This window comes from Rhinopithecus roxellana, chromosome 13 (assembly GCF_007565055.1).
Source record: "Rhinopithecus roxellana isolate Shanxi Qingling chromosome 13, ASM756505v1, whole genome shotgun sequence".
Taxonomy (NCBI): domain Eukaryota; kingdom Metazoa; phylum Chordata; class Mammalia; order Primates; family Cercopithecidae; genus Rhinopithecus; species Rhinopithecus roxellana.
In genome coordinates, this window is record NC_044561.1 from 10,780,851 (window position 1) to 11,022,164 (window position 241,314).

At 47.8% G+C, this 241,314-nt stretch overlaps 4 protein-coding genes, 1 pseudogene and 1 gene segment (V, D, J or C); 3 read left to right on the forward strand and 3 right to left on the reverse strand.

Annotated features, from left to right (window-relative positions):
- Nucleotides 1-29,372: 29,372 nt before the first annotated feature.
- PPM1F (protein phosphatase, Mg2+/Mn2+ dependent 1F) lies at nt 29,373-62,856 on the reverse strand. Its single transcript, XM_010381772.2, has 8 exons — nt 62,755-62,856; nt 55,820-56,085; nt 49,444-49,592; nt 43,657-43,859; nt 43,024-43,212; nt 40,741-40,884; nt 35,564-35,657; nt 29,373-33,458 (listed from the first exon to the last, which is right to left on the reverse strand). Exons 2-8 carry the CDS (start codon nt 56,023-56,025, stop codon nt 33,079-33,081), a joined length of 1,365 nt encoding a protein of 454 aa, XP_010380074.2. The 5' UTR covers nt 56,026-56,085; nt 62,755-62,856; the 3' UTR covers nt 29,373-33,078.
- Nucleotides 62,857-66,894: 4,038 nt separating this feature from the next.
- Nucleotides 66,895-93,082, reverse strand: TOP3B (DNA topoisomerase III beta). Of its 3 annotated transcripts, XM_010381771.2 has the most exons (19): nt 92,969-93,026; nt 85,935-86,102; nt 84,628-84,759; nt 82,882-82,988; nt 81,837-81,911; nt 80,952-81,033; nt 80,213-80,409; nt 78,656-78,812; nt 77,640-77,753; nt 75,316-75,406; nt 73,957-74,111; nt 73,721-73,826; nt 72,545-72,691; nt 72,225-72,398; nt 70,122-70,250; nt 69,407-69,556; nt 69,008-69,108; nt 68,372-68,573; nt 66,902-67,469 (listed from the first exon to the last, which is right to left on the reverse strand). In XM_010381771.2, exons 7-19 carry the CDS (start codon nt 80,383-80,385, stop codon nt 66,988-66,990), a joined length of 2,181 nt encoding a protein of 726 aa, XP_010380073.1. In that variant the 5' UTR covers nt 80,386-80,409; nt 80,952-81,033; nt 81,837-81,911; nt 82,882-82,988; nt 84,628-84,759; nt 85,935-86,102; nt 92,969-93,026; the 3' UTR covers nt 66,902-66,987. The 3 variants fall into 3 exon arrangements, with proteins under 3 accessions (XP_010380071.1, XP_010380073.1, XP_030770214.1); XM_010381769.2 differs by lacking the exon at nt 80,952-81,033 and having other exon boundaries at nt 66,895-67,469; nt 92,969-93,082; XM_030914354.1 differs by lacking the exons at nt 80,952-81,033; nt 84,628-84,759; nt 85,935-86,102 and having other exon boundaries at nt 66,988-67,469; nt 92,969-93,031.
- A 9,627-nt stretch (nt 93,083-102,709) lies between these two features.
- LOC104676893 (PRAME family member 20-like) lies at nt 102,710-186,031 on the reverse strand. The gene is given in 13 exon segments (XM_010381768.2): nt 102,710-102,846; nt 102,849-103,354; nt 105,735-106,358; nt 106,718-107,017; nt 131,410-131,535; nt 136,596-136,704; nt 136,829-137,031; nt 137,897-138,189; nt 142,953-143,691; nt 153,572-153,724; nt 170,913-171,007; nt 172,444-172,527; nt 185,858-186,031. Coding segments are annotated over 4 exon segments (1,461 nt in total). The 5' UTR covers nt 107,014-107,017; nt 131,410-131,535; nt 136,596-136,704; nt 136,829-137,031; nt 137,897-138,189; nt 142,953-143,691; nt 153,572-153,724; nt 170,913-171,007; nt 172,444-172,527; nt 185,858-186,031; the 3' UTR covers nt 102,710-102,811.
- Nucleotides 159,710-160,663, forward strand: LOC104676892 (immunoglobulin iota chain). Its single transcript, XM_010381767.2, has 2 exons — nt 159,710-160,011; nt 160,097-160,663. Exons 1-2 carry the CDS (start codon nt 159,930-159,932, stop codon nt 160,486-160,488), a joined length of 474 nt encoding a protein of 157 aa, XP_010380069.2. The 5' UTR covers nt 159,710-159,929; the 3' UTR covers nt 160,489-160,663.
- LOC104676924 lies at nt 170,973-185,475 on the forward strand. The segment is given in 3 exon segments: nt 170,973-171,079; nt 184,357-184,417; nt 184,521-185,475. Coding segments are annotated over 3 exon segments (488 nt in total).
- Nucleotides 186,032-194,069: 8,038 nt separating the features above from the next.
- LOC104676890 lies at nt 194,070-194,426 on the forward strand (annotated as a pseudogene).
- Nucleotides 194,427-241,314: the final 46,888 nt, after the last annotated feature.

Consider the following 241,314-nt stretch of genomic DNA (forward strand, 5'->3'; position numbering starts at 1 on the left):
AGTGCAGTGGCTTGATCTCCGCTCACTGCAAGCTCTGCCTCCTGGGTTCAGGCCATTCTCCTGCCTCAGTCTCCCAAGTAGCTGGGACCACAGGTGCCGGCACCACGCCTGGCTAATTTTCTGTATTTTTAGTAGAGACAGGGTTTCACCATGTTAGCCAGGATGGTCTCGATCTTCTGGCTTTGTGATCTGCCTGCCTCGGCCTCCCAAAGTACTGGGATGACAGGCATGAGCCACTGCGCCCGGCCGAATTGTTATAATATTATGCTAAGTCAAACAAGCCAGTCACCGGCCAGGTGCGGTGGCTCACGCCTGTTATCCCAGCACTTTGTGGGGTCGAGGCGGGCGGATCACCTGAGGTCAAGAGTTCAAGACCAGCCTGACCAACATGGAGAAACCCAGTCTCTACTAAAAATAAAAATTAGCCGGGCGTGGTGACACATGCCTGTAATCCCAGCTACTCGGGAGGCTGAGGCAGAAGAATCGCTTGAACCCGGGAGGTGGAGGTTGCGGTGAGCCGAGATCACGCCATTGCACTCCAGCCTGGGCAACAAGAGCAAAACTCTGTCTCAAAAAAAAAAAAAAAAAAAGAAAAGAAAAGAAAAAAAAAAAAAAAACAGAAATAAGCTAGTCACAAAAGAACAGTTTACGATTCCACTTATATGAGGTATCTAGAATAGGAAAGAAAATTCTAGAGACAGTCAATTAGAGGTTACAAGTGTTGACGGCAGGGGATAGAAGGGAGTTACTGTCTAATGGGTAAACTTTCTGTTTGGGATGATGAAAAAAGTTTTGAACCATAGACAGTTTGCACAACATTGTGAATGTATTTAATATCACTGAATTCTACACTTAGGAATGGTTAAGTGGGCCAGGCGTGGTGGCTCATGCTTGTAATCCCAACACTTTGGGAGGCCGAGGTGGGCAGATCACCCGAGGTCAGGAGTTCAAGACCAGCCTGGCCAACATGGTGACACCACGTCTCTACTAAAAAATACAAAAATTAGCTGGGCATGGTGGAGTACATCTGTAATCCTAGCTGCTTGGGAGACTGAGGCAGGAGAATCACTTGAACCCGGGAGGCGGAGGTTGCAGTGAGCTGAGATTATGTCGCTGCACTCCAGCCTGGGGGATAAAGTGAGACTCCGTCTCAAAAAAAAAAGAAACAAATGGTAAGTGGTAAGTTTTACGTTATGTATATTTTGCCACAAAAAAATACTAAAAACTGGTTACAATGGGAAAGTATGTTGTAGTGTATATTTTATTTTTTATTCTATTTCATAGTTTTTTGTTGTTGTTGTTTTGAGACAGTCTCGCTGTACCAAGTAGCTGGGATTACAGATGTGCACCACCACGACTGGCTAAGTTTTGTATTTTTAGTAGAGATGGGGTTTCATCATGTCGGCCAGGCTGGTCTTGAACTCCTGGCCTCATTTGATCCTCCCATCTTGGCGTCCCAAAGTACTGGGATTATAGGCATGAGCCACTGTGCCTGGCCTACAGTATATATTTTAACACAAACAAATCAATTAGCTATAGTAGTGGGAGTCTATTTTTGGACTCTTTTCAGTTCCATTGATCTGTGTCTACCTTGTGGCAGTACCACATTGTCTTGATTATAGCAACTGTATGGTAATAATTAAAATCAGGTAGTGTCAGTTCTCAACCTTTATTCTTCTTTTTCTAAATCATTTTGACTCTTCATTCCTTTGCCTTCCCATATGAATTTTAGAATCAGCTCGTCTATGGCTGGGCAAGGTGGCTAACACCTATAATCCCAGCACTTTGGGAGGCCAAGGTGGGCCAATTGCTTGAGCTCAGGAATTCGAGACCAGCCTGGGCAACAAAATACAAATTACAAAAAAATTAGCCAGGCGTGGTGGTGCACGCCTGTAGTCCCAGCTCCTCGGGAGGCTGAGATGGGAGAATTGCAGTGAGCCATGATCATACCACTGCACTCCAGCCTGGGCGACAGAGTGATACTCTGTCTCAAAATAAGCAAATTAATTAATTTTTAAAAATTGAGAACCAGCTGGTCTATATCTTCAAAAAATTCTGCTGGGATTCTAATTGGAACTGTGTTAAAGTTGTAGGTCAATCTGGGGATAATTGACATATTTGAGTATTCTAATCCATGAAAACAATATGTCTATCCATCTATTTAGGTCTTCTTTAATTTATTAGTTTATTTCACCAAGATTTTGTAGGTTTTTTTTTTTAGACAGCGTGTAACTCTATAGCCCAGGCTGGAGTGCAGTGGTGCGATCTCGGCTCCCTGCAGCTTTGACCTCCCAGGCTCCAGTGATCCTCCCACCTCAGCCCTTTAAGTAGCTGGGACTACAGGCACGAACCACCATCCACGGCTAATTTTTGTAGAGACAGGGTTGGTTTCTTTTTTTCTCTTTCTTTCTTCTTTCTTTCTCTCTCTTTTCTTTTCTTTTCTTTTTTTTTTTTTTTTTTTTTTTTCTTTTTTTTTTTTTCGACGGAGCCTCGCTCTGTGGCCCAGGCTGGAGTGCAGTGGCCAGATCTCAGCTCACTGCAAGCTCCACCTCCCGGGTTCCAGCCATTCTCCTGCCTCAGCCTCCCGAGTAGCTGGGACTACAGGCGCCCGCCACCTCGCCTGTAGTCCCGAGTCCCTGGTCTCGAATTCCTGAGCTCAAGCAATCGGTCCACCTTGGCCTCCCAAAGTGCTGGGATTACAGGTGTTAGCCACCTTGCCCAGCCATAGACGAGCTGATTCTAAAATTCATATGGGAAGGCAAAGGAATGAAGAGTCAAAATGATTTAGAAAATGATTTAGAAAAAGAAGAATAGTTTTTTGTATTTTTTAGTAGAGACGGGGTTTCACCGTGTTAGCCAGGATGGTCTTGATCTCCTGACCTCGTGATCCGCCCGTCTCGGCCTCCCAAAGTGCTGGGATTACAGGCTTGAGCCACCGCGCCCGGCCTCTTTTCTTTTCTTTCTTTCCTTCCTTGACAGAGTCTTGCTCCGTTGCCCAGGCTGGAGTGCAGTGGCGCAATCTCAGCTGACTGCAACCTCTGCCTCCCAGGTTCAAGGGATTCTCCTGACTCAGCCTCCCAAGTAGCTGGGACTACAGGCACGTGCCATCATGCTTGGCTATTTTTTGTATTTTTAGTAGACACAGGGTTTCACCATGTTGGCCAGGCCTGTCTATATTTTGTTAGATTTATATGATATGTTTCACGTTATTGTAAATGGTATTTAAAACATCTTTTGTTTCCAATTTTCAGTATATAGAAACACTGAATTTTCCTATATCGGCCTTGTATTCTGCAACCTTGGTAAACTCATTGGTTAGTTTTTTTGTTTGTTTTTTAGAGATGGGATCTCCCTATGTTACTCTAGCCTGTGCAACAAGAAAATCCCAGCTCTAAAATTCACAGGCACTGCAGTGTTGATCTCCTGGGCTCCAGTGATCCTCCTGGCTCCACCTCACATGCCATGGCATCTGGCTAGCTGACAGAGTTTTGGAGTTTTTAGCAATCATGTCATCTGCAGATAGAGAGAAATTTATTTCTTCCTGTCCAATCTGTATTTCTTCCTTTTTCTTGCCTTACTGCACTAACTAGAACTTCCATTACAATGTTGTTTGTTTGTTTGCTTGTTTGTTTGTTTGTTTGTTTTTAGAGACAGGATCTTGCTCTGTTGTCCAGGCTGGAATGCAGTGGCCTGATTATAGCTCACTGCAGCCTCAAACTCCTGGGCTTAAGCCTCAACCTCAGCCTCTCAGAGTAGCTGGAACTATAGGAATGCACCACCATGTCCAGCTAATATTTTAAAATTTTTTGTAGAGACAGGGTCTTGCTATGTTGCCCAGGCTGGCTTCAAACTCCTGGGCTCAAGCAATCCTCCTGCCTCAGTCTCTCAAAGCACCTGAATTATAGGTGTGAGCCACCACACCCTGCCTTACAATGTTGAATAGGAGCCATAAGAGTGTATCTACCTTGCTTGTTCTGAAACTTAGGGGGAAAGTATTTCGTCTTTCACTATTAATTTTAATGTTGAGAAAGTTCCCTTAAATCATAGCTTGCAGAGAGTTTTTCTCATAAATGGATGTTGAATTTTGTCAAATTTTTTTCTGTATCAATGGATATGACCATGTGTATTTTTTCTTTAGGCTTTTAATATGGTAAATTACATTAATTTTTGAATAACAAACCAACCTTGCATTCCTAGGACAAACTCCACTTAGTAGTAGTATATTATTCTTTTTATATATTGCTGGATTTGATTTTCTAATATTTTGATGGGGAGTTTTGTATCTATCTTCATGAGGGATATAGGTTTGTGATTTTCTTGTACTGTTTTTGACTGGATTTGGCATTAGAGTAATACTGGTCTCATTAAATGAGTTGAGGAGTGTTCTTGCCTATTTGTTTTCTGAAAGTGATTGTGTAGAATTGGAGCTATTTTTGCCTTGGTTTTTTTTTTTCGTTTGTTTGTTTTGTTTTGTTTTTTTGTTTTTGTTTTTGTTTTTGTTTTTTGAGACGGAGTCTTGCTCTGTCGCCCAGGCTGGAGTGCAGTGGCCGGATCTCAGCTCACTGCAAGCTCCGCCTCCTGGGTTCACGCTATTCTCCTGCCTCAGCCTCCGGAGTAGCTGGGACTACAGGCGCCCGCCACCTCGCCCGGCTAGTGTTTTTTTCGTATTTTTTAGTAGAGACGGGGTTTCACCGTGTTAGCCAGGATGGTCTCGATCTCCTGACCTCGTGATCCGCCCGTCTCGGCCTCCCAAAGTGCTGGGATTACAGGCTTGAGCCACCGCGCCCGGCCTGTTTTTTGCTTTTTTTAAGACTGAGTCTCACTCTGTCACCCAAGCTGGAGGGCAGTGGCACAATCTTGGCTCATTGCAACCTCCATCTCCTGTATTCAAGCAATTCTCCTGCCTCAGCCTCCTGAGTAGCTGGGATTACAGGCATGCGCCACCATGCCCGGCTAATTTTTGTATTTTAGTAGAGATGGGGTTTCACCATATTGGCCAGGTTGGTCTTGAACTCCTGACCTCAGGTGATCTGCCCACCTTGGCCTCCCAAAGTGCTAGGATTACAGACGTGAGCCAGCGCATCTGGCCTCTATCAAACATTTAAAGAAAAAATAGTTCCTAGTTTGATAGAATTCTCCAGTGAAACCATTGGGGCCTGGACATTTTTTTTTCAGGAAGGTTTAAACTGTTAATTTCTTTAATAGCTCTAGAACTACTCAGCTTATCTGTTTCATCTTGGGTGAGTTTGGTACTTTGTGGGCCTTGGGGAATCGAACCATTTGATTTAATTTGTTGAATTATTTGTGTGTGTAGAGTTGTTTGTGGTATTCCCTTATTATCCTTTTAATATCTTTAAGGTTTGTGATGATATCTTCTCTTTCATTCCTCATATTGGAAATTGGTAATTTTGTGTCTTCTCTCTCTCTCTTTTTTTTTTTTTTTTTTTTTTTCGGTTCATCTCACTACAGGTACCATTCATTGATTTTCTCAGAGAACCAGTTTCCAGTTTCTGGTTTCATTGATTTTTCTCTGTTGTTTTTCTGTTTTCAGTTTCATTGATTTTTGGATTTATTTTTGTTTCATACATCCTGCTTGCTTTGGGCTTATTTTGCTCTTCTTTTGTCATTTCTTGAAGTAGGAACTTAAGATTATTGATTTGAGACTTTTCTTTTTTTCTAATGTAAGATTTAGTGCTATAATTTTTTAAGCACTCTTTAGCTCCCAAACATTTTGAAATGCTGTACTTTTTTATTCAGTTTGATATTTCATTTGAGACTCCCTCTTTGACTACTCATGGATTATTTAATAAGTATAAGCTGGGCATGGTGGTGCACACCTGTAGTACCAGCTACTTGGGAGGCTGAAGTGAGAGGATCACTTGAGCCTGGGAAGTTGAGGCTGCAGTAAGCCAGGATCACATCACTGCACTCCAGTCTAGGCAATATATTATTTAATTTCTAATAGTTTGGAAGGTTTTTTGTTCTATTTCACTTACTGATATCAAGACTAATTTTATAATGATCAGGAAACATACTTTGTATGATTTCTATTCATATTTGTTAAGGCATTTTTTGATTTTTTATTTTTTATTTTGACGAAGTCTCACTCTGTTGCCCAGGCTGGAGTGGAGTGGTGCGGTTTTGACTCACTGCAACCTCCGCCTCCCAGGTTTTAAGCGAGTCTCCTGCCTCAGCCTCCCGAGTAGCTGGGATTACAGGCACTCGCCACCATGCCCGGCTAATATTTGTATTTTGAGTAGAGACAGGGTTTTACCATGTTGGCCAAGCCGGTCTTGAACTCCTGTCCTCAGATGGCCCACCTGTCTTGGCCTCCCAAAGTGCTGGGATTACAGGTGTGAGCCACCACGCTCAGCTGCAAACATTCCTGTTTTTTCTTTTTTTGACATGAAGTTTCACTCTTTTTGTCCAGGCTGGAGTGCAATGGCATGATCTCGGCTCACTGCAACCTCCGCCTCCAGGGTTCAAGTGACTCATCTGCCTCAGGCTCCTGAGTAGCTGGGATTACAGGCATGTGCCACCATGCTCGGCTAATTTTGTACTTTTAGTAGAGACAGGGTTTCTCCATGTTGGTCAGGCTGGTCTTGAACTCCCAACCTCAGGTGATCCGCCCCCCTTGGCCTCCCAAAGTGCTGGGATTACAGGGGTGAGCCACCGTGCCCAACCGCAAAAATTCTTAATTTCACTTTCATTCCTTAAGGGTATTTTCACTGCATACACAATTCTGGGTTAATCATTTTTTCTTTCTTTCAGCATTTAGTAACTATTGTTGCACCTCTGATAAGAAATCTGCTGTCAGGCCGGGCAGGGTGGCTCAAGCCTGTAATCCCAGCACTTTGGGAGGCCGAGACGGCAGATCACGAGGTCAGGAGATCGAGACCATCCTGGCTCACACGGTGAAACCCCGTCTCTACTAAAAATACAAAAAACTAGCCGCGCGAGGTGGCGGGAGCCTGTAGTCCCAGCTACTCGGGAGGCTGAGGCAGGAGAATGGCGTAAACCCGGGAGATGGAGCTTGCAGTGAGCTGAGATCCGGCCACTGCACTCCAGCCTGGGGGACAGAGCAAGACTCTGTCTCAAAAAAAAAAAAAAAAAAAAAAAAAAGAAATCTGCTGTCACTTGAATTGTTCTCATTTAAGTAATTCATTTTTTTTAACTGCTGTTTTAAAGATTTTTTTGTCTTTAGTTTTCAAGTTTGATTATTATGTGTCTGGTCATAAGTTTATTTGAAATTATTCTATTTTTGGTTCACTGAGCTTTTTTTTTTTTTTTTTTTTTGAGACGTAGTCTCGCTCTGTCGCCCGGGCTGGAGTGCAGTGGCCGGATCTCAGCTCACTGCAAGCTCCGCCTCCCGGGTTCCAGCCATTCTCCTGCCTCAGCCTCCTGAGTAGCTGGGACTACAGGCGCCCGCCACTTCGCCCGGCTAGTTTTTTGTATTTTTTAGTAGAGACGGGGTTTCACAGTGTTAGCCAGGATGATCTCGATCTCCTGACCTCGTGAGCCGCCCGTCTCAGCCTCCCAAAGTGCTGGGATTACAGGCTTGAGCCACCGCGCCTGGCCGGTTCACTGAGCTTTTTTAATTTCTAGGCTTATATCTTTTACCAAATTCAGGAAGGTGTTTGTTTGTTTGTTTGTTTGTTTTTTGAGATGGAGTCTCGCTCTGTCACCCAGGCTGGAGTGCAGTGGTGCAGCCTCGGCTCACTGCAACCTTTGCCTCCCGGATTCAAGTGATAAGTAATTCTCCTGCCTCAGCCTTCTGAGTAGCTGGGATTACAGGTGCATGCCACCCTGCCTGGCTAATTTTTGTATTGTTAGTAGAGAGTGGGTTTCACTCTGTTGGTCAGGCTGGTCGCGAACTCCCGACCTCAGGTGATCCGTCGGCCTCGGCCTCCCAAAGTGCTGCAATTACAGGTGTGAGTCACCGTGCCTGGCAAAATTCAGGAAGTTTTCAACCAGTAGTTTTAAAATTCTTTTTTCTGCACTACATGCTTTCTCTTCTCTTTCTGTAATTTAAATAACACAAATACTAGACTTTTCAGCTTTGAACATGTCCCTGACACTGTGTTTTTTTTTTTTCAGTTCATTTTTCTCTCGTTGTTCTGATTGTATAATTTCTTTTTGTTTATCCTGAAGTTCACTGGCTCTTTCCCTGTCATCTCCATTCTATTACTGAGATCATTCAGTAAGGTTCTTTTTTTCAGTTATTGTATTTTTCAGTTCTAGTTTTCACTTGGTTCTTCATTATATCTTCTATTTCTTTGCTGAAACATCTTTACAATTGTTTCAGTAATGTTTGCCCTTACTTATTGGAGCATTTTAAAAAATAGTAGCTGCTTTAAAGCCTTTGTCAGATAATTCCATTGTCTGTGTCACGTCAGCACTGATGTCTGTTGATTTTCTTTTCCCAGGCAAGTTGAGATTTTCCTGGCCTTTTGTAAACTAAAGATTATGTTCTTGGCCGGGCACGGTGGCTCACGCCTGTAATCCCAGCACTTTGGGAGGCCGAGGCAGGTGGATCACCTGAGGTCAGGAGTTTGAGACCAGCCTGGACAACATGGTGAAACCCTGTCTCTACTAAAAAATACAAAATTAGCTGGGCATGGTGGTGCATGCCTATAATCTCAGCTACTCGGGAGACTGAGGCAGGAGAACTGCTTGAACCTGGGAGGCGGAGGTTGCAGTGAGCCGAGATTGCATCACTGCATTCCAGCCTGGGCAACAAGAGCGAAACTCCATCTCCCCCCCCCCCAAAAAAAAGAGAATACGCTCTCATTGTTAGATATGTACTGGATTATGTCTTGTTCTGTGTGGGTTGCTATAACAAAAATATCATAGGCTGGGTGGCTTATAAACAACGGAAAGTTATTTCTCACAGTTTGGAGGTTGTAAGTCCAAGATCAAGGTGCTGGAAGCTTTAGTGTCTGATGCATGCCTGTTTCCTGGTTTGTAGATGGCCTTCTTGCTGTGTCCTCACATAACACGAATTGTGAGGTAGCTCTCTCTGGGGTGTTTATTTATTTATTTTATTTAGACAGAGTCTTGCTCTGTTGCCCAGGCTGGAGCGCAGTGGTATAATCTTGGCTCACTGCAACCTCTGCCTCCCAGGTTCAAGCAATTTTCCTGCCTCAGCCTCTTGAGTAGCTGGGACTACAGGTGCACGCCACCATGCCGAGCTAAGGTTTTGTATTTTTAGTAGATTCAGGGTTACACCATGTTAGCAAGGCTGGTCTTGAACTCCTGACCTCAGGTGATCCACCCACCTCGGCCTCCCAAAGTGCAGGGATTACAGGCATGAACCACTGTGCCTGGCCGGGGTGTCTTTTATAAGGGCACTAATCCCATTCATGAGGGATCCATCTTCATGATCTAATCACTTCCCAAAGTCTCTACCTCCAGATACCCTCACGTTGTATATTAGGTTTCAACATATGAATTTTGAGGAGACACAAACAGTCTATAGCAGATTTTATCCCGGACACTTAAAATATTATATCATGGGATTCTGGGTCTGTTTAAATCCTATAAGAATGTGGAAATTTTTGTTTAAGCAGGCAATTGACTGGGTTGGTTTCATGCTGCAAGATTTGACCACTCCTCTGTGAGTTATGGTTTCAATGTCAGCTGTGTTTTCTTTCTTTTTTTTTTTGAGATGGAGTCTCACTCTGTCGCCCAGGCTGGAGTGCAGTGGCTGGATCTCAGCTCACTGCAAGCTCTCCCTCCCGGGTTTACGCCATTCTCCTGCCTCAGCCTCCGAGTAGCTGGGACTACAGGCGCCCGCCACTTCGCCCGGCTATTTTGTATTTTTTAGTAGAGATGGGGTTTCACCATGTTAGACAGGATGGTCTCGATCTCCTGACCTCGTGATCTGCCCGTCTTGGCCTCCCAAAGTGCTGGGATTACAGGCTTGAGCCACCGCGCCCGGCAGTCAGCTGTGTTTTCAAAGCCTTTGTAGAGCTATTCAGCTCTATCCCCTAAGTGCACCACCCAGCGGCCAGTATGGCACTTAGGCATGGTCAGTCCCATAATTCAGTTCTCAAAGCCTATGGTATGCTGTTTATTTTATTTGCAAAGGGGTCTCACTCTGTCGCCCAGGCTGGAGGGCAATGGTGCAATCTCAGATCACTGCAACCTTTGCCTCCTGGGCTCAAGCGATCCTCCCATCTTCGCCTCCCGAGTAGCTGGAACTACAGACACGTGCACCATGCTCAGCTAAGTTTTTTATTTTTTGTAGAGACAAGGTTTCACCATGTTGCCCAGGCTGGTCTCAAACGCCTGAGCTTGAGCAATCTGCTTATCTCGGCCTCCCAAAGTGCTGGGATTACAGGTGTGAGCCACCGTGCCCGGCCTGGTTTAGAGTCAGGTCCATACATACACATCTTTGGGGTGAGTCTAGGAGTTCATAAACAACTTTCAATCCTCCTGGTCCTTTCCAGTTTGTTGGGGTTCCCTTTTCCAGTCCTCTGTCCAGAAAGGTGTGGCTTTATTTCCTCAATTTCGCCACATACTCCCCATGACTAGATCCATACGGGAGCCAAGCAGTGGAGGACAGAGAAAAAAAGCCCCATCATCTTGGAAATAATCTCTTCTGATCAAAGATGAGGTTTCCTTCTTTCAGAAGTTTAGGCTCCCAGACTCCCCCAATGCCACTGCTATCGCTGTGGCTGCCACCAACACAAAGTTGCCTACAGGATGATACAAGAAATACTGCAGAAAAAAAGGAAAAAAGACAAATGGGATATTTCCCTATTAGCTCTGCATGTTAGGAGGCTCCTTCCTCATCCCTTTAGCCAGAGCTAGTGGGCTTCTCCTGAAGCTCTCTCGGTCCACAACGATACATACTGCGGGTTTCAGGCTGCATTAAGTCTGGACTGAAGGAAGAAAAGTGGGAGGGAACTCACTATCAGGTCAGTAAGGCTTAGAATTCGGTATTCTTCCTCACTGTGCCCATATCATTTGCCATTTCAAGTTCTTAGCAGGATGCCCTTGCAGCTGTCCAGGTTTTCTGGTTGCATTCGATGAGAGAGACACAGGGAAGTGTGCTGACTCCACCTTCCCTGGCATATTTTATTCTGCAGGATGTCGCCAACCCAGGGATGCATGATGGCTCTAGGCTCTATGCATTTTTGCACTTTTCAGTCCCTTCTTACACACACACACACACACACAAAAGAAACAATTTCAATACATTTCATATTGCATTGGTATGAAGATAAATATAATCAAGATTGGATTCATTATTGTCATGCTTTTTTTTTTTCTGATTTCAAAATAAATTAAAACCAAAGCAGCCTGGCGTGGTGGCTTACGCCAGCACTTTGGGAGGCCGAGGTGGGCGGATCACTTGAGGTCAGGAGTTTGAAAGCAGCCTGGCCAATGTGGTGAAACCCCATCTCTACTAAAAATACAAAAATTAGCCAGGCATGGTGGCGGGCGCCTATAATCCCAGCTACTCGGGAGGCTGAGGTATAAGAATCACTTGAACCCCAGAGGTGGAGATTGCAGTGAGCTGAGATCGCGCCACTGCACTTCAGCCAGGGTGACAGAGCGAGACTTCATCTCAAAAAAAAAAAAAAATCCAAAACCAAAAACAACTAAAGCATTTTTTGTGTGCCTGTGAAAGTCTCCAGGATGAGTCGGCCCTGTCTCAGTCTGGATCTGTTCGGTGTATCCTCGTGACTCATCCCGGCCCTGCATTGCTGGTTATAATCCTGCAGAAACAATGCCACATTTCCCCAGTGATTCGTGTCAGGAGGCACACGACAATGACTTGGGCATCACGGTGACCTTGGTTACATGGCGAAGTCGGCATCCACCGGGTCTCTCCACCATGCAGCTCTCTTTGTCTCCTTTGCATTGGATAAGTATTTTGTGGAGAGATACTGGAGACTATACCAATACTCCAGTTGCCTATTTTTGCCTAATTAACTACTCCCAAATTTAGCAACATTACCAAAACCATTTTATTGTGCCTGTGAGCTCTGTGGGCTAGGACTTTAGGCAAGACACACCAGGTCCAGCTTCTCTCTGCTCCATGATGTCTGGCCCTCCACTGAAGTGACTTCAACTGCCAGAAGTGGCTCCCATGGCTGGTGGATGGGGCATCCATTTCCCTGATGGCTCCTGGGTGGGGTGGTGGAAGGAAAGGCTCAGCAGGGATTATTTGCTGGAGCCACCATCATGTGGCCTCTCCTTGTGACTTGGGATATGCACAGCATGGTGGCAGGGCTCTGAGAGGGAACCTGTCAAGAGAGAAGAGCTCCAAGAGACAAAGGCCAAAGCTACAAAGTCTTCTGACCTGGCCTTGGAAGTCACACAGTGTCACTTTCGCCATGTTGTATTGGTTATGGCCAAGTCCCTGCCGTCTGCTCAGATTCAAGGGGAGGGAAACTAGACTCTTCTCCTGATGGGAGTGTGGCAGGAGACCTGTGTGTAGGAGGAGATTTTTGTTTTTTTTTTAGATGGAGTCTCACTCTGTTGCCAGGCTGGAGTGCAGTGGCGTGATCTCAGCTCACCACAACCTCTGACTCCCTGGTTCAAGCAATTCTCCTGCCTCAGCCTCCCAAGTAGCTGGGATTACAGGCAGGCGCCACTACGACCAGCTAATTTTTGTATTTTTAGTAGAAATGGGGTTTCACCATGTTGGCCAGGATGGTCTCGATCTCCTGACCCTGTGATCAACCTACCTCGGCCTCCCAAAGTGCTGGGATTACAGGCGTGAGCCACTGCGCATGGCCGGGAGATTTTTTTTTTATTTTTTTATTTTTTTATTTTTTTGAGACGGAGTCTCGCTCTGTCGCCCAGGCTGGAGTGCAATGGCGTGATCTCGGCTCACTGCAAGCTCCACCTCCCGGGTTTACGCCATTCTCCTGCCTCAGCCTCCCGAGTAGCTGGGACTACAGGTGCCCGCCACCTCGCCCGGCTAGTTTTTTTTTTTTTGTATTTTTTAGTAGAGATGGGGTTTCACCAGGTTAGCCAGGATGGTCTCGATTTCCTGACCTCGTGATCCACCCGTCTCGGCCTCCCAAAGTGCTGGGATTACAGGCTTGAGCCACCGCACCCGGCGGCCGGGAGATTTTTTTTTCCGTTTTTTTTTTTTTTTTTTTTTTGAGACAGAGTCTTGCGTTTGTCACCCAGGCTGGCATGCAATGGCTCGATCTTGGCTCACTGCAACCTCTGCCTCCTGGGTTCAAGTGATTCTCCTGCCTCAGCCTCCCAAGTAGCTGAGATTATAGGCGCCCACCACCACACCCGGCTAATTTTTGTGTTTTTAATTTTACCATGTTGGCCAGGGTGGTCTTGAACTTCTAACCCCAAGTGATTCGCCCACCTTGGCCTCCTAAAGTGCTGAGATTATAGGCGTGAGCCACTGCACCCAGCCATATTTTGCAATATTCTGTACCTCATCCACTCTGCACCCACCAGCCTGAGCCTCCCTAGGTCTGTAATCCTCCTGCTTGAATCAGCCTATCAGAATGATACTTACCAAGTGGTGGTTTCTCTATTTACATCACCCCTCTCCATTCGTGGATTGGCACTGTCCTGTAAGGAAAAGCCTTCCCTTAGCTTCAATCAGCACAGACTCATGGACACCTATATTATGCAGTAGTTTGTAGTCTCTCTCTCTCTCTTTTTTGTGTTTTGAGACAGAGTCTTGCTCTATTGCAACCTCTATCTCCTGGGCTCAGGTGATTTTCGTGCCTCAGTCTCCTGAGTAACTGGGACTACAAGCACATGCCACCACATCTGTCTAATTTAAAAAATATATATGTCTTGGGCCGGGCGCGGTGGCTCAAGCCTGTAACCCCAGCACTTTGGGAGGCCGAGACGGGCGGATCACGAGGTCAGGAGATCGAGATCATCCTGGCTAACCCGGTGAAACCCCGTCTCTACTAAAAATACAAAAAAAAAAAAACTAGCCGGGCGAGGTGGCGGGCACCTGTAATCCCAGCTACTCGGGAGGCTAAGGCAGGAGAATGGCGTAAACCCGGGACGCGGAGCTTGCAGTGAGCTGAGATCCGGCCACTGCACTCCAGCCTGAGCGACAGAGCGAGACTCCGTCTCAAAAAAAAAAAAAAAAAAAAAAAATATATATATATATATATATTTCTTGTAGAGACAGGATCCCCTATGTTGCCCAGGCTGGTCTTGAACTCCTGGCCCAAATGATCCTCCTGTCTTGGCCTCCCAGAGTACTGGGAGCACAGGTGTGAGCCACTGCATCTGGCCATCTGATCATTTTTATTTGGATGCTCCAATTGTCCTAGACTTGGCCAATGAGAGCCCTTTCAGGCTGGCTCTCATATCTTTATATACTCACATGTGAAGAGTCCACACTGACATCTCCAATGCCTCAGGGCTCTTTTCAGCCTTCCCTCTTTCCATATTAGTAATTCTCATCTCCAGCAGTGAGAAACCTGGCTCCCATTATCCTCAATATATTTGCTTGATTTTTTATCCACACCAGCTGCCTCCTCGGCTTCCAGCCACGTTGCCATCTCCAAGGAAAGGGATGGGGGAGGAAGAGAGGAGACAAACGTGGAGGAAGAGGGTCTTTTTTTTTTTTTTTTTTTTTGAGACAGTGTCTGCCTCTCTCACCCAGCCTGAAGTGCAGTGGCGTGATCTTGGCTCACTGCAACCTCCACCTCCTGGGTTCAAGCAATCTCTACCTCAGCCTCCCTAGTAGCTGGGACTACAGTTGGCCACCACCATGCCAGGCTAATTTTTGCATTTTTTAGTAGAGACAGGGTTTTGCCATGTTGGCCAGGCTGGTCTTCAGCTCCTGACCTTAGGTGATCCCCCCTCCTCGGCCTTCCAAAGTGCTGGGATTATAGGTTTGAGGGACCACGCCAGGCGAGGAGTGTCTTAAACACTTAGCAACCCAGCCCTCCACTCTGTCCCCATCTATTCTGCCCTGCCTGCTGCTCACCTGGCCTGTCTGTGGCAAGTAGCCCTCAGCCTCTTCCTCAGCTCACTGTCTCCATCTGGTTTCCAAAAAGGTTTCCTTTCTTTCTACTTTACGAGTTTTTTTAACTACAAAAACATTTCATGCTCATTTTTACAAATTCAGTAATGCAAGGCACATAAAGCACAGCATGAACGTCCTCAGCCACCCTTTCCATGCCACCTCCAAGAGCCAGCCAGAGTTCTTCCCTGTGCGCCCAAGAATGCCCCCACTGCTTGTGCCTAGGATTTGGAGGCTGCACTGAGCTATGAGTGGGTCACTGCACTCAAGCCTGGGAAACAGAGAGAGATCCTGTCTTTAAAAAAAAAGTCACTTTATTTATTTATGTATTTATGTATGTATTTATTTATTTATTTTGAGACAGGGCCTCACTCTGTTGCCCAGGCTGAAATGCAGTGGTGCGATTTTGGCTCACTGCAACCTCCGCCTCCCAAGTTCAAGTATTTCTCCCACCTCAGCCTCCCCAGCGTCTAGGACTGGGTGGCATACGCCACCACGCCCAGCTAATTTTTGTATTTTTTGGTAGAGACAGGGTTTCACCATGTTGGCCAGGCTGGTTTCAAACTCCTAACCTCAGGTGATCCACCTGCGATTACATAATCACCACCTGGGATTATAGGCATGAGCCTCTGCAACCGGCCCTCAAATACATGTTTTTTGTTTTGTTTTGAGTTACGGTCTTTTTTTTTTTTTTTTTTTTTGAGACGGAGCCTTGCTCTGTCGCCCGGGCTGGAGTGCAGTGGCCGGTTCTCAGCTCACTGCAAGCTCCGCCTCCCGGGTTCGCGCCATTCTCCTGCCTCAGCCTCCGAGTAGCTAGGACTACAGGCGCCCGCCACCTCGCCCGGCTAGTTTTTTGTATTTTTTAGTAGAGACGGGGTTTCACCGTGTTAGCCAGGATGGTCTCGATCTCCTGACCTCGTGATCCGCCCGTCTCGGCCTCCCAAAGTGCTGGGATTACAGGCTTGAGCCACCGCGCCCGGCCTGAGTTACGGTCTTACAATCACAGTCTACTTCAGCCTCAGCCTCCTGGGCTCAAGTGATCCCCCTGCCTTGGCCTCCCAAAGTGCTGAGATTATAGGCGATGAGCCACCACACCTGGCCCTATCCATGTGATTTTCAAGGGACATTGTCCAGGAGGCAGCTGGAGATGTGGTCCTCACCCACCAAAGGTCACTGGGGCTGGCAACCCCTGGCTCTTGCTTTACGAGGGTCACTCAGCAGCACAGTTGAAGTATCAAGTATCTCAGCAATGCCTGTGTTAGGGCATTGGTGAGTTAGGGAGAAGGGGAAGGAACATGGCAATTTCTAATCATTTGTCATGTTCGTGTCCCTGAGCTTATCACACACAGGTCTCAGATGCTCAACCTTGAAATACAATGTCCTGTAAATTGTATCTTAGTTTAAAAAAAAAGAAAAGAGGCCAGGCGCGGTGGCTCAAGCCTGTAATCCCAGCACTTTGGGAGGCCGAGACGGGCGGATCACAAGGTCAGGAGATCGAGACCATCCTGGCTAACACGGTGAAACCCCGTCTCTACTAAAAAATACAAAAAATTAGCCGGGCGAGATGGCAGTCGCCTATAGTCCCAGCTACTCAGGAGGCTGAGGCAGGAGAATGGCGTGAACCCGGGAGGCGGAGCTTGCAGTGAGCTGAGATCCGGCCACAGCACTCCAGCCTGGGCAGCAGAGTGAGACTCCGTCTCAAAAAAAAAAAAAAAAAAAGAAAAGAAAAGAAAAGAAAAACAGTGGGGAAAAATATGTGGACCATCTCAGCCAGAGCTCTAGCTTGATGGGATTTACCTTTTCTTCCTGTGACCCTCCCACCTGGCAACTCTGTGGCCCATTGGTAGGGAGTTGCTGGGGGTCACCCTGCCTCGTTGACAAAGAAAAGACCTGGGGCTCAGAGAGGTGTGACCCTCAAGGTTGGGCCTGTGCAATGCACCTGAGAACTTCAGAGGTTGAGTGTGAGGACTAAACTCTGATTTTTTTTTATCTTGCCCAACCTCCTATCTAAGGGGTCTGGGGAGTCAAGCCCTACAAACCACAAATTCTCATCAGAGGGGTTTTATTTAACCCTGTGTATCATGACTTATTTCCAGCCTGACTCTGGCATAGGATTATGAGACAAGGAAGCAAATAAAAATATTTTACCCCAAAACATGTATCTTTGCCATATTTTGAAATGACCCTGCAAAGCTGTTCTTTGAGGTAGAAAATTTGCATCTGTAAAGAATCTTGGTCCGGCATGGTGGCTTACACCTGTAATCCCAGCACTTTGGGAGGCCAAGGCAAGTGGATCACCTGAGGTTGGGAGTTCCAGACCTGCCTGACCAATGTGGTAAAACCCCATCTCTACTAAAAATACAAAAATTAGCCAGGCATGGTGGCACATGCCTATAATCCCAGCTACTCAGGAGGCTGAGGCAGAAGAATCACTGGAACCCAGGAGGTGGAGGTTGCAGTGAGCCGTGATCATGCCATTGCACTCCAACCTGGGGAACAAGAGCAAAATTCCGTCTCCAAAAAAAAAAATATATTTATCAATATACCTAGATCTTTTTCTTCCAGACCCTCCCAATCCTAAAGAGATTAACTAAGAACTAAGATCTGAGGCCAGGCCTGGTGGCTCACACCTGTAATCCCAGCACTTTGGGAGGCTGAGGCGGGCGGATCACCTGAGGTCAGGAGTTCGAGATCAGCCTGGCCAACGTGGTGAAACTCCGTCTCTATTTAAAATACAAAAAAATTAGCCAGGCATGGTGGTACACACCTGTAATCTCAGATACTCGGGAGGCTGAGGCAGGAGAATCGCTTGAACTGGAGAAGCAGAGGTTGCAGTGAGCTGAGATTGTGCCATTGCACTCCAACCCCGGGGGAAAAGAGCAAGACTTCGTCTCAAAAAAAAAAAAAAAAAAAGATTAAGATCTGAATAGGAAACATTTGTCATCTATTGTCTCTAAGGGCAGCCACTATAAGACTTCAAAAGAACTTTGGCCTCCACAATCTTTATCTTAACCCGAACATTCCCTTTCTTTTTTTTTTTTTTTCCTTTTGAGACGGAGTCTCACTCTGTCGCCCAGGCTGGAGTGCTGTGGCCGGATCTCAGCTCACTGCAAGCTCCGCCTCCCAGGTTCATGCCATTCTCCTGCCTCAGCCTCCTGAGTAGCTGGGACTACAGGTGCCCGCCACCATGCCTGGCTAATTTTTTTATTTTTAGTAGAGACGGGGTTTCACCATGTGAGCCAGGATGGTCTCGATCTCCTGACTTCGTGATCCACCCGCCTTGTCCTGCCAAAGTGCTGGGATTTCAGGCGTGAACCACCACCCTCGGCCTGAACATTCCCTTTCTATGAATCCCAGGTTTTTAGACAAACTCAACCAATTGTCAATCAGAAATGTTTTTAATTCACCTATTGCTCGGAAGAGCCCCCCGCCCCCATCTTTGAGTTGTCTCACCTTTCTGGACCAAACCAATGTATTTCTTAAATGTATTTGATTGATGCCTCATGCCTCTCTAAAATGTATAAAACCAAGCTGCACTCCGACCACCTTGGGCACATGTTCTCAAAACCTCCTGAGGGCTGTGTCATGGGCCAAGGTCACTCATATTTGGCTCAGAATAAATCTTTTCAAATATTTTGCAGAGTTCAATTCTTTTCATCGACAAGTGGAAAGAACAGCCACCATGTCTGCATCTATTCGATGTCAGCATCCCCACCTGCAGATGAGGGGAAGGTCCCTTGCCCAAGGTTGCTGAAGTTGGCAGAGCCGAGCTTTGAGCCAGGATTTTCCTCTCTGCCCCTCTGCCTGCCCTGCCTTCCACATGGGAGCTTCCTCCCCATCCTGCCATTGTTGATGCTGACAGATCAACTTAGTGAATTACATCCTTCATTCAGTAGACACAACAGAGTCATGTGGACATCAACTCGGGGACCCGGCCCTGTGCTAAAGATACTGAAGATGATGAGAACATGGCCCCTGACCTGAAGGGATTATAATCCAATGGTAGACAGGTACATAAAGAAATAAAAAACAAGGCCAAGGCAGGAGGACCGCCTTGGGTAACCGTCCAAGGGATTCACCTTGCCCACTGCCTAGACACAGGCGATTCATCAAGACAGGGGAACTGCAATAGAGAAAGGGTAATTCATGCAGGGCTGGCTGTGCGGGAGACCGGAGTTTTATTATAACTCAAATCAGTCTCCCTGAGCATTCAGGGAGCAGAGTTTTTAAGGATAACTTGGTGGGTTGGGGGAAGCCAGTGAGCCTGGACTGCTGATTGGTCAGAGATGAAATCATAGGGAGCTGAAGCTGTCTTCTTGCGCTGAGTCAGTTCCTGGGTAGGGGCCACAAGATCAGATGAGCCAGTTTATTGATCTGGGTGGTACTAGCTGATTCATCAAGTGCACGGTCTGCAAAATATCTCAAGCACTGATTTTAGGAGCAGTTTAGGGAGGGGTTAGAATCTTGTAACCTCCAGCTGCATGACTCCTAAACCATAATTTCTAATCTGTGGCTAATGTGAGTCCTACAAAGGTAATCTAGTCACCAGGCAAGAAGGAGGTCTGCTTTGGGAAAGGGCTGTTACTGTCTTTACCATCTTTGTTTAAATTATAAACTATAAACTAAGTTTCTCCCAAAGTTAGTTCAGCCGGAATGATCAAGGACAGCTTGGAGGTTAGAAGCAAGATGGAGCCGGTTAAGTTAGATCTCTCACTGTCTCAGTCATACATCTGTAAAGCGATTTCACCAGGAATTTGAGACCAGCCTGGGCAGCATGGCAAAACCCCGTCTCTATTTAAAAAAAAAAAAAAAAAATTAGCTGGGTGTGATGGTGTGTGCCTGTAGTCTCAGCTACCTGTGAGGTTGAGGTGGGAGGATCACCTAAGCCCAGAAGGTCGAGGCTGCAGTAAACCATGGTCAAGCCACTGCATTCCAGCCTGGGTGACAGACAATTTAAGATTAAGTTTGAGATGCTCTCAAAAAAAGATGAAGAAAGAGAGAAAACGAGAGAGAGAGAGAGAGACAGACAGACAGAAAGAAAATGGTGTATCTCTATTGTTCAGATGAGAAAAATGAGGCCCCAGGAGGAGGGTGACCCACCCATACCCATGTGGTTTTTTAGGGGCAGGAACAGACCTAGAGACAACTCTGTCCTCTGATCTTAAAAAATAAAAGTCAGGGCCAGGCATGGTGGCTCACGCCTGTAATCCCAGCACTTTGGGAGGCCAAGACAGGAAGGTCACTTGAGATCAGGAGTTCAAGACCAGCCTAGCCAACATGGTGAAAACCCATCTCAATTAAAAATACAAAAACTAGCCAGGCAAGGTGGTGGGTGCCTATAGTCCCAGCTACTTGGGAGGCCAAGGCAGGAGAATCACTTGAACTCAGGAGGCGGAGGTTGCAGTGAGCCAAGATCTCACCACTGCACTCCAGCCTGGGCAACAGAGCAAGACTCCATCTCAAGAAAAAAAAAAAAAAAAAGTCAGCTGGGTGTAGTGGTTCACGCCTGTAATTCCAGCACTCTGGAGTCCAAGGTGAGAGGATTGCTTGAGCTCAGGAGTTTGAGGCCAGCCTGAGTAACAAATAAGAAATCATCATTACTTAAAAAGAAAAAGAAGTCACCCACAGCCAACACACTCACCAACTGCTCACCCTCTTGGGTAACCAAGAAAGTACCTATTGAAACCACAACACGATGCTATTTTACATTCATTACATTGACAAAAATTTAAAAGTTGGATGGTCCCAAGTGGTGGTGAGGATAAGAAATAAGGTGGTGAGGATGAGAAACAACAGAAATGCTGTGAGCACTGACATTGGGTACAAGCCGACGCACGACCTAGACAAGTAGGCAAGAAGACTCAGGACTCAGTGCAGACTGGCCTTGTGACTGCACACCTGTGTGGTCCTATGGGGCCTGCACCTGATTTAATGCAATGCTGCTGCTGCTGTCCAGAAATCCCTGATATTTTATCAGGGAGTTTTTTTTTTTTTCGGAGACAGAGACTTGCTCTGTCGCCCAGGCTGGAGTGCAGTGGCGCCATCTCAGCTCACTGCAACCTCTGCCTCCTGGGTTCAAGCAACTCTCCTGCCTCAGCCTCCTGTGTAGCTGGAACTACAGGTGCACGACACCACACCCGGCTAATTTTCTGTATTTTAGTAGAGATGGGGTTTCACCATGTTGCCCAGGCTGGTTTTGAACTCCTGAGCTCAGGCAATCAGCCTTCCTCAGCCTCCCAAAGTGCTAGGATTACAGATGTGAGCCACCGCACCCAGTGAGCTTAAATATATATATAAGCCACTGTGCCCAGACCTAAACATTTAAATTTAAAATTGTTAAAATTGGCCGGGTGGCCAGTCCCGGTGGCTCACGCCTGTAATCCCAGCACTCTGGGAGGCTGAGGTGGACAAATCACGAGGTCAGGAGTTCAAGACCAGCCTGGCCAACATAGTGAAACCCTGTCTCTACTAAAAATACAAAAAATTACTGGGGCGTAGTGGCGGGCGCCTTGTCATCCCAGCTACTCAGGAGGCTGAGGCAGGAGAATTGCTTGAACCTGGGAGGCGGAGGTTGCAGTGAGCTGAGATCGCGCCACTGCACTCCAGCCTAGGTGACAGAATAAGACTTTGTCTCAAAAAAATAAACAAATTAAACAAAAATGTTTAGGCCAGGCGCAGTAGTTCTCATGCCTGTAATCCCAACACTTTGGGAGGCTGAGGCAGGTGGATCACTTGAGGCCAGGAGTTCAAGACTAGCCTGGGCAACACAGTGAAACCTCATCTTGACAAAAAAGTAAAAAAAATTAGCCATGCATAGCGGTATGCACCTGTAGTCCCAGTTACTTGGGCGGCTTAGGTGGGAGGATAGATTGAACCTAGGAGGTCGAGGCTCCAGTGAGCCAATTGGACTCCAACCTAGGCAAGAGAGTGAGATCCCGCTTGTAAAACAAACAAACAAAGAAACAAACAAACAAAGACCAGGCGCAGTGGCTCATGCCTATAATCCCAGCACTGTGGGAGGCTGAGGAAGATGGATCACTTGAGGTCAGGAGTTTGAGACCAGTCTGGCCAACATGGTAAAATGCCATCTCTACTAAAAACACAAAAATTAGTGGGGCATGGTGGCAGGCTCCTGTAATCCCAGCTACTTGGGAGGCTGAGGCAAGAGAATCTCTTGAATCCAGGAGGCAGAGGTTGCAGTGAACTGAGAACATGCCATTGCACTTCAGCCTGGGATACGGAGTGAGACTCTATCTCAAAAAAACAAACAAAAAAACAACAAAAAAAGGAAAAATTAGAATAAAAATGTAAAATTTAATTAATTTAATTTTAATGCGATTAATTTAATTTTAATTTATAAATGGTATACCCTACTTTGTCTAGCATTTTCACTTTTTGGTATATACCCTAGAGAAACTCCTGTGCATGGAAACCAGGAGACCTGACAATGTTTATGGCAGCTCTGTTTCTGCAAAGAGCCAGAAACCCACACAGCATGGATGAATTCAAGAAACATATGCTAAGTGACACAAACATGAAGTATAAGAAAGCAGATAGTAAAATGTCGTTTTCAGAAAGTTAAAAGACAAGCAAAACTACAAAGCACTGTGTAGGGGTATAGATAATATTGGTAAATCTATGAGGATGATTCTAACAGTTAGGATACTGGTTAGAGGGTGAGTGGTGGGGGCAGCCGAGGGCGAAGTCTAAAAGGATCTTATTATTATGGTCAAAGTTGTATTCATGTTGGCTGGTGGGTCTGTTTCACTGTTAGGCTTTGGAGCTAATCTGTAACATCAATTCTCAAGATGTTGATGTCAAAGACTTCATGTTTTAAAAATGGAAGAAAGCCAGGCGTGGTGGCTCATGCCTGTAATCCCAGCACTTTGGAAGGCCAAGGTGGGCAGATTGCCTGAGCTCAGGAGTTTGAGACCAGCTTAAGCAACACGGTGAAAACCCGTCTCTATTAAAATACAAAATATTAGCCAGGCATGGTGGTCCACACCTGTAGTCCCAGCTACTCAGGAGGCTGAGGCGAGAGAATCACTTGAACCTGGGAGGCAGAGGTTGTAGTGAGCTGAGACCGCACCACTGCACTCCAGCCTGGGTGACAGAGGGAGACTCTGTCTCAAAAAAAAAGGAAGAAGATTTTTGTCTTTCATTTACTGAAATAAAACAGCACCTGATGAACTATTCATACAGGATTGTCAGGGCTGGATATCTGTGTCCTTATAGACACATATGGTATAAGAAACTTCCACTATTTTCTTCTAAATGTCTGCCTACAAACTTTCCTCAGTGTGAAAATCTTTCACTTACTGAAAGAAAACAGACCATGACAAGCTGTTTGGAAAAGTCTGCTGCATTGTCGGGATCAGGCATTGAGATAGCAGGCGAGGGCTCTGCGGCCTGCCTGTGTCACCGCTGGTCAGCCCGAAGCCCTGTGGAGCAGGGGAATGTTTCCTGGTGGGGGCCAAACCCTCCTGGACATGATGTCAACAGAGGAGAATTCTTATCCAGGGAGGATGCTAAATGCACCAAATTCTAGCCTGTTTTCATCAATAAAATATGTACATGTGGCTGGGCGCAGCGGCTCACGCCTGTAATCTCAGCACTTTGGGAGGCCGAGGCAGGTGGATCACAAGGTCAGGAGCTCAAGACCAGCCTGGCCAACATGATGAAACCGTCTCTACTAAAAATACAAAAATTAGCTGGTTGTGGTGGGCGCCTATAATCCCAGCTACTTGGGAGGCTGAGGCAGGAGAACTGCTTGAACCCAGGAGGCAGATGTTGCAGTGAGCCAAGATCGTGCCATTGCACTCCAGCCTAGGTGACAGAGCAAGACTCTGTCTCAAGAAAAACCAACCAAACAAACAAAAAACAAAAAAATAAGTACATGTAGTTCTGACTCCAAAATTTATAGCTCTTACACTTAGTACTTTTTCATCTTCAGTAACTAGTAACTTCTCTGTGTTATTCCTCGACAAAAAAGGGGGCCTTTTATTGCAAGAGGTTTTGTTTTTTAACTGCATTTTTTTTTGAGACGGAGTCTTGCTTTGTCCCCCAGGCTGGAGTGCAATGGCACGATCTCAGCTCACTGAGATCTCAGCCTCCTCCTCCTGGGTTCAAGCTATTCTCATGCCTCAGCCTCCTGAGGAGCTGGGACTACAGGCACCCACCACCATGCCTGGCTAATTTTTGTATTTTTAGTAGAGACAGGTTTCAGCATGTTGGCCAGGCTGGTCTCGAACTCCTGACCTCAAATGATCTGCCTACCTCAGCCTTCCAAAGTGCTGGGATTACAGGTGTAAGTCATCGCACCTGGCCTTAAACTGCATTTTAAAACATCTCAATTATTCTGTTCCATGCTTGAAACTAAATCTTGTTTTTCTTTTTCTCTGTTTTCCAAGTTTTATCATGTTGTTACTTTTATAATTTAAGAAATGCAGAATACATTTTAATCACTCTTTATATCCTTTAAAGTTTCTATATCCATTTAACATTTTACCTGGAAATATGCATGTAATGGTAATTGTTTAGATAATAGTTTGAAGGAATGCCACATTGTGCTGGAGTGCATGTGGCTTTCATAAAAGTGAGTGTGGACAGAGGCCATCCAAAACCTGACAATGGATGGGTACAGTGGCTCACGCCCATAATTCCAGCACTGTGGGATGCTGAGGTGGGCAGATCACTTGAGGTCAGGAATTTGAGACCAGTCTGGCCAACATGGTGAAATCCCATCTCTACTAAAAATACAAAAATTAGCTGGGCATGGTGGCATGTGCCTATAATCCCAGCTACTCTGGTGGCTGAGGCAGAAGAATCGCTTGAACCTGGGAGGCAGAGGTTGCAGTGAACCGAGATGGCACTACTGCACTCCAGCCTGGGCTACAGAGTGAGACTCTGTTTCAAATCATCATCATCATAAAAAAGAACCTGACTAGGCCAGTCTGGGCAACATAGCAAGACCTCATCTCTGAAGAAAAAAGAGAAAGAAAAAATTAGCCGGGTGTGGTGGTGCACACCTATTGTCCCAGCTGCTTGGGAGGCTAAGGTGGGAGGATCACCTGAGCCCAGGACATTGAAGGTACAGGGAGCCGTGTTCACACCACTTGCATTCCAGCCTGGTGACAGAGACCGTATCTCTTTTTTTTTTTTTTTTTTTTAAGGCTGTGTCGCCCAGGCTGGAGTGCGGTGGCCGGATCTCAGCTCACTGCAAGCTCCGCCTCCTGGGTTCCCGCCATTCTCCTGCCTCAGCCTCCGAGTAGCTGGGACTACAGGCGCCGCCACCTCGCCCAGGTAGTTTTTTGTATTTTTTAGTAGAGACGGGGTTTCACCATATTAGCCAGGATGGTCTCGATCGCCTGACCTCGTGATCCGCCCGTCTCGGCCTCCCAAAGTGCTGGGATTACAGGCTTGAGCCACCGCGCCCGGCGAGACCGTATCTCTTAAAAAAATAAAAAAAATCTGAGTAGAAGTGAGCTGGCACTCCTTTTGTAGATAAGGTCTGGGAAGAGGGAGGAAGTGGATCCCAGAGGCGGGCCTTTTGAGCCTCCTGGGGCTGGGCAGTGACTGAGGAAGAGGTCCCTTGACTATGGCCAGAGTGACTGCCTAGGACAGTGGTCCAAGGAGAGGCCTACCTGTGATGGGGCTCTGGTGCAACCACGGCCCCCTGCGCTGCTCCTGGAGCTAACACACCTGGCCGGGACCCTCTATGGGGGTAGGACAAATCCTCAGGGCTGGCTCTCAAGGGCTTGTGCCCACTGCTTGGCTGTGGGAGGTCCAGATGTCCAACACCGATGTCCAAGTCCCAGGAAGCAGATCCAAGACAGTTTTGTGTATGGAGCACACCAGCCGAGGTCCTGTCCTCAACTGGTTCAGAGCCTGGCTCCACCCAAGACCAGCCAGGTGAGAACAGGAGGGATCTGCAGGACCAGAAGGCAGCTGGGATCCTGAGACCTTCTGAGGGAACTCTGGGGCAGGCCAGGCATCAGCCCTCCCAGCCAGGATTCTTGCCTGTTTCCCCGGGTCGGCCTCACATCACCTCTTGTGTGGGAGACCTTGGTTTTGGGCTCCCTTCCACCAGCTGAAGCCCCTACTTGGTGGGTTTGAGGCCCAGTCCCAACGTCCCGGCTCCCCACCCCTTCCCCCAGGCAGACTCCATGGCCTTAGCTGTCTGTGCTGGACTTAGCTCCAGGTTTTTTCCCCTCCTGACTGAGGGGTTGGCTCACACCCCTTTCACCTCCACCCCCACCCCCACCTGCCACACTGTGGCCTGCTCCCATGGGTGAAGGGTGAACCCCCTGTAGGTGCCAGGCAGCTCCAGCCCCTCTGCCTGCCTGTGCACCCTCAGTCCCTTGGGCCTCCCTCACCTCTACTCTGCGATCCTGAGAGAGGGTGCTCTCCGGGATCCAAGCTCTGTGAAAGTGCAGGGCTGAGGGAGAGCACCCAGCCACCATCTGGCTGTGAAGATGAGTTTCAGACATATAAGCCAGTTCACTAGGGAACAGTCAAGACAGGAGGTATTTAGGAAGGAGATCCTGCTGGGAGTTTCAGAGGAGCAGGGGTGGGGAGAGGAGGACATGGATGACTGAATAGGTGTGTTGGGGTGCCCAGGGCCTGGTCCCAGTTCTTGCATCTGGGTCTAGTTCCCCTGCTTCCCTAAGGATGCCCTCTCTGTGACACAAGGGACACATAAAGCTTTCTTTTGGCCGGGAACGGTGGTTCACGCCTGTAATCCCAGCACTTTGGGAGGCCGAGGCAGGTGGATCACAAGGTCAAGAAATCAAGACCATCCTAGCCAACATGGTGAAACCCCATCTCTACACAAAAATTAGCTGGGCGTGGTGGTGCAAAACCGTAGTCCCAGCTACTCGGGAGGCTGAGGCAGGGGAATTGCTTGAACCTGGGAGGCGGAGGTTGTAGTGAGCCAAGATTGCGCCACTGCACTCCAGCCTGGCAACAGAGCGAGACGCCTCTCAAAAAAAAAAAAAAAAAAAAAAAAAAAAAAAAAAAAAAAAAAAAAGCTGCCTTTCTGGCGCTGGTCCTGGAGAGTTGGAGGCTGCAGCCCTGGACAGCAGGCACTGCGGGGAGCAGGGGGAGGGGACTGAGAGCTCTCCCAGGTGGCTTGGGAAGGACTAGGAGAAAATGCACAGATAAGGCTACAGACAGGAGAGAGGAGGTATGCAGGCAACGCGGGAGTAGGGAAGGCATTGGGTTCAGGCAGCCCTGGGCCAGCCCCTCCCACGCGCACACAAGCACGAGGGCCTCCCCCACATTTTAGGGAGAAGTTCAGGGCAGCACTTTGGGCCGTGGCTGGGCAGTGTCTGTGGGGAGGCATTTCTGATATTTTCTGTGTGCCCTTGAAGCCTGAGCTGCCAGGAGCACAAGGGCGAGTCTCCCGGCCCCTGCTGCCTTGCTTTCTCTTGATTGAGAAAGGAACCAAAGATCAAAAGGCAGTGAAGAATTGGGGACTCTGAGAAGGGCGACTTTCCAAGCCGTGGACCCCTTAGCAGCTTTGCAGCCTGGGGCACTTGACCCCTGTGTGATAAGCTGAATCCTCTTTGTCTTAGGTGGTGACTTGGTGGCTGGCTCATGGGCTGCTTCGTCATCCCTTGTCCCAGCACCTGCAGCAGCATGGCAAACACTTGGCCAACATGCGCTGAAGGACTGGACGACAGAGTCCCACGACTGGCTGTTTCAATACTGACCCCCTGAGGGCACTGAGAAGGCTGTGAAGTCGTCTCCAAGAGCAGTTTCACATGTGCTAGGAGCTGCAGCCACATGGGACTGGGCCCGTGCATGCCATCCTGTGGGTTCAGGGGGCACCAGCCCTCCAGTCTGCTAAGCGACCAGCAGCAGTGCTCGGGCCAAGGCCCTGCACTCTGCTGCGGGCCGCCCTTGGGTGGGTGAGGCTATAGAGGTCTGGACTGGAGGTTGTGGTTGGGGGCCACAGGTCTAGAGCAAAGGGAGGCAGGTGGGCGGGCCTTGTGGGGGGTTCCCTAAACTCCATCAGATGTGGTGGTCCTGAGGTGGGTTCCTAATATCTGTCCAAGAAGCCATCAGGGACCAGTCCCTTTCACCAGCAACAGTGAGGCTTGCCCACTACTGAAGCGCTGCCCCCCTACCCCCTCAGGCTCACTCCTCCACCTAGTGCAGCCACCATGGCCATTCCTACTTCTCTACCAGGACCTCAGGGATTAGCACTTCCCCCCGCTACTGCTGGTGGATCTCTCCAGGTCTTTTGTTAAGGCATTTTTATTTTATTTTTTTCCTTAAAATTCCCATGACAGATTACACAAAAGCATTTTTAAAGCATGTTTACTGTACTAAAAAAAATTAGGATTTAGAAGAAAACCTAAAGCAAGGAGGAAAAAAGAATCCCCTGTAATCCTGACCCTTGGGAAGCACCAGCAGTGGACCTGCAGTGGACTTGCTTCCGGGCAGCAGCCGAACTCCCACGTGGGACAAGTGCCACGCAGGCTTCGAGGATTGGGGAGTGGGGTGGCGGGAGCAGGGCAGGCAGAAGAAAGGCTCAGTGCTGTTCTTTAAGACAGGGTCTCGCTCTGTCACCCAGGATGGAGTGCAGTGGTGCAATCCTAGCTCACTGCAGCCTCAAGCTCCTCAAACTTAAGCGATCCTCCTGCCTCAGTCTCCTAAGTAGCTGGGACTACAGGCTTGTGCCCATGAGCCAGCCACTAAGTCACCACCTAAGACAAAGAGGATTCGGCTTATCACACAGGGGTCAAGTGCCCCTAGGCTGCAGAGTTTCTAAGGGGTCCAAGCCTTGGAAAGTCGCCCTTCTCAGAGTCCCCAATTCTTCACTGCCTTTTGATCTTTGGTTCCTTTCTCAATCAATTTTTTGATTATTTGTAGAGATGGGGGTCTGCCTATGTTGCCCAGGCTGGTCTCAAACTCCTGAGCTCAAGAGATCCTCCTACCTCAGCCTCCCAAAGTGCTGGGATTACAGGTGTGTGCCACTGCACCTGGCCTCAGGAGGTGCCAGGAGGGTAAAAATGGTAGGTCTCAAGAGCGTCATGTCAGATGGTCTCCATCCTCAGGATGGAACTGCCTGGGGCACATCAGGCTCCTGGATAAAATGAGGGTCCTCAATGCTCCTGTGGCTCCCCAATGTGATGCCCAGGGGCTTAATCCCTTTCCTGTCACCTTCCTGCTGATGGTGGGGGTGGGCTCAGAGCCCCTCAGAGAGGAAAATAAGGCTGCCGGCTAGACCAGGGGGGTGTTGCCACCAGGGCTCTCTCCAGAATTTGTCTGCTTGCTTCACCAGACTTGCAGATGGTCCCCTATATTAAAGCAGCTTCCAAACACATCCCGGACATCAAAGGGGACAAGATGCTCAGAAGTTAGGAAGAAGGCAGAACTTGGGCGACAGAGTTCAGAACTCGTGGTTTATTGACACTTCTGCATGGTGGGCCCTTGGGAGACTGCCCTTCTGGCATCTTGGGACTTGTCCTTAAGAACAGGGAAGACAGTCATCCTGTCCTGGCGCAAGGCTCCCCCTTGCACAGGAACACGCTCCCATGCACGAGAAGCCCACTGAGACGCATGCAGATAAACCCTTGGCAAGGCCTGCAACACACTGGAATGGCAGAGCTCCGTGCATTTGGCAAAGCTATGGAGCCTTGGCAGAATGCACAGGACTCTGGGGGCTGCCCCCTTTGAGCTACAGAGGCAGAATTGAACCCAAAATACTGCTTCCTTTAAGACAGTCCAACTGGCTTACATTTAGCTTGGGGCGAGGCTAGGCCTAGGAAGGGCCAGAGCTGTCCTCCCAGCCCCGGGAACACGGATGAGGTGGCCCGGTGCCCATGCTGGGCTCACGATGGGAGAGGAGGGGAGAGGGAGGGGGCTGCATGCTGGCCCTGCCACCCACACCCTGTCCCTTTCCCCACTAAACACACCCATTTCCTATCCTGGGTTCTGAGGTTGGGGCTGCCTCTGGGATTCTGAGGGACCGCCCTCCACCCCTGCAGGCCTGGGCTCAGAGTCAGCCACACCTGTAAGGCAGGCCCCACTTCCCCAGCTTTTGTATTCCATATACAGTGCTGGTATCTGGAGCTCCATTCTTCTTCAGCCCACTTAATTTTAATAATAGACACTAATAATACTTAACCACTCCAACCCGCTGGTGCTGGTGGCGGGAGGGGCCCCGTGTGCTGGCAATATCTCCCTAGGATATGCTGGCTCACCTGCACCCACAGCGTTCCAGGAGGTCGCCGCCTCTGCAGACTCAGTGCAACCCCGGGGCCTTACAAAAGGGACACTCAGAGGTGCACTGCCTGCTCAGCTCACACAAGGAGCAAGTGGAGAGCCAGGCTGGAGAAAGGATTACAATTTACAGACTGGTGTCCCTGGCTAGGGGCCCTCATGGGACTGTGGCTGGAAGAGAAGGTCGCCCAGGAGGTTGGAGGCTGAAGATGCCTGGTGCTTCTCGGTGCAGTCCTGGTCAAGATGGAAGAGCGCTCCTCTGTGCCCAGCTGCTGTGCAGGGGTGGATGAGGGCTCCCTCGGCCCCAAGGCAAGGACAGAGCCAGTGCTGGCACCAGACCTCTGCCAGGCATGGGGCGTGGCCATCCTCTGGGGTCCTGGCTCAGGGGTGGGGAGCGGTGGTGCTGGGACAAGCCTGGGGAAAGGGTTTCCAATACACTGAGGCTGCAAGATCTTCTGGTGAAGCCTCAGGCTAAGGTATGAATCAGACCACCAGGTGATATGAGCCGAACCTCCACAGGGTGAAACTCTACTCTTGGCAGCCAGGAACATAATTATTAGCAAAGAAAAGAGAAAAGCAGATGCCAATCATTCTCTTCCTTCGTCAAGGTTATGCCCACAGGCAGGGTGGGCTGGTGGTGAGGGTGGAGCTGCGTCCCTGTGTCTGACTGGGCCTGTGCTGAGAGGGCACCGGGGCTCTGGCTGCTGAACCCCAGAAGGAGACAGCAGGCCTTCAAGTTAAGCCAAGCAATATTTGGTCATTGTTGGTGGCCAACCATTCTCTGAATGTCTGAATGACAGTGACTATGTTTAAGGTTTTTTTTTTTTTTTGTAAGTAAGAGACCTTAAGCAATGCATCAACTGCATGGTCTCAACCTCATCTGTGCTGTGAGAATGCAGGGTAAGGCTGGGTGTGCAGGTGGGGCCCCAGCAAGGCTGGCTCCCCCTCCTTACGGGACAGAGTGCTCCCGTCAGGAAGGCGGCTCTAGCGTGCCTCCTCAGCAAGCTGAGAGGAGGCCGAGGCGCTTGGGGTGCAGTTGTGCAGACCTTCCTGGGGCTCCCGCTGTCTGCAGGTAGACTCTGAATGCCTCCATGGGGACCACACAGCCCAGCGTCCTCCCTTTCTCCTCTCCTCCCCCTGCCCTGCTCTGACCTGCCTGGAGCAGCCCTGCCAACCTCCAGCTCAGCCCTTTCTGCAGTGCTTGGCCCTGCAGGAGGCCTCTGAGTCCTCCCCTAGCCACCTGACCTCTTCTCTCTACCTGACAGCCTTGCCACTTTCAACTTCGCACACCCTCAGTGAGCTCCCTGAGGCACCCAGGACCGTCGCTTGTGAGCCCCATCTCAGGGTGCACTAGGGGACATGGAGCTCTCATGCCTGCTCAGGGCATGGGGCAGAGCAAGACAGGTGTGCTACCAGCCACCGTGGCAAGGTGAGGGGCTGTGGCCTGTGCCCTGGACTCCCAGCAGCATCCCCGCTGCCTCCAGACTAAGCTAGAGACCCACGGGCTGCCTCTGTGCTTGCCTGAGTCTCTTAATTAAGCATCTTTCCCAATGAGACCAATTTGATTACAAATTCACAAGACATTTGGGAATGTTCCAATCACACAGCAGCAAGGTCCCTCTGCCTGCGATCCAGCCAGGCCCGAGGGGGTGGGAATGCAGGCAGATGGGCCAAAGTCACCTGGGATGCCCAGAGCCCCGTTGTCGGGCCCAGGCACCACCACACGGCAGTCGCAGCTCCTGCCAGTCACCTGGGGTGGGGGGGAACCTTGGGGGTGCTCAGCATCACAAAGAGGTGGAAAACTCTTCCAGAAATATCTCACCAACATCATGCCTCCCTAACAAAACAAATCCTGCTTTTCTAAAAACCTCAATGGGCCTATCCGAGCCCACTGCAGTCCTAGTTTCTTCAAAGCTGTGTAAGGCACTTGAATGGCTTATTAACACCACCTGGAAAAATTCCTGTTTCAATCCTGATTTAGAAAATAAATTCAATAATACTGCAAAAAAACGTTCCTTGAAAAATAGCTTTAAAAAAGTAAATACTTAAGTTTTCTAAAGAATAAAATAAATGCTAAGCTCTGCTTAAATTATATGACACAACAGGTCATCTTGGCACTGATAAAGAGAAAACCTTGAATACTGCTTCTGAATTAGACTTCCCTGGGAAAAAAAACAAAAACAAACACACCAACAAAAGACACATGTGCATCGCCGGTTCTGAGCTCAGGGAAGAGAGCAGCCCGGAAGGCCCTGGTGGGCCCAAGCACATCACGGCTGCCCTGGAGCAGGGGCAGGGGGGTGGCTGCTACAGAACAGACCCTGGCCCTGCTGCGCTCTCCTCTTTGGGACACTGGTGTGGCCAACCAGGACTGGCTGGGCATATCTGTAAATATGAACCCACCCGGCCCCGGCCGCAGAGAGGAGCAATGGGAAACTGGGGCTGGCCACCCCGCTGCTGGGCCTGACCCAGGGGGCGCTTCAAGAGTTTGGCTCCTGGGGCCGCCCCAGGGTCCCACATGCACGACCGTGCTGCTCCACGCACACCAGTGTCTTTGGTTTGGCTGCTGTTGGGCACCTATGACCTCTGGTCCCACCCCGGGCCCCATTGGAGCTGGGAGCAAGAGCCGGTCCATCTTCTCTTTGGTGTGGTCTCCTAGGCTGCCTTCCACCATCTGCCCGCCACCCAGTACACTTCCATAGCCACCAGGACGGGCTGCGGGGGGCATCCCGAGTGGCTCTGGAGTGCTGCGGAAAGCACTGTGGGGCGGGCGCCCTGTCCACTGCCTGCCACCTGTTGGGTCCTGAGGCCTCTGAGGGAGAGAAGGAAAAGGGCGGGAGGAAGGGGAGGGCAGGGGCCTGGACCACCTAGCTTCTTGGTGGAGCCTGGGTCTCAGGTTCTGGAAGGCTGGAGGGCAAGTCCTGGCTTCTCCCACCTGCCTGGGGGTCCCCTGCTCCCTGGTTCCCGCCCTCCAGCAGCTCTTGGGGGTCCCTGAGGAAGACCACCATGACCGTGATGTTGTCGTGGGAGCCCCGCTCCCGGGCCGCAGACACCAGCTCCTCAGCAACATGGAGCCCGCTGCCCTGCTGCCTCATCAGGTGGCTCTGGACAAGGCCAACAACTTCCTGGTGGGGTACGACGTCAAAGAAGCCATCGCAGGCGAGCAGCAGGTAGTCCTCGGTGCCTGTCAGTGCCCGGGAAGCTGCATCGGCCTCCCCAGACACGTAGGGCTTCTGGAAGACATCCCCTGGACAGGCAGAGAAGAGCCCGGGTCAGAGGACCACAGTGTCCGCAGCTTCCTCCCCACCCACCCAGGCCCAGACCTCACGTCCTGTGGGGACAGAGACTAACCTGCTCTCACGGGGTCTATCACTCCTTTATGCAAACTGCCCAGTGCTTCCCGCTTGCCTGGGAATGGAACCCCCTGACCTTGGCCTGTGAGCTCCCCCTTTCTCTGCCCTAGCTGCCCCATCCTGGCCTCGCTTCCTGGAGTGTCCAGAGACACAAGGAAAGACACAGCCTGAAGAGGGGCTGTCAAGAAGGTGCCACATCTGCCAAAAAGACAGAATGTTTCAGAGGGGTCAGAGGGATAGGTGCCAAATCCCTGGCAATCAGCTGGGGAGGGAGAGATTTTTTAAGTACCAGGAAGGAGCAGGTGTGGTCACGGGGCGCACAGCCTGAGACCTGGCAGTGAATGCATGCTGAGACAATGAGATGCAGACTGGACCCACTACTTTTTTTTTTTGAGATGGAGTTTCGCTCGTCGCCCAGGCTGGAGTGCAGTGGCACAATCTCGGCTCACTGCAACCTCTGCCTCCTGGGTTCAAGTGATTCTCCTGCCTCAGTCTCCCGAGTAGCTGCGATTACAGGCATGCACCACCATGCCCGGCTCATTTGTTTTTGTATTTTTAGTAGAAATGGGGTTTCACCATGTCGGTCAGGCTGGTCTCGAACTCCTGACGTCAGGTGATCTGCCTGCCTCGGCTCCCTAAAGTGCTGGGATTACAGGCATGAGCCACTACGCCTGGCTACTTTTTTTTTTCTTTTGAGATGTAGTCTGGCTCTGTTGCCCAGGCTGGAGTACAGTGGCATGATCTCGGCTCACTGTAACCTCTGCCTCCAGGTTCAAGTGCTTCTCCTGCCTCAGCCTCCCAAGTAACTGGGATTACAGGCACGTGCCACCACACCCAGCTAATTTTGTATTTTTTGTAGAGAAGGGGTTTCACCATGTTGGCCAGGCTGGTCTTGAACTTCTGACCTCAGGTGATCCGCCTGCCTTGGCCTCCCAAAGTGCTGGGATTAGAGGTGTGAGCTACCACCCCCAGCCAGATCCATTACTTTTCAAAATGTTTATTTATTATTATTATTGTTTTTTGAGATGGAGTTTTCCTTGTTTCCCAGGCTGGAGTGCAGTGGCGTGATCTCAGCTCACTGCAACCTCCACCTCCCGGGTTCAAGCGATTCTCCTGCCTCAGCCTGCTGAGTAGCTGGGATTATAGGGGCTCACTACCACGCCTGGCTAATTTTTTGTACATATATTTTTTTTTAGTACAGACGGGGTTTCATCATATTAGACAGGCTAGTCTCGAACTCCTGACCTCAGGTAATCCACCCACCTCGGCCTCTCAAAGTGCTGGAATTACAGGCATGAGCCACCCTGGCCAGCGAACGCACATTTTTCCCAAAAGAGAAAAAAGGATCGTCAGCATGAATGTGGGAGGAGGATAAACCTCATTTCCGGAATACTGGAACCTTTACTTCCAGCCCACAGGGTAGCGAGCCACAGGTTTCTACGAGATTTGTTTTTTTTTTTTTTGAGACGGAGTCTCGCTCTGTTGCCCAGGCTGGAGTGCAGTGGCCGGATCTCAGCTCACTGCAAGCTCCGCCTCCCGGGTTTACACCATTCTCCTGCCTCAGCCTCCCGAGTAGCTGGGACTACAGGTGCCCGCCACCACGCCCAGCTAGTTTTTTTGTATTTTTTAGTAGAGACGGGGTTTCACCGTGTTAGCCAGGATGATCTCGATCTCCAGACCTTGTGATCCGCCCGTCTCGGCCTCCCAAAGTGCTGGGATTACAGGCTTGAGCCACCGCGCCCGGCCTCTACGAGATTTGTAGGAGCTGTTTTAGGTGAGATAATAACATACAGTGTAACTTACACTCAATCACTCGTGCTGTAGTCCCTGAATCTGCCCTGTTCCCTTCACACTAGGAGGATATCACCCCAGTGCATGACAAATCCCCTCGGCCCACCGCACTGCCTCCCTGAACCCCTGGTGAGCTGCGGGCCACACTCCAGAGGCCTGGGCTTCCGAGAGACCTTCTCCCACTTGGGTCGGCTTCTTTGGCTCTCACCAATGGCTCTGGAGACGGCCAGGGTCCCGTTGACTCTCCAGCAGTCCATGTGAGACACAAAGCCACCCAATGCTTCAATGCGTGCCTTCTCATCCTGCAGAAACACAGCCAGAGTCGGGGGCCAGGGCCGGGGGACAGGGTGTGGAGCTCCCTGCTGCTACCTGAGCAGAGGCAGAGCTGCTTCTAAGACGGCATTCAAAGCCACAGCACTTGAACAAAGCCAGGAGGCTCAGAGATGCACCCAAACTAGGGTCATTAAAAACAGTGAGAAATTATACACAACCCACAGTCCTTTAGTTGCACAAATGGTAAAATGAATGGACCACCTGAGGCCACCTAGCGGTGCCTGCGCCCCTGTGCAGCATTCTGGGTCAGGGAGGCACTCACGAGGCTTGTGAGCCTGACACAGACAGCAAATCCCTCTGTTTCCCTGTCTCTAGCTCGGGGACGCTGTCCCTGCCCTGAAAGCTGCTGGGCCAAGATAGAGCATGTGACATGAGTGGTCACACAGCAGGGAAGCCTGAGCCAGGCCCTGACGGCAGCCTGTGCCCACCCAGTTCTTTTTTTTTGTTTTTTTGAGACAGAGTCTCGCTCTGTCGCCCAGGCTGGAGTGCAGTAGCACGATCTTGGCTCACTGCAACCTCTGCCTCCTGGGTTCAAGCGATTCTCCTGCCTCAGCCTCCCAAGTAGCTGGGACTACAGGGGCCCGCCACCATGCCTGGCTAATTTTTTTGTGTTTTTATTACAGACGGGGTTTCGCCAAGTTGGCCAGACTGGTCTCGAACTCCTGACCTCAAGATCCGCCCTCCTCGGCCTCCCAAAGTGTTGGGATTTAGGTGTGAGCCACTGTGCCCCGCCTAGTTCTTATCCTCCTCTACCCAAGCTCAGCCCAGGCACAGTCTCCACTCACCTGGGAACCACAACACTCCAGGCCTGGGTTCCTCCAGGGACAGGACAGAAGCTTGGTCCAGCCACAAGTCCTCTAGAAACCTCTTTGGTCCTACCAGCCTCTGCCCGAGGGAGAGGCTGCCCTGATGACAGCCTGCTGGCTGAAGGCTGCACAGCAGCATCCCTGACAGAGTGACGGAGGCACCCTGGGAGTGAGGTACCTCCCAAGTCTACTGGGGAAAGAGGGCATCCTTTACCAGTTTCCCTTATCAGGTAAACCTCCTGACCCCATGCAGCACCAGCCCTTCTAGTCCCCAGGCACAGTACCAGCTGGGCATGAGAACTCTGATGCCCCAGGTGATGGTGTCCCCTAGACAGATTGGGGTATCAGCCAATCTCCTCCCCAGAGCAGATGGACATGCACTGCGGGAGGCCTGGGGGAGGGAGCCCTCTCCAGACACCTGCACCAAGGAGGAGGCCTCCTTGTATGGCTCCCCTGCAGAGGGCATCGTGGTGGGAATGATGTGGGTTTGCAGGAGTCCTGGCCTTCCTGGACGCCGTAGCCATGAGCCTGTGTGGCAACTGGACCAGCCTGGTGGGCTGGGTGCTCCTGTCCCAGCTGAGCTGGGGCATCAAGCCATGAAGGAGGCAGAAACAGGGACCTCAGGGCTCTCTCTGGGTCTAAGATCTGCTACCTCTCAGGTCTGAGCAGGGCACGGGAAAGGCAAGGAGGACCAAGAAGGAGGGAAGAACAGGAGAGAGCCAAGAGGAGGGGAGGAGAAAGGGCGTGGGGAGAGGCAGGTGGACGAACACACAGTACGCATGAATGTTCACACATGTATGTGCCCACACACGCGTGAAGACGCCTGCAGACAGCGAGGAGCTGCAGAGGAAGCAGCGCCTCCTCCCCTTGCCTCAGAGGCATTCCCTGGGGAGGGGCTGTGAGTGTGGGAGGCTCCAGGGAGAATCAGGAGCCTTTCTCTGCTTCTGTCTCCCACACATTCCAGCCCACTCCAGCCCCTCAATGTCCTAGAGGCAGGCACGTGGGCGGGTGATGGAGGATGAACTGCAATCTGCTCCCCATGCCCTCTGGAGGTGGGCTCTCCCCAGCAGGGGGCCATGCAGGCTTTCTCAGCTGAGAAACCTTCCTACCTGAATGAAGCCTGTGATCCCCTCTCCCACCATGCCCCATCCCCTGTGCTGGACGGGCTGCGCCAACCCTGGCTGCGCAGGTTCCCCGGGCTCACCCCTCTAACCCTGGCCCTGCACCTGGGTCCTCCTCCCCTCCAGTGGCTCCCGCCTCCATCAAACACTAGCCAGGCTCAGCCTGGTCCAGGACTAACACATCCCCAGCTAAGGGGTCTTCTCCCGGACTTCCCCATGAGTCTCCTACTCACTGATTTTGGTTGGTTGGTTGTTTTTGGAGACAGAGTCTCGCTCTGTTGCCAAGGCTGGAGTGCAGTGTCATGAACATAGCTCACTGCAGCCTCGACCTCTAGGGCTCAAGCCACCCTCCTGTCTCCTAAGGCTTGAGAGGTGGGAGGATCACTTGAGACGCACCACCACACCTGGCCCTGATTCTAGCATAACCTGCCCTTTCCTCCTGGTCTCTCCCCTGGCCTGCAGGAGTTGCATCTGCCTGAGATACGACTCCATTCCATTCATCTCTCTGCTACATCCTACCCAGGTCCTTGCCCTCCTCTTGCTCCCCCATTAGACTCAGAGGCAGGAAGTGGGTTCTGTGTTATCTCACTGCCTCTACAAAGTATCCTGTGCAGAGTGGGTACTCAGTGCTTGGAGGCTGAACTGAGTGCAGAGGCAGGAGACTGTTCAGACTGCCGCAGAACAAGGCAGAGCACCATGAACTCCCCACGTACTCCTCGAAGCTGCTCTGGGCTGCTGCTGGACCCCTGTTGAAGCTCACCAGGTAGAGGCCAGTTTCTTGCCCTTGTAACCGACAGGATACTTGTTTTTGTGGCAGAACCTTGCCTGGATCTGTGATGAATTCTCTAGGGTGGAGGGCTGTGATCAGCATCACAGCAGGAGGGGCCAAGCCTACAGAGCATGGTGGCAGGGAAGGGGAGGTGGGGGGCACTGGATCTGAACTCCTTGGCCCATGTGGGCTGCAGCCAAGAACACAGACACTTGTGTGTGCTTCTCTTGTGCAGGCTCTGATCTCTGCACTCCACATGCACTAGGCCACACAATCCTTAGCCCAAACCTCCAGGGACCCCCATGTGATGGACTTGGAAGCAGTGGAGTCGGGACCAGGCAAGGCCATCTGTCCATCCTCTGCCATGGCGCCATACTGCAGGGTTCAGGCAGTGTTTGAACAAAGTCCCCACTGGGCTTTAAGGGGGTGCTGAATGCTGAGCCTGCAGGTGTGCAAGCAGCAGGTGGGAGTGGGCCCAGCACGAATCCTGACTTGGCCACATTTTATCTGACTGCACGTCCTGGGGAGGAAAGCCCACTAGGGAGCAGGTGCCAAATTCGCCGACAGTGGAGGCAGGGGAGCGGCAGAGACTATCTGTGACTTTGGCAGTGTGCTCTGGGCAACTGACTGAGCCTCAGTTTTCTCCTCTGTACAATGGGGAGAGGACGTACAGGGGCCCAGCCCAGACCGTAAGCTGCGGTGAAAGGCCAAGGAATGCAGCTGGCCCTGACTGTTACAATCATCGAGTCCCGGTGGTCTCTGCCGTGCTTTCCAAACCCAGAAGCCACAAAAAGACTACTCAACTCAACTACAGAAAAATAAAACTTCCATGTAGCAAAAGCCCATACACAAAAATAAAAGAGAAAAGATGCATGGAAAAATATTTGCAATTCACAGATAAGGAACCAACCTCCTTAACATATACAAGGAACCTATAAACTGGTAAGAAAAAAAGGCAAAGGAAAAAACAGTGTTTGCAGGAAAGGCTGTGTAAATGATCTTCAGCTTTTGAAAAGATGCTCAAACGGCCGGGCGCGGTGGCTCAAGCCTGTAATCCCAGCACTTTGGGAGGCCGAGACGGGTGGATCACGAGGTCAGGAGATTGAGACCATCCTGGCTAATACGGTGAAACCCTGTCTCTACTTAAAAATACAAAAAACTAGCCGGGCGACGAGGCGGGCGCCTGTAGTCCCAGCTACTCGGGAGGTTGAGGCAGGAGAATGGTGTAAACCCGGGAGGCGGAGCTTGCAGTGAGCTGAGATCCGGCCACTGCACTCCAGCCTGGGTGGCAGAGCAAGACTCCGTCTCAAAAAAAAAAAAAAAAAAAAAAAGAAAAGATGCTCAAACTCACTCTGTAACAGAAAAGCAAACTTAACAATTGCCCCAAGACAGCCTTCTTACCTGACAGGAAGAATCCTGCAGGCTGGTGGGACTGTGGGGAAATGGACCTTCTTGGGCATGTAGTGCCAGCCCAGGCTGGCATGGCCTGAGGTGGGCAGCTTGACAAATCTACCCAGACTGTACACGCATCAGTTCCAACCCAGCCATCCCACTTCTGGGGATGTGTCCTACAGATACAGATACACTTGACTCTGAGCAATTAATGCTGCACAAAGTAGGTACAGATGCATTGTTTTCAACACCGAAAGACTGAAAAGATCTTCGTGCTCACCCACAAGGGACTGCATGATGCATGCAATGTCCACAGCCCCAAGAAAGGATGGGTGCTCCTATGTGCTGATGTAGAATTATCCACCATGTGCATGGTTAATCCAACATAACTAGTGGAGAGCAGCATGTGGGAAAAGTGGGGTTTGAGGGATAAACAGTCATTCCATGGTATCTAAATGCTCGCAATCTGACCTCAGGAGACACATGGACGAGACAGTCTTGTGAGAAGAGGTCTGAGTGGGACTGTCATCTTCATGTCCAGGTAATGACCTGAGTGCCAGGGTCCCAGGTAGCCTCTACTCAGTACAGCCCCAAGCCAGGTTCCCTCCAGTCCCGGGGCAGCGTCACTTCCCCGAGGCCCCCTCATCCACAGCCTGTGGCCTCCTTGTCCGTGTGTATAACGGGCTCTGGTCTGCACTGGGCTGCGCTGACTGCACTGGGATGCCTGTCAGTGCAGAGGGCTCTGCTCTCCCCTGGAGCTCTGGGCTCCATAGAGCTGTGACCCACAGAGCTCTCAGGAACGGCTCACGTGGGACCCCTTGGGACTCAAGTCAGGTGGGGAGCCCTCCCTCTTGAAAGGTGCCAGGATTAGTACTTCCTGAGGTTCCCAGGCTGGGGTTCCCCCGTGGGTCCAGCATGATGGGGGCCGGGAATATCCTGGGCCTGGGCAGAGGGATCCCCTTACCTGCCGTTCTGGTCTGTGTGGCTCCATCAACTTCACCACCTGTCCCTGCTGTACCAAAATGACCTGGGAGTCCCCGAGCCAGGCAACGTGCAGGGTCGCTCCTGCAATGAGCGCACACACACCTGTGGTGCCGCTCTGCAGCCGCTGCAGGGAGAGAGGGCCCACGAGAGTTGAGAGGAGGTAGGAACGGGTCTGCACTGCAGGCACATGCGGTGCAGGCTGAACCTTAGCCAGAAATGGGTGGAACCGCTGAGCCACGCAATGGCTCGTACTGAACTTCACACTGAGGGACAGGAGAGTGCATCCTGCAGCTCCCCGTTCACATCCACCTCTGGAAAATGCAAACTGTCTGCAGTGTCAGAAAGTAGATGAGGGGCTGTCTGGGGAGTGGGCAGGGAAGGGCAGAGGATGACACAGGGCAGGATGAAGCTTCCGGGGGTGATAAACACGCCCGTTACTGTGGTGAGGAATCCACAGGTGTATATGCGTATAAGCCAAAACTTGCCAAATTGTGGACTTTAAATATGCACCAGTTACTACGTGTCAATTGTATCTCAATAAAGATGTTTATTTATTTATTTTTTTGAGACAGAGTCTCGCTCTGTCAACCAGGCTGGAGTGCAATGGCGCAATCTCAGCTCACTGCAACCTCCGCCTCCCAGGTTCAAGTGATTCTCCTGCCTCAGCCTCCTGACTAGCTGAGATTACAGGCATACACCCCCACGCCCGGCTAATTTTTTGTGTTTTTAGTAGAGATGGGGTTTTGCCGGGCTGGTCTTGAATTCCTGAGTTCAGGCAATCTGCCTGCCTTGGCCTCCTGAAGTGCTAGGATTACAGGCGTGAGTCACTGCGCCCGGCTATTTATTTTTTTAGAGACAAAGTCTCGCTCTGTCGCCCAGGCTGGAGTGTAGTGGCACAGTCTTCACTCACTGCAACCTCTTCTCCTGGGCTCAAGTGATTCTCATGCTTCAGCCTCCCGAGTAGCTGGGACTACAGGCACGTGCCACCACACCTGGCTAATTTTTAAAATTATTTTTAGTAGTGGCAGAGTTTCACCATTTTCGCCAGGCTGGTCTCAAACTCCTAACCTGAAGTGATCCACCAGCCTCTGCCTCCCAAAGTGCTGGGATTACAGGCATGAGCCACTGTGCTCAGCCTCAATAAAGCGGTTATGCCTGCTTCAGAGAATCCCTTTTCTACTCTGAGAGGCAGCCTTGAGCTCAGAGGCCTTTGTCACTTCCTGGGGGGTGGGGTGAGGTGAGGGGCCAGGAGTGGAGGCCTGACTGCTTTTCACTGGGGTCCTTGCAGCTGCAGAGACTACACGGTTTTCTACTGAGATGCAAAGCCCGGCTCTGCTGATTTCCATGAAGGTCTGTGCTCAGCACGTGTGACAAAAGTGCACCTTTCCCCTGGTGTCTTCTCACTAGGGCAATCTGAGCTTCAGTTTCCCGATGTCTACAACGGGTACAATGGTAGTATTCACCTCACAGGGCTACAAGGAGGACCTAGTGAAATTCTGCTGGTGAGGTTCAGAGTGCATAAGTTCACAGAGGAGGGACCCGATGCATTTGTGTTCTTTCTTCTTTCAGAAACAAATGCCTCATCCCTACACGTGGCTGTAACTCCTGAGGAAGGAGTGTTCCCAGAGGACATCGGTAGTCTGCTGAGACCCTGCCTAGAGGAGGAAGGGGAGGCAGGCAGTAGATTAATCACGTTTTACATATTCCCCCTTTTACGATGCTTTGACATCTTGGGGCCTTGCTGATCCTGGAGGGGCTGCCCCTTCCCAGGCCAGCTGATTCCTCGAGACAGCAAACACCTGGGGAGGATGCAGAGAAGGCTCCAACCCAGCTTCCCTCTCTTCCCTCTGTGTCCTGAATACCTCAGTGCTTCCCATGCATGGCCCTGTGAGGCGTGGCCCCTCCTCTCGGGAACTGTGAGTAGTAAACTCTTTGTTAAGGTACCAGTCTGTGTCTGTCACCTTGCCATATCTCATTAAAACAAAATCCCAGGAACACTTGACCATAGGCTGTCTTCCCTGAGGCCAGCAGACCCTCTACATCAGGCAGGTCTGTGTGGCCTGGAGGCCTAGCATGCTGGATCGGGGCAGGTGAGAACCAAGCCCCTTTACCCCTATACTGTAAGAAGAAATGGCAGGACCACCGGCAGTGTTTAGTGAGGACCTTCTGGCACCACCAGCCCCTTTGGCGTTTTTCCCGCTGCAGAGGCCAGGACTCTCACTGGCCTCCAAACTGCACCCGAGGCCCAGCTGCCAGTCCTCACCTCTCGCTTGGCTTTCCTGAGAAACATCTGGTCGGTACGCCGGAAGGCTTCTCTGAGGGCTCCTGCAGGGTCTGTGGGCAGCTCTGGCTGGCGGGCAGCATTGGTGTGCACGTGGACAGCAGCGTACCTCGCAGCATCCACGCCTCCGTGACCATCAAACACAGCAAAGTAGGCACGGTCCACAGGGTCCTGGTGGGAATGCGGTGGGAGTCACAGACCCGCAGGACCCAGGCTGCTCCCAGGGGGGCGTGGCGCCAGGCACTGATGGGGTAGAGTCTGGGAGAATCAGTATGGCCTTTGCCCAGCTTATGTGTGTATGAGCTGGGAGGTTTGGAAAAGGACAGCTCGCGGGAGCATCGGTTTCACCATCTGTTCTGAGTTGCTACAAGCATGAAATGAGGGGCTGCCCCAGGTGACTCCTGGTGCTGGAGTCAGGGGAACATGGCACCCAGGCCTCCCTCATAACAGACTCACACTGTTGCCCTTCTTAGTCTCTTGCTGGGCAAGCTCAGGGGCTGACAGGTGTCTCTCCTGTCTCAGCCTTGGCGGGCAGCTCTTCTCGGTACCTGGGGAGCCCCCACCCTCACCCCGGTCCTCCGAAGCTGTCCCCAGGGTATGGACGGGAGCACTCACAGACAAGCCGAAGAGCTGGTTGAAGGAAGGGAGGGCCACGTGCCGGTCCTCCATCTTGCGGCGAGTGTTGCGGATGGCGTGGATGGAGACCAGCCACTGCCGCTGTGAGGCCCGGGCAGCCAATGGGACCTGCTTCTGCCACTGGCTGGCGACTTCCCAGAGCCGGTTAAAGAAACTCCGTGACAGGCTTTGGGCATCCAGCACTGATGGGCACAATGGAGGGATTGTCAGGTAAGTGCCAACCAAATCAGCTAAGGCCTCGCTGGCTCCCTGACAGCTCCCACCTGGGCCTGCACAGCCCCCATCACCTCCCAGGGCATTGTGAGCACATCAACTCAATAATGTGCACATGGCAGCCTGTTATCAGAATTAGAAATGTCTACTTTGGTAGCTTGTCCCTTGAAGTCTCCCACCCCACCATGGAGCAACTCTACTCATGGGAACCCACCCTAAAGAAATCATCAGAGGCCAGGTGCAGTGGCTCGTGCCTGTAATCCCTGCACTTTGGGAAGCTGAGGCGGGTGGGTCATGAGATCAGGAGATCGAGACCATCCTGGCTAACACGGTGAAACCCTGTCTCTACTAAAGATACAAAAAATTAGCTGAGCGTGGTGGTGGGCGCCTGTAGTTCCAGCTACTCGGGAGGCTGAGGCAGGAGAATGGCGTGAACCTGGGAGGCGGAGCTTGCAGTGAGCCAAGATTGCGCCACTGCACTCCAGCCTGGGCGACAAAGCGAGACTCTGTCTCAAAAAAAAAAAAAAAAACATCAGAAACACAAAAATAATTTAAAGGCAAAGTACAGAATCACTTATAATTGCCCATTAATTAGAAATACTATATATCTAGTCTAGGCTGGGTGTGGTGGCTCACACCTGCAATCCCAGCACTTTGGGAGGCCGAGGCGGGCAGATCACCTGAGGTCAGGAGTTCGAGACCAGCCTAGCCAACATGATGAAACCCCGTCTATACTAAAAATACACAAATTAGCTGGGCATGGTAGCGGTCGCCTATAATCTCAGCTACTCAGGAGGATGAGGTAGGAGAATCGCTTGAACCTGGGTGGCGTAGGTTGTAGTAAGCCGAGATCATTTCATTGCACTCCACCCTGGGCGACAGAGCAAGATTCCGTTAAAAAAATAATAATAATGAGCGAGTCTCTTGATGAAGAATTAAGCTGCTATTAAATATGGTTTTCATAATGAAATATCCATATGATCCCACTGTGGCACTCCTGCGGACTTATCCCAGAACAATGAAGACTGTTCACGTAAAAGCTTGAACACAAATGTTCATAGCAGCTTTATCTGGAACAGCCAAAATCTGGAGTCAGCCTAGATGTCCTTCAATGTGGAAATGGTTAAACAAACCGTGGTCGACCCATACCTTCGAATACCACTCAACAATGGCAAAGAATGAACTCCTGATGCATCAAACAACCTGGGCTAATCTCCAGAGAATTAAACCAGTCCCCCGAAGTTACATATAATATGCTTCCATTTGTATGTGTTCTTGAAATAAAATGGTAGAAGCCAAGAAGATTAGTAGTTGCCAGTGGTTAGCGATGGGGTCTGCGGGGGTGGGGGCATAAGGATGGCTTTAAAAGTGTGACAGGAGGGATCCTGGTGATGGAACTGCTCTGTATTTTGACCATGTTAGGATTCTGGTGGTGATATTTTATTATAGTTTTGCAAAATGTTACCACTGGGGGAAACTGGGTAAAGTGTACATGGAATCTCTTTGTATTATTTCTTACAACCCCATGTGCAGCTATGATTATCTCAAAACAAAAAGTTAAATTAAGAAAAACTAGCCCAGGCATAGTGGCTCACGCCTGTAATCCCAGCACTTTGAGAGGCTGAGGTGGGAGGACTGCTTGAGGTCAGGAGTTCAAGACCAGCCTGGATAACATAAAGAGACCTTGTCTCTTAAAAACAAACAGGCAGGGCGCGGTGGCTCATGCCTGTAGTCCCAGCACTTTGGGAGGTCAAGGCAGGCAGATCACCTGAGGTCCGGAATTCGAGACTAGCCTGATCAACAAAGAGAAACTCCGTCTCTACTAAAAATACAAAAATTAGCTGGGTGTGTTGGCATGTGCCTGTAGTCTCAGCTACTTGGGAGGCTGAGGTAGGAGAATCGCTTGAACCTAGGAGGCAGAGGTTGCAGTGAGCCAAGATTGCACCACTACACTCCAGGCTGGACAACAGAGCGAGACTCTGTCTCAAACACACACCGCCAAACCAAAAAAAATAAACTAACTAAATAAATAAGTTAGCTGCATGTGTGTGGTGGTATATGTAATCCCAGCTATTCTGGAGGCTGGGGCAGGAGGATCCCTTGAGCCTAGGAGGTCGAGGTTACAGGGATCCCTGATTAGACCACTGCATCCCAGTCTGGATGACAGAGGGAGACCTGGTCTCTTAAAACAGAAAACTAAAAAATGATTTTTATAGAGTTTAAAAGCATGTAAAATGCTTATGTCATGATACTAAGTGAAAACAGGAGGAAAATTACATATGCAGTTTAACCACAAGTCCATGAAAACCACCAGGGCCAGAAAAAAAAAAGGCAGGAACAGCACACAATCAAGGAGTCAGAGTGAGTCTGCAGGTGGCAGTTCCATGGACAACGTTTTCCTGAAGTACGCTTTCTTAATACTTCCCCAATGTTTCATTACAAGTGTTAGTCTCGTATGACAGTGGCTTTAAGGCATGTCCACAGATTCTTTGACTTCTCCTTTCATGAGGTGGAGCTCACTTCTCACTGCTGAGTGTAGGACTTGGCTGTTTCTGATGAAGAGAGTGGCAGTGACTGCGTGTTCTTCAGCTGCTACGAAACAAAGAGGCCTTGCACCTCCGGCCTTGTGTGTTCTCTCTTCCTCCCTCCCTCTCATCACTCAATCTGAGCTGTGAGGATACTCAAGCAGCGTCATGGTGAGTCTACATGGGACGGGACCAAGGCCTCCTGCCAATGGCCGTGTGTTGGAACCACCTTGGAAGCAGGCCCTCCAGCCCAGCCGGCATCCGTGTGACCACAACCCGGTGAGAGACCCTGGACCAGAACCAGCTAAGCTGCTCCCAGATTCCAGACCCACAGAAACTGGGAGAATAAATGTCTGCTGTTTTAAGCCACTACATTTTGGGCAATTTGTTATGTAGCAACAAATAATACAAGCTACATTATTCATTCGAAAAGGAAAAATACCCAAATCCTACCTAAGCCTGACTTCTTAAGAAAAGATCAACCAGTAACAGGCCCAAAGGAGACCATGGGGGCTCTGGCTTCAGGAACTCAAATCACTTCAATGCACAAACTCTCCTGGAACTCCTGCCAGCCCAGGTGCACGTGGCAAGCACGGTGAGCCACGGCCAGACAGCCAAGGGCAGGAGTTCCAAGCCAAGTAATAGAAAACAGGGCAGAAGCTGAGTGTTGCAGGCTACACTCCAAGGACATGGGGAACTGAGAAAGAAAGAGCTCCTGCCCAAAAGCGGAGGCTGTGGAAGAAAAGGAGAAGGGGTGATGCCAGAAGGGGCCATCGAGGAATAACCATGAATAGGAGGGCTTATGCAAGCAGGTCACAGAAAACAGGTCCTTGGGAATTCATGCATCAAGGCAGGAGTGGGGGCATCCAGAGTCAGCTGCTGCTGCCATAGCCAACACAGGGGCCTATTCAAGCATTTGGCAAGAACTGGGGACTGGCAAAGCTGTGGGTGCAGGAGGGGCCTGAGAACTCATTCGGGCAGGCCCAGCTCAGGGAAGGCAGCTCCACACAAGTTTGGCCAGTGGATCCCCTGCAAACCAGCAGGAAAACCCCTCGTCCCGCCAGTCCTTGCAGCGCTGCCTCCTCTTCCTCTCATCTGAGGGCCGCTGTGCCCAGAAAACTGCCCCTAAATGCCATGGGCTCCTCCTCACTCCCTCTGGAAACTGTGGGCTCCTAGTGCTTACCAGGCCTGAGCTCAGGGTGGGGGAGACTCCGGTTGCCGCTGCAGCTCACGGTCTCGCCCCGGGTGCTACTGCTATTTCCAACAGCCCGCTTAGCCTAGACTCTACTCAGGCAAAGGCCAGCGGCTGAGGCAGTGCTGCCTGGCCCACAGACTCCCCATACCAAGGGCTGCAGCCCTGCAACCTCGGGAATCGCTCTGATCCAGTCACCGGGGAGGGGCTGACTGGCAGCCACACAGAGGTTTCAGCCACTCGCCGCCTTGAGCGGCGATTCTTACAATACAATCCCCACTCTGACGCAATTTTGTTAGAATGCCTTGGAGTCCAAAAACTTGACTACATTCTACTTCCGTGACAGGGAGCGCATGATCAAGGCCGCTAGGCAGGCCTGCATGCGAGGCGCTCTGACAGGGAAGCAGCGACAGGCGAGACTTCCTTCTGGCTGCGCCCTCCCGCCTTCCCAGGCCTGCAGGAGCCCCGGGGGTAGGACTGGGCTGGTGCCGGCGTGGCAACACTCCTTCTCACCGGCAGGTGGCGCTGTCTCCCGCGTGGACAGACAGTGGCCGGTCAGGCGAGGCGGGGCGGGGCGGGGCGGTGGCAGCGCCCCCTTGGTGGGGCCGCAAAGCCGGGGAGCAGCAGCTGCCACCAGCCGGAAGCCCGCTGGCTCGGCCGAGAACAATGGCGGCCTGTCACTGTGGACAGCTGTCTCCCAGGCTAAGGCAAGGCTGCGCTCCCAGGGAATGCGGGCAGGGAGCCAGGGCGGAGGCAGGAGACCACAGCGAGGAAGAGAGAGCCGGCACCGACTGATGCTGGCCGCCTCGGGTATTCGCCTTCTCTCTCTTCTCCCACCTTGCTCCTTGCTTTTCCCTGGATGCACGCATGCACTAGTAATGCAGAATTTACATTAATGCAGAAACAACAGGATAAGGAAAGGAAATGGCAGACAGGAAATGGCAAGGAAGGGAAAATCCACTGCGACTCTGCTGCCTGCTGGCCTGTCCAGGGACAAGTTTTCAGCTGGGTGGGGCGTTGCTACCCCCTTGTGGCACCCCTGCTGCAGCCTGCGATTCTCACTCCCTGTATTTCTGGTCCAACATCAACCAACACTTTGGCGAAATATAATAAAAAGAAATTACTAGAATGAAAGAAAGTCACATGAAATAAAAGTCCTGCTTTTTAATGATTAGATCCTCTGTGAAATGGCTCTGCAGCCCTCTCCATTTCTGGGTTCCCCTGGCCACACCGTGCTTATGGCTGTCCCAGGAGCAGGCTGACAGACAAGTTTCCACCAGCATCTAACCATGGGGCTCACGGACACCGTAGAGCTTCTCCACCCAACAGAATCCTGACTTGGGGCAGCTGAGGCAGGGGGCCTGAGTGTTGAGGGGACCACGCTGCTGTCCCCCAAGACCTGTTGGCATGCCACCTGGCTGACCCTGACTTCACCTGCCTGGGCGCATGTTAACCGAGTTACAACACTGAGGGCACTTGAACCTGGCTGCGTGACCAGAGATCGCCTGTGAGATCCTCTGTGAAACGGGACAAGCATCTTTAATTTCCTGGGCTGCTCTGGAACTTCAGTTAGACAGGACACAGGAGGGTGTCTGCACCACTCACCCCTGCCTCGTGGGTTGACTGGGAACCATGTGTCTTGTGGAGGGCTGTGACCGCCACCCTCCACCTCGCTGGGGCCCCAAGCCTTCTCTGCTGCTTGATTCTGCTGCTGTTGTGAGCAAGGGCCCCAGCACCCTTAGGGACCCCAATCAATGGGCTCCCCACAATGTCCTCAACCTTTGTCTGTTGCCTGCTAAGCAGCCCTGGGGCCACCTAAGAAGAAAGAGAACTCACAGGTCACAGGGGCCTTTTCCTCTTCCTGGTCATCCTCCTCCTCCTCTTCTTCCTCCCTGGGCAATTTCCTGAATTCGGAAAGGTCTGTCTGTAGAAGCTGTGAAACTGCTTCGTGAGTCAGAGCAGCAGCAAGTGGTGGTGGGGCCTTCCTAGGGATGAGGAGGGGGAAGTGAGGGGCAGCACCCAGCAGGAGACCACACCTAGCACCCCTTCCCCAACTGTCAGCCCACATGCTGAGGGGTCAGAACGGCCAGCAGGGCAGCCCCTCTCCTTGGGGAGCTAGGACAGAAAGGTCACACGACGGCAGAGGCAGACGCGCAACCATCTGGTGGGGAGCTGGACCAAACTTGGGCCTGGGGCTGGCGGGGAGGGGGCTGTTGATGATCAAGTAAACTGCCTGACATCCATGCTGATGACAGCTCCTGGCCACAGGAGGGCAGAGGAATCACCCATGCCAGTTGGGGACCCTGGAGGGTGGGGAGTGTTCTGGGTTGAACTGTGTCCCCCACCAAATTCATACAGAGGCCCTAATCCCCAGTACCTCAGAATGGAGCTAATTTGGAAACAGGGTCATTATAGATGGAATTAGTTGAGGTCATGCTGCAGCAGGCTGGGCCCCTACTCCAATGACTGATGTCTCTATAAAAAAAGGGCAATTTGGGCCGGGTGCAGTGGCTCTCGTCTGTAATTCCAGTATTTTGGGAGACCGAGGTGGGTAGATCATGAGGTCAGGAGTTCGAGACCAGCCTGGCCAACATGGTAAAACCTCGTCTCTACTAAAAATACAAAAATTAGCTGCATGTGGTGGCGCGTGCCTGTAGTTCCAGCTACTCAGGAGGCTGAGGCAGAAGAATCGCTTGAACCCAGGAGGTGGAGGTTGCAGTGAGCCAAGATTGTGCCACTGCACTCCAGCCTGGGCGACAGAGCAAGACGCTCTGAGTTGAGGGAGGAATTTGGACACAGACACACATACAGGGAGAATGCCATGGGAACATGAGGCAGAGACCTGGGGGATGAGCCTACAAGCCAGGTAATGCCAAGAGTTGCCCACAAACCACCAGAAGGAGCCAGTTCTGTCAACATCCTGATCTCAGACGACAGCCTCCAGCACCATGAGGCACACTTCTGTTGTTTAAGCTGCTGGGTCTGTGGTCATCTGTACAGCAGCTCCAGGAAACTGATCCTGGGCTGTGGGACCCATGGGCACACTCAGCAGAGCAAGTGGCTGTGCGTGGTCCATGAAGTCCCTGAGCAGATGAGGCCATAGGGGCTGCCAGGGTGAGGGGCTGTCAGCAGAGGAAGTGGCTGTGCGTGGTCCATGAGGTCCCTGACGGGACGGGGCCATAGGGGCTGCTGGGGTGAGGGGCTGTCAGGGTGAGGGGCTGTGGGAACAGGGCCGGCCAAGCTTTATGCTAACAGGGAAGCACTGCCATTGGTCTGGGTTTTATTTATTTATTTTTAGAGACAGGGTCTTGCTCTGTCTCCTAGGCTGGAGCGCAGTTGTGCAATCATGGCTCACTGCAGCCTCAAACCCCTGGGCTCAAGAGATCCTCTCACCTCAGACTCCAGAGTAGTTAGGGCTACAGGCAGTAGTTGGGGCTACAGACATCACCATGTCCAGCTAATTTGTAAAATTTTGTACAGGTGGGGTTTCACTATGTTGTCCAGGCTGGTCTTGAACTCCTGCCCTCAAGTGATCCTCCCATCTCAGCCTCCCAAAGTCCTAGGATAATGGCATGAGCCACCGCGCCTGGCCGCCTTTGGTCTGTTTGAAGAGGGACATGGCATGATCAGATGAGGCTTTTATGCCTCTCTGACCCTGGTGTGGAGGGTGGGCTGGCACAGAGGGGATGACTGTCTAGAGGAGAGAGTCCAAGACCTGGGCTGGGCAGGGCCGTGGAGACAAACAGGAGCGGACAGAGTAGGGCAGTATAGATGGAAGGGCAGGGACAGTGTTGAAGTTTCTGTTCTGAGCAACTAGGAGGCTCGTGGTGCAGTTAATTACCCTGATGGGGATGGAACAGGATCAGGCAGGGGATGGGCAATGGGCTCTGTTTCCACAGCGGTCAAGAGGCCTGAGGGCCTGCAAGAACATGGTCTAGGCCGGAGATGGAGCTTCAGAATGAATGAGGATAGGGGGCTGAGTCCAACAGGGCCAGAGTATGGCTAGCAAAGTGGGGATGACCCCAAGGGTGGCCTTCTGGGTGCCACGAAGGAAACATTTTAAGAAGTGAGACTGGGTCACTGCTTTCAATGTCACAGAACAGAGCTGAGCAGTCGAGGAGGTATAGTGGGTAGAAAGGGAGGTCGCAGCAAGCTGAAAGCGAACCGACGGGAGGAAATGTTAACCTTGGGTTAGCGTCTTTCAGCAGGTAGGCAGGGCAAAAGACAGCCACGGGGCAGATCAGGGGGAGAAATTTGGAGGTAGGGACACTGAAGCCAGCTGTGGCTGAGGAGGGCTGTGGGGAGAAGTGTCTAAAATTCTGAGCCATCCCTGGCTCTTCTGGGCAGAAGGGGTCACTCCCTCAGTGGCCCTATGGCCTCTAGCATGCATTTTGACCCCTGAAATCTGCCTTCCCACCCAGTGGGGGCCCTGGAAGTTGGATGACACACATTCACCCCTGTGTGCCTGTCCCTGAGAGTGGGGGCTGGGGGGCATGCCTGGGGTGACGAGGTAACTCTGCACTGGGCTGACACTCCCGGCTTTCGCTGGAAGGCGAGGACCTTCCAATGGCACAGGCTGGCAGGTCTTGTTCCATGGGGGCTGCGCACCCCAGGCATCTACTGATGTTCTGAGGAATCGACCGGGATGGATTCCTGATTTTTTTTTTTTTTTGAGACAGAGTTTCGCTCTTGTTGCCCAGGCTGGAGTGCAATGGCCTGATCTTGGCTCACCACAACCTCTGCCTCTCAGGTTCAGAAAGTGATTCTCCTGCCTCAGCCTCCCGAGTAGCTGGGATTACAGGCGTAAGCCACCATGCTCAGCGGATTCCTGATTTTTTAAAATGAAAGGGTGACTCATGGAAGAAGCCTCTGGAACTGCCTTTGAAAAACGACCAGCCAAGACACGAGAAATGAGTTCCTCTGCCATTTGGGGGTTTCCTGCCAACTGCTGGGTTTTCCTTTTGCACAGCAGAGAGGAGGGACGCCTGTTCCCCTTGGTCCCGGTGAGGCCAGGCCTTAGCTTCCTGCCCACCCGCCACTGCTGCTGGGGGCAGGGAGGCAACTTCCGGCTGTGGGGACCCAGACAATGCCTGGCCAAGGGCCACCATCATCCCCTTCCTGGACACAGCTCCTGCCTCATCCCAGGGTCTGGCCTGGGACACGCCCTGGAGGCCCTCAGCCCTGAGTCACTGCACCATGCAGATCCACCCTGATTCTGGTCCCTGCAGAGGAGGCTCCTGCACAAGGCAAGAAGATGCTCCAGGGACAAGCCAAGTTGTGTGCAAGGCCCAGGTGCCTGAGAAACTTGTCTCACTGACTTTGGGGCAGGGGCTGTTACAAGGGGTTTATAATCTAGTGGCAGAGATGAAAACCACACTCAAATCATTAGTGTATGGTATGCACTGCTCAGGGACTCAAGTATGTGACAGGAGGCTACAAACAAGAGGGGAGACGAGGCATAAACAGCCCCCTGCAGACCAGGTGTTGTGACTCCTGGATAGCCTCCAGAAGGATGCTTTTTGCAATCTGTGAAAGAGCTCAGGGACCAAGATGCTCAAAGCCCTTCATGCCCAAAAGCCCATCCTCAGGCTGGGACACAAGCAGAGCTGGGAGGTAGAACTTGTGACTATGTATGAGCACATGTGAGTGCGTATGTGTGGACAGCTGGACTTAGTGTACACAACATGTGAGACTCAGACCCCAAGTGCTGACTACACATATGCACATCCACACCTGCGTGTGAAAGAACGTGCTAGAAAAGAACAAAACTAACTTAAAAAATAAATCCAATACGATGGCTGGAACAAATAACACCTTCAAATACTCCATTTTAGTCCAACATGTAAGGTGGGTTCCCGGGGGCTGAGGAGGCTTGTGAGCTCTTCGCCCCTCCTGGTCACACCCATCACTAGGTGGCTCACACAGCAGCTGCTCAAGTCCGGCTGCTCCCGCATCAAACCCAAAACCCACTGCCCTCCCCTGCGTCCCCAGCACTGACCCCAACTTTGGTTCAGGGCCCTCTTGGGCAGGTCACCTGCACTGCCTACTCACTCCTGAGCCCTCCAGGCCCTCCCACCTTGGATCCTTCCCTGGGGCCCTGCTCCGCGCCCTTCTCCCCCTGCCCAGGAACAGAAGGCTGATGTGTCACCCCGGTGCTGTGGCCTGTCTGTCTTCGGCACCTGTGCCCCACGCAGGTCCAGCAAACCCCTGGGCTCTGTCGTTCCCTGGGACGGCTTTTCCACCTGATTCCCAGTTTGGGGCTGGCACCACTTGGCTCTGCCTGGTCACTTCACGCTTGGGCCAAGGTGAATCAAGTCTTCTGTCCTGGGCCTGGCTTTTCGCCTCAGGGCAGCAATGGCCCCATGCCACCTCCACGAAGACCCAGTGGCTGCAGAACTCCCTGGTCTGGACTCCCCTGCTCCCTGTAGAGTGCCACCTGCTCCTCTCAAGAAGGCAGAATGTGGGGCCTTCCCTCACCTCCCATGCGTGGCACCCCCGCTGGGCCCACTCTGCTCCACCACTGGGGGCCGATTCACTTTGTGCCACATCTCTAAAATATTTCCTCAAAACAAGCCAATAACACCCTTTGCGCATGCCACGACCTCATGGAGCGTGGTCACTGGGCCTTTCCTCCTGAGCTCTAGACGGCTGTGAGGAATGCTGGGTGGCATGGCCCTTGCATGTGGCTGACACTTAGCAACGTTTGCACCCATGCCGCACAGGGAGAGCACAAGTCACTGACTGCTGGGGCCTGTGGTCAAGGAAAATAGGCCCTTGGTCGGTGTCAGGAACAGAGTTGATTTGCTGGAAGGGGCAAAGGAAGTGCACACTTGGGGGATACTGAGGCAGCACTGAGGACAGAGGCTCTGTCAGAGGGAGCTATAGCTGAGGCCTGTTATGGCTTCAGGTGATATTTCAGGTGATCTGGGTAATGCTGGGACTGGGGACCATGGGCACATCCCCTCAGCAAGGGACTAGATTCACAGAAACAGCATGTGGCCCACCAGCCTGCTCACCTCCATGAGCTGTCCCCTGTGCCAGACAGACAGCCTGACTCCAAGACCCTATCTGAGCAGAGAGGGTTCGAGAAGAGACCTTGTCCTTCACCATCTTTCCTGGGACAAATACTTCCAGAATGAATGAATAAATGGAAGGGGAGGGCAATGGTCTTCTAAGGAAGGGACCTCTGAGGTCAGCCTAGGAGACAGCTACACTGTCTGCTGGTGGACACATAACTCTCTATCTTCCCCAAAATCTGCTAAGCTGGTTGTGCTACCTCTCTGTGCCTCGGCTTCCTCACTTGTGGAAGGGGGACAGCGCCAACTACCTCTCAGATCATGGTGGCCGGGGTGCCATGTGGCCCAGCCACTCCTTGACTATAAGGCCTCAGGCCAGCATCTTCATCTACCCACCTCTGCCTCCTCATCCATCACATGCACCAGAAACAGGACTTACTGCTTATCACCTGTTATGCATTAAATTGTTCCCCAAAAAGGTATGTTGAAGTCCCAGCCCCCTGTGGCTCAGAATATGATCTTATTTGGAGTTAAAGTCTTTGCAAATGTAATTAGTTATGTCCATATGAGGTCACATTGGCTGGGCACAGCACTCTCTCATGCCTGTAATCCCAGCATTTAGGGAGGCAAAAACATGAGAATCCATGGAGCCCAGAAGTTCGAGACCAGCCTGGGCAATATAGCGAGACCCCATTCTCCACGAAAAGAAATATAGATGAGGTCACACTGTAAGAGGGCAGCCCCTAGTCCAAAATGCCTTACAAGAGGAGGAGCCACAGACACAGAGCAGGTGGGGAGGTGTGAAGGCACACAGGGAGATGCTGCGTGCAAGAAGGCCAGCTAGGAGGAATGAGTCTACAGGCCAAGGACTTCCAGGAAGTCAAGGCCGGGCACTAACAGAAAGGCCTGGAGCAGACTCTTCCCTACAGCCTTTGAGAGAGCATGGCACAGTCACTACCTTGATCTTGGACTCTGGCCTCCGGCCCTGTGAAAGAATGAGCTTCGGCTGCTTTGAGTGCCCAGTGTGTGGTGCTTTGCCACAGCAGCCACAGGAAGTCCACACAGTGCTGCCATAGGGATCTGGGGCTGCAGATCCCCATGTGGGGCTAGACGTATGGGGGAACAGCAACCACATCCCTGGTAGGCCCTGGCGCCGCGCCCTCGCTCCCTGTCCCCTTTGGGTTGCACAGGCTTACCTGCTGCCCAGAAAGCCCATGGCCAGCTCAGCCAGCTCGCCCTCCACCTCCTCCTGGCTGAGCACCATTCCCGGGGCCTTCCATGGCCAAGGGTCCTCTGGGTTCAGTGGGGCTGGGAAGTCTTGAAGGAGCATGTCCAGGAAGCCTGGGGTCTCCTCAGCTCCACTGGCCATCTGGCTGCTCTTCTGTGGGGCTCCAGAGGACATGCCCAGAGCATCCCGGGGGCCTGCAGCTGGGCCAGGGCAAGAGGGTCTCCAGGCTTCACCCTGGGGAGAAATGTCAGAGTCAGCAGAAAGGGGCCACAGCACCAGCAATAAAGGTGCCCAACTGCAAGCACCATGTAGCAGGTACATGGCCTCACAGTTTAGGGCCACTAGTAAGTGGAGGGACAACCCTGGCCGCTGTCCTGACATGAATCCAGATGGGGACTTGTGGGCATCCAGAGATCCGGTCTCAGGAGATGGTGCCAGGAGCAGCAGCTGGGTGGACGATGTCAAGGAGAAGTGACAAGAGGAGGAAGACTGCTCCTGGCAGAGGGTGGCGAGCATGGCCAGAGATGAGCAGCACAGGGATGCTGAGGCCAGGCACTGAGGCAGGTGAGGGGGTTCAGCCTGATCGCGGGTCCTGAGCAGCCAGCTGAGGTGAGGGAGTGAAGCCACCAGGTCTGTGAGCCTGGATGTGGTGACCAGATGGTAGGAGGGACACCTGCTGGGGCTCTAGCAGCGTTCAGGGGAGGAAAGAGAAGGGCCAAGATGCAGGAGGCCGGCCCAGGGCTGTTTTGGAGACAGGCCAGAGTGGGAGCAGGAAGGAATCCCCAGAGGCTGCTGGGGCCACCCAAGGGGTGGCCAGGAGAGAAGCAGAGGGTTAACTCGGGACAGACAGGAGGTGCTCTGGGACACCATCGAGCCTATTCAATGCTCTCTAATAGGAGGAGGGAATTGTGAGCCTAGAATGGCTCAGGCCTGCTAAGCCCTGGCTGGAAGAGGGGCACTATGGACAGTTCCAGGCACTGACCCCACTATGGGGCAGGTGGGCTCTTCCTCTCTAAGTCCTTAGGAATGCCCAGAGCTGACTAGTCCTGTGAGTTGCCCCTAACACTCCAAGAGCCAGGACAAGCCCCCATTTCACAGATGAGAACCTCAAGGTTTGGAGAGGGGTAGTCCCTTGCTTGAGGTGTCAGGAAGGAAGACAGGGCCGAAGAGGGATCCCAAAGCCTGTGCCTTCACTCCCTCACCTGCTTCTCTCTCACCGGAAAGAGGCACATGGTGCCTCAGAGCCTCCTTCCAGGTTGGCTCTGGCTCTTCTTCTCTCCCAACTCAGAATCTCCACAGTTGCCTCCCCAGCCTGCCTGCCTGGCCTATACCCAAACAGTTCTCGAGCACCCCCCCGCCATGTTCTTTGCATCGTCCGGGGGATTCACCTCCAGGCCCCACACCTGGGCCTCCCTGCCAGCACCCGCTCAGCATGGATCCTTCTCTCTCCTGCCCCCTTCCCTTCGGGTGCCTGAACCCTCCAAACCCTCCCACGGTGGGAACTCCACCTTGGGCTTTGTCTAACAGGCAGGCTGGGAAAAAACTTTCTTCAGAGAGTCCTACGCAGTAATGGATGAGACTGGATACAGAAAAAAGTAAAAAAGAAATCCTACACAGTTACTAAGCTGGGGAGAAAAACTGCGTTCTTCTATGGTGACAAATGGACATGAGACTCTGAGGAACACCCCAAGTTCTAAGGTGGAGAATTTGGGGAACGGTTTCACAGCCCATCACCTCCATGAGGACTTCCACATTCTGAAAACTGAATGAAGAAGGCAGGAGAATCTTCTAGAATCATCAGTCTTAGAATAGCCACAGACTCTGCCTACAAACTTTGCTAAAAGGATGGCTGCGGCAGGGGCCTGAGGTGCAGGATGAAGAGAGTGGGAAGTTAAGTGATGCAGGGAGCTCACAGCCCACAAAAGGGCTGTCCTTATCAGGAATTGCTAACTTGAAACAAGCCTTCTGGAAGCCTAAAGATAAAAAACACAAAAGAAAATGGGGTGGGCAGAGCGAAAGATCCCAGCACCAAGTTAAATGTCTGATCAATGAGGGATTTGGAATGCAAGGGGTAAAGGGTGGTATATTAACAAAACACAAAACTCCTCTCTTCTTTTAGAGGCAGAAATTGAAAGGTAATTTAAGTAGACACGAATAATGTAGAAATAGGGATGCTTGCTACTGAAGGTTCTGGGGATAGACTAAATTCATTGTTAGGGTTCACATTTATTCACAAGTAGGAGTAAATTTAATGCAGCCCAGGTTACAAAAGGCAAGCAGGTAAAAAGATAAAGAATATAAAACAACTGGCGAGGCGCTGTGGCTCAGGTCTGTATCTCAGCGCTTTGGGTGAGGCAGGAGTGCTTGAGACCAGGAGTTCAAGACCAGCCTGGGCAACATAGTGAGACTGCCACCCCCACCCCCCATGTCTACCAAAAAAGAAAAAAAAAAAGAACACAAAACAAATAAGGAAAAATCACTCTGAGAGGAGGAGGGACACTGACATTCAAACCACAAAGGGAAGGCTTTGTGAGCTGGAGAAATGAGCAGAGGCTGGGAGCCCTAGTGGGTCAATGAGGAGGCGGCAAGGCCTGCCAGCCATGCCCCAGCAGAGCTGTAAGGCATTTGAAGATGGTGTGAATTTCCCAGCAAGCTTGGCTGCCCTCAAGCAGTGAAAGCAGCCAAGGGCCCCTCTTCTGCCTGGCACTGCCCTGGCCCCCTGGAGCTTCTGGGAGAGAAATGTGAACAATGCAGAGCTGCTCCCAGTAACCGCCAATGCCTGGGGCCTCCGCCCACTCCCTTGCAATTCCAAGTGATCTGGACGCTCTGTCATCTCACCACAAAATGTGCTCATGTGAATTTATGATTAGGATCCAAGTGAGAGGACAGCATCCTTCCTGCTACAGCACACAGAGGGCCCCCCTGGAGAAACCCCTGCCCATAGTGTAAAGCCCCACGGTCAAGGGCAGAATTCAAAACCCTTCACTTTCACCCCACTTGCTGGTGACGTCTGCTGGACATTTTGGGATGCAGATGCCTCCTTCTTGCCTCCTGACCTTGGGGTACTCTTTCCTGTGCCGGGAGCTCCTCCCCACAATCTGCCTGTTCCCTCAGGGAGGGTGGCCCCTCCTGTCTGCACTGCAGACCCTGATTCACTGTGGTCACCTGTTGCTCTCCCTGTGCCTTGTGCCCGCTACCCGCACAGGCCTCAATGGTGCCTGTGCCATGCGTGCTAAGTGAGGTCTCGGGATGTGATGAGGCCTTGTGCGAAGCTCTGTCTGCATCTGTAGAGGGGACAGGCTGGCTTACTCTCAGGGCCTGTGCCAATTGCCTGCCCTTGTTAGAAAGGCAGGGTGCCCAGGGCCATCTTGCTTGCTGGGGACCAAGCGCCCTTGTTTCTGCATCACCAACCTAAGGCAAGGGGTGAGGAGAGAAACCAGGACATAGCTTTCCCTCCCTGGAGCCCAGAAGTCGAAAGGGACAGGAATCATTTCCTTCCTTTTCCCCATAAGCTCCTGAATTTGAGGTACACCATGGGACATCCGGCAGGAAGGAGAAATTCCTCACCCAAGGGAAACCAGAGGCAGCCCTGGGAGTGCCTGGAGGGGTAGGGGACAGTGCCATGGTTCTTTGAGGGATCAACTGGAGGAGACAGCGTCAGGAATGGCGTGGAGGCCGGTGGCAAGCCGCAGGCAGGAAGCAGGGCTGGGAGAGCACCAGAGGTGGCAGGGCCTGGTGCCAGGCTTTCCCGACCAGGGCACACCAGTGAAAGACTCGGAGTAAGAGGGATGTGTGCATGAGCCAGTGCAAGTCACCAAGAGCCTGGGGTGGGCATGGGAGGGACATTGGACTCCTGCCTCCCAGCGCTACTGGCCTGGACCAGTCTGGCCAAACGTGACTGGCAGCTGGTTCCTTCTGGATCAGGGCCCCTCTGCACACCAAATGGGTGCTCACCCTCCAAGAACCTATTGAAGGTCTCACATAGGTGGGAAATGGCAAAGCAAACTCATGGGGGGGCAGCTGCAGGGGTGGGGCTGACGGTGCTGCCAGCTGCCATCTGCCCCTGCTCCGAGCACTCTTCCTGGGATGGTTTTTAGCCTCCCAACAACCTCTTGTGGTTATCCCCACTTCACAGGGCAGGCTGTAGCAGAAGAGCTAAGGAACTTGCCCAGAGTCCCAGGGTGGGGTTCATGCCGGAGAACCTGGGCCCTAAGTGTGAAGACACCTGGGAAGTCATTCTGACTCCTTCTTTCCCTGACCTGTCCCTCATTGGCCACCAACTCTGGGCTTTGGCTCTCTCATGGCTCCTCCTTCCATTTCTGTGTCTCTCTGACCCTAGGGCAGCCCCTCCCCTCCTTGTTTTGTGGTGTCCTCCTTCCATTTTGCCTCCTGAGATCTCTCGGATCCTTTCAGGCTTTGCTGAAATCTCCCCACCTTTGGATCCAGCATGCTCTCTCTCATGTCTCTATGGCACTTTTGCTCACATCTGACTTGTAAAAAGTTTTCTTTATATGAAATTTAAAACATTTATTTTCCTCTAGGGCATCAGTTTTGACTCCTAAGCTTAATGAATGCAGGGTTTAACAACCAGGTTTTTAGGGAACAGAAAAAATACTTAAGTCTTGCTTAACTATAGAACCGGGGTAATGAAAAAAAAAAAAAAAACAACCACCAGTAATCCTTAGAAAAGGAAACTGCATCACTATAGTGTAACAAAACTATCATATTCACTGTTAACTTTTTTTTTTTTTTTTTGAGACAGTCTTGCTCTGCCGCCCAGGCTGGAAGGCAGTGGCGCAATCTCAACTCACTGCAAGCTCCGCCTCCCAGGTTGAAGCGATTCTCCTGCCTCAGCCTCCCTAGTAGCTGGGATTACAGGCACCTGCAACCATGCCCGGCTAATTTATTTTTGCATTTTTAGTAGAGATGGGGTTTCACCATGTTGGCCAGGCTAGTCTCGAACTCCTGACCTCAGGTGATCTGCCCACCTCAGCCTCCGAAAATGCTGTGATTACAGGTATGACCCACCACGCCTGGCCAACTTTCTCTTTCTACCAAAGCAGATTCTTACTCCTTTATTCATAACTACTGATACTAGTTAGATGTAAATCCTTCTAGATTTTTTCCTACATATATAACTTTTTTCATTGTTGTAAAATATATATACCACTTGTATGTATATTTGCATAAATTTAACCACTTGTAAGTGTACAGTTCCATGGCATTAAGCACAGTCACACTGTTGTACAATGACCACTTCTTTCTACAGGCCTGACTTTCTCGATAGACTGTAAGCTCCCTGCGGTCAGGGAGCCCACAATGGCCCTTTGTGTACAGCAGGTGCTAAGTGTGATGGCAGAGGGAAGAGTGACTGGTGGGTGGCAAGGGCTGAGGAAGCTACATCACTCTGAAGGGTGCAGTGGGCAGCAGTGCCAGGTCTTAAAAGACTCGGTTGGCTTCAGGTGGTATCCTTTTTTTTTTTTTTGAGAGGGAGTTTCGCTCTTATTGCCCAGGCTGGAGTGCAATGGTGGGATCTTGGCTCACTGCAACCTCCGCCTCCTGGGTTTAAGCAATTCTCCTGCCTCAGCCTCCTGAGTAGCTAGGATTACAGGCACCTGCCACCACGCGTGGCTAATTTTTGTATTTTTAGTAGAGATGGGGTTTTGCCACGCTGGTCTGGAACACTTGACCTCAGGTGTTACGCCTGCCTCCGCCTCCCAAAGTGCTGGAATTACAGGTATAAGCCACCGTGCCCAGCCTTCAGGCGGTATCTCAAAGGAATTCCACAAATGAACTTGTGTAGAGGTTCATGGCTTTCAGAAAGGCATTTATTTTGTTTACCTCTCACAACTACGCTGAGAAGTACATACTGTCAGGCTACACTGCAGATGAAGAAATAGGTTCTAGAAGGGCAAGCACCCATTTAAGGTCTCACACAGGTGGAAAGGGCAAAGTGAACTCAATCAAGGTCTCTGGATGCCAGGTGCCTTGTACTTCCACCTCGTGTGCAGGAGGAAAAGAGCGAAATTTGACAACAGAAGAGACTGGAGATGGCCTCAGAGTGCTGGCCGGCCCCACTTTCTGTCCCCCGTGGTGAGAGCTCATCTGGGCCCAGGGAACTTGTCCCGGGGAATGCCACCACGACATGTGTGACTCTGTCCCGCAGCGTGGAAGGCTTCGAAGGAGCCCGCCACCATACAGTGGACCTCACCGTGTGTCAAGCCCTGTGCTGAAATCCCTGCAGTCGGAGCCAGTTCTTCCTGTTGCACAGACAGGTTCAGGGGCTTGCCTGACCGAACCCAGCGGCAGTGTGCCCGGCCTCCGCGCCTGAGGCTCTGGCTCACAGACCTGTGGCTCCACCGCTGCAGCCCAAGCACTTGTGCAGCTGACGCTCGCTTCACAGACGCTCGCGAGGCCGCGGGGCAGGGGCCCTCAGGCAGAGACTGGGCCCCTGAAGGCGGAGGGACTGGGGGGATATGGGGCAACGTGCCGGCCCAGAGGCTCCTGGGGGGTGGGGAGAGGCCAAATCTCGGAAAATGGGGCGCGTCCCCCCTCAGCACCCCATTCTGCCTCATAGCCCTCGGTCCCTACCAGGCCCTCGGCTCGGTCACACCCCCGCCGGCCCCCTAGTTCTGCCCTCTTGGCTCGCCAGCCCCCCAACTCCCAGCCTCGGGTTCCTCAGGTCCGCAGCGGCCCCTCTTGCTCCTCGGACCCCCGCATTGCACCCCCGCACCGTTTGGGTGTCCCCATGTGAGCCTCGTCTCGGCCTCCTTGCCTCCTCAGCCCTCTGATTCCACCCCTCCGGTTCCTCGGTCCCATTTCACCCCTGTGCGCCTTGGGCGCTCGCCTGACCCTCGTCGCAGCCCCGTCAGCCCTCTAATCCCGTCCCCCCGGCCGCCTCACCCCAGGTCTCCGCGGGCCTCAGCTGTCTCCTCGCCGCTCCGCGTCCAGCAAGCTGCTGCCGGTCGGCCCCGCCCACTTCCCGTCCCCGGCCGCTGCGGGCGCCGCGCAGGCGCAGTCGGGACTCCAAGCTGGCGGGGCCGGACCTCTGCTGCCCCCTGGCGGATATGCGGACCGTGACTGCGGCTCCACCTGGGCTCCGGAGCCGCCCCAGTCACCGGCCTCTTGCTTCTCTTCTGCAGCTTTGGGTGGGCGGCTGGATGGGGAAAGCAATCCCTAGGTCACAGCGCCCAGAAATGAAGCAACTTGTGCCGTAAACAGCTGGTACGTGACAGAGCAGGGATGCAAACCCAGACTGCCCAGGCAGGCTCATCCGTCGGGGAAGGGGGCACAGTCCCCGGCCTATTGTGAGTTGTTTGTTTCCACAAACGTTGAGGCTTTTATCTTTCCATTCTGGAGGGCAGAAGTCCATTTAGTCCCAGTGGGTGAAGATCCATGAGTCGGCAGAATGCGTTCCTTTCTGAGGATTCTAGGAGAGAAACTGTTCCCCTGCCTTTTCCAGCTCCCAGGGACTCCCCGCATACCTTGGCTTGGGCCCCTTCCTCCAGCCTCCAAGCCAGCAGTGACCAGTTGAGCCTTTCTCACACTGCCACCTCTGGTTCCCTCCTCTGCTTCCTTCTGCTACTTCTAAAGACCCTCCAGATGCCACTGGGCCCACCCAGATAATCCGGGATCATCTCTCTACTTTAAATCAGTTGATCAGCAACCTTAATTCCCCTTTTCACTGTAATTTTTTTTGGAGACAGTCTCACCCTGTCACCCAGGCTGTACTGCAATGGCATGACCTCAGTTCACTGCAACCTCCGCCTCCCGGGTTCAAGCAATTCTCCTGCCTCAGCCTCTTGAGTAGCTGGGACTACAGGCGTGTGCCACCACACCCGGCTAAATTTTTTGTATTTTTAGTAGAGATGGGGTTTCACCATGTTGGTCAGGCTGGTCTCAAACTCCTGACCTCAAATGATCTGCCTGTCTCGACCTCCCAAAGTGCTGTGATTACAGGTGTAAGCCACTATGCCTGGTCTGCCTTGTAATCTAACTCAGGCACAGGTATAGCACATGAACATCTCTGAAGGGTCATTTTTCTGCCAACACAGAGGCTCATGGAAATACTCTTTTTCTCTCTTTTTAGAGACAAGCTGCTTATCTGATGCCCACACTGGAGTGCAGTGGCATGATCATAGCTCACTGCAGCCTCAAACTCCCGGGCTCAAGCGAGCCTCCCCTCCTGCCTTAGCCTTCCTAGTGTCTGGGACTACAGGCAAGCACCACCACGCCCAGCTGATTAAAAAATTTTTGTAGAGATGGGGTCTCACTATGTTGCCCAGGCTGGTCTTGAACTCTCGGGTTCAAGTGATCCTCCTGCCTCAGCCTCCGCAAGTGCTGGGATTATAGGTGTGAACCATCACACTTGGCCAAAATATTTTAAAGGCAGAAGAAAGAAACCTTTAAGTAAAAAAAAAGTTTTAATATATGATATTAATATTTCATCTTTATACCAATGCAGTTGTAAAGTGTAATTTAAATGGAGGATGGGACGCCCAGATCTTCTGTGGCTCTGCCCACCTGGCCTTCAGGTCCACAGGCCTGTGTCCTTGCCAGGAATGAATGTCTCTGGGATGCTTCTCTAACAGGAGGAACCTGGAGTGAGACCAGGAACCTGGAGAACTAGCAGCTGGGTGATTGGAAAGGAAACCATCTGGGGTGGGGTTGGGTCTGCAAGGCAAGAGGTGTCTGGGCAGAGAAAGTAGGGCTGGGGCGGAGAGTCCTGCCTCATCCCACTCTCCTGCTCACTCCTTCCTAGATCCCTGTCAGGGCAGTAACCATGAGCAAGGCTTGAGGCTACTTCTTATAAACAGTGGCCCTGGGCACATTCCTTAGCTCACCTGAGCCTCAGTTTCTTGATCAGAAAAAATGGGGACAATAGCAACCAACCTATCTCAGAGGGCTGTTGTGAGACCCTGGGCCACTGTTTCTCAAACTGCCCCTGAGATCACCTACAACAGAATGGCTGTGGGGTGAAGTTTGAGAAGCGCAGCACAGGTGAGGTGGTGCGTAGGGCAGGCCCTCCCACACTGTAAAGTGCAGTAAAAGCTGATATTCCCGCAGGCATCCTCAGAGGGGGCATATTAGACGCTTGAGCACTGATTCCATTCGAGGTCTGCAGCTTAGAGAGGACAGCAAAGTGAGGCACCACCAGGAGCTTGTCCCTATGGGCCAAGGACGTGTCTGGAGATGACTCCTGCCTTGTGGCGCTGTCAATGCCTCACTGTCCGCATTCTATCACGCCTCAGCTCCTCGCTTCCACCCTGGTGAAAGGAATCTTTCAATATCACCCACCCAGCCACAGATGCTTCTCTGCTTCTCTGGCAAGGCTGCACCCCTGGCTGGGGGGCAGGGCCAGGGGCTCCTTGAGCCAGTCTGCAGCCACTGACCTCTCCAGCCTCCAGAGCAGAGGTACAGTCCCATGGAGCGTGGCTGATCTGAAGGCAGTTCTGGCCTAAAAGGGGCCTTGTCCCTTCCTTGTCCTCACTGCTCTCAGGCCAGGTTGGCAGCAGTAGCAGTGGGGTTGGATGCTACCGGATGGGAGAAGGTGAATGGACTCGGAGTGCAGAATCAAGCTGCGGAAGCCAAGGGCCTTGGAGGGTCATGTACAAGGGACAACTGCAGAGGAAAATAAAGGAACACTTTGTGATTAGCCCTGCCTCTGGCTGAAATCGCAGTGCAGAAGCATAGTAAGGAAGGACTGGGTGGTCTGGGTTTAAGGCCTAAGAACCACCTCTGCTCCTCTAAGCCTGCATTAGCCCTGTAACCTAAGGGTCCTGGAGGTCCTAAAACCTTCTGCAGAGAAGGCTCCAGGTCCACTGGGCCTTGTGGGTGGAAGAGCAGAGTCACAGCCCTGCACTGGGGACGTAACAGGTGTGGCCTTGCTAGGGCCCTAGAATCGGACCAGATTGGTTGGGGGGGACAGAAGCTCCGAAAGCACCCCCTCCTTCCTGAAGCCTGTACCTCTCAGACACATCCCAGGACCCACTATGTGGTTCCCCATGTCTCTGCGTATTTTCATTCAGCTCCAAGTAGCTCTCCAAACTGTGTTCCAGGGAACCCCCATGTTAACCTGTGAGGGCCTCCAGGAAGGGGGTCCAGGTGGGGCATGCTGGGTGGGCTCTGGGTTTCCTTACAGGAGCTCTCATATACGTCCTGGTGCGGCCTGGGAATCTACTACTGAGTTGGGGGGTGGTCTAAGTCTGAAACATTCCTGACCTGCCCCTCAAAGAAAGGTCCCACGGAACAGTCTGGAAAGCTGTTTTGCTGAGCTCCTGTCACCACTCAATGAGGCACGGGTGGAGTGTGGAGGGAGTTTCCAACACACAGTGGACACCGCACAGGTGTCTCTCCTCAGGTGGTTGGGGAGGGGAGCACAAGAAGGCACTGAGGTCAGAGGGCAGCTGCCACCAGCACCTGGCACCACAGGGCAGTCTGGCCTACAGGGTATTTTCTAAACCTGGCATGTGAATGGGTTCCATGGGGCACCCAGCTGCCTCTAAGACAATAAGGGCTTGTTGTGAGAATAGGAATTGCAGCAGGCCCCAGGAAGCTGCCAGACGCACACAGGCACCATGTACAGGGCTTCTCAGAGACGAGAGCAGGGGACGGAGAAGCGTGGGATCAAGAGGGTGGCCCCGAGCAGGGGGCTGAAGCAAAGACCAAGGGGATTCATGAGCCAGATCCAGGGAGGGGGTCTCCCAGCCCCGCCTGCTCCACTAGACTCCTCTCCTGCCAGAGCCATGGCTGTCAAGGCCGCCTTCCTTAAGGCATCAGGGCCACTGCTTGTGCACACAGCTATCATCAGCAACGCGGATTGAGACGGGGTGTGAGTGCAAACTGGATCTAGTCCCCAGGGCTCCAGGGTTGGGGCATCCCTACCCGTACTGCCAGGGTGTAGGGATAGCAGGGAGCACTCAGGGCACATGTGTGCAGGCTGAAGGGAGATGTATTGGGTTTCAGAGAGGGAAAGAGGGCCCCACAGGTGCCCAGAGACACAGTAACCCTCTGACATCGCTGCACCAGCAAAGGGGCCCCAGCTCTGGAGAAGATAAAATGCATTTTAATAGTTTGAAGTGCCATGAGGTGTCTGCATGGCACTACATACAGCCTGGGTGAGGGAGGACAGGGCCATCATACAAAGTAGGCGGCCAGGGCTGACATCTTGTCCTTGGGCCGTCTGGGGTTGGGCTTCCCAGGGGGCCTCCTGGCCCGGCCCCGCCCTCGACCCTGCCTTCTCCCTGGCCCACCACGGTGCATGGGGTGGCAGGAGGCTGCATGCTTCAGCTCCACCAGCTCCTGGAAGACGGGGTCACAGAAGACACAGCCCATGTGCTGCGTCTCGTCGCCCGGGAGTGGGGACTTGGCCTTGTTGAAGTCCACGTCAAGCAAGGCGGCCTCACAGACACTGCAGGTGTCGGCAGACACCCGCACGCGATGGGCGTTCTCGAAGCAGTGCGCTACCACGCTGCACTTGTTGCAGGCCACCCTCCACTTGGGGCCCGAGGTGGGGTCCAGCACCAGCACGCCGCTCTCGCATTCCACGCACTGGCCGATGCCCAGCATGCTCAGCGAGTGCTGGCAGGAGGGGTGCGTACACTCGTTGCAGCCCATGCCTGGTGGGAGAGGGGAGCCCCGTAAAGGCATGCCCACTGTGCCCACCTGCCCTCTGCGGCCTGCTCCCAATGCCTCAAGCTCCTGGATCCTTTGTCCCAGCAGAAGGAACTCTTCTTCGCCTCGCTCTTGGGGACAGCCTTGCTCATGCTTTGGCTCCTGGCTGCCAGTACCCCTGTTTTTTGCTTATCTGAAACCTCCTCAACTTTCAAGGCCCCTTGCTGGCGCCATCCCAGTGGGTTTCAGTCGACTCCATCCCCGCTTTGCTTTGCTGCCACAGCTCGTTACTGGTAATGCCACATGACCCTCGTGTCACTGGGCCACATGGGACTACCCTGTCAGCTGCTCTGGAGGCAGCAGGAGAGCGGGGATGGGGTCTCACTTTCCCGGAAGCATGGGTGCAGACTGACGCCTGAGGAGGCTCTCTGCAGAGCACACGGTGAATGTGGGCAGACACCTCACTCCTGCTGGTTCCTGGTCTGGCTTGGTGCTCTCTGTCCTGCATGCCTGGACACATGCACTCCCTCCTCCAGTAATGAGGACGAGGATGAGGATGGAGGACAGTGGTGGACGCTGACTGGGGGTGCCTGCTCACTGGGTGGGTCTCCCGACTGTTCCATCCTTTTGCTCACTCAGCTCCAGAGGGAGCACTGCACACCTGTGCCCAGGTCCTGAGGGTGGACTAGGGTTGCCTGCTCAATTCTGACACAGAGAGGGGGTAGCACCACTGCCTGAGGCCTGACCAGTGCCCCAGTTACATCCAGGGTCTCTCGTCTCAGTGCCAATGAGTGCAGGAAAGGCCAGGGTGAGGGGTCCCCTCAGAGTCCATCCTGGTGCAAGGCAGGGGTTGGCACTGAACAGAGACTGCTGTTACCCATGGATAGGAGGGAGTGGCCGCACTCACCTTTCTTCATGTCTCGGAAGGGTGGGTGGTTGTAGCAGTAGGGGCACAGTGGGTAGCTCTTGCCTCGAGAGCCTGATGACCACAGGACCAGCTCGAAGTCATCCAGAGGGCAGCGGAGCTCCTTGTAGAGCTTGATGGTGCCGTTCTGGGGGAGTGTGTAGGTCTCATCGCAGTGGGAGCAGTGCAGGCGGCTTGGCTTGGCCTACGGCAATGCCAGGCAGGGGGCGTGAGGGTCACTGGGGCCACCACTTGGCCTGCACCCCACTCCTCTCATAATACAAAATATGTAACCTGTCATGCAGAACCCGTGACACACTGCCAGGCAAGGAGCATGAGTCTCTGGCCCTTGTTCCACGCGTGTAGAAAAGGCAATTCTAAAATCTCTGTGCGTACGTTAATGCCCATGATGGCAAGTGGCATGGTGTTAGGGAAAAACGCACCACATGTATTTGCGTGGCCTAATGGCTGTGTGTTCTAGGGGACATGGGGACACTGGATATTTTTTTGGCAAGGCTGCTTTATGCTCATTCTTCTGTGACAACCAGGACAAAGAACATGATTCCTGCGTGACCAGCGATAAAGCTGAGGCCTACAGGGGTGAGGTAGCTTGCCTGAGTTAGTGTTCCCTGCACCTACCTGGATGTACTTCATGAAGCGGTGGCACTTCCCACAGCGTGAGAGGGGCTTGCCTGTGGCCGCCAGTGGCGAGAAAGACACCTCCATTAACTCATCCATGCCTGCGGGCAAGCAGAGTGCAGGAGTCATCTCCCTCCCAGCCTCCAGCAGAAGGCTCCGAGTATGAAAGGGTCCCTATAGATAGTGGTTTCTACTGCCCTGTGTGTCAGGGGCGCATGCTCCTGACTGTGTGTGGTGTTACTGCACCTGCTCTTTCAACCCAGCCAGGAGGTGTCACTGCCCTCGCCTATGGAGCCCAGATCTGGGAGCTGGTCCCATGTGGGGACCTAGGTCCCCAGGTATTGGTAGCGCTGACAGAGACACCCCTCTGGTGAGGGGCAGGCCGGAGGCAGACTCTACCAGCAATGGAGTCGACAAAGTAGTGGAACTTCCTCTTGAACACGTCCAGGGTATGGCCCAGGACCTGGCGGTAGTCGGCCTTGCCCTGGGCGATCAGGTTCAGCTGCTTCTCCACTGCACTGCGGATGGTGGGGAGCACCAGCTCTGCATCTGCAAGCGGGCAGGGGGCAGATGCTGCCCTGAGCACTCGCACCCAGGGCCATGCCACCCCCTCCCAGGCAGGGCTACTGCCCTGTTCACCTCTCCCGCTCTGGCCCGTCCTCCTGGCCTCTGCCCTGCCCACCAGTCCACAGCCTCAGATGGTTCCAGGCTGGCTCTTATGACCCCAGACCTTTCCTGATTTCCCACCTGGAAATCTCAGGCAGAGTGGACAGGGACGTCCTGTGGCTAGAACCACATCACAAATGAGCTCCAGGCCGCCCTCGGGCCAGTTCTGTGCTCTTCCCTCTCCCCTTGGCCCCTGGGGAACCTCCAGGAAACAGGGCTGAGGCACCTTTGCCTCCCCTTTTGGTTGCCTCACACACACTGAGCTCCCGCTCTGGGCAGGTCCTGGGGGTCCTGGGTCAGCGCCCCTTCAGCGGGTGTTGAGGGAGTGTGTGTGGGGCTGGGGGATCACTGCAGGGCAGGGGCCTGTCTGGAGCGGGCAGCAGAGCCAACGTCCAGGGAGAAGTCAGGGAGCTTCCGTGGGCCCTGGAGGCAGGACTGAGGAACTCACCAATCTTGTAGTAGCCGTGCACCAGGACGATGCCGAGGTTGGTGGGCTTGAGCCGGCGCCCACTCTCCACGGTGACGTAGTTGCGCTGGCAGATGTTGTTGATATGCACAGGGATGCTGGCATCTGTGCCTGCAATGTACAAGGCCCCAGGGTTCCTGGCCTGCCTTGGACATGCCCCATTGAACCATGTGCTGTAGCACCTGTCACGGGGCTCCTGGTGCTCAGGCCCTCTCACTGCTTCTGGCCACAGGAGGGAGGGCTGTGCCCTGAGCAATCCCTGCACTGTGCTGGGCACCAACTGCATGCATTTCATGTTCTGCCTTGAGAACACAAAGGCAGCCCTCCCTGCACAGGGTGCCTACTCCTGCTTTGCGGCAGAGACGACAGGCTCAGAGGTTAAGGAACTCTCCGAGGTCACAGCGCTTATTCTGCGCCTGGTAAATGTGACTTCTATGGCTTCTCCTGCCTGGATCCTGTGGCACCCACCTGCTCCCAGAGCCAGAGCCCCATTCCACCAGAACATGGAGGTGCTTACAAGCTCACTGCAGAGCTGCCCTCCGCTAAACTTGGACAGTTCTGCCCACTTCCTGTTTCCCACCTCCTCCCTCTCTGCAATGCCCGTCACAATCCCCAGGGCAGGCTCCCAGTCCCCAGGATTCCACTCTCTCACCCAGAGGAACTTTCTTGGCAGAGGGGCGCAGCAGAGGCTGAGGCATTCTGACTATGGCAGGTGCCAGTCAGAGGGGCAGAAAGGAGGCTCGGGCTCCCCACAAACTCACCAGCATTGGCAGGTGACACACACCTTCCCAAAGTAGCTCGGAGAGAATCTCACATGGGAAGAAACTGGCCTTCAGGGGCTAGGGAGCCTGCTGAGGGCCCATGGCTCTTGGCACGAGGTCAGCTCTGCACCCTGTGTGGCAGGCTATGGGTGGTGTGTGCCGCTACCACCCCAAGTCTGCCAGGCACCATGATGCGTGGTGTGGGCTCCTCTGCAGTGGCTCTGGTCAGGCCCTTTTTACACACTCCTGGGCGCTCAGTCACAGGGCCACCCTGACTACTCTCCTGTTGCAAAGGTAACACCAGAGCCCTCTTCACTGTCACAAAATTGTATTGCTGATTGGGTCTGGCTCACTGGCTAGCACAGGGCTGCCAGGAGCCAGTGTCCCATCAATAAGAAAGGGCAGAGGATGCAGGGGAGCAGAGCCCACACTCCACAGTGGGCTGAGGGCTATTTCAGGACCCTGGCAGGTGTCCTGGACCCCTGAGAGAAGCAAGCCCAGAGCTCTGCTCTCCTGCCAAGGTCGCCATGGTCACCAGGACCCCAGCCTGGGGAGACACTCTCTGAGAGTCCACCTATATGACCGCTGCTGGAGCAGAGCCTGGACACAGTGGCTGTGACATCCCACAGGCCTCCAGAGCCCGTCAGCCAGGGCAGTGCCACAGGGAATAGGCAGTGCCCAGCAGTATGAGCACCACCTGGGGAGAAGGTTCCGGCAGTGAGGCTGGCCCCCAGCATGTGAGACATCACTCACAGCCCCAGGCCTGGGGACTTGTGAGGCCACCTCTCCTATGAGGAGTATGTACTGGTGACTTTTGCTTTGATAAACTCCCCTGGGCTGCCCACTTTTGCATGGAAACTTCCTGGTCACCCTTTGGGGAGCCCTGTCCCTGGGACAGGCATTTCTGTTCTCTCCCAGGGAAGCAGCTCCTGTTAGATCTCATTTCGCTGTCACCTGATTTCAGGACAGACCAGGTTGGCTATGTGGACTCAGGAGACTGCCCATATGATTTCTATGAGTCGCTTGGCATCTGGGCCAGTCTTCAGCCTTGTGGGCGTTAGTCGGGATGTGCACATCCCACAGTGCACAAGGGCACATCTGGGCCTTCACAGGGAAGGCCAGGTCCTGAATGCAGGCCTCAGGAGGGGATGCCAGCTGTGGACCTGCCTGGCTGGCCACACACTGGGTCACCAGTTTCCAGACACCAGCCTGTGGACGGGTGCTGAGCTGGGCACACAGGGGTGGCGGGGCAGCTTTGTAAAAAGACTCAAAGCCTGAGTACTGGAGACAGAGCCGGCTCTGGGGCCTGGCCAGGCACACCCACCGATGCCATGCTTCTCCATGAGCGTGATGAGCTCAGCCTCTGTCAGATAGTCGGGCGGGCTCGTCTGCTTCTCCAGCATCTTCACCTCGCCCACAGGGAAGGTGTCGCCCCGCTGGCAAGTGGGCAGGCTCTCCTCCAAGGGCACGCTCTGCCAGGGCATGATCTCTGTGAAGCCTGGAGAGACATGCACCGCCACTCAGGGTCCCTAGCCTGGGTGGCTTGGGCCTCAGACCCTGGGCCTCCCATCCCCAGACACGATGTAGAATGTTTGTTTTGTCTGCCCGTGAAGGCGGGGAGGAAAGCTGGGCCCGCGGTGTGACCTGGGGAGAGGACGGTCTTCCCGGAGCAGGTGAAGAGCTCGGGCCCGATCCTGAAGGAGATGGTGCTCTGCAGGTACTTGCAGTCATGGCTGACCGTGGCGATGAAGTGTCTGGTGATGTACTCATAGAGCCGCCACGCGTCACCCCCTGCAATAGGCCAGGGCTAGTCAGCTGGGAGCCAGCTGGGGGCTCTGGTTGTGAGGAGCCCCCAGTACTCTTGCTCAAGCAGCAAGGTCCTGCTTACAGAGCCGCTGTGTGAGACACGCTGCAAATCCCGGGGAAGGAGGAAAGAAAATGTGCAGGAAGGTCGGGCGCAGTGGCTCACGCCTGTAATCCCAGCACTCTGGGAGGCTAAGGTGGATGGATCACTTGAGGTCAGGAGTTTGAGATCAGCCTGGCCAACATGGTGAAACCCTGTCTCTACTAAAAATACAAAGAAATTAGCTGGGTGTGGTGGTGGGCGCCTGTAATCCCAGCTACTCAGGGGGCTGAGGTAGGGTGAACTGCTTGAACCTGGGAGGCAGAAGTTGCAGTGAGCCGAGATCGGGCCACTGCACTCCAGCCTGGGTGACAGAGTAAGACTCTACCTCAAAAAAAGAAAAAAAAAAGAAAGAATATGCAGAGGAAGGGAACACAAGCCTCCGTACCTCAGTGGTTCCTTTCTGGCTGCAGCTTCCACCACCCTGCCCAACCTCCTGCCCCTGCTTCTGGCGGAACTGCTCTTCAGGCGTTGGCCTGTCCTTCCACTGTCTCGTGACATGACACCATTGCTTCAAACTCAGACTGTCCACAAGTGGCCCGTCTCTACTTGCACTGCTTTTCCTTCCTCATTTGCCTTCTCCTGGCACTCGGACCACTGGTACCACCTTAGGCCAGCTGGGAGGTAGGAGGTGTACCACCCCCTCCCCCATGCCACCACTCTCTGCCTTGGTTTCATTCATGTCCCCCGTCGTGTCTGCCCCTCGCCTCCCTGCAACAGCAGCTGCTGCCACCTCTTCACTCCTGTCCTGGCCCCACAGTAATGGAGTTCATCTTCCAGGTGGCCCCCCATCCCCACAGCCAGGGCAGGCAGAGGCTAAAGGAGCCCCTACATTGCCAACAGGGCCTGCAACCTTCACTGTCGAAGGTTGCCTTTCCCTCCCTGGAAGCACGCCGCGTATGGGGTGATAGCGGTACCTAATTCGGCCTCTGTAGCAGACTTCATGGGGGTGATGGGGGGATGGTCACCAGCGTCGTGGCCTTTCCTCGGGCGGTTGATACCTTCCGCTAACAACCGCTTCACCTGAGGGAGAGAAGACAGAATAGTCTGCAGCAGGGCTCGGCTGCCTGCCTAGGTTTGGCTGAAGTACCAGACCTGGTCCCAAGGCCTCAGTGACACAGACACATGCCGGGACCGGCCTGGCTCCACTCACCGTGTCAGCCCAGTAGGGGTGGTTGGCCTGCTGCCGCAGAGAGCCCTTCAGGTCAAAGTTCTCAGGGTAGTGGGTGGTCTCTGTCCGTGGGTAGCTGATGTAGCCTTGCGTGTAGAGCCGCTCGGCTGTCTGCATGGCGTGCTGCGGTCCCATGCCTGCGAGAGACAGGAGGCTCTCAGAGGGCCAGGTACGTGGGGACGGCCAGGTGCCTGCCCTGGCCTATGCACTGTGGCCTATGGACACAGTGGCTGTGACATCCCACAGGCCTCCAGAGCCCGTTAGCCAGGGCAGTGCCACAGGGAACAGGCAGTGCCCAGCAGCGCGAGCACCACCTGGGGAGAAGGTTCCGGCAGTGAGGCTGGCCCCCAACATGTGAGACATCACTCATAGCCCCAGGCCTGGGGACTTGTGAGGCCACCTCTCCTATGAGGAGTGTGTACTGGTGACTACACTTTTGTTTTGATAAAAACTCCCCTGGGCTGCCCGTTTTTGCCGTTTGGGCTCCCCCATTGTGGCCGGCCCCTCCTTGAGGGCGAGGGTGGCTCTGAGCAGGCATGGCTGGAGTGCAGAACTGCTGGCTGGGTGGACACCTGTGCCACACAGCCTTGTCTGAGGCTGAATCCTACACCCAGGATGGGCCTGATGGGAAACGCCGCTCACTCTACCCCACAGTGAATCCTCACGGGGCTCATGGCCATGGGGATGAGACATGGCCTTCAGAGCACCACTCCCCATGCACTGGCCATGGAGCCATAACGCCTCAGGGCTGGCTGATGACAGAGCTCCACGCAGCCCCATTTTGAGCCCTTGGGTGTTTTTGTCCTCACAGCACTTTGGGGCCACTGAGAGGGGCTTGTCCTGCTACTCCCTGACCGGCAGAGGCTGGCGCTTAGCTAGCAACCACTCCCAGCATTGCTGCCCTCTGAGGACGCTGGAGCCACCACTCTGAGAGGACACTGCCAATAGTTCCTTGTGGGGGGAGGCACCAATGCCTAGGGGCTGACAGCTGCCAGAGACCACCAGCTTTCCAGACACCCTCCTTGCTACTAAGGAGAAAAGGCTGAGGAGACGAGGCTGAGGGGCAATGTTCACACCAGTTCCTTGAAGGCGACATCTGGCTGAAGCCTCTCCCCTCAGCAGGGATAGCTGCTCAGAGACTTGGGATGTCCCCTCAGGTGGTGACCAACTTTACCACCTTTACAACCTAAGGAGAAGTGAAATCCTCATGAGGCTCAGATCCCCTCGAAGCCTCGGGTACCACGCTGCATCCCTGGGCACTCGCTGCTCCAGGCTGAACCTGCCTCCATGAACCTTCCTCAAGAGGCCTTCTGGCGACTTGAGAGAAATGTCCCTACATACCCAGAGAAGAGCTGGCCACACGCAGCATCTCCACGGTGTTCAGGGCCAGGGGCCTCTGCTTGGCCTTTTCTTTCCTGCTTGTGGCCTCCACCTGGAAGACAGGACAGTCAATGATTTGGAGGAGGATGAAGACACCACCATAGAGGGAATCAAGATGTGTGGATGAAGGGTCTGATTTCATTCATTTGGTCTCCCTGTTTCTCCAACTCATTCTTCCCAACAGTCTAAAGACTTGATTGAGTATTTATTCAGGACCAGGAAGGGAAAAAGAATGAAAATAATTAAAAAAAAAAAAAAAAATTTTGGCTGGGTGCTCACGCCTGTAATCCCAGCATTTGGGAGGCTCACCTTCAGGCGGGTGGATCACCTGATGTCAGGAGTTTGAGACCAGCCTGACCAACATGGTGAAACCCCGTATCTACTAAAAATACAAAAATTAGCTGGGCATGGTAGAATGTGCCTGTAATCCAAGCCACTCATGAGGCTGAGGCAGGAGAAATGTTTGAACCCAGGAGGTGAACGTTGCAGTGAGCTGAGACCACACTATTGTACTCCAGCCTGGGTGACAGAGCAAAACTCCATCTCAGAACAAACAAACAAACACACCAACCTTTTTTTTTTTTTTTTTAAGAGACAGGGTCCTGCTCTGTCACCCAGGCTGGAGTGCAGTGGCACCATCAGAGCTTACTGTAGCCTTGAACTCCTAGGTCAAGCGATCCTCCTGCCTCAGCCTCCTGAGTAGCTGAAACCACAGGCACACACCATCATGTCTGACCAATTTTTTTTTTTCAATTTCTTGTACAGACAGGGTCTTGCTATGTTGCCTAGGCTAGTCTTAAATAAACTCCCGGTCTCAAGTAATCCTATCGCCTCAGCTTCTCAAAGTGCTAGATTACAGGCATGTGCCACCATGTCCGGCTACTTTTTAAATTATTTTTTTTAGAGACAGGGTTTCCCTGTGTTGTGCAGTCTGGTCTCAAACTCCTGGCCACAAGTGATTGAATATTCTTTTCTGGAGACTTTTCTAGTGAAAGAGAAAACCTGAAAGATTGAGGAGTCAGAAGGGCTGCAGATGGAAGTCCTACAGAAGCCAGCATCAGCCAAGCTACAGGGATGGCAAGTGGGGCCCGTCCCAGGGGAAGTGCTGCTCCTTGCTGTGGGGAAGGCTGCTGCCTGCACCTGCCAGTATTGCTACCTCTTCTGCTTTTTCAAGAGAAGTTGGAAGGCAGAATTTTAGTATGAAATCTCATAATTTTTAAGTGCTAGTAACTATTCGGGAATTTGTGTAAACACCATACAGGTTAGTGGAGTGTATCCGTGAGCTGTGCTTGGTTGGGGTCCTACCACTACCTCTGCTGAACACTTGTTGGAAGAGACAACTCTTTGTTTTGCCTGTGGCAAAAACAATCCAAACAACTCAACCCCAGGCCCTTGCCCTTGTCAATCCCAAGCAGGCTGGTCATGGCAATGCCTTCTGCATTCCAGACCGACAGATGTGGGTGGTAACACAGAGGCCAGTTGTTATGTGCAGCAGTGAAGCTGGGCTCCCCGGCGTGAGGCCCAGAGGTGGTAACAGTGTCTCTGCAGGAATGTGATCAATGCTGACAGCCTGGAGCAGCTTTAGAAGTCTCAGATGCCTGAGACGATGGCATGGCGGGCAACAGGGCACTCAAGGAATGCTGGAGAAGGACAAGGAGAAGGTGGCTAAGGAGGCCAGGCTGTGTTTCGATGGATCTGGTAGCTGTCACGCCTGTAGCATGTTTACTTTAATAGCCACAGATGTGGCCCCACCCGTGCAGCCCGGTCACCTCGCCCTTTTTCTAACAGCCAAGCAGCATGTCCTTTCAATTCATGGGAACCCTGAGTAAGAAATATAATCCCATAAAAGCACGCAAGCTGATTGAAATTGGAATCCCAAGCCTATCCCCTGCTAGCTGTGACCTTGGACAAGTTCATCAATTTGCACGTAGGTCCCTCAACAGTTGTCAGCTTGAATCTCTGTGTGAGATGGAGTCCTGCCAGACAGAGGTACTGCCTAGTGGGTCACGTGGAAAGGGGAGAGTGGAAGGGGTCTGACAAGGTCACAGGCATGGACAGTGCTTGGTATGGAGCGAGCATGCAGTACACTGTGGCTATTGCATTGGGCAGAAATATGTTAGGAGTATATGGGGGAGTAACCTTTCGGCTTTCCCAAAAGATGTCTGTGTTTTAGAAAGGGGGAGGAAGACATGGCCTAGGATCACAGGCTGTTCCTCCAGCGGGAGGCATCCAAGGGCCACCCTCACCCAAGGCAACTGTGATAGGTGTGGGTGGAGCAGGCGCACCTGGGCTTCCTTCTCCAGCTTTGTCATGTTTAAAAACATCTGTGCAATCTCCCGGTCGAACACTCTTACTCGGTCCCAGTCCAAAAGGAGAGATCTGTCTTTGTCAGTGTTAACCTGCAGGAAAAAGCATAAAGCGTGAACGCACAAGAAAAAGTCTCCAGGTGAGCCCAACGCCAGGAAGAACCAGGACAGATGAAGCTGTTCCTTGTCTGGGAGCAAAATAGCCCTGGCTCTAATGGCTCACAGCTGCACCTGTTCAGGCAGGCAGATACACAGGCTGACATCTGGCCCTCTCCACCCCGTGCCCTGAAACCAGGCAGTCAGTCTCAGGAAGGCAGCCCGAAGCGGAGGCTGATGTGTCCTTAAGAAGCACATGAGCCCCTACTTCTCACACCACCCCTGCCTATCCCCAGTGCCTGGCTGGTGGTAGGTATGGCCACCACCGGGGTCCCAAGCCCCATGTCAACCAGAGTAGCTCCAAGACAGGGTCTCACTGTGTTGCTAGGCTGGAGTGCGGTGGCACAATCGTAGCTCACTGTAGCCTTGGACTCCTGGCCTCAAGCAATCCTTTTGCCTCAGCCTCCCAGGCTGTTGGGATTACAGACATCAGTGACTGTGCCTAGCTGTATTAAGTCTTACAGTGAGCTTCCATGGAAGTTTTTATTTGAAGAAAGGGTTCCAGGAATTTTAAAAAGTTTGAAAGTCAATGGCCTCAGTCCAGTGCTTGGACCTGACCACTGCAGCCACTGATTCATGTGGGGTGACCTCACCCTGCACTGCCAGAGCTGAATTCGTTCCCACTTATCCAGATTCAGCACATACAGGCCCAGTCTCTTCCCACTGTCCCCATGAAGGCTGGGGTCCCTCAGCCCTGGGCACCACAGACCATTTCCAGGTATAGCTGTCCACAGTTCTGCCCTTAGCCCGGGGCCTGCCGGCTGATGATGATGGAAGACTCTCAGAATCCATGCCCCAAACCCAGAAAGCCCCAGCATGCATAGAGAAAGGCAAGGAACCTTGGCCTGCAGCACCCAGTAGGTCTCTGGTTTGAAGGACTGGATTTTATCATGTCTCTCCACACAGAATCCCAGGGTTGGAGTCTGACACGGCCCAAAGGAGATAAGAGAGCTGTCTAAATCACCGTATTTCCCCTGGAAATATTTAGTCTGAAACCTAGAGGGAGTGGAGAGAAAGATATTTTGGTCACTGATTCACTCAAGACACTATTATGGCCACCCATGTGAGTCCAGCCCAAGGCCGGGGTGGTGCATGAGGGAGGTGGCACCAGGTGGTGTCCCCACTTAGAAGCCAGTGGGAGCAGAGTGGGCATAGCCTTAGGGAGGATTCATGTGTGTACATGGGTGACAGAGCCAGTGAGAGAGTAGACAGAGGTTTCTAGTGTCTCGGGCCAGGGAGCCTTCTATTCTATCTACCGCACACTCTCCTCAGGACCCATAAGCACAGACACACTTTATCAAGCAGGGCATAGGTGATCTCTGCCAGCTAAACAAACAGTTTTCGTTTTTGTAGAGACAGGGTCTTGCTGTGTTGCCCAGCAGGAATGCATTAATGGGGATTCACAGATCATTGCAGCCTTGAACTCCTGGGCTCAAGTGATCCTCCCACCTCAGCCTCCCAAGTAACTGGGACTACAGGCTCATGCCACCACACCCAGCTAATAAAAACAAAATGTTTGGACAGGCACAGTGGCTCATACCTGTAATCCCAGCATTTTGGGAGGCTGAGGCAGGCGGATCACCTGAGGTCAGGAGTTTGAGACCAGCCTGGCCAACATGGTGAAACCCCATCTCTACTAAAAGTATAAAAATTAGCCAGGAGTGGTGGCGCACGCCTGTAATCCCAGCTAGTCAGGAGGTTGAGGCGTGAGAATCACTTGAACCCAGGAGGCAGAGGTTGTGAGTGAGCCGAGATTGTGCCACTGCACTCCAGCCTGGGTGACAGAGTGAGACTCCGTCTCAAAAACCAAACAAACAAAAAAATACATTTTTGTTTAGCCTGGGCGCAGTGGCTCCCATCTGTAATTCCAGCACTTTGGGAGGCCAAGGTGGGCGGATTGCTTGAGCTTAGGAGTTTGAGACCAGCCTGGGCAATACAGTGAAACCCTGTCTCTACAAAATACACAAAAATTAGCCAGGCATAGTGGTGCACACCTGTAGCACCTGTAGTGGAAGGCTCAGATAGGAGGATCTCTTGAGCCTGGGAGGCAGAGGTTGCAGTGAGCTGAGATTGTGCCACTGCATTCCAGCCTAGGCAACAGAGCAAGACTCTGTCTCAAAAAAATAATACTTTTTTTTTGTAGAGATGGGGTCTTGTTATGCTGCCCAGGCTGGTCTCAAACTGCCAACTTCAAGCAATCCTCCCATCCTGGCCTCTAAGTGCAGGGATTACAGGTGTGAGCCACTGTGCCCGGCCTTCTTCAGGGTTGGTGAAATCCTCTGTTGTTCATCCTGGCTCTGGGAGGCCTAGGGGCCCCCGAAGGGGACCAGCAGAGGCAGGTCTCTGGCTGAGGGAGAGTGAGGGTGTGCTCAGGACTCCGTGGGTGTGGCCAGCACCTGGTGAATGCACAGCCGATTCGCAGGTCCAGTTCCTGGCGAGCATCCACTGAGAGCGCCTCGTTGTGGTCAGGCTCGCCCAGGCAGGCCATGGCATTACAGATGTCTGTGTCCGTGATAGAGCTAAACCTGGCCCGGAACACGGTCTTCTCACCACCATGGGCCTTGTTCATGACAGGCAGAACAGCATCAAGAACCTGGGGGTGGGGAGTGGCCAGCTGTGACCCACCTCCCAGATCCCTGCCACAGCTCCCCACCCCACTGTGAAGCCTGGCTCCTTCCAGGAAAGAACACGTGTGCTCAGCCCCCTCTCCTGCCCCTGCCAGACCCTCCTCTATCCCCCTGGCTTTCCAGAAGCCCTGGGCACTCCACACCACCCCACCACACGACTTCCTTTACTCCCATCTAGAAACATATTCGAACACTCCCTTCTTACTCCCGCCCTCTCTCTTCTAAGCCTCGGCTTTCATCCCCACCAAATCAGGAAATGCTACTGCCAAGTACACGAGGGACCTCTTTGTCCCCAGACCCATCCCACATGACCCAATTCCCTGCGTTCTAGGAGGGAGGGCTTGGAGGGGTGGGTGGAAATTTTAAGAGGCTGAAGAAAAGACAGGGAAGGAGAAAAGAATGAAGGCGAAAGGAAATGGGCAAGAGCAGGAAGGCCACGAGTGGTCCCAGCTTGTGGTGGGGGCAGCTCGGGCTAAAGCACAGCAGGGGTCCTGGAGCCGAGACTCACTAGGAAGGCGGTGCAGTGGGACTAGGGTCGCCGCCGGAGCCTGGCCACGCAGCTTCCTTACTGGGAATAAGTGGCTTCATTTCTGAAGGGAGAAAGCCCCATGAGCTGCCCCCATTCTCCACTCCCAGATGCAAAGGCCCCCAGGGAGGAGTCGCCCTGCAGGGGAGGAGGGAATCTGGGAAGAGACAGAGTGTGATCGCATTTGCTAAGGGTGCTGTACTGCAATGCCAGGTGCCTGAGCTCTGTCTCACTGACCAGCTCTTGAGCCACAGGCAAGAGCTGGGGGTACAGGAGCACAGGGGCGACCCATAGGGAACAACAGCCTGAAGGGCACCAAGTGAGACCAGCAGGCATGGCCACTGTGAGGGCACCATGGTCAGGGCAAGCTTGGGGCATAGGGTGTGCACAGGGAGCTGCCACCTGCTTCTCTGCAGGGCTCCTGGGGTTGGCTGGAGGCGGGAGGCATCCTGGGTGGGGCAGGAGATGAGCAGAGCGAGGCCTGCAAAAGGAGCTCAGTGCTGAGGTCGGGAATCAGCCAGCATCAACCCAAGGTCCCTGAGAAGTCACGCTGGGCACAGGATGCTGAACACCAAGCTGCCCCATGACAGTCCCATTCTGAAACCTGCATCCACCCAATTTTGCCCCTCCTATGTTCACTCATACTGTGCGGCCCCAGCAAGCAGAGGCACAACTGACCACCTTTAATACAGCCTATGCAGTTAAAAACATCTATGGAATTTCAAAATAAAGGGAGGTGAGAGGTGTTTTTAAACCAGGACAGTTTACTCCCTCCTTTGGCCCCAGGAATGGTGTGACTGCTGGTGTCAGTTTGGGGCTGGCGTCAGAAAGGCCAAAAATGAGGACCAAACTGAGCCTCATACTCACCTCAAAGCAGATGTTCTCCCCTTCCTTGTCGCAGTCCAGCCACAGCACGATGTAGTCGCAGCCTCTGCCCTCCACCTGCCACACAGCACACATTCACATGCACCTGCTGCAGACCCAGCCCGTGCCACCTGCCCCGTGCTCCTATCCAGGACAGGGCTTGGTCCCAGGCCCTGAACCTCAGCTAGGAGGACTGGTACCTGGGCTGGGTAAGGAGCTGGCTGTGCTAAGGCTGGCTCAACCAACAGAAAAGAATTGAATTTATAATTGATGTTTTTTGGACCAAAAAAAAAAAAGAAAAGTGTAAGTGCAACATGATCTTAAACCCCAAAACTGCCCAGAAAAAGGGTTCCAATGAAATAACCCTAAATGAAAACAGCAGTTGTCTTGGGTAATATGATTATGAGTAATTTTTTTGTCTTTCTACTTATCTGCACTTTCTAATTTTCCATAATCTGTATGCATTTGTTTAACAATTAAGGGGAAAAAACCCCCAGCCAAACAAGCTATTTTTTTTTTTTTTTTTTGAGATGCAGTCTCGCTCTGTCGCTCAGGCTGGAGTGCAGGGGCGCGATCTCGGTTCACTGCAAGCTCTGCCCCCCCGGGGTCACACCATTCTCCTGCCTCAGCCTCCCGAGTAGCTGGGACTACAGGCGCCCGCCACCACACCTGGCTAATTTTTTTATTTTTAGTGGAGATGGGGTTTCACCATGTTAGCCAGGATGGTCTTGATCTCCTGACCTCATGATCCGCCCACCTTGGCCTCCCAAAGTGCTGGGATTACAGGCGTAAGCCACCGTACCCGGCCCAAACAAGCTATTTTAAAAGCAGAAGGCCTGCTCTCCAGGACTGAGGGTTGGCAATGGCAACAGCCTTGTGTGTTGGGGGTGCCTGCAGGTGCCTCGTGGGCCAGCAGGGGGCACTCACAGAAACAGCTAGCAAAGGCCCCCCTGTCCAAGGGGGATTAGGACTCAAGCAAGGGTGGCCAAGGACAGCTGTGGAGGGTGGGGAGCCCAGGTGTGCTCATGCCCAGGTCAGCCCCACGCACCTGCAGGAACTTCACCATGTTCAGCTTGGGGTTAGCTTCTTTCTTCTCCGTGGGAGCTTGGCTGAACAGTTCTGCGGGGTCCACCTTGTCCCATTTGTTGTATTTTCCTACAAACCAGTCACAGTGACATTGAGTCACACGTCACAGTTCACAAGGGCTCAACCTCCGAGACCCTCATAACCCCAGGACGATGTTGGTTTCTTCCCACAAATGAGGAGGGGAAAGTTTGGAGAACAATTTGCCCAGGGTCATCATGATGATCAGAGGCAGAGCCAGGATGTGAGTTCAGGCCTCTGGTAACCCCCTCCCATCCAGCCTCCTTTCTGCTCGGCTGCTGAGCTGACACCACACTCCGGCCAACCACAGGAGCCAAGCAAGCTCTCTGGGGGCTGCTGCTCTGGCCTCACTTCCGGGACTTTCCCTGTGGCTGGGAGCATCATTCCTGGGCTTTGCCTGAGCACTGGACCCCACCACTGGTGTCTTCATTGACACTTCCAACCTGAGTTTCTGGAACTCCATCCTTCTACCCAGCACTCTGTGGGGGCACACATGTGCGCAGTCATTCCTGTTAAAGGACCCATCTTTTTGAGCCTCATGCCCAGCACATTTACCTACTCATCTACAGAGGCCCAGTTCTTGCATGCTCAGCTGTCTGGCTTTCTTTTAGGCCCATTTCTTTTTTTTCTGAGACAGGGGTCTTCCTCTGTCATCCAGGATAAAGTACAGTGATACGATCATGGCTAACTGCAGTCTCAACCTCCCAGCCTCAATCCATCTTCCCACCTCAGCCTCCCAAGACTACAGGTGCGCACCACCACGTCGGCTGATTTAAAAAGATTTTTTTTTTTTTTGTAGAGACAGGGGTCTCACTATGTTGTCTAGACTGGTCTTGAACTCCTGAGCTCAAGCGATCCACCTAGGCCCCATTTCTTGCATCCTGGGAGAATGGGGTCAGACAGAGCCAAATTCAAATCCCAGCTCCCCACCTGCCAGCTGGAGATAAAACTTGGGGTCCAAATGCTCACCCACACAACTCAGTCACCATCCTTGTCATCACTGTCATCAATGAGCAACAAGAACAAGGGCGGAGGCTTTGCCATGTGCCAGGCCCTGTGCCGAGTGCTCTGCCCTCACTGTCACACTGAATCCTTACAGTCTTGGGAAGAAGATGGCATTGCTGTGAGACCCATTTCACTATGAGAAGTGTAAACTCACAGAGGCTGTCAGTACCCTCGTCTCCAGCCAGTGAGCCGGCAGAGCAGGGGGAAGAGCCTGGATCAGACTCTTGCCAACCACACGGCCCCATACCTACACCCAGCAGGTCACTAATACCAGCACTTCCAAGGTAATTGCTAACAGTAACAATATAGGAATGACAACGACAGCCACCAAATGACAGACAGACGATGGTCAACTCGGCAACAGCAGCAGCCTTCTCTCAAATGCCTGCACAGGTCAAGCCCTTCCTAAGATAGGTGCTGCCACTTTGTCTACATAGGACGGTGCACAGGGAATGCAGTAACTAGGGGGTGCTGCTATGATGGGGACCCAGGGCTGAGCTCCAGAGCCTGGGTTCTGGGTACCGCACCCAGGGACCCTCTCATCACCACTCCATGATCTGCTGGCCTTATGACTCATGGAGTTGGGACAAACTTCCCTGCCTAGAGGAATCTCCTGGCTTCAACTGGACCCTGGCCAGTGCCATGCAGAACTCCCTTCTGTAGGATGAAGGGTAGAGGGGCTTACCCAGGAAATCCAGGGTCATCACGTGACCACATACAGACGTCATCTTGAAGCGCACTGGCTGGCCAGCAAAGGTCCCAGTGTACTCGTGGACCGAACAGGCCCCGTTCAGCCCTTTATGTGAGGACAGGCTCCCTGGGGATGAGGAAGCACAAAGTGACTGGCTGCTTCAGCTGAGCTGAAGACACTGTGGAGGCCCCGGCCTCGATGCCACCTCCCAGAGGGCCAGAGTCCTTCCTCAGAATGGTGAGTGACAGCATTCTGCAGACTGCTGAGGGTAATTGGGCACTAAGAGATGGGATGGCACTCAGTGAAAACAGCATCTGCCAACAACCTAGCACAGAGCACTCTTGATGCAGAACCCCAGGCTGCCAGGAGCCAGGGGCAAGAAGGCAGCAGTGGGCTCTTTCTTTGTATTTATGTTTTCACTCTTCAATTCCGTTTTTGCCTCACTTCATTGAAACGTTATTCGTTTACTAAAATGGGACTCTAGATCAACTCTAGGTTACCAGGGACCTTCTAATTATTGAATTCTCACCCTCTCCACTGACCACACTCAGCCGTACTTTCTCAGGTTCTGGGCACCGGGCACCAGTCACCACTTTTGGGCCTCCTGTCCTCTGCGGACCATGCCTTCTCAGCTGAACGAGGGTCTCTTCCCCCCTCAACTGCTGGACCAAGGGGAGGTCAGGTAGGTGCCTGTCATTTCGGGGTACCCAGCATCCAAAACTCTTCCTATTTGGAGGGAATTCAAAGATGGGGGGAAACAGCACCCTACCAACCACCCCAGTGGCCAGAGTTGGGGGTGAGTGGCAGACATTCCCTCTCCAGCTCCCTGGTGTCTCAGTAGTGTCTGTGGCCACAGCTCAGTCCATTGGCTACTCTGGAGTGACGTGAGGTCCATAGGACAGTGGGAGTATCCAGGGGTGATAATGCCTGGGGCAGAGCCTCATCAGACCTCAACTGGGGTGTGGTCCTGGCTGTGTCTCCTTCCGTCCAGGGCTGGTTTCTGCTACCTGTACCTAACAGCCCTGCCAGGCCTGGCATATGGACAATGACTGTCCTTCCACTTCATTGTAAGCTGTGCCTTGTGCCTTTTGGGAACCCCAGCTTTGGCACACTGCCAGGAATGGAAGCAAATGCACCCCACTGTGACATACTGAGATGCTTCATTACCACCTGCTGACCCGAACCAAATCTACCCCAGTCAGGGTGGAGTCACATTAGGAAAAAGAAATGTCCTGTAACACATAAACGGCCGTGCTTACAGACCAAAGCAAGAAAGCTTGCGCGGGGCTGGTTTCTCCTACCTCTAGAGAGGATTTTGGCAATTGACTGTGCCAAGGACGGCTTTTCGGCAACCATGAGCACAGTCTTCATCTTGTCTCAGCCCTTTACGCTCCAGTTTCGGGGTACTGGCAGTGAAAAAGTTTAGACTCCACTCTTCTGCAGCACAGCACTATTATCAATGCTGACCCCTAAAGAGAAGAAAAGACACTCAGGATAGCAAAGCTGTCAAAAGAACCTATACCACTACAAGGAAACTCACTTTAACAAAGAAAAAACAAGACCAACCTGAGGCAAGAAGAAGAAAAATTAGGGAATTAGGGACACTTGAAGACATCTGAGATAAAAAAACAAAAACAAAACTACCAGGTCAACTGAAGTGGCTAAGATGATCCTGAGAATCTGGCTCCTTAGGTCAATTTGATTCCTAGATCCATGCTAGGAAGATGCCGGGACCTGGGGATCTCCAGTGATGGGTCAGGCCAGGTGGATGCCTGGCCCTCCTCTCTGGACTGGCTCTTCCACCTACAGGTGGACTCACCTGGAGAGAGGAACCATCACGGCCGAGAGCAGCACCACCCCCTCAGCTAAGCACTTGGATGCCCTGGGACACTTTACAAAATGCAGATGTCCAGGCTGGGCTCCCCAGGTCCTTCTGATCCATGATGGGCCTGAGACCCTCTGGCTAGTCGGTCCAGCACCAAGCAGACATCAGGGCTCTGTCACATCTATCTCCCACCTATTCCACTGCACCTTTTGCTTTGCAGGCCATGCTCTGGCCAAATTAAATCAAATATCATCATCTAAACAAACACTCACTTGAAGCCTCTATGCCTGCGCTCTCCTGCCTGAGAGAAAGCTCCACCAGGCCTGGAGGGTGCAGCTGGACGGCCCACAGGCCCAGCTCAAGTCTCCCAATACCACTGGCAGGATAAGTCAGCCCTCCTGTGCCCACGGCTCTGTGGCACCTGTGGCTAGGCGACCATTCCAACCCACTCACATTATGCCATCATCAGCGACTACCTCACCCCCGAAATAGGACATGATGGGCTTTGTTCTGAATCACTGTTGGTCTTTGCAACAGCTTTCTGTGCCTGACACATGACATTCAATACCTGCTAGCCAAGTAAAAGAAAACCACATGAACCCTTTTTGTTTTTTCAATCATTTAAATGTAGCACTGATGTTTATAAACATAGCATTGTATTAAAAAAAGACAAAAAGACTTGTATTGAGACAACTGGGAAACCTGCTGGGAAAAAAAATAAAGTTAGACTCCTGTTTCCTAACTCCCACTAAAACCGATTTCAGATCTAGCAAAGGGTTGAGTAGAAACAATGAAACCAGAAAAATATTAGGAAAAACATGTGCTTTTAAAATAAATCTCATGAGCCGGGTGTGGTAGCACATGCCTATAGTGTCAGCCACTCAGGAGGCTGAGGCAAGAGGATCGCTTGCTTGAGGCCAGGAGTTCAAGGCTGTTGTGTGCCATGACTACACCTGCAGATAGAACAGCCACTTCACTGCAGCCTGGGTGACAGCAAGACCCCGTCTCAAAAAAAAAAAAAAAAAATAAAAGCAAAATAAAATAATCTCAGCATGAAGAAAAACAACCACCTAGATGGGCATGGTGGCTCACGCCTGTAATCCCAGCACTTTGGGAGGCCGAGGTGGGCGGATCACTTGAGGTTAGGAATTTCAAACCAGCCTGGCCAACATGGCAAAACCCTGCCTCTAATAAAAATACAAAAATTAGCCAGGTGTGGTAGTGGGTGCGTTTAATCCCAGCTACTTGAGAGGCTGAGGCAAGAGAATTGCTTGAACTCAGGAAGCAGAGGTTGCAGTGAGCCGAGATCATGCCATTGCACTCCAGCCTGTGCAGTACAGTGAGACTCCATCTCAAAAAAAAAAAAAAAAAAAAAAAAAAAGGAAAGAAAAGAAAAACAACCACGTAAATACCTTTGTGGCATCATGTCCAACAACACTCACGGAAGAAACTCAGAACTATAATGAGCTTGTGCTTATCATATAGGGAGAGACTCAAAGTCGTTGCACACACAGCAGACGAGGGTATGGGGAAGCTAAATGGGAACAAACTCTATGTGCAGCAATTCAGCGATCCCTCTCAAAGTACAAGTGCACATCCCAGCAATTCCACTCCTCAGAATGAACGTAATAGTCCAGTTATTTATTGAGCACCTACTACATGCTTGGCCTAGTCCAGGATGCAGGGAACACAGCACAAAGCAACACCAGGTCCTGCCTTCCCAGAACGCGTGCTGTAGTATGGGAGCAAGGGAGGGACAGGGCAGGGCTGGGTGACACGGGGGAGAAGAGTCCAGGCAGGAGCAGGGTAGGTGAGGTCCTTGGGGAGGAGATGGCTAGGCACAGCGGCTCGTGGGGCTGAGGGAGGGAGCAGGTGTGTAGAATGTGGGTCTGCTCTAGGGTGCTGGGAGGCAGCAGAGGGTTTGTATAGGTGTAGGATAATCTGACTTCAAGTGTTAAAGGGACATCTCTGGCTGCCACATAGAAGAGGATGACTGGGCCCTGGGTAGCAGTGGTGGAGGCTGTGAGGGAAGTCAGAGTCTAGGCAGACCTAGGATGGGAGGGACATGGGAGAGGGAGGGGAAGGTGAGTCAAGAACGATCTGAGGCAGGGGCTGGGCATGGGCTCACACCTGCCAAGGGCTCACATTTGTAATCCTAGTGCTTTGGGAGGTCAAGGCAAGAGGACCACTTGAGGCCAGGAGTTTGAGAAAAGCCTGGTTAACACAGTGAGACCTCGTCCTTACAAAAAAGCAAAAGGGACAACCCATGGCTTTGGCTTAGGGATGACAGGAAGGGAGACTTCAGGTGTGTTAAATGTGACCTGCCCATTGGACAGCCTGGGTGGCCTGGAGGAGGTGGCAGCAATGTGGAAGAAGCCTAGGCTGGGGGTCGGGAGATGAGGAGCTAGCAGGGTGAGTCAGGAGGGGTAGGGTCCCGAAAGCCACCAGAAAGAGCACTTCAGGGCAGTCATCAGCACCTGTGGGACCCTGACAGGCCAGGTGAGATGGCAGCTGAGACCTGACCATAGGGTCTGGCAAACTGAGAGCCGTGGGTAACCCTGATGGGGCCATCTGGTGAGTGATAGAGATGAAAACTGCATGGGGTGAGCTCAACAAAACCTGGGAGAGGGGAGAAGGCTGGTGCGCTGTCCCCTTTTGTTTTAGGATGGTGGCTGTGCCAGCATGTTCTCCACTGATGGGACTGCTCCAGCGAGAAGGAAAAGAGAAGCTGCGTGCAGGACGGGAAGGAACTGCGGGAGTGATGGCCTTGGGAGGGCGAGGGGCAAGAGAGGCAGTCAGTCAGCATCCAGATGGTGCAGAGCTGCCACAGGGCTGCACTTCTCTTGGTGGAGGAGGAGGCATGGTATGGCTATCCACTGAGGGAGAACAGGGGGTGACACTGCGGGCAGGCCCACAGCAGAGGAAGCACTGGATTTAGTTAGATGGGAGAGTTCAGGTGAATAGGAGGGAGAGGGAGTAGGGCAGGGTTCTAGGGGAGAGATTACGATGACAGAACCTGACTCTGAGCTAGGTGAAGAGGGAGGTGAGGGTTGGGGAGGGTCCACAGAGGGTGTGCTCTGTGGGGTCCAGGAAGCAAGGCACTAGAGCAGGAAGCGAGAGTCAAAGAAGCAACTCCCAGGGGGTGGGAGGCTCAAACAGGAATTACAGAGGGGCCCAGGGTAGGCATGCTGACCCAGGGAGGGCAAGGGCTGTGAGACAGGTGGAGAGTGAAGTCACCCGGGGAGAGTCACAGGAGTCAGTGGTGGGCCCTGGCAAGACTGTCCATGTGGACTCTGAGTCCCCAGGAGGCAGGACAGGGCAGCGCTGGAGTGGACTCAGGCTGGGCACGGTGGTGCCTGTGATGAACCACATCACTGGGGAGTTCTCTGCAGCATTATCAATCATGATAAAAGATTAGAAACAAGCTGATGTCTGTCAACAGGGAGGTGGTTAAATAAAAGCATGGCATTCTCTGGCCGGGCGCGGTGGCTCACGCCTATAATCCCAGCACTTTGCGAGGCCAAGGCGGGTAGATCACGAGGTCAGGAGATGGAGACCATCCTGAATAACACGGTGAAACCCCATCTCTACTAAAAATACAAAAAATTAGCTGGGCTCGGTGGCGGGCGCCTGTAGTCCCAGCTACTCGGGAGGCTGAGGCAGGGGAATGGCGTGAACCCGGGAGGCGGAGCTTGCAGTGAGCCAAGATTGTGCCACTGCCCTCCAGTCTGGGTGACTGAGTGAGACTCTGTCTCAAAAAAAAAAAAAAAAAAAAAAGCATGGCATTCTCTACAGTGGAGCATCTGGCAGCATTAGAAAGGAAAGCATCTGCTTGGTACATACTAATGTGGATCAGATCACTGAGATAAATCATGCTAAGAAAGCTGGGCACATAACGATGTGTAAAGAGCACTGCCATCTGTGATCACACATACGTGCGCACACGTGTGCATTTGATTATGAAGAGGCAATATGTCTGGATAGAACATAAAACAAACAGTCCAAGCAGTCACCTGGAGTGGGTGTTAGGGCCTGGAGGTCAGGGCTGGGGAGGCCTCACCACATTCTCTTTTGTACCTTTTACATTTAGCACCTGGACCCAAGTGACTGAGGGACAAGAACTAAGACAGGGGACTTTAAAATAAAATAAAGCCAGAAAAATAAAGGAGGGTTGGAAAGGGCATTGTTCAGAAAGGATGCCAAAGGAACCTCCTTCACTAAAGGGGCTTCTGCTGCTCGTCATGCTGTGCAGGGGAAGAAGTCTGAGGTTGGCCTTGGGCTGTCAACCTTGTTCCCCACTTAAGAGACCACAGGACCACAGTGAAATCAGTAAGCTTGACCAGAAAGCTGCCCCAAATAAAATGACAATTTGCTTTTTTCCTCAAAATAAGTAAGTGGATGTTTCCCCTAAATACACAACCATCCCAGAGTGAAAGAACCGAGGCCTTGTGGAATGATGGCACTGTCTGCAGATGCGATCTCCAGCCCATGACAGCTCCAGCTGCATCTCCCACGGCTCTGCTGCGCACCCACCTTTCCTCCCCATGTGCCAGCAGGCTTCAGCCTAGGCCACTTTTCCCCCTTAGTCTACTTGCTCTGACCCCTGCCCCTCCCCCTCCTGAAGACTGCATCTGGCGTCAGCCATCTGTCTCTCCCACAATTGTCAGGTTCATTGCCATATTTCTGGCACCCAGCATGCATTAAATGCCTGCTGAGTGAATGAATGAACAACTTAAGGTGGTTGTGAGTGGCCTCTGCTCTCTGTTCTGGGGAAGTTTTGATTCTACCAAAATCAGAGGCCCAGAAGTGAGGTTTAAAAGAGACCTAGGTACTCCCCTTCCCTCACCCTGGGAAGCCAGAGGCCAAAAGGGAAAACTCGCAGCAGAGGCGGATTGTTCTGTGAGGGTGTGAGTTTCCCATCTCTTCCAAAGTAGGAAGTTTTGTCTTAAAATGTTTCCTCAGATTTTCTCATGTCTATGCCACAGAGTAGCCAGCAATTATGTATGACATAACGAGGACACACCAGGGACCAGGCAGTCCTGCCAGCATCCTAGGCAGGGACTGTGGGGTCAGAGAGACCAGATTTCCAGTGGCTGGACTTGGTTGTTCTAGAGCCCGTGCCCCAAGCCTGATCCTGCCCTGCCTCTGTGAGCATTCTGATGGAACAGCAGCCCAGCTTTGCTTCCCTGAAGCACTCACCACTACACCTGGTACAGCCTTCATCTACTTATTTGGCGCGTCTTACAGCTTCTAGAATGTAAGTAAGCAGCACGAGAACAGGGGTTTTGCTTTCTTCATTCTCATGGTAAACAGACGGTGAGCAAATACTTTGGGAGGCTGAGGCAGATGGATCACCTGAGGTCAGCAGTTCAAGACCAGCCTGGCCAACATGGTGAGGCCCGGTCTCGACTGAAAATACAAAAATTAGCCGGGCGTGGTGGCGCGTGCCTATAATCCCAGCTACTCAGGTGGCTGAGGCAGGAGAATCACTTGAACCCAGGGGGCGGAGGTTGCAGTGAGCCGAGATCGCACCACTGCACTCCAGCCTGGGCGACAAAATGAGACTCGGTCTGAAACAAAACAAACACAAAAAAAGAAACAAGCAGATTTAGCTTGGGAGTAGGCCTAGCAGTGGTCTGAATAGCATTAAAATTCCTAGGATTTACTACCTCAGTAACTTTACCAAATACTTCTAGAATCAGGAAAAGAGGGAAACAACCATTTCTTAAGCTCCTCCTTTGTACTAGGCACACCATAGTTACAAACACGATTCAGTCTTGCCAACAACCCCATAAGGCAGGTGTTGTAATTTTTTAAAACCGTGAGTAAATGGAGGTTCAGAACAATTCACACTAGTGTCAGGTGACCTTGGCAAAGGAATCCCAGGACTGGCTAGCCATCAAGACCAAGTTAGGCTGGCCTCTCAGGTCCTGTTTCCAAAGGTGAGAAGATAAAAAGGCAAGACGAGGAACATCTTACCTTTCACTTCTGCGAGAAATTATTGCCCCTGGATTCCAGCTAATTTGTTCACAAAAGTACCCTACTTCATTTTCAGATAACAGGTCAGAGAACCTGGGTGCCCTCAAAACCCATCCAGGGCCTAGGGGGCGGCGAGTGGAAGCTGCCTGGGCGTGTACTGCACCGATCTGGGCCCCGGCGGCTGCACAGCCTCCCTCAGCCTCAGTTTCCCTACCTGTGAGACTGGGACAGCAGACCTCACCTCAAATTGCTATGGGAGGGTTCGGAAAAAAAAAAGTATTAACCACAGCGCCTGCTCCCTGCAGGCACAGGGCGGGCCCATCTCCAACTCCCTGAACCCCTACAGCAAGCCCCGCGGGAGAGGATCACCCCCGCCAGGGAAGAGGCAACAAGAATGCAGAGCCCGGTCCGGGCCCTCTCCCAAGCTCGCAGGTCCTCCGCCGGCCAACGTTGAGGAAACAAGCCAGAAAAAGGCCTGCGCTTCCCGCCTTTTTGAGCCGCCAGGCGAGGGGCCCACAGCCCGCCGCTCACCCGCAGCTACACCTCGCATCCAGCTCCGGTCCTTGTTCCCGGGGCGGCCACCGGCAACCCCTACTTCCGGGTCCAGCCGCTTCTGGAGTCCCCGCGTCCGGTGTGCCAGCGTCTACCCTTCGGCTTCGGCGGGTCGGCGTTCTTAGGTTCCGTGGCTCGCGGATTCCGGGAGCACCCCAGGAAGCGGCACTTCCACGCCGCGGACCGCAGGGGTCCCCAAGCCCTGCACCCGGATTCTTCCCCTCGACGGAGAGACAATCACGACAATTATCATTACAATGATTATGAAAACTGGCTTGAAAACATCTTTGCTGTTAATAATTAAAATAATAAAAATGTACCGATGTGTGTATGGCAAGTTCTTTCGATGCTGTAAAAAAATCTGTGGAATGAATGAATGATCTGTGTAAAACATCTGGAAGACGAATTCTAAAATTAAGTTATTTATTTATTTATTTATTTATTTATTTTGAGACAGAGTTTTACTCTTGTTGCCCAAGCTGGAGTGCAGTGGTGTGATCTCGGCTCACTGCAACCTCCGCCTCCCGGGTTCAAGCAATTCGCCTGCCTCAGCCTCCTAAGTAGCTGGGATTACAGGTGCACACCACCACGCCCTGCTAATTTATATGTGTGTATATATATCTCTGTGTGTGTGTGTGTATGTATATGTGTATATATATGTATGTATATGTGTGTGTATATATCTCTGTGTGTGTGTGCATGTATATGTGTATATATATGTATGTATATGTGTGTGTATATATATCTGTGTGTGTGTGTGTATGTATATGTGTATATATATGTATGTATGTGTGTGTGTATATATATATATACATGTATTTTTTTTTTTTTTTGAGGCGGAGTCTCGCTCTGTTGCCCAGGCTGGAGGGCACTTGTGTGATCTCGGCTCACTGCAACCTCCGCCTCCCGGGTTCAAGCAATTCGCCTGCCTCAGCCTCCTAAGTAGCTGGGATTACAGGCACATGCCACAACGCCCTGCTAATTTATGTGTGTGTGTGTATGTATATATATATATATATATATTTTTTTTTTTTTTTGAGGCGGAGTCTCGCTCTGTCGCCCAGGCTGGAGTGCAGTGGCCAGATCTCAGCTCACTGCAAGCTCCGCCTCCCGGGTTTACGCCATTCTCCTGCCTCAGCCTCACGAGTAGCTGGGACTACGGGCGCCCGCCACCTCGCCCGGCTAGTTTTTGTATTTTTAGTAGAGACGGGGTTTCACCGTGTTAGCCAGGATGGTCTCGATCTCCTGACCTCGTGATCCGCCTGTCTCGGCCTCCCAAAGTGCTGGGATTACAGGCTTGAGCCACCGCGCCCGGCCGTGTGTGTGTATATATATATGTGTGTGTGTGTGTATGTGTATGTGTGTGTGTATGTGTATGTGTGTGTGTGTGTATATATATATTTTTTTGAGGCGGAGTCTGGCTCTGTTGCCCAGGCTGGAGTGCAGTAGTGCAATCTTGGCTCACTGCAACCTGCCTCATGGGTTCAAGCAAGGATCCCGCCTAAGCCTCCTGAGTAGCTGGGACTACAGGCGTGCACCACCACGCCCGGCTAACTTTTTATATTTTTTTCAGTATAGATGGGGCTTCACCGTGTTAACCAGGATGGTCTCAATCTCCTGACCTCGTGATCTGCCCACCTTGGCCTCCCAAAGGTTTTTATATTTTTAGTAGAGACGGGGTTTCACCATGTTAGCCAGGCTAGTCTTGAACTCCTGACCTTAGGCGGTCCGCCTGCCTCCGCCTCCCAAAATGCTGGGATTACAGGTGTGACCCTTCATGCTCAGCCAAGTAATTTATTTGTTAGAGCATTAGGATTATGGAAGGTTTAAAATAATTTTCATGATCTTATTTTAAATAACACACACACATTTCCCTTGCTCCCTGTAGATTTTCCCAACCTGCCTTTTTTTTTTTTTTTTTTTTTAAGATAGGGTCTCACTCTGTCGCCCAGGCTGGAGCACAGTAGTGAGATCACAGCTCGCTGCAGCCTCAACCTCCTGGGGGTAAGGCAATGCTCCCACCTCAGCCTCCCCAGTAGCTGGGATCACAGGTGCCGGCCACCAGGCCCAGCCAACTTTTTTTTGGTAGAGATGGGGTCTAGGGGGAGGGTCTCACTATGTTGCCCAGATTGGTCTCAAACTCCCTGGCCTCAAGTGATCCTCCTGCCTTGGCCTCCCAAAGTGCTGGGATTACAGGGGTGAGCCATCGTCCCAGGCCCCAACCTGCCTTTATTGGAATGATCTGTGTAAAATATATCTGGAAGATGAATTCTAAAATTATGTATTTATTTAATTTATTTTGATAAATAATAAGTAGCCCAGATAAAGGCTCTGAAAAAAGAAAAATTCTATAGGCAAAATTAAGGTTTGGAAATGTCATAAATTATGAGTCACGGTGAGACTTAACTGTCTTTTTTTTTTTTTTTTTTTTTTTGAGACAAAGTCTGGCTCTGTCGCCTAGGCTGGAGTGCAGCGGCACGATCTCGGCTCACTACAACCTCTGCCTCCCGGGTTCACACCATTCTCCTGCCTCAGCCTCCCGAGTAACTGGGACTACAGGCGCCCGCCACCACGCCCGGCTAATTTTTTGTATTTTTAGTAGAAATGGGGTTTCACCGTGTTTGCCAAGATGGTCTCGATCTCCCGACCTTGTGATCCGCCCGCCTTGGCCTCCCAAAGTGCTGGGATTACAGGCGTGAGCCACCGCGCCCGGCCGAGACTTAACTTTCAGAGCAGAGCTCTTGATGCCAAACCCACACCTTGGTAGATTCTCCGTCTCCAAAATGGCAACTCCATCTTCCTGGTTGCTCAGCACAGAACCTGGGAGCATCCTGGACCACCTGCAAATCCTGCCATTGCTGTCTTTACAATACAGATGTTCCTCAACTTCAGATGGAACTACATCCACATAAACCCATCTTAAGTTGAAAATATTGTGAATTGAAAGTATGTTTTTGACTTCCGGTATTTTCAACTTACCATGGGCTTACCCAGATGTAGCCCCATCATGAGTCAAGAAGTGTGCAGAACATGTATTGGTTTTGCAGTTGAAAAATCCTGTAGGTGGAAACTGTCCTAAATCGCAGACTGTCTGTAAATCGGAGATCCCTTCAAGTCTCCCTGCCTCCCTGCCACCACCCTGATCTGAGCTCCTCCTCTTCTTCCAGGTCTCTAACTTGCCGCCCTGCAGTGTGTTCTCCACTTACCAGCCAGGGCTAAGATTGGCTCTGTTGGGTGCTACCAGTTGGCTGAAAGAGAAACCCAGAGGCCCTCAGCTCATTCTATCAATCCAGTTCCAGGGTTCATTCTGTGGAGCTGGAGGAAGAACCTGAGGCCTGGGCCAGCAGGAGGCGCTGAGTGGTCAGCTCTGAAGGCCTGGGTGTCAGGAAGCATTCTTGGTCAGAGCAGAGAAACTGCAGGTGCCTTGTGCTTTCTTCCCGGAGAGCCCCGCAGCCAACCCTCCACCAGAGCTTTGGGTCAGACTTTCTCATGGACCCTTAGGTTGACAAATGACCCAGATTCGAGGAACCCTTCGACTTGAAGGTGTCTCCCTAGTGGGACTCCCCTCAGCCCCAGCTCCACTCTGACCAGGGAGGTGGTGGCCTAGGATTGACTCAGCGGGAGGGGCCTTTCTTCTTTCCCCATGGCTGGGGAGAAACTGTGACTCCCCTAAAGGGCAGCGGCAGACTTGCATGCAGAGGCCTCCTCTAAGGAGTGTGGAGAGGCCATAAGAGAAACTCAGGTGCCCTGACCCCACCATGGAACTTCAGGAAGCAGAAACCTGGGGTGTTTCCACCATGGTCTTGACTTTTCTCCTCTTCCTCACCCTCCTCACTTACTGGGCAGGTGCCTGGTTATGGTGGATGGGATAACTGAGGGCTCCTGGGCCTCTCTTCTCTCTGGTTTGGCATAGGCTGGTCCATGATTTTGGTAATACTGTTAATAGTTAATGTCATGAAGTGCTTACTTACTCTGTTCTAGGCACTGTTCTGTTACGGACACATTTAATCCTCATTACAACACTAGAAATTAGATATTATTATCCTTATATTACACATAAAGAAGTAGGACATATAGGCCAGGCGTGGTGGCTCACGCCTCTAATCCCAGCACTTTGGGAGGCTGAGGCGGGCAGATCACCTGAGATCGGGAGTTCGAGACCGGCCTGACCAACATGGAGAAACTCCGTCTTTACTAAAACTACAAAAAATTAGCTGGGCATGGTGGCGCACATCTGTAGTAGTCCCAGCTACTCGGGAGGCTGAGGCAGGAGAATCGCTTGAACCCAGCAGGCAGAGATTGCAGTGAGCTAAGATCGTGCCATTGCGCTCCAGTCTGGGCAACAAGAGCAAAACTCCATCTCAAAAAAAAAAAAAAAAAAAAAAAAAAGAAAGAAAAGAAAGAAGCAGGACACAAAGATGGAAGCGGCAGAGCAACCTAGTTCCAGAAGTTACTTTAAAAAATTTTTTTTGACAGGGTCTCACTCTGTTGCCCAAAGTGCTGGGATTTATAGGCATGAGCTACCACGCACAGCCTTAAAGATTACTTTCTTTTTTTTTTTTGAGAGGAGTCTTGCTCTGTTGCCAGGCTGGAGTGCAGGGACGGGATCTTGGCTCACTGCAACCTCCACCCCCCAGGTTCAAGTGATCCTCCTGCCTCAGCCTCTCGAGTAGTTGGGACTACAGGTGCATACCACCATGCCCAGCTATTTCTTTGTGTGTGTGTGTATTTTTAGTAGAGACAGGTTTCACCGTGTTGGCCAGGATGGTCTCGATTTCTTGACCTTGTCATCCACCTGCCTTGGCCTCCCAAAGTGCTGGCATTATAGGCATGAGCCACCACGCCTGGCCAAGATTACTTTTTGAAGTTTGAAAAGGGCAATGAAATCTGAGGAACAGGACATTGACTGGCTGCATGCTGAGGCCATCCTTCTCCCGTCTGGGAGAGGGACTTCTGTCACTGTGCTGTCCCCAGAAGTGGGTGGAGCTTAAAAAGTCACAGAAGCCTAAGTGATTTGCAGGGTATGTGGAGAAAGAGCTCTTGGCAGCCTCTCCTGTGACCTGAACTCAACATGTCTTTTTTTTTCCCTTTGAGACCGAGTCTCGCTCTGTCGCCCAGGCTGGAATGCAATGGCACTATCTCGGCTCACTGCAACCTCCGCCTGCCGGGTTCAAGCAATTCTCCTGCCTCAGCCTCCTGAGTAGCTGGGACTACAGGTGTGCGCCACCACGCCTGGTTATTTTTTTTTATTTTTAGTAGACATGGGGTTTCACCATCTTGGCCAGGCTGGTCTCGAACTCCTGACCTCATGATCCGCCCACCTCGGCTTCCCAAAGTGCTGGGATTACAGGCGTGAGCCACCGCGCCCGACATCAACATGTCTTTATACTCCTTTCTTCACAAAAGAAACAACTGAAGAACAACCAGAAGGTGCCAGCATATTCTGTGAACACCAGCAAAAAACCTACATAAATAAATGATGGCAAAAGCAAATTATTTACACAGGAGAAACTACCTCCCTGCCTCTCCTAAAATATCGAAGGATATCATAGTGATAAACACAAAGCCAATATCCATAATAAATTTTATTTTGCCCAGTGAAATAAAAGGCAAGTCAGATTACTGTTGGAATGATGAGTGGTGTTAATTTCAATTCTTTATAATATTTTCTTATTTTAAGAAGAAATACTTGTAGTGGTAATTTTGGAATATGACTAAATGAACGTGCCTTTCATGTGGAAGAATAAACAAACAAGAATATTGGGCCAGGCACGATGGCTCATGCCTGTAATCCCAGCACTTTCGGAGGCCAAGGTGAGGGGATCACTTGAGGTCAGGAGTTTGAGACCAGCCTAACATAGTGAGACCCCGTCTACAAAAAATAAAAAAAAATTAGCTGGGCATGGCGGCACATGCTACTCAGGAGGTTGAAGTGAGAGGGTGGCTTGTTCCCAGGAGGTTGAGGCTGCAGTAAGCTATGATTGCACCACTGCACGCCAGCCTGGATGACAGAGTGAGACCTTGCCTTAAAAAAAAAAAAAAAAAAAAAAGGCCAGGCGCGGTGGCTGAAGCCTGTAATCCCAGCACTTTGGGAGGCCGAGACGGGCGGATCACGAGGTCAGGAGATCGAGACCATCCTGGCTAACATGGTGAAACCCCGTCTCTACTAAAAATACAAAAAACTAGCCGGGCGAGGTGGCGGCACCTGTAGTCCCAGCTACCCGGGAGGCTGAGGCAGGAGAATGGCGTGAACCCGGGAGGCGGAGCTTGCAGTGAACTGAGAACCGGCCACAGCACTCCAGCCTGGGTGACAGAGCGAGACTCTGTCTCAAAAACAAAACAAAACAAAACAAAACAAAAGTCAAGGAGGATGAGGAGAGAATGGGGAGATAAAAATGTTACCAGCTAGTACAAAGCCACAAGAGCCCAAGACAGGCCCATGAGATAAATGGAAATGAGAGAAAGAACATCTCTGAGAGTTCACCACAATAACCATGCTGGAAAACATCTATCCACTCATATCTTCCTTTATTCTCATACTCATCCAATATTTTTTGGGTACCTACTGATTGCCAGGCATTGTGGATGTGAGGGTGAATGAAACAGAAAAAAAGTCTGCTCTCTTGGGCCTTATTTTCTAGTTATTTGTGATAATTATCTTGGAAAATGTATATAAAACACAAGGCACAGTGTATGACAGTCAACAAAGTAGTGGCCACCACTACTTTGATAATCATGTTGGTTTCATGTTTGTAATGACCAACAGTTAGGGGTTAACTGAAAGACCCATACACATATCCATTACTCAAATAACTTTCTATGTGCTCCAAGTTGACTTTGCCAAATAGTATGAGCAATACCCCTAATGCTGCAGGGTGCACAGTGTCTCTATAGTGATGGTGTGAGTAGTTTCCGGGGGTGCAGGTGCCACCTGCTTCCTTGGTTGTTTCTAGGGAGCTGGCACATGCTACCTTTGTGTGTGGAAGTGGCTGTGGTGCAGGCCGAGGCAGGAGGATGAGTTGGAAGCAGGGAATATCTGGGAAAGCAGTTCATCTGGCCCTGGCCCAGAGATCCCTACCCACCACAGTCCTGCTTCTACAGGGCAATAGCAGACAACCCATTCTTTTCCTCTAATCCTACTGAAATGTTTAGCTTTCTCCCTCCTTCCCTTCTTTTTCCACTCTCCCTCTTCTCTTTCCTGCATTTCCTCTCTTGACTGAGGCCTGCGTGGGGCTTGCTGGTGCACCTACTGCTTCTTCCTAGGGATCCCCTGGAGAGGATTGTCCACTCAACACCAAGATGGGGAAAGACTTATTGAAAAAGACCCACATGACCACCACTCTCCTGAAGATTTTCCAGGCATCATTTCCCTGAACCCTCCCACCAAGCCTCCCAGCCAGGTTCCTCTGACCACTCTACTTTGCTATGGGACCTCGGAAGAGTCCCTTCTTTTCCAAGAGGGTTTACTAGATGCCAGGCACTGTTCTCAGCATGTAACCCTTCTAAACGAGTAACTTATTCAACATACACGTAATGGCGTGAGGTAGGGACTATGATTAACTTTGTGATTCAAAATTCTTAAATTCATAGATGAAGAAACTGAGCCACGAAATAGTGGATGCAAACCACAGTCAGCTCTCCTAACCCTGACTCAGAGGCTGTTTTGTCCCTCAGCCTGGACTGCAGGAAAGCTTCAAGCAAGCTCTCAAGTGGGTGCAGGAGGAGGAAGGTCTTATGATCTTGGGGAAATTTGGTACAGATACTTCCAGGAGCAAGCATCCTCCAGTATCTGACTAAAGAGCAATACTGACTCAGGCAAGGAGAAAGTGAGTGGGCAGAGTAAGGAGGAAAGCAAGTCTGAGGTCATGGCAGCACCTGTGCCCTGACACTGCTGGAAAGACATGTCACCAGAAGGTACCTACAGGATGCAATGGGATTTCATTCATCCAATCTGATCTTACACTCTGATAGTGACATGTGGAACAGCTACAGTTACATGCCTGCATGGCTACATCGTAGAAAGGCACATTGTGTGGATCAGAGGCTATTAGCCAGTCAGGGTTTGGGGAAGCATCTGATTTTTTTCAGCAGAGTAAGTAACGGCACAGTGCATCGAGCCCCCAGTGCATTTCTCTGTATCTCAATCTTCCTCTATTTGTGCTTTTCTGTTCCTCTGCCTGGAGGTTTTGCCTCCATTCAGGTCTCTGCTCTAAAACAGACCTTGTGTGTACTTTATCCCAAACAGTTCCCTTTCCACCCCTCAGCAGTGGGCCCCACTCCTTCTGTCTCGCCCTTTCCCAACCTGAAAACGTGCCATTTACCTGCCAGCTTGCTTATCTGCATGGAGCCCATGCTCCACTAGGGTAGGGACTTTGAGTTATTTCTGCTGCATCCTCTGCCCTTGCAAAAGTACCTGTCACCTGGGAGGCACTTAGCAAGTACTTGTTACCTAAATGGACAATGTGAAAAATCACCATGCTCCATTCTCAGGCCACACTGCTGGAGATGACTGTATGGCTTCTGGGCTAGCCCTCTGAGCGTGATGCGGTACACAGAGGAAGGTGGGTGCACAAGGACCGTGCCGTTGTGTAGGAATCCTATGAGGAATCTGCTGGGCACTATCACAACCTGGAGTCAGGGTAGTTCGGGAGGCACTGAGGTTGCTGCGAGATGGCTCATGAGAGCAGGCAAGCTCCCTCGCCTGGATGGAAGAAGGACTCAGCAAGCGAGGCACTGAGGACCCTTCCACTAAGTAAGGCTTTCTTACTCATCTCTGGTTCCAGGAGTTACATAGGTGGAACCAGGATGCCTACAACAGAGCTCCAGCAAGGACAGGAAATAAACAGAAAGTGACAAGAGGGCTAGCAGAATGGACTGAAGCCTGTTCTGTAAACCTCTCCCACCCAGCAGTAATTCTCTGGTTTTCCCTGGGCCTGTGTGTCAGTTTGGTCCAGGCCTTTCTATGCAGCCCCTACACATATCTTGGTCACTCATAAGTTCCCCTGTGTCTGTCTTCTGTGTCCATCTACATCAGCCTTGACTGTATTCCACCTACATGGTGCTGGGGGCCTGGGCCTGTGAACCTCTGACCCGTCCTCTCCTGCCAGGCTCAGGCCCAGTTCTCAGCCGCTGTTGTTGGCGGGCCCCTCCCAGGGTGCCTGACTCCAGATCTCTGCCACACATTGAGGACTGGACTCAAAGGTCTCCTCTCTGAGGTACCTTCCCTGACCTGCTTTAGCAGCCATTCCTGATTCTTCTGACTTTGCCCTGTTGTAGGGACTTCCTAAATTGCTGCGACCCATGCTCTCCATGTATGCCCGGTCTGAGGACAGCAGCACCTGGCCCCAGCACATGCTCGATGGTGATCAGCTGACTGATGGCCGCGTGCTCTGGGTTTGGTGCCAGGCACGTCTTTCCTTTCAGTCTCCCAACAGCCCCCAGAGGTGTTCAGACTCCAGCATACAGCTCATGTCCAAAGGTGGGGAAGTCAGCTAAGGACCCACTTCATTCTATCCAGAAGCATAAGACAAAGAGAAACTGAATGAGTGGCCAGAAGAGGGAGTGTTTGCCGGGGAGGGCTGGACCTCTGGGGTCTCTGGTGACCTGGCGGTAGGGCTACCTGGATAATGTGTGGCTGGATAATGAACAGGTGAAACAGGCCAGGCTTTGCACTGGGAAAGGGGAGCAAGGGGAATGAAGAAAGCGCCAGACAGTTCCCATGGAAGTTTATTTTATGTTCCTTGCAAACAACATGTGGCCCCAGCTGTGATTCCAGCTGCCCTCTCTGACTTCTGTTCTCTGAGCCTGGCTTCTGCTCTTCATTCAAACTGCACCAGCTGCATAAGCAAGGGCAGCGGGGGGCTCCACTGCATGTCAGCCCGCTGCATGGCCTGCAGCTGCTTCTGTATCTCAGCCTGCAACTGGCACAGCTTGTCCTTGTTCACGGGACCCCAGGAGAGGCCATGCAGGTACATGCAGCAGTCGACTGGGATAGGATAGAGTACCTGCTTCAGCTCCATCAGCCCCGTTGTGTGCTCCAGCAGGCTCAAGAGGCAGGCACTGGAGATGGGGTTGTCGGAGAGGCTCAGGGAACTGAGGTGGGAGCAGCGGCACAGGGCAGGCAGGAGGGCATTGAGGTGGGCATCCTTCAGCCGGCAGTGGTTCAGGTCTAAGTGCTGCAGCGTCCTTGAGACCTCCCTCAGCAGAGTCCCCAAGGGCCTAGGGATCATGTAGGACAGGTTGTTGCCACTCAGATCCAGCTTCTTCAGGCAAGTGGTATGAGGGCTCTGGGACAAGTAGGTGATGTCAGTGTCGAGAAGCCTGCAGTAGCAGATCTCCAGGGAATGCAGTGGAACCCACAGACAGCTGAGGAGAGAAGGGTGGCTATGTGAGGGCAGGGCCCAGGACCCCCGCCCAAAACACCTACTTGTCCATGAGGAGGCCAGTCCTATGGCCACCCCCTCATCAGGGAAGCCATTTACCAGCAGAGTCAGAAGCATGTCCTTTGGTGTCCCAAGGCCTGGCTCTCAACAGACCTACCAGGTCCTCCACGAACCCCTCCAACTCTAAGTTTCTCTTTGGTGAAAGGGAGACTCACATTATCCATACCCAATATGACTGCTGAGAGGAGCCACTTGAAAGAGCTTATCTGATGAGAAGCAACCATAGGCTGAGCCCATTATTCCTCAGGTTTGAGTTTGGGGAAGCTGCTGCTCAGGCTTCCGTTTAAGCCAGGGCCGGGGGTCCTGAATGCCCTATCTGGAAATTTCTAGGAGACGTGCACAGAGTTGATACTGATTGTCCTTCAGAGCTCTGCACCCACCTGTCTGGGGCAGTATGAGCTCAGAAGGAGAGGCCTAACCTGTGCTGTCTCAGGATCTTTTCTTGGGAACCAGTGTAACATTCAGCAGTGCCTGAAAAGGTTTGCTGAGTAAATAAACATTATTAGGACAGGCGCAATGGCTCACACCTGTAATCCCAGCACTTTGGGGAGCCAAAGTGGGTGGATCACCTGAGGTCTGGAGTTCAAGACCAGTCTGGCCAACATGGTGAAACCCCATCTCTACTAAAAATGCAAAAATTAGCCAGGCGTGGTGGCCCATGCCTGTAATCCTAGCTATTTGGGAGGCTGAGACAGGAGAATCACTTGAACCGGGGAGATGGAGATGACGGTAAGCCGAGATCATGCCACTGCACTCCAGCCTGGGTGACAGAGACTCTGTCTCAAAAAAAAAAAATTTAAAAATTAAATGAAATACATGGAAGCCCACTGTTTTGGACTAAGCTCCTGCACTAGACCTCAAAAGACCAGAGCAAACCAGAATGTAGTCACTTGTGCTAAGTGCCAGGTAATCAAACTGAACTTTGAAACTCGTCAGTTTTCCAAAAAACAGGAGATTCACACCAACTAATCAGAAGTGGCCCAGGATGATAAGGAAGTGCCCTCTGTTTTAACCCTATAAGGAAAGTAACTGTCAACTGACCAATCTGCTTTTTGTTTTGGCTTTTTCCATCACTTTTCTGCTTATAAAGCCAGTCTCTTCTGCTCAGCTCATCAGAGCTCTTATTCTATTTTATAGAATGGGAGGCTGTCCCAATTTGTGAATCACAAACCTAAGCCAATTAGAAGGCCAGGCGTGGAGGCTCATGCCTGTAATGTCAGTGCTTTGGGAGGCTGAGGTGGGAGGATCGCTTGAGGCCAGGAGCTCAAGACCAGCCTGGGCAGCAAAGCAAGACCTTGTCTGTACAAAAAAGTTTTTAACAAATTCGCAAGGTGTAGTGGTGTGCATCTGTAGTCTTAGCCACTTAGGAGGCTGAGACGGGAGGGTAGCTTGAGCACAGGAGTCTGAGGCTGCGTGAGACGTAATTGTGCCACTGCACTCTAGCCTAGGTGACAAAACGACCCCCTGTCTCTAAAGAGAAAAAAAGCCAATTAGATCTTTAAATTAAATTTGTTGTAATTTTTTTTGAGACAGGGTCTCGCTGTGTTGCCCAAGCTGGAGTGCAGTGGTGCAATCATGGCTCATTACAGCCTCAAACTCCTAGGCTCAAGCAATCCTTCTGCCTTGGCCTCCTGAGTAGCTGGGACGAAAGGTGCACTACCATGCCCAACTAATTTTTGTTTTTGTTTTTGTTTTGTTTTTGAGATGGAGTCTTGCTCTGTTGCCCAAGCTGGAGTGCAGTGGCACGATCTTGGCTCACTATAACCTCCACCTCCTGGGTTCAAGAGATTCTCCTGCCTCAGCCACCCAAGGAGCTGGGATTACTGGCACATGCCATCATGTCTGGCTAATTTGTGTATTTTTAGTAGAGATGGGGTTTCACCATGTTGGCCAGGCTGGTCTCAAACTCTTAACCTCAAGTGATCCACCTGCCTCTGCCTCCCAAAGTGCTGAGATTACAGGCATGAGCCACCGTGCTTGGCCTTAATTTTTGTGTATTTATTTGTAGAAATGTGGTCTCACTTTGTTGCCCAGGCTGGTTTCCAACTCTGGCCTCAAGCAAGCTTCCCACTTCAGCCTCCCAAAGTGGATTTTATTTTTATAGCAACATGCATCTTTCCCCATCAAATATGTTTCCAAAGCAGATCCCAGCCATCAACTGCATCTGAACCCTGGGTTCCCAGGCTGTACCCACAATTCCATGAGCATCTAAGAATGGGCCCCATTTCCTGTCTTGTTCCCCTGTCCTGACCTCACTTGGGAGTATTCAGGAACTCCTTGGATGCCCCTGTCCACCCATTCACCTGAGTACATAATGTAGGTTGCCTGAGAGGTAGGAGTAAGACAGGTGCAGCTTCTGGAGGTGGCCCAGCCTGGTGAGCTGTGAGAGGAAGTAGCTGGAGGGCCGCTCGCCCCGTGAGGAGAAGGCCCAGTTGTAGTAGATGAGTTTGAGGCTGCGCAGGTTGAAGATCCTTCCCAGCTGTGTTGCAGATAGGTTTGGATCTGACAATGCCCAGAACCAGTCAAACCAGTCAAACACCTCCAGCTCCTGGATGAAATCCAGCTTGAGTGTCTTCAGGATCCCCAGCAGACTGTGGAAGGGCATCTCCTCAATGTGCAACTTCCTACAGCAGAGATGCAGGGCCCCGTGGCTCTGTTCCACTTTCGTCAGGAGGCTGGAGAGGAACTTATCTAACTTGAAGGGGCCTCGTAAGAAAAGATCAATGTGTATTTCCACTGCTTCCCATGGCTGCTTTGGTCCTTTTTTCATATTCTCTGTTGGCTTGGGCCTGGCCGCGGCCTGGGGCATCTCTGCCTTGACTGTTGATGGTAACCAAAATGGGAACTTGGCCAAGGCTTCAGAAGCCCCTTTACTGTGGACTTGCTCAGAGTCCAGGGTGAAATCCAGCATCCTCAGTTCTGACTTCCTGTGGGGAGACGGGCGTGATGAGATGCTGGGGAGCCCAGGTAAGATGAGTGGCAGCAGTCCTGGGCCGCTCCCCAGACCCCAGTACCAGCCCGCCTAGCCTCTCCTCTCCAATGGGCTTTTCGTCCCTCACTCAGGCTCCTTGCCAGCCCCTATTCCTCATACAGCTCATACCACCACCCCTAGAAGGTAAAAAGCCCTCTCCTTAAAGCCTTGTAGCTGTACCATCAACCACTTAACTTACAAACATATAGTTTCCCCACTTGTCCCCCTAGCCGATTTAACGCTCCCCTCCCCTGGATCTCAGCTCCCCCTCCCTCCGGCTCTGAGCTGAGGTCTTGCTCCCAGCATCCCCCTTACCTGGGACAAGCCCTGTGGGCAGAAAAGGCCTCCAGCCCATCCACCACAGCTTGCAGGCTGTCTTGGTTGGGCCACTGCACTATCAGAGAGCCCAGACGGAGAAAGGGGAAGGGCCAGGCCTGCACCAAGGCCTTCAGAGCCTTTCTGTGCCCCTTGGCAAATGCAGCAGTGAGTAGTGGCGGGAAAAGGTTCACCGTGAGCTGTTCCAACACCAGTAGAACTGAAGCCTCATTGCTCAGCAGGCTATGGGCTGCAAGTTCCAAGAGCCTGAGAGGTGCTGGGTGGTTCACCTCCATGGACCTGGAGCAGAAGAAGGTAGAAATCCTCAGAAGACTAATGGCTCACCATTGCTCCCAGGCCAACATGGGAGATGCAAGCCTTTCGCATCTATCACAGAACCAAATGCTGGCTCCTCCCTCCATTCAGGACCAAAACCCCAACATTCAGGTCTTGTAAGCCTGAGACCCTGAAGCCCTCAGGCCCTGGGGACATGGGATCCAGAACCTCAGGGGTTTAGATCTATTCCTTGCCAGGCTGGAGGGGCTTTGAATTGACCCACACTTTCCTCTTCTGCCTTCACCATTAAGATCATGAACACATAACTAAGGACACTGTCCCCAAACTCCCCATCAATTCTCCTAAATCGTATGTAGATTCTGAGCCGTTCTCATCACTTCCAGTTTTACCAAGCCATTATCTCTTGCCCCCATTACTGCAGTCGTCTTCTAACTTGTCTCTCTGCTTCTGTCCTTGTGCGCCCTGTGGTCAAACTCAGATCATGACACTCGTTTGCTCAAAACTCTAGTGGCTTCATTTTCACTGTGAATACAATCCACCCTGCAGCTGCCCCTCAGAGTCTAGCATCCGAGTATCTCAGGGTCCACCTCCTGTCACTCCCCTCACTATTCACTCTGCACCAGCAACCTACACTGGACTCCATTTCTCTCCTCAAACACCAGCAACGCCCTGCTTCAGGGCCTTTGCGCTTCCTGTTTCCTCTGCCTAGAAGTGTCTTCTCCCAAATATCCTCATGGCTGGCCCCCTTACTTCATTCAGGTTTCTGCTAAAATTTCACCCTGAGAGGTCTTCCCCGACCACCCAAGTAGAATAGCACTCCCATCCCTTAATTGCAGCTTTACCTTTCCTAACCTGATTTACAGCGCTTCTTATATCACCCCTTTTCTGTTTCTGTCTCTCTTACACACACACATACACACACACACGCACATGCACACACATAAATGCACACAGTCGCATATTATCTGTCTCCTCTCTGCTAAATTATAAGCTCCATGAAAAGAGGGGCTGTGTCTGCTTTCATTACTGCTATAGTTTGAGTGATAAACATAGTTCCTGACATACACCAGACAAGTAGTATATATTTTAAATGCATTTCAAGAGCAAATTTGCACAACAGACGCTTACCACAATGCCACTGATGGAGTTGAGGGTTATATGGAATGGAGGATATTTTTTTTCTATGCTCTCACAGAGCATCAGGTTCAGGTTAGTTATGGATTCTTTCAACTGCCCAAATGCCTCCTTTTTTCTGTCCAGTGAAATGCGGGAGTGTAGACCCATCCCATCACTTTCCACAGTCCACCACAGAGCAGGGCTTTGTGTAAGGAGGGGGAAGTTCTAGACCTGCACTGTCTGATGCGGGAGCCCCAAGCCACATGTGGTTACCGAGTACTTGAAATGTGGCCAGTGTGACTAAAGGACTGAATTTTAAATTAAATCAAATTCTAATTAATTACAATCTAAATAGTTTCACGTAGCTAGATGCTACACTTTTGGACGGCAGAGTTCTAGAATCTATGCTAGTCGGAGACACAAAACATTCATTTACAGTCTCACAAGCTATGAAATCCATTTGCATGAGGCCACTATGGCCTTGGCAATAAACTGGGCGAGGACAAAGGACAGTATAAGAAAGGACAATTATTGGCCAATCATACATTGGAAGCTACCTAGCAAAGGCTTAAATACTAGCAAATCAAATCAAAGGCCTGACACATTAAATCTATAAATTGATTGAGCAAGAATGGTTGTTAGGTTTATTAATTATTAATGTCAATGCATTTGGGAAAATCAAAGAAGAAACAGAAGGGAAGCTTCTGAACCTGATACTTAGTAGTGGTGTTTTATAAACATTGCTTTTTTTTTTTTTTTTTTTGAGACAGAGTCTTGCTCTGTCACCTAGGCTGGAGTGCAGTGGCGCAATCGTGGCTCACTGCAAGCTCCGCCTCCTGGGTTCATGCCATTCTCCTGCCCCAGTCTCCCGAGTAGCTGGGACTACAGTCGCCTGCCACCACGCCCAGCTAATTTTTTTGTATTTTTAGTAGAGACAGGGTTTCACTGCATTAGCCAGGATGGTCTTGATCTCCTGACCTTGTGATCTGCCTGCCTCGGCCTCCCAAAGTGCTGGGATTACAGGTGTGAGCCACTGTGCCCAGCCAACATTGCTTTAAAAGTTAGAAACAAGATGAAGATGGTGTGGCCACCATGAGAGTGTGCCCTGCACCTCCAACTCAGGAAATGCACCTGAGCAAGGGCCTCACCCACTGCCCTTAGGAATCCCTGGTAGCCTTAAGGCCCAAGTCACACCACCACATGCTGCTCACCAACAATGACTGGGGACAGATCAGTTCCTGGGAGACAATGTGACAGACTAGTTCCTGGGAGACACTACTCCTGTGACAACCACCTTTGGCTTGAGGACTCCCTTATGGCTTTGCCAAATCTTCCTGAGTGCACATGTTTCCACACAACCTTCCCTCCAGCTCTGCTTCACCAAACACAGCGATGCAGGTCTGTGGGGTCTCCACGCCTTCCCCGCTCACTCCTCAATGCCCCTTATAGGGAGCTCCCCTAGTAAAATCCTTGGATGTTTTTCCGTCTTGGTATCTGCTTCTAGCAGGACTTTGATGGAGTTCAGGATGTGCCTTCCCAAAATACAGCAACTTAACATACTGAATATTTTAAGCTGAAGGAATTTGAGAAACAGCATGGGCAGGCAGGATTTTCTGACCTTCCCCTGTAGTGGGTATAAGACCCTCCTGTGAGAGGCGCTCCCCCTATACCAGAAGGAAAGGCATATCCTTATTTCCAAAGACGAAGGCTTGCCAAGAGGGATCTGAACACATAGGCCCGCTGTTTCGCCACTTTATTAAACTTGGCTCATACTCTCATACTCCTTTTGTCTTATCATATTTCTCCATGACTAATCAAAAAATTGTTTTCTCTCTCTCTATAAACATACATATATACATATATATAATATGTGTGTGTGTGTGTGTGTGTGTGAGAGAGAGAGAGAGAGAGAGTGAGAGGAGCTGTATCATGGGTAATTTTGTTGATGTTTGAATTAGAAACAAGCATGCACATTATCAACATTGTTTGGGAAAGTTGTAGCCAGTGCAATAAGACACATAACAGTGGGACTGTCTATGGCAATAAAAAGAGGCAAATAATTATGTACATAGTGTAGAAAAAAATGGTGTTGTGGCTCAGAATGTCACCCCGAAATACGGCACTTAGAAGGTCTCTCTCTGACTTTTCCCTGCCTTTCTGTGTGAGAGCTAGTCATAAAGGAATTCTCTGACCTTCCTCTCCTGAAAGTAGGTCGTTAGACCCCCATGTGACAGGTGTCCTGTCCTATACCAGGAGGAAAGAAATGCTACACAGAGGGGCCAAGAAGAATCTGAACAAACAGGCCTTGTTAAGTTCTCCCCAGCTTATTACCATTAGACCACAGGCTTTTTGTCCAATCATACTTGTACATGACTGTCCACCCTTCATCAAACCTAAGCATAGATATATACAGATAGTCAGGTGCAGTGGCATGCACCTGTAGTCCCACTTACTTGGGAGGCTGAGGCAGGAGGACTGCTTGAGCCCAGGAATTCAAGGCCAGTCTGGGCAATATAGTAAGACCACAGTCTCTAAAAAAAAAAAATTAAATTAAAAACTAAAGTTCTCCTTGGGTCTTTGAGTCTTCATTTCTGAAGGTTCCTGTTCACGTAAAACTTTGATAAATTTGTTCCAGTGTCCTCTTGTTAATCTGCCTTTTAGAAATAGGAGTATCAGCAAAGACCCTTGAGATGGGTGAGGAAAAGCTATGATTTTTTCTCCTCTACAATGGAAAGCAATGGATCCTCTGTAATGTACCCTTCTGGGTTATCAGATTTGAGCCCTGTTCATTATCTTTGAGCTATTTTGTAACTTTATAAGTTGTAGGTAACTGATAGACATATAAATTCTGTCTGGTCTGGTAAGGATTTTCCCCTAACTTCTACCTGTGGAAAATTTTGTCTCCATCTGAAATTCATCTCAACATCCCTTCATGTCATAGAGATGTGTGCTGGCTTAACTCTTCTTTAACAGCTGCCTGGTACTTCACATTATATGAGCAAAATAAATTCTTTAATACATGTTCATTTTTATATCTGCATAAAGTCACAATTCTACTTTTCTGAAAATTATCTTTTAACCATTGAAAGCTAAAAAGGGGCCGGGCGCGGTGGCTCAAGCCTGTAATCCCAGCACTTTGGGAGGCCGAGACAGGCGGATCACGAGGTCAGGAGATCGAGACCATCCTGGCTAACATGGTGAAACCCCATCTCTACTAAAAATACAAAAACTAGCCGGGCGAAGTGGCGGGCGCCTGTAGTCCCAGCTACTCGGGAGGCTGAGGCAGGAGAATGGCGTAAACTCGGGAGGCGGAGCTTGCAGTGAGCTGAGATCTGGCCACTGCACTCCAGTCCGGGCGACAGAGCGAGACTCCGCCTCAAAAAAAAAAAAAAAAAAAAAAAAAAAAAAAAAAAAAAAATTAATGTAATGGAGTAAAAATAATAAATGGAAAGACATGTAAATGGATGAAGAGAGCAAATATTGAAAATACATAAATATTATAATTAGGACATTTTAAATAATGTCTAATTATAACTTTAGAAGAAACAACAAAATAAAAACTAAGAGAAGACTATTGGAGAGATACTAATGTGAAATTAATTCAAACTGGCTGGGCATGGTGGCTCACGCCTGTAATCCCACCACTTTGGGAGGCTGACGTGGGTGGATCACCTGAGGTCAGGAGTTTGAGACCAGTCTGGCCAACATGGTGAAACCCTGTCTCTACTAAATATACAAAAAAAAAATTAGCCAGGTGTGGTGGTGCACGCCTGTAATCCCAGCTACTCGAGAGGCTGAGGCAGGAGAATCACTTGAACCCAGGAGGCGGAGGTTACAGTGAGCCAAGATCAGGCCACTGCATTCCGTCTGGGCAAGAGAGTGAGACTCTGTCTCAAAGAAAAAAAAAAAAAAGTTCCAACTTAAAGTTATTGGAACTTGAAATTATTCTGAGCCTTGAGAGAAATGTGGCTATGTGGCCTGAGTCATGTAATATGCAGTTGCGACTTCTACTTCTCTGATTATAGATCAACTTTCTTCCTTATTCTTGTACTACAGAAAATTAGGAAGACCAAATGGCACCAGATATAAGACCCCTTCAGATCACTACCTCTTCTCAGGGAGTAACAAAGTAATCTTTCTTGGAATATAGCATTCTATCATCAACCAAATCACTGTAAGGAATGCACTGGTTTTGTATGGAAAACTCTGTAATCCTGCTAAAATTTCTCTGTCTCTGCCTATATAAGTGAAACCTTAACTTCACTGCTTTGGAACTTCGCTGACCCTGTTCATCTGGAGTGAGTGTTTCCTGGGTGGCTATACTCAAGCTTTGTGTGCAAATAAACTCTGTATTTAATCATGTATTCCGATCTCACTATTTAACATTAACACTAATATTACCACATGTTTACATAAAACAATATTATGTTGACCTGAGAACAGAAATCAATCCATGAAAACACACAGAGCAAGCTCTTCCAAGAGCTCATAGAATTATTGAAAGATCTGATTTTCATTATCCACAGAGCCTGACCACAGATAGCTTAGGCAAAAAGAGGAGCTTTCTGGGAGAGGATTCCATTGTAGCTTACCTAACTGAAGAAAGCTGTCTAACAAAGTCAAGGCTTTGGCAGCAGGAGACCCTGTCTACTCTCTGCTCCCTATCCTTAGAGCTCTGCCACAAACCCAGCAGCAAAAAACCCTCCAGGATGGTTCCCTGTCTCTGTCTTCTCTCGCTAAATGTCAAATGGTTTTGAGAAGGATAGATTTGTAAGATGCACCACCTAGGAAAGAAAAAAAACTCCTGCCAATAAAACTGAAACCTATGAAGGTAAGATCCATACTGATTTTTCTGAGATTTCAATCTCTGGCACATCCATAATGAACAATGAATGGGACTCCTTGGTTGGTGAATGAATAGTGCTAAAAGGTGGAGTACAGTGTTACAGTGAGAAGATAATTTTTTGGCCAATAAACATATAAAAAGACATTCAATATTACTAATTAGGGAGACACGAATCAAAAGTACAATGAGATATTACCTCACATCCATTAGGATGGCTACTATCAAAAAAACAAAACAGAAAAAAATGTGTTGGTGAAGATACAGCAACATTGCAACCCTTGTACAATGCTGGGAATGTAGAATAGTGGAACTCCTGGGAAAACAGTACGGTGGTTCCCCAAAAAACTAAAATTAGATCCAGCAATTTCAATTCTAGGAATATACCCAAAAGGACTAAAAGCAAGGTCTTGAAGATGTATTTGTACACCCATGTTCACAGCAGCATTATTCACAACAGCCAAAATGTGGAAGCAACACAAATGTCCACCAGCGGATGAATGGATAAACAAAACGTGATATATAAATACAATGGGATATTATTCAGCCTTAAAAAGGAGGAAAATTCTGACACACGCTACAATACATATGGACCTTGAGAACATTAGGCTGAGTGAAATAAGCCAGTCACAAAAGGACAAATACTGTAGGATCCCACTTGTATTTCCAGATTAAGATAATTTTAAACGGAAGACATTTTGAGACACAGCAGATGCAGAAAGAAGCCATTTCAGAGCTTCCCTTATCTGGCTAAAGGTAGAGCCTTCTAAGAATGAAGTTGTCATAAAGCCTCTCTTTAGGAGAGCTTCACTCCCAGACAGGGCCACTTGCAATGGGATGAGAAATTGTATAAGAACACACTATCATCAAGTGTCATACCTTCCATTTATTCCCCTAAAAGGCCATTTGTCTTTCCCATGGAAACTCTCCCCTCACCCTTTCCCCTATAAAGATGGTGTACAAATCCCTATCTCTAGTTCTTCAGGGAGCTTCTCATTTAAATGCTGCCCCACACACATGTAAAGAAATCTTGTCTTTTCTCCTGTTAATCTGTCTATTGTTTGGTTACTTTTTCCCCTTGTTAATCTGTTAATTTGCTCATTTGCAGCTCCCACACACCACTGGACCTGAGCTGGCAGAGGAAAAGCTTTCCCTCCCGCACAGTTATATAAGATATCTAGAGTGGTCAAATTCATAAAGACAGTAAGAATAGAGGTTTCCAGGAGCTTGGGTGGGGGAGAAATGACACAAGACATGGACCCCCTCTTAGCGGCCTGGAAGCTCCCAAACATAAAAAATTTTAAAACTCTTGAGTTCCTCCAAAGGAAATTCTAGATATCTAGCTAGTCCTAAAAAATAAATAAGTTACTTGGGGCTGGGTATGGTGACTCATGCCCGTAATCCCAGCACTTTGGGAGGCTGAGGCAGACAGATCACTTGAGACCAGGAGTTTGAGACCAGCCTGGCCAACATGGTGAAATCCCGTCTCTACTAAGTGGTGCATGCCTGTAGTCCCAGCTACCCAGGAGGCAGAGGCATGGCAATCGCTGGAACCCAGGAGGTGGAGGATGCAGTGAGCCAAGATTGCGCCACTACTCTCCAGCCTGGGTGACAAAGCAAAACTCCCTCTCAAAAAACAAATACATAAAAATAAATAAATAAGTAACTTGATAAACAAAATGTATCATGTTTTGCAGGTTCTTATTTAAAAAAAAAGAGAATAGTAGCCTAAAATAATTGCCAAGGAAATTAGATCCAAAGATGTTCGATTTTCCTATAAAAATGCAAAATAACATCTTAACATATATCTCTGAGTTGTCTTTCAGAAGCCCGGACCCTTACCAAATGCAACTGCTGGCTCATGGACCCTTGATAAGAGAGTTGAGGATTGGACTCTGACCACCATTCTTTGTTCTAAATTTCTTCCTGAGGGGGCTGGGTGTACTGGCTCACAGCTGTAATCCCAGCACTTTGGGAAGCCGAGGTGGGTGGATCATCTGAGGTCAGGAGTTTGAGACCAGCCTGGGCAACATGGCAAAACCCTATCTCTATAAAAAAATACAAAAATTAGCCGGGCCTGGTGGCATGTGTCTGTAGTTCCAGCTTCTTGGGAGGCTGAGGTGCAAGGATTGCTTGAGCCTGGGAGGTGAGGGTTGCAGTGGGCCAAGATTATACCACTCCACTCCAGCCTGGGCAACAGAGTGAGAGCCAAGATTGTAACACTCCACTCCAGAGTGCACCATTCCACTCCAGAGCCTGGGCAAAATCAATAAACAAACACATTTTAAAGATGTTATTTAATCGGTTAATGAGGAAACTGAGAAGGTGTTAAAATCATTTCTAGGGAGAATCCAAAATAAGATCCAGAATATTGAAATGAATCTGCAAATGGAGGTAAAATTGGCTTCCAGTAGGCAGAGAAGCCAACTGAATAGGACAAAATGTACATGTCTAGAGACAAGAATTATGTTTCAATGCTATCACCAGTCTTCTAAAGTAGCTCAAAACAATGAAAGACTAGAGACAACCTGGAAGGGTTATGATCCACTTCAGGGGAAAACTATCCTATCCTATCCACCAAGGATAGGATAGAATCCATCATTCAGCCAGCTTACTCATCCCAGGCCATACTAGATTCAAGTTTGAGTTGTATGAGACAGACTAAAATTTACAGGGCTATTTCATTACCAAATTCTAAAACATAAATTGACAATGATGCCTCTAAAAATTAAACTACTGACCAATCTCACTTACGAATATCAATGCAATGGTACTGTTAAAGACAGTTAATTGGGAACTCATGAGGCTGAGATGGCTCCAGCACCTTGAGTTCCTGCTTAAGCCAACCAAAACCCAACTCAGTGTAAACAGTAAAATGAAATTTAAGCTTAACCAATCAGAAACTGCCAACTAACCTCTCACTAGGGACTTCCCACTTTAACCAATCAAATATGTTTTCTTTGTCTTGTTTCTGTGAATATTTCATCAAATTTCCTCCATTGCCCCCTTTCCTACCCACCCACAGTGGAGCACTGAACTAGATGTGGTCTGGTGCTGCCTGATTCATGAATCAACGAATGCTCAAATAAAGTCATTTAAATTTTAACGTGCCCAAATGTATCTTTTAACAGCATCCAGCAGCACATGAAAATAATAATGGAGTATGAGTAAATGAGAAATATTAATAATGCAAAGAGAGTCCAATATGAACACATCAAGTCACCATATATACAATAAAATTTACCAAGTTAATAAGACAAAAGAGAGAAAAAAGAAACACTTCACAAAACAATTTCCCAAAAGAAAAAATACGGCCAGGCATGGTGGCTCATGCCTGTAATCCCAGCACTTTGGGAGGCCGAGGCGGGCGGATCACAAGGTCAGGAAATCGAGACCACCCTGGCTAACATGGTGATACCCCATCTCTACTAAAAATACAAAAAATTAGCTGGGCATGGTGGCAGGCACCCATAGTCCCATCTATTCCCGAGGCTGAGGCAGGAGAATCGCTTGAATCTGGGAGGTGGAGGTTGTAGTGAGCTGAGATGGTGCCACTGCACTCCAGCCTGGGTGGCAGAGTGAGACTCCATCTCAAAAACAAAAAACAAAAAACAAAAAACAAAAAACAAAAAAAAGCCAGGCAAGGTGGCTCACCCCTGTAATCCCAGCACTTTGGGAGGCCGAGACGGGCGGATCACGAGGTCAGCAGATGGAGACCATCCTGGCTAACACAGTGAAACCCTGTCTCTACTAAAAATACAAAAAATTAGTCAGGTGCGATGGCAGGCGCCTGTAGTCCCAGCTACTTGGGAGGGTGAGGCAGGAGAATGGCGTGAACCCGGGAGGCCGAGCTTGTAGTGAGCCGAGATCGCACCACTGCACTCCAGCCTGGGCGACACAGCAACACTCCGTCTCAAAAAAAAAAAAAAAAAAAAAAAAAAAAAAAATATATATATATATATATACACACACACACATATATATATAAAGATTATTACATATTATATTTAAAAAAGCAAAGATTAACTGTATTGTTATCCTTGATTATCTGTTTATTGTTTAGTGAAATTGAAAATAACTGTAAGGGGATTATTAAATGAACCATAATATATTCACTATGATGGAATATCAGTAATTATGTTAAATGGTAATAAATGTACTTCAAGTAGAATGAGATAATTTGGACAGGCTATTATGTATTTATTTATTTATTTTGAGACGGAGTCTCGCTCTGTCGCCAGGCTGGAGTGCAGTAGTGTGACCTCCGCTCATTGCAATCTCTGCCTCCCAGGTTCGAGCGATTCTCCTGCCTCAGCCTCCTGAGTAACTGGAACTACAGGCGTGCGCCACCACACCCAGCTAATTTTTATATTTTTTTTTTTAGTAGAGACGGGGTTTCACCATGTTGGCCAGGATGGCCTCAATCTCTTTACCTCGTGATTCGCCCGCCTCGGCCTTCCAAAGTGCTGGGATTACAGATGTAAGCCACCACGCTCGGCCTTAATTTTTTTTTTAAAGCATAAAAAGATTTACTGTGTAGTGTGCTTGATTATATTAAGATATACAGCTGGGTGCAGTGGCTCATGCCTGTAATCCCAGCATTTTGGGAGGCTGAGGTAGGTGTATTGCCTGAGCCCAGGAGTTTGAGACCAGCCTGGGCAATGTGGCGAAACTCCACCTCTACTAAAAATAAAAACGTAGCCGGGCACAGTGGCATGCACCTGTTGTCCCAGCTATTTGGGAGCCTGAGGTGGATCACCTGAGCCTGGGAGGTAAAGGCTGCAGTGAGATTGCGCCACTGCACTCCAGCCTGGGTAACTGGGTAACTGGAGTGAGACCTTGCAACACCACCACCACCACCACCACCACAACAGATTTACATGCTACAAGCAAGTCTTTTTTTTTTTTTTGAGACGGAGTCTCGCTCTGTCGCCCAGGCTGGAGTGCAGTGACCAGATCTCAGCTCACTGCAAGCTCTGCCTCCCGGATTCATGCCATTCTCTTGCCTCAGCCTCCCGAGTAGCTGGGACTACAGGCGCCCGCCACCTCACCTGGCTAGTTTTTTGTATTTTTTAGTAGAGACGGGGTTTCACTGGGTTAGCCAGGATGGTCTCGATCTCCTGACCTCGTGATCTGCCCGTCTCAGCCTCCCTAAGTGCTGGGATTACAGGCTTGAGCCACCGCACCTGGCCTGCTACAAGCAAGTCTTAAAGTAAAAACAGCAAGATGTCATTGGGGCTGTTTTTCACTCTCCTCTTCACAAAGTGCTGTAAACATTCTTATCAGTGCTCAGGTATTCCTTTTAACTGGTTTGTTTACATTTCTCTAGGGGCTGGGGGAGGGAGACTATGGGAAATGTACTTGAGACTCCTTTTGTGGTAAAGTCTAAGCAGTCCTACTTCAAGTCTGAAACCTTCCAGCCAGATTAAATGATACAAACATGGGAAAATAAAAAGAAAATGGAATTAAATGACCATCGACTCACTACCCAGGATGGTATATTTTAAGATTACAATAGTAACTCCTAACGGTTAACATTAAACAAGTGTTTAATATCAGTTTACAACCACTACTTTAATTAATCATCACACAACACAAAATTTAAAATGTCCGTAGCACCTTATTCCCATTTTACCACTGAGAAACACATTGTGTAAGTAACACAGGAAAGAACTGGAGCTAAGTTTTTTTTTTTTTTTTTCTGGGTTTTCTTTTTTTGAGACAGAGTCTTGCTCTGTCACCCAGGCTGGAGTGCAGTGGCCTGATCTCAGGTCACTACAACCTCCGCCTCCCAGGTTCAAGCAGTTCTCCTGTCTCAGCCTCCCAAGTAGCTGGGATTACAGGTGTGTGCCACCATGCTCAGCTAATTGTTTTGTATTTTCAGTAGAGACAAGGTTTCACCATGTTGGCCAGGCTGGTTTTGAACTCCTGATCTCAAGTGATCCGCCCGCCTTGGCCTCCCAAAAGGAGCTAATTTCTTAACACCACACACTGGTCTCTCCTCTATGCAAAATGCTCAACTCAAAGGGCAGTTCTAAAGACTAAATGTGAGGTTGTGCACAGTGGCTGATGACTATACTCTTAGTGCTCTGGGAAGCCAAGGCAGGGAGATGGCTTGGGGCCAGGGGTTTTGAGACCAGCCTGAACAACATATCTCTACAAAAAAACCCTGTCTCTACAAAAAAAATAAAAATAAACATTAAATGTGCATCCAGTTGCCTGCCCTATAGTTAGTAGTCATTAAAGGATAGCATTATTCTTAAATTATTAATATTTACTTGTGCATAGCCTGGGGTCCCATGTAGAGGTTTCCCAACCATTTTGTTCAATCCGTATATTACAATATTGTATGGTGCACAGGTGAAAGTGGGAATGGCTTCAAATCTATGATTCCATAAGTCAATAAAGGATTAAGGCAAGAAAATAGAAACACAGTTGAAAATTTATAAATAAATCACAAGTTGGTGAAATTGTAAGTCAGGTTGATGTGGTAAGACAGTAACTGAGGAAATGGGACCGTCCTAGTTGCAGAACAATGTTCTGGTTGTGAGTTCACGAGTGGCAATACTTCAGAATGGGTACCACATTCTGGAGAATGGCTCTTAGCATTTGCAGTCCAAAAATTAAATTTAATCAGTATACAAATAATTATTTCGGCTCTTAGAAATTATTAAAATGAATCAAAGTAACCAAAAGTCTAATCTTTAAACCATATTGTCAATTATGTATGTATACATAGAGATAAGCCTTTCCTTAAGGTAGAATGTTCCATCCCCTTATTGCCCTGGCATCGATAACTCATTATTGCTCCCACATTGCTCACTGGAAATCATTTCCCTAACCACAGCACTTCTTCCCTGAATCTGCTTTATTTCCTGTAGCATTCATCACTATCTGAACTTAGCTTATTTCCTTCTTGATTGCCTGTTTTCTTCCACTAGAATGTCAAGCTCTCGAAAGTTTGTTCACTGCCATATCCCCAGCTTCTAGAACAGAGCCTGACACATACTAGGATCTCAATACATGTTTACTGAATAAGTGAATGTAATCTGGAGGTTGTAAATCCAAGTTATATGGAAGTCAATACAAACTCATTTCCCTCAACAGGTAACAGTTCTCTTACGATTGGATTTTCTTTACCTGTTTCTGAGAGTCAGTTTGTGCTCTCAGAAATCCCCTCTTAAATACAATTTGTTAGGCTTAAGCTGAGTTATAGAGTAACTTGATTTGACTTTTGGCTCCACATTAATCATTCAATAAAAGACAGCATGAGCTACAGGAGGGTCAGCTGTGGAGTAGGATGTGGAACTCATTCATTTCCTTATCCTTTTATCACATATTAGTATCTTGTTAGGTGCAGGAAAAAGAGAGCTCTCTGCTGCCTCATTACTCAGTAATTACTCAGTAATTAAAAAATAAAATAGCAAACTTTTATTAGTTTTTCCAGCCAGAGGAAAATGCCCTTGAATGAAAATGGCTCCATACAGTGTCAAAAGAAAAAAAAACTCTATACTGTAACAAATTTATCTTAATGACAAAACAGTTTAGAATATATGGGGTGGTGGGAGCATCTAATTCAGACTTGGGAAGTCCAGGAATGCTTTTCAGGGGAAGCAGTACAAAAGCTGAGACCTAAAGGATGTGTGGGAATAAGCCTGAAGGGGAGGGGGAACAAATTTTTGAAGCAGACAAAAGAGCAGACATGGATACTCGGCAGCAAGACAGAGTTGGGTATTACTGAAGAACTAAAAGAAGTGGCTCACGTCTGTAATCCCAGCACTTTGGGAGGCCAAGGCGGGTGGATCATGAGGTCAGGAGTTCGAGACCAGCCTGACCAACATGGTGAAACCCCGTCTCTACTAAAAATACAAAAATTAGCCGGGCGTGGTGATGCGCGCCTGTAATCCCAGCTACTCAGGAGGCTGAGGCAGAACTTCTTGAACCTATGAGGTGGAGGTTGCACTGAGCCGAGATCATGACACTGCACCTCAGCCTGGGTGATGAGTGAAACTCTGTCTCAAAAAAAAGTTCCATCTAGTGAGAACCCCCCACCTTTTTTTTTTCCCCTCCTATCTCAGCCTTCCAAGTAGCTGTGACTACAGGCCACGCCTAATTTTTTTTTTTTTGGTAGAGACAGGGTTCCGCCATGTTGCCCAGGCTGGTCTCCAACTCCTGGGCTCAAGTGATCCACCTGCTTCAGTCCCTTGAAGTGCTGGGATTATGGGGATGAGCCACTGCACCCAGCCAATATTCCTTATTTTAAATTAAAAAGCCAACAAAGTATATTATAGTTATATTTTTAAAATGTAGAACATTACTCCTTCCTTAAGAAGGGAAGCAGATCACCCTGGATGTTTTTATTTTTATTTTTTATTTTTATTTTTTAGATGGAGTCTTGCTCTTGTTTCCCAGGCTGGAGTGCAGTGGTGCAATCTCAGCTCACTGCAACCTCCACCTCCCGAATTCAAGTGATTCTCCTGCCTCAGCCTCCCCAGTAGCTGGGATTACAAGCCCCTGCCACCACGCCAAGCTAATTTTTTTTTTTTTTTTTTTTTTAGTAGAGACGGGGTTTCACCATGTTGGCCAGGCTGGTCTCGAACTCCTGACCTCAGGTGATCCACCCGCCTCGGCCTCCCAAAGTGCTGGGATTACAGACGTGAGCCACCGCGCCCGGTCTAATTTTTGTATTTTCAGTAGAGATGGGGTTTCACCATCTTGGCCAGGCTGGTCTTGAACTCTTGACCTCTGGTGATCCACCCGCCTCGGCCTCCCAAAGTGCTGGGATTACAGACACGAGCCACTGCGCCCTGCCTGGATATTTTATATTCTGCAGTTTGGTTCTGGTTAAATAGATGAGGCTTTAGTGATGAACAGTTTGGTACTGGAATTTTGACTCTACACTTACTGGTTGCATGACAGTGGACATTTTAAGCTAAGTTTCAGCTTCCCCATTCGTAAACTGAGGGCAGTAACAGAATCTACCTTCAGGGGGCGTTCAGGAGACAGGCTTCCCTCCTGCTACTAAGCCCTCAGAATGCCTACTCCTATTCTCTAACTCGGCAATCTTCCCGCAACCCTCTGGCCTCAGAGATTCCCTGTTACAAATCAATAAAGTAACCCTATCTCGTGATGTTAACTCCAAAGATATTTTAAGGTGGCAACAGGTTATCATTAAGGATAATAAAGAACCCTTCGAAGGGAGAAACCATGGTCTAACACAACGGTAAGGGAGCGCCCCCGTTGGGGTGATCGTTTGAACTGACCTAGGATTCCAGGGAAGGATAGGAGAAGGGCCCTGAAACAATTAAATGAACATTACATCAGCAAGGAAGTTCTCGGAGCCTCCGTGGACAGCCTCACTTCAGAGCCGGTGGGATCCGCTTCCAATCACAGCTGGGAACCCAAGGTCACAGGGGTGCCCTCCGGGAGCTCGCCGGGATGAGCCCAAAATGGCTGGCGGCTGTTGCATGCCGTGGCCCCGCGTATCCGGCTGAACCGGAAGTCCGTTCCTCACCAGGCTTTGCGGGCTGCGAGCGGGTGTTGTTGCTTATTTTCTAGAGATTGGGTGTGGTGAGGCCCTTAAGGGCCCAGGCATGGAGCCCTGTACTAGATATTCATAAACCATCTCTGCAGCCTAGGCTAGGTTGGCCCTGAAAACCCCAGGAAGCTTGGGGAGCCAGGGAGAGACATGATGAAGTTGTGGCAGGGTGAGATGTGCCCCTTCCTCCTCCTAGGACTGGATGCAGAGAATTTGTATAAAGTTCTTTACTAACTGGAGTCGTAATTAAAGGAAAGGATTAAGGAAAGCCCTAAAGGATCTATGGGAATAGGTATCTCCACCGTGGCCTTGGTCTCAGCCATTCGTCTTTTTTTGTTTTTTTGAGACAGGGTCTTACTCTCCCCCAGGCTGGAATACAGTGGCACAATCTTGGCTCACTGCAACCTCTGCCTCCTGGGTTCAAGCAATTCTTCCACCTTAGCCCCGCAAGTAGCTGGGACTACAGGCGTGAGACACCATGCCTTGATAATTTTTGTATTTTTTGTAGAGATGGGGTTTCACCATGTTGCCCAGGTTGGCCTCGAACTCCTGAGCTCAAGCCATCCACCCCCCTTGGCCTCCCAGAGTGCTGGTATTACAGGCGTGAATCACTGTGCCCAGCCTCAGCCATTCCTCTGGAGGTTTTCTTACAGCTTAGGAGTTACATAGCAACACAAGCTGCGATCTAAAGTCAGGCTTGGTGGCTCAAGCACCACCAAGGCTGAGGCGGGCAGATCACCTGAGGTCAGGAGTTAGAGACCAGCCTGGCCAACAAGGTGAAACCCTGTCTCTACAAAAAATACAAAAATTAGTCTGGTGTGGTGGTGTGCACCTGTAATCCCAGCTACTCGAGGGGCTGAGGCAGGAGAATCTCTTGAACCTGGGAGGCAGAGGTTGCAGTGAGCCGAGATCGCACTATTGCACTCCAGCCTGAGCAACAAAGCAAGACTCCCTCTCTAAAAATAAAGTCACACAGATCTGTGCTTAAATCCTGGCTATGTGTAACTTTGGTAAGTTACTCAAGTTCTGTAAACCTCCTATTTTTACATCTAAAATGCAGAAAGAAATTTTACTTGTTTTAGAGTTATTGTGACAAAATACATACACCACAGAGCACAGTCTTGTGCCCAGTAAGTGCTCAGTTGACACATGTGCTTTTAACATTATGTGCATTGATGCAAACTCTTCTACTTTGCTTTATCTTGTCCTAGTGGCATACGGTACCCTCTTGGCAAACCAGCTAGACCAAAACAGAAAGATTCATCACAGATTGAAAACTCTTTATTTTAGGAGAGTATAAATAAGTTGGTTCTCATTGTGTTACAAAGTGCAAAATAACATTGTAAGGTGGATTGCCACCATAGTTTAGGGCCTTTAGGTTCACGAAAGGATTTCCAGAGGAAGAGGCATCAAAATAAAACACTGGAACTAAGGAGGAATGAGCCCCAAGAAGAGAGGATAAACATTCCAGGCAAGTGGAATGTGTGAGAAGGCCCTGAGATGAGCTGGAGCATGGCAGGCTTGGAGAACTGAAGTTAGCCCTGTTTGAACTAATTTATTAATGAAGGAATGGAGAGAAGTCTAGAGAGAAGCAGGCCAGATCTTCTGTGGCCTTGTAAGTCATGTTAAGGAGCTGTCGTTCAAATTATCCTTCCTGATCGTGTAGTTGTAATGTATGCATTAGATTAATAAATATATCTTAAAATATAGACAACATGCACTTAGCAAATTACAGCTACTTCATACATGGTAATGAGGCCAGCTTTCCATAGAATACCAGGTAAAGTGACATCTCAGTTTTATACATGATGTGGCATGAAGAAATACCATACTTTAAGTGGTTGGATGTGGCTCTTTCGGGAGTCCCCTTAGAGAGGATCTTGGAGGTATCTGGATAAAAATCTGGCTTGTAGCTGTTTTTGCTAATTTAGCCTCATTCAGCAATTGTTTTAGGATATATATCCCACCTGTCACACTGGAGAAAAGGAGCGTGAATGGGAGATACAATTTTGCTTCCTGAGAGAAACTTTCCATCATCTTACTTCAGGTATTGGCAGCAATGTCTAAAGCACTGATTTCCCATGGACATGAGAGAAACATAGTGGTTATAACTGGGGTTTTTTCATGGGGTCAAGCTGCTTGGGCTTGTAACTTTACTCCCAAACAAGTTATTTGAGTAAGTTACCTAATTTATTTGACCCTTAATTTCCTAATTTATAAAATGGGAACAGGAGTCTCTTGATCATGAACTCGTTAAGAGGAGTTAGTAAGATATTTCACAGCTAGTCCTATCCTAATGCCTGGCGCATAGTAAGATCTCAATACATCCTATTCATTATGATTATTAGTATTTTGTATCTCTTAATCTTTCACTTTTTTTTGTTTGTTTTTGAGACAGAGTCTTTCTTTGTTGCCCAGGTTGGAGTGTAGTGGTACAATCTTGGCTCACTGCAACATCCACCTCTGAGGTTCAAGTGATTCTCTTGCCTCAGCCTCCTGAGTAGCTGGGATTACAGGCAAGGGCCACCACACCTGGCTAATTTTTGTAGTTTTAGTAGAGACGGGGTTTCACCACGTTGGTCAGGCTGGTCTCGAACTTTTGATTTCATGATCCTTCCGCCTCGGTCTACCAAAGTGTTGGGATTACAGGCGTGAGCCACCGCGCCCAGCTAGATTCAGTCCTAACCTGACTGCAGATACCATCTCTTCCCCTTCTTTTTCTTCATTTTCCTTTACATGACTTGTTAATACCTGTCATATCACATATTTGTGTGCCTGGTGCATTGTCTCTCTACCTGCTCATCATAACAAAAGCTTCATAACAGCTTTATAAGGAAACTGTGGAGGAGGCAAAAATCAGAATGTGCTTAATCAATGTTTTCTTCTAATGTAGTGATTTTTCTCTTGGAACTTTTTCTTCTTGAGACAGTTTGGGAGGGAGGTGTTACCTTTATTTTTAATGATGATTGTTCTTTTCTAAGCTGAAGGGATTTATTCAAAGTGATAGGCATAGCAAGTCTTATGATGAGATTTTTTTTTTCAATGATACTAATCAAAATTCTAGCCTCCAAAATCAACTCTGATAGGATTAGAAAAGGAAAATGAAGAAAAACATGTCTGTGGGGTGAGGGGGCTGTTTGGTACTAGGATGTGTGGGATGGAAGTTTTGGCCTGGAGCAGGAAGTAGACTAGTGTCAAAGACACAATACATTAAGACAATTAAGGAGAAGATATTATTCAGATTATTGCAGTAGAGACAGCACCTCAGATCCAATGGCTAAAGTGTCTCGGCACAGTGGTTCTACCTTAGACTTTTATAGCGAGGGGTAAACAAGTTGCAGATGGGGTTGTTTTGCAAGTAGGGGAAGTCTGAACGTGGGGGGTTATCTGAACATCAAACGTTTTCTCTGCGGTTAGTTTCAGTGGGATAGACCCTTCTAATCTGCTAATCAATCAAAGAATGGGAGGTTGTAGCATCTGGGTCTAACCTTGTGAGCAGTTTCAGGTAAAAGGGACTGTTTGGCTTCGCTACGGGTAAACAAAGGAGTCATCTTTGACTCATGGAAGTTGTGAGAAAGTAGATAATAAGTCTTATATAAGTCATATGGGGAAGAGTAGTTCTTTGAGGTAAACTCCAGAAACACAATAGGATTTTTGAGGGGGTCAGGGAGTGGTCTAGAAAACAAAAGGATGGGGGTACTTCCTAACCATCACTGCGTCCTGAGAGCACAGGGCTCAGGTAAAGTTCAACCTTGTCATAAGGTTGCCTACTGGAGGACAGAATAGGTGGGTACACTGCTAGAGTTTCACTGCCTTGAGACAAAAAGTGCCCCCAGAACTCAGCGTACTGAATCAGATGTACTCAGGTATAAAACCAGGGATGCAGTTTAAGGCCTGGCTTGTACTGAGCTGGGAAAAAGTGGAGAATGGTCTCAAGGGAGTTGCTTTCCCATCCTTTTACCTCCGAAGCACAGAACTGAGCAGTTACAGTCTGATAGTCTCCCACAAGACTGCTTCTCCTAAGAGGCAGAAGTTGAAGACTGGTCCTGAGTGTTTAGTAGGGTGGGCAATGACTGTTTTTTCTGGTGCTTTCCACCCAAAGGCTCATCCACTCTACATCCCCTCAGCCAGCTGGAGATGACAGGGTTTGGTGTCTGGTCTTTATCCATTTCTTTGCCCTATATAAGAGCCTGCTGTAGAGGAAATAAGCTCAGCCATTTCAAATGCAAAAGAGCATACAGGATTAAAGATGCCACCAGAAGCAAATACATTAGAAAAGAGGAACACAGAACTTAAAATTAGCGTAAATAAGCATATTAACAAGGGTAAAGGGTGCTTTAAAATAAAATGAGAAAATAAGATAATTAAGCAGAAATATGCATACAGAATAGCTGAATCAATAAAAAATACTGCTATGGGGAAAATGGATACAGCAAGGAACAAATGAGGGCATTTGAAGAAGATGTTGAATAAACAAGTTGGAAACCAGGGTGACAAACTGTCCCAGTCTGCCTGAGACTGCGGGGTTTTGAAGACATGGGACTGTCAATGCTAAAACCAGGAGAGGCTCGGGCAAACCAGGACAGCTGGTCACTTTTGAATAGACATAAAACATATAAAAGCAAAACTAAGAGCAATGGAGGAAAAGAAGTGCAAACATTCAGATAATTGTGATCCCGGAAGGACAGGAAAATGAAAGAGAGAAGAAGAAATACTTGAAGAAATCATGGAGATACCTTTTGTAGATTACAAAGAAAAAACAAGGCTTCTGGGCCGGGCGCGGTGCCTCAAGCCTGTAATCCCAGCACTTTGGGAGGCCGAGACGGGCGGATCACGAGGTCAGGAGATCGAGACCATCCTGGCTAACACGGTGAAACCCCGTCTCTACTAAAAAATACAAAAAACTAGCCGGGCGAGGTGGCGGCGCCTATGGTCCCAGCTACTCGGGAGGCTGAGGCAGGAGAATGGCGTGAACCCGGGAGGCGGAGCTTGCAGTGAGCTGAGATCCGGCCACTGCACTCCAGCCTGGGCGACAGAGCGAGACTCTGTCTCAAAAAAAAAAAAAAACAAACAAACAAACAAAAAAAAACAAGGCTTCTGGTTTCTGGTCTGAAATGTAAGAAGCTTGGAAGTCATCGCTCCATTCTAACAAGTAGTAAGCTGAACAAACTGAAAAATCAGCTCTTCTTAGATTCGCAAGAGAAGTGAGGCCACAGGACAAACTGCTTCTCCCCAAACTGAAGATACAGATGGGCAGATACAGAGAATCACAATTTACCAGAGCAGAAATCCATGAGCAGGAACCTCCATGGGAATCAGTGCTGGGCAGAGAAACCTGAATTTTGTTGATGAATTACTGTAGGCTCAGTGTAGATATATCTGAGAGATAACTCCAGGGGGACCCAGCTATTGGGTGGGCCTCACTTTTCTTTTACTTCCTGGAGCTCTACCAGTTCTCACAGTAAGTATCAGAGAGAAATCTCAGGCTCTGGTAGAGAGGGGAAGAATGATTTTGAAACATTCCAGATAATTCTGTTAAATGCTTTCATTTAACATTTCATTTAAATGAAAGCATTTAACAGAATTATTATTAATATTTTGTAGAGACAGGGTTTTGCCATGTTTCCCAGGCTGGTCTTGAATTCCTGATCTCAAGCAGTCCTCCTGCCTCAGCCTCCCAAAGTGTTAGGATTACAGGCATGAGCCACTGCACTTGGCCAATTCTGTTTTTCACAAGATCTTCATTCAGGAGAGACTACCGTAAGTCCTCAATGTCATCACTAGGTTCTTGGAAACTGCAACTTTAAGCAAAATGACATACATATGTCCTTGAATAATGTCCATTTGTTCAATGTCATTTCCTTATAATGGTGATGAGGAAAAAAAGTTGGTTTTGCTTAAAGTCATAGTCAATAGTTTCCAAGAACCTATTGATATTAAGTGAGGACTTACTGTATTTAACCAGAACCTAACCTGTTAGGGTTTTATCAGAGCCTAATGACCTGGAAGACGAGAAAACCTCAGCTCCAGTCAGCTGTAGCCATTCTTTCCCACCTAACGGTGGGGAAGAACTGAGAAGCACCTGCGAAGTTCCCAGTCCAGAGGCACAAGCTCACTAAAAGATCAAGACCTAGTCATGGAGATATTGACTGCTTTCCTCCCCTCACACCTTACCATATTACTAAAAGCCTATTTATTGCCATTATTTTTATCCCATACATCATGTTGGGTTATCAAGAAAAAATTACAGGCTGGATGTGGTGGTTCACATCTGTAAATCCCAGCACTTGGGAGGCCGAGGCGGGTGGATCACAGAGGCCAGGGGTTCAAGATCAGCCTGGCTAACATGGCGAAACCCGTCTCTACTAAAAAGAGAAAAAATTAGCTGGGCATGATGGTGCGTGCCTGTAATCCCAGCTACTCATGAGGCTGAGGTAGGAGAATAGCTTGAACTCAGGATACAGAGGTTGCAGTGAACTGAGATTGTACCACTGCACTGCAGCCTGGGTAACAGAGTTAGACTGTGCCTCAAAAAAACAAAACAAAACAAACAAAACCCCCCAAAATATATAAGAACTCATACAACTCAACAGCAAAAACAAAACAATTAAAAAATGGATAGGCTGGGAGCAGTGGCTCACACCTGCAATCCCAGCACTTTGGGAGTCTGAGGCAGGTGGATCACGAAGTCAGGAGTTTGAGACCAGCCTGGCCAACATGGTGAAACCGCATCCCTACTAAAAATACAAAAATTAGCTGGGCATGGTGGCGGGCGCCTGTAGTTCCAACTACTCGGGAGGCTGAGGCAGGAGAATTGCTTGAACCTGGGAGGCGGAGATTGCAGTGAGCCGAGATCATGCCATTGCACTGCAGCTGGGGCAACAAGAGCAAAACTCCATCTCAAAAAAAAAAAAAAAAAAATATATATATATATATATATATGGGACCTAAATACACATTTTTCAAAAGAAGACATATAAATAGTTCACAGATACATGAAAATATGCTCAACATCACTAATCATCAGAGAAATGCAAATTAAAGGCACAATGAAGTATCACCTCATACCTGTTAGGATGGCTATTATAAAAAATCAAAAGAAAACAAGTGTTGGTGAGAACATGCAGCAAAGGGAACCCTTGTACATTATTACTGGGAATATAAATTAGCACAGCTTTTACGAAAAAGCAGTATGAGGGTTCCTCAAAAAATTAAAAGTAGAACCACTATATGATCCAGCAATCCTATTTTTGGGTACATGTCCACAGGAATAAAATCACTGTCAAGAAGAGGTATCTTCACTCCCATGTTCACTGCAGTGTAATTTACCGCAGTATTGTTTACAATAGCCAAGAAATGGAAACAATCTAAGTGTTCATTGACAGATGAATGGAAACAGAACATGTGGTATATAAATACAATGGAATATTATTCAGCCCTAAAAAAGAGGAGAAAAATTTGGACCCAAAGACAGAGGGATGAGAAGCATGTGAAGATGGAGGCAAAGGTTGGAGTTACATTGCCACAAGCCAAGGAATGTCTACAGAGACCCAAAGGGTGTATGTAATAGGCAAGGAAAGATCCTTTGCTAGAGATTTCAGATGATGTATGGTTCTATTAACACTGAATTTCACAATTCTAGCCTCTAGGACTTTGAGAACAAATTTTGGTTTTAAGCCACCCACTTGGGTACTTCTCTATGGCATCACTAGGACATGAATACACTACCCAAAGTGACTTACAGATTCAGTGCAATCCTTATTAAAATCCCCATAGTGTGGCTGGGCATGGTGGCTCACGCTGATAATCCCAGTATTTTGGGAGGCCGAGGGAGGTGATCACCTTAGGTCAGGAGTTTGAGACCAGTCTGGCTAACATGGCAAAACCTAGTCTCTACCAAAAATGCAAAAATTAGCCAGGAGTGGTGGCATGCACCTGTAATCCCAGCTACTTGGGAGGCTGAAGCAGGAGAATTGCTTGAACCCTGGAGGCAGAGGCTACAGTGAGCCTAGATTGTGCCATGGCATTCCAGCCTGGGCAACAGAGCGAGACTTCATCTTATTAAAAAAAAAAAAAAAATCTCCATAGTGTTAGGCAAAAGATGGAAAAACTCATCCTAAAATTCATATGTAATTTCAAGGGATGCTAAATGGCTGGAACAATCTTGAAAAAGAATAAAAGTTGGGGTAATCTAATTTCCCAATTTCAAAACTTACTGCAGACTGGGTACAGTGGCCCATGCCTGTAATCCCAGCACTTCGGGAAGTCGAGGTGGGAGGACTGCTTGAGTCCAAGCACTTGAGACAGCCTAGGCAATAAAATGAGACCATCTCTACCAACCCCTGCCCCCACCACCAAAACAAAAAACAATTGGGAGGCTGAGGCAGGAGGATCACTTGAGCTCAGGAAGAGGAGGCTGCAGTGAGTCATAGTCATGCCACTGCACTCCAGCCTGGGTGACAGAGCAAGACCCTGTCCCCCCAAAATTAAAAAGCTTACTATGAAGCTGTAATAATCATAAAAGTGCAGTACTGGTTAAGGTAAACACATAGACCAGTGGAATAGAATGGAGAGCCCAGAAATAAACTCTTGCATCTATGGTCATTTGATTTTCAAGAAGGGTGCCAAGCCCAGTCAATGGGGGGAAGGAACAGTCTCTTCAACAAAGAAACTGTTGGGAAAACAGGATATACACATAGAAAAAAATGAAGTTGGACTCTTTCTATCGTATACAAAAATTAACTAAAAATGGATTGAAGACCTAAATATAAAGGTGAAAAGTACAAAACTTTTAGAAGAAAACATACAGACAAATCTTCATGACTTTGAATTTGGCAATGTTTTTTTAACATTTTTTAATTTTATTAAAAAAAATAGAGACATGTCTCGGTATGTTACCTGAGCTGGTCTTGAACTCCTGGGATCAAGCAATCCTCTGGTCTTGGCCTCCCAAAGTGCTAGGATTACAGGCATGAACCACTGTGCCTGGTCTGGCAATGTTTTTTTAAACTGATACCCAAGGCACTGCAACACAAGAAAAGATAAATAAGTTGGATTTCATCAACATTTAAAACTTTTATGCATCAGCAGACACTATCTAGAATGTGAAAAGACAACCCACAGAATGGGAAAATGTTTGCAAATCATAAACCTGATAAGGGCTTAACATACAGAATATATAAAAGAATTCCTCTGACTCAACAGCAAAAAGAGAAACACCCAATTATAATATGGGCAAATGATCTGAATAGACATTTCTCCGAAGAAAATATACAAATGGTAAATGAACACATGAAAAGATGCTCAACATCATTAGTCACTAGGAAAATGTAAATTAAAACCACGGGAGATAGCAATTCACATCTACCAGACTATAGTCAAAACAAAATGGAAATAAGAAGTACTGATGAGGATGTAGAGAAAGGATAACACTTATACATTGCTGGTGGGATTGTTAAATGGTGAGGATCCTGTGGTAAACAGTTTGGTGGTTTCTCAAAAGGTTAAACAGAATTACCATATAACCCAGCAATTCTGCTCCTGTGTATATGACAAAGAATTTGAAATAGGGACTCAGACAGATGCTTGTATGCTGATGTTCACCACGGTACTCCCCAGAGCCAAACGGTGGAAACAACCCAAGCTCCCATCAACAGATGAATAGAAGAACAAAATATGGTACTTACATAGCTAGAATGGAATGAGGTTTGGATACATCTGCAACATGGATGAGTGTTGAAAACATTATGCTAAGTGAAGTCAGCCACAGAAGGCCATTGTATTAGTTTCCCAGGGCTGCCATAAAAAAGTACCACTAAGTGGTTCACTTGAAACAATACAAATGTATTGTTTCACAGTTTTGGTGCCCAGAAGTCTGAGATGAAGGTTTCAGCAGGGCCAGGCGCTCTCTGCAGGCATTAGGAAAGAAAGGATCTGGTCCAGGTCTCTGTCCTAGCTCCTGGTAGCCTCAGGTGTTCCTTGCTTTTACCTGTGACTTTTCCCAGTCAAACATTTCCCTCTGTGAGTGTATGTCTCTATGTCCAAATTTCCCCCAGTCATAATGAATTAGGGCCTACCTTAATGACTTCATCTTCTTCTTTTTTTTTTTTAGATGGAGTCTCGCACTGTCGCCCGGACTGGAGTGCAGTGGTACGATCTCGGCTCACTGCAACCTCCACCTCCCATGTTCAAGCAAGTCTCCTGCCTCAGCCTCCCGAGTAGCTGGGATTACAGGTGCCCACCACCACGCCCAGCTAATTTTTTGTATTTTTAGTAGAGACGGGCCACCATGTTGGCCAGGCTGGTCTCGAACTCCTGACCTTGTGATCTGCCCACCTCAGCCTCCCAAAGTGCTGGGATTACAGGTATGAGCCACCGTGCCTGGCCAACCTCATCTTAATTTTATTACTTGTGTAAAGTCTCTATTTCCAAATAAGGTCACATCCTGAGGTATTGGGGATTAGGACTTCATTATGTCTCTTTTGGAGATTTTCAACCCATAATAACCATTTACTGAATGATTTCCCTCATATGAAATATTTAGAATAAACAAATTTATGAAGACAGAAAATAGATTAGGGGTTATTGGAAGTGGGAAGGTGGCAGAATGAGAAGTTGTTACTTACAGGTACAGAGTGTCTGTTTGGGGTGGTGAAAATGTTTTGGCAATTGATAACGGTGATGGTTGCAGAACATTTTGAAAAGTAGTGACATGAAATGGTACACTTAAAATGATTTAAATGACCACTTTTGTTTATATATATATTATCACAATGTAAAAGTTTATTAATTTCCATAGAAGGAACAGAGAAAGTTATCAGAAACTACACTGCAGGAAGCACCAAGCCAAGACAGTTTTATAGGGGAATGCTACTAAATTTTATCCTGAACAAGGACATCTCATTCTAAATGGGGTGTGCTGGAGGCATATCTCACAATGTCAGGGAAGGGACAGGAACACCCATTTTCATGGACTCTAGTTATTATTGTACTGGAGATGCCAGCCAGGCTGCTAAGGAATGAAAATTATGTTAAAGACACAGGATTAGAAATGAATAAATACAATTGCTATCATTGCAGATGATATAGAAAACACAAAAGGATCCACAAATTATTTAAGAATTAGAAGGAAGAATAGCAATAGAAGTTCTCAAGGAGTGCAGGATGGGTGAGGGGCAGCATGGGGATGAGACATGCATTTAGTATCAGCAACGTATGCAACAAAAATTATTAAAACAATTGCACTTAATTAGCCTGTTTCCACCTTAATCACCTTTGTTCCATCCCAGTTGCTTCTTCTCCAGGTGACTTCACGTGAAGGACCAAGGGTTCCATGACTCTCCATTTGCAGCATCAAAAGTTTTGGCACATCTTTCATCCTCCACTTCCCTGATTCCTTCTTCTTCTTCTTCTTCTTTTTTTTTGAGATGGAGTCTTGCTCTGTCGCCCAGGCTGGAGTGCAGTGGCACGATCTCAGCTCACTGCAAGCTCTGCCTCCTGGGTTCACGCCATTCTCCTGCCTCAGCCTCCCGAGTAGCTGGGACTACAGGTGCCTGCCACTACACCCGACTAATTTTTTTGTAGAGATGGGGTTTCACCATGTTAACCAGGATGGTCTCGATCTCCTGATCTCATGATCCACCTGCCTCAGCCTCCCAAAGTGCTGGGATTACAGGGGTGAGCCACCACGCCCAGCCCCTGATGCCTTCTTGCTGTGCCTCTCATTTCTTTGCCTGAGAGGCCTCTCCTTATCTCTCTTGATGTCTGGTTGCTTCTCAACCCTCACCCGTCAGTCACTGGTAACATTCACAGACAAGTCTTTGTTCCCTGACCCTCACTGCTCCCCACCACCCAAGCAGAGTAGCCCCCAACCCACAACCCCAGTAGCCCTCCGTATGGGTCTTCTGTTGTTCTCACAGCACTTCTCTGAAATCAGCTTTCTTAATGGTTTGCTGACTTGTTTAGTGTTCTCAATCCCTTCGGCTTAAGTTTTTTGAAGGCAAAAACGGAAGATTTCCTTTATCTTTGTATTCTTCAGTGAGGAAACAAAGCAGCAAGTCAATAAATCCTGGTGGAATCAATGAGTGAATGAAAACTCTGTGCCAAGCACTTCATACTTACCTATTCCTTCCATAAACAATTCAGTAATCCCATTTCATAAGTTAGTGTCTTGGGAAGAAACTCACCCAATTGCTTGTTCCAAGTGGCAATGCTGAAGCAAAAGGAAAGAGAGATTGGGCAAACAGACCAGAAGGAAAACTGCAGGGAGAGCTTGTGTTTTTATCTCCAGCATTAAAACATCTCTTGCACAGTGTAGATTCTCAACCAGTGCCTTTTGACTTCATGAGACATTGAGCCCCAGCCCTGTCCAGAAACAGCAGTCACCACTAGGGTGTTCCTCATGGCATTTCTTGTGTTGACAGTTTTCTTTAAGCTACACCATCCACTCAGGAAATCCATTGATACAGCTCTCAGACCCACTGCTATTCCCCTTCCCCTTCAGGTCAGCTGTGCATTTTCATAAGTTAGGCTTGAGGTAGAATTAATCAACTCCATGTCAGCCTGCTGTAGCGTTTGCAACATCAGCAATTTGGTGTGCACGCTGGCAAGTTCCACTCTGTTGATATTCTCCCACCTATATCCATCCAAGTACACAACGCATTCAGCAGAGACAGGGTACTGCACACGCTTCAGCTCCTTCAGCCCTGCTAAGTGCTGAAGCACGTTCATGATGCCTGATGTGGAGATGACATTGTGGTGGAAGATGAGGGAGCGCAGGTGGGAGCAGCAGCACAGGGCAGGCAGGAGGGCTCTGATTTGGGCTTCCTTCAGCTTACAGTTTCTCAAGTTCAGGTGCTGCAGGGTGCCTGATACCTCACTCAGCAGAAACTCCAGGGGCCCAGGAACTATTTGAGACAGGTTATTGCTACATAAGACCAACTCCTTCAGCTGGGTGGCGTGAATGCTCTGGGACAAGTAGGTGATGTCATTCTCAGTAAGCCTATATCCATTGACCACCAGAGTCTCCAAAAGTTTCTGCAGACCACCGTGAAGAGACAGACACAGTTACTCCTTGGAAGTTGAAATGGAGCACTAGGTACATTTGGGAAAGGCCAGAAATCCTGCCTGGGAAATTTGTACCACCCCTACCTCAGTCTAAATGCAAAAGGGTGGAGCCAGCCTTCTATACTGAATAAGAACACAGAGCTTGGAATCAAATATTTCCCATGCCCAACAGGACCCCTCCCCTATTTCAGAGAATGGTATCAGGCACGTCGACCTCTCTTAGTCTCAGCTTCCTAAAGAGCCACATAAACATAATCAGCACTCATGCTCTGTAAGTTGTTGCAGGAATGAATGGAATGTAGATGCAGCCCCTACACATGGTGTGGGGTAGGTTTTTACTTCATGGAAGGTGCTGCCCTATGTTCCTTTGCACCCAATGACCAGACTCCAGGAGAACAGCTCCTTATTCCAGGGTATGCCACAGAGAAGTCTGTGAGACATAAATGAGGGGAAGGAGTTGGCCAAGTCAACTGGGCTTAGATGCTGTGGGGACAATTGATTCTCCCAAATACCACCTTCACAACTTTCCATCCATAGTCACCCTTCTCTATGCAAGCTCTAGAAAACCAAGACCCTGTCTGATTATTTTCAAAGTTTTATCTCCCAATCTTAGCTCTGTGCTTGGTATGGACTAAGTACTGGAGTGAATGTATGAGTGGATGAGATGCTAATTTCAGACATGTATCTTTTCCTTCTATAGCAGTCAACAACTGCTGGTTGACCCCAGGACCCCAGCCTTGGAGTCTGTGTCCATCAGTGACTCTGCAGAATCCAGGGAAGGGAAGTCTGGGCTTGCCTTTTACCCTGATGTGACAACAGAGAAGTATGCAGGGATCCTGGCCTTTGTATCTTCAGGGGAACTTTCCATATACTCACCTGAACATCTTATGTAACTGGCCTGAGAGGCAGCCAAAAGTGAGGTGAAGCTTTTGGTGGTGGCCCAGGGGACTGAGCAGGGAGAAACAGTAGGCAGGGAAGTCCCAGGGGATGTCACTCATGATGAGGTTGCTCTGCCCTACCTGGGTGAAGAACTGGATCAGGTCTGACACGAAGCAGGACCTACTCCTGTGATGCAGTCGCACCTCTCGGATGGTCTCCAGCTCCAGCAGTCCCAGGATCTCTATGAGGCTGTGGAGAGGCACTTAGTTAATGACCAGTGTCCAGCAGCGGAGGCGCAGCCAGCCATGGCTCTTCTCAACTCTCTGCAGTATGTAAGAGGAGAACCCATACAGGTGGAAGAAACCAAACAAACCATGTAAGAAAAGATCTGTGTGTATTTCTACAGGTTCTCGGTCATGTTGAGGCTGCTCTCAGGAACTGGGCATGGGCTGGTCAGCCTCTGGCTCTTCCACCATGTGTGTGATGACAAAGGGTGTGGACGAGGTCTCAGAGCGTTCCTCTCAGTTGGAGTGCTCAAAGTCATGGGTAAAATCCAGCACCTTGAGCTTTGATCTCCTGTGGGGATTGAGAAGCAGATCAGAGATGCTGACATTCTTTTTTTTTTTTTTTTTTTGATACAAGGTCTCACTCTGTCACCCAGGTTGGAGTGCAGTGGCATGAACATGGCTCGCTGCAACCTCCGCCTCCCAGGCTCAAGTGATTCTCCTGCCTCAGCTCCCCAAGTAAAGTAGCTGGGACTATATAGGTGCACATCACCATGCCCAGCTAACTTTTGTATTTTTTGTAGAGATGGGGTTTTTCCATCTTGCCCAGGCTGAGGGATGCTGATTTTCAAAACAGTGCTGGTATGAGACCAGCAGCAGCAGATCTGGAGAAGGGGCCTCCATGCCAGCCAGCAGTCCTGTGCTCCCCTGTCTGCCACGCCTTCTAAGTGGCACTCTTCCCTCAGATCTTCCTTAGTCCTCATGCTTACACAGTCTTGGGACACCACCTGGGAGTTTAAGCCACATTCTTTTTTTTTTTTTTTTTTTTTGTATTTTTTAGTAGAGACGGGGTTTCACCGTGTTCGCCAGGATGGTCTCGATCTCCTGACCTCGTGATCCACCTGTCTCGGCCTCCCAAAGTGCTGGGATTACAGGCTTCAGCCACCGCGCCCGGCCTAAGCCACATTCTTAACCCCCTCAGCAGTATAATCAGCTCTGAACTATGTGGGTTCTTTCTCTGTGTGACCCTGGGCAGTGGCATCCAGGCTTCCCAGCAAATGATTTCTGCCACCAGTGGATTCTGGCACATCTTTGGACACATATCAGTTCCAAAGTGGAAATGGGAATTATAGTATAATTTCATGTATAAAGTTCTGAATCCAGCTGCCTTGCCCTCAACTCCCTGTGCCTCTACCAGCACCCATCTCTGTAGTTACCTGGGGCAAGCAGTGTTGGTAGAAACAAACCGCAGCTCATCTAGCACAGCTTCCAACAGGTCTTGAGTTGCTGACTCATCCCTTAACAATCCCAGATGAAAGCAGGGGAAGGGCTAGGCCTTCACCATTGCCATCACAGTCTTTGTGTGGTCCTCACTGAAGGCTGCAGTGGACAGTATAAGGAAGAGGCCTACGGGGAGCTCTCCCAGGGCACGCATGGCTGAGTCCTCATCATTCAGCAGGCTCTGCTCTGCAAGAGACTAAGACGGTCGTGTCTGCTCATCTCCACCAACCTGGTCCAAGGCAAGGGAGACTCCTGAGTGGATTTCACCGTTCTCAGCCTTCCACTGTTGGACCAGGACAACCCAGGACCACCCTTCACAGTGGCAACAAAGGATTGAGGCCTGAGGCGTCCCCCACCCTTCCTGCCATCTTGTAATTTCTGGTCATAAACCTCTAGCTCTTTCCCTGCCTGTGTCAGCCCCAGTGTCACTGGCCCCAGTACCAACTGGCTGAGTTAAAATTAAAAAGGGTTTTATTTCTGTCCCTCAGTGGGCTTCAGAAAGTATAAATTGTTCCAAACTTAATTTATTGACCTTTCTCCAACATCATAATTGTCACCTCCAGGGGATTTTAAGGAGCACATCTGAGCAACCAATCTCCTCCTCCCCAGTCCCATTGCTAAGAGAGTGCATGTCCTGAGGTTGTCCTTGCCTTCTCTGGCAGACAGGGCTTCTAAAATTGTTAAGGACACCTTTCCACATGGGCAGCTGTCCCCTCCCTCCCAGTCTGTGTGTGCATTTCCACCCGTGTTCACCAGGCTTCACTGGAATTCACAGATGAGAAAATAATTGTCACAAACATCAACCAGACATAAAAGTCCTTTCACGGGGCCAGTAAAATTTTGACACAAAAAGTCAGAAAAAGACAAGAAAAAGGGAAATTATAGTACAATTTCATGTATAAGGTTTGGAGTGAAATATTGCCAAGTGGAGCATAGCAGTGTCTTTAGAAAAGCAGGATCACAAAGGGTTTCTTCCAGGAATGAAAGGAGTGTTTATCAATGAACTTCCCCTTCCAATCACACCTGGACAACTGAACACAAGTGCCTTGAGCTGCCCCCTTTAAGCCCAAGTGAAGTAAAGGAAGACTTAAAGCCAGAAAGCCAAAAAAGAGTGAACTAGATATCTCCCCTCCCCCAGAAAAAGCAAACTTTTAGAATCTGAACAAAGTAGATCAGCAGAACTGGTGTGTGTGGAGTCCTAATTAGGGAAAAGGAGTCAACCTGGCAGGACACAGGGAAAACCGAAAGAGAAAGCAGATAAACTCTAAGTCTGTCTTTCTTCATGGTCCAGGACACACAGCCCTGCCACACAAATAACTCACAATCTTCTGGCACACAGCTACCACCAGACACCTGCAAGTTAGCTCACTGCAACCTTGGCATTATCAGTACTGCATGCAGCCCTCTTCAGTGCACAGCATAAACTCCATCCTATAAAATCCCCCGCCAGCCTGTGTTTCCTTGAAGTTGGCTTCTCTCTTGCAGCCTGCTTGCTGCCTCCCTGGCATCTTATTTTCCTACTCTCTCTAATAAAGCTGCCTTTCTTTACCTACAGCTGTCTTTTTTTCTTTTTTTTTTTTTTGAGGTGGAGTCTCGCTCTGTCGCCCAGGCTGGAGTGCGGTGGCCGGATCTCAGCTCACTGCAAGCTCCGCCTCCCGGGTTTACGCCATTCTCCTGCCTCAGCCTCCCGAGTAGCTGGGACTACAGGCACCCGGCTAGTTTTTGTATTTTTAGTAGAGACGGGGTTTCACTGTGTTAGCCAGGATGGTCTCGATCTCCTGACCTCGTGATCCGCCCGTCTCGGCCTCCCAAAGTGCTGGGATTACAGGCTTGAGCCACCGCGCCCGGCCCAGCTGTCTTGGTAAATCATTTGTATTCCTTTTTATTTATTCCTTTAAAAAATTACAAATAGAGATTGGGGTCTTGCTATGTTGCCCAGGCTGGTCTTGAACTCCTGGGCTCAAGTGATCCTTTTGCCTTGGTGTCCCAAAAGTGCTGGGATTAAAGGCATGAGCCACTGTGTCCGGCCTGTCTTGGTACATTCTTTTTTTTTTATTATTTTTTAAAAAATATAGAGACGGGGTAGGCCGGGCACGGTGGCTCATGCTTGTAATCCCAGCACTTTGGGAGGCCAAGGCAGGCAGATCACGAGGTCAGGAGATCAAGACCATCCTGGCTAACACAGTGAAACCCCATCTCTATTAAAAATACAAAAAAGTAGCCAGGCATGGTGGTGGGCACCTGTAGTCCCATCTACTCAGGAGGCTGAGGCAGGAGAATGGCGTGAACCCGGGAGGCAGAGCTTGCAGTGAGCCGAGATCGTGCCACTGCACTCCAGCCTGGGCGGCAGAGTGAGACTCTGTCTCAAAAACAAAAACAAAAACAAAAACAAAAAACCCCACAAGTATATATGTATATATGGTCTCACTATGTTGCCTAGATTGGTCTTTTTTTTTTTTTAGCCGCCATTCCCTAGAAGCCAGAACCTATGGCTACAGGGTGTGGTGAAGTCAGTAAGAAACCAACCGTAGAACCCACAAAGGCCTCAGGAATGAGATACACAGGTATGGCTCTGGGTAGGGACTAAAGATCACAGCCAGCCAGCAGTGAGGCATTGCAGAGTCTTCACAAACATGCGTATTTATCTCCAACACCGACCGGCACAGCCAGAAACCCACACCTCGGACCCAACCTTCCTCCAGTGTCCATCGTGACTCTGCATGGCTGCTCCCTGGAGCGGCCCGCAGCCCTCGTCTCACAGCAGGCCACTTTTCCTTGGGGAGATGGGAGGAGGGCACCCCAGGGCATGGTAAATGATTATTTTAAGGATCAAACTCTGAGATTATGACCTGACCTCCACATACATGTGACTTGAGAAGGGGGACCTGCTGAGAGAGGCTTGGGCCTGGTGGGCAGGCTGTGCAGCAGGCAGGGCAGGAGGCCAGGCCCCTGTCACAATCCTCCAATTGTTCTGAAGGTGGAGCTCCTCTGAAGTAGCTGGAGTCCTTGCTGCAGAGGCAGCTATGGTGAGTCGAGTCTGAACCCTCACCTCTGCACTTCTTTTCTTTTTTTCCATTTAAGATGGAGTTTCACTCACTGTGTCACCCAGGCTGGTGTGCAATGGTGTGATCTCGGCTCACTGCAACTTTCGCCTCCTGGGTTCAAGTGATTCTCCTACCTCAGCCTCCTGAGTACAGGCGTGTGACATCATGCCCGGCTACTTTTTGTATTTTTAGTAGAGAAGGGATTTCACCCTGTTGTCCAGGCTGGTCTTGAACTCCTGACCTCAAGTGATCTACCCGCTTTGGCCTCCCAAAGTGCCGCAATTATAGATGTGAGCCACCATGCTGGCCTGTGCTTCTTCCAAATTGTTCCATTTCTCTTAAGGAACATTCCACAGGAAGTCCACATGACTGCTACAGAAATAATGTGCAGTGACTGGAGCTAATGCATTGGAAGCAGGAAATGCCTGGGAGCCTTAGGGCCGTCTCTGCTCTTGCCCCTCCTCTATGAGCAGACAGAGCTTCACATCTCTCTCATTTAGCAAAAACAAATCCAACTACCATGCTGTTCATGTGTGATGTGCATTTTTTCCAACATCTTAAGGGGACACAGCACAAGCTCGTGACACATCTCTGTGAGACAATCTGCTCTCCTCTCCTCCACCTGTCTTGCCTGGACAGGGGTAAGGTGCCTCCCCGATCTGGACAGTCTTCTTCCGGCCAAACACCTTTCTCACGAGGTGCCGTGGGTTGCTGGCTGTGCCGGTGGTGGAGATAAATACGCATGTTTGTGGAGACTCCACAATGCCCCACTGCTGACTGGCTATGGCCTTTAGTCCCTGTGCATCTAATTCCTGAGCCCTTTGTAGCTTCTGCGGTTGGTTTTTCCCTGACTTCACCACCCCCTACTCTGCCTGTCTTGCCTGGACAGGGGTCAGCTGCCTCCCCCATCTGGACAGTCTCCTTCCAGCCAAACACCTTTCTCACGAGGGGCCTCCTGGCATTTCCCGATTGAATTCTCACACTCCCTGCTCAGTACCTGAAGGTCCTCATCAGTTCCCACCTCCAGTTGAGGTGGGTGTTGTAAGTAACACGTATTTCAGTTGTCTGATTCTCAGGGCCTTCTACATTCCAACGCAGATCTTCTCCATTGGGATTTTTAGCCCAAGGCCATGGGTCTCCACTCAGCAGGACATAGTGAGCTGGGACCTCTGGTTCCCGCAAGTAGCTAACAATTTCAGCCACTCTTTTCCTTGTCCATGAAAACCAGGGCTGTTCGCTACTACCTACTCATGGCCTAGGCCGGGCTGCCTGTCTAGTAAGACTTGACTCAGGTAATAGCTCTTCTCAGAGGTTTTTGGTTGGCCTGTGTCTGCTGCAGGTTCAGTAGTAAAGAAAAGGGTGGAGGGAGGGGCTGTTTCATTTCTTAAGCTCATCACCAAGACCCCAAGAGAGTGAATGTAGAGGTCTGTTTCTGGGGTGCATCTGAGGTAGATTCAGGGGGGGGATCAGCTACCCGAGAGTATAAATGTATCCATTTATCGAACCACTAATTATTATGCTGTGGATGGACCAGGTACTATCCTAGGTGCTGGAGATCTCAATGTGAACAGGCAGGATACCTGTCCTTGGGAGAGGTGAAGTGTGGCCCATGTTGACTTCTCCAGGAAGTGGGCTCCAAGACAGAGTTTAGCGTGTAGGATACTTATTAGGGAGTTTCTTTGGAATCAGGATCTGTGGAAGAAATGAGGAGGAAGCAGGACTGCACAGAGAAAGAAACTGTGCTGCAGGGTAGGCCTGAGGTCCTCTGCCAGCCCCACAAAAAGCCCTGGAGCCAATATGCAACATCAGAGTTGTCCCACACTGGGCTTCTATACCTGGCCTTGATCAACCTTTGGAGGTGGGCTGATCCAGGAAAGGTATGACTTTGGGCAAGGCATCTCTGATCAGAAGTGAACCCTGAAGGGACTGACTGCCCATGGGTGCCTACCAACAACAATCTCAGCCTCAGGGGAACAGTGCTTCCTTGAAGGGGGATCTGGGAGGCACGCACGTCTCCATCCCAGGCACGTCCACCATGTGCGTGGTCAGAATGCACTGCTTTGTAAGTATCAGGGAGGGCTCTAGCAGGACTCCTCTATTCCTGGAAGAAATTCAGAAGAGGAAGGTTGGTGGCCTTGGCCACTGCATTTGATGCTCACCTTCTTCTTCCTCTATCATCCATTGTAGATTTCCCTCAGTATTAGCAATCACCTCTGCCATCCTTAGCAGCTTACCAGGTGGCCTGCTTTAGACCTTCATCTCTGCAAGGTCTGAGCCCCTAGTCACCATGCCTTCTGTGGCTAGAGTTGCAGCACTTGTGTTTTTACTGACACAACTGGGCAAGGGAATACTAAGAGATACAGACATAGATCACTATGGAGTCGAACATATTCTTATCTAACCCCGGGTTTAAATGCAGCCCTATCTTGGTTTTGTGATCTGAGCCATTTACTACTGCCAAGATGGGGACTTCTGTCCTTGCCATATGGGTGCTGGACCCAAAGAGGATAAGGGGCAGTCACAGTCCCAGCTTACAACTCAATGGGATGCTACTCTTCAACAATGGGTTGCTGTTGGGCCTAACCAACTTTAAGATTTGGTGGGCTTGACACAACTTACCTTGTGACAGGCAGCTGTGGATGTGTGGTCAACAGGTATCTCATGGTCCTCTACCAGGGCCAACAGCACTGCAGAAGTTGTTTTACAAAACACATGTAATTCATTACTGCAGACTGCACTTAGCCTTGCTCTAGATCCTGAAGGGCCTGTGCTGTGATTCTCCCACTGGAGCTCACTGCAAATTCCACATGGTATTTTTTCTTACCACCGATCCCTCCAATCCCCTAACTTCTGCCAAGTCTTATGGCCCAAGCAGCAGGGCTGTTTTCACTGCAGCCTGGTCAGGCAGCAGCAGACTTTGCTATGCCAGGCTGCATTCAAAGGTGGCAGCCTTCTGTAGACCGATGGCAGAGGCCAGAGGTGGAACATGTTGTTTCCAAAACCTGAAGAGTTCTGCCAGGCATTATGCTTGGACGATCTGACCCAGCCTGCCTTGACCACTTAGGCACTCAAAACTGTACTCATATGACAGGTCCCTGAATCTTCATACAGATTATCTCCTACTCTTTATAGTGCATGTTTCTTATGAAGGCCTCCAACATGCTAGCCATTTCCTACGAAACTAACTCAACTAGCATGATGTCAACATCACAGTCAATCAATGGGATATTCTGTGGGATGCCCAGATGGCAGAATTCTCCCACATCAATAAAACTCACCCTTATCTAATTTTCATGTTCTCATCCCCCTCCATCATGCACCCTCATGATCCAGTCCCATGCCTAGCCCTTTGACTCCTGCTGGTACCTGCTGGTTAGGTCTTATGGCTCCTCTGGGGTATAGTCCCTTTTCTCCCCCTTTTAAAAACTGTTTTGAGACAGGGTCTCTTCTGTCCCTCAGACTGGAATGCAGTGTCATGATCATGGCTCACTGCAGCCTTGACCTCCTGGGGTCAAGTGATCCTCATGTCTCAGTCTCCTGGGTAGCTGGGACTACATGTGTGAGCCCACAAGCTCAGCTAATTAAAAAAAAATTTTTTTTTTTTTTGTAGAAGTGAATGTTCCACTATATTGCCCAGGTTGGTCTCAAACTCCTAGGCTCAAGTGATCCTCCTGCCCCAAACTCCTAGGCGCAAGTGATCCTCCTGCCCCAGCCTCCTGAAGTGCTGGGGTTACCGATGTGAGGCACCTCACCCAGCCTTTTCCCCCTTCTCACGATGAGCACATCTCCTGCTGTGTTGTGCTGGGACTTAACCCTAGTCCTAGGCCAAGAGGAAAATTAGGCAAGATGGTGAAGAAGGCATATTTTGTCTTAGTGAGAGAAGCCTCTGTAAACAAAGGAGTTTAGCTCTTAATAGGCTGAGTTAGTCCACTTCTGTAGGCTTAGGAGATGGAGGAAAATCAGTGACTTAAGATTTTAGAGGCCTCAATCCAGATAACTCTATCAATATATATGGGGGTGTTGACCAGGCAAGATAGTTCATGCCTGTAATCTCAGCACTCTGGGAGGCCGAGGCGGGCAAATCAGTTGAGATCAGGAATTTGACACCAGCCTGGTCAGCATAGAGAAACCCCGTCTTCACTAAAAATACAAAAAAACCCTAGGCATGGTGGCATATGCCTGTAGTCCCAGCTACTTGGGAGATTGAGACACAAGAATCTCTTGAACCTGGGAGACGGAGATTGCAGTGAGCTGAGATTGTGCCACTGCGCTCCAGCCCGGGCAACAGAGCAAGACTCTGTCTCAAACCCCCCCCCCCCCCCCCCCCCCCCAAAAAAGAAAAAACCCTGACTTTTCTCCAGCAGTCTGGATCAATCACCGCAACCGGTCCAGTGATCCCTGATGGTTGAGCAGCATTAGAACCCCAAATTTCTAGGGTCAGACTCAGCTTCCAGTTTATTAAGTTCCATGCACTTAACTATTGTTCTGCTCGATTTTGGGTCAGCAGTTACATGAACTCCAGTGTTCTGGAGATGTGGCTCAGTGCAGGGCTGTGGTTTCAAAGTTACTCAAGCAAAGCCACCAAAAGCCTATAGCCCAGAATACCTGTCATAGGCCGTCCTGTCGATCCCTGAGACAGTCCCTTGTTGAAGATGAAGCTCTTTGGCCTGCAGCTGGTTGCCAGAGCTTTCAGGAAAGCATCAGAGTGAAACAACCATTTCTGATGACAAAAGACTTAAAATGGCTGTGAAGAGCTCTATTAATTCCTCAAATGTTCATTGCTCTATGTTTTTTACTCTCCTTTTATAACTCCTACTGCCAGGCTATTGGCCTTTCTACTTCTATCCTCACCCTGGCATTCCCACTTTAGTAAATGACCCCACAAGTACTTCAGCTCCCATTCAAAGACCTTGGATTACACTTGGGTCCGCTCTCTTACTCAACAGCCCATCCTATGCCAAGTCTCACCAATTCTTCTGTCTCTCCCTCTCCACACACACACGTGTACAAACTTATTTACAAACAATTATTTTTAAAAATCTCTCTTCTGAGGTTCCAGCTCTTCTTCTTCTTCTCCTTCTTCTTCTTCTTTTGAGACCTAGTCTCGCTTTGTCACCCAGGCTGGAATGCAGTAGCACAATCTCAGCTCATTGCAATCTCTGCCTCCTGGTTTCAAGTGATTCTCATGCCTCAGCCTCCTGAGGAGCTGGGACTACAGGCATGCACCACCACGCTCAGCTAATTTTTTTGTGTTTTTAGTAGAGACAGGGTTTCACTATGTTGGCTCAGCTGGTCTCGAACTCCTGACCTCAAATAATCTGCCCGCCTCGGCCTCCAAGGTGTTGGGATTACAGGTGTGAGCCACTGTCCCCAGCCTCTCTCTCTCTTTTTTTTTTGAGACAATGTCTTACTCTGTCGCCCAGGCTAGAGTGCAGTGGTGTGATTTTGGCTTACTGCAGCCTTGATCTCCCAGGCTCAGGCCATCCCACCTCACCCTCCTGACTAGCTGGGACCACAGGCATGCTCTACTATGCCCAGCTAATTTGTGTATTATTTTTGTACATACAGGGTTTCGCTATGTTTCCCAGGCTGGTCTCGGACTCCCGGGCTCCAGTGATCCTCCCACCTTGGCCTCCCAAAGTGTTGGGATTACAGCCACCACACCCAGTCACAGCTTTCTTTTTAGAGTTCACCACAGTTTGAGTGATTATTTGGAATTTTTAAGTGGCAAAAATTACAACAATATATTTGTAAATGAAAGAGAATTGTGAAATGTATTTGAAATTTTAACTTTAAGATTTTCTTTAGCGGCCGGGCGCGGTGGCTCAAGCCTGTAATCCCAGCACTTTGGGAGGCCGAGACGGGCGGATCACGAGGTCAGGAGATTGAGACCATCCTGGCTAACACAGTGAAACCCCGTCTCTAATAAAAAAAAAAAAAAAAAAAAAAAGATTTTCTTTAAAATACCCATAGTGAATGAAGAATATCAAAGTAACTATTGTTTAAAAAATGGGGCTTCATTTGGGTTAAAATGCAAGAATGATGAACATGATCAAAATTCTTCAAAGTGCTTGTTTGGAATGATACAGAGAGGATTAGCAAATACAAGCGATTTTTTTTTAAGAGATGGGGTCTCACTATGTTGCCCAGGCTGGTTTCGAACTCCTGAGCTAAAGCAATCCTTCCGTCTTGGCCTCCCCAAGTGCTAGGATTATAGGTGTGAGTCACCACTCCTCGCCAACATGCTAATCTTTTTTTCTTTTTTTGAGATGGAGTTTCGCTCTTGTTGTCCAGGTTGGAGTGCAACGGCCTGATCTCAGCTCACCACAACCTCTGCCTCCCAGGTTCAAGCAATTCTCCTGCCTCAGCCTCCTAAGTAGCTGGGATTACAGGCATGCACCACCACACCTGGCTAATTTTTGTATATTTAGTAGAGACAGGGTTTCTCCATGTTGGTCAGGCTGGTCTTGAACTCCTGACCTCAGGTGATCCACCCACCTCAGCCCAAGGTGCTGGGATTACAGGCATGAGCCACCGCCCAGTGATGCTAATCTTATGAACGACAACCAACAACAAATTCTGAATACTAAAGTTTGCAAAATGTATTTAATTCTTCTCATAGCACAGATGAGTTAACTCACGATGTGTTGTCCCAGACACTGTGGAGTCATCTTGAATTCCATGTTCTAAACAAACACCCTTGGCCTGGAGGAATGCACTTGCATATCATGACAGGACCTAGTGTCTTAGATTTAGTCCGGAAGCTTTGAATTTTGAAATCCTCTTTGGAGCTTCTTCTGACACAGCATCTTTTCTCTCTGGAAAGGTAGATGACACCTGAAGAACACAGGCATGATGCGGTGTCAGAGATGGAGGTAAGAATTCTTTTTCTACCACAATCCCAGGAAAAGCCTCTTCTGTTCCTGGTGAGGGTGAGAGCTCTGGCTGAGGATTTCCTCTTTCTTCTTTCTTCTCCAAAGAGGATTTTTCAGTCTCTTTGCAAATGGCTGCTTCACAGCCAGGGTTCGTCAAAACCCCTGGATCGTCATGGCCAGTGGTTTGCGTCTCTCCAGCGCCACTCCATACGAGTGCCTTTCTGCATCCCGGTCTCATGATGGACTTCTGAGGGTCATGCTCCTCATTTGCAGGGCTCACAAATATTTTGTAAATATCCACCAGTGTTCTGAGAACTGGGTGACCCAGGACAAACTGACCATCTCCAGGGTTCAGGTCCCAGCCATGTCTAGCTCCCTCTTTCCTTTCACTGAAAACTAATATCCTTTCTGTATCTATATGGACCTTTCTGGGTTCAGTGGTGTGGGAAAAATAGATTGTTGGTGAAGACTCATCTTCATCTCCTGAACTGCCATCATCGCAGTGTTCAGAGTGGGGATGGTGCTCAGAATCATTCCCTTGACCTTGCCTTTGACCTTGCGTTAGTTTTGACTTTAAAATGTCCTTATGAAAATTCCCAAATACGGAAGCCCATAGTCTTATCAGAGATCCCACCTTTTCCCTCTTCCTCTCCATTTTTTTTTCTTTCTTTTTGAGATGGAGTCTCACTCCATTGCCCAGGCTGGAGTGCAATGGTGTGATCTCGGCTCACTGCAACCTTTGCCTCCTGGGTTCAAGTGATTATCCTGCCTCAGCCTCCTGAGTAACTGGGACTACAGGTGCCCGCCACCATGCCCGGCCAATTCTTTTATTTTTAGTAGAGATGGGGTTTCTCCATATTGGCCAGGCTGGTCTTGAACTCCTGACATTGTGATCTGTCTGCCTCGGCCTCCCAAAGTGTTGGGATTACAGGCGTGAGCCACTGCATCCAGCCTCTTTCCCTCCATTTGTGAACTCCATCCCAGGATCATGGTTGAGTTCACTCAGCAGGTTTTCTTGCCTCTCCAGTTCTTCCAGTCGAGCCCACAGTTCCTCATTTGTAAGCAAAGCATCCTTGGACTTGACATCATTTTCAAAACCTGAGGTTTGGGATTCTGAATGAGGTTTATGTGCAATCCAGGGTTTTCTCTTTAATTCAGACTTGTTTTGAAGATTTTTCTTATGTCAACAAGATCTCCATCCCCATCGTTCCATCCCTGCAGATCTGCTGTGAATGCAACTTTAGATTCAAAGTTTCTCCTGGCTTTTGTAAAGTCATCTAGTGCCTTCCTCACACACTCCTTCCTATGCTCCACTAACCCTACTGCTTGCTTTGCAGAGTACTGGCAAAACCAGTTGTCCCCGAGGAGAACAGTGATTTTGTTGGTATCCACAAGCCTTCCTGGTATGAAGGCAAGAGCCCAGTTGGCACCATGAGTTTGCAAGACAGCCTATTGGGCAAGGTTCAGAGTCGCTCTTAGAGGGTGTTATAGTCCCCCTCTACCTTTTGCCACTGTGTGATTTCATCTTGGCACCTAGAGATCATCTTTTCCTGTTCTCCTTGGAGCCTCGCAACCTGTTGGGGATGCAGCTGCTTGAAGGCAGCCGAGGAGGCTGCACGGTGGGGAACACGGTGGGGCTCCACGGCTCCTGGTTCTGTGTGTGTGCTGCGGTTGGCACTGCTCAGGCTGCTGTCCCCAGTCATGGAGATTGCAGTGCCCAGCTTCCTCCAGCTGGGTCCTCACGAGATCCTTCCTGCAAGCAGTGCTCCCAGCTCCTCAGTCCCTTCAAAAGATAAATCATTCTGGAGATGGGTGGTGGTGATGTAACATGACAATGTGGCTACCTTCAATGCTACTGAGCTGCATACCGAAAAATGGTTAAAATGCAGAATTTTATGTTATGTATATTTTACCACATTAAAAAAATATTAGCTGGGCACAGTGGCTCACACCTGTAGTCCCAGCACTTTGGGAGGCTGAGGCAGGAGGATCGCTTTTAGCCCAGGCATTTGAGACCAGCCTGGGCAACACAGTGAGACCCCATCTCTACAAAAAAACCCACAAAATTAGCTGGCCAAGTTGATTGCCTACCTGTAATCTCAGCATCTCCGGAGGTGGAGGTGGGGGGATCACTTGAGCCCAGGAGTTCAAGGCCTCAGTTTACTGTGATCACATCACTGTGCTCCAGCCTGGGTGACACAGCGAGACCCAGTCTCCAAAATAATAATAATAGTAATAAATAACAGTAATAATAAATAATAATAAATAAAAAATAAGTAATAATAAATAATAAATAAAAATATCCACTTGGGGCTGGGCACGGTGGCTCACACCTGTAATCCCACCACTTTGGGAGGCCGAGGCAGGCAGATCACGAGGTCAGGAGATCGAGACCATCCTGGTTAACACGGTGAAACCCTGTCTCTACTAAAAATACAAAAAATTAGCTGGGCGTGGTGGCGGGCTCCTGTAGTCCCAGCTACTCGGGAGGCTGAGGCAGGAGAATGGCATGAACCCAGGAGGCAGAGCTCGCAGTGAGCCGAGATCGTGCCACTGCTCTCCAGCCTGGGCGACAGAGCAAGACTCTGTCTCAAAAAAAAAAAAAGAAAAAAAAAAAATTCCACTTGGGATAATTGTCACAAGAACTTTGCTGTTATGGTTGTGATTTTTTGGAACAATTTCTCAAGGTTCTAACTAAACCAAATCAAACACAACATTGATTTGAACGCCCATGCTCACAGCAGCTTTATTCACAGAAATTACAAGGTAGAAGCAACCCAGATGTCCATCGACAGATGAATGGATCAGCAAGATGTGGTCTCTCCACACAATTCGGCCTTAAAAAGGACGGAAATTCCAATACATACTACAACATGCAGGAACACCGAAGACTTTATGTAAACTAAGGGTACCCACCCCCTACCTCACTGTATTCATATGCTGAAATCCTAACCCCAAGGTGATGGTATTAGGATATGGGATTATTAGATTGAAAGTTTGGGAGGTAATTAGGTCATGAGGGTGGAGCTCCCATGATGGGAGTTATGTCCTTATAAAAGGGATTCCAGAAACCCCTCTTACCCCTTCTGCCATGTAACAAGAAAACAGGAAGTCAGAAGTCTGTAAATGAAAGCGGGCCCTCACCAGAACCCAACCATGCTGGCCCTTCATCTTGGAATTCCAGCCTCCAGAGCCATGAGGCATGAATGTCTGTTGTTTATAAACCACCCAGACCATGGAACTCTGTTATGGCAGCCTTACCTCACTAAGACACTCATCTAAATAAACCAGTCCACAAAAGAACTAACACTGTATGATTCCACTTACGTGAGGTACCTAGAGTAGTCAAATTCATAGAGACAGAGTAGAATGGTGGTTGCCAGAGACTGAGGGGAGAGGGAAATGGAGAGCTGTTTAATGGCATGGTGTTTTAGTTTTGCCAAATAAAAAAGTTCTGGATTGGTTGCACAACACTGTGAATGTACTTAATGCTTCTGAGCTGTACACTTAAAAATGGATGCCTGGGCATGGTGGCTCATGCCTATAATGCCAGCACTTTGGGAGGCTGGGGCAGGGTACTGCTTGAGCCGAGGAATTCAAGACCATCCTGGGCAACATAGCAAGACTCTGTCTCCACAAAAGGTTTAAAAAAAATTCACCAGGTGTGGTGGTGCACACCTGTGGTCCCAGCTACTTGGGAGTCTCAGGTGGGAGGACGGCTTGAGCCTGGATGTTTGAGGCTGCAGTGAGCTGTGATCACACCACTGCACTCCAGCCTAGGCAACACAGAGTGAAGCCCTATCTTTAAAAAGACAGTGGTGAGGCTGGGTGTGTTGGCTCACACCTATAATCCCAGCACCATGGGAGGAGGAGGTGGGTGGATTATTTGAGCCCAGGAGTTTGAGACCAGCCTGGGCAATGTAGCAAGACCCTGTCTCCACAAAAAATTAGCTGGGCATGGTGGTGCATGTCTGTGGTCCCAGTTACTTGGGAGGCTGAGGTGAAAGGATTACTTGAGCCTAAAAGATTGAGGCTGCAGTGAGCTATGATTGTGCCACTGTGCTCCAGCCTGGGTGACAGAGTGAGACCTTGTCTCAAAAAAAAAAAAAAAAAAGGATAAGGTGTTAAGTTTTATGTTACGTGTATTTTCCATTTTCACAACATTTTTTAAAGAAACAGGGTCTTGCTATGTTGCCCAGGCTAGAGTGCAGTGGCTATTCACATGTGTGATCATAGGGTACTACAGCTTCCAATAACTCAGCTGGAGTTGAGGTGATTCTGCCTCAGCCTCCCGAATAGCTGAGACCACAGCTGTGCACAGCTTTGCCTGGCTCTATTTTACTACACTACAGTGTCTCTCTTTTCACATGGTTGTTGCAGTAAAAGAAAATTCAGTGTATATAGAAACATCACAAACAATTGTTTTAAGATTATATGTAAAGTGGAATTAAGTTGTAGACTCATATAATTGTCAGTAGGTTTTCTACCAAAAGAACTTTGGGTGGGGCACTTGAGAACTGATTCAGATGGAAGATGGTTCTAGGCTGGTGGAACAGTGTTGAGAATTCCCGAATATGTAGCATTCCTAGACCTCTGTCCACCAAATTAAAGCAGGTCCCCCTACCACCGTGATCCTACACGGGGCATCCCCCTTACTAAGCTATGGAATCTGGCCCGGCCTCTTTCTCTAGCCTACATTGAGACATTCTCCTTATTTCTCTAGGCCTCAGCCACACTGCCCTTCTTCTATTTCCAAACACATACGAAGCTCTCTCCTGAAACAAAACCTTCCCACACACCACATCTCTGCCTAGTACATACACTGCTGGCAAATTGTGTATTGGGGCTGGGCCCTTTCCACTGTTCAGCTGTCACCCTCTTTTTTTCCTCTGTCAGGGGTCCTTTGAAAACTACTTATTCCAGACCAGGTTCCTGGACATTCTCTCTCATGATACTTATTAAAACATGTTATTAGCCGCGTGCGATGGCTCACACCTATAATTCCAGCACTTTGAGAGGCCGAGGCAGGTGGATTGCCTGAGCTCAGGAGTTTGAGACCAGTCTGGGTAACACGGTGAAACCCCGTCTCTCCTAAAATACAAAAAATTAGCTGGGTATGGCAGTGAGTGCCTGTAGTCCCAGGTATTCGGGAGGCTGAGGCAGGAGAATTGCTTGAACCCGGGGGGCGGAGGTTGCAGTGAGCTGAGATCGCACCACTGCACTCCAGCCTGGGTGACAGAGCGAGACTCCATCTCCAAAACAAAACCAAACCAAACAACAACAAAAACAAAAACACGTTGTTGTAATTATTTTCCCACTAGACTCCCACAAGATTCCCCACTGGACTCTAAGTTCCACAGGGGCAGGGGCTATGCATATTCACAGTGTCTGCTCCTACTAAAGAGTCTCATAGAGCAGCCTAACAGGTTAGATCAAATAATAGGTTCATATAAAAACCCAAGTCCCAGTTTCTCCTGAAATGCTTTTCTCCTAAAACCCAAATTAAGAACTCTAGGCCTGTACTGGGAAGCTGCCTCCCCTTTCAGACAGGGTCTCCTCCTCATTACCACAATCCCTCCTAGTCTTCTCTTCAACTTGCCTCCCTATGTGGTCATTGCAGGCATTTGAGTTTGTAAACCCGAGTTTACAAAAGGGGGTTAGAGAAATGCCCACATCAAATGATCTCACTCACCCGTTTCTCAGATTCTGGGTCCTGATGGTTGGCACACGTTGCAATGAGTAGGATGTGGGGAGTCCAGCCAGGACCTCAGGGTGGCCACAGACTTCTTCAATTTCCACTCTCTCAGGTTTGGTCCTCAGACTGGAATTATGGTTCCTCAATTCTCTGCAGACAGGAAGTGTTGAGATCTGACTCTTAGTAGTAATTTAGGTGAGAGAAAAAGAGGAGGAGGGAGGTATCTTTGTACCCTATTTGTATCTAAATACCAGAAAAGGCAGGGAGTGGTGGCTTATACCAGAAAAGGCAGGAAGTGGTGGCTTACACCTGTAATCCTGGCACTTTGGGAGGCCAAGGTCAGAGAATCTCTTGAGCCCAGGAGTTTGAGAATAGCCTGGGCAATGTGGCAAGAACAAATCTCTACAAAAAATACAAAAATTAGTTGGACACGGTGGCATGTGGCTATAGTCCCAGCTATTTGGGAGGCTGACATGGGAGGACTGCTTGAGCCTGGGAGGTCAAGGCTGCAGTGAACTGTGATTGTACCACCGCACTCCAGCCTGGGTGACAGAGCAAGACTGTCTCAAAACAAACAAACAAACAAAAAAAACAACCCGGGAAAATGGCACTTTGGGAACAAGGAACTTGGTCAACCTATTCCTTATTGAAGCAAATAATGTATACAGTGGTCCATTTCTAAGACAAAGTGCCTTGAATCGGCTTAGGTCAGCAAACTACAGAAGAAAGAGGATACACTAGGCCCCTGCTTAAGACAACCAGTCAATGCCTGCTTGTCAGCCTTGCCTTCCCCACCTTCCCCCCTTAGTTGCCTTCACCAGAACCAAAGTAGTTTAGTCTAAGATGAAAGTTTACTAGCCTGCAAAATAGCTCTTTTTTTCTGTTCTTAGCCTGCCCAGCTACTTAGGTCATAAGTCAAACATTTGAAGAGCCCCGAAGCTAAGTAAGATTACAATGCATTGTGGGCTGCAACATGCAGCAAAAGGACCCTAAGAAAACAAAAAACACCTAACACTCCTACCCAACAATCAACATGCGACGTCCGAGAAGATTATGACCCTGTAGTACTCAGCCTATGAGGAACCCAGGCAGGGACCTGTGCACTAGGGGATAAATTGCTTGTTGAAACTACTGGGTGTGCCTGTCTGTCAGACACTTGATCTTGCAAGACTGTCATTAAAAGTCTCACTTTCACTGTTCTCCGGGCCTCTCAGTCCATTTTGGGTTTGGATGAGTGAGGTTGTTTCTCACTTTATGAAAAGCTGAAGGTTAAGTGAACTTGAGGAATACTGCCTCCTGCTGGCCAGATGCCATGTAAGCCTAGCCCACCAGCGGAGAATGATAAGCTGGAGTTCTGGAGGGTCTGATTTCCAAGGAATCACTCCCTTGGAAGCTCCTCTAATACACTCTAATGAGATTAACCTGATTAGGTCAATTGTTTGATAAAAAGAAGAGGAAGTTTAATCACTTCCACATTCTTTGCCCACGACTAACCCCGATTGGATTTGGGGCTATGGTTCAAATGTTTGACCAACTTTTTTCATTTCATCTGTTGGACTTTTGAACAAAAGTTCTCTGAAAAGGAATTTAGAGGAAAGAGACTTATTCCAGCGAACAGTTAGAGTTTGCAAACCCAAGAGACACAACCTTTGGTACAAAAGGAAGTTGCATTCCAGAGAACAAGGGTAGGCTTTGTCTTTTCTAGAGAAAATTCCTGCTTAGGTTCCCACTCAGGTCTGCTTATGCAAATGAAAGATTCAAACTTGTTAGTTTTGATTGACTCTGGCTGGGCTCTCATTAGTCAAAGCAGGTCACAGTCTATTGGTGGCGTAAACAGGAACAAGCAGCTATGTTAAGTCCCAAAGTGTTTCCAGAAACTCCAAGTATGTGTGTGACTTCCAGTCAGCAAATAGCCACTTGGCTTTAATTTAAATTTAGGCCCAGGATTCATCTTGAGGAATCGGCTCTTTCAGGGTTCACAGACCCATCAAAATGTCTATCAGAATGGTTGTGTTAAAAAGCAAATAATGGGCCGGGCATGGTGGCTCAAGCCTGTAATCCCAGCACTTTGGGAGGCTGAGGCAGGCAGATCTTGAACAGATGGATTATCCTACTGGAGGAGGAGGAAGAGGAGGGGATTGATTTTACAGTCTCAGGGGTGAAAGAGGCATAAGAAAATCTGTGTATAAGTGGACCCAGGAAGTTCAAATTCTTGTTGTTGAGGGTTAGTGGTATACAGGGGACACTAGGTAAGTTAAAGGTTGGGCTGGGAACGGTGGCTCACACCTGTAATCCCAGCACCGTGGGAGGTTGAGGTGGGAGGATCGCTTGAGGCCAGGAGTTCGAGACCACTCTGGGCAATATGGTGAAATCCTGTCTCTACTAAAAATACAAAAATTAGCTGGGCATGGTGGCATGTGCCTGTAATCCCGGCTACTTGGGAGGCTGAGGCACAAGAATCACTTGAACCTGGAAGGCAGAGGTTGTAGTGAGCTGAAATGGTGCCACTTCACTCTAGCCTGGGTGACAGAATGAGACTGTCTTAAACAAACAAACAAACAAAAAAGATTAGCTAAAGGTTGAACTTTCAGTGATGAATTTAACAGAAACAATCTCATAGAGATTGTGGACAGAAGAAACAAGCACAGATGCAGTTAAAACCCATGATAAACGCCCTGGCAAAAACAAGTATTAGGCCAGGCGTGATGGCTTACGTCTGTAATCCCAACACTTTGGGAGGCCGAGGCAGGAGGATTGCTTGAGGCCAAGGGGTTCAAGGCTGCAGTGAGCTATGATTACACCACTGTACTCCTGCCTGGGCGGCAGAGACTCTGCTAAAAAAAAAAAAAAAAAAGAAAAAGAAAAAGAAAAAAAAAGGCTGGGCACGGTGGCTCACACCTGTAATTCCAGCACTTTGGGAGGCCGAGGTGGGTGGATCACGAAGTCAGGAGATCAAGACCATCCTGGCTAACACAGTGAAACCCCATCTCTACTAAAAATACAAAAAAAAAAATTAACCGGGTGTGGTGGTGGGTGCCTGTAGTCCCAGCTACTCGAGAGGCTGAAGCAGGAGAATGGTGTGAATCCGGGAGGCAGAGCTTGCCGTGAGCTGAGATTTGTGCCACTGTACTCCAGCCTGGGTGACAGAGCAAGACTCTGTCTCAAAAAAAAAAAAGAGCACCTGGAGGAAGGAGGTTAGTTCTGAGGGATTGGGATTCATCCTGGCATTGGGACCATGGGCAAAGGTCCTGTGGTGACAAGGAGCCTGGTGCCAGCCTGGCTTAGCACCACGTGAGAGCAGAGGGGTGGAAAGGCACTAGGTAAGCATGCCTTCAGATGAGAAATGAGGGAGATGGGGACTGCGGGACCCTGACATGAGGGAGGAGAAAAGGAGATAGGGAGAATGGGTGACCAGAGGGACCACTGAACCACCAAGGGTGGGGGCTTGCTAAGATCAGAGCCATGTGCAGGAGAATGAGCTGCAGTCTTGGACAGACCTCCCAGCACAGCTGGTCCAGCCATCAATGGCCATAACCACATGCATGATTGCAGGTGGAACCGGAAGAACCAACCAGGCAACCCACACAACTGGGGAACTAATCAAGTCTTGTTTTAAACAACTACATTATGGGTGGTTTGCCATATAGCAGTGGATCACTGAAACAGAGTCTAAAATATCTATTAGGCCGAGCGTGCAGTGAGTAGCTCACACCTGTAATCCCAGCATTTTAGGAAGCTGAGGCAGGAGGATCCCTTGAACGAGGAATTTGAGACCAGTCTTGGCAACACGGCAAGACCCTGTCTCCACAAAAAATAAAGAAAGAATTAGCTGGGCGTGGTGGCACGTGCCTGTAGTCCCAGCTACTTGGGAGGCTGGGACAGGAGAATTGTTTGAGCCCAGGAATTCGAGGCTGCAGTGAGCTGTGATTGCACCACTGCACTCCAGCCTGGGCAACAGAGTGAAACCTTGCCTCTAAAAAAAAAAAAAAAAAAAAAAAAAAAGTCTACAAACCAGGCAGGAGCACTGAATGCCTCCTGTCTCCCCTGAGACCCTTGTAGACCTTGAGGTCTGTCACCGAGTTCACCAACCTTCTCTTGGTCTAGAATTATCTATAAATAGTTGAGTGTAGCCAGAGAGGACTGAATACATGGTGTTCTTCAACCCCACCAAACTGCTGTGCCCTGCAGATGATCCTTGAGCCCAGGTGTCGGTGCACTGAGGACAAGGCTGAGGGGACAGAGGCGGGAACAGCTGCCCAGGGCCAGGAGAAGGCAGAGTTCAGAGTGTGTGACCTACATCTAACTCTATATTCTCCAGGGGTCTGAGACCATTTCCAGCAGGGTCTGGAAGGTCCAACCATTCCCCAGCACACACAGTCACCACTGGATACAATCCTTCCCTGTGAGTGGTGCCAGGGTCCTGGGGCAGTGAAGTCTGTGAAACAAAGTTGGGACCAGAGTGTCTCTACTGTTGAGGGCTGGGCTTATTTGCTCTCTAAATATAACTGTAAGTGCAAGTAGAAACACCTATCTTCGATCTTAAAAGGATCAAAAAGCTCTGACAGTGTCAGTGGTAGGGCTGGTGCAGGGGCTGCAGCAGTGCTGGTGCACAGGTACGACCTTCTCCTGCCCTGATTCCCAAGGACTGGTGCTCTGGGACAGGTCTGGGAGGCGTATTTCTCTTTCACAAATACATACACGACACACGCAGGAGCTACTGGATGAGGGAAGAAATGAATGAATGAGTGAACAAAGCTTCCTTTCTCCTCTCCAGAAATTAGCGTTCACCTGTTAGTTCCCCACTGCACACCAGCCTGTACAGAGGAGGGAGGGGCAACAAGTCATAGATGTGGTTACAGCCATGACTGGACAGAGTGGTCAAGACATCCTGTATCTGCAGAGGCCCTCCCCAGCCCTTGCGTGGGCAGTGGAGCTGTTGGCCAGAGAGGCAGTGGGAAGAAGGGTGGGGCTCCCAGAGTTGGCCCAGCTGGCTGAAACTGGTGCAGTCTGCACCTCACCAGGCAGAGTAGATGTGAGGCAGCTTGACATGGAGCAGGGGGCTCATCTGAGCCTCAGGGGTGGTTGCTCTATCAAGTGTTTGCGAGTAAACAGTCCCAGTGGACACCCAGCTGCTCAGTGCCATCTCCCGCACCCAGGGCCACTTCAGCCCTGATCACAGGCCCGCACAGGTTCCAGGGAGGGGACACTTTAGCTTTGTGTGGGAGGATGAGCATGTGGGATCAGAGACTTTAAGTCCAAATTTCCCCTTAAATTTTTTTTTTTTTTTTAAATCTTGCAGGTAGTATGCAAACATACGTTTAACTAGTTTATTATTTTTATTCTCATTTATTTTTTCGAGGCAGTGTCTCCCTCTGTTGGCCAGGCTGGAGGGCAGTGATGAGATCTTGGCTTACTGCAACCTCAACCTCCCAGGCTCAAGTGATCCTCCCACCTCAGCCTCCCAAGTAGTTGGGACTGCAGGTGCCTGGCCACTATGCCCAGCTAATTTTTATTTATATTTTTTGTAGAAATGGTGTTTTGCCATGTTGCTCAGGTTGGACTCAAACTTCTGAGCTCAAGTGATCCTCCCACCTTGGCCTCCCAAAGTGCTGGGATTATAGGTGTGAGACACTGCATCTGGCTCCCAAATTTCCCCTTTTTATAAGGATACCAGTTGTACTGACCAGGGCCCCACTTCTATGACCTCATTTAACCTTCATTAGCTCCTTAAAGGCCCTATCTCCAAATACAGGCACACTGGGGGTTAGAGCTTCAACCTATGGATTTGGGGGATGCAATTCAATCCATCACAGCGCCAAACTGCACCTGCTCGGTGAGCCAGAACGGGGGTGGGGGGATGCCAGGGCCCTGGTGCTTCTTTCCTTAGCCTGAGTCACTTTGCTTGGTTCTGGGAGGGAGAGGAGCATGGGCTGAAGGCAGTGCTGGAGGGTGGAAGGGACAGTGCATCCCAACCTGCTCTGGGCCCCCAGTTGTACAAAGCAGGTGTTTTCACCCCCCGAGGATGTGTCCTCCCTTTCTGGCTCACCAAGCATTTAAGTGTGGACAGAAAGTTATTTCTCTGGGGCTCAGCTTCTTCAGGGGGAAGTTGAGGTCACATCCCTTGAGGGACCTGAACCCAAAGGTCTCCAGGGCACTGGCCCCAAAGTCTCCAGCAGGTGCTTCCTCCCTGAATGCTTCCACATGGCAAGATCAGAGCCACAAATGCTGCCCCCACACTGTTCCGGTAACCGAAGAAAGTCTGGGATGGTAGTGGCCAGGAACGGGGTGTGCCACGGCCCCACCTTTCAGAGCAGGGAGGAGGATACTGCACCAGCCCTTGGGGACCCCAGGCACCATGGCCACAGGAGTCAGAGCTCTGCGGGTCTGCACCATGTCCTGGGCTCCTGTCCTGCTCATGCTGCTTGTCTACTGCACAGGTGAGGGAACCCCCAGAGCCCAAAGACCCCTGCCCCTTCCTTCACCCCCCCTGCCCCCACGGCCCGCATGCTTCTGTGTCACCAGGTTGCAGTTCTCAGCCAGTGCTGCATCAGCCGCCGGCCATGTCCTCAGCCCTTGGAACCACAATCCGCCTCACCTGCACCCTGAGGAACGACCATGACATCAGTGTGTACAGCGTCTACTGGTACCAGCAGAGGCCGGGCCACCCTCCGAGGTTCCTGCTGAGATACTTCTCACAGTCAGACAAGACCCAGGGCCCCCAGGTACCCCCTCGCTTCTCTGGATCCAAAGATGTGGCCAGGAACAAGGGGTATCTGAACATCTCTGAGCTGCAGCCTGAGGACGAGGCTATGTATTACTGTGCTATGGGGGCCCGCAGCTTGGAGAAGAAGGAGAGGGAGAGGGAGTGGGAGGAAGAAATGGAACCCACTGCAGCCGGGACACGTGTCCCTTGAACTGAAGACAGAAGGGGCATGCATCCCCTTGGAGAGGGTGTCATGGAAGAGGGTGGAGCCGTGGCCTGAAGCGCCGAGGAGGCCGAGCCACTCCGCATCTCCTGGTCCTGCAGTGTTGCCGTAAATCCCCACTGGAGACTGCACTAGGGAATTAAAGCTGCTTGTGACTTTTTGCTGAGTTTGGTCTGACTGTTGTGCGATCTCGTAGTACCAGCCTCGGGCAAAGGCCCAGGGCCCCGGGAGACTAGCAGATCACAGTCTGCTCAGCTGAGGCATTGTGGTGAGCACTCACCTGAGTCCCCACTTTTGTGGGTCATGGGAGGCAAGGGGTTGACTAAAACACCCTAGAGGGGTATCCCTGCCAAGGACAGGACCCCCTGGTGTCATCTAATTCTGCCCAGGGGTTACAGGGTAAACAAGCTTAGAAAGCACCAGGCCTGGGCCTCCGGGGAGAACAGGAGCCAGGTGATAGGCCTAGAGCAGGTTCTCCACCTTGGTCCTATTGATGTTTTGGGCTGGACAGTTCTTGGCTCTGGGGCTGTCCTGTGGATTGTCGAATGGTGAGGGGCATCTGTGGCCTCTACCCACCAGATGCCCCTTCCCAGTTGTGACAAACAAAAATGTCTCCAGACATTGCCAAATGTCCCCAGGTGGTAAACTCACACTGATTGTGAACCACTGGTCTAGATGAGCAAGTAAATGCATTTACTTATTTGCATAAGAGTGGCAGGTGCCAGCAAACATGTTCTTTTCTTTCTTTTTTTAGAGACAAAATCTTGCTCTGTGGTCCAAGCTGGAGTGCAGTGGTGCAATCACAGCTCACTGCAGCTTCGAACTCCCAGGCTCAAGTGATTCTCCTGTCTCAGCCTCCTGAGCAGCTGAGACTACAGGTGTGCATCACCAGGCTTAGCTATTTATTTAGTTTTATTTTTGGAGAGAAGAATGTCTCACTATGTTGCTCAAGCTGATCTCAAACTCCTGAGCTCAAGTGATCCCCCTGCTTGGGCCTCCCAAAGTGCTGGGATTAGAGGTGTGAGCCACTGAACCCAGCCCATTTTCTATAGAGGCAGATGGTAAATATTTTTGGCTTTGCGGGCTACACGATCTCTGTCACAACTGCTCAATTCTGTCCTTGTAGCAAGAAAGCAGCCATAGACAATATGTGAACAAAGAGGCATGGCTGTGTTCTTATTAAGCTGTATTTACAGAAACAGATGGGGCTGTGCTGGGCTGGGTGTGGCGCTCAGGCCGTAGTTTGCTGAGCCCTGCTCAGGAGCACTCCAGTTCCTGCCTCCAGGTTTTAAGCAAGCCATGCTTGGTGGGACAATCAGAGTTCCCCTCAACTTATCCTGCCTGTGACCCCAGGCAGAAGCCTCTGGACCCATGGAGATACCTAGAGGCATGAAGGACGTGGTCTCACTGAGACTGTGTTGGACTGGCTGGGTGAAGCAGCAGTGGGGAGCTCCCCGCAGCCCTGGCCCACAGCAGGGCCCCCTGAGCCCGTGGGTGGTGGGTCTGAGTATGCCTTGCAGAGAGGGACTCTCTATGTTGGGTGTCCACACAACCTGTAGACATGCCTCATACTCAGAGAGGTGCCGGCAAACCATCTCCCTTGTAACCCCAGCTTGGCTGAGCACATCCTTTCACCACAGCTAAGAAGATCCTGAGGCATCTCCCCAGAGAGGTGGGCACAGGCCAGTATCAGCCAATATCAGCCTTCCATGTGTGGTCACAAGTCCCCCTCTTGTTAAACAGCGGTCTCCTGCACTCTGGGAGGCCAAGGCGGGTGGATCACCTGAGGTCAGGAGTTCGGGACCAGCCTGACCCACATGGTAAAATCTCGTCTCTACTAAAAATACAAAAATTAGCTGGGTGTGGTGGCGCATGCCTGTAATCTCAGCTACTTGGGAGGTTGAGGCAGGAGAATAGCTTGAACCCGGGAGGGAGAGGCTGCAGTGAGCTGAGATCGCGGCACTGCACTTCAGCCTGGGTGACACAGCGAGATTCCATCTCAAAAAAAGAGAAAAGAAAAGAAACAAAAAAGAAACAGTGATCTCAGCTTCTGCCATGCTCTATGCACTGGGTTCTTCGTGCCTCGGGCTTTTATCCCTGGGCCAGGCCCACATTTTAAAACATCATTATTTATTTGTTTATTATTTTATTTTAGAGATAGGATCTTGCTATGCTGCCCTGGCTGGACTGCTATGGCTGTTCACAGGTTCAATCATGATGCTCTACAGCCTTGAACTCCTGGGCTCCAGCGATCCTCCTGTCTCAGCCTGCTGAGTGGCTGAACCACACGTGTGAGTTACTGCACCTGGCCATGGCCCACAGTTTTAAAGGCCAGCTAGATGGTTCCAGAGGAACTCTGTCTTCTGCTTGTAACCTGTCCCTCTCTTGCTTTCATCCTTCATGATTCTGGGACTCCATGCTATGACAAGAAATCTAGAAAGCCAGGAGATGAGTTGGACTGCAGTATCATCCTCATGCCCCCGCCCCATTAGCTCAATGGAAAATGAGACCTGGAACTCAGGCTTGAGGCCAGACTGAGCGTGAGTCTTAGCTCTGGAGGAGTCACTTAAAATCTAAGCCAACATTTCCAATGTTGTATGTAAAGGGGATAATCATAGAACTGATTAACTTATATAAAAAGTTTTTATCTGACTGGGCGTGGTGGCTCACTCCTGTAATCCTAGCACTTTGGGAGGCCGAGGCAGGCAGATCACCTAAGGACAGGAGTTTGAGACCATCCCAGGCAGCATGGTGAAACCCTGTCTCTACTAAAAATACAAAAATTAGCTGGGCGTGGTGGTGGGTGCCTCTAATCCCAGCTACTTGGGAGGCTAAGGCAGAAGAATTGCTTGAACCTGGGAGGCAGAGGTTGTAGTGAACTGAAATTGCACCATAGCACTCCAGCCTGGGCGACAGAGTGAGACTCTCTCTCAAAAACAAACAAACAAAAAGCTTTTATCTATCATGACTGCTCAACAAAATAATAGATTATCATGATTTCCCCATCAGTCACCTGCCTGGCCTTCCCTCTTGTCAAATCCTTTCCTTTAGTCTGAGTCATTTCTCACCTTGACCATTATTTGGTCTCCTTCCCATCCATCCTCCTGCTGCATGCAGCCTGTACCTACCACTCCTCATCTTTTTGCTCCTAGATCCGACCTTGCCTGCATTCCTCCTCTCTAACCCTTTAGTGTCTCCCACACTCTAAGGAACACATGTAAGCCACATCTGTAATTTCCAATTTTCCAGTGGCTATATAATTTTTAAAGGGTAAAAACAAATAGGTGAAATGATTTTTAATGTTATATTTTATTGAACACAATATATCCCCAATATTACCAATTCAAACTATAATCAGTATAAAAATTAGTTACTAGATAGTTGAAACTTGTTTTTCTTTTGTATTCACTTTGGAAAACCTGGTATGTATTTTATACCCACGTCTTGGATAATTTGGACCAGCCAAGGGGTCAAGAGCTACATACGGCTTGTGAAGAGATCACTTGGGTTGAGGGGATGCAATTCAGCCTCCTTCCCATGACACAGCCTTTGAAGGCTGGCTCAGGCTTGGTCCCAAGTCCCATTTCTTGTGCACCCTCTCTCCCTGTTTCTGCCATGTTAAGCCAACTGCAATTGACCAAACACCCGAGTCTCTTGGTTGCTTCTAAACCTTTGCCCAGGCTGTTTACTGCCAGGACTTCCTGTCCCTTTGTGGTGGCCTCCAGCTGGCTGCATGGACTCGGGGCTCCACAACTGTTTCAAATCTTACTCCTTGGGCAAGACTTCCCTGAGCTCTTCATGCAGTTATTAACTTCCTCCACTGTGCAAACAGCATGTTTTCCTAACTATATTTAGCATCTACTGCACCGTTCTAAATTTATTTAGCAAAGCTCCCTCCCGTACTAATCTGCAGATTCTCAGTGGGCAGGATCTACTCAACCCATTGATGTGGCTGATAGACACTTGGCAATTAGAGTTGAATGAACAAATGAATGAATGTGTAACTGAATAAACTCTCGGGTTCCAAGGACACTGCCATTGTGGGATCCCATTAGGTGGCTGGGGTCACCACCTTAGAGAATTGTGATTCCCTAAGAAGGGAGAACCAGCCCAGACCTTCTCTCTATCACATTAGTGACTGGCCACATTTCCTCTCCTTTCCCTTTTTCTCTCTCCCCCACACCATTCCTGCATGACAGTGATGAGAAAATCCACCTGGTCAACAGAACTACAACTTTTGGCCTCATCCCTATCCCTCCCTCGCCTTCTGACCAGGGCCACAGTCACCCCTGTGGGTTCTTTGCCTCGAGCGTCTCTCACGCCCTTCCTCCTCCATATCTCTGAGACCAGCCTCCAGTCCCCCTGGCCTGCTCTGCTGCCTTCTGGCTCTTTGTTGAACCCAAGACCAGGGATACCCTTCTAAAGAGTCAGTTCCTTCCATCCAGCCTCCTTTTCATAATCTCTATCAACCCCAGATAAGGAACCAACCCAATCCCTCACCCTGACACATAAGGACATCTGCAGTCAGGATGCAAATGACCTTACCTAACTTTCCACTCCCACTTCATGTGCTCAAGTCCACTGTTAGTGGTGTATTCTGTCATCCCTCACCAAGCCATTTAAAGTGCCTGATTGTCATTCTATATTCCCTTTCTCTCCTTGGACTATGATATGCTTTCTTTGTCCCCCAGCAGGACCCCACTCTCCACTGACACACCCAGTTACAGTTACAGTTGCCTCCTTCCCTGGCCCCTGTGGAAGGAGCTGCCCAGGCCTTTGCTCTCAGAGCCTTCTGCATTCCCCGCTGCCTGCAGCCTCCTTACATTGGACAGTCATCATATTTCCCATGTGTCAAATGTAGAAGTCCTCCGTGGAAAGGCTGTTTATTAATATTAGTTACTTTGGGGCTGGGCGCAGTGGCTCACTCCCGTCATCCCAGCACTTTGGGAGGCTGAGCCAGGTGGATCACTTGAGGCCAGAAGTTCGGGACCAGCCTGGCCAGCATGATGAAACTTCGTTTCTACTAAAAATACAAAAATTAGCTAGGCGAGGTGACATACACCTGTAATCCCAGCTACTTGGGAAGCTGAAGCATGAGAATCACTTGAACCTGGGAGGCGGAGGTTGCAGTGAGCCGAGATCATACCACGGCACTCCAGCTGGGGTGACAGACGGAGATTCTGTCTAAAAAAAAAAAAAATCAGTTACAGCAGGGGTATGGCCATGGATGCTGTGGACTGACAGCAACCAGCCTCTCAGGTGACTCCACTCACATGATTCCCACTGAGAGACTGCAGTGTGGCCAGTGAGCAGACAGGCCCACTGTGGGTCTGTCTCAGGGTCTGCGCAGGGGGCACCCACAGCTGTGCCACCCCCCAAAACTCCCCAGGGCTGGGGCAGTAGAGCCTGTATTTGCTGCTGGAGACTCACTGTCAGATCTACTCTTCTGAGGAATATCAGGTGCTCACAGTACAAGTTCCCCCAGGGCTAGACTTGTCAGAACCTCTAGCAGGGGTGATGGGGAGAGGGGTCCAGGCCATGGTCAACACTGCCTCCTGAGGCTGCAGAGGGCTGGTGGTCCTGGCTTCTTTTGTCTTCTCCATTGTCCTGTAAAGGAAGAGTTGTTCACACAAATTTGTTTTGCATACGAGTGATCTCTGCCCTGCCCTGAGAATCGATTGAGATCTGACTTTGGTCTGAGGTGTGAGACCCAGAGTTGGCCCCCTGGGAGAGACCAGGTAAGAATCAGCTGCTGGTACCTTCCACAGACTGGTGAGCAGGAGCCTTTGCTTAGCCTGGGAGGACACAGCTGCAGCCTGAAGAGGAGGCTATCATTGTAAGATAAGGCATGATGTCAGTATGCTTACACAGTGCTCTAGACCCAAGGGGAAGTGCGACAGAAGCCTCCCCTCTTCTCTCTGGATCTTTTGTAGTCACCCCTGCTAGAGGCTCTGACAAGTCACGATCTGACAATGTCACGTTCTCTTCTTCAGTTCAACTTGTAGCATGATCCATGGCTTTTTCTTTCTCACCTTATTCATGTTTTTGTGGGCAGAAATCTCTTGCTCAGAGATGACAACTTCTCAGTAGAGATGTTAGAGCAATCAAAAGAGGCTGATCCCAGTCATGCCCCACTCAAAGTCCAGGAGTGACTCAAAATGCCGGTGGGAGCTTCAATTTGGTGGTTTTTTTTTTTTTTTTTTTTTGCTTGTTTGTTGTTTTTTGGGTTTTGTTTGTTTTGTTTTTTGAGACGGAGTCTCACTCTTGCCACCCAGGCTAGAGTGCAGTGGCGCGATCTCGGCTCCCTGAAACCTCTACCTCCTGGGTTCTAGCTATTCTCCTGCCTCAGCCTCCTGAGTAGCTGGGATTACAGGTGCCTGCCAGCACGCCCGGCTAATTTTTGTACTTTTAGTAGAGACTGGGTTCCACTATGTTGGCCAGGCTGGTCTCGAGCTCCCGAGTGTTTGGATGAACGGAGGCAAGATGGTGCACTTCCGGGTTCTTCATCCCCCCCCCAACTTTTCCCGTGCGCGAAAATGCAGCCGGCGACCCGGGAAGGTGCAGACCAACTAGGCATGCGCCAGGTGATGTCAATCTGAAGAGACCAAGATTTACCTGGTCGCACCTGCGGAACTCCCCCCGACACGCCCGTGCCCCGCCTATTGCCCTCCCACTCCTAGAAAAGCCGCTCCGGATGAACGCCACACGCGGACTTCCCAGCTTCCCCACTGCGGTCGGGACTGTTGGAACTCCGTCCGAGAGCTGCACGGGTGACTCTGTGGGCCTCATTTGTCGGGGGCCAACAGACCTCTCCCTACCCACCTTCTTCCCTTGAAGCTAGGTGACCAAAATAAACTTGCAGTTTTGCTCCTACACTTGCCTAGTCGCTGGTTCTTTTGTGCCCGCTCTGGTGGTCTTAGAAAAACAAAACAGTTGGTGCCGAAACCCGGGAGGAGACCCCTCCTCAGGCCTCTAAGGGTTGAGGAACCTCCTCCTGCTCCCATGCGGCAGACGGACCAGGACCTGAGACCCGCTTCCCTCACTCTCATGGCCTCTCTGGGGTAAGTGCCCTTGTCTCCTCTTTACCTCCCTCGGCCAGAAATCCTGCGCAGGTCCGAGGTCCATCTGGAGCCACCAAGTGGCTCGGGAGACCCGTTCAGGACGGAGACGTCCGCCTGACGGTAATCTCCACTTTGGCTCCATGAGCCTCCAGTCTGTCTCTGCTGGTTCCAAAGGACGCTTTGAAGCCAGGCAGGGATCCATTTCCATTTCCATTGTGTCCATTGTGTAAGTAAAGAGGAAACAAACAGGAAACCCCCAGTCCAAATTTCCAAAGAGCACCGGCCTCTCTGGGGTAAGTGCCCTTGTCTCCTCTTTACCTCCCTCGGCCAGAAATCCTGTGCAGGTCCAAGGTCCATTTTGAGCCACCAAGTGGCTCGGGAGACCCGTTCAGGACGGAGACGTCCGCCTGAAGGTAATCTCCACTTTGGCTCCATGAGCCTCCAGTCTGTCTCTGCTGGTTCCAAAGGACGCTTTGAAGCCAGGCAGAGATCCATTTCCATTTCCATTGTGTCCATTGTGTAAGTAAAGAGGAAACAAACGGGAAACCCCCCAGTCCAAATTTCCAAAGAGCACCCCCTTAGGGTGCCTCCTAGCCAATTTAAAAACCTTACAGCTCGAACAAGACCTTAGGAGGAAGCGGTTAATTTTCCTTTCCACTGTGGCGTGATCGACCTCAGCAATTTCTGCCAGCGGCTAGGCAAGTGGTCCGAAATTAATTACGTACAAGGCTTTTGGGCCTTAAGCTCTCGTCCCTATACTCCTCCTTCTCTCCCCGCTCTCTCCACCCCCTCCCTTCCTGCCCAGACTCCTCCTCCTCCCCCCATCCGGACTCCTCCTTCCTCTTCCTTACCTACTAGTAATCCACTCAGTCCCGTGCTTCCTTCGGGGCCCCCAACTGGCTGTCTTGAGTCTCCTATCTCTGCACACACCCGCTCTAAGTGCCCTGCTGATGCCTCCACTCCTGCCCCACACCCTCCCACAGTGTTAGCGCCTTTGCGAGAGGTGGCTGGGGCGGAGGGGGTAGTCAGAGTACATGTCCCTTTTTCATTGGCCGATCTTTCCAAAATTGAGAAGTGTTTAGGGGATTTCTCAGCTAATCCCACCATATACATAAAGGAATTTAGATAACTTTGTCAGGCCTATGACTTAACTTGGCATAACCTCCAGGTTATCCTAACCCCTACCCTAAACTGACTGAGGTTCTAACCCAGTATACCCGGTTAGATCCGGCCTCCCCCACAGGGGCCACCATTTTGGCGTCTTATTTCATTTCTCAATCAGCTCCTGACATTCGTAAAAAACTTCAAAAGGTAGAGGATGGTCCTCAGACACCAATACAAGACCTGGTTAAATTAGCCTTTAAGGTCTATAACTCCAGAGAGGAGATGGCAGGCTCGCCTCAAACAGAAGTTACAGCTCCTAGCAGTGGCTTTACAGCCCATTCGTAACCCCAGGCCAGAGAGTACACACTCCGCAGACTCCAAGCCTACGAAAGGAACCTGCTATAAGTGCGGCAAGGCAGGACACTACGCCAACAGGTGTCCTCAAGGTCCCCGATCCCCAACACAGCCTTGCTATAAGTGCAAGGCATCAGGACATTGGGCCAGTGAATGTCCTAACCCTCGTCCACCAGCAACCCCCTGCCCTGCTTGCCAGCAGGGAGGACACTGGAAGTCTGATTGCCCCACCCTGAGAACAGATGCTGCGTCTCCACGTGACCCCCTTTCCCAGGATCCTGGGAGCTCCTTCCAGCTCCTACATCTGGACGACGATGACAACTGAAGGTGCCGAGACTCGGGGACCCCCATCACCCTCGCCGAGCCGCGGGTAACTCTCCTGGTAGCGGGTAAGACAATTTTTTAATCAACAGCGAGGCTACCTATTCTGTTTTGCCATCCTTCTCTGGACCTAGCCTTCCATCCAATATCTCTGTAGTAGGAGTAAGCGGAAAGCCATCCACTCCACAAAAACTCCACTCCTTAATTGCTGCCTGGCCAACAACTACTCTGCACACTCGTTCCTCATTCCCAGCTAAAAAGGGCCCCTACCGAAGCAATCAGTGGAAATCAGTTTGGCTTTCCCCCACTCGCCTCAAACTTACTAAATTTTCTTAACTATCTCATACTCCTCAACCTTGCTGGGACCTTCCTTCTGGGTTTTGCCCATATTCCAACAAATGCTTCCATACCTCGTTCCTATACTAATACTGTGCCTTATTTTATTCTTCATCAGTACGTCCAAGTGCCAACCATGGGCCCCGACCTTAACAGCGCCCCTTAACAGCAGGAAGTAGCCAGACAGACCACGGCGCCCCTTTATCACTATTATCAATAAAAGGTTGGACTGTTTGGATGAACGGAGGCAAGATGGTGCACTTCCGGGTTCTTCATCCCCCCCCAACTTTTCCCGCGTGCACGAAAATGCAGCCGGCGACCCGGGAAGGTGCAGACCAACTAGGCATGCGCCAGGTGATGTCAATCTGAAGAGACCAAGATTTACCTGGTCGCACCTGCGGAACTCCCCCCGACACGCCCGTGCCCCGCCTATTGCCCTCCCACTCCTAGAAAAGCCGCTCCGGATGAACGCCACACGCGGACTTCCCAGCTTCCCCACTGCGGTCGGGACTGTTGGAACTCCGTCCGAGAGCTGCACGGGTGACTCTGTGGGCCTCATTTGTCGGGGGCCAACAGACCTCTCCCTACCCACCTTCTTCCCTTGAAGCTAGGTGACCAAAATAAACTTGCAGTTTTGCTCCTACACTTGCCTAGTCGCTGGTTCTTTTGTGCCCGCTCTGGTGGTCTTAGAAAAACAAAACACCGAGCTCAGGCAATCCGCCTGCCTCAGCCTCCCAAAGTGCTGGGATTACAGGCGTGAACCACTGTGCCCAGCCCCGTTTAGGTTTTATGACACAATACCAATCTGTAGAAATGAATTGTGTTGTGTATACTAGCAATGAACCATCAAATATTACAAAATAAAAGCAACACCATTTATCATAGCACCAACAGGAAAGGCTTAAGGACAAATTGAGAAAAACAAAGTTTTGTAACCTGAAAACTACAACAAAAGATAAAAAAGTGTTAAATAATTAGATACTATATTCCCAGTTTGTGTTTCCAAACACTCAATGTGGTGAAGATGATAAATCTTCCCAATTTGTTTGATAGATTCACTGCAAGCTTTTTCTGTAAAGTAAGTTTGCAGTGAATAGGTAGAAATTTTAGCAGAGAAATAAAAGATATAAGAAAACATATCATGGAAACGTAGCTCTGGTATGCTAGCCCCAAACTTTGAGCTCTGACTCAAGGGAGGTGGGCTGTGGTCAAAGTGAGCAGGGACCCAACCCTCACCTCTGACTTCAACGTCTTTTAGGTTCTTATTTCCAGGCTGGGCTGAGTCATCCATCCATGATGTTGGGCTCAGAGCTCAGGAACATTATCTGCATCTGGAAGAGCAGCAGCATTGCGACAAACAGTGTGGTCTGGCAGCAAAAGTCTCCAGGGAGGAGCCCTGAAATGTGGGCCCTGAGCGTTTAACCCTTACTATCTTAATTACTGTAATTTTCGCGATGAGTTCTAACACCTGGTAGGGAAGAATGTCTTAGGAGAGTGTTGGCTAACCTTGGCTTTTTGAATTTTCATGTAAATTTTAAGTATTAATTTATAATTAATTATATAATTTTTAAAAGTCAGTATCTTCCAATTAGTTTGGAGAACTGAGTGACATCATACAAAATTAAAAATTGCAAGACAAATTTTAACACAAAGTTTTACTTAATTGGCACATGGGGTTTACAACTGAGTACTATGACATAGTAAACAGGAAAATGAATTCTTCCTGCATGTTACTGTGAGGTATCATTTCCACCATTACAACCATTAAATAACAGTGAAATAAACTCATTTTAGAGACACACATTCAAAGTCTTATAACAATAAAGTATTGAACCAAGTTTTCAAACTTAATAAACCATATTTAATCACATTTTTCACATCAAAAATAAATTATATACTTTCCTGATTTAATATATTAAAGGCAAATTCACTGACAACAAAACCTTGAAGAAGTAACAACATTCTGAGAGTGTTGACATAGTTCATGTTTCGGACATGAAGTGTAATTCAATAAATGCTGCCAACATTTTTCAAAGAATCTCAAGTGTAAATTTTTAAAAATCTCAATTCTAAAAGGAAATAACTTACGTGCACATTTCTAAACGCAAAGGAAGTTATTGCCAAGGGAATAATGACCAGAAAATCATAAGAAAAGGGATTTATTTATTATTCCTTTAGGATTATTTTAAGAATTTCTCCCTAGCTTAGCTAATTATCTTCAGATCCCAAATACTATATTCTCAAAGATCACACTATCACCTACTACATCACACAACAAGTTATATGGTGTGAAAGGAGATAAATCTCGGGACTCCCAGATGGACAGAACACAATGTCATCTCTCTGCTCACCTGAGACAAATGCACATTTTGTTGCTGCTTCTGCTCTATCCCTTCACTAAGCCAAACTAAGGCATAAGTGAAGATTCCTCTCCCCTCCTCTCACATATAAATTGTGTATGCAGAAAAAGGCTAATCGGAGACTCAAAAGAATGCAACCATTTGTCTTATCTACTTATGACCTGGAAGCCCCCTCCCATGCTTTGAGTTGTCCTGCCTTTCTGGACAAAATCAATGGACATCTTACACATACTGGTTGATGGCTCACATCTCCCTAAAATGTATAAAAGCAAGCTGTAGCCAGCCACCTTAGGCAGGTCCACAAAACTTCCTGAGGGTGTGTCACGTCCATAACCTCGGCAAAGTAAATTTTCCAAATTTATTGAGACCTGTCTCAGATATTTTGGGTTCACAATGGAAAGACTTACAGAGAGAGGTCCTCAACTTCCTGCTGGACAGAGCTGACTCGAGTCCTCTTCGGTGATCCCAGGGAGTTCTCATCAGACACCCCTCTGGTGGAAGAACACGCAGACATTGGGTATCTTTGGTGTACACAAGTGTGCGTTTGCTTTACAGCGCAGCATTAAGAAGTCTAAATAAAGATTTTCTTGTCTTGACAATCTAAAACAAAGGGCCCACGAATCCCCCAAGTAACTACTCGCTAAATGTGTTGAATGCAAAGTGTAGGTAAAATGAGGGTCTTTTTAGGGTATTGCTTGGAGCGGAAGTCAGGGGACCTCGGTTCTGGCACTAAAATGGATCCTTCATTTGGAGCGTTATGTTGGGGAGGAAGGGTAGGAAATAAGAGCTGTTTGGTAATAGAGTAAGGGAAAGAGGGTACATACCATATGGAAGGCAAATTTAAGCAAATGGCAAGTAACATTTAAAATGTTCTGTGGCACAGGGTGGGATCATCCCTGGCTTTGTTTGGCCATTTCTGCAGACTGGCCAAATCTAGGTAAATTCCGGCAATGATCCTCTATTTAACACCTAAAATTTACCACCATCGAATGCATGACTACAGTGGCGTGATCTAGAACTTGAATATAGTGAATCAAGTGCAGGTGGAAATTTGGAAATGCCCCTAGAATATCTCAAAATTAGGTTTCAGAAATGCTAAGATCTCTGCCAAATGGTTTTCTTTTTTTTTCTTTTTCTTTCTTTTTTTTTTTTTTGAGACGGAGTCTTGCTCTGTCGCCCAGGCTGGAGTGCAGTGGCACGATCTAGGCTCACTGCAAGCTCTGCCTCCCGGGTTTACACCATTCTCCTGCCTCAGCCTCCCGAGTAGCTGGGACTACAGGTGCCCGCCACCTCGCCCGGCTAGTTTTTTGTATTTTTTTAGTGGAGACGGGGTTTCACCGTGTTCGCCAGGATGGTCTCGATCTCCTGACCTCGTGATCCGCCCATCTCGGCCTCCCAAAGTGCTGGGATTACAGGCTTGAGCCACCGCGCCCGGCCTGCCAAATGGTTTTCAAATAGCTAACTGTGATTGGGTTTTTTGATGTAGTTTCCCTCATACATTTTTTGTCCTGGGAGTGGGGGGTTTGGAGGTAGAGACTGCTTTGCCACGCTGACTCATGAATATGGTAAAAGTACAGGTGCTAAAAATATATTCTCTAATTAATTATGCTCCTATGTAAGTGAAAAGGAAATTTGAAAATTTTAGTGGACAACTACTTCTTCTGAAACTTTTAAGGTTAGATTTCTTTGTTAGTTTCTCTTTGATACTCATTTCATCTCGACACCATGCCTCCCCTCCCCCACCTTCTCGTGGTTCTATAGCTAGAGCAGCAGTACTAGAAAAAATAGTCTATTCTATTCTTAACGTAAAGAATCCTACTTCCAATTTTACAGAAAACTAAATTAAAAATGTGCTTTACCAAAGCATTTGCACTCCAGGGCTCATCATTTAGGTCTAAGTCTTCTGTAACTGTGTCATTAAATTTATACCACTTTCCTTTTCCACACCCCCTAGAACCCAGAGATCAGACAAGCATAACGTTAAAAACAAACATCCTTATCCCCAGCATTTATCTCTGTGCACTGTCTACAAATAAAGTGGCTGATTACCCATTTTAAACATTGAAGAAAAATGTGGCAACAATTATTTCAATTTATAAACTTTTCGAATTGAAGGGGTAAAACCAGTTATAGCAAGCTTTAAAAATGCAGAATGAAATGAGGTCAAAGAATAAAGGCAGTGTGTCCTGCACCACAAAGGTGAGTGTGGATGATAAGGGAGGCAGAGAGGGCAGTGGAGAGGCTGCTGGCTGATGGATGAGCAAGCACCGCCTCCAGAGATCCTCCCCACCTGTCCTTCATGAAGGAAAAGCAGGGGCCTGCGTGTGCTGCCCATTGTATGTAATGACACTAAGTGCATAGTTTTCTGTGAGGGCACTTTTTTTTTTTCGGGAGCCCTCCACCTTCCTAGATCTATATACGTTGCCTATCTTCACCAATTTCCAAAGAAGAATTCTACTGAGCCATTCCCAAAACTGTAAGGCTCCACGTTCAGCATCCAGGGAAACTATGCTTTAGCAAAAAGACCGTATTAATGTAGATTAACAACAGCAGGACCCAATGAAGTCAGATACAGTAAGAAGATGCGATTTCCTAGTTTAATCCCAGAATAACTACCTCTTCAGTTTAATTACAGTATCTCAGAAAGGCCAAGTCTGGGAAAGCCTAAGTAGCCCCTGGTTTGAGCATTAAACATTTTCCTTCACAGCAGTGACAAGGCTGCCCTCTAGAAACAAGGCTCCTGTGACGAGATCTGCCTGTTCAGGAGCAGCAGCTGCTTCAGACAAGGGGCTTCTCGGAACATGGGGCCACAGCCTTTCACATGGCGAATGAAACATGAGAACGGAAGAAGAAAGAATTGAGTGAGGAAATAGTTTTTAAAAATTTCAGGAAGAGAAAAAGTTACCCTTATTTGTTTTTTTTTTTTTTTTTGAGACAGAGTCTCGTTCTGTCACCCAGGCTGGAGTGCAGTGGCATGATCTCCGCTCACTGCAAGCTCCACCTCCCAGGTTTACGCCATTCTCCTGCTTCAGCCTCCCAAGTAGCTGGGACTATAGGCGCACGCCACCATGCCCAGCTAATTTTTTGTATTTTTAGTAGAGTCGGCGTTCCACCGTGTTAGCTAGGATGGTCTTGATCTCCTGACCTTGTGATCTGCCCGCCTTGGCCTCCCAAAGTGCTGGGATTACAGGCGAGAGCCACCGCATCCGGAAGTTACCCTTATTTGTTCATCGTGTTTACTGGAGCATCTAATCTCCCAGTCAAATCCAAATCTCATTAGGTCAATTACCAAGACACCAGGTCAAAGCTTAATGTAGGTCCTTTCCACTGAAACAGAATTCACAGACATAAACAAATACATAGAAAAGGTAAACCTGACAATGAACACAATCCAGCTTGCTACAAAGTAGTCGTCTTTCTTTTCTGTTTTTTCTCTGTAATTTAAAATTGACTCATGTGACAATCTTGGTGTTGGTGACTGGAGTCCAGTGAATCAGCTGGGTTGAGCCACAGGGTGTGGGAGAGGAGTCAGGAAATCTGATTTTGGCTTGCTACTCATCACAGCGATTCCCAGGAAAGTTGCTGTACCTCAGGCTTCTTGTCTGTGATATGAGAGAATATTGCCTGGATACCTCACAGGCTGATCATTTCAAGGAAAGGTTAAAAAATAAAGCAACATACAAACCTAAGAAATATGTTTTTTGAGGACAGATACTTTATAATGGGTTGATAAACTACACCAGTGGGCCCAGTCCAGCCTGCCATCAGCTCTTGTAAAGTCTTAAAGCACAACCACGCCCATTTGTTTACTATTGTCCATGGGGGCTTTTGCACAACAGCAGCAAAACGGAGTAATCAGGGACCGTATGGCACTGAAAGACTAAAATATTTACTTTCTAGCTCTTTACTAAAAAAACAAAAACAAAACCAAAAAACAACTCGCCAAGCCCAATCTAAAACATAACTTTGCATTTGATAAATGAATATGTAAAGGCACTTTTTTTTTTTGTAAAGGCACTTTTAATGAATTATTTTATACTATTTCTTTTTTTTTTATTTTTATTTTTATTTTTATTTTTATTTTTTTTTGAGACGGAGTCTCGCTCTGTCGCCCAGGCTGGACTGCAGTGGCCAGATCTCGGCTCACTGCAAGCTCCGCCTCCCGCGTTTATGCCATTCTCCTGCCTCAGCCTCCCGAGTAGCTGGGACTACAGGTGCCCACCACCTCGCCCGGCTAATTTTTTTTATTTTTTAGTAGAGACGGGGTTTCACCGTGTTCGCCAGGGTGGTCTCGATCTCCTGACCTCGTGATCCGCCCGTCTCGGCCTCCCAAAGTGCTGGGATTACAGGCTTGAGCCACCGCGCCTGGCCTATTTTATACTATTTCTACTGCATGTATCTTCATCTTCTTTTTTTTTTTTGAGATGGAGTCTCGCTCTGTCGCCCAGGCTGCAGTGCAGTGGCGCCATCTGTGGGACTATAGGTGCCCGCCACCACTCCAGGCTAATTTTTTTTTTTTGTATTTTTAGTAGGGACGGGGTTTCACCATATTCGCCAGGATGGTCTTGGTCTCCTGACCTCATGACCCACCTGCCTCGGCCTCCCAAAATGCTGGGATTACAAGCGTGAGTCACTGCATCCGGCCTTCCTTCTAAATGGTCATGACCCCAAAGCTCCTTCCTGGTTATAAAGTGACATGATAGAGAAATTCCTTTTGGTTTTGTGGCTTTTTAATTTGACTACAGTTCCCTGAAGAGACAATACAATGCTCATTTCATTTTAGGGTCTCCTCCCCAGAACTGACCTGTAGGAGTGCATTTATTGGAATGGCAAAGCTTCCTTTAATTAGAGTGAATGTGAATACTAAAAACACCCACATACATAGACTCAAACATGAAGAAGAAGAATTGTCCAGTGTGCTTCGACATCTTTGAGGCTTCTAGGCCCCAAAGGAGCCACATGAGTTCCCCTGCTCCCTGCCTGGCTTGTTCCCCTGTTGGCTGAACCAGTGTCCCCCATCAATCCTCAACCTCACGTTTCTCCATCTCCTGCCAGCCCATTAAACAAGCCAACCACATCCTCCCACTGGCACCAGAGGCCACCACACCCCCTTGTTCCTGCCTCCACGCCCCTCTGCTTCACTCTGTTCCTGAGTGCACCCCTCATGTGGCCCTGCCTGGTGCGTGGCGTCCTCTTCCCCAGGCCGTGAGTATATGTAACTCATAAACTGCTGTCAATCACACATCTGTCAAGCGCTAAGTTTCATGTGTTCAGCTACCTTGTGCTCTTTAGGGTGGGGCATTCTTCCTTCACCAACATGGTGAACAATGATAACAGAATGGGGTGCAGCTGGGAGCCACCAACAGCCAGGTTATGGGTAAATCATTTCTTTTTTTTTTTTTTTTTTGAGACTGAGTCTTGCTCTGTCACCCAGGCTGGAGTACTGTTGCACAGTCTCGGCTCACTGCAACTTCTGCCTCCTGGGTTCAAGTGATTCTCTTGCCTCAGCCTCCCCAGTAGCTAGGATTACAGGCATGTGCCACCACACCTGGCTAATTTTTGTATTTTTAGTAGAGACAGGGTTTCACCATGTTGGCCAGGCTGGCTGGTCTCGAACTCCTGACCTCGTGATCCGCCCACCTTGGCCTCCCAAAGTGCTGGGATTGCAGGTGTGAGCCACCACACCCAGCCCTGGGTAGATTATTTCTAAGAAAGGATCTTGGCAAAGCACCACAGTATTCACTAAAGTTAATCCCTTCCACTGCACAGATCAACTTGCTTTTTACGTGAAGTTTGTTTCATTTGAGAAAAGCACTGGGATAATGAGCACCAAAGAGATTCTTCCCTATGCTGTATTACGTGGCAGCAGGCCGACCACCCCCTGATAATCAGAGTCAATTTTCCCTGCAGGTTGTGACTTTTTTCTCTTCTGGATGGTTTCCTGCACTAAAAGTGATCAAGCAGCAGCCTTAGCTGAAAGTTCAGTGAGACTCCTGCCCACTGCTGGAAGTAATTTCCTTCTGGAAGTCAGGACTTCTCAACATGTAGAACTTGAAATTGCAGGGACCAGAGCATAAATTTCAAGTGAGTCACAGACAGTCATGAAGAAGGTGGCACCATCTCTATTTTCCATCTCTTACACCAAGTGAAGACACAGCGGTGTTACATAACAATCATTGATTTAAGGTGTATACTCTGCCCTGGAAAACAGTACCTGTGGTAAATTAAAAATGGCTGAAGATTTTTTGCTATGACACTGAGATGTCACTGAGGGGGAGAGTCTATTTCCCCTCCTCCTGAATCTGGGCCAGGTCTGTGACTTGTGTGGTTAATAGTGTGCTACAGAAGTGATACCCCATGAGGCTGGGGACAGTGGCTCATGAATCCTTTGAGTCCAGGAGTTCGAGACCAGCCTGGGCAATATGGTAAAACCCCATTTCTATAAAAAATACAAAAATTAGCCGGATGCAGTGGCAGGCACCTGTAGTCCTACCTAATCAGGAGGCTGAGGTGGGAGGATCACCTGAGCAGGGAGGTCGAGGCTGCAGTGAGCTGTGATTGTGCCACTGTACTCCAGCCTGGACGAGGAGAGTGGGAGGCTGTCTCAAAAAATTAAAAAAAAAAATAAATAAAAAATAAAACAGTGGACGGGATAAAGAAAACGTGTTACTTATACACCATGGAACACTATGCAGCCATAAAAGAAAGTCATGTTCTTGGCAGCAACGTGGATGGAGGTGCAGGCCATTATCATAAGTGAACTAAGTCCTGAACAGAAAACCAAATGCTGCATGTTCTCACTTATAAGTGGGAGCTAAACCATGAATACACCTGAACATAAAGAAAGGAACAACAGACACTGGGAATGACTACCAGACGGAAAAAAAAAAAAGAAAAAGGGAGAGGGAGAGTCTGCTGAAGACCCAGCCTGTGGGTCCTCCACTCACTGCCTGGGTTATGAGGTTGTTGGGACCCCAAGCCTCAGTGTCATGCAATCAACAGATGTAACTAACCTGCATGTGTACCCTTTAATCTGTAATAGTAAGAGTAAAGAGCATTGAAAGAAAAAGTCAAGATTAGAAGCAAAGAAAATAATAAATAAAAAAACACAATCTATCGTTATCCAAACAATCCATGACTGTCACAAGCACAGAACGAAGACCCAATGGACAGAATGAGGCAGCCAAACACTCAACCCAACATGATATGTAGGGAACATATTTTTCAAAACACCAAAAAGGCACGATGGGAAAGAGTCTGGTTCTAGAAGTGATTTTGAGAAAAGTGAAAGTGCACACGCAAAACACTGAAATAAGACCTTTACATTGCATGATATACAAAATCAACACAAAATAAATTAAAGATCTAAACTCAATCTTGAAACTGCAGAGGTCCTATAAGAAAACATAGGTTGGGTGTATATTTTAGGAAACCTGTATCTACGCACACAGGCTGCAAAAGGTGAAAAATAATCATAACACTAAAGGGAAAATTAGAGGAACTACACGCACAGACAATGCAATGGCTTGGCTATTTATATGTGTGTGTGTGTGTGTGTGTGTGTGTGTGCGTTTTGTGGGGTGGAGGTTTGGATATAAAAATTACTGCTAACATATGCAAATATAAACAATGACACTAGTGACACTTTAGAACTTCTACAGGGGGAAGGCAACAATGAAACAAACTAACAAAATGCATCCTAACGGCTGGGAGAGAATTAAGGAAAGTTCTACCTCCGAAAGAGATTGTTATCTAACACCTACAATACACTGATTCTACTAAGGGAAAACAACAAAAACAACAACAACAAATACCAAAGCTGAGAGGATCTGAATAGACGTATGTAAAGAAGACAGGAAATGGACTCACAGGTAACAGTTTCTCAGTATCACTGATCCTCACGAAAAAGTGAATCAAAACCATACTCAGGTACCATATAAGTCCAGTTAAAACGAATATTAAGAAAGACAAAAATCAAAATTGTTGAAGGCGATGGCTGGTGTAGACTTGCAGGAAGGAAAACTCTTGTACGCTCTTTGTGGGAATGTAAATTAGTATACACGCTATGCAAAACTGTTGGAGGTTCATTAAAAAAGTAAAAGGTCAAAGTACATCTACCGCTCCAGGTAGCAACCCCACCACTGGGCACACATTTAGAGGAAACGAAACCCCTGCATTGAAGAAGTATCTGCCTTCCCATGTGTCCGGAAGCACTAGTCACAATAGCCAAGATATGCAATCAACCTAACTGTCCATCCACAGATGAAGAGATAAAGGAACCGGATATATACACTATGGAATGCACTTCAACTGTAAAACTTCTGGAAATCATTGAGCTGCAGCCATGTGAAGAAACCTGGAAGACAATTAGGTGAAATGAAATGAGCCTGTTAGAGACCCACACTGCATGACATTAGGCAAATGGAATCCAAAAGACACTGTCTCCTAGAAGCAGAACTTTCAATAGGTGTTACTAGAGGCTGGAGAGAGGAGGGGGCCTGGGCAGGGATTGGTAATGGGTACAGAGTGATACTCAGAGACTCAGAGGTGAGGAATCCATTCTGGTGTTCTAGTCCACAGCAGGGTGCCCAGGGTCAACAATGTCTAAGGGAATTTTTCAAAATCAGCTGGAAAGGATGGTTCTGAATGTTCTCTCCACAGGGAAATAATAAGATGCCAGACACCACGATTTGATCATGACACTACGTATGCATATATCAAAATGTCCCTTGCACCCTCTGGTTATATACATACACTCTATAGCAATGAAACTGCCATCAACTGTTGGGATAATTCATTCTAATTGGAGTGAGATAGAATCTGAGTGTGGTTTCATTTATGTTTTGGTGTGAATCAGCCACATTGATAATCTTATCTTTTACCTGTGCATCAACCTCATGTTTTCAGGTCCTCTGCCCACTTTTACACATCAAATTAAAAACAAATTAATAATAACTTGGCAAATATAACTAATGACGCAAACACACAAAATCAAAACCACCACTCAGATTCCATCTCACGCTAAATGGAATGGATACTACAGAAAAAAAAAAGGTGAAAAATATTAAAAGACAAAAAATGATGGTGTGGATTTCCACAGAGGGGGAACTTGCCTCCTCAATTCATGGAAACATAAACTAGCATACACACTAAAGAAACCACTTGGAGGTTCCTCCAAGCCTTAAAACTACAACTACCATTTCATCCAGCAATTCTACGACTAGGTGTATACACAGAGTACATGAAATCAAGCCCTGGAAGAGATTATCTGCGTTCCCAGGTGGAATCCAGCACTATGCAGAATGGCCAAGATGAGAAATCAGCCTGCCTGTCCATCTGCAGATGAAGGGATAAGGAAACTGTCCCATGCGTAGACACTGGAATACTCTTCAGCCAGAAAAATACAACAAAATCCCATCACGGGAGCCACATGGTTGCACCTGGAGGACACGATGGTAAATAAAATGAGCCAGGCAGAGACAGACAAACCTTGCATCCTCTCACTCATGTAGAAGCTGAGAAACTTTATCTGTAAGACCTAGAAAGCATAATCATGGTTACCAGAGGTTGGGGGGAGGAAGGGAATGGGCAGGGATTGGAAAGGGGTACAAAGTTCCCCACAGATGAGACGAAGAAAATCCTGTTTTTCTATTCCATAGGAGGGTGACCAGGGTTAAGAGCATCACTGCATCTTCAAAACAGTTGGGAAGGAGGATACAGAAGCTTCTCATCACAAAAGAATAAACAATGGTACAAAATTACAGAGACACTAAATACCCTGATTTCGTCATTCCACAATGTATGCAAAGACCAAAATGTCGCACTCTACCCTCTCATTGTATTCCTTTACTATTTGGCAAATTTATTTCAAGAAATATAATACATGATGCTAAAATTCACATGGGACCCTGAATCACCCTGAATTTCTTCCAAAGCAATCCTGAGACATCCAGACCACATCAGATGCATCTCACCCACTGAGTTCAAATTTCATGGAAAAACTGAGTACCTGCTTCCACATAGCGCAGTGGAACACAAAAGAGGACCCAGAAGTAAACCCACACACCAAAAACCGTCTGACCCTCAACAGAATCCACAAAAATAAGCAAGGGGGAAAGGATGCCCTATTCAATCAACGGTGCTGGGATAAGCGGCTAGCCACATGTGGAAGAGTAACACTGGGCCCCTACCTCTCACCAGACACAAAAAGAAACTCCAGATGAATGAAAGGTTTAAATGGAAGACCTCAAACTATTAGAATTCTGCAAGAAAACATACAAAATACCTTTCTCCACACAGACTTTGGCAAAGAATCTATTTGGCTATGTCCCCAAAGGAAATGACAACAAAACTTGACAAGTCAGGCTTAATACTCTAAAGAGCCACCACACAGCAAAATAAATTAGCAACAGAGTAACAGACAGCCTACAGAGTGGAAGAACATGTTCCCAAACTGTATCTGATCAAGGTCTAATATCCGGAATCTTCAACGATCTTATGCCAATCATTCAACAAGAAACAACAAAAAATCCCGTTAATGTATGGGCAAGGAATGAGAACACACACTTCTCTAAGGACAATGTGCAAGTGACCAACGAAGAGGAAAACATGCTCAAACTCACTCATCAACAGAGAAATGCCAATCAAAAGCAGGTCGAGATACCATCCCACACCACTCAGAACAGCAATGACTATGCAGACAGAGAGAGATACTGGCGAGGCAGCTGAGGAGAGGAAATACTGATGTGGTCTTGGTGGGGAAGCAAACTAGTACAGACACTGTGGAAAGAAGTTTGGAGATTTCTCAGAGTTTAAAACTACCATCCAACCCCGCAATCCCACTCCTGAGGGTCTACCCAAGGAAAATATATCCTTCTATCTAAAAGACACAGGCACTTGTATGCTCATGGCAGTGTTATTCACAATGGCAAAGAAACAGAATCAACCTAGGCGCTCATCAACAGTGGATAAGATAAAGAAAATATGGCAGGTGTACACCACAAAACAGTACACGGCCCCCAAAAATCGCATTTTTGGCAGCAACATGGATGGAGCTGCAGGTCATTATCCTAAGTGAACTAAGGTCAGAACAGAAATCCAAAAGTCACACATTCTCACTTATAAGTGGGAACTAAACTATGAATGCACCTGAACATAAAGAAGAGAACGATGACACCAGGAATAACTACTAGACCATAAAGAAAGATCTGAGATTCTGCATTTCTAAAAGGTTCCTTTACCCGCAAATCCACATATGTGTATTATTATTACCAAGTTAATAAGAATGGTCAAAAATAAAAAGGGAAGCCATTAGTAGACAACCTTAGTCTTCCTCTTCATCCTTCTCCTCCACTGCATGGGTTGGGAGGGTCCTCAGCATCTTGATCCCCAGGTCACTGACATCAACTCCAAAACTCATGCCAAGAATGTCCTTCCCTCTTCTCTTTCCTTCGGGTCATAATGAGTGTCTATTTTTCTAGCATCTTTCTCCCAACCTGTGTTGATTCAGCCACCCTCTGTATCCGCCTCCCTGGGACAAAAGGTCAAACTCATCTGCACTCTGAGCAGGAGCTACGGCAGCTGCTATGTAGACTGTCCCCAGCAGAGCTCAGAGATGGGCACCAGGTTCACGATGCCAGTGGGCAGTGGTGCTGTTATTGCATTCAGTGGGGATGGAGTGGTTGTCCAGGCACAGACAGACAACCACATAGCAGGAACAAATGTACGTGCTGAAATTTAACAAAGACAGAATAAGGGACACTTGGGGAATAGAGGTCTCAATTGCAGAAACAGTGAGTGCCTCAATAGTTAGAGAACTGGGGTCATCTCTGCCATGGCTAGGATTCCTCTCTCCTTCATCTTCCTCAGTCATTAAAGATTGCATTGGGGGTAATCAAAGGATGCTGAGGCCTACTACTCACTCCCAAAAAAACACCAGCAAGCATTTCAGCAGGGAAAAAAGAAAATGCTCACAAGGATGGGGTTAGATTTAGCCATAAACCAGATTATGTGGCAGGAGGGAGAACATATCCCCCATTTTTGGCCACTCAGAAACTGGGGGAGCTAATCTGAGGAAAGGCACCAATACCTATTCATTAGTGTTTCAGCTCTGTGTGGTCACGGGTCTGTGTGAGGTCTCAGCAGCTGCCTCTCTCAAGGTCTCCCCACAGGACAGCAGGGTGAAACCTGGGGCAGGAAGACAGGGGAAGCTGATTTGCATAAAGAACTTTTTTTATCCTGTTGGCTCTGGGGAGGCATGAAAAGGCCCTGAGGAAAACAAACTCCAGCTGAGAAGCCTGAGAACACTTGGCCTTCATAAGCGTCCCCACCATGGCCTGGCCTGGATGACGCTTCTCCTCGGACTCCTTGCTTATGGCTCAGGTCAGGGCTTGAAGGGACTCTATCCTTGGGGGGACCACAGAAAACAGGGTCCAGGTTACTGTCATCCACATGATCACAACTGTGTCTCTCCTGTTCATTTTAGGAGTGGATTCTGAGACTGAGGTGACCCAGGAGCCATCGTTGTCAGTGTCCCCTGGAGGAACAGTCACACTCACCTGTGGCCTGAGCTCTGGCTCAGTCTCTACCAGCAACTACCCCAGCTGGTACCAGCAGACCCCAGGCCAGGCTCCACGCATGATCATCTACAACACAAACACTCGCCCTTCTGGGGTCCCTGATCGCTTCTCTGGCTCCATCCTTGGGAACAAAGCTGCCCTCACCATCACGGGGGCTGAGGCAGACGATGAATCTGATTATTACTGTGTGCTGTACATGGGTAGTGGCATTTCCACGGCGATTTAAACCTATGAGGAAGTGCAACTAAAACCTCTTTATATACTCACAACAGTTCAGCCCTTACAGATAAGAGGGAAAGTGACAGGATGGAAATGGTCAACACGGTGAGTGAGGAGTCTCCTTGCCCCAGTCTCTGATGCAGGAGTTCACTGTCAGGTGCCTCTCCCAGTCTCTCCCCAGGTGTGTCCACCTCCCCAGTGTGACTGTTCCATGGCTGTGCTTCCTCGCCACTGAGAATAATGTGGAGGGAGAATTATCTACAAAATATATAAGCTCACAGTGTGTCACAGAGACCCCTGTGCTCCAGGAAGACACTTCTTACTCAAAGAGAATTAACAGGCATATGCTTATTAATTAATTTGACCATGGAGGCTGACTTAATATTTTGTTTATCACTGAAGTGAGAACGTTTTCAGGGAGCTTGTTAAAAATGCAGTTCTCCAACCTAAACCTACTAAGTCAGAAACTTGTGTTGGTGCCAGATAGCCTGTATTTAACACCTGCACATGAGATTTTTCATTAGTGTTAATGTTTGGGAAGAACCTACTTTTATTATTATAAAATTATTCATAGGGATTTCCATTTAAAATGATGTCAGGTTAATATTCCATAATCCTACTCTCCTAAATTCCCATTTAAAACCCCCCAAATACTTAGAAACAGATTTTTAAATCTCAAGCCATAGCAAAAATTATAAGTTGATTAATGCAGACAGACTTGGAAGGAATTTCGAAAAGCGTAAGTTCTTAGGTGCCAGGTGTGCTCACTCGTGCCTATAATCCCAATACTTCGGGAGGCTAGGCAAGAGGACTGCTTGAAGCCAGGAGTTTGAGACCAGTGTCTTCCACATAGTGAGACTCCATCACCACAAAAGAAAAAATAAAGATATGTCCCTTCAGGAATTTCCAAAAACATGTTTCCTTCGAGTATATTTAGTGGTCCATATGAATATCTGTTACTGAAAACCATCCCATGGAGGACTGGCTTCCAGAATCCCTTCTCCCTCCCACTGAGCTCACCTACCTGTAGCTCTGGCTCTCAGGGTCTTTGTAGGGCACAGGGCTCAGCCTTCCCCATCCTCCACCTCTAATTACAGATTGTTCCACAGGATCATGGTTCCGCTGAGATCCTCTCCCATAGATACGTACTTGTCCTGAACAGTGTCTCTTAACGTAATGTTGGCAAGACGGGAAGGACTGAGGGGTGACGGAGCCTTGTAGCCACCAGAAGATGGCAGCAATGTCACTGCTGAGCTTTGCTGGGGCAGACTCAGGCTCCCACCCTCCTCCCTTCCTCTGACTCTTTCTTTGGGCCAGCCAGGGTCCAGGAGCTTTCTCCACTCAATCAAGGCTCTGGGGTCACCTCAGAGAACTTCTCAATAAGACAGAGGAGGTGCTTCAGGGGATCTAACACAAGTGAGGGCAGATTTTAAGACTGTCCATGCACAGAAAACCCTGTGAAAAGAAACAAACCAGCCCTACTTGTGTCTGTGCACCTGAGTCCTTAGGACTGTTTTCCTGATCTCCTGGCTGAGTCAAGATTGCAAATGTATGATTTATTATCCAGATCAAGAGAAATCCATGACAGTTTATGAAGACAAAGATGACAACTACCCTATCTACTTGTCACACAATTAAGACACTGGCCTTAGGTCTGTCAGTGCCCTGGAACATTCTGGAAGAAGAGGGTGAAGGTTACTTGGCAAGTGTTGGGACTCAGACATGAGGATCTCATCATGACCCAGAGGGATAAAGGTGGGATCAGTTGTGAGGGTAGAAAATGTGGATTTCTTAAGGCCATTTTGTTGGTCCTTTTCTCATTGCAAAGGATTTAAACTGATATGAACATGATTTTTCTAATAAATGGTTATGAGAATTTCCATTACATTTAATTGTATTTCCTGCCTTAATGAAAATATAGAAAATAAGAAATAAAATATACTTCCATAACGCATTACAGATTGTGTATCTTTAAACTAGAGGGAATCATTACTTTTAAAGAAAAGTTACTAGGGTTGTTTGCATTTTAATCTGGGATCCTACACGATGGCTACAGACACAGCTGTTGTTTGAGGTTTTAGCCTGGAGTCTCTGCCAATTCAATAATAGAGGCAATAAAAATAGACGCAAGTATTATAAAGTCAGAATTCATTTATTTTGAGAGTTTTGAATGCTATGAGTATCTACCAAGAATAAAATAAATTGTACTGAAAATTTATTAGGATAAATTTAAAAATGCCAAATTCACAACTGATAAAATTATAGTTAAAAATTCATACATTTTTCTGTCTCAGTATAAAAAATAAACATTTAATGTATCTGTTAGAAAATAATTAGCAATTTTGTAAATGATATAAAAGAAAATTTGAACAAATGGTGAAACATTTTCTTATCTGCAGACACCAGATTAAAAAAATTCAGGCCAGGTGCAGTGGCTCACACCTGTAATCACAACTACTTTGGGAGGCCAAGGTAGAAGGATCTCTTGATCCAAGGAGTTTAAGACCAGCCTGGGCAGGGATGGGTGCGGTGGCTCCCACTTGTAATCCCAGCATTTTGGGAGGCTGAGGCGGCGGATCACGAGGTCAAGAGATCAAGACCATCTTGGCCAACACGGTGAAACCCTGTCTCTACTAAAAATACAAAAATTAGCCATACATGGTGATGCATGCACACCTGTAGTCCCAGCTACTTGGGAGGCTGAGGCAGAAGAATCGCTTGAACCAGGGAGGCAGAGGTTGCAGTTACCCAGATTGCATCACTGCACTCCGACCTGGTGACAGAGTGAGACTCCGTCTCAAAAAAGTTAGCCTGACACGGTTGCATGTGCCTATAGTTCCAGCTACTAGGGAGGCTGAGGTTGGAGGATTGCTTGAGCCTGGGAGGTCGAGGCTGCTGTGAACTGAGACTGTGCCACTGGACTCCAGCCTGGGTGACAAACTGAGATCCTGTCTCGAAAAAACAAAAAATAAAAAGAACAAAAAAACCCCGAAAATAAAACAAAAATTCAACAGCATGCAGATTAATAATGTTAGTGCTTTATTTTTTAAAATTATTGTTAACTTATAGGGATTTTCCTCTGAGAAGGTGCACTGGAGGGTGTCAGCAGAGCAGACAGCCCAGACCCCTCAGATTTCAGAAGCAGGGATTTATGGTAAATGAAAAATGCCAGTAACTTGTCAGCTTGCACAGGCAGCTATGCCCGCTCTGTGTCAGGCTCTGTGTCAGTAGTAGTGTGTTCCATGAGTCCTTTTCAGAGTCCTGCATGTCATCTATGTTCACTCAGCCAGGCCTGTCACCTAGAAGTAACAGGCAACTCCTCCTGCACTGGAATTAGTGGCAGAGTCAGGTGAATAATGTGGCCTGGCCACACCACCTCTCAGCAAAAGTCCCCAATGGTGATGCCCCATAGTTCCCAATTTTCTTAAGTGTAATTAACTCACTTCAATTGAATTAAAAAAATCAATCACTTCACTATGACACATAAGGACATTCACCCTCTGGCTTTAACGATCCTTGCCTGCCTTGTGATTATAATTCCATGTGCCCAATACTGTCAAAAGATGTATTTTGCCATACCCTCCACATGCATTTCATATGTGTGATTCTTATTTCCAAATTCTATCTCTCTTCTAGGAATATGGTGTGTTTCATTTGTCCTGCTGCAGGACTCCTCTCTCCACTCAGATTAAATTATGAAATTCCAGATAAGAAATTAACTTGGAATACTGTTGGATCAATAGCAGAAGTAAGCAAAATAATAAAGATATTTCAAAATGCAGACTGATTTTTTAAAAGTAAAAGTGTCACATACTTCACTTAGAAGATAACAGGCTGTACTACAAATTCATTAAACTATCCCCTTCATGCCATGGGCCAGTCATGTTCCTGAACTTAACCTCTGTCTTCTCGGGTGAAGTTACAGGCCAGGACAGCATCAGCCATCCACACTCCTAGTGGTGGAAGCTGGGAGCAGAGGCAGGAGCCTGTGCCTGTGGCCTTGGCTGGGTGAAGGATGGCATTTCCAAGGCTTCTTGCTTGGCAGCCATCCTCACGTGCAGATGGCCTGGCAGCAGCACTGCAAAACCCAAGCATAGGATGCCCCACTGTATGGCCCAGTGGTAACTGTGGTGGCCATTGGCATCTGGGGCAGCTGCAGCCATATGAGTTGGCGGGCTGTGGCAGCCACCCCAGTGATGGTTTCCACCACTCCCGGGTGGTGGTGGCTAAAACCACATAGTAGGATTTTCAACAGCAGTAGTACCATTAAGCAGAGCTCCTGGAGGAGGACTGGAAGCAACTGCTTGCATTGAAAGACTGTAGCTATAGTGGAATTATTGAACCACATTATATTTGCAGCAAGGATGCAGAATGTATTACAGATTATAGGAAGCAGTAGTTGAGGTTAATCTAGCAGAGAGCCATGAATATGAGAAGGAAGCTGTCTACTGGGCAGATGCTATCATAGCCGCCGGAGGTGATGGTGTAATGCTTTTACCAGTAAGTAAAGTTTTGTACAAACTTAAAGCAGTTATGGGGTAAGCCCTGGTCCAGCACTACCTGAGGGTCACTTATGTTGGCCTATTCAATACACACATTTCTTCCCAGAAGCCTTACCAAAGGTCTATAGTAGTGAGTTCGGTATGGAGGCAGTAATCAGGTCATATCTGGAAGGAACCGGCATAAACTCCAATCCTGTGAGACATCGTGGACAGCAACTAAATTCGAATCAACAGAGTAGAGCCCTTGACATTGAAAGAGTTTGTGGTGAAAGATCTGAGGCTTCAGGACTCTGACATTTGTGAATGAGAGCACTAAATGAAGTCGTTATTGGGTAACGTCTATCCAGAATATCTTATGCTTGGGCTGTGGCACTGGATAATCTAAGAAGTAGACCCACTCTAAAAGACTGGTTTCCCACTGTGAGATTTCAGTTGATAATGGTCCATGGAAAAAATGGAAGAGTTCAGGGCTCAATGTGTGAACTGGAGCAGGATCAAAGGTCATTCAATATTAACAGGGTTGCAAGTCAGGCTGTGGAGCATGATTAAAATATTGCAAATGACAAGGACATTTGAGTCTTGCATTCAACTGAGAATTGATAGAATAACAAATAAATATAATGAATCACTGTTCTAGAGTCCAAAACAGCCAAAAGTAATTTTCAGTATTCAAGAACTAAAAAGTAAGCAGTTTTCTCAAGCATCCATGAGCATTGTTTCTCCTGACAGATTTGTGCTTGTTCTCACTGCTGGGACACCTGCATGGTTGTAGATGAAGGAACATCTTTTGATGTTCCTATTTTTATATCAGACAAAACAGACTTTAAAGCAACAACAGTTATAAAAGACAAAAAACGGCATTATATAATGATAAAAGGATCAGTCCAACAGAACAATATCACAATCCTAAATATATATGCACCTAATACTGGAGCTCCCAAATTTCTAAAACAATTATTACTAGACCTAAGAAATGGGATACATGGCAACACAATAATAGTAAGGGACTTCAATACTCCACGGACAGCACTAGACAGGTCATCAAAACAGAAAGGCAATAAAGAAACAATGGACTTGGCCGGGCGCGGTGGCTCAAGCCTGTAATCCCAGCACTTTGGGAGGCCGAGACGGGCGGATCACGAGCTCAGGAGATCAAGACCATCCTGGCTAACACAGTGAAACCCCGTCTCTACTAAAAAATACAAAAAACTAGCTGGGCGAGGTGGCGGGCACCTGTAGTCCCAGCTATTCGGGAGGCTGAGGCGGGAGAATGGCGTAAACCTGGGAGGCGGAACTTGCAGTGAGCTGAGATCCGGCCACTGCACTCCAGCCTGGGTGACAGAGCCAGACTCTGTCTCAAAAAAAAAAAAAAAAAAAAAGAAACAATGGACTTAAATTATATCCTAGAACAAATAGATTTAACAGATATTTATCTAGCATTCTACCCAACAACTTCAGAATATACCATATTTTAATCAGCACATAGAACATTCTCCAAGATAAATCATATGATAGGCCACAAAACAAGTCTCAGTAAGTTTAAGAAAATTGAAATTATATCAAGTACTCTTTCAGACCACAATGGAATAAAACTGGAAATTAACTCCAAAAAGAACTCTTAAAACTATACAAATACATGAAAATTAAATAATCTACTCCTGAATGACCTTTGGGTCAACAATGAAATCAAGAAGGAAACTTAAGAATTGTTTGGGCCGGGCGCGGTGGCTCAAGCCTGTAATCCCAGCACTTTGGGAGGCCGAGACGGGCGGATCACGAGGTCAGGAGATCGAGACCATCCTGGCTAACACGGTGAAACCCCGTCTCTACTAAAAATACAAAAAACTAGCCGGGCGAGGTGGCGGCGCCTGTAGTCCCAGCTACTCGGGAGGCTGAGGCAGGAGAATGGCGTGAACCCGGGAGGCGGAGCTTGCAGTGAGCCGAGATCGCGCCACTGCACTCCAGCCCGGGCGACAGAGCAAGACTCCGTCTCAAAAAAAAAAAAAAAAAAAAAAAAAAAGAATTGTTTGAACTGAATGATCATACTGACACAACCTATTAAAACATCTGGGATACAGCAAAACTAAGAGGAAACTTCATAGCATTAAATAGTCTGAAAGAGCATGAACGGACAATCTAAGGCCACACCTCAAGGACTTAGAGAAACAAGAACCAACCAAACTCAAACCCAGAAGAAAAGAAGTAACAAACATCACAGCAGAACTAAATAAAATTGAAACAAAAAATACAAAAGACAAATGAAACAAAACTGGTTATTTGAAGAGATAAACAAAATTGGTAGACCATTAGTGAGATTAACCAAGAAGAAAAGGGAGAAGATCCAAATAAGTTCAATTAGAAATGAAACGGGAAAATTACAACCAATACTACAGAAATACAAAAGATAATCAAGGCTACTATGAACACCCTTACGCGCACAAACTATAAAATCAAGAGAGACGGATAAATTCCTGGAAAACAAGTTATTATTTGAAAAAGACCATGGCTGGGTGTGGTGGCTCATGCCTGTAATCCCAGCACTTTGGGAGGCCGAGGTGGGCGGATCACGAGGTCAGGAGTTCGAGACCAAACTGGCCAACGTGGTGAAACCCTGTCTCTACCAATAATACAAAAATTAGCTAGGCGTGGTGGTGCATGTCTGTAATCCCAGCTACTCAGGAGGCTGGGGCAGGAGAATCGCTAGAACCCGGGAGGTGGAAGTTGCAGTGAGCCGAGATTGTGCCATTGCACTCCAGCCTGGGCAACAAGAGTGAAACTCCATCTCAAAAAAAAAAAAAAAAAGACACTTGAACACATTTATAGCAGCACAATTTACAATTGCAACAATACAGAACTAGCACAAATACATGTCAACTGATGAGTGAATAAAGAAAAAGTTATTTTTTAATTTTTAGTAGGAATTTGGCTCTTGTTGCCCAGGTTGGAGTGCAATGGTGTGATCGCAGCTTACTGCAACCTCTGCCTCCCAGGTTCAAGCGATTCTCCTGCCTCAGCCTCCCGAGTAGCTGGGATTACAGGCATGTGCCACCACACCTGGCTAATTTTGTATTTTTAGTAGATATGGTGTTTCTCCATATTGGTCAGGCTGGTCTTGAACTCCCAACCTCAAGTGATCTGCCTGCCTTGGCCTTCCAAAGTGCTGGGATTTCAGGCATGAGCCACTGCACCCAGCTAAAAATGTGATCATATATATATATGTACATGGTATATACATATATACCATGAAATACTACTCAGACGTAAAAAGGAATAAAATAATGGCATTTGCAGCAACCTGGATGGAGTTGGAGACCGTTATTCTAAATGAAGAAACTCAGGAATAGAAAACCAAACATTGCACGTTCTCACTTATAAGTGGGAGCTAAGCTTTGAGGATGCAAAGGCATATGAATGACATAATGGACTTTGGGGTCTCGAGGGGAAGGGTGTGAGGGGGGTGATGAAGAAAATTCTACATATTGGGTATAGCGTACGCTGCTTGGGTGATGGGTGCATCAAAATCTCAAATCACCACTAAAAGCTTTTCCATGCAAACAAACACCATCTGTTCCCCCACAACTACTGAAATAAATAAAACTGAAAAAGGGGAAACATTATCACTAAAAAAAAAAGAATGAGAATGGGTTCTATAGCACATACATGAAACACAATAGTTTTGGAATTGTCTTAGTACTGTGGTGGCTTTCATTTAGTTTATGTTGTAAATGTTACTTATTACATTTGTAGAATAAAATGTTACTGCCTTTCTTTTTTCCCATGATGATAATTTATTTATTTTTGGAGGAACTCAGTTTTGTGTAACTCTTGATCCACTTAGGATAATCAGTCTGAGAATGTTTGCAAGAAGTTCCCAGTGTTGCAGGATGAAATAGTTGGTATCTCGTGCCATTTATTGAAGGTGTTTTGTTTATTTACTGGTGAAAATGTTTAATTATTGACAAACATTTATTGAAAATCCACTCTGTGCCATGTACTCCTATGTCAGGTGTTAGACACACATTGTTGAATAACACAGACTCTATCCTGATGGAAATGGCGTCTAGCAGGCACCAGAGTAAGTTCTGTGAGTGCCAGGATGAACAGTCAAATTGAGCACTCTTAGATTTGCCAACATTTAACATGTTGTTCTTACCAATTTCTTTTTAAATAAATGTTAGTGTACAAAGGTAATCTAAGTTGTAATATATATCCAGAAATGTCTATTTTCCTTAGTTAAGGGTATCTGCAAGACACTCACAAGCAAATACTTTATAGTATGCATCAGATATAAATAAAAGTAAATGAAGTCAAAAGTGTTTTTCTCAGAGCTGGATCTAGTTTCCTACTTGACTTTTTAAAGACACACATAAAATACTGCATTATAAAGAAGTATTGTTCCACACTACGGAAACTCCCCTAATAGTTTTAAAACACTTTCTTAAAAAATGCCAACTCTAACTTTAATCTGAAGGAAATCTGACTGTCCAAATAGCTCTGTTGATATGTAACATGTGAATACATTATGTACTATGTAAAATTATTTATAAGACACATTTTAAAAGATTTTTAAAATACTTAATGTGCTCACTTTGTGCTATAACTTCTAACACTTCATCTCTGTGGTGATGACTTACTTGCAAGAAATGAGGGGCAGCAGGGTGCAGGTGCAGATTGTGGTTAGATGGGTTGGCTGACCCCAGGGTCCTCTGAGCTAGTCTCAGAATCGCTGTCACCATGACCAGTCAGTTGCAGGTGATCCAGCAGCTGCTGAAGGCTGAGAAGTGGGCCACTGAGAAGGTGTCAGAGGCCCACAAGCAAAAGAACCAGAGGCTGAAGCAGGTCAAGGAAGCAGCTCCGGCTGAAATTGAACAGTGCCACCTGCGGAGAAATTAAGAGTTCAAGGCCGAAGAAGCTGCAGCACTGGGATCCCATGGCAGGTGCAGCACTGAAGTGGATAAGGAGACCCAGGATAAAATGGCCATCCTCCAGACCTACTTCCAGCAGAACAGGGAAGAAGTCTTGAATAACTTCTTGGCCTTTGTCTGTGACATTCAGCCAGAAATACATGAAAACTACTGCCTAGATGGATAGGAGAAGAGAGAAGCACCAGTTTCATGGACTGGCATTTTAGATGCTCTTGTGGAATAATAAGCTCTAGCAAAGTTCTAGGTATATTCTTACGAGAAGGGATTGAATTATTTTATTATTTTGTACACAGTTGTTCCCTTCACTTTTTAGAGAGGAGCAAATTTACCTTCTTTGTACAAACTTAGAACTGAAGATTTCATCTTTTTATCTCAAGTTTCTTAGAAATTTAATAGCTATATGCTGTTTTTCTATGCCTTTTGGCTCAAGCAAAATGTATCAATGATGACTTTTTCCTTTTTAGATCTAATAAAACAACAACAACAAAACAATTATTTGAAGAAAGAAATGGGGGAAAAAAAGAAAAAAATGAAGAAAGGAATGGTTCAAATATTCCCCTCCTCCAATGCTTTATTGAAGTTCAGGGACTTTGTGAAAAAGTAGTAAATAGTTATTTGTAGCCTATGTAAAGCAGCAGCCAGTCTTAAAGTCACCCATTCCTTCCAACAGTTAGAACAGTGACTGCTAGTATAATTGTTTGGGCTGCTTTTAGTTTCTCTAAAAATTACTAGATGATAGGTTGGGCACAGTGGTTCATGGCCGTTTAATCCCAGGACTTTGGGAGGCTAAGGCAGGTGGATCACTTGAGGCCAGAAGTTTGAGACCAGCTTGGCCAAAATGGCTAAACCCCATCTCCACCAAAAAAATTTTATATATATAAATATACACATATAAATATGTACATATATACATATATAAACATACATATAAATATATATATTTTATATATATATATGTTTGGTGGCACACACAAGTAATCCCAGCTACTCAAGTGGTTGAGGCACGAGAATCGCTTGTCCTGGGAGGCAAAGGTTGTAGTGAGCTCACACCACTGCACTCCAGCCTGAGTGACAGAGAGAGACTAGACTCTGTCTTAAAAAAAAATTACCAGATAATAGAATTCAAGAATTTGTTACATATTATTACTTGGTGTACTGACAATCATTTAAAATTAAAGACTCTTTAATTTAAATTTGTCATCCAAACAAACCAGAAATGAGAGGCAAAAGACGTCAGAATAGCAGAAATGTTTTTCTGAAAGTTAACCTTTTAATGGCAAGAATATGTGAATAAAATCCAACTATCTTTTAAAATATTCATTAGAATAAAATGACCAAGTTTATAATTAATACAATAAAACATATTGTTTCTTATATAATTTAAAACATATTTCAGAATGTTTATTATTCTGCTCTCATCAAAATGATAAACTTTCAAGTGTATGTATAAGAAAACAACCACAAAATTCAGCAATACAGGAGATAATTTGAACAAATGGTGAAATATTTACTAACCTGAACACAGAAACTGAAAATTTCAGCAAGTAGGAGATACGTATTGCAGACATATTGTACTATTGTATTATTGTGTATTTTATGTGTTTTCTCTTAAGATAGTACACAGGTGGGTGTCAGCAGAAGAGAGAGCACAGGCCCGTCCGACGCCAGTAGCAGGAGTTAGTAAATGACAAACACCAGTCATTGATCACCATGCAGGCGTGGCTGCCCTCTTTGTCTCAGCTCCATGTGTCCCGTGTGCTCTTCCAGGGCCCCGCACTCTGTGCTCACTCAACCAGTCTCATTTTCTAGAAATAAGGGTCACCTCCTTCTGCACTGGAACAAGCAGCAGAGTCATGTGGATAATGTGGCCTGACCCCACCACCTCACATGAAAAGCCCCAAAAAATTATGTCTGCTGTTTCCCAACTTGCAGGGTTCTCTATTAGGGCTCTTGTTCCCGGTCTGGCCACTTGGCCTCATTTACTACTCTGGGTTTCTGTCTGAGGATGAGGGTGATGATTGCTGATCAGGATGTGGAAGGAGGCAAATGCTAACCCAGAGCATCTGCCCCACAGGGAAATAAGGCACAAGTCTCTTGTCTGATCCCACACTATGACCTCTAGACCCATTCTCCCCTCTTGTCACAAAAACCAGAATCAGGAAAAATTTCTGCAGGCGTTTCTCCATCCTGGAACAAGGATCTGAGACTCTTCACTGAATCTGTGACCTTCTATCTAGCCAATATTTATACTGAGCTCTTAAGATAAACATCTTAGCCTGGTCATTGCCACACAGGCAGGCAAGGCAGCTCAGGTGGAAAATACTTTTGGTCATCCCATGTGTTTCACGTGTCCGTGTGAAGAGATAACCAAACAGGCTTTGTGTGAACAACATGGTTGTTTATTTCACCTGGGTGCAGGTGGGCTGAGTTTGAAAAAGGAGTCAGCTAAGGGTGGTGGGATTATCATTAGTTCTTATAGGTTTTGGATAGGTGGTGGATCTCACAAAGTACATTCTCAAGGGTGGGGAGAATTACAAAGAAATTTCTTAAGGGTGGGGGAGATTATAAAGAACATCGATCAGTTTGGGTGGGGTAGAAACAAATCACAATGGTGGAATGTCATCAGTTAAGCTATTTTCACTTCTGTGCATCTTCAGTTGCTTCAGGCCATCTGGATGTACATGTGCAGGTTACTGGGGATATGATGGCTTAGCTTGGGCTCAGAGGCCTGACATTCCTGTCTTCTTATATTAATAAGAAAAATAAAACAAATGGTGGTGAAGTGTTGAGGTGGCGAACATTTTTGGGGGTGGTATGGAGAGATAATGGACAATGTTTCTCAGGGCTGCTTCGAGTGGGATTAGGGACAGCGTGGGAACTTACAGTGGGAGAGATTCAACTGAAGAAAGATTTTGGGGTAAGGGGTGATATTGTGCAGTTGTTAGAAGGAGCATTTGTCATACAGAATTATTGTTGATGGCCTGGCTACGGTTTTGTATGAATTGAGAAACTAAACGAAAGGCACAGGGTCCGATTAAGAGAAGGAGAATATCAGGTATTAAAGGACTAAGAATTGGGAGTACCCGGGACATCCATTTACAGAGTGTCAAAGGGGGTTCAGCACAATTATTTGCTTGGTTGGCGAGTTTTTGGGCTCTATCCTTGAGTTTTTTTTTTTTTTTTTTTTTTTTTTTTGAGACGGAGTCTTGCTCTGTCGCCCAGGCTGGAGTGCAGTGGCCGGATCTCTGCTCACTGCAAGCTCCGCCTCCCAGGTTTACACCATTCTCCTGCCTCAGCCTCCCAAGTAGCTGGGACTACAGGCACCCGCCACCTCACCTAGCTAGTTTTCTTTTTTTTGTATTTTTTTTTTAGTCGAGATGGGTTTCACCGTATTAGCCAGGATGGTCTCGATCTCCTGACCTCGTGATCTGCCCATCTCGGCCTCCCAAAGTGCTGGGATTACAGGCTTGAGCCACCGCGCCCGGCCTATCCTTGAGATTTTTTATGTTGTCATATACCAGGCCAGATTGATTTAGGTAAAAACATTCTTCATTTAAAAATATACAGAGTTCCCTCTCTCTCTCTCTTTTTTTTTTTTTTTTTTTTAGCAATGAGTAAGTCAGGACCTCATCAAATTTGGAGGAAAGAGAAAAAAAAGTCTCCCCATCCCCAGCACTTTGACACTTCCTTGAAATTGGATTACATATGAGACAGAAACAAAGAAGAAGAAGAAGGCAGGTGTCATAATGACTCTCAGGAGCCACTGAATCTGTGTTCATGATGCATTATTGTGCCAGTTGCCTCCCACTTCTTGTGAAGGCCTTTCTTTATTCCTTGAGATGTGCTCACAATGAAACAGCTACAGGCCTATCATCTGCTTGCCTTGCCAGTTATAGCAACCATGAAAATAAATCTGCAGCATCATATATAGCCTGAATATTCTCAAAAGATGATCCCAATAGCTCTAATCACAAAATAAGTTTTCCACAGAGTAGTCATATGTACATGCTCTCAGCTTATGTAAACTTGTGTTTTTATTGGTCTTAAAGCAAACTTTTTCCTAACATTGAGAAAGGAACTAAAGTCCTCTGTCATTATATGAAGAAAGATACAGCATCTAATATTGTGAATTTCTCTATTTTAAGATGTTTTCAGACATCAAGACTGGATGATAAAATTATGTAACAATTCATAACACAAATTTAGAAATGAAAACAAGGTTTATACTATACTACTAACACATTTTGTTTGAGCATGGTTGTCTTATAACTTTTTGGTAGTTGAATGAAAATAACCGCTACTTGTGAGAAAACTGAAATAGACTAGGACATAGAAGACAGAGACAGAAAGAAAAGGTACATTAACTGTGCCACATGGCAAAGAAAGTTTACAGTATGTAGTCATTAAATGTACTTGCTTATAATTATATAACCAATGATGTATAATTTTAAATGCAATGTAGTCAAATTCAGAATGTTTTATACTTAATGTATGTTTCTGAAAGAAATATAAAATCTTTTGAATGAGGGAGATACTTTATATGTGTAATTACTTATAAATGGAGAAGATTTTTACAATGGTTTGTACACTTTCGCTATAAACTATAATTCAAGAGATTCAGTAAGAGTAGCTTTTTGTAACTTAAATATGCTATAATTTCCTTGCATACATTTTTGCCTTTGATCATGTATTTTATTTAACCTGCTAATATGGTAGAGAATGTACATACAGTAAGATTACAATAAGAATTACTAAAATAATGGTCCATGACAAATTTAGTTTTAAGTGCAATGGGAAAAAAATGTTTAATAAAAACAGAGATATTCAGTATGTGGCTTTTCATAGTTTGTCTCCTGTATTATTCCTATCATTTGTTCTGTGTTTCTAAGGTTAAGCAATATTAAGATTAGGTACAAGTGTTGTAATGTGCTTTTAATTTTTAAATGTAAATGTATCACATGCCAATCATATTCAAGTTATGTATGATTTTAATAATTTTATACAGGTTGCTTTGAAAAGAGAGTAAATTTGAGTTAATATAACCAATAATCACAGAAATATTTATAGTGCAAATATTCTCAGCAATATTCAAATTGTTGGTTAATTCAAAACAAAGAGATACAAAGCAATATTTTGTATAATAATTTTTATCTAGCTTATGTTATAATATTTTAAATTCAGATTGTCACATACCATGATATAATGTTTTTTTTTTGTTTTTTTTGTTTTTGTTTTTTTTTTTTTTTGAGACGGAGTCTCGCTCTGTCTCCGGGGCTGGAGTGCGGTGGCCGGATCTCAGCTCGCTGCAAGCTCCGCCTCCCAGGTTCACGCCATTCTCCTGCCTCAGCCTCCCGTGTAGCTGGGACTACAGGCGCCCGCCACTTCGCCCGGCTAGATTTTTGTATTTTTTAGTAGAGACGGGGTTTCACCGTGTTAGCCAGGATGGTCTCGATCTCCTGACCTCGTGATCCACCCGTCTCGGCCTCCCAAAGTGCTGGGATTACAGGCTTGAGCCACCGCGCCCGGCCCATGATATGTTTTTGGTTTTGTTTTTTTGAGACAGTCTCGCCACTGTGCGATCTCGGCTCACTGCAACCCCTGCCTCCCAAGTTCACATGATTCTTGTACTTCTGCCTCCTGAGTAGCTGGGATTACAGGAGTGTGCCACCATGCCTCTCTGTTATTATTATTATTTTTTTATTTTTAGTAAAGGCAGGGTTTTGCCATGTTGGCCAGGCTGGTCTGGAACTCCTGGCCTCAAGTGATCCACCCACCTCCACTTCCCAAAGTGCTGAGATTACAGACATGAGCCACTGCTCCAAGCCCTGATACAATGTTTGAAAGTAGTGGGTGAATGATGCATTTGAGATAGTAGAGACCTATTTGGAGCATTAAGTGAATGCATCTTATTCTCTTGTTTAAGAATATATTCTTTACCATTCTATGCAATGGTTTATATCTGCATATTTTCTAGGGCTGTCTACATGATACACAAATATTTGGATACATATAGAAATAAAAGTCACTCATCTAAAAACTTTTCAACCTGACACATAAATTCGGGTTATTTGAAAATGGAATGGTAAAGTGTTACTGAAGAACTTTTACTATGGTTCACATTTGGTAATATTTGCCTAAAACAAAACCTTTTAAACCTTGATTTCATAATGTAAACATCTGAGGTCTAAATTAATCAATAAAATAATTTTTGTGTTTTATATTAATTATATTTTATTTTGATGCTGTCTAATTTCACAATACATTTAATACTAGCTAAGGCTCATTAGAGATAAACTAGTGAATTATCATCCCATTAAGATAAATTTTGATTCAAGGAAGTAACATCTTAAGTTTACTATATTTAAATTTAGGAGGAATTTACTAAATCAAGTACCAAGATTTTATTTCTGCTACTAAATGGAAGATATATGTAAAATTTAAATACATTCCATTACTCAATTTATTCTTTAATGTCATGAGAGTGAATATACACAGCATATTTTACACGGAGCATACAAAGCCTTATCTTTATTGACTTACAAGTAAAATATATGTATGTATATATAAATAATTATATATGTAATTTAGATATTAAATGACAGAATTTACTTATTTACTTGTGTATGATGGAATTTGATTCTAGTAATTATTCCAGGTACAGTAACTGGTTGAAAAAGGGACATGAAGTAAACTGGTATGCTTAAAAGTAACGACATCAAGTGAATTCATTATATTGTCTCCAAGCAAGGCAAGACCACCCACATGAGATAAGGAATGAGAGGCTACTTATTTTGACCAAGTTAGCTCAATGACTTGGGGAACCAAGGACTCCATGCACATGGATGCTTCTTTTGTACTTCCACCCCTGCCAAGAAATATGTTTCCACTGCAATATTTGGGAACCCATTATTTCCCAATTGATGCTTTCATTTTCATATAAGACAACAGTTGATACTCCAAAATCAACTTACATTTTAATTAACCAAATACAATGTTCCTAAAGACAAAGAGAAACATTTCATAACAATAAGAGTTAAGCCAACAGGAAGATAGGGAGTAGGAAAAAACAGAGAAAATCAATAAACCAAAATCAAATGCTTGAAAAGATAACAAAATTGACAAATGTTTACTTAGGCTAAGCAAGAAAAAAAGAGAAGAGACTCAAGTTGCTAAAATCAGCAATAAAAGAGAATCCATCACTGCTAGTAATACAAAATAAAAATAAAAGACAATGTAATGAAAGTCTTACGCTAAAAAAATTAGATAGCCTAGATAGAATGGATGAAGTCCTAGAGTGATACAAACTAAAGTAGACTAAAGGACTAAGGAGAAATAGAAAATCTTAATAGACCTACAGAAGGTAAAAAGATTGGATTGTAATTTTAAAAACTTGTAATAAAATTCCCATCTCAGGTAGTTACCACTCTGAGAAATTAATATCAATTGTTCACCTACTCTTGCAGAAAATAAAAGGGGAGACAACATTACCCAACTCATCTTATAAAGCCAGAATTACTCTGACACCAAAGCTATATCACAAAACAATATGGACCAGTATCTTTCTTTATTTTTTTTCAGAGAGAGTCTCACTCTGTCGCCCAGGCTGGAGTGCAGTGGCCCAATCTCAGCTCACTGCAACATCCGTTTCCCAGGTTCAAGTGATTTTCCTGCCTCAGCCTCCCAAGTAGCTGGGATTACAGGTGTCTGCCACCACGTCCAGCTAATTTTTGTATTTTTGGTAGACATGGGGTTTCACCATGTTGGCCAGACTGGTCTCGAACTCCTGACCTCAGGTGATCTGCCAACCTCTGCCTTCCAAAGTGCTGATATTATAGGCATGAGCCACTGCGCCTGGCCCATTATTTAAATAAAATTAAAAATCTTTAACAAAATACTGCCAAACTGAATCCAGCAACACATAAAACAGATTACACACTATATGCAGATGTGATTTACCCCAGGAATGTTACATTGATTTAATATTTGAAAATCAATGCATGCAAAAACTGTATTAATAGAATAAAACACAAAAATACGTGAGCATCTCAATAGAAAGCATTTGAGAAAATATTACACATTTTCATCACAAAACACTCCAGAGTTATGGACAGGAAGATAACTTTCTAAAGCTAGTGGTAGTTATCCATGAAACCCACAGCTATCATTATACTCATCAATGAGAGGGTGAATGACTAATCAGAATGACCACTCTCGCAAATTCTCCCTTTTTCACCTTCCTGCTCCCATCATCCTCTTTTGCTCCTCTATCTTTCCAAAAACATTTTCCCCCATCTTTTCCCAAAGCCTTCTCCCCTTTCCTGCTGCTCACCACCCTTTTATCGCCCTTCATCTACCCCAAAACTTTTTTCCTCACCCCCCAACCATCTTTTCACAATGCTTTCTCCCCACTACTGCTCACCAATCTCTTTTCCCCACTCCCACCCGTCTCCCATATGCCACTCTTTTTTCACCCTCCATCTACCGCAAAACAATTTGTCCATTGCCGTTTTCCCAACCCTCTTTCCCCTGCTGCTCGCCACCATCCTTTCCCCGCTCCATCTACCCAAAAACTTTTCTTCCCACTGTCTTTTCGCAAATCCTTCCCTCCCTCCCGCTCACCCATTTTCCCCACTTTTACCAACCTCTCTTTACTTCTCCCACTTGCCACCCACTTTTCCTCCTCCATCTACCCAAAAACTTTTTACCCACCATCTTTTTCCCCACCGTTTTCGCAAAACCTTTTCTCCCTCCTGCTCACCCTGCCGTTTTCCCCCCTTCAGTTTGCCAACCTCATTTCCCCCTCCATCTACCCAAAAACGTTTTTTTCCCATCTTTTCCCCATTGCCTTTTTGCAATGCCTTCTCCCGCTTGCCATCCTTTTTTCCCGTTGGTACTCACCACCCACTTTTCCTCCTTCATCTACCCCCAAACTATTTTCCCCCTCTTACCACTCTGGTCACGCTGCAATTGCCATCTCGACCACCAGTCACAGTGAGGCCAGCCGCAGTGCCCCAGGCTCCAGCCTCCAGCACTTGGCAGGTGTCTTCCGCTTCTCCTCTGCCTTCAAGTTGGGCAGGGAGCAGCTCCCTAGCCAAACACTAAAGAACCCGGCATGGTTTGACTCCCCCAGCCTCAGCATGCTTTATATGTGGAGTTATGCAAATGAGTTCTGGGACTACATTTTTCTGATTGGATGAGAGAAAAATCTCTAGGCCTACTCTGATTGGACTTTATTATCATGTTCTGATTGGATGAGGGCAAGTCTTAAGACAACCAATCAGAACATGATAATAAAGTCCAATCAGAGTAGGCCTAGAGGTTTTCTCTTATCCAATCAGAACATGTGGTTCAGAAATTCATTTGCATAACCTCCCTATATAAAGCATGTTGGTGGGGGTGGGAGGGGGGCCGCGCGCGGACGGAGTCTGGGTACTTCGGGAGTTTCTGTATTGCATGTACGTGCTCGGCTTAGGGGAGGAAGAGGAGAAGAAGGGGAGGATAACTGCGGCATAGCAGCTTGCTTCGTTGCTCTTGGTCGTAGCGCCGGAGACTGCAGCCACCAGAGCAGTAGCAGAGTGGCCCACGGTGGCAGCACGGCCAGAGTGGTAGGAAGGCCGTGGGGCAGGTATACTATCAGAACTGCACTGCCTGCCTGCGGTGGGGGCCGGTTGGGGGCGCTATCTGGGGTTGCATTGCCTAGGAGGATTCTGGGCAGTATTGGGGACTGTGTTACCTGCGGAGGTAGAACAAGGGAAGGGGGACCGGGGGATGCTATTGAGGGCCGGGTTAGGTGCGCCATCAGGGGCCGTGCTGACCATCAAGGTGGGTTAGGTGTGTTATCGGGGCAGGGGCCACTATGGGGGCTACCCTGGCTGTGGCTGGCGGGGGTGGGGGCACTTTCTGGGGCTGCACTGCTGGTGGTGGGTGGCGTGTTAGGGGCGCTATCTGCTGCAGTGTTGTCTGTGGCGGAGGGTGGGTTGGGTGTGCTATCCGAGGTTACAGTGCTAGCAGACAGGTTTAGGGTCACTGTTGGGTGTTGCACCGCGTGTGCCAATTAGTAGGTCGGGTGTCCTATTTGGGGCTACAATGCCGGCAGTGAGGGGCGGGTTAGGGGCACTGTTGGGTGCTGCACTGCCCATGGCAAGGAGTGGGTTGGGTGCACTATCAGGGGCTGCACTGCCCAAGGCAGGAGGGTGGGTGCGCTATCCCGGGCTTCACTGCGCATGGCGGGGGGCTGGTTGGGGACGCTATCACAGGTTGCTTTGCCAGTGGCAGGGGGTGAGTTCAGTGTGATATTGGGGACTACATTGCCGGCTGTGGGGGGTGGTGGTTGGGGGCGCTATCAGGAGCTTGCGCTGTCAAGAGAGAGGCGGGTTAGGTGAGCTATTGGGAGCTGTACTGCCGGAGGTGGGGGGACGGGTTAGGTGCGCTACTGGGGGCTAAACTGCCCACAACTGGCGGGGTTTGGGGTCTCTGTTGGGGGCGTTGCACTGTCAGAGGCGGGTTAGGGGCACTATCAGCTGCTGCACTGCCCGTGGCGGGGGTCAGGTTGGGGGCGCTATCGGGTGCTGCAGTGCTTGTGGTCGGGACGGGTTGTGGGCACTGTTGGTTGCTACACCGCTGGTGGTGGAGTAGTTGGGGGTGCTATTGGGGTTACACTGTCAGCGGTGGCGGACAGGTTAGGGGTGCTATGGTATGCTACACTGCCATGGAGGGTAAGGGGTGGGGTGTTGGGGGCGCTGAGGGCTGCATTGCTGGCAGTGGGGGGCGGGTTAAGGGCACTATTGGGGGCTGCACTGCCGGCAGCAGGCAGCAGAGGTGCCAGTGACAGCAGTGGCCTCCATGGAAGGGACCATCCTCCCCTCCATGGGCTCCAGGCTTTACAAAGTGATCTCCTTCTCTTCGTACTCAGTGCAGAGGGTATACAGTGTTTCTGCAGGAATACTGAGCACGGCAGGGCCCCTCACACCCGCCGTGTTTATCTGGCTTACCTCCTCTTGCTCTGTGTTGTGGAGACTGCCTGGTACACGGGGTAGCGTGCACAAGGTCGGGGACAGGGCTCTCTGGGTGGAGGCGTCAGGAATGAGAGCCCGCACTTGGGTGGTGAGGGCTGGCTGGGTCTGACTTTTTGCTGCTCCTGTTCCCCTAGGAGCGCAACCCCGGTAGGCCCAGTGATTCCTGTGGAGTGGGGAGCCGGGCACTGTGGTGTCTCCAGTCCCCACCACAGGCTCCAGTTCATGGTCAGCTTGGGTTGAAAGGAGAGGGTGGACTTTGGAGGGTGGGTGTCAGTGCCTTCGCCTGAAACTGGCACCTGACACCCAGTGGCCAGCATGACCAAAGTGAGGCTCTAATGCTACCACTGCCTGCATCTGTCCTAGGTTTTTCTGGCTTTGCCCACCCAGTTGTCCGTGCCCACCTAGAGAAGGAGGAGGGGCCGCCCTGCTGCTTGCTGGAGGCTGGAGTCTGCAGATGGCGGGGTACTGTGGCTCACATCGCTGCGGTTGGTGGCAGTGATGGAGACTGCAGCGATGGAGACTGGAGACTGCAGCTCGACCCCAGCGATAGGAGGCTGGAGGTAGGAGGGTGCCCGTTGGTGGCCACATGGTAGGATCCTTGTAGGGTGGGGCTGGTGCATTGAGGGTGACAGCAGTGGTGGTTGTATTGGCATGGGCATTAGTGGTGGCAGCAGCAAGTCTGTGGGCCGGGAAGGGGGTAGTAGGAGGCCTGTGGGGCCCAGGCTGGCCTGGGGTGGGTAGGAAGCAGTGGGTGCTGCGCTGTGGGCCTTGGTGGCAGCGATGGAGGTGCAGCCAGGGCGAGGAGTTGTTCTCCCCTTTCTGCAGTCCTTGGAGGGCGCCTTCTTCTTGCTGGCTCCTGAGCCAGGCATGAGTGGCAGCATTGTCTCATTCTTAACAAAATTTAGTGGGTGAGAATTTGTATATCTTTTTTCTTGTCTTTTGTTGTGTTAATCTTGGACTTTTCCAAATATCATGAATCAGGGAGGGAAGAAAAGGTATCATAATAGGCTTTCTAATTCCATCACCTGTTCTTCTTTCTTCCAGTCTATTTTTTCTTATCACCATCGTCTTGTTCCTCTATTTTCTTACGCTGCTGCTATTTCTGGTTTCTATTCTTGTTTCTTCTCCTGTTCCTCCTTTTTGTTTTCTTTGTCCCAAGCAATGGCCTTAACAAACTGAAACTGAGTTAAAAACAAACTACTTGTCAGTGTGTTGTACTTTTATTTTATTTTATTTTTATTTATTTATTTATTGAGACAGAGTCTCGCTCAGTCGCCCAGGCTGGAGTGCAGTGGCGCGATCTTGGCTCACTGCAAGCTCCGCCTCCCGGGTTCATGCCGTTCTCCTGCCTCAGCCTCCCAAGTAGCTGGGCCTACAGGCACCCACCGCCATGCCCGGCTAATTTTTTGCATTTTTAGTACAGACGGGGTTTCACCGTGATAGCCAGGATGGTCTGGATCTCCTGACCTCGTGATCTGCCCACCTTGGCCTCCCAAAGTGCTGGGATTACAAGCGTGAGCCACCACGCCCGGCCTGTGTTGTACTTTTAAAATAATTGGTCCATTACTGTGTTTTAGAGATGAGGAAACAAAGTAGTTGCATAATGATTTAGTTACTTGAATAGCTATGCCTTTGTGATCCTGTTAATGCATTTTAAGTAGTTATGCAAGGAATCAAAAAAGGAAACATTAAATAAAATACTGGTAGCAGTCATTTCATCTCTCTACCATATAGTCTGAAGATAAATGCAAGTCATGGGGGCAATAAGTTCCAATTTATAAGATCATTAAGCGAACCACATTTTCTTCGTTTTATTTCTCTGCCACGGTTTTCAAGAGCGTTGTCATTTGCATGAGCAAACCTCGTGCGTCACCACGTCTTAGCAACAGGGAAGGGGAGGAGGTAGGATCGTGTGTATGTTCTAAGGCAAAGATTCACAACCAAAAACAAGGCTTTATTAACTTTCACCTTTAAGAACCTGCAGTGTTGAGCCCTGTTTTATTCCTAGTATTACTGCCTTTGATATGAACTCTCTTAAGTGATCCCTTTAGAAACTAATGCATTCTATTGACTACTTTAAAGAAAGTCTCTGTTGTATCATTGTTTTCAAGCCCACAGAAATGTATAAGGCCTATAATTTTGACACTTTTTAATTATTTTTAAGGTTATGATCATGTAAAATACTGTTGATACATGTGAAAATACACATAAATACTACTAGATAGCTTATTCTGAAGAGACAGTGTCTAAATTTTTGTCCAGAGTAGATTGGTTACAGTTTCTTAGGTGTATTTGTCAATACATTGCCTCAGTGTTTTAAAGTGTATGGAACTTTGAATATGCTGTAACCTCATAGAGTCCTTTGTTTATAGGGTGTTTAATATTTCTAAAGACTAAAGATGTTACAGCTCTCTTTAAGGTTCAGTAATATTAAGATTGGAAATTTACAGGGTTACAATCCAACAAATTCAGAGGAAAATTGTTAAATTATATAGGTGTAGAGCAGGAAATGAAACCCAGGTTCTAAGCTCTAAGTGGGGCCATGAGCTACCATACACCATACCATCAGTGACTGGGCATAGAATTGGAAGAATTACAGGATGGTTCAGAGAGTGAGCTGTAGAGTCTCACCCTGTGTGAACATGAATTTATGTATGTATGTATGTATGTATTTATGTATTTGAGACAGAGTCTCACTCTGTGTGAACATGAATTTATGTATGTATGTATGTATGTATTTGAGACAGAGTCTCACTCTGGAGTGTAGTGGTGTGATCTTGGCTCACTGCAACCTCTGCCTCCCAGATTCAAGCAATTCTTCTACCTCAGCCTCCCCAATAGCTGGGATTACAGGCACACAGCACCATGCCCGGGTAATTTTTGTATTTTTAGTGGAGTTGGGGTTTCACCATGTTGGCCAGGCTGTTCTCGAACTCCTGACCTCGTGATCCACCCACTTCAGCCTCCCAAAGTGCTGGGATTACAGGCATGAGCCACTATGCCCAACCGTGAACATGAGTTTTTAAACTGCATGGTCCTTTGGGGTCCAGCTTCTCCATTTGTACAATGGGGACAGTACTAAGGTTTTCTTTTTCTTAGTTGACTGAATTATTTCCATAGTCTGTCATCTTGCTACTCTTGTTAACCCACATGAGAGGACCTAAGGTAATTTCTGACAGCCTGGGACTCCATGTGCAAAACAGAAGGTGCCACAGACCCCATTTTAGGAGAAACCTTTGTTTTCCTCTTGGAACCCCATGAACCGTAAGCAGACAGGTCCTTCTCAAAATCTAAGGCTCTGCTCTGTTTTGCCTTGCTTTAGCCGACTTTTTTTTATTTGGGTGGGCATCAAAAATTAGGGGAGAGAGATCTAAAGAAAGTTGTGGATATGAACATGTGTTTATGGTAAGATAGGTTATGAAAGAAAGAAACCTTATATGAGAGAGGGTCTTGTATGGCAAATTCTTGTCCTAAAGTAGAATGACTAATTATTTAGGAAAGCAGGAAATATAAGACAAGTCAGAAAGTCATAAGATGGGAAAGAAAAGCTTACAACTGGCAGATACTCTCCTGTCTAGAAGTGTTGTATGTGTGATGTTTACATGAAGGAGCTCTAATTAATTGGATTAAAAGAGAATAAAAGCTCTTAAATAATTTGTTAGAAAAATAGAAACCCTAATGCCTTTTATTTCATGTGACTTCAGTAATCTTTGGGAAATAAAGTTTTACAATTATTAGTGGTAAAAAGTCTCCAAAATGTAGACATTTAGTCTAAATTAAGTCAGAGGTTAAATTGGCTAAGTGCTTTAATGTCACAAACTGCTTCTTTGACTTTGGAAAATTGTTCAGTTTACCTGGTTTGGAGCCATTAGATTTCTAGGTAAGGCCTGGGGACAGGTGGAGTTAGTCGTGTCTTCTAGCTATGCTGGAAGAGAGTTAGACTTTATCTGCAGTTCTGATTTGTATCATGGACTCAGCACCTGGTATGTGATTGAAACTGCTTACATTGAAAAGAAAAATTGTGTTTTGGTTTTTAAAAGGCATGGAAATATTTTTTTTCCCCCAAAAAGCGAGTTCTGGCAAACTTAGAAAGTTTAAAAATTATTTTTAGTTGTAAGAAAATAAAGTTTAAGCAAGTTACAGAAGGTTTATGAAAATTAACTTTGTGAAGGATTCTGTGTGTGAGCAAGTTGACCGAAATTAAAAGGGACAGTAATGTTAGGTGTAATAAATGCAGGTACCCTTCCACTTTATTTTCTGTTTCTTAGGTTATAAATATTCACTATGTACAACATTTCTAAAAACCCCTTCACTATAATATTAAAACGTAACTGTTCTCTTTGTATTGCCTTTTTTCTCATCCTGAAATTTCAATAGTAGATTTAGATTCAGAGGATGTTGGTGAAGCACCTTGTGAGAGTGTTCTAAGTAAATTTAAGGCGAAGGGTTTTATGTACATGGGTGGTTATCACAGCATCACTTGTTGCAGCAGAAGACTGGGTATCGACATCAATGTTTATCAATGAGGAATTGTTTAGATAAATGATGATTTGTGTCTTGCATGGCTCAACTATTCAAAAGCACCCTCTTTTCCTCACTTGCCTTACCTTTGGTTCTGGGCCTAGAGCTTTTCAGAGGTTACTCTGGACAATGGACTCCTGTGTCCTGTGACTAATCTGGACAGCGGCTTCCTATTTCATTCTTCACCATCTTCCAAAAATTTATGAAGATAATTTCTTCCTTGATGATCCGTACTGTTGGTTTACTTTGCAGTTAACGATTTCATGCCTTCACTAGATTATCTGTGTGAAGGTGTGGGGTGTATGTGTTCATACTCTGGAGGGAGCAGAGGAAGACAGCCACAGCCAAATGAGTAATCTTACACTAAATGTTCATTATAGGAATGTCGATACATTCATAGATGGTAAATCTGTCAGTAATGTTTACTTGTATGATTCTTGGTTAAAACCACTCTCACTGGTGATAACTGCTGAATGGATCATAGGTGTTATACTTACTTGTGGGAATTGCATTCAAACCACCAATGCCTACCTACTCGATTTTTGTTGCCTTTTGATTAAAAACTCTTGTGAATGTTTCCCTGGCATGCAAATATGGGAACTGCAGTTTGATTCTAAGTAGAAACTCTTTGGTAGTTGAAATGCCGTAAGAAGACACACAGCTGTTAATGGGCGACAATTCACCGTTGGTTAGGAATTTACATTGCTATTTACCATATCCTTCTTTTTTTTTTTTTTTTTTTTGAGATGGAGTCTCGCTCTGTGGCCCAGGCTGGAGTGCAGTGGCCGGATCTCAGCTCACTGCAAGCTCTGCCTCCTGGGTTTACGCCATTCTCCTGCCTCAGCCTCCCGAGTAGCTGGGACTACAGGCGCCCGCTACCTCGCCCAGCTAGTTTTTTGTATTTTTTTTTAGTAGAGATGGGGTTTCACCGTGTTATCCAGGCTGGTCTCGATCTCTTGACCCCGTGATCCGGCCCGTCTCGGCCTCCCAAAGTGCTGGGATTCATATCCTCCTTTATCCAGACTTTGTGCCAAGAAAATGAAATTCATTTTTAAAATTTTTATCTAGAGTAATTGTACAATACGGCTGTTATCAAACCTGATGCCATAATTAGTAGAAAAGGTCTAGAAATTAAAAGAAAACTAAGTAATATTTTCTAACTATGGTTAAATTAATTGCAAAATAACATCCTTTTGATCGTCAGATTGGAGACAAGCGTATTGCTAAGGGTGAAATCTAAAGCGTTTGAGCACTTTATTTCCTTACAAAGGCTGAATCTACTTATGTGTCCTTCTGTAAATAATCCTGCTCTACCAGCATCCTATGTAAATTTATAAAAGTATAGTTCTTATATTAGATTGTAACAAATGCTCTTCTTGTTTAATTATATGCAATGCAATCTTGTTATAAACTCACATTAGCTTGTCTTATTCCCTGTATGTTTGTTGTAAAATGTGTAGTCCTTTTCAACATATGATAGCTTAAGGATAGATTTAATATTTTGTTTTAGAACCAAACTCTTTTATCTTATATACAGGAAAATTATATTCAAATTCAGAGATCAGCAAACATTTCCTGTACAGGGTGAAATGGTAACTATTTTCAGGTTTTCTCAGCTTGTGGTCTCTGACAACTAACCTCTGAAGTCATACCAAGGCAGCAGCAATAATGTTTAAATGAGTGACTGGGACTCTGTTCCCATAAACTTTATTTACAAAAACAAGTGGTGGGCCAGATTTTGGCTGCAGGGAATAGTTTGCAGACCCCTGAACAATGACTTTTTCTTGAAACAACACAATTGAATTGAGATTTGAAAGAATGTCGAAGCAGCATTGTTTGGGGTAGTATCTGAGGTTTGTCATCTAACACTAGGAAAATCAGGGATGTAGACACACAAGAAGTGAGTTCAAGAGTGGAGGATTAATAGGTGAAAGAAAAAGAACAGCTTTCTCTTCTGCAGAGAGAGAGGGGCACCTGAGTGGGTCTTCCGGTTTTGTGGTGAAATGCACAAGATTTTATAAGGGAGCTCGAGGAGGTGGTGTCTGACTTACGCAGGGCCCGAGAGATTGGTTGAACCAGGTGTGACGTTTGCATAGCACATGAAGAAGATGACCATCCCACCCTAATCTTTTATTATGCAGATGAGTTCTCTACCTTACCTGCGGCACCGTATTGTCTGTTCCGTAGTGTACCTGTGGTTGACAGAAAAGGGAAGGTGGAGCCCCCGTGTTGAGCATGCCTGGCCCACAGGTAGCCTTTTCCTATTGGCACAGCTGCTGGCATTCCCATGTGAACTTATCAATGTCTGTAGCTCAGTTTTACAGGATGCTCTTCGTTAGAAAAGAAATGATACGGGGGCCTCTTTTCATTAAAAGGAAAACCTTACCTAGGACTTACTTATCCTCATTATCTGCCTACATAATTTCTGCCTTCATCAATGTTGCATGTGCAATAGAGAAGGTGACATGTAGGGAGCTGTGCCAGCAGGGGTTGGATATCTCTTGATGAGCTTCCCATCATGCATTCTTCTTCACCTGTGGCAACATCAGCATTGATTATAGCATCTCCAGTAAAGTAGATGGGTCCACAGGTCATGGAACATATACTAGCTCTGCCAATTATATGTTGATTTAAATAACATCATTCTCTAAGGGCAGCCTTTTCCCCCCCAGATTCTGGTATGTATGTGGAGTTGGGGAGAGACACCAAACTGTATTCCATTTCCTTATGTATTGCTTGTACTTTTAAAAGTGTTTCAAAGATTATATCACATACTAGTAGTTTACTGTTTCTTATTCAAATTTGTTTTAATAGTCACTATGGTGAATGTTTTAAAAATTCTATAGATCTTTGGGTTGAGGTGATACTATAAAGTATGAGTTCATCTCATTTTTTTTTGTGCTATCTTAATGACATTTCAGAGACATAATGCATATCTACAAAATACTTCACCTCTCTCGAAAACAGTGAAAGGCTACATAACAGGACAGACAAAAATAAAGGTTTGGCATAATGGCTCACACCTGCAATCCCAGCACTTTGGGAGGCCAAGTCGGGTGGATCTCTTGAGCTCAACAGTTCAAGATGAGCATGGGTAACATGGCGAAACCCGTGTTCACAAAAACTACAAAAATTAGCTGTGTGTGGTGGTGTGTGTCTGTAGTCTGAGATACTTGGAGGGCTGAGGCAGGAGAATAGCTTGAGCCTGGGAGGTCAAGGGTGTGGCGAACTGAGATCGCGCCACTGCACTCCAGCCTGGGTAACAGAGCGAGACTCTGTCTCAAAATAAATAAAAATTTATAAAACAAAGAATGTTTCTCACTGTAATAAAGGAGAAGTTATCAAGCTTAAGTGTTGATTAGATTTAATCTTTGATTTCCAGGCACTATGTTACTTAAAAAACATGATTTTTGGATATTTGGAAGTTCAAATTGGAAACTCAGGAAAAGGAGTCACTAAGGTGTTAAGAGTATTTTTTTTTTTTTTTTTTTTTTGAGACAGAGTCTTGCTCTGTCGCCCAGGCTGGAGTACAGTGGCCGGATCTCAGCTCACTGCAAGCTCTGCCTCCCGGGTTCACGCCATTCTCCTGCCTCAGCCTCCCAAGTAGCTGGGACCACAGGCGCCCACCACCACGCCCGGCTAATTTTTTGTATTTTTTAGTAGAGACGGGGTTTCACCGTGTTAGCCAGGATGGTCTCGATCTCCGGACCTCGTGATCCGCCCGTCTCGGCCTCCCAAAGTGCTGGGATTACAGGCTTGAGCCACCGCGCCCGGCCAAGAGTATTCTTAACACCTTAGTGCCTATGCAGTATCGACAAAGCCAATGGAACCAATGGAGCATTTGCTTTCATAATAGAATGTAAGTGTTGCTGGGTACTCTCAAATCAAATTGAGCTCACATTATTGGTGTCATTTAATATAATTACTGAATTTCTTTGAACCCAGTTTCCACTTTTAAAAAATTGTTTAGCTCATTAGGCTCAAAACTTCTCTTTGTTACATTTTATTACACTTGAGTGGCATGCGAACTGAATTTTGTCATTGAATTTTCTTTAAAAAAGGTAAAGTATGGTTAAATTTTAAATTATATCCTTCCTAATAATTTGAATATTTTCGTTGCTATAAGAGTAAGTTGTACTAGAGTATGAGTTACAGCATTTATGAATTAAAACCTAATAAGATAAAGTAATTTTGAAAATAGGTTATTTAAGAAGTACTTATAAAGGTATGTATGCCTTTATGAATGATTCAGAAAGCCCTGTTTTCATGAAATTGAGTTAACATTTTGAAGCAATTCACTTCAATAGAAATAGAGTGTCTAGATCATGCCTTAAAAACTCTGTTATCTTGGGGGCTTGAAAAGAGTCATCTTTGTTTATTTTTGAGCCACTTCAAACCTTGTGTCCTATAGATTTTGCTGAGGTTTTTATAGAAAATGCATTGTAAGCTTGTGGTTTGTTAAGCCCAGGAAACAAACTTAACTTGTTTTACATGTGATCCCGTGACACCTGGATTTGCTTACTCTCTAATTGGATATTACCAAAGAAAGATTTATTGTAGAAGCTGAGGATAAGACAGTGCTCACTGAAGAACAAGTTGTTTACTTCTATAGTCAAATGGCAGACCGGGTATGAAAGTTTTTTTAAAGAAAGTCATTGTGTGTTTAAATACAGTGACCGCCTATAAGCTTTAAATCTTTATTACAGAAAAGCAAATGAGTAAATCTGACCAACTAAATAGGCTCCTGGTATCCCTGTTGGTGTCCATATCATGGAGATGACAATGATAGTGGCTCTGAAGAAATCTTCCATAGAAATAGTGGCTGCCAAGCAAAACTGGATGGTCTGATTGTGTTTTGTTGGCATGAAGACATCTTTATGTCATGTCCTCCAAAAGCCCCTGCATGAGTCCTCTGGAAGTGAATATCCAGTCCTTTCTTACAGATTTTTATTCTGGGTTAAAGGCTCTTCGTCATCAGCTTCACAAGAATGCTTTAATCCTTTCTTAAGGCCTTTCTCTCAGGCTTTTCCCTGACCAAACTCTCTCTTGTCTCGGGGAATATAATAAAGGCAGTGCTTTGAATTAGAAAGTTTACTGGCTTGGGAGTCAGGAGACCTCACTTCTAGAAATGCACTGTCCAACATGGTAGTTACAGTTACTAGCCATGTGATCATTTGAATTTAAATACATTAAGATTAAATTGCATTAAAAATTTGACATCTCAGTTGCACTAGCCACATTTTAAGTGCTCAGTACTCAAATGTGGCTACCATGTTGGAGAGAACAGAAGAGCGTGTGCATCATCACAGAAAGTTCTTACTGACCAGCCCTTCGTAGAACTAGCGGCACCACTCACACCATGTCCGTTGGCCCCAGCTTTTACATGTGTAGAAGGAAAGGGTTACACCAGTTGCTTCATCAGCAATTGTAAACTTTTGAAAAAATCCAATTCCTGTGCCTCATTCTAGACTAAGTCAGGAACTCTAGGTTTGGGCTCCAGAAATACATATTTTAACAAGCCCTCCAGATGACTTAGAAACATCCTAAAAATTGAGAATATTAGACTATTGTTAAGATTTTCAGTCCTGCTAGCTTTGAACTGCTACCACTCAAAAATGTAGGGAAGGGATAGGGAGAGACTTGTTAAAGTCATGAACCAAAAGTATCTGAGACAGGTTACGATCAATTTTGAAAGTTTATTTTGCCAAGATTAAGGACACAGCCTCAGGAGGGTCCTGATGACATGTGGCCAAGGTGCTTGGGGCGCAGCTTTGTTTTATACGTTTTAGGAAGACGAGACATCAGTCAATGTGTGTGAGATGTACATTGCTTCTGTCTAGAAAGGTAAGACAAGTTGAATCAGGTTTGGGGATGAGTGCTTCCAGGTCATAGGTAGATAGGAGACAAACGGTTGCATTCTTTTGAGTCTCTGATTAGCCTATCACTGAAGACACAATCTACATAGGAGATGCCGTGGAGGTATAGTCACTCATGCCTGAGTCTGGCTTAGTGAATCTGCATTTTTACGTAAACAACTGGGCAGAGAAAGCTCATCAGATACACATTTGTCTCAGGTGAGGAAAGGGATGACTTTGGGTTCTGTCCTTTGTCCCCTACCTGTGAAGATAATCTTACCAATTTACATTGCCAGTGTGAAATTCAACAGAACTGTTTTAGGGTAACCGATCTTGAGACCTGCAAGAAATTTCCTTTCTGACAAATTATGAGAGAGGTATATAGCTTTTGAAATCTTTGTAGTTATCTTATTTAGAAATAAAACGGGAGGCAGGTTTGCTTTTCCCTTTGGCTTAGCGATTTGGGGATCCAGGAGATGTATTTTCCTTTCACAAAGGATATGAAATTATCCTGCTGTGGTCACTATACATTTTCTGTTTTGAAACATTACTCTGTCCCCTGTGAATATATACAATTACTTGTCAATAAAGAACAAAAACCCCCAAACAATAAAAATGTATTGTTAACAGGAGATTCATGAAAGCAACATTCTCTTACCCAGGAAGGAAGATTACCACTTATAGAATCTAAGAAGTGACAGTTTTTAGTCTATTGAACCTTTATAAACATACCAATATCCAGTCCTAAAAATTAGAAACAGTGTATCTGAGAAAGTACACTGTGATGTGCTGTATTAATTCATAAAATGGAACCTGTGCTTTGATTTAACAAGTTCAAAACACTATTGTGTAGTCTAAGAAGTGATGTTTCTGAACATGTTGAGCCTTTATACAAAAATACAAATATTTAGCCCTAAAAACTAGAGACAAGCTATCTGTGAAAACGCCTTGTGATGTGCTGTTTTATATCACAGAATTGAACTTGCATTTTGATAAAACAGCTTCCGAACACTTTTCTTGTAGAATCTAAGAAGTGACATTTCTCAGTCTCTGAGCCCTTATAAAAATGTGTGAATATCCAGCCCTAAAGACTAGAAACAAGAGATCTGTCAAAGTGCTTTGTGATGTGCTGTTTTATCTCACAGAATTGAACCTGTGTGTTGATGAATTAGATTCCAAACTCTCTTATTGTAGAATCTTAAAAGTGACATTTTAGAGCCTATTGAGCTTTTAGAGGAAGGTACAAATGTCCAAAATACTAGAAAAAAAGCTATCAGTGAAAAAGCTTTGTGATGGGCTGTTTTATGTTACAGAATGGAACTTGAGTTTTGATGAAACAACTTTCAAACACTCTTTTTGTAGAATCTAACAGTGACATTTCTGAGTTTATTGAGCTCTTACATGAACATACAGATATTTAGTTTAAAAAACTAGAGACAGTGCCAAGCACGGTGGCTCATGCCTGTAATCCCAGCACTTTGGGAGGCCAAGACGGGTGGATCACCTGATGTTGGGAGTTTGAGATCAGCCTGACCAAATGGAGAAACCCTGTCTCTACTAAAAATACAAAATTAGCCGGGCGTGGTGGCGCATGCCTGTAATCCCAGCTGCCCGGGAGGCTGAGGCAGGAGAATTGCTTGAACCTGGGAGGCAGAGGTGGTGGTGAGCCAAGATCATGCCATTGCACTCTAGCCTGGGCAACAAGAGCGAAACTTCGTCTCAAACACACACACACACCATACAAAAGCTGTCTCTGTGAAAATGCTTTTTGGTGTGCTGTTTTATGTCACGGAATGCAACCTGTGTTTTGATTCAGCAAGTTCAAACCACTCTTTTTGGAGAATCTAAGAATTGATTATTTTGATCCTATTGAGCTTTCATAAGAAAATATGAATATCCAATTTTAAAAACTAGAAATAAGCTGTCTGTGAAAATGCTTTGTGAGGTGCTGTTTTATATCATAAAATTGAACCTGTGCTTTGATTCAACAAGTTGAAATCAGGCATTTTGTAGAATCTGTTGACCTCGTGATCTGCTCCCCTCAGCCTCCTAAAGTGCTGGGATTGCAAACGTGAACCACCATGCCTGGGTGAAAGTGCTTTTTGATACGCTGTTTCATAACACAGAATTAAACCTGTGTTTTTATGCAATAGGTTCCAAACACTCTTTTTGTAGAATCTTGAAAAGTGATGTATCCAAGCCTTTTGAGCCTAAGAAAACGTGAATATTTAGCCCTAACTGCCCAGAAGCAAGCTATCTGTCAACACACTTTGTGATGTGATGCTTTATATTACAGAAATGAACTTATGTTTTGAGGAAACAGGTTCAAAACCCTATTGTAGAGTCTTAAGAAGTGACATTTCTGAGCCTGTTGGGACCTTATAGGAACATACAAATATCCAGTCCTAAAGTCTACAAACAAGCTATATCGGAAAACACTTTTTGATGTGCAGTTTTTTTTTTTTTTTTTTTTTTTTTTTTGAGACGGAGTCTCGCTTTGTCGCCCAGGCTGGAGTGCAGTGGCTAGATCTTAGCTCACTGCAAGCTCCACCTCCCGGGTTTACGCTGTTCTCCTGCCTCAGGCTCCTGAGTACCTGGGACTACAGGCCCCTGCCACCTCGTCTGGCTAGTTTTTTGTATTTTTTAGTAGAGACAGCGTAGCCAGGATGGTCTCCATCTCCTGACCTCGTGATCCGCCCGTCTCGGCCTCCCAAAGTGCTGGGATTACAGGCTTGAGCCACCGCGCCCGGCCTTTTTTTTTCTTTTTTAAGAAGGATTTTTTTTTCTTGTTGCCCAGGCTAGAGTGCAATGGCGGAATCGCGCAATCTCGGCTCCCTGCAACCTCCACCTCCTAGGTTCAAGTGATTCTCCTGCCTCAGCCTTCCAGGTAGCTGGAATTACAGGTACGCACCATCACGCCTGGCTAATTTTTGTATTTTCACCATTCGGGGGCTGAATGGTCTTGAACCCCTGACCTTGGGTGATCCCAAAGTGCTGGGATTATGGGTGTGAGCCACTGTGCCTGGCCACTGTGTCTTGCACATGTACCCTAGAACTTAAAGTATTAAAAAAAATGTAATTGCTGTGGAAGGCAAGAAAGGTTTAGGAGGCTTTCCATATCGAAGAGGACTGAGGAGCTAGGACAACTAATTGCAATACATGAATGCAGACTGGATCCAATACTGGAGGAAAATCATGCTATACAGAATTGGCTCAATTTATAAAATCAGAATACTAGCAGTAGATTACATCAAAGTATTGTATCAATTTTACATTTACTGAATCTGATACCATACTGTAGTTAAGTAAGAGAATGTTCATATTCTTAGGAAGTACACACAGAAGTATTTAGAGGTAAAGGGTCATGATATATGTCACTTAACAAAAGACTTAAACAAATATGGGGTATTTAAATAACGGAGAATGATGTGCAATCTGAGAACAAGAAGTCCAGCAGAGAAAGGCAAAGATAGGGAGTCAGAGGGCAACCAGTGAGGTGGGAGCAGAAGGATGGAAGGCTGGAGGAGTGATGTCTAAACATATTAAGAATGGAACTCAAATATTTTGATTATTTTGTATACATGAAATTTGGAATTATCACTGACAATCTTACCAACTTCAGGAAAAATGAAGATACTATGCTACAAATGTAAACTTAGAGAACAGTATTTACATAGTCATCATAATGTTAATTATGAAATATTGTTTTCACCAAAACCAATTTGATTTAACAACATTGAGAGAATAGTGGGAATAGAGTCCTGTAATTGGTGCACCTGCCCTAATTCCTATGTAGATATCATAGTAGTTAATAGGTAATGTTTAAAATTGATAAATCAAGATAACAATATCAGCATACTAGATTAAAAATAAGATTTAATTACCAAAAGCACCAGATGAAAGAGCCAAATATTGCTTTCTCTGTTGAATGGGACTATAGCGTAGAGAAGTGTTAAGCAAGTTGCCACTTACTCTTTTGCTGTTGTAAGCCTCTTAATACTATTTGATTACTAGATCATGAGCTCGTATTTATAAAAATAAAGCAAATTTTCAAAGTCAGAATAATTCACGCTGCTACAAAATCCCTAAAGTCATTTCCACAATACAGCATACTGATGATTATATGAACATTTTTCTTGTCTGAATTCTTTGTCTAGAAACTTTTTAAAAGAAGCATTGTTCTGTGTTATGTGCAGCATGCTTTTGAAAGAAAAACTATCTCCTATCAAAAAGAGTTTTTAAAAGAGCCCAGATGTTATTGTCCTTTGCATCTCTAAAAGCAGTTGCTTTTATAAAACTAGGATCTACTCTTTGACAGGAAATTGAACGCTGAAGTTTTGTGGGTGTCAGCAAAAGATAGGCATAACATACATCTCTACATTTTATGAAATATGATGCTACAGATATTAAAAATGTGCTTGAAATGAAGCACCTTCTGTTCTTTCTTTCGTCTCCTACCTAGAGTAAATGAAATGCTAATCACCTCTTGTGTTAGTGATAGAATTTGTAAATTTCCACAGATAAAATATGTTTACTGTAATTTCCAAATAGCTGATAGCCAGTAGCAATATCTTAAGCAACTGGTATATAAGGATCTATATTCAAGTGTTTATATTATAACTAGTAGATAGTATTATTTGTTACAGCAGGTCATAACACTAAAAAATTATCACATATCTACAATTGGATCACAAATTTTAGTGGCAGTGATCACTTATTCTATTAAAGAGAGGCAGTAATTGCCAAAGTACTGCCTAAAAATGTAAGAAAATTCTCATTACAGGGTAAGATAAAATTGTTCAGTTATTAAACAGAAATTCACATCTATCCCTCTACAGGAAAAAAATGTGTACAGTTAATATCTAGTATAGGCAGTCGAGTTTCCAAAGTAATCTGTCATCTCTACCAGGCATGAATCTAGGGAACAGGAGGATAACTGCTGAATTTTTGATATTTGACACTTAAAGTATAGAACTTTAAAGGAGGATCTCTATTATATAAATAATCTTTGAAGAAGAGTGGTTTATGTTTTTGGACAACCAAAAAATTATTTAACTTCCCAGGAATTTTAAAGCATGTTTTCACTTATTATTAAACAGTAACATTGAATAGACTACTCTTTTATCAGTTATTTTTTTCAACATTGAGCAGATGACTTTAAAGAAGGCTCACCTTCCTGGTTTTCTTTCTAAACTGAGATTATTTCTTCTCTCACTTATGCTCCTATTTTCTAATGGCCATGTCTCAAAAAATTTTTATTCTAGCATCTTTTTTCCTTTTATCTTGGTTTCGCTGTAGTGCTAGATAGATGATTACTTGTGAGAATCTCAAATCTACATACCAGGCTCCAACTTCTCTCCCTTTCCCTCTCTTTCTGAGTTACAGCTTGGCTCCATCACGCAGGCTTGAGTGCAGTGCCATGGTCATGGCTCACTGCAGCTTTGGACTCCAGGGCTCAAGGGATTCTCCCATCTCAGCTTCCTGAGTAGCTGGGACTCCAGGTGTACAGCATCATGACTGGCAATTTCATTGTTCTTACAAATGGGGTCTTGCTTTGTCATCCAGGGTGGTCTGGAACTCCCAGCCTCAAGCAATCCTCCTTCCTCAGCCTCCTAACGTGCTAGGATTACAGGCGTGAACCACCACACCTGGCCAACTTCTAAGTTTTAGTCTTGTACTTTTTAAATTCTTTCTCATACTTACCTAATATTTTTTCCCACCATGTCAAGCCCTTAAAAACGCAGCATGGACAAAAGATATTAATTTTTTTGAGATTGATAACTGTATGATAGTGCTTATTATTACCTCAGAATTACGGGGGCAACAGTGTAATCCAGTAGGTGGGGGAAATAGTGGATATTAAGACAGAAATGGGATCATAACTCTTCTATTTTCCCACATTAATTGTTTTAAGGGGGTAAAGGCAGGGAATATGAAAACAGGAAGATATAAAGGAGGTTGTGAAAGATGACTCAGGACTTGAAACAATGTTTCACTTCAGTAAATTTACAGTTGAATGTATAGAACAGAGAAAGAAGAAAAGAGGAAGGAAAAACAAACTCCATGATTTAAAATTTTGATGACTGTGACAATAACTGTGTCTTTAACTGAGAAATGGTAGAAATAAAAATTATAAGCTTCAAATATAACTTATTCTTGACAAAGATGATAGTTGCAAGCTGAAGCCAAAATTTCTAAGTAGGATTAATGCAAAGATTTCAAGACAAACTTTAATAAAGAATTATTGATGCAAGCGCTTTGAGAAAGCGAAGGTAGAGAGTACCCATTAGCTCTTGCTTAGAGAGATAAAGGTCCCTGAAATAAAATTTGCATTTTAATCTACACATTTTCAGTGTGTCATCATAAGTTCGCATGTTGTTTATTACAAATGGGAAACGATTTCCTGTAATAAATCAAGATTAGTTTTAATAGTTTCAAGGACTGTTGATTTGTAATCTTAAGACTATTAGTGTTGTGGAAAATTAAATACAATGGTGTTTTAGGAAAAGTTCATTGAAGGTTCCATTTTATGTGCCTTAAAAGATGAGTTTTGCTTACTTATTCTGATATTTAAGCACTGCTGTAAACTTCACATAGTAATAACCACTGTATACTTAATGAGTACAAAATATGGAGTATTTCCATATTAAGTTAAAAGAAACATTTAAAAGCACTTCTACTTGTGATGTCATTGGGGGTTCAACACAATATAAAGTACACACATTGCTGGGGGAGAAGCAAAGAATAAAGAACCCATGGGGAAAAACTAAAGACTCACCTAAATAAAATCTTGGTTTTCAGCATTATCTTTCATTACTACTCTGTTACACAAAAGATTGCTATCTGTCCTTTTCTATATGTCCTCTACATTAAAACTTACTATTCGTATACATACTGCTCCCTACATCGACAGTGCCATTCACAGCCCACTTATCTGCCCTCTTAAATTTATATCAAATTCAACTCCCTTCAAAAAGCCTTCTCAGCTGCTTTAACCCAAGTCAGTAGTCTGTCTTCTGGAAAACAATTGACGCCGATGCCTCCTTTTCCTTTAGCAACTGAAAATAATAGTATAATTATTTAATGTATGTGTGTGTATGCGTAACAACATCATACTATTTAGTGGTATTTATATCAAGTATCTGCTGCAATGGATGATAGAGGACTTAAAGACAAATATGTTATTCATATCTATTTCTCACAGGTCTACTGCTGTCGAGGAATTTTTTTTAGGAATCAAAGAACCCCATCAGTCATGGGGTTCAGGAGGATATTTATTATTTAGGTGCACTGGCCCAGTCAGATTAACATCCAAAGGACTGAGCCCTGAACAAAGAGTTAAGTTACCTTTTAAGCATTTTATGTTTATGGGGTGAGGGAAGATCTGTGCAGGGAGAAGCATATTACAGAAGTGAGAAAAAAAGTTATTCAATTAATTGAGACATGCATAACATCATTTCTTAGTTTTCAAGGAAAAACATGTTTTGCAACTTGAGTTTATCTGTCCGGTGACCTTGCTTGCTGCAGCCTAGCTATGGAATCAGGGTCTTCACGTTGCGTGGGAAGCGAGGAGAGATAAGCCTCACTAGCCACAGAAAAACAGGCAGTTAGTTTTTTAAAGGACTCCAGCTCTTTCTGTTTCTTAGGGGTAATTGGGTTTTCTTACATACAGCTGAGTTTCTGCTTACACACACTTCAATTTCTTTTAATTCCTGTTACAGTGCAGTGCAATGTTCATAGTAGATGCTTAATATTTTTTGAATTATTGTATCTTTAGTCATTGAGAGCCATCATTTTGAGAGTCAGTCTCATTCTTCTAGCCCTAGATTATTTTCATTTTCTTGAGATATGTGAATAAAGGACACAGGAGAAAAATAAAACACAGTTGAGAGTTTTGGTTAGTAGTAACCTAATTCACCCAGATTTTACTTCGTATTGGTTGGAACTCTTAAGTTGAGTGCAGCTAACATGAGACTTGTTTTGATTTATTGTAAACATATATTCTTGAAGGACTAATGAACACTGCTTCATGTAAACAAATTTTCACCTTCTGATAATTTCCTATATTACACTTTGTAAAATATTCCCATTGGTAGTGGTCTAGAAAATACAATTTCAGTTGTTAAAATTCAACATTACTGTGTAGTTGTTGAAAATATTAAATAATTTGTTGCTACATGATGTTAGCTGTAGCTTAAATTTCAGATCGTGAGTGTTGTTAATATTATATAGTTGGAATTAGTTGTGAGATCAATGAATCAATGCTATCTTAATATTTTGTGTCTTTAATTTTTATACCAATTTATTTTGTGAGTGGATTTCATAAAAGGAAGTTGCTTTATGTTGCCAAGCTCTTTATCTTGGGTTTTTGTCCAGAGCTGAATTCCCTTTTTCATCAAAGGACAGAGAGAGCCCATTATAAACTACTGAACAATGCTGATTTGATGGGTAGGCCACTTACATTAAAGTGAAAAGGAGGCCGGGCGCGGTGGCTCACGCCTGTAATCCCAGCACTTTGGGAGGCTGAGGTGGGTGGATCACGAGGCCACGAGATGGAGACCATCCTGGCCAACATGGTGAAACCCTGTCTCTACTAAAAAAACAAAAATTAGCCGGGCATGGTGGCAGGCACATGTAGTCTCAGCTACTCAGGAGGCTGAGGCAGGAGAATGTCGTGAACCCGGGAGGCGGAGCTTGCAGTGAGCAGAGATTGTGCCACGGCACTGTAGCCTGGGCCACAAGCGAGACTCCGTATCCAAAAAAAAAAAAAAGTGAAAAGGAGAGAATTTTCTCTGCAAATATCTAAAGATCCTTTACACAAAATAAAAAGACATTTTACTGGAATAACAAATACGATGCTATAAAGTGAAAAAATGAGTAATGTAAAGTTGACTAGTGATAGCTGACCTTGTGTTAGGTTAAAGAAAGAACAAAGTGAACTTAGCATCTAATTCGGTAGCAGTCATCTCTGTCTCATACAGACATGTGAAAACACACACAATTCGCATTTTGGAAGCCAATTACTTCTTTTGTTTTTTGAGGCCATTTATTTTCTCTAAAACGGATGCTTTGGTAAGCTAGCCTTTATTTCTGCTTGGTCACATCAATCAGTTCTCACACCTATAAAGTGCTTAAACATTTATAAAACGTTTGTAAAAGGCTTTCACAAATATTATACTAGTTGATTTATAAAATGGAGACAATTTAGAACAAATGAGTGATTTAAGTTTCAGAGGCTTAAAAGAGACTTAATACACTCTTGCATACATAACTCATGCGTGGCAGACTAGATATCTGAGCCTCAGGAAATCAATACTACGACTGCCCACTACACCTGTTTTGCCATAACACCAACTCTAAACTGTCATTGCCATTCCTTTTACTTTCTGTGATCCTTCTAGTTTCCAGTTAATGTTATGACACATTTATGATGTGCATATGGCGGGAGAAGAATAGGAGAATGATGAATTATTATCAAGAGTAAATTCACTAATGACACAAATGAAGAAAAATTATTAAAATACTTACATTCACAGACCTGCCCCCTCTGTCCATTAAGAATAATTCGGGTCTACTCAGTCAACCTGGGCAGCCCTTCATCTACACCCTTCCTTAAGAAGTAGTATTTTGCTTTTTGAAAGTTGATAATGGGGAGGGCCAAGAGAGAAAACACCTTTCAAATGGGTTTCTAAAGGAGAGTTTAGATGAGGATGAATTATTTTTTTGGGAGGGGGGTCCCCTAGGATGCTTAATTTAGGAAGTTACGTAGCGCTATGTGATGAATGTAGTCCACTTGTACTACATCATGTTAGAAAAATGAGTTATTTTGAAATTACAGCTGTTTCATTCTCTTTTGTCATAATGTTGCTCTGATTTTGGATGGCATGAGTCACAATTTTATAAGGGCACACAGATAATGGACGGCACTCATACTCGACGTCATTACCATCTATTACAGGAGTCACACAGACTGCAAAAAAAGAGCGTAAGAAGTACTACTAGATAAATAAGGGCTATAAGACTTACCCCACTTACTCCCACTTAGGGCTGGAAGCACCAGGGAAATATTCCTGAAGAAGATACATAAATGTTTCTTTCTCCTTAAGGACTAAACTGGAAACAGTTTAGGGTATCTGCAGTACATTTTGCATATAGATCTAGTACCCAATAAAAGTGAGCATAATATGTATATTTGTTTAAATGGGTCAAATCTAATTATTATTAATATGATTGAAAGCATATTTCTGTATAGTCACCTGGGATTAAAGTGCCTGAATCCCAGCTACTCGGGAGGCTGAGGCAGGAGAATCTCTGGAACCCAGAGGTGGAGGTTGCAGTGAGCTGAGATCGCGCCATTGCACTCCAGCCTGGGTGACAAAGCAAGACTCCAAAAAAAAAAAAAAAAAAAAAGATGTTGCACTGACAATCCTGCTGATTTTCTCTAAGCCCATAGGACTCTCCAAATAAAAGTATAGTTTATCCATTATAGGTAGGGCATGGTGGTCACACCTGTAATCTCAGCACTTTGGGAGGCCAAGATGAGCAGATCAGTTGAAGTCAGGAGATCGAGACCAGCCTGGCCAACATAGTGAAACCCTCAGCTCTACCAAAAATACAAAAAACAGCTGGACATAGTGGTACATGCCTGTAATCCCAGCTACTTGGTAGGCTGAGGCGGGAGAATTGCTTGAACCTGGGAGGTGGAGGTTGCAGTGAGCCAAGATCATGCTGCACTCCGGCCTGGGTGACAGAGTGAGTCTCTGTCTCAAAATAAAAGCAAACAAAACAAAATGAACAAAACTATTGTATATACATCAAGAAGTGTGCCAGTCACACACAAGCTTTTGTTTCTTTTAGTGATTTGTTAGATGGAATTCTTTTAAACTTCATTTTTTTTAGCAGGGTGGTATATAATGCATGCATCTTTGAGACAGGCTCTTTTTTATTTCATTATTAAGCAGACTGACAACAACTGGTTCTTTAATATGAATGCATTGTTTTGTTAACCGTGTATGTGGAGTGGTCAGTCCTTACTGTGTGCATGAGTGAGACTGACGTGGGAACTGTGCAGTAGACAGAGCAGTGGGAGGCAGGGCTGGCTCAGGGGGGTGCTAGTCACCATGTCACAGGAAGGTATGTCTGGGCCTAGATGTCAGGAGGCTTTCAGGGCTTGTTTCTCAAGCACCAGGGAGTGATCAGAGCCACTTGGTTCTGCCTAGTGCCCTCTGCTTAGGACTCATAGTAGTGATGTGCCCATCCCCTGGGATCACACGGTCCCACTGCTGCCCATGACCCTGACACACTCAGGCAGAAGGGCCCAGGGTGGGATCAGAAAGCTGAGGGGTCTGATTTGCATGGATGGACCCTCCCTCTCTCTGAGTATGAAGAGAGGAAGAGAGAGATTTGGGGGAAGCTCTGCTTCAGCAGTGGACACAGAAGGCAGGACTTGGGACAGGATGCAGCATGGTGTGGCCCCCTCTCCTTGCCCTCCCTATTTACTGCACAGGTGACTGGACACAGGGCCAGGGGAGGAGCCCTGGGAAGCTCATGGGGCTCTGGTTCTCTGCTTGTCTCTAGATCTAGAGTCACCATGTCTGTTTCTGTCCCACTTCCAGGGTCCTGGGCTCAGTCTGTGCTCACTCACCTGCCCTCAGTGTCTGGGAGCCCAGGGCAGAGGGTCACCATCTTCTGCACCGGAAGTAGCAACAACGTCACAGATACTTATCCTGTGAACTGGTACCAGCATCTCCCAGGGGCGTGCTTAGACTTCTCATCCTTGGTGATAGTGACTGACCCTCAGGAGTCCCTGATTGATTTCTCTGGCTCCAAGTCTGGCAACTTAGCCTCCCTGACCATCACTGGGCTCTGGCCTGAGGATGAGGCTGATTATCACTGCCAGTCTTAGGATAGCAGCCTAGATGCTTACACAGTGCTCCGGGCCGGTGAGAAAGTGAGACAAAAACATGCCGTGTGCCCAGCAATGAGGCTTTCCCCGGTACCCATTACTCCTCAGCCAAGTCAGCTGGTTCCTTCTTTGTATTTTTCTTTTTGGTCTGAAAACCTCTTCAGTGTAATTTGTTTAGGAGATGTACCTCACACCTAGATAATACGTGCCCCAAGCCTACACTTTGGCAACCATGTCTTGTGTTATTTTATCAAATGTAGCATATCTTCCTGGATCCCAGGGGCCAGCTGCTCTGGGGCAGAATCCATGAGGGGTGGGTGAGTCAACTGGGGCATCCACAGCAACATACCACAGACTGGGGTCTTCACCAGCAGATACTCATTTTCTCACAGTTCTGGTATCTGAAAAGATCTGCTCAAGGTATCAGCAGGTTTTGTGTGTGTGTGTGTGTGTGTGTGTGTATTTGTTCCTGGCCCCTCTTTTATTCGCAGGTGGCCATCTACTGACACTGTCCTCACATGGTCATCACCAGGTCTGTGTATTGTTTTTGTATAAATTTATTACGAAGACACCAGTAGTCCTGCAGTAGGGACCCATTCTTATAACCTCATGCAATTTTATTATCTCCTTACTGACCCAGTCTCCGAATTTAGACAGACTGGTTGTTCATTTGTAAACACTGAAAATTGGAGTGGACATCATTTGATTCATAACAAGAGATTGGGGGACCAGGGGCCCAGGTCCAGCTGCGTCTTACCCTGGAGAATTGATGATGCAGAGACCATCTGTCCACTCCATTGACCTGAGCACCTGCTGTGAGCCAGGCTCTGGAAAGTGGGAATAAGAAATGTCCCAGGAACTTGAAGAAAGGTGAGTTTGCAGGAGTGGAGATACCACACAGAGGGATTAATGAGAAACATGCAGAGTCTGATTAAGGTTGTAAATCCACCTGCTGCATATGCGATGGACGAGGAGAAGGGGAGAGTCCAGGCAGTACCAGATGGGGCTCTAGTTTTGACACAAATGTCAGACTGTGGAGTCCTGGATGATGGTGCAGCAGGCAAGCTGGAGAAGAGAGGCCATAACCACATGGTTCAGGGGTCAGGGAGCTGAGAAAAGAGGTGCAGGAAGAGAGAGATCTGGTCAGGCATCTCTGGGCTTGTGTGGGGGCTAAAGGTTAACAGAACCAGGCCAACTGCCTGCCTGTCTGGTGCTGTCCGCTCAAGGGTCACAGCTGTGACCTCCCCATACCTAGCACCACACAGCACCACCCCTGCCCATCTCCCTGATATTCAAAACCAGAGGGGCCTGATTCAAGGTCTAGTGTGGCATCATAAGGCTGAGGGCTCTCATTTGCAAGGATGGACCCTTCTTCTCTGATGGTATGAGGAGAAGAAAGGAGAGATTTGGGGAAAGCTCTGCTACAACTGTGGACACAGAAGGCAGGACTTGGGACACTCTTGACCATGGCCTGGTCCCCCTCCTCCTCACCCTCCTTGAACACTGCACGGGTGACTGGACATGGGGCCAAGGAAGGGGACCTGGGAATCCCATGGGGCCCTGCTTTCTCCTCTTGTGTTCAGAACCAGAATCATATGTCTCTCCCACTTCCAGGGTCCTGTGCCCAGTCTGTACTGACTTAGCTGCCCTCAATGCCTGGGGCTCAGGGTCATAGGGTCACCATCTCCTGCACTGGAAGCAGCTCCAACATGGAGGGTGGCTGTAATGTGAACCAGTATCAGTAACTCCCAGGTGCTGACCTCAGACTCCTCATGGATAGTGATAGGAATTGGCCTTCCATGGTCCCTGACCAGTTCTCTGGCTCCAAGGCTGGCAACTCAGCCTCCCTGACCATTCCTGGGCTCTGAAGGTTGAGGAAGAGGCTGATGATCACTGCCAGTCCTTTGACAGCAATGCAAGTACTTGCACTGTGCTCCAGGCCCATGGGGAAGTGAGACAAGGATCCCCTTCCTCCTTTGCCAGGAGGACGAGCACCCAGCAGCCCCTGCTCAGGCCTGGATAGAGGCTTCTGCTACTGCTGCTGCCTCCATGGCCCCAGGTGCATCTAAGGCCCCACCGGGGAGTGGGGCTGCTCGTTCCCTTCTGTCCTGAAAGTCATGCACAGCAGCTCCTTCCTAGGAAAAGGACTCCCAGGGAACAACATCCTGCTTGCTGCAGCTTGGTATACAAGGCCTGTTTGCTCTGAAGTCCTGGGCTGAAGTGGCAGGTCTGGCTGTATCATCTCAGACCCACCTCTGACAGGGAACCTGCATCTTCCTCATTCTCCTCTCTCTGTTTCCAGGGGTTTCCAGAGTAGTGTCTTCCTCTCATTGGTTCTCAGTGTGTAGTCCTGTTCTTTTTGTTTTAACCTATTTTTACACATCTTTTCATTGAGGAGTAATTGACTTATAGTAAACCCCTGATACTTACATGCTCAATTTTATGTGTTTTGAAATATTAATATACCTTGAAAACTTACCGCAATATATCAGTGACTCCATCCTTAACCCCAAAAGCCTCCTTGTTACTTTTTGGAATCTCCCCTCCCTCCCTCCCTACAGCTTCTCCCAGACAATCACGCATTCATGCTCTGCCTGTGGTTTGATTTTTAATTCTTAAGATTTGTAAATGGATTCCCACAGTATGTACCCTTTTGGTGTGGCTTCTCTCACTCTGCACATTCCTTCAGAGCCCTGGGCAACAAGAGCGAGACTCCATCTCACAAAAAAAAGAAAAAAAGGGATCAGTGATGCTGACGCTTACGTTCCCTCCCAGTAAGGGTCTGTATAGACACACAGAGACCTGACCCTGTGTGTGCATCCACATTATGTTTTTCGGTTGTACAACTGCAATGTCAGCATTGACTGCATTTTTCAAGTCCTTAAGTGTGTGACCTTACTTGAGCCTCACAGAAACTCTATTATTACTTCCCAGAACGTGAATCCTGGTTGGAGGCGGTGTGCATGTGGCCTGGGAATAGGATTTTTCAATTTAGCAAATACAAAAACAGGAAGTTAGCTAAATTTAAATTTAACAACAATTTGTGATTTTTTTATCTTTTTATTATGAGAATATGCCACATGGTTTCGTTTGTTACTCTAACCTAACTGGGAATCCTGTACCCCTGCACACACAGATTCTCAGGGGTCTCACTCTGCAGCTGGGTTCCCTGTCATGCCCGGATCTGTGCTTTTAACCTCCAGAGGAGTTTCTCTAACACAGACATCCCCAAGTAACTCCGTCAGTTAAAGACGTGTGGTATGATTACCTCTCCATGATGTCTACTCACTTTCCATGAGTAATACCTCTAGGATACTCCTAGCCCCAGACTCAGGGCCTCTTCAGGGTCTGCTGCTTATTGGCCTCTGAACCAGGGACCCACAGCTTTTCACAACCACAGTATTGAGTCTGGAAGACGCAAAGAGGTCCCTCAGTCCCCTTATTGTGGGCGCCAGCCAGGGGTTCATAAGAATTCCATGATACAGACAGGAGAGTTCAGGATGCTCCGCTCAACTCTCCCTCTGTCCAGCGAGAGATTGATCCAGGGTCTGTTTGATGCTTTAGGCTGGTGGGGTGAGAGCAGGGTGGCGGCACAGACTGAAAGACCTGGTCTTCCAAGACGGGGCTTGGCAACCTGCAAAGGAGGCCCTGGTCTGAATAGGGAGTAGGGATCTAGGAGGCAGCTCCAGGCATGGCCTGCATTTCTGTGGGTATGTCTGTCATCACTCTGATCTCCTAGCTCTGATGCCTGTCAAGGAACCTGCTTCAGGCAGGGTAAGTTCCCAGGACTTCACAGTGTAGGAGTTCTGTACACCAAAATAAGGACAGATGCAGCCTAACAAGGTCCCAGCAGTTGCCTCCCCTGAGGAGGAGGGAATAGACAAAGGCAGGGCAGAAACTCAAAGATGAAGGAGAAGTGGTGGAGGTGATAGAAGCAGCCCCTGGGGCTGTAACTGGAGTCAGAAATGGGGGTGATGAGGGTCACAGGATTGAGGGTGGGGCCTTGAGGATTAGTACCTGCTGAATATGCCCAGCATCCACCTGAGGCTGCTGTGCCCTGTGGCTTTGCTCTGGAGCTCAGCTGCCCCTTGCAGCTTTGCCCTCCTATCTCATGGGTGAACCTCAGCCTTCCTCAGTGGCCTCTCTCGGGTGGGAGTCCAGGTGTGGCTGGGGATCATGGATGTGGGACAGGTACCACCTTGGTGAGGAGAACTGCATAGATAACTCCAGCTTTGTGAATCCCAGCACCAAGGTGAGGGCGTCTAGTACCCCCAGTGTGCCTGTGCCCTCTCTGGATGCTGACTTCGGGTGTCTTTGCCATGCCTTGGCTCTTGTCCTCCGGAACTTGTTCCTTCTGCCAGGCCAGGTCCTTAGAAAATCCTGAGGACACCTGGGATCCAAGAAATCCTGCTCCCTTCTTCCTCCAAGATGCAGGGACATCGTCAGGAATCCCTTCTCTCTGTGTCTCTTTCTTACTCCGGCCCCCTTGATGAGCTATCCCTAGGAGAGAAGGTCACAGTTTCCTGACTACAGTTTCATGTAAAGTTGATTCTGCTCCCCGCCCTGGTCCCAAAAGTCCCTAGGCCACATTACTTACTGCTCAGTGACAGCAGCCGTACACCCACAGTGCACAGACTTTCAGGGCTGTGAGACACACTCAAGCCTGGGCACCTTCATTCTAAAGTGGCCTTCACTAAGTCACCAGCAGGGTGGGCAGCGACTTCCCTGTCCCCTTCTACACCTTAGACTTACAAGGGATGGTTCAAAGCATCAACTTCACTATATTTCCATATAGGATTTCTTTCCCCAGCAGCATGTGGGTCAATCAGGGTCATACAGAGGAGAAAGTAAATGCATTGTGTTAGAAAAAGCCATTGCTGTTGGACTGGTAGCTGACATTGTGTTACTTTGAGTCTGATTTTATCACCTTTCCATGATCAGTTTTCCACTGAGAAAACTTGGAGGTGATGGAGATGATTTTTGTTTTGATTGGGGCAACGGCTTTATGGGTATATACGTATGTCAAGCTTAGTAAGCTGAAGTTGAACACTTCAAATATATAGAGTTGATTGTAATGTCTCAGTAAAATCATTATGGATATATTTCCATCTCGTTACTATCAGAGAGAGTGTCCTCATTATGTGTCTCCAGTTTCCTTCACAACAGAGCCACCTCTGTAACCAGACCACTGACGTGGCCCCCGTAAGCTTGGCCGTGACCTTAACAGTCTGTTTTTAATGTCTGTGATAGGTGCACATCCTGCTGTGTCTTCCAAGGACATTTCTCCCTTTATAGGAATATGGTGTGCTCTTTGACCTGCTATAGGGTTCCTGGTCTTTCACATTCAGGTGGCAGCTGCCTCCTACCCTGGCTCCTGTGGAAGGAGCTGCTCAGGCCTTTGGTCCCAGAGTCCTCTGTGTTTTCCTATCACTGCAGCCTTCTCACAATGGAAGGTCACCGTGATTCTCACATCCCCTTCTTGTAATCCAGAGTAACCTTCTGGGTGAAGAGTATTTACTTATATCCGCAACAGAGGCTTGACTCTCAGATGCTGTGAACTGACGTTGACCAGGCTCTGAGGCTGATGCTACTTACCTGATTTTCACTGAGAGACTGCATTCTGGCCAGTGAGCAGCAGGGGGCACTGTGGGTCTGTCTCAGGGTCTGTACAGTGGGTGTCCACAGCTGTGCCACCCCCCAAACTTCCCAGGGCTGTGCAGTGGAGACTGCACTCACTGAGACAGACTCAGCAGCTGTGTTCTCTCTGGGTGTGGTCCCAGCATCCGCCTTCTCCCAGGTCCAGCCTGCAAGACTGTCCACCAGCCCCCCAGGTCTTGAATAAATGCATGGGGAGGGGTGGGAACAGTCACTGGGGGGACATATTTGCATTCCTAGTCCCTGGGCTCTGTGAGGCCAGTGGAGGGAAGATAAGAGAGGCCTGGGGGCAGCACTCCAGCTCTGGACCTCAAGGAGGGCTGTGTCCACCATGGCTGGGGGCCCTCTCTTCTCGCTGCTCCTCCCTCAGTTCTCAGATAGGGACAGGCCTCCAATGTCCAGGTGCATCCTCAGCCTTGACAAGTTCCCTCTGGTTCAGATCTCCCAGCAGCTCAGCTTTTGCTCCTGTTTCCTCAACCATGAGTGCCTGTGTTTGCAGGTTTTCTCTCCCTACCCATGATGACTCAGTTGCCCTCTGTTTGTGCATCTCTGGGAACATCAGCCAGACTCATCTGCACTCTAAGCAGTGGCTTTAGTGCTGGTGGCTGCCACATATGCTGGTTCCAGCAGAATCTAGGGAGCCCTTCCTGATATCTTTTGAGATTTTATTTGGACTCAAATAAGAACCAGGGTTCTGGGGGTTCCCAACCCCTTCTTGGGATCTAAAGATTCATCGACCAACACAGGCATTTTTTAAATCCCTATGCTGAAGCCTGAAGATGAGACTGTTATGGTAGTACATTTTATTGCAGCTCTGAGGCTTACACAGTGCTCCAGGCCTGTGGGGAATTGAGAGACAAATGTTACCTCCGCTCTCCTGGCCTGGTGGAGTCACCGCAGCTGGTGGCTCTGACAGATGTAGCTCAGTATGTAACTTCCGTGTGAGCACCTGATTTTCCTCGAACAAGTGGACTTAACAGTATTATACCCCTTTTTCAGTTGAACTGCTGTAGCTCCCATAATTTCCATGTATTGTGGAAGGAGCCTGGTGGGAGGTAATTGAATCATGGGGGCGGTTTACCCTGGACTGTTCTCATGGTAGTGAATAAGTCTCAAGGAGAGCTGATGATTTTATATGAGGTTTCCCCTTTCACTCGATCCTGTTTCTCTCTTGTCTGCCACCATGGAAGATGTGCCTTTCCCTTTCTGCCACAATTGTGAGGCCTCCCCAGCCACGTGGAACTGTGAGTCTGTTAAACTTCTTTTTTTTTTTATAAATTACCCAGTCTCAGGTACATCTTTATCAGCAGTGTGAAAATGGACTAGTACATATCCTATGAAATAATTAAGGATAACTCAGAAAATGGAAAGTCACATACATGGAAAAATATAAAATATTGCAAGATAAAGGAAGTCAAATGAATAGATGTTTCTAGTTTGTGGTTCCACTCTATGTCATTAAAATAATATTTTTTTCCAAATTTGTTTGGTAGAGTCACAGCAAAGTTTTTTTTTTTTTTTTTTGAGATGGAGTTTCGCTCTTGTTGCCCAAACTGGCATGATCTCTGCTGACTGCAACCTCCGTCCCCTGGGTTCAAGCAATTATCCTGCCTCAGCCTCCTGAATAGCTAGGATTACAGGTGCACACCACCACATCTGGCTTTTTGTATTTTTAGTAGAAATGGGGTTTCACCCTGTTAGCCAGGCTGGTCTCGAGCTCCTGACCTCAGGTAATCCATCTGCCTCTGCCTTCCAAAGTGTTGGCATTACAGGTGTGAGCCACGGCACCCGACCCACAGCAAAGTTTTCAAGTAACATGCTTTACATGTAATAAAAATCACAGCAAAGAAATAGAAAATGTCAGAAAATTTATCAGTGAAATAACAGCCCTGTGATAACCCTGCTGAAGTTCCAAGTGACCTGTTTCTGAAGAAGGATTAAGGAGGAAGTTGCTTTTCCAAGTCTAGGAACACATTTTGGGTGATCAAGGGGAGTGAAGAAAGGACAGCTTAAGTCAGGGAAGAGGACAGATCAGGTGCAGGACACACTGCCCAGGGGAGGCTGATGGGCAGAGTGTGAGTGTGACAGGCCTGGAACTGAGTGTTGCTGAGCTGAAACTGTGCTATCACCTGCAGTGTGCACTTGGGGTGACATTGTTCGGGTTGCCATCTTATCTCCATGAATAACCAGACCAACTGGGCAAATTTCAGGACCCAGAAGCTCCTTTCTAAAAAATCAAATCAGTGTTATTTCAGGGTCCCTGATTGTATTCTCAAGGGTTAGATAGAAAACCGACATCCGTAATTCTTTTAGACACACTGAAGATGCTTCTCACAAAACAGATCCCCTCTAAGCACTGGCTTGACCTGTCTTAGAATGTGTGGTATTGTCCCTGTACCACATGGGCTGCAGCTGGCCTGGTCTTGTGGGAGGATGGATAATTTGGTGTAACACATACTGGGGAAATCCTGAGACTCAGAACTCTCTGAGTCATTGTGGGACCCAGGGAACAGGGTTCTCCATCTTCCAACAGTTGTCATAGATTTTTTTCACAGAACGGGTCCCAGAAAGCAAACAGGTCAGAAAGCAAACAGGCAGATGTCAGTGTGGATGAAGTGCCTCTGCCTTCATCCTGTGAATGTGGTAGGAAAAGAGATTTGTGGTGCCTCTGCCTTCTCTTTGGGTCCTAAGGAGAAGGGTTATGGGTGTCCCCATCCTGCCTGGGGTCCCCTCTTCCTCACTGCCGTGACACATGACTGAAGTACAGGCCCCTGCAGGTCTCCCTCGCAGGTCTGTCTGCTCCAGGGTGGGCCCTGCCCTGTGGTTACAGGTCTCTGTATCTCCCCTGTTGGTCCAGCCTGATGCAAGGGCTCAGCTCCCGGAAGAGAAGCCAACATCTACTGCCCTGGAAGAAGCAACGCAGTAAGTAGAATGGCAAGATTTTTTCACATCAGCACTGGGGATATCTCATGCCTACTCTGGGTCCATTGAAGCAATCATATACTCTCTGAATCTCAGTTTTCACCGTTGGCTCCATGTAACCCTACCTCAGCAACTCTTACTTGCTACATGGGGAATAAACGAAAGGAGAGGTTTGTAAATGACAGGTGTCAGTCACTCTTCACCATGCAGAGGTGTCTGTGTCCTTCTGTGTCAGGTTTTGTGCCAGCAGGGTTGTGCCCTGCAAGCTATTTCAAGGTCCTCCATGCAGTCTGTGTTCCCTCAGCTGGCCAGATTGTCTGGAAGTTAAGGTCGCCTTCTCATGCACTGGAACAAGCAGCAGAGTCAAGTGGACAGTGTGGTCTGGTACCACAAGATCCTATGGGAGCCCCAGATGGTAATGCCTGCTGGTCTCCAGCTTGCAGGTTTCTGATTTAGGACTCTTGCTCTAGGTCTGGCCACTTGGGCTCCTGCAATACTCTGGGATCCTTTGTGAGGATACGGGTGATGATCACTGTTCAGGATATGAAAAGAGCTCAGTGTTAAGCCAGGGCACCTGCCCCATGGGGAAGCAAGGCACAGGCTTGTTTCCATCTGATCCCCCAGCCTGGCACATAGACCCACTCTCACCTTGTTTGACCAACATCAGACTCGGGACATTCCTGCAGTCATTCTCCCTCCAGGGCCAATAGACAGAGGCCCTTCCCTTGGCCTGTGGCCTTGTATCCAGTCAATCTTTATACCAGGCTTTTAGGATAAAACATCCCCAGCCTGGGCATTGCCACACAGGCAGGTAGCTCAGAAGGAAAATACATTGGTGATTCCAGATGTCTGGGCACCTGACCTTGGTGTGTGTGTGTGTGTGTGCATGACTAAGGTCAGGTTTGGGGTTAGGAGTGAGAGTGATCACCAGATGGTCCAGGGAGAAGATGCTGAAGCTTTTGTTGTCAAAGATAAAACTTAAACACATTCCTGCCCTTGCCTGTATTTAAGGCAGCCTCCTGAAGCCTGCAGGTTTCTGAAGATTTTCCGTAAATGGTGAGGGTGCATGGCTTAGAATGGATGATTGGAGATATCATCAAAGGGCCAGACAGGAGGAGGGGACAAGTGTCAGCACAGGATAAACAGAATATACAGTTGATTATGCCAAAGAATACTGACATATCTTTGAGGGTAATTCAAATTCAGTGTCCTTGAGGACTAAAGGGGGTGGGGGGATTGAGGGTTTCAAACCTCCACTAGGTCCTTATGCAAACAGATGCTGAATTCCAACCCACATGAAGGAGGCTAAAAAGATGAGGCAAAATTTCTGAAATTCAGGTGAAGGAGATTTCTGCAGTTTCTTGGTGCTTAAAAGAGACCTGCCAGGCATTAATTTGAAAATCCTGTAGAGTCACAGCACAGGGAGAAGGGAATGTATTAGATGCATGAATTTACTTTGATGTTAGAAACACCACCTTTACCCCCACTAATAATGGTTTTCATCATTCGTACTTAGGTACATGTACAAACTCCAGCGACCATAATTAACCACAAAGAACAGACATTGTATAAACTGTCACAAGGTTCTGTGTTGTAGGAATAGTACTTGATGTATTAAAATAGTGTGGGTGCTAATAAAGCAAGGTTACATGTTGCAATCTCTAGGGTTGCTACTGAACTTGCAGAATGTAAAATTAAATAGCTACTAAATGTAAAATCATACAATAGAGATACTTTATTCATAAAATAAAAAGTTAGAATGGAGGAATAGATCAACAAAGCCCGGAAGAAACACAACATCAAATATATTAAATGTAAATGCATTGGCGAACCAAAAAAAAAAAAAAGACTCCCTTAAAATAAAGATGCATGTGTGTTAAGTTTTAAAGGATGCAAAAAGTACACCATACAAACATTTACCTGCAGAAATCTGCTGTGGTTATCTTGGTATCAGGTCAAATAATTTTAATATAATAGTGGGACATTTTGTGCTTGTAAAGTGAGATATTCAACAAGAACACGTAACAATTATAAATTACACATCCCTAATTACATAACTTTAATCCATATAAAGTATAAATTAGTGAGACTAAAGATAATATATTCACAATTTTAGTTATAAATAACAGCACACACTTTTATTAACTGTGAATAAGTAGAAAAAAATTGCACTTTAAAGTAAGTAAACAACCAGATTAACCAAACTGACCCACTGACACCAGAAGCCCAAATTTTTTATTTTTTATTTTTTATTATACTTTAAGTTCTAGGGTACATGTGCACAATGTGCAGGTTTGTTACATAGGTATACATGTGCCATGTTGGTTTGCTGCACCCACCAACTTGTCATTTACATTAGATATTTCTCCTAATGCTATCCCTCCCCCAAACCCCCACCCCCCGAAAGGCCCTGGTGTGTGATGTTCTCCACCCTGTGTCCAAGTGTTCTCATTGTTCAGTTCCCATCTATGAGTGAGAACATGTGGTGTTTGTTTTTCTGTCCTTGCGATAGTTTACTGAGAATGATGGTTTCCTGCTTCATCCATGTCCCTGCAAAGGACATGAACTCATCCTTTTTTATGGCTGCATAGTATTCCATGGTGTATATGTGCCACATTTTCTTAATCCAGTCTATCATTGATGAACATTTGGGTTGGTTCCAAGTCTTTGCTATTGTGAATAGTGCTGCAGTAAACATACGTGTGCATGTGTCTTTATAGTAGCATGATTTATAATCCTTTGAGTATATACCCAGTAATGGGATTGCTGGGTCAAATGGTATTTCTAGTTCCAGATCCTTGAGGAATCACCACACTGTCTTCCACAATGGTTGAACTAATTTACACTCCCACCAACAGTGTAAAAGCGTTCCTATTTCTCCATATCCTCTCCAGCATCTGTTGTTTCCTGAGTTTTTAATGATCGCCATTCTAAGTGGCGTGAGATGGTCTCTCATTGTGGTTTTGATTTGTATTTCTCTGATGACCAGTGATGATGAGCATTTTTTCATGTCTGTTGGCTGCATAAATGTCTTTTTTTGAGAAGTGTCTGTTCATATCTTTTGCCCACTTTTTGGTGTTTTTTTTTTTTTTCTTGTAAATTTGTTTAAGTTCTTTGTAAATTCTGCATATTAGCCCTTTGTCAGATGGGTAGGTTGCAAAAATTTTCTCCCATTCTGTAGGTTGCCTGTTCACTCTGATGGTAGTTTCTTTTGCTGTGCAGATGCTCTTTAGTTTAATTAACTCCCATTTGTCTATTTTGGCTTTTGGTGTTTTAGTCATGAAGTCTTTGCCCATGCCTGTGTCCTGAATGGTATTGTCTAGGTTTTCTTCTAGGGTTTTTGTGGTTTTAGGTCTAACATTTAAGTCTTTAATACATCTTGAATTAATTTTTGTGTAAGGTGTAAGGAAGGGATCCAGTTTCAGCTTTCTGCATATAGCTAGCCAGTTTTCCCAGTACCATTTATTAAATAGGGAATCCTTTCCCCTTTGCTTGTTTTTGTCAGGTTTGTCAAAGATCAGATGGTTGTAGATGTATGGTGTTATTTCTGAGACCTCTGTTCTGTTCCATTGGTCTATATATCTGTTTTGGTACCAGTACCATGCTGTTTTGGTTACTGTAGCCTTGTAGTGTAGCTTGAAGTCAGGTAGCATGATGTCTCCAGCTTTGTTCTTTTGGCTTAGGATTGTCTTGACTATGCATTCTCTTTTTTTGGTTCCATGTGAACTTTAATTTTTTTTTTTTACCAGGAACTCAAATTCGAAGAGTAATTGACTAATAAATATATATTACTGGAATGATTGAATAAGTGCAAGAAGAAATAAATGAGGCATTCATTATTTCTAATCGATTTGATGCTTCTCCTCTCTGTCTGTGAGCAGGTCATCTCCCCATGTCTATTCCTAATCCTGCTCTCATTCTCTCCTCTCTCACCCGAGGACTGAGGTGCATCCTGCAGGGTGGCTCCCATCCCCCTGGGGCAAATGACCGACACGAGGATCCCTGACCTCCTGTGCTACTGTTCACATCTTGCTATGGTTTTAATGTCTCCCTTCCAGAATGCATAGATTGAAAATTGCCAGTGTGCGGCCGGGCACGGTGGCTCAAGCCTGTAATCCCAGCACTTTGGGAGGCCGAGACGGGCGGATCACGAGGTCAGGAGATCGAGACCATCCTGGCTAACACCGTGAAACCCCGTCTCTACTAAAAAATATAAAAAACTAGCCGGGCGAGGTGGTGGGCGCCTGTAGTCCCAGCTACTTGGGAGGCTGAGGCAGGAGAATGGCGTAAACCTGGGAGGCGGAGCTTGCAGCGAGCTGAGATCCGGCCACTGCACTCCAGCCTGGGCGATAGAGCGAGACTCCGTCTCAAAAAAAAAAAAAAAAAAAAAAAAAAGAAAATTGCCAGTGTGAAAATACTAAGAGGTGGGCCTTTAAGAGGTGATGTAGCCCAAGGGTGGAGGCCTCAAAGCAGAGACTAGGGCCCTTATACAAGGGCTGGAGGTTGGAGGAAGTGTGCTCTCTTTTGCTTCCCTTCCACTGTCCACCATGTGAGGATACAGGAGGAAGACTCTTAACAGATAACAGTGCCTTGATCATGGAATTCCCAGCCTCAGAAAACTGTGAGTGAGTAAATATCTGTTCTTTATAAACTGCCCAGTCTGTGGGACTGTTTTAGCAGCACAAAATGGACTAAAATGTGTCTGTGTGCTGCAGACCTTGATTTTACAAAAAAACCCAAAAACACAGACACACAAAATGAACTTGCTTCCCTTCCTCCTGTGCGCGCTCGCTCGCGCGCGCACACACACACACACCCTGCACAACAGCAAAGTGAGACAACACCCACCCAGTCAAACCAACTGCAACCATCAGCCTCATCCGAGGCCTCACTTTGTGTCAAGGACCACAGTCACCCTTAGGTCCTTCCTCCTCAGCTTCCTCCAGCTCTCAGGGACTAGCCCTCAGCCCTCCTGACACATCCTCACCTGCTCTGCTGCCTTCAGGATGTTTCTTGAAAGTAGAATCAAAGATGTCTCTCTAAAGCGTCTGTTTTATCCATCCTGTCTCCTGTTTACAACCCCAGATCATGAACCAATCCATTCCCTGTGGAAGGAGCTGCTCAGGCCTCTGCTCCCAGAGCCTTCTGCATTCTCCCCTCACTGCAGCCTCCTCACATTGG

Excerpts from the sequence above, each read along its gene's own strand:
- PPM1F (XM_010381772.2), bottom strand. The coding sequence starts at position 56,025 with ATGTCCTCTGGAGCCCCACAGAAGAGCAGCCAGATGGCCAGTGGAGCT. Across the intron at positions 35,658-40,740 it reads CACACAGACCAGAACGGCAG|GATGAGAAGGCACGCATTGA; the intron begins GTAAGGGGATCC and ends GTGTTTCTGCAG. Across the intron at positions 33,459-35,563 it reads GGCCGTCTCCAGAGCCATTG|GGGATGTCTTCCAGAAGCCC; the intron begins GTGAGAGCCAAA and ends CTGCCTGTCCAG.
- TOP3B (XM_010381769.2), bottom strand. The coding sequence starts at position 86,004 with ATGAAGACTGTGCTCATGGTTGCCGAAAAGCCGTCCTTGGCACAGTCA. Across the intron at positions 80,410-81,836 it reads GGGAGAACATCTGCTTTGAG|GTTCTTGATGCTGTTCTGCC; the intron begins GTGAGTATGAGG and ends CCCCACCCCCAG. Across the intron at positions 74,112-75,315 it reads TGTGGCCAGCTCTTCTCTGG|GCATGGGACCGCAGCACGCC; the intron begins GTATGTAGGGAC and ends TGTCTCTCGCAG.
- LOC104676892 (XM_010381767.2), top strand. The coding sequence starts at position 159,930 with ATGGCCACAGGAGTCAGAGCTCTGCGGGTCTGCACCATGTCCTGGGCT. Across the intron at positions 160,012-160,096 it reads GCTGCTTGTCTACTGCACAG|GTTGCAGTTCTCAGCCAGTG; the intron begins GTGAGGGAACCC and ends CTGTGTCACCAG.